This window comes from Tursiops truncatus, chromosome 3 (assembly GCF_011762595.2).
Source record: "Tursiops truncatus isolate mTurTru1 chromosome 3, mTurTru1.mat.Y, whole genome shotgun sequence".
Taxonomy (NCBI): Eukaryota; Metazoa; Chordata; class Mammalia; order Artiodactyla; family Delphinidae; genus Tursiops; species Tursiops truncatus.
The window spans coordinates 14,099,599-14,387,956 of NC_047036.1; the positions used below are offsets into that span (position 1 = coordinate 14,099,599).

The 288,358-nt window shown below is 44.3% G+C and overlaps 1 protein-coding gene and 1 long non-coding RNA gene across 3 annotated transcripts; both read right to left on the reverse strand.

Annotated features, from left to right (window-relative positions):
* Nucleotides 1-798: 798 nt before the first annotated feature.
* MYO10 (myosin X) lies at nt 799-194,627 on the reverse strand. Its single transcript, XM_073802031.1, has 41 exons — nt 194,583-194,627; nt 170,754-170,852; nt 120,483-120,641; nt 105,482-105,669; nt 95,811-95,945; nt 94,275-94,399; nt 93,772-93,785; nt 93,568-93,652; nt 92,672-92,775; nt 84,196-84,325; nt 82,735-82,853; nt 81,649-81,795; nt 80,489-80,589; nt 80,311-80,377; nt 79,474-79,566; nt 78,989-79,057; nt 77,966-78,048; nt 75,792-75,900; nt 73,362-73,442; nt 37,529-37,653; nt 37,322-37,436; nt 31,508-31,614; nt 30,196-30,429; nt 29,811-29,856; nt 28,205-29,071; nt 26,808-26,931; nt 23,147-23,390; nt 19,898-19,993; nt 17,165-17,258; nt 16,405-16,460; nt 14,666-14,808; nt 14,214-14,408; nt 13,015-13,172; nt 10,742-10,865; nt 10,019-10,316; nt 9,169-9,376; nt 8,347-8,483; nt 6,888-7,008; nt 6,017-6,469; nt 3,739-3,930; nt 799-2,273 (listed from the first exon to the last, which is right to left on the reverse strand). Exons 1-41 carry the CDS (start codon nt 194,610-194,612, stop codon nt 2,172-2,174), a joined length of 6,177 nt encoding a protein of 2,058 aa, XP_073658132.1. The 5' UTR covers nt 194,613-194,627; the 3' UTR covers nt 799-2,171.
* Nucleotides 194,628-247,165: 52,538 nt separating this feature from the next.
* Nucleotides 247,166-260,110, reverse strand: LOC141278171 (uncharacterized). Of its 2 annotated transcripts, XR_012330510.1 has the most exons (4): nt 259,960-260,110; nt 252,558-252,785; nt 250,574-250,742; nt 247,166-249,077 (listed from the first exon to the last, which is right to left on the reverse strand). It is a non-coding gene; the product is annotated as an uncharacterized lncRNA (long non-coding RNA). The 2 variants fall into 2 exon arrangements; XR_012330509.1 differs by having other exon boundaries at nt 247,166-250,742.
* Nucleotides 260,111-288,358: the final 28,248 nt, after the last annotated feature.

Here is a 288,358-nt window from a genome sequence, read left to right on the forward strand (position 1 = left end):
GTGTTGCTGCAACGCCTTAGTGGAGTCGCTTTGCTTTTCTCTGCCTAATTCCTCATCTGTAATTGGGGGTGCGGGGCAGCCTTGCGGGGTGTGAGAAGTTACAGAGGGAATCCTGAGTGGTGGGCAGTGGGAAAGGCACTTCTGCCAGCTGCTCGCAGGGCCTGAAATGAAAATAAGGACAAGAAAATATCCGAGTCTTAGCTCACCTTCCCTCTCGTCACCTCGAGGCCACAGGCGCTGGGGCAGCCCCTGGCTTCAGGTCGTCTCCCAATCCCTGTGGAGTGGGAAGAGGGGTCTCCCGGACACACAGACACACGGACACACAGCGCTTAGAGAGGGACAGAGGGGACTGCTCACGTGCTGTGTCCGGCCGAGGAGCCCGTGCAGGTGAGACCCACGTCCCCGGCTAGTTCTTTGGGTAAATGGGTCGCTAAATAAGCTCCCCCTGTATTGTGCTCACAGCGATCAGGGCTGCCAGTGGATGCAGGACCATGATTTCGCCACCAGGAATCCTGGGGCTCATCTACAGGGGGCGCTCCGACACCCACAATTCAAGTCCTTAGATTTCTGTGATTTCCTCGAACCTGGTCTTTTACCTTCTCAGCTTTCTTGGAGTCACGCTCTGTGTCTAAAAAAGCAGCTGAGACGTCTACATGTGTTTGCTTTTAGACCTGGTGATCAAGTGCATGGAACACACAGCTTCAACCCTCTGAAGCCCAAAGCATTAAAACCAAAACCCAGCAGAAACAAAGTCCATATGGTATTCAGAGCTGCCCCATAAAGAAATTACACTGCACGTTAACTAATATCTTTTATTGTCAGACTTTCTTGAGCCATCAAACAATGATTCCGCATGGCTGTCCATAGGGGTAAGGCAACTTTCCTTTTTCTTTGTGGGTAGACTTAGTTGGCCTAAGTCTTTACAACTTCTCTGTATAAAAATAGAAGTCCAAGACCAGATTATTTTTCTTCTGGTCATAAATGCTGACTTATTTACAGGGGCCTTGTTCAGACCACCATTATACACGTGGGATAAAATAGGTGTGTATTTTATTAAAACCTCAGCATTGAACGTCAGGGTCCTTTAAAGATCCACTCATGTGTTATGCTTTCAAGGAAGGTAGCATCTTTCCCCCATATTCCAACATGGTTATGTTGCAACCTACCCAGAGTGATACGAGCTAACCTTCCAAGAAACATTTTTTAACTTAAATCTCATAGAAACTAAGGACTCCAAAATGCCTTCATACGGTTCTAAAAACAGCCTTAGAGCCAGCTGTTTAAGAGTGGTTTATAAATACAGTTATCTGTAGGCTGCATATCTGTTTGTAACACAGCAGACACAGATTGCAGATTTTGCTACACGTGAAACAAAACTGGAGTCAAAATGTGGCTTTCGGAATACAGCAAAGACAGGAAACTCCAGGATTCCGGGTTGTTAATAAAACCACCTTGTAAAGTAACAGCTGACGACTCTCACTCTGAACTATTAAAATATACAGACGTTACGCCATTGCACATCCTCTTTCCCTTTGCTTTCAATGCTCATGAACAATGATGAAAGTGATGGGTTTATGGACACATGCGTGCACGGGCAGGCGCATGCACTTAAAAGATGAAACAGAAAAAGTTAATATACGTCCAATGAGGAAGGCTGCCAGCAGCGCTCCAACTAAAATAGACCGTCGTCCTCTTGCTCTCCCTCCGTCCCCCCTCCCCACTCCCTCACCTTCCCTCCCGGGGGAAATCAGGCTGGGAGGTTAGTGCAGAATAGATGGATCAACGCCCCCCCTCCACCCCCCTCAAGCTTAGCAAGTTTCCCCTAAAAGGGAGGGAAAGCATTTCTCTTCAGTAGCACAGTTAAGGTGGATTAGTGTCGGTTCCACAAGTTAAGGCACTTCTGGCTGCTTTGGTGGCAGCGTGGGTTTCATTTCCTCTTTTTTTAAGGCATGTGTCGTCTAAAAGAAGTAAAGCTTTGGAAACTGGGTCGACAGCTTGAGACACTGATCACTGGAGTGGACAGGATGAAAGGTCCCCCGAGACACCGCCCTCCGACGAGGGGCTTCTGGAAAGCCTGGGCAGCCTCGCCTTGGGCTGCAGGTGCAGGAGCCGGCTGGGGCCGAGGGGGCAGCACGTGGAGATGCTCAATTCACATGGACTCACGGCCACCTTCACCTGGAGCTGCCCTGGCTGCTCACGGAGCGCGAGGTGCTGTAGCGCTTCTTCACGATCATGCTGATGTAGGCTTTCATGAGCTTGGCCACGTCTACCACCTGCCGGGGGAGCAGAATCGGCCCACGGTCACAAGTTTCTGAGGGGCCAGGGGACCCAGGCTAACAACCAGACATCCTCTGCCCAGCGCGGGCAGGCGGGGGCCCGTCCTCCCAGCAAAAGCCACCAGCCTGCCGTGCAAATCCACGGCGCAGGCTGTGTAGGAAGCCAAGAGTTAGAGCTGCTTTTCCCTATTCCTCGTTGGGTAGAAGGGGGACTCGTGGCCTTTCCACGTATGACGTGTGCCACCTGGTGGTTGCCTGATGTAAAACTGTCAGATTTTGCAAGACAAAAAGCCCCCCACCAGATGACACTACAGTGTGTGGGCAGGGTCAGGGCTCGGGTCACTGTCCCCACTGAAGATAGAGCCCACAATCACAGCTTTTAAAGACTGCATCCTATCGTGCTGGTCAAACCTCGTGACGCAGCTGGAGACACAGAGCTGAGGCCCGAGGAGCTGGCAGAGCCTCGTGTGCCCGTTCTGTTCCCTGCCAGTTCTGAGAGTCCAGCAGTAGCTATTTCATGGTGCGTTCACTGCCTCCCCTTCTGGCCCGTCCCTCCTGATGGCTGGCCTGCGTCCCTGTGAAGGCATCCTAACTGGCTCCCATTTCCCTGATCTCTCTTCCCTTCCAATCCCACCCCACACTGTTTGTAAAAGCACTGTTGTTACACATCACACACCAAGAGCCCACGGCAGTTCCGCGCTGTTTACTGGAGTTGTGCAAACCCGGCAGCCTGGCGCCTGGGGCCCTCCAGTCAAAGCCCCACCTCTTTCCACCCTCCTGCACAGCGCCTCCTCTCCATCACTGTACACCAACAGCCAAACGGGCAGCGTGTGATTCCTGCCCACTTCCCACCTTTGCTTGCTAGCAGCTCCCTATGTGGAGACCTCAACAGGCTTCTTGTAGTATCGTTATTATTATCACTACATTTTACGCTTTGGAGCGGGATGGCACACATATATAGAGGTGTTTTCTGTCAGCTAGAATTAGCTCTGTCCAGGACGCTCTGCCGTTCGCTCCCTCCGGCTCCGTGGACACTGGCAGACCCACGTCTCACAGCTGCGATCCACTGCCGCCTCGTCTAGTAAGTTTCACAAGGCTTTATTGCCAAGCTATATATATATATATATATATATATATATATATATATACACACACATATATATACATACATATATATATATATATATATAGGACCTCTACATCACTTCCCTTTCTCTTCTTTTCCTACAAGGGTACAAGGGAACCAGATTTCTCTGTTGCAGAGGTACAGAGAACAAATGTTGCAGAGGCTGTGAGATTCTGGCCTGTGAGAAACCTGCAGCTGGGGAAGGCGCACCATGCTGTATCTTCCTATGTCTTAAAAGCGAAATATCCAAATAAAATTACTTGGTCAAAGGCCTCAGGAAACGGGGTGCTGTTTTCCTCTTTTGTCAAGGCCACGGATGAAAGATTTGCCTCTTACCTCACTGGTTTCGAAGAGCAGCTCCCTCTCATCGACGACGATCTTGTACGTGTTGGCCAGGGGGGCCCCGAAGGAGAGAATGTGCTCGTACTGGAAGACTTCCAACGGTCTCCCCTCCCCGCGCTTGTAGACAGACACGGCGTCTGCGCTGACGCCCAGCCAGAGGTCCTGGGGAAAGCCGCCTTCCTTGCACTGCGGGGCAAGAGTTAGTGCCAAGAGATCATAAAAGTTAGAAACAGAACATAGAAACCACAAGAGAGGCTTTGAGTCCACCACTCTGCAAAAAACGCTGAGTGCACTCAGCGTGTCCTTATGCTGGGGGCATTGAAACACAAGATATGAGAAATGGTGGCTCTTTGGCGGCCTTGATGGATTTCTGACCAGCTGATCAATCCTGTGCATTCGGGGAATCCTACTTGGTAAATCCAACATCTTGCTTGGACTCTCCACCTCTCAACATCATCACTCCCCTGGCCATCTGGATTAGCTACGCGGAGGTGGCCGTAGCCGTGGAACTTGACGGCGATTTCCCAGCGAATCAAGCAGCCCGAGCCAGGGCTACTCTCTTCTATCTCTAGTTCTGCCTCCCCTTCCTGGTTTGGATGATTATTCTTCAAATACAAAATCTAGGATCACAGAGGGAAATTCTCCCAATCTGTGCTGAGCAGTTTGGGCTCCTCTTGAAAAACACGTCTCGTGACAAGGAGCCGCAATGACCTTAAGTGTGTATGGTGGTCGATCTCATTGGTTTAACAACAGACCTTCCTGCATGGATCAGTGGAGGAAAATAAGAGCTGGGCTGGCTGTAGGGGATGACGACACAGGGCCATGGGAATCAGGAGGGGTACACACTGGTGACACAAAAGAGGAGGTACTTGTACAAAGCATCTAATTTATACTTAAAAACAAATGTAATTGAATCAATCAACCAACCAACCAACCCAAAGATAGCATCCAATGAAAAGTCATGAAAGGATCTTGGAATATATGATCAACATTTAGACTTTATAGAGCTTCATTTAAAAGTCATCAGATAACATGCTGAATGATTATGATCATAAGAAAAACAGACCAAGGGCTGGTTTATCTAGACCAAGCGCTGGCAAACTTATCTGTTAGAGGACAGATAGTGAATATTTTAGGCTTTGTGGTCTCTGTCACACGTACTCAACTCTGCCATTTCAGTGTAAAAGCAGCCAGAGAAAAATATGTAAAGGAATGAGCCCTGCTGTGTGGCAATAAAACTTTTTTTTACAAAAAAGGAGGCAGGCAGGATTTGGCCCACGGGCTGCAGTTTGCCAAGCCTTGATCTCAATCATTAGTAAGATTTTCTTTCCATAAATGGTGTACTTAAAAAAAAAAGGTCTGTGTCTTTATTCCCGTCTTACCCCTAGGTTCTTCATGACCTTTTTTTTCCTTCTTACATTCCATATATATGTGTTAGCATATGGTATTTGTTTTTCTCTTTCTGACTTACTTCACTCTAGAGCACGGACTTGAGGATATGGGGAGGGGGAAGGGTAAGCTGGGACAAAGTGAGAGAGTGGCATGGACATATATACACTACCAAATGTAGAATAGATAGCTAGTGGGAAGCAGCCGCATAGCACAGGGAGATCAGCTCGGTGCTTTGTGACCACCTAGAGGGGTGGGATAGGGAGGGTGGGAGGGAGGGAGACGCAAGAGGGAGGAGATATGGGAACATATGTATATGTATAACTGATTCACTTTGTTATAAAGCAGAAACTAACACACCATTGTAAAGCAATTATACTCCATCCAATAAAGATGTTAAAAAAAAACGATATGAATCAGTACTGGGTTGATGTGAGTTTAGCCAAATTCAAATTGTGAAATAGAAATTCTTCCCTTCAAACAGTCATGGGAAAAAGATAAAAATGTAAAATCCAAGGATATCCAAAATTTCTAATTTTATGGACACAGTTCTAAAAAAAATTTGTTTTAAACTTTAATGCAGATTTTTACCAGCACTTTTTCGTTGGGGCTATAGCTTGAATAAGAAAGAATCAGAAATTATTTAAGAATAGATGACACCTTAATTTTCCACTCACTTCTAACATTAGGAGAGCATTTACTGTAAAGGAGGAAGAAAACTTTGGGTGGGTGGCGGGTATGAAGGGTAAAGTTTGGGGGCTCTAAAAAGAGAGGGTGAGAGAACCAAGTGTTCCACCAGGTCCTCCCTTCCCCAGGAACCTGACCGTGGTGGTCGCACAGACCCCGGTGCAACCGGGTCCGAGAAGCAGCAGGCAGCTCTTACCTCCACATCAAAGAGCGTCGACCCGTATCCAGGCCACTCCTTGATCAAGGCCATGTACTTGGCCATGGCCTGCTCCTGGCTCATCCCCTGAAACTTCTTCCACTTGCCGACGATGCTGGCCCGCGCGGACGAGACCTCCTCCTTGACCCACATGTCCAGCATCTGCCCCTCCTCTGCCCTCTGCCGCACCGCCGCCCCCGTCCGGAAGCTCCGGCGCAGCGTCCCCTCCAAGAAGCTCGTGCGGCGCTTCTCCAGCCGCTCACACGGTGTGAAGCTCTTGGTGGACTGGCTGATGCGGGCCTTGAGTCTCTGCAGCGAGTAGACCTCCTCCAGGGGCGGCACTGGGGCGTGGGCCGTGTAATCCCCCTGCAGGTACTGCAGCCGCAGGGCAGCCAGGACCTGCAGGTTCTCCTCGGGGGCCGGGTAGTGGCCGTGGACGACGGCTTCGTGGGCCTGCAACAAGGCGGTCAGCGGCGCTATGGGCCAGGCATGGCTGTGCGACACCACGCCCGCCTGGCTTGCTCCCTTGTTCCACCAAAGGCCACCTTCCTTAAAATTGTACCCTAACCCTCCCGTGGCGCCTTAAGGTTCTCCCTCGCATGGATACCACTGAACACGTATATCTATCTTATTTCTTATTGCTCCCCCCGTACCCTCTCCCCTGTCCCAACTAGAACAGTTCCTGGCCCAGGAGTTCATATAATACGTGTAGAAGTTTCCTTCTACAAATGAATGAAAGAGCAGCTGACCCTGTCCACGCTGGGAATTCTACTGCCACGCGTGATTTCCAAGAACTAGCAGTTAACGTACGAGGGGTATGAACGGGTTTCACCCCTGCCCGTCTGCAAAGGAGCCTAAGAGCTCCATGTACCTGTTCAAACATGAACGCAAATTCCACGCTGTCTTCTGGCACGTTGTCTGTGTCCAGGAAGCAGTAAAGTTTGAAGTAGAATTTCCAGGGCTGGTCACCCACCTCTGATGTGGCAGCCAGCCTACAGACGGAAGTTGAGAGAGACTCAGAAAGCAAAATGAGAAATGGGCCATGGGTGACCCACAGGGAGTTCACTGCATATGGTGTATTCTCGGCAAGGATTCAGACATCCTGTCTGTGCTCAGAAAGCAGAGAGGGTGGAGATGGGGATGGCGGGAGAGAAAATAGAGCCAGAGTGAAGCTTATCAGAGTTCCCGGCTAATTTTACTTCCCCAGAGGTGAAAAACACACTTTCATCCTAGTTTTACTTTAAGACAACAAACAGGCAGCCTTCAGGTAAACCGAGCTAACAAGTATTTCCCCGAGTGTCCCAGTCTGGTTAGTCCTAGCTACACATAGAAAGCAAAGAAACAAAGCCTATTCCTTCATTCCCTTTGCCGACTCGCAAACTATAATAATATTTATAAAAATTGCCATGAACATTTGGGAGGCTATGTTTACAGAAAGTAGGAATATCCCTCTCCCCCGCCATCGCATTTTGGTTTATTTCCAACAAAGCACTTAGACCAGGCCCACCTTGAGGAGAGGAGGTCACTTCATCTGGGACTGGGAAGTTTGGGGCTGTTCTAAACCTCTTGGTCCCCTGACACATTTCTTTTTTTTCTTTTCTTTTCTTCTTTTTTTTTTTTTTGTGGTACGCGGGCCTCTCACTGTTGCGGCCTCTCCCGTTGTGGAGCACAGGCTCCGGACGCGCAGGCTCAGCGGCCATGGCTCACGGGCCTAGCCGCTCCGCGGCATGTGGGATCTTCCCGGACCGGGGCACGAACCCGTGTGCCCTGCATTGGCAGGCGGACTCTCAACCACTGCGCCACCAGGGAAGCCCAATTTCTTAGTTAAAGCTACTCCTGCCCTCTTATGCAGCTGGGGAGGGGCAGGGCCCAGCCATGCTGGAGTCTCGTCATTGGTACTGGCATCATGCTAAAGGAGGAATATCTTTTGTGTTACTTGGGGGATGTGAATATTGTAGGTCCAAGAGATACAAAATACAGTTTAAAGAGTTTATAAGTTGGCTTCTGTCCACTCGTCCAGCTTCAAAGCTAATGACAAGTGAAAATCTGAGAATCAGAAAATTCCAAGATAAGGGTAACAGCAGGACACCGAGAGAAAGAATGGAGTAGAGGATCAATGACGGGGTGAATCCTATTTGAGACAGTGGCTCTATCTAGGAATCAAGAGAAACAGGCAGCAGAGAGAGATGAGAAATTACATATGCTTTAACACAGGCAAAATGAGATGAACTCAAATGTACCCTGAAGCCAAAAGTGGAATCAAAGTTCAAACCCTCTTGCTCTTAACGTCCTTCCTCTAATTGGCTGGCACCCAGGGAGAAGGAACTTACTTTTCAAACTTTGCTAATACATCTGCTACAATGGTCCGGCTTTCGACAGCTTTATCGACGTGTCCGTTGTACTCAAAGAGCGCAAACATGTTTCTACTGTCCTCCATGGCCAGGCCTCGGATCAGCTTCTCCACCACCTGGAAAACACGGGGACTTCAGCTTCCGAAGCTGTGCTTCTAGAATATGCCTTCATCAGAACCCAGAGGGAGCTGCCAGCAAAAGCGAGGGGCCAAGCAACCTCCCAACACTGTCGTGTATGGAATCTCCAAGGCGCTGTTTTCCCTGGCTCTCTTGAAATCAGTTCTCTCTCTTCCTTGCCAAAGAGAACACAGGTTATTTTGCCCACAGCTAGGGGCAGATGCCGGCCGGTTTCTTGCAAACCCGTAAGCGCATGAAAACTAAAGCCCGTTTGCCTGATAAATTCACGAACTCATAGCGATTTCCACTGGTATTTCTGCTACACCAGCTTTTCCGGGTTTTACTGCACTATTCCTTTTAGCCAATTGGTTTTACGGTACTAAGTTTAAATTGAAAAAAGAAAGAAAAATGAAAACATGTTCACCCAACGTGCTAGATATTTGTGTGGCAAACAGAAAAACACTGCAGAAGTGAGAGGCTAAACCCTTGTCAGAGCAGACGCAGCGGAGTCAGGTCCGCAATCTCTACTAGGTATCGACTGCTTCTTGGATTAGCATTACGTCTGTTTCCTTGGTTACTGAGCAGCTGAACCATGCCAGCCGCAACTGTGCACGACAGTCAGCCTAACTGTGCCCAGTTTTCCTGACCTAAGTAAGCACGTGGGCAGCTGCGCCTCTCCCTCACCTCCCCGGCTGTGGTGTGGGAGCTGATGGTGATCTTGCAGGAGCCGCCGCCGTGGCAATACACCGTGGACGTCATCTCCTGCCGATGGATCAGCGCTTCGATTTCATCTCGGGAAGGCACAAACTCTCTGCATTTGGTTTTCTTGAGAGATTCGTAAATGAAGAGGGCGTATTTTTCCATCTCGGTTCCTGGAAACTGTTCCCGTATCCTAGGAGCCAAACACTAACTGTTAATTGCAAGATCTGAGGACGGCTGGTTACGGGGAACCGGGCGGCTTCAACGTGCTGCAGACCAACACGGTGAATGGGGTCCCAGTGCAGAGCAAACGCTAGCCGCTTCCCTAGCTCATCCTGGGCTGTTTAAGGACCAAAAAAAAAAAAAAAAGAAGAGAGAGAGAAAATCCAAAGACCAAAGAGCCCAAGTATGATCCGGAGCAACTCCTGCTACTAGCTGACCTCTGCAGAACTATTAGATTTGAAAGAGCCACGTGCCTCACACTACTGCCTGAAAATTCTCTTTCCACAGTTAATCAGAAGCTGAATCAGACAGCCTCTACCTGTTTGATCTGGAACAAATATCCAAGGTTGTTTTCTTTTTTCCCTGTTCATACAGAGTAGTGGTAATTAAATTTATCAACGTCCTACACTTCAGGACGTTACACCCAAAGGGACCTGTCCCTGGATCAGCCCCGTGTGGCTTAGAGGGGAAAAAGGTCGTCTGTGCCCCGTAAGTCAGCTCGGGTGACCTAGGAGCCCGACCCACACAAGGTGTCTTCTGTTCCAGGTCCAACTGATCTGAACTGTGTCCACCACACTCCCGACGTGAGCAGCGCCGCCCGGGCCACTCGTACCTTCTCAGGTGGAACTTGAGGTACTTGAGGATCCCCCGGCTGGGCAGGAAGGTGCAGCTCAGGCAGGTGAGGATCTGCCAGCTGCACAGGTTGCCCACGCTGCCCGGATGGGGCACCTTGTTGGTCTGTTTGATGAGCTGACAGTAGAGCTCGTCCCGCAGAGGGCGGAGGTCGTGCCCCGTCTGGAGGATGCCCTGGATGATGGGAGTAGGGTCAGACATGGACTCCAGCTGCTGCAGGGAATTGAATATCTTGATGGCTTCATCCTGAAGGGTCGTGTAGCCTTTGTCTTTGAGCACTAGGAGAAGCACAACAAACACGAGTCCCACGAGGCTTTGGAGAAGGTACGATCTGAGCAGCAGACAAGAGGCAGGAACGGGGACCAGAGCTACTTCAGGATGCAGTGCCCACCACCTGCTCTGGACACTCGAACAGCCAAACAGAGGCGCACAAGTAACTGAACTATTTTACTGCGCAACAACGCTTACTGAAAAGCTGGTCTGTTGCCAAGCAAGTTCCGCATTTGACATGCAAGACAACTGTTTAAGATCTGGTTCTCCAATAGATTAAGGGTACTCTGAGCTCCTGGGGAGTGCTGGCATGTTTTTTAATACAACGACACGGACATCACTATAACCAACTGACGCTAATATGATAGAGCTAAAGAGTTAACAGGGAAACCACAGCACAGTGTCCCGGGCCCAGGAGGAATTCGGGACTCACGGTTGAGGTTGATGTCTCCGTAGGGCAGGGGCAGGAGTGGGGAGTGCAGGGGCCGGTGGGTGTGGCGCAGGATAGGGTTCCGCTTATAGATCTGCTCCACCACGTCCGAGTTCAGGCAGTTCTCCTTGAGAAGAACAGAGCCGTTAGGGAAAGCCCACGAGCTTATCGTAAGAAACGTACATGTAAAAGGACAAAGCCATCTGCATCCTCCTGAACGAGAATGTTTTTCACAAGTCACAAAACACCTGTAGCCTAGGGATGGAGGTGGGAATCCAGCATTAATCATTTCAAGCACGAAGATACCCGCAAGCCACGTTTGATGACAAATCACTCACACACACACACACATTTTTCTTACACAGCTCACTCTCTTTCTTTGATTTGCATATTTTCCCATGTTATTGAAAAATCTTCTCTCTGGAAATTATATATACTAAAAAAATTAAACTTTTCTTGCTAATTATTTAGCCATAAATCATTTAGCCAAATCATGTCATCCTTGTCTATAATTCATTTAAAAAATACAATTTGCTAGCTCTCTCATTGGTCTTTTGTATCCTCCCCCTGAAAATGACACGTTAATACATTATCAGCGAGACTGTTCTTCCTTGGGCCTCCTTTCTCACTCCTGAAATTTAAGAGCTCCTCTCAGAGAATTTCATCATGTATTTATGTTCCTAAAGCATTAATCTGGGATCTGAAAAAGCCAAAGTTACTTTTAGAACTTTAAATCAACAGAAAAGTTGGAGGAGAGGCAATGAATCATTCTATCGTGGCAAGTTCATTTCTGCTATGAAACTTTTTCAATAATACCCAATTGAAAACCAGAAAGAAATATGTTTTAATCACTTAAAAAATTGGTATGGACTTATTTAGGTCAACCTGTCTCATTTCTTAAGAAGCATTGCTTCATATCCAAAAATTCTATTTACTTTTAATGTCTGATTTCAAACGAATTAGTAAATATATTTGTCTCATTTCTTAAGAAGCACTGTTTCAACATTTAAAACTCTATTTACTCTTTAATGTCTGATTTCCAATGACTTAGTAAATATACGGGTAAATAAGATATAGCTTTGAAGAGGAAGTTCAGCTGATATGTGCTTTTTTTCTCTCCTTCTTCACAAGAAAGCTTCAACAAATTCATTTTTTTAAGACTAGAAATGACATCATTAGTTTCAAGCTCCTTGGGCTCCATGGACAGCTCTGCAGTTTGTAGGATAACTGACCTGCAGGAATTTGGCTCCAAACACCCAGAAAACATGTCATTTTGGAATCAAGAGGCTGACTTGAATTTGGTGGGTAATAATATACTACCGATATATTAGACCCTCTCCCACCTTTACAAAAGGCGCGGTTTGCCTCCTGGATCTAATTAGCTTATTTCCTTTGATGTACATCAGTAAATAAATACCCGCCTCACTATCATTCTGGCATCTTTTCTGTCACAGCTCTGGCTCTTTCCTTTGCATAGGGAACCTGCCTACATGGATAACTTGGAAGAACAGAATAAAAATAATTCCCTTGACCTGCGTCTGCATCAGGGGCTGACCAGCTAAGTGAGCAACGCAACCAGAATATCCCATGTCTCCGTTTCCACGCCTGGAAAATGAGCGCCGTGATCCTTGTTCACGGCTGCCGTTTAATGGTTCATTCGTTTGCTTGTTCATTCATTCGATTTACACTCACAGCCACTAATCTTTGTAAACAGGGAATTACAACTGAACACGTTCAGTGTTGGTCCGGAGACCTGGGAGCTTCTTCTGTGAGTTTGGAGGCACCTGATAAGGATTCCAAGCTTTCTAGACCCATGTGGCCTCTTAGTGAATCCACTTGTGTGATCTAGAAACTGCAGTGAAAGCAGAATTATTGTGTTACTTCTAAAAGGTCCCCAAACTGGGCTCAAGTGGAACCTGTGACATGCAGGTTGTCCCCAACACAGATCACACCACGTCCCTGTGACTGGGGAGCCCCACACCCCAAATTACAGACCACTGTCCCTCCGCCTACACAGCTCTACAATCAGGTTTGCCTCGGTGGCGATCCGTAACACCTCCCCAGAGACAAGATAATTTTAGTGTCAAATTTCAATTTGACGTCAATTTTTGCATTTTCTAAATGCAGTCTAGCATTTAGATTTTTAAAAGCCAGGATACACACGAACACGAAATTAACTAAGAGTTAGTTTTGATTACAGAAACGTCTTGATATTCCCATGGTGAGAATCTGTGAGCTACTGTGACTCGCTATGAGCTGGGCTCCCTCGCTCTCACCTTGATATCCTGAATCAGCTGCTGGGTTGGGGTGTCGATCGGGGCCTTGGTGTCCGTCACGTTTTGAATGGCGCTGGACCACCTGGTGGCCTCGTTGAGCAGCTTGGTATAGAGCCGATAGCAGTGCTTGCGTCCGTACACGGTGACGTTCCAGTAGCCTGCAACAGCAACGCGCGTGAGCGCACACACACACACACGGCAGCATGAACCTGGGGGACCAGGGTACTGTCCCCGTACCGGAGTCCCAGAAGTCCAGCACCCAGGCCATCTCCACCTGAGCCCCTTTATTAATTCAATAGCTACTTGCTGATTTCCTTCATGTGCCCTGCCCTGCACTAGGTACCCAAAGACATGTGGAATTTACAGTTACGAAGGGAAGACAAACATTAAAATGATAAGCTCAGAATTATGATAAATATATAATTAGTAACGCCTGCTCTCAAAGAAGGAACAGGCATAAACTAAAGTCCAGTTCGAGGCTCTGGAACAAGAGTGAAAACTCTCCCCTCAGATTGCTGACTTTCTTTTTCCCTTCCTGTCCCTTGTCTTCCTTTCGTTTAGATTCTCCCTTCAAAAGAAACCATTGTGTAAAGCAAGCAGTCCAGGTGTTCAGACACCAGCCGAAAGTGGAATGGAGTGACTACAGTAAAGAAATACATGAGTATTTTTTGGAATGGAGGAACTGTATTTCAAAAGCACAAAATCATGACTAGCAACAAAAAATCAAAATAAACAACCTAGAAACACCTTTTGTAATACCGAAAGGGAAGAAAAAATCTTACGTGACCGCTTTTTGTTATGCTAGGTTATGTTCACCGACAGTCAGGGTTTACCTTTTTAGGCTGCATTATGACTCTCACGGTACAACGGTGAGAAAGACAAAAACACAGGCATAGAAAAATAAGGCTTCCTGTAGGAGAACTTCTGTCTGTTTACATCTCCTTGCCCTTAGAAGAATCTTTCTGCAACCCAATAAATCAGGACCCCTTTACTATGGTTTACATATCAAGTGTTCACATAGCTAACCACGGACAGCCTCAAAAGATAAATCAGCAAAAGAGATTTTTTTGGGGGGGGCGGGGAACGTAAACACCCCAGGTAGGAAGCTCACTCCTTTGCTCCGAGCAAACCCACACCTCCTATGACCGGACAGGCCATGTTTCAAGCCCAGCCAGTCCTGAGCACACCACACCGCTTACCTGTCTCTTTGAAGATCTTCTCGTCCGGCGGGACGACTGAACAGAGGCTGTTGAGGACCAGGGTGCCCAACTTCAGAGCATTCTTCTCCGAGCTCTTGTAGTAATCCAAGGAGTTGTGGGTTAGCACAAACCACCGTTTCTTCAGTTTCAGTGAAGACATCTTCGGACTGTTTTTCACTTCTTTGTGCAACCACCCTGGAAAGAAAGAATGAAGGGTCAGCTCAAAACTAGGATGAGGAACTTCACATACCAGGTAACGATTTGCACCCGGCTTACAAATGGGTCGGATTTCTACATATCTGCTACAAACGGCCACGAACATTTCTTATTTGATGATTTTTAACAATATCAAGAGGCAAAATGACTCAGAAAAGTGGCTCAAAACGGAAACGTGGCAGATATCCGTGTAAATGAAAACGGGACTCCAAGTAAAAACGCATCGGTGGCATCACCTCTCACTATAAATTCCTGGCCCTCCACTCTGGTGTCCCCCTTGGATCTCTGCAGCAGTGTTATCCAGTGGTGCATCTCCTCCGGCGTGTCTGCGTTGCAGTGAAGCACCCGGTTGGCCGTGATGATCACAAATGAGTTGGGTCTGAGCAGTGGGGTGAGAAGGAAGCAAAACCTCTTAGCTCCACTGGAATCACCACCTCCGTCTGACCCAAGACAAATGCCTTTTCCCCAGCTTATGGGTCACAGGGATAAAAACGGCAGTGCTATGTGTATTTTACGTTAAGGCAAACCTTGCTCATTTCTGTAGGATTTATTTTATGCCTCATTAACCTTTAAACCTGGAGCAACACATTCTGAAGGTCCTGGAAGGGAAAACATTTCTTAATGCTGAACTTTCCAGATGAAATTCAGTTCCAGGAAGGCTAACTAAGGTGACTGCGAGGGAAAATTTTTTTTTGATGCCTCTCCAAAGTAAATTTCTTCCTGCCTCTGGGTATGGCTTTGGATAATATTTCTGGGGGTGGGTAATGCAACGTCAGATACCAGTAACAGGAGGTCAGTAAATAGGTGTAAGTGGAACATCTCATCCGCTTGATTATGCCTGGTACAAAGAGCCAGCTGAGTCCATGCCTTCAACGCAATCTGACAAGGGTGCATTTCCCAGGCAGGGATAACCTAATAATGGAAATTTACTTTCTCCTGCATCTCTTTTTAGCTGGCAATGCCCTGAGTCTCTCATAGGCTCTTAAACAAGATTTTTCTGTAGTTGGGAAGGAAGAAAGGTGAGCACTTGAGGAAGAGGGAAAAGCCTGGGTAGGGATGGAAGGTTCTCGCGTGGATCGTCAGGTGCCCAGCCTGCCTGATGTAGGGGTTTAGGAGGAGGGAGACGCAGATCAGAACTTGACTGTCAGAACAAGCATCTGGGCTTTAATCACTGACGTGACACACACGTGTTAAAGGTTCCTGAGCCAGGTATGAGAAGGTGTAGGGTGACTAGTAGAAACAAAGAATCTACGGTTCAGGAGACCCTTCGTCAACGGTGAGGCGATGGACACCCCGGAATTCTCACTCGGCCCAGGAGACACTATTTTTGTTGTCAATTTGAATACATTTCTATTCTCTCTCTAAAGCTATGTCACTGAAGGCAGAAGTCAATTTTGATCCGTACTCAGAATTCCCAAGCTGCAAAGCAAAATAGAGATGGGAAAGACGAAGGTCACTGGGTACAGAGACCCCCGAGACCGTCACCGAGGATGATCTGCCTTCAAAAAACAGAACCAAACACATGCTATTCTAAGGGCACAGGTAAGGGAGGCATGTCAAGGAAAACAAATGTTTGTCGTTTAATTTATTAATATTCCACATATAAATTACCATCAAAATCCTTTTCAAATTCATTATTAAATTTTAGAAAGGGGAACTACACCCACCCCTGTGCTGGGATACAGGCATTTTCATCCTGCATGAGCCCCAAGTCTGTCCCTGTATGGCTGTCTAAATTAGGTTTCCAAGGTCTCCCCTACTCCTGACCCCTCCAACCCGCCGCACTCCAAAGACACCCAGAGAGGAAGACTGCGGATGAGGTCAAACTGGGTACCAAGAAGGAAGTCTCTGATTGCTGGGGTTGACCAGGTGGGAACACACAGCCTAGAGTCATTCCCCAGCCCAGAGCACAGAGCCTGTGGGTGCACGCAGGTACCCAGCAGTTACTTTTGTTAAGAGTCACACCTGAGCTTACCTATCAGGGCTGTCCGAGGCGCACACAGAATCAATTAGCCCCACATCCAAAGTACCCTGGAAAGAAGTGAAAAGCAGAGACACTGAGAGAACCATTCAAGTATAGCACACATCATGATAACACCCCTAGATGATGACTCTCTAAACAGGCAAACAAAAAAGCCTCCTTTGTGTGTTCACTGCAAAATAGTAGTTATCTAAGGAAACGTCCCCCTTCATTCAGTACAGCCAGCCTCTAGACAGGGCAAAATCTGCAGTCCATTCATTAAATAAAGTATAAACGAATCTTTCTGTCTTGTTCCTAAAATACTTTCAGTGAAGGGTGTTTACAAACTTCTTTCAATCATACAACTTTTCTGATTTACACTATGATCTATCATCGAATTTTGTAATTGTGAGAAAATCAAACTATCTCTGAAATATGATTTTGTGGCTCTGTTTACGTGCCTGGGATAGAGTGATGTCAGAAAGAATACAATTTGGAATTCACTATATCCTTTGGAGAAAAGTGTAATGGGCTTCCACGGTTTCATAAAAATTGGAATTTTTTTTGAGGTGGGAGAATAGTAATCTCTTACTACTTACAATCTTCTATAATTTACTCTCTTTTTCTATATGATTTTTAACCAAGATGTTCCCGTTTCTCTCTTTAATTATTATAATATTTCTTCTTCTTTTTTTTTTTTTAAAAAGACTGTCTACAAATTCCCAGTCCCCTGTGGCAGGATGCCTCCCTCCACACCCCACCCAGGCTCACGCACCACGGCGTTCTGCGGGTTTGCCTGTTCATCATGCATCTCCCGAATCTCCTGGTCCGTGGATGCGTGGACCTGACTCAGCACGCTAAACCACTGGCTGTGGGGAGGAGAGAGCAATAGTCAAGGGGTGGCCAACCTCCGCATGCAATACGGTGACACCCTTCTCCACATCCTCTGGGAAAGCGACATCCCCTCTGAGCATCCCTCTGGCCCCAAGGACCTCAGTAGACATTTAATAATGATGATGGTAAGTTCCTAGAGAAATTGGCAGCAAAAAATGAAATCCTCAGTTCTACCCACGCACTTAGATCAAGGGTCTTTACTGAAGACATTATTTATAACCTAGGGAACATTCAAGTGCCTTCTCAATTTTAAATTCCGAGGTAAGAAGCCCAATGTAAGAGCATCATCTCAGGGTGGCCGCTGGATGTCTATTTTCCCTGCTCATTTCCAGGTGGGGTTTCCAACCATCTGATAGGATTTCCACTTAAGTGAATAAAACCACAGGAGAGCTGGAAATAGAAAACAACTGCCTGGAGTAGAAAGTAGAAAATTATTTTGACCAGAGAATCCTTCTATCTTCATTTCAAATGAGTTTTCTCACTTGCAGCCACATTAGAATCAGATAATAAGAGAAAACATGTCAACTCCAGAAAAGTCAAGCAGAACGAAAGTCATGATGTAACTAGAAACACAATACGTGCTTGAGGAAAATGACCATGAATATCCATCCGTCTGTGTCAGTGCATCCATCCATCGTTTATTAAGCAACTAAAGTGAGAGGTACCAAATGTGAGAGAGATGCTAGGACATCCTTCTCCAGGAGGGGGCTAATCAGACACATATACACGCTCCTATAACTAAGGCAGAGGAGAAAGTACTCGGTACCCAATGGGATATTTAAGTAAAAAATTAGTACCTATATTTAAAGGTAAGTCATGTAAGATACTTACAGCAAAGCACTAAAATCTATCTCCTGTGATTCCTGAAGGAGCAAGATGTAACCAAGAGCTTGAAAATACTCAACATATACAGACTCGTAGGGAGACCAAGGGAAACATCTTAATATGAATTGGTTCATCACTTCTGGTTAACCCAAAGGCAAGACTTCAGTCATTGCTTTATAAAGCTCAAAAATATCCGAAATCAGACACTGAACAACACAAACCTTCAAAATGCAGGCCACATGGGATCAGACACACACACACAGCCACATAAAATCTGCTGTGCTTTCCATCTGTACAGGTAACCTCCTTAATACAAATCTCACCCCTTAAGTGCAACTTGAAATCTGAAAAGGAATTTGTAAAAATGTGTTCCCCTGGTCAGGGCAAAAAGTCCTTGGCTAAAATATTCCAAATGTTAAATTTAGCAGGTTCATTATGGCACGAAACAGACAGGACAGCTGGGCCTATAATTCAGCTGTAAAAGCTGTGGGCATTCCCTGGACCACAAAAAACCACACGTGGTCTCTAGGAGTCCCAGACTGAATGATGGGGCTCCAGCTCCAGGTCTGCTTGTTTTTCCAGCTTGTGTCATAATTTATGGATCCAAGAGGGGTTTTAGTTTGTTCCCATGGGAAGAATTATTTTCTTTGCCCTTAATGCTGCTACCATGGTGTTATATCAACACAGAAACATTCAAAGGGCAAGGGGTCGGTCGTAAAGGCCCCGAGAACTCACTAGAAGATTCTAGTGGTTTTTCTGAGCTGCAAAGTGAAGAAGACAGGCCAAAGGATCTCAGCCTCATAAATCAGAAGGTATTTTCTGGCGTTGCTCAGAGCGGATGACAGGCATCTCCAACGTGACCCCATACACCCCCAGGGCAGCAGGAACAGAGACAGATGCTCCACTGCGTGACCCTGCCACGCATCACACGGAGAAGCACACACCAGCTCTTCTTAATTCTGTGCCACATCCCAGCACTGCGATGGAAACCAAGGTCCAGAAAAGTTGGACAACTTGCCCCAGCCAATGAGGGACACCACTGTCCTCCGAGCTCAGTCAAAAATCTAAGCTCCTTAAGAAGCTTCGTGCCTCCATTCAATAGAATTGACCTTGCGTTACTTTACAGATTATACTACCTTTTCTCTGTACCTCAGTCTCCTATTCTGTAAAACTGGATAACGGTGATACCCTCTATAGGGTTGTTGTGAGAATGAAATGAGTTAACATATGTGAAGCATTCTGGAACACTGCCTGCAATATAGTAAGTTCCCTAAGTGTTAACTATCTCTTCCAGCCGACGGAATTCTTCACTATCAAGGCCTTAAGCACCCTCCCAACGCCACAGTCCTAGCATTTATTTGAACGGCCAAGGGTTAATGTTCCTGTTTTTTCAACCCTTAAGCAAACAGAAGCTGCTCCCTTTCGAAGCTCAGAAGCTTCCAGAGGGGGGCTTTCAACTGTGTGTAGCAGCACAGTTTACATATGCTGCTGGTGACAATAAAAATAAAAGCCTCAGTGTAAGTAACAAGGGGTCTCTCCAGTGGCATGTGAGGCTGGAAATCCGTGTGCTTACTGTACGGAACACAGCCCAGGGAGAGAGTCCCCAAGAGACAAGCACATCCATCTCTTCCGACGCTCAGTTCTTCAACCATCCTAAGAGAAAAACCCAACTAGAAAACCAACTAAAATCTTTTCAGCACCAGTAGGCTCAAGAGTGATCCGTGTGATGTCCGGGCCTGCACAGGAGCGCGGATGTAGTTATGACCAAGTCCACGGCACAGCGCCTCACCTGGCGTCTTCTGGGGATTCAGCGATCAGGTGGAAGGTCCTATCGGTCATAATGATGTCAATCCCGTTTTCTTTGCTGGTGTTATCTATGATCTCCCTGCAAAGGGACACAAGCACCAAACGCAAATCAGGAACACAGAATTCTTAATAAGGGGCAAGAAAAGAAATTTCACCGTAACTGAAAAATCAGATACCAACACTTCCGCCTTGATTTTCTGCTTTTAGAAACGATGAAGACCCTTGTGGCCTCTAGGGGTGATCTGCTGTGTGTGTGTGTGTGTGTGTGTGTGTGTGTGTGTGTGTGTGTGTGTTTTTCTAGATCTCAATCCCATCTTGATCTCATCCTAACACTCTCTAAACAACGCTTTTCTCTCTCCAGAAAGGTGATCCGCTGTGTGTGTGTGTGTGTGTGTGTGTGTTTTTCTAGATCTCAATCCCATCTTGATCTCATCCTAACACTCTCTAAACAATGCTTTTCTCTCTCCAGAAAGGTGATCTGCTGTGTGTGTGTGTGTGTGTGTGTGTGTGTGTTTCTAGATCTCAATCCCATCTTGATCTCATCCTAACACTCTCTAAACAACACTGGAGGTTTAAACTCAGGGCACCAGGTTAAGATCAGGGTAAAACACAAGCAGCTGTTCGGATGGGACCAGAGGTGGTGATCTATTTTGTGAAGAAATGTGCTGGGGATACAGCCAGCTTGCTTTGTCAGCTGAAGTAGTACAGCTGTTCACAGTTATTTTACAACTACGATATTAAGCAGTCTGGTTAGAAAAAAAAAAGATTGTATGACTTTTTAGCTAGAATCACTGAGATGAGATAAAATATTTTGTAAAAAACCAGGAAGATCAGAATTCAGAGGAGTCTGTGATCTTCCTGGGAGTGGAAGGAGAGAGGTGGCCCCGACTGGCGGTGGGGGTGGGTGATAAGCATGGGAGCCTCTGGAGTAGGACAATAATCCCCAGGGGAAAACTGTCCAGACCACGTCACCCTGGACCAGCCAATCTGCTTCCTGAGAACTCAGCTACCTTGCGTGTAAAACGACACGGTGTCGTGGCTCTGAACCACAGCGGTCCATCAGAATCCTGGGAAACGTTCAGAAAACCCATGTGGGGCTTCCTAGGGTGGAGCCCAGGGACTCGCATTTATAAAAAGCTTCCCTGGAAATGGGGGAGTGATGATACTACCAGGGCACCAAAAAGAGTCTGGAAATGACAGGATAAATGAGGTGGGAGCTTTAATAATAGATGGTGAGTGAAAGAAAAGATGAAGGGGGTGGTGTATAAATTGAAAGAGACTTGAGCGATCTGTCAGCCAATTAAAAATTATGAACCTTATTTGGATTCTGATTTGAAAAAAGAAACCAACCCAAACCAACAAGAACACTGTCACCGCCATGTATAAGATAACTGGGGAAATTTGAACAATGACCAGAGTTTGGACGGTAGAAGGAGCTCATGTTCCTTTTTAAATGTGATCATGATATTGTGACTATATATTAAAAAAGGTCTTGATCCTTCAGTGTGTACTAAATATTTACAAGTGAAATTATATGACGTCAGGACTTGCTTTAAAAAATGTAGTTTGTAGGAGGGCAGTGCTGGGTAGGGTCACAGATGAAACACCACTGGCCATCGGTGGGCAACCACTGAAAGACGGGAAATGGACACACAGATCTCATTCCAGTCTCCTACCGACGCTTGCCTATGATTGAAATTTTCTATAATAAAAAATATATTTTTTTCTATAATAAACTTCAAAATATAAAATAAATAAAAAACTCTTAACGATGGTGAAACCTTAACAACTCATTGCTTTTTCTCTACAGAATGTGACCAACAGCTGAGGAAGGGCTAACACTTCCTTACCTCTGTAATTTTCACAGAACACCTGGAGAATAGGGCTTCATTAAGCATGTGTTTGCTACAGAGTGAGTAGCAAAAGGGACATCCAAAAATACACGGGTGAAATTCACCATCACAATTCTGTCCCTCAGCCTCCTGGCATCTGTGGCCCCCCTCCTACAGGGTGAAGAGAGGACCAACGCAGTATGCAGGGCCAGGGGAGGACTACAGGAGGTACAGAGCTATGCCATGCTGCTGAAACTTGTAGGACTCAGACGCAAACTCCCACAGACTCATCTGACTACGGAGCATGGTTTCCTAAGGAACCTCAAAGGGGCAGCCTTGAAAAGTCTGATACTCTGCTGTCTGCACTTCACAATTGGGCCTTAAAATTAAATACAAAGAAGACTTTCTTCCCTTGAGTAAACTTTCCGCTTTCCAATGAATCATTTTCTAAAGTTTCTAATGCTGGCTGAGCAGGAACCATATGTCGTTTTCAGGTCTACGACTTCAGGAGTTAATTTGGTCTCTCAAAGCTTATTTTTACCCGTGTGCTGAAAATGGATGGTTGCTCAGTTTGAGTGGAGTGTGGCTAATAAATTCTATGCTTAGTATCTAATTACCCAAGAAAACAACCTGCCCCTCCATTCCCAACATTTTCTGAAAACCTCACTTAATTTTTAGCAAATAGGCCCTCAGTGGTTCAATGCTTTGGTTCTATAAGAAGGTGGCACAATGGAATTCCCCAGAGGTCCAGCGGTTAGGACTCAGCACTTTCACTGCTGTGGGCCTGGGTTTGATCTGAGGCCAGGGACCTAAGATCCCACAGGCTGAGCGGCATGGCCAAAAAAAAAAAAAAGTGGCAGAAAAAGGGGGTGTGTTGGATTCAAACACCAGCTCTGTTGCTCTCATTGTTGGGTATGAAGAGGCTAGTATACCCAACAAAGGTGGAAGACAAATGATTCATTTCACACACCTCCCGACTGGCTGTCTGCTCCCAATTTAGCCATCTGTTGGCTACAGCTGGGCTTGGAGAAGAATTAAAAGTGATAGATTGACCCATAAAAGGATGACAAGATGCTCAACCAGTCGCTCAATACCCACACCACGATTCCTGTGGACCGCCAATGACATTTCCAAAGAGCTAGTTTTATGTCCAACTAGCATCTTATAACCCAGAGCTGAATGTCTGAAAATTCACAAAAAGTGAATTTCACAGACGAAGTTTGATTTCCCTGATTTCCTAATAATTCAACCCACTGAAAGGAACGATGAGGACGCACCGAGTACCTCTTACAATCTACTGCTTCAAAGAACTTGCCCCAGACAGCTTGTAGGCAGGGACTTAACTGATGAAGCAGCCCCGAGCCCCGGTCAGCAGCCCTGGCCAGGGCTCATCAACATACTTGGCTGTCCGGACTTCCACGGTGCCCTTGAGCTTTTCCTCGCTGTCATTCTCAAAGTACATCAGCTTGGCCTGGCGGAGGACGAACCAGCGCTTCTTCCAGTTTCTCCTGGACAGCGTGGAGGAGCCGCCGCCCTTCTTGTGCAGCCAGCCTTGCTTGAGGGCCTCCTGCTTGGAGCGGAACCACAGGAAGGTTTCGTCCTTGAGGACGCACCAGCGGCGTTTCCAGGTGTTCATGAGGCCACCTGTCTCCCCAGGGTTGGGGAGGAAGGGGTTTAAGAAAATCCGTCATATTGGATCATAAGATCAGTAGGTCTTCAGGTCCAGCCCCTCCTTAACTTTGCCCCAAATGACCCGCCCTCAGACACCCACCGATGACGGGTGAGCGCACTGCTGGGTCGTGTTCAGGGGGCACTGGGCAGGTGTCACACTGGCTTGGCTGGATTACACAAGAACGCTTCCTTTTCTCCAAAGCAGCTCCTACTCACTTAGCTGAGAAATCCTGGTGAGGGGCTTAAAAGCAAGACCAGTCAGGGACTGATACTCTAACACCGGGTTGAGGCAGGACCACGGACGGGAGGACCACGGACGGGAGGCGGGGGAGAACCGCTTCCATATGGTTGGATCGTGCTTCTGTCCAAACACCGCAGGAAGGGGAAATGAGTTTAAAATGTGTCAAAGTTGACACATTCCTTCCTTGTTTAGTCAGTGTGAGGAACAAAATTTATCAGTGACTCCCGAGGTTAGCAATAAACCCTAACTTACATCGGAAAAGAAAAGCATTATCATCTGAAAATGGCTTCTTTGTATAAGGTATAAATTTAGAATACGAGACAAAGTAAGACTCCAAACCAAACTGTGACAGTACCTTAAAAATGAGAATTTAGCTGTAATTTATTTTAGTGGAAAACTTTTTTTGGTGGAGACAAATTAGACAAGGATATACAGACATTATTTCTATACAGAATATATTTCTACTACTCTTCTAGCAGGATAATTTTATTTTAGTTATTCTAGATTCCCCAAGGATGCTCAAAGAGTGACATCTTACAACCATGATTCAAAAATCTGCTTCAACGAACCCACTGAAGAATAAATGATGCATCTACTTCACTAATTATCAAGTGTCCACACGTTATTTTTTTGATCAGCCAATAATAAAGAACATTTAAATGTGGATACTGAAAGTAAGTATAAAGAAAATGCCTTCCTTTTACAGATTAGAAATAAATTTACAACAGACCTTCTAAGATTAATTTTTTCAGTGGTTGCTTCAATGATTACAGATCTCAACTTCACAGTGGAACAGAAGATGCAAAGACAACACTGGTTTCTCTTTGCAGTGCAAGGCGCACTTGCTTCGCTGGCTTTTACAGACCGCTGCCCTTTCTCGTATCTACGGCACTTCCTGCTCACCTAGTTGAGAAGCCTTTGTGATCACACCAAGCGCCAGAGCTGTTTCCTAACAAACAGCAAACTTGCCAGGGGGTACCAGAAGGAAACTGTTTTTTTTTCCCTTCTTGATTTGTGGCTTTAATCTCGGTTTCTCAAAACAAGCCAAGAGGAAACTGTAGTACAAAGTTATCCTATTATCTTATCGTCTTTGGATGATAAAGGTTATTCACAGCTGTTTCAAAGACACAGATCACAACAGTCATCCCAAGAGCCCTCACCCACCAGTCACTCTGCTGCTCTTACGTTATTGATGGGACTCACTCCCAGCCCTGCCCCCCCCAATTCCGGGTGTTCCCTTCGTATTTCATCTAGAGAATTTGATCAACGCTCTTAGTTTCGTGACTGTAAACACCTTTAGTAGTAGTAGGCTGGTGCAAACTCATCTACGTTCACAAAATACAATCTGGTGGTTGGCTAGATTTTCCTTATCATTGGTTTCTTTGAAACTTTTGGTCATAACTTTAAGGCTTTATTAAACATTAAATGGTAATGTATCAGAGATTAAGTGGTGACGCAGTTACACAATAACTCTTTGTTTTATTAAGAGATGAGTGTGCCAAAACTTCACTTGCTTACCTTCTTGAGCTCTTAATGCTTTAATCTTGGGATTTTAGCGCTCTGAATGTATCTTTACTTTTTCCTAATCTTATTTGTTTTAATCAGACAATTATACAATAAAAGAATGCCATTATAAATAAGAGTGATTTACGGGGAATCTTTGAGCTAACTTAGGGAACAAGATTAATTAGGGGGAGAAGAAAATATATGACTAATAAAAAGCTTTATTTATTCTGAGAAATGCATGAGAAAATCTTAAAATGCTACGATTAGATACTTATTGGGGTTATTAGGTTCTGATTTGTGATTATATTTTTTCCTTCATCCAATGAACACTCGATTATTCGGTTAGAATTTCTCAATCTTTTTCATTCCAACGCTCCTACAAGAATTCCCATCAACCAGTGACCCTGGCCAATAGGAAGCTCGCCCCTAAAAATAAACCTGGAGGGGTTTCTGTGAGCACCTGGGGGATCTGAGGCTGAGAACAGCAGAACTTTGAAAAGCAAATGAATGATGTTAGCAGTTAGACAGACATTGAAGACGGGGGGAAAAAAATGAAAAGGAGAAGACATAGATGAAGAAGAGAAAAAAATATTAAGGGCAAAAGAGATACGAGAAAAGATAAATATGCCAACAGAAGAGAGAAGCAAAGGCAAAGAACAGAAGAAACAGGGAAAGGGAACCCAGAATAAAAAGGTTTTCATGGGGGAAGAAGAAAAGGAAAAGGGAAGAAAGAAAGATGGCAGCAGAAAAGAAAGTGAAGAAAAGGCTCAGAGAAAACATAAAAATCTTGAACCATCTGGGGACAATGGATCTTGTTATCTCTGCCCCATCCCCAAGATCTGGCCTCTTTCCCCTCATGGAGTCGAGGGCCGTGGGAGAAACCAATCCGCTCTTTAGATGATCCGCATAAAACTCCTACCAAAAATTGGTGCTGATTACGGTTTCTCATGATTCCTGTCCCTGATTTGGAAGTCAAGGTCAAGAACATGAATAAGGCATGGGTACAAGGTCTTGACTAAGTACTTTTCCAGAAGGAGGATGCTTCAAGGTCTCCAAGTATTAAGGTTCAGTACAGTACATTCGAAGTTTCACAGCAATGCAAAAATATAATTAAAAATTCTAATCATGAGCAAGCGATAGACAGTAGGCATCGCAGGCAGTTTAAGCCAGGGGTGATCCTCTCTCAGATCTTTACTTCCCCATGTATAAGGGTGTCTAATACTCCTGTGGGAGGGAAGAATGCAGCTTCATCATGGTAATGGGCTGCACTAACCCCAGTAGCAACATACATGTGTGTTTGTATGTATGTGTGAGAAAGAGAGAGAGGAAATGATGTAGGAAGGAAGCAAGGAAGGAAGGAAGGAAGAAGGAAGGAAAAGAGCACAGATGTGAGAGAGACATGGAGGCAACAGGGAGAGAGGGACTGAAAGCGGTGACAGTGGTTGCAGACCCTTTGTCCTAACGCTGCATATGGTCTAGTAGGGTCCCCCACATCACACCACCACGGCATCCTCCATCCACCTAAGAGGACCTCACACCAGGTAAGGGGTATGTGGGGTAACTTTCTCAGCCCCCCTCCTTCAGCCTCAGCTTCCCATCACTTCACCCCCTAACCCAGGCACCAGGGTGGCTGCAGGTCATACCTTTCATGTACAGGAAGCTGTGGAAGTAAGGCAGCGTGACACAGCTGTACACAGAGTCCCGCCGGTATGAAAGTTCATCGTCCGTATCAAACCGAGAGTCGAAGTCCTCTTCACTATCTTCAAACTGGACCAGGAGAGACAGAGAGAGCCAACAGTGAGCAAAAAGGACAGAAAACAAGCAAAGGAAATGCCCAGCATAGGTCAACACTGAAAAAGTAAAAACAACGGACAAAGAAGCAACACGCTGCTTCGTCACAGTGCAACGGAGTGTGGTCATCAAAAGAATTCAGAATTACAAAATACTGCCTTCTGGTGTCAAACCGTCAGTTGACTTGATACGTAACACGTGAGACATATTTTAATCCCAAGGCTATATATTCAAAGTACAACGCTGCTGTTTAAGCGTACAATTTTAATCAAACCATCCAAGAGTTAATTCCCTTTAAGTTACTGTGCTAAAAATGTCTTCAAGGACTTCCCTGGCGGCGAAGCGGGTAAGAATCTCCTTGCCAACGTACGGGACACGGGTTCGAGCCCTGGTCCGGGAAGATCCCACATGCTGCGGAGCAACTAAGCTCGTGCGCCACAACTACTGAGCCTGCGCTCTAGAGCCCGTGAGCCACAACTACTGAGACTGTGTGCCACAACTACTGAAGCCTGTGCGCCTAGAGCCCGTGCTCTGCAACAAGAGAAGCCACTGCGATGAGAAGCCTGTGCACCGCAACGAAGAGTAGCCCCCGCTCGCCACAACTAGAGAAAGCCCGCGTGCAGCAACGAAGACTCAAGACAGCCAAAATTAAATAAATTAGTTAAAGAAATATATTCTTAAATAAACAAACAAATAAATACAAATATCTTCAAGCCTTAGAAAGGCAAGGGAGTATTTAACGCACAGACAACGGGAAAAAATAAAAGTAAACTATAAATAAATCCAGAAGCTGGAAAGAGCACGTTCAAGCCCTTAAAGGTTCCTCCCTTACAACATCACGTCCTGCAGCGGGCGGGTGAAGCTACCGTCAGGAAAGGTCTCTGAAGTGCCCCTGGCAAGTCGCGTTCCAGTTTAGGGCGGGTCTCATTTCCCAACCTGCTGCAAAGCCAGCACAGACACAGCCAGAGCCTCCACTGAAAATGCCAGTTTTCTTAGGCTTTGGGCAAGACGCAGTTCTGGGTTTTGCGTTCAACCTCCAACAGGCACCAATTTCCACTTACTTGTGTGACGATAGCTTTTGGCAAGAGAGAGGGGTTTAAGGCCACCTTAAGAGCCTGACTTTGGAATCCTGGCCCGTTCTAGGGGGGGTGTCTTCATCCAAGGGATAGTGCAATGGGGGCGAGGACGGCAGACAACTTCCACCGCAATGCGGGCAAATTGGGGCCCCGGGAGGACAGCGGGTACTCACCGAGGACTGGGCCCCCTCCGAGCTGAAGCGGTAGGCCCCCGAGCTGTTGTACGTGCCCACGGAGCATCGGTAGTCTGGGGACCACTGGCTGCTGTAGGAGTTGGAGAAGGTCACGCTGCTGCCGGAGGTGACGGCCCCGTCCTCGTAGTCGTCCTGGTCGTAGTTGTAGTCGCCGTCCGGGGAGGGCAGGCCCCCAGGGGTCTGGGGCATGCAGTAGGTGGGCTCCCCAGAGGAGGAGTCGTGCTCCGAGGGGGCCAGCAGCACGGTGCTGTCGGGGTCGGGGCTGGTGGGCACCACGGTGTCGTTCATGTAGGGGTCCTCCTCCGAGGATTCGTCGCTGGTCCGGATGCCACTGGTGCGCTGGTCCGAGTGGCCGTGCTCGCTGGGGTTGGGCGAGTCCTTGAAAGCGTCGTCGTCGGCCTCAAAGCCCTCGTCCACCTCCTCCTCCGGGTAGGGCTGGCTGAAGTTGAAGTTGGGCTTCTCGCCGCAGGCACCCTCGGCCAGGTCGGCCCGCACGCCCACAGACCCGCTCCCCACCGACAGGGAGCGCTCGATGTTGCGGACGCACTCGTCGATCTCGTCGAAGTTGAGCGACTCCAGGAACTCCTGGGCGGCGCGGCAGGCTTCGTCCTCCAGCCGCCGCAGCTCCTCGTCCCGCAGCTGCTGCAGCTTCTGCAGGGAGGCCTCGGTCAAGGACAGCTCCTGGCGTTCCTTCACGCGCTGCAGGTCCTCGATTTCCTTCTCCAGGCGCAGGATCTCTTCCACCTGCTTGTTCTCCTTCTGCTTCTCCAGTTCCCGGGTCAGCTCGGCCTCCCTCTGACTCTTCTGCAAGGCTTCCTGTTCCCGCTGCTTCCTCGCTGCTTCCTCCTGGACACAGAGGAAGGAAGGGGTCAGGTCAGGAAGTGACACTATGGAGAGTGCGGGCAGCGACCCTCCTTTGGGATGAGATGTGCTTGCCGGGGGCTGAACTGCATCCCTCCCTCCCCCAAATCGCTCTGTGAGGCCCCAACCCCCAGTTCCCCCGGGATATGTCTGGATTTAGAGCAGGGCCTTTAAAGAGATGATGAAGTTACAATGAAGCCGTGAGGTAGGGCTCTAACCCAACTGACTGGTGTCCTTATAAAGAAGAGGGGATTGGGACACACGCACGGGGCACTGGGGAAGCAGGTACGCAGGTGCAAGACCACGTGAGGACGCAGCAAGTTACAGAGAGAGGCTTAAGAAGAAACCAACCCTGCCAACACCTTGATCTTGAACCTTTAGCCTCCAGAATTGTGAGCCAATCAGTTTCTGTTGTTTAATCTGCCCAGGCTGTACTACTTATGTTATAGCAGCCCGAGCAAACTAATATAGTGATTACACTGGTCTAGAGCTATCATGCCGTCGTGATTCACACTGAAACCTTAAGACATTCACACACTTTTACCCAATGTAATGGGTTAGAAACTGCAGCATAAACATCTCCTCTAAAATTCTTCCTCCTGTATATTTATTTTAGCTTTGAATCCTTCTCCCTACATCTTTACTTTAGTTTCAAATCACTGAGGCAAAGTGTTTGAACTGGGAAGGTAACAGACAAGATGTCATGTGTCGCGGCATTCTTCACCTGTTGGGCGCGGAGCTCAGCTTCTCTTCGTTCCCTCTCTCTTTCTCTGAAAACAGTCAAGAAAAAAAGACAGTGAAAATAGACGAAAGCAATGAAAAAAATCCGACCCCCGCTTTTCAGAGAGCGAACTTTTTAACAGAAGCTTTGCAAAAGACAACTTAGAAGTGTGAAGGAGGGATAGGGTCTCTTCCTTTGGCAATACACCTATTCTTTGCCTGAATAAAAATACCACAAAACTGGGTCTTCAACGCCGCTAAGGAATTTTATCTGAGCCACGAAGCGTTATCGTTTCAAACTGCAGGTTCCTGCGAAGCTGGATATAGAGCATAAAAACACCAGAGGTGTCCTCCTGTCTGTTTCATCCGAGCCAAGAAAGGTCCCATACCTTTCCTCCTCCTCCCGCTTCCTCTTTTCTTCTTCCGCCCGTTTCCTCTTCTCCTCCTCTGCCCGTTTCTCTGCCAGCAGCTGTTTGTAAACTCTGCGGGCAATCTGACCTCGGAGTTGCTTCTGGAAAACCACGGCTGCTTTTCTCAGGTGCAAAAACCTCCTCCTCAGAAGGAATGCTCTGTAATTCTTCTGTATAATCACTACACAATAAAGGACCTTCTTGTATTGCTTTCTGAAAATGAGAACAGAAAACAGCACAACAGAATAACTGTGGAGGTAATGAGGCTTCGAGCTCTTTACACGAGTTTACGTTAATGTTACAAGACAAGACAGCAGGACCTCGTTTGGGGCTGATCCGCTCATAACGGAGACTCATTATAGGGAGCCGACAAGGAGGCCCTTGTGGGCAAAACAAAACAGAAGAAAAACAAAAGAATAACAACAAACGAAACTCAAGCAAGACCCTAGCATCATGTTGGCTAAATAAACACATCACTCCTAATACTGACTTTGAAAAGTCCCGGCAGGAAGTTGGGCTGTAAACAGAACCAAGAGATGGGATATATTTTCCTGTCCTTATGAGGAAAAAAAGCAAAGGATTTGCCACAGCAGGACGGCTGTGTACTTGAGAAAATGTAACGTACTGTGACGAGCAAGGGTTCGGGTGGCCCGCAGGTCCGCAGAGGAGGAAAGAACTCAGACGCACAGGAAAAGAACCTGCCTCATTCGGCACACCCTGGAGAGGGGGCCGCTGTGGACCCAACGGGATGACACCAAAGTCAACAGGCGAGCTGCCTGTGGCTTCAGTATGTGACCCAGAGGAACTAGGGAAATGTTTAAATATGTCGCCCAGTCCCCTGATGTCGCTGCCCTGAGACATCAGGAGCCCCTTTTCCCATTTCCTGCCCAGGTCAAGCTAACTTGGTGCTGGCAATGCTAGTTACGAGCACTGTCCTGGGACTCTCCCCTTAGCCTGGTCCTGACCCGAACCCATCCAGGTCTATTTTAAATGAAAGCATGTGGCCAGGGCCACCCCACCTGGTGACACACACGGGGGACGCCCCCTCCTGTCCGTGCACTTTTTTTTTTTTTTTTTTTTTTGCGGTACGCGGGCCTCTCACTGCTGTGGCCTCTCCCGTTGCGGAACACAGGCTCCGGACGTGCAGGCTCAGCGGCCATGGCTCACGGGCCCAGCCGCTCCGCGGCATGTGGGATCTTCCCGGACCGGGGCACGAACCCGCGTCCCCTGCATCGGCAGGCGTACTCTCAACCACTGCGTCACCAGGGAAGCCCGTCCGCGCACTTCTTACCGTGCCAAGTAGCCCAAGACGTGGGCCCGGATCACCATGGCCGCCCGAGTCAGCTCCTCCTCTCGCCGCTTCTCCAGTTTCTGCTCCAAGGACTCGCGAAGGAAGACCTGCCCAGGAGAGAGCAAATGTCACATCCACAGAATGCGGCAGGCAGTGGTAAGGCACTGCTGAGTCAGCTGTGCCTTTGGTGGGTAAGGCTTTTTTCTTTCTCTGATTTGCTCCAAACACAAAGAGCCATGGTGTCCAGCACAGGGAATCTCAAATTCCTGGTGGGGAGAGGATTTTTTCTTTCTTTATTTTTTTTAAACTTCCCATCTGTCACAGACTAAGATCTTTGTAAAATATAGTAAACAATATATTGCTGGAAAGAAAAAACCAAAGGGGTATATAAAATCCAAGTCCCGTTTTTTTCAGTTATTATTAGTTCAACAGGCATAAGAGGGCTGTGAAATTGCCTTTATAAATCCTTCTCTCACTGTGGGCTGGGACAAATAGTTCATGCGCCAGCACCAGTGCTACAGTAAGTCTAAGTAAGAAGATATCTAGAGAGACTCCCTACATTAAGAAGGAGAAGGAGCGGGGAAGGGGGGGAAGAGAGGGAGGAGGAGAAGAAGAAAAGAAAGGACAAAAGAAAGAAAGGGAGGGGGAAAAAAATCCAAGAAATTTGTAAAATGTTACTTTGCCGTCACATGGAAACGCTCCCTTCATGCCTGTCAAATGATTACGATCAAAGCGTCTTGGCCTCAAAAAATAATGCACATAAAAAAACTGACATTTAAGAATGTAATTCTATAAACTGTTTGCAATTAGAACTGAATCATTTAAGTTACCTCGGTTCAGCCATGGCAAGAAAAGTATCAGTAGAATCGGGACAAAGAGATTGTAACTATTGGCTGGCCTGTTTCTGCCCGTGGGCACCTCAATCCTAGGCTTACCATTTATCTAAGCCTAAGTGTGTCTGGTAACTGGCATTCGTATCAGAATTCCTAATATTTGAAAAGGTATGAAAATACTGAGACCCTCCCTCAATCGTGGTAGCTTTTAATTTTGTAATTTCCAACGTGATGCCTAAGGAAGTTTTGAATTATCTCCTAAAAACAAACACATTTTTTCTTATGCTTTTCTGTTAACGGTCAGCTGGGGGCAGTGGTCGGGGGCTGGTTAAACGACACACGCCCTCACTCATGATTTCTCAATTTATGCTCCAGTGAGTCATTCTGGCCTGTGACGGTGCATTAGGTCCTCCTGATGCCACATTTTCCCAGACTCTCGGCCCTGGCTCTTCCAAGACATTTGGGCAGAAAAGCAAATAAAGAATCCCACCATCATGTGACTCACAGAAGCCTTACCCACTCCTGCTGTGGGTTCCTGAGCATTTGTCAAACTCTCCCACCAAATAATTCTCTCGGAAAAGCTTTTCATACAATGCTCTTCCTATAATTGCAATTAATATGCTCTGCTGATGCATAAAGAGACTGCATCTTGAGCAAAAAAAAAAAAAAAAAGTTTAATGTAAGAAACAGGAGCTACGAGCATAAAGCTTGTTAGTTCAGCAATGAGAAAAAGTTTTCAGAAATATGAAGCAGTTTTCATCAAGACTGGACTTCGAAGAAATATTTAAACTTCTCTTTGAGACGACTTTTTGATATTAAGGATCTTAGTCTAACGCTGTTGCTCTGGTTAGTGTTTAAAAGAAAAAGTAATGAAGTCAAATCTTGAACAAGAGTGGTGATGGTGGTGGTGACATCATAACACAAAAGCATCGATGCCAACGAGCAGTACCTTTATCAGATGAACAAATAGGAAGCTTTATGAAGGAAAGAGCGTCTCACACCTTATCAGAAGTCAAGGGACTGTCTTGGTTGGAATCAGAGTCAGAGAAATACCTGCCTGAGTTTCATGCCCCTCAAAGAGAGCTCTATGCTCTGCCTATTAGATTTACTTCCACATCTTTATCTATCAATAGATTCTTTCCATAACCCGAAGGGCAAACGGAGTAAAATGCTTTAGAGACCTGACTTGGCTTCATTAAGAACATCCACCCTGCATTTATGCAACAACACACAGAAAGTGATGCCAGATCTTCCAGCCCAGTGGTGTCCGCTGCCACGTTGCCATGTTCCCAGGATGCAGCCAAGATCGAGTCAGCAGGATCCAGCTGCTGTGAGCGGAGGCACCGGCCTCGTCAGGCATCATCAAGCAGCTTAGGAAGGGGCAGTGCCCACTCAGGGGGCTGCTTGGCTAACCTTGACTCGATATCCAATACGAATAGTTTCTCATGGCTTTTCCTATCATTTGCTTAGAGAGCTCAAGAGCCTACGGATTATTCCAGTAAAATGTCTTTATAGAATACCTCTTGCAGGATTTATTGCCAGAGAAGAAATAAGGTCGGGCAATGTAGTCCACGGACCAGAAAAGTAAAACGTGCCGGAGTCACGAGGTAGAGGGGAAAGGCAAAACCAGGAAGAAAGAGGGGAGCAGCTGTTCACCTCCGTCTCCCTAAACCTGGCTTCTCAGCAGGGGCGTACAGCAGGATCTCCTGCTCGGGCTGTTCCAGAGGCTTGGACAGGCCTCCTAGCTTCTTTAGGGATGCTTCCCCAGCAGATAAGAATCCTTGCCTTCCAAAGACCAGATGTGTTTTAAGCCAGTGAATTCAGACCTGGCGTCATGTTTAATTTGCTGACTACAGCGCTGCCCACATTTCCCTCTGTCATGGAAGTGTTGACAGAAACTTCTTTACCAGAAGATCTAGATATTTTTTAGAGGTTCAAGGTTTTAAATGCAAAGACCTCTGGCGGCAACACTGACTGAAACACTGCTAGAGTATAATTAAGTGTATAATTAAGTCCAATGTTGGTCAAGGTCAAGGCTATTTAGTGGATACAATTCAAATGCTCTCATGTTTCCATTTACTTCCTAATATTTATGCGAAATGATAAGCTTCCATCCCACTTCTGCTTCCAATGTGTCACCAATTAAAATTTAACTCCTCTTTAAAGATTTCCTTTTCTTGAATACTCTTCTGATCATGTCAATTCACAGTGAGCTCTCTCCTGGAGGTGTGTCCTTATTCCTTCAAGAGATCACACTGCATAATTTATCAGTTGTATGGGATGACTTATCTCCCAGAAACTTAGTAAACCGGGGGCAATGCCCATGTCTTTATGTCTCCGTATCCCTGTGCTACACCCAGTTCTAAGTCTTGCTGGGGCCTGATTTCCACCGTAAATTGTAAATGAAGTTGGATTGATTTTTTCAGAGCTCAGAAAAGAGACCGGTATTGGCTGGGTGAGTCAATAATCTTTGATGTTATTCCATGGTATAAGGCAGTGAGACAGGAGGAGGATATCAGTTTATAGAGAATGTAATACCTTTTTAATTAAAAAAATCAGAGCAGACTATATTCTACTGCCAAGAGCTCCACTTGAACCAACTTCTTTAGAAAGTTCTTTGAGTGACTCAACATACAACAATCTTGTGCCATCACTTATAGTTTTTTAGCATTTAACAGACACTGACTGAGCTCCTACTATGTGAACTCCTACTACGTGCATTGTGTTGTGTAGAAAAACGAACAATGAACTCTACATTCTCTGTTGGGTGACTGTAGACAAGTCGCCAGGCAATACCAAGAAAACATGACAGCATGTTAAGTGTTATAACAGGGCAGAAAACAGAAAGATGTCAATGACAGAGGAGGGGGCTTAGCCCAGTTCAGGGATGAGTTTTGGTTCAGGGTGCAGTGAAGAATGTCAAATAGGACTCCCGTCAAAGCCTGCATCTAAGCAGAGACTTGAAGGAGGAGTTGGCTAAACGGGGTGGAGGGGAGGGTGGAGAATTCCAGGTAAAGAGACCTATACACCTGGGAGGACACACCCCAAGGTGACCCCCAATGAGTTACACCCTTGTTTAATCCTATTAGTGTGGGTGGAACCCGTGACTTTCTTCTAGAACATGGCAAAGGTGATGGGATATCACTCTTTATGGATATGTTACATCATATAAGACTCCACCTTAGGAGACTGGAGCAGGAGTGTCTCCCGCTGGCCCTGAAGAAGTGGGAGGGCGTGGGAGGGGGGTCAGGTGGTTAGAAACTGTGGGGGGACCTCTAGAAGCTGAGAGTGGCCCCAGGGGGCAGCCAGCAGGAAAAGAGGGTCCTGTGGGACTGCAGCCTCAGTCCTACAACTGCAAAGAATGGCATTCTAGAGCCACGTGAGATTGGAAGAGGACCCCAAGCTCCAGAAGGGAATGCAGCCCCAGCCGACACTCTGAGACCCTGACAGAGGACCAGCTAAGCTGTGCCTGGACCCCTGACCCATAGATACCATGAGGTAATTGGTGTGTTTTGTTAAAGCTGCTAAGTTTATGGCTGTCTGTTACACAGCAATAGATAACTAATACAATACCTCTGCATGCCATCTCTACCTTGCTAGATGTTTGCATCTTAAATCCCTGGCCAGCTGAAATCCTTCAAGAGCAGAAGAGTATGTTCATTATACACTTTCCTTTGCTAAGTGGGCTCCAGGTGATGCCTAAATACTTGTCTTTAATCTCACATCAATGTTATAGACTGAATGTTGGCCACCCCCCCACCCCCAATTCTTATGCTGCAGCCCTAACCCCCAAGGTGATGGTATTTGAAAGTCAGGCCTTTAGGAAGTAATTACGTTTAGGAGGGTGGGGCCCCATGATAGGATTAGTGCCCTTATAAGAGGAGGAAGAGAGACCAGAACTCACTCTCCACCGTGTCAGGACACAGTAAGAAGGCAGCTGTTTATAAACCGGGAAGGAGACCTTCACCAGAACCTGACCATGCTGGCACCCTGATCTCAGAATTCCAGCCTCCAGAACTGTGTGAAATAAATGTCTGTGCTTAAGCCACCCTGTCTATGGTATTCTGTCAGAGAAGCTCTGAGATGAAGACAGTCAAACTGCAAGATATGTGTCTCTGTTTCCCTCTTCCTCCTCTTTCTTTTTTTTAAACAAAGAAACTCCTAGGTTAAAAACGTAATGTAAGCAGAAACTTTAAAATATTTCTCTGCTGCTCCATTCCTACTTGTAGAGTCAGGAGGATGAGGCTTGAGGAACACTTCTTACTTTTGAAGACAACCATACACTCAAAGGCCGACCCCCAGCTGCCTGCATTTCTCCCTCTCCGGTGTGATAAGACCCTGGAGGTGGGTGGCAGAAGGAGAATGGAACCCCAAATGAGAGCTCTGGAAGTTCCTGATACAGGGAGAAGAGGTCATACTGCCAATTTTATGGCTAAGTTTTGCTGTTGAGGCCAGACTGCTTATCACTCAGCTAAGGGGTAAAGGCCTCAGTCACACCTGCATGTTTAAAAAAATGGATTTCAACTTGGCTTTCCAGACTGGACTTTGGGTAACCTGCCGGATTTCGGACTACTTGCTGGTCTCCCACACAACAGCTCCTGTGATGCAGGGAGAACATTCAGTATTCTATTCTTATAATGCAACGTTAGAAGGGTCTGGGGTATCACTTCTTAGATGCCAGAGGCTGCCCAGTTCTTCCCTGGCACTGAGTTGCCCATCAGCCAACATTTGTTGACTGACTGAATGAAAACACACGCACTTAGGATCCGATGCTTCAATGTGTCCCCAAGAACACAGTCCCTGAAAATCAAGGGCTTCAGATAAAAGACTCATGTTGGGAGGACAAAGAGTATGGCTAGCATGATACCATGCGTATCTTCCCAACACTGGAATAACAGTTGGCTAGCAGTCATCACAGAACACCGAACTCAAACATCTCTCAGGGGGTTGATGGGACGGTCGTTCTTCTCCGAAATTTTACCTTCGTCTTCCCCAGCTGCCACTCGCTGTTGGAGGTGTCATAGAGCTGCAGCAGGGCCGTGCACTTGCCCCTCACGTCCTCGGGCAGAGCCACGTTCCTCGTCAGCACCTTATATCTGCAAAAGAAGAATGCCCAGCGTCACCTTGTGCTAAAATCCTTTCCCCAGCCCCTCTGCAAAGAAAGAGGGTCTCTGCAGCTCTGTCTTGCCTTTTGTAAAAATCCTGGAAGGGTCTTCGGACAGCATACCCAGCTTTCCGGATCCTGACTGTCTCCAGCATCCCGGAGTACCGCAGCTGGTTGACCACAACTGCCTGTTCAAACTGGTCGGGCATCTAAAACATGCCAAGAGGTGAGAAGATGACGTTAACAAGACCGCACACCCCCCCCCCACCATGGTTTTACACACACACATTTTGAACCTACACAAATATACAAAACAGAAAACAAACGCCACCCCACATACCCATAGCCTAGCTGTAAGAGCCAGCACCCATGTCAATGCTGCCCCCCATCCTTAGCCCACTTACTCCCTGACCTTGGATTTGTTTTGAAGCAAGTCCCAGACAGTACACACTCTCATTTGTAAATATATCAGTATCACTTTTATTTTTTAATTTTTGGGCTGTGCTTTGCGGCATGCGGGATCAGTTCCCTGACCAGGGATGGAACCCGTGACCCCTGCAGTGGAAGTGTGGACCACTGGACCGCCAGGGAAGTGTTCCAGTATCATTTTTTTAAATAGAACCACAACACTATCTTAAAAGATACCAAGAATTCACTGATATTAATATCCAGGTTCAAATTTCTGATTATTTTACAAATTTCATAAATGGACCACCATTTTTAATGCTATGTTTTCCAAGGAATCTTAAGTGTCATGCAAATATCACTTTATTTACTTTTCAAAATTCAATTTCCAGGCATTTTTTTTAGCTGAAGAATGCAGTGATCCAGTGAGGGCTGGGGGCGGGGTTAGGGGCTGGGGAGGAAAAGGAGCGCTTGTAAGTGGAGAAAACAGACAAAAATGAAAAAAAAAATTAATTTTCTCAATTTCTAGTCAGAAACCCCATTTATCGAGCTCCATGCTATGGTCACTAAATAAATTAATCCCAGAACATACAAACAAAAGACAGAGGAAATCAAGCCAGGACTTAACATTCTGAACCATATTCTCTTATCTGTTCAGTTGCCAAACAAACTGGTGTTGCTGACAGGACAATGGTCTTTCAGGGTAAAGCCCCAAAGTATGCCATTTCCCACTCACAGCTTTTTGGGCAGTAATTTGTGTTTTAATCCAAACACCCCATTCCCTTTAATTAATTCGTATTTTCTTATCTTACACAACTGTGTACAAAATGACTGAAAAATAGTGCCATAGAACACAAGTACATTGTTAAAAAGTGCAAAGACGGTAAGTGGCTTAAATTTGCGAGTCTTAAAAACACAGCCAGTCATTAACACGAAATCAGGCTGAAAGCCATGTTATTCTGTACGCTTTCCAAGCTAGCAAAAAAATAAATCTGAAGAATGCTCTGTAAACCTCCCTTGCAGCGTTTGATGGAAAAGCTGCCATCATATCCAGCACGATGACTTGTCTCAAATTTAATTTCTCCTACAAACATTGGGGTCAGATGTCTCTACTCAGCAGTATTCTACCGGAGTCTAGCCAATAAATAAGGGCGAATATCCAAAGAACTGGGGCTCACTGGTTTCTGGTCTTAATTATTTCAAATATCCCTAGACGAGAAAGAATAAAAGAAAAGCATGAAAAAATTAGCCTTGATAACTCCTTTCCCTTATCTTCGGATTGAAACACAGAGAGAGAGGCAACTGTTCTGAGGGTATTTGCTTAAAATGCTTCTGTTAGATTTATTTGGGAATATAATCTGAACAGTAGCGATCCACAACGACCAGTAGAGAGCTAATATAAAACAAACACTGAATAAGGCATCAGACTTAGTTAACTTTGTTAATTCATAGAGAAATCTACAAATTTCGTATTTAATCATTTGATGCTCAAAGACTTGTTAAATTAAAAAATAAAAAACTCTCTAAATCTCTCTCAAACTTTCACTGTTCCTGACCCATACTTTTTTCCTTGCTCCTTTTCTTTCAATCTCTACTTAACAAAGTCCGTACAATTCCTTAGTTTGGCACTAGTTATTAAAACACTGAAAAATATTACTAAAGGGACACCCCATCCAAAAAGTCCAGCGGCACTTACCATCTTCCAGTCCCTCCAAGGAACATTCCACCTTCGGTTTGGCTCTCAGGCCAAAATTCATATGGAAAACAACTGCCACACTGACCTTTTCGCCACAGCTAAAGACACTGAACAATAATGAACACCATTCCTGTGCTTTAAAAAGTGCTCGGTCGCCATGACAACCCCTCCCATTCTCGGGCTAATTAGTGTGGTGTGGTTGTAGGATTTCATACAGCCTGGGGAGGGGCGGGAGGGTGGGAGGGAGCCACCATGAGTGGCCACTCTTTCCAGGCTCCCATTGTGATTGTGTTTCTGCCCCTTCACAGAAATTTAACCGGGGGAAGGGGGATCTCTTCGCAGATTGTCGCCCTGGGCAACACACAGGGCAATCACGAGGGGAGTAGGCCTGTATTTCCATTGGTGGGTCTCAACTTCCTTTCCTTTCTGGTGAATTTAATGTTCAAAGATGACACAGCTGGAGGGTGGACAAGTCACAACTCAAAGGCATGTGGCCTTTCAAAACTTCAGCTAATGCACTCCAGTCTGTACTGGTAACTCGTTTTCCAGAACTGGAGGTCCTCCCTCCAAAGACTGCCGGCAGTGTCCTAACTGTGAAGTTTTGATGGCCGACAGCAAGGGAGGATTGGGGAAGTAACAGTCATAAACCGGGGCAATGATAGTCCTAGGAGTCTGGCCTTGATCCGTTTACTGAATATAAACGATTAAACACCTACTATGCGCCAGGGTTTTGTGATTCATGCTTTCGGGGGAAACAAAAGGTGGGGGCTGGATTCTTTTTTGTCTTAAATCAAAACCCCTCACCAGAGTAGGACATTCATTACAACTGATGAACCCACATGACACATCCTAGTCACCCCAAGTGCATATCTGACGTCAGGGTTCACTCTTGGTGCTGTACATTCTATGGGTTTTGATGACTATGTAATGACACGTGTCCATCATCAGAGCATCGCACAGAGTGGTTTTGCTGCCCTAAAAATCCTGTGCTTCATGTATTCACTTCTACCTCTCCCCAACAGCTGGCAACCACTAATCTTTTTACTGTCTCCACAGCTTTTTTTTTTTTAAGACTAATTGTTTTAAAGAGTGGTTTTAGGTTCACAGCAAAATTGAGAGGAAGGTACAGAGATTTCCCTTATACCCTCTGACCCTCACTTGCATAGCCTCACAGGGCTGATTCTGTTTCCAAGGACCCTGACATTTAGGAGGGTGACAGGTATGCCAAACATCACGACTTATTTGGTAGATGGCCTACTACAAAACCATACTAAACATTAAAGTTACGTTCCTTGGGAACACGGGACAAAGAAAAGTACTGAGGGGGTATGGGTGTCACGTGAATTTGAACCCAGGTCTGACCCAGACTTTGGGCTCTCACAACTCCTACTCACTGCTGGAGGGGAAGAGACATTCTACACAGAGAACACAGCACGAACCAAAGCCAAGAGGTGGAAAGAGAACCTGGCATGTTCAGTAGTTCAGTCCGGGATGGAACGCGGAGGTGGACGGGGACCTGAGCTGTTGGTGGACACGGCACTCAAGTTTGATGCCACTGTTTCCAGGATCGCGAGTTGCCCGCCGGGGGCAGACCTGTGCTGCAGAAGGATCCCCGTGTTGGTAGCAGCAAAACTGGAAACAAGACCAGAGGCATGGCTGGGTCTATTTTGATATCAGGCCCATCATGAAGTGTTAGGCGGCCATTACAAAATAAGACCAAATTAAAGATGCCCCAGTTAACTCTCAAGCCTTTTTGAAAGGTGAGAAAAAGAAGATGCAGAAAAGTATGTATAACAATGACCCCATCAAATAAAACACCTGCTCTGTGTATGTACATGTGTGTGAATATACACATTTAGATACACAGTGTGCAGAAAAGGATAGGAGGAGACATGCCAGGCTGTTACTGAGTGGAGGGCACTACTATGGGTGGTGGGAAGAAGAGACAGCTGAGAAAAAAGGGGGGAAAATGAGACGGCACTAAAAGAAGGAAATAATCACGTATGTACAATATGAAAAATTTCTATTTGGCTATATATCTTTGAAGACACTTAACTTTTTTTTTTTTTACAAAGTAAAAAAAAAATCAGGTACAGAATGGATTGTAGAGGTCCTACTTTGAACAGCGTGGACACAGAGGCAGAGGAGCAGGGAGATCAGGGGCGAAGCTGCTGTAAGGGAACCTTCAAGTGCAAACGACCCAAATGTCCATCAACCGAGGAGAAGGCAAACAAAATGGTGTATCCATAGAACGGAATATTACTGGCCGTAAAAAATGAAGCGCTGCTACAGGCTGCAACACGGATGAGCCTTGAGAACATGATACTAAGTGAACGAAGCCAGTTACGAAACACCACGTGTTACGCGATTCCATTCATGTGAGACGTCCAGGACAGGAAATCTACGGAGACAGAAGGTAGAGTGGTGGCTGCTAAGGGCTCGTGGAGGGGATGGGGAGACAGAGCGGGCACAGCCAAGAAGTAGGGCATTTCTTTTTTTATAAATTTATTTATTTTATTTCTTTATTTTTGGCTGCATTGGGTCTTCGTTGCTGTGTGCGGGCTTTCTCTAGTTGCGGCGAGCGGGGACTACTCTTCGTTGTGGTGCGTGGGCTTCTTGTTGCGGTGGCTTCTCTTGTTGCAGAGCACGGGCTCTAGGCATGCGGGCTTCAGTAGTTGTGACACGTGGGCTCTAGAGCACAGGCTCAGTAGTTGTGGCACACGGGCTTAGTTGCTCCACGGCATGTGGGATCTTCCCGGACCAGGGATCAAACCGTGTTCCCTGCGTTGGCAGGCGGATTCGCAACCACTGTGCCACCAGGCAAGTCTCCTAAGGAGATTTCTTTTTGAGGTAATGAAAATGTTTTAAGTGTCCGTGGTGATGGTTGCACATCTCTGTGAACCTATGAAAAACCATTGAATTGTACACTTCAAATGAGTCAGTTGCATGGTATGTGATTTATAGCTCAATAAAGCTTAGGAAAAAAAGGTATTGTAAAAGCCAGACTGACACGGAGGCATTTAAAATGGACAAAAAGAGACGGATGCAAGAGAGTTTGTATCCTGGAGACAGGGTTAAATATTTTTAGCTTCAGGTAATTTAATTCTAAAAAAAAAATTAGAACTTTCTCCTCTACAATCTGAAAAAATAAGATTTCAGAATGCCTAGACAAAACAAATGACTGGTAACAGAGCATGCTAAGCCCTCCACAACAATCAATTACGGGTAAGCCCAAGCTTCTGCAGCTAAAAATCTAAATAAAGGGCAACAGACGTGCTGGCAAACAGGGACACAAGACAGGGGAGGTGTTTTACAACAAAGAAAAGAAAAATGCATTTATGTGTTAATGAATATGATTACCCCAAACATTACCTAGCCTTCCATAATTTCAAAAATACTGCATAGAGGGCTTCCCTGGTGGCGCAGTGGTTGAGAGTCCGCCTGCCGATGCAGGGAATGCGGGTTCGTGCCCCGGTCTGGGAAGATCCCACATGCCGTGGAGCGGCTGCGCCCGTGAGCCATGGCTGCTGGGTCTGCGCGTCCGGAGCCTGTGCTCCGCAGCGGTGAGAGGCCCGCGTACCACAAAAAAAAAAAAAAAAAAAAAAAAAAATACTGCATAGAGACAACAAAAAGTGTGATGGTGGACTTGGAAATAGTCACCTGTCCACGGTAAGAGGACATTCAATCTGCGCTTATTTAATGAAAGAAAATAGAATAGTTAATTACCTGTGGACCCTTGAAGTTCTAATGCTTTTCAGCATTTGAGGTCTCACAGAAACCAATGGAGAAGCCCTGAGAAGAGTCCAGGGAGAGGGGGTGGGGTGGGAATGCAGCCTGCCACGCCGAGGTCAGGGGGTGCTGGCAGGGGCCAGCCAGGACTGCAGAGAGAAGGAACTGTCCTCTGACGGCCAAAGTCACACACACTCTGATTAAGCATTACATCGACTAGAAACCGAGTCAGCGGGTGGTGGGAAATCCAGCTCTACTGCTGAGGTTAGACCCTCTCCATGCCTCAGAGTCTCCTGAAGAGAAGAGACACCCAGAGGGGAGAGAACAAGCTGGACAAGGACGCAGCACTGGCACAGAAGTGACTCTTATTTCACTCTGCTGTCATCCACTGTTATCACTTAACACGGATCTATGAGAGCAATTTTTTTTAAAATTTGATATCAGGGGAGAAAACTGTTCTCTCTAGAAGAAATGACATGCTTAATCTGACTCTACATTCATAAATTGATGACTATTATAACTCACGGTAACTTACTTATGCACCTTGTGCCAAAGAGGAATTAAGGCAAGACAAAATAAACTGAAAATAGATACAGTGATTAAAAGAGAACACACAGTAGAAAATGCATTGTATTACCCTTTTTGCCTTGGCTGACAGGAAGCTCAAAGTTAAGTTTCCTTCTCAATACTAACTTCTGTCAACCAGGTATTTTATTTTGCCTTAATTTTTGAATCATTTTTCATAGATGTTAATCAACAGATTCTCAATTCCTTTAAGGAGCCTATATTATTTTTATAGTCTAAGACGGCAACCATAAAATACATAATCTTAAAAACATTAATAATTTTTAAAAAGAAGAATTTTATTATTCTAACCTCAAAGATCTACTGATGATTGTACACATAGAATTTCAAATGCTTGTTTAGCAGCCTTGCAGGAACCAAGTCCTCTTGTTTGTATGTGCGAGGTACCCACAGCAATCCTTCAACTCATACAGCACTCGAAGGCAGAAACCCGATGGGTGGGTTAGATGAGTAATATTATTGCATTTTGCGGATAAGGAAACTGGAAGTGAGCAAGGCTAAATGACTTGTTCAAACCAGTTAATATTTGCTTAAATCAAACAATTAAAGCTCAAAGAACTTTGCATTCCTGAAAACTAGTATGTGAATCAAACTTGATACGAACCATACTTTTCTACTGACGTGTTATAAAACCGGAGGCATATTTCCAGAGGATATAATTCTCAAAGGAGTGAGCTAGAAACTTCTTTAGGGAAAAGATTACAATGAAATCCGGGCAGAGAACGCACCCTATACTGTAGCATTTCCAGAACACTCGGTCTTTTGGGCACATGGAGACATTTTCTAAAAATTTTAACACTAAGGAGGGGGCCTTAGGGACAACCTGTCAGGTGCTGACCTGGTGTAAATACAGGTGATATAAAAAATCACAATTCTAAGGGCCACGGCAATGTAGAACAGAAACCGGCACACGACACTGTAAGTGCAGCCAAATATCTATACACAGAAACAACTAGTGAACAGAGGACACCTTTCGGGAAATCAAATAGCAAACTCTGCGCAAATCCGTCTCCAGTCACTGGTCCCATTAACACAGACAACGAAAGGCTGACAACACCGTTACTTTGGGTCTCAGCGTCAGAGGACTGACAGAATTCAAATGTTCCTTGACTCGCTTGTGGTTGCAAGTCCACCTGCCTCTCCTCCCTGGATACCACCTGCCAAGGACAGGCGCTAGAGAAGAGCCGATACACCACAGTGGACAGAAGAACACACTCAGAACACGTTGAACTCCATCCCGTGGAAGGAGCCCGCAGGTGACAACGTATTTAATGATGACTGCTTTTGCTTTAATAATAAATGCAACTTGATAATTCATGCGGGCGCTTCTGAACACAGGCTACAATTTATTTCCAGAAGTGGTCCTTCTCTCCCTTTTAAGAAGACGCTTAATTTATTCAAAGTCTAAAAACTAGCCACTTGATAGGATCTCAATGTCTTAGAGATGAGGTAAAAGTAAACATTACTTACTGTTTTCATCAATCAAAAGTATTTATTAAGAACCTTCCATTAACTGAGCAACCAGAGGCAACTGTATGGGACGACCCAGAGCAAACCCAGCCCCTGCTCTGACCCGACAAAGGCAGGTTCTCTTTGGCTCCGATCTGCTTGGAATGCAATATGGAAGCAAGCCCTGGGCCTGGCCACACGGGTCCTCAGAGCACAGAGTAACCAGACGTGGGATCTGAGCATTATGCCAACACTTGTTTTATTGCCCTACCTTAGTAGCCTAATACAAAAATAATTTTTTAAAACTTTATATCGATCAGATTTACCTCCAACCCAACCCTGGTAGATTGTTTCTCAAAGTGAGTGGTATAACATTCTAACATTAATTAAAATGAAAGAGTTCTACTTTTCTCATTGTGCTTTTTAATGGCCCCTGACTGTCTTCCTCTGTGAAATACTGTAAACTTTATCTACCTACACACCAGCTCTGCACTGGAGGGACTTATTACACAGTCCGTATCGTGGAGGATTAGGATCCAGCATCCCAAGAAATGTAAAATAAGTTGATTCTTGGGTAAAACCATTACAGGATTCTTCATTTTGCTAAGTAAACATTGTGGAGTGAGAGACACCAGGATTACAGAGACTATTTAATATATTAGGAATATTTGTATTTGCAGTATGATCATGGGATATGCCTTTACCCTAATTCAACTTTAAACACAAACAAGCAAACACATCTTTAGAAGCCTGATAACCCTTCATCAACTTGAAGAATTAAAAATTACATTAGAGTTTATCAAGTCAGTTATGTCAGACTTAGAAGACATTATGCCCAACCTTACACTGAGTGGCGACAAGACTCCGGTCCTCACTCCCTACTAATTAACAACTTAACAAAAAATTAAGACGTGAGGCCTCTCCATCTTTATTTGCTGTCTTTGTTACATCAAATTCTCAAAAGCAGTTAATAAACAGCATGAGTTTATCATGCTTTGAACGGTTTTCAAAAGCATGGTTACTAAAGCAGCAGTATAACTTTCCTGACCTTGAAAAGGAAGTAAACAAAAGCCAATTAAACTAGAGACAAAGGGTCTTTGTCTCACATCAGTCATTTCTCTCCGGGGCAGTTCAACATTTGACACAGTTGTTGCCACTTGCTAAGTTCCACGTTTTGAGAAAAGAGGCAACCGCATCCCCCTCCCAGGCGAGGAAGGGGAAGCATCATGGTTACGCGACTGGTTAAAGCTATTGGTCAGTCCCGGGGGGTCAGATTACAGAGCGTGGAAATTTCTCACTCACCCAGTACAGCCTTCCAACCACACCCTTCCCAGACGAGCACAGTTGAAAAGCAAGGAACTTCAAGCTCTGTTACAGGTGGAAACTGTGGTCCGCACCTCAGATCCACACAAACCCCAACTACTTAATGGGAAGAAAACTCTGAACATAAATAATATACACATGCGTACATGAAACCTTCCTAAGGCACAGCCTTAGCCCTATTATACCCCCTCCCTGCTCCTGAACTTACAGCGCACCCCAAATTAAGACAAGGGCTTCAATTTCACATGGGAGGCCCCCCCCAGTAAGCTCCAATCTACCTCTCCAGTCAATACACCCACACACACCCTCCACGTTTTAGTCAAATTAGAGATAACTCTAGCTGTTTTCTGACTAAAACCTTCACTTCCTGTCTCATCTTGGCTGAAGCCAACTTCTCCACCTGAAATGTCCTCCCGTTGAGTTTCGTGGATATTTTAGGGGTTTCTCAAATACTCCCTCCTCAATAAAATTGTTCAGGATGTATCCAACTGGTACCATCTGTGACCTTGCCCATGCTGTTCCTCCTGTCACATTTTTTTTTAAATTGAAGTATAGTTGATTTACACTGTTGTGTTAGTTTCAGCTGTATAGCGAAGTGATTCAGTTTTACATATATATTTCTTTTTCAGATTCTTTTCTATTATAGGTTATTACTAGACACTGAATATAGTTCCCTATGCTATGCAGTAGGTCCTCGTTATTTTATATATAATAATGTGTATTGGCTAATCCCAAACTCCTAATTCATCCCCCTCCCTTTTCCCCTTTAGTAACCATAAGTTTGTTTTCTATGTCTGTGAATCTATTTCTCACAATTTTTTTTTATATCCATTAGATATCCATGTGAACCTTCATAAGAGTATAAATTCCTTTGGGCAGGAGCTGAATCTTATGAGTTTCTCACTAAATTGCTGCCCACTGGACTCGACACCTCAGATAGGTACCCACTTATCCTACTGTATTGCATAAATGAAAGGGTGGTCCTGTTTACAGCTGTTTCAATGTACTTGTTTGGTGATAACTTAGAAACCATATCAAAAGCACAGTACAAGAAAGGAAAAACTGCTAAGTTAGATTTCATTAAAATTAACTTCTCTGTGAAAGACACTGTTAAGACAATGAAAAGACAAGCAATACACTGGGAAAATGTTTGAAAAATACATAGCTGAAAAAGACTGTAATCAGAATACACAAAGAACACTTACACGTTGACAATACGAAAAAACAACCCAATTTTTTAAAAAGGTAGAAGATCTGATCAGAGACACCATCAAAGAATCTATAGGGGTGACTAAGAAGCATATGGAAACACACTCAACAACAGATATCTCAGGAAACTGCAAATGAAAACAATGACATGCCACTGCACACCTATTAGAATGGTAAGATCCAGAAAACTGATTAATATCAAGTGCTGACAAGGATATGGAACAGCAGGAACCTTAACTCACAGCTGGCTGAATGCAAAACGATGCAGCCCACTTGGAAGATAGTTTCTTACAAAGCTAGACATAGTCTTAACATACAATCCAGCAATCACACTCCTAGGTACAGTCATTCCTCTGTACCTACAGGGGATTGGATCCAGGACCCTACCCTCCATGTATACCAAAATCCACATATGTTCAAGTCCCTTATATTAAATGGTGTAGTATTTGCATATAACCTATGCACATCCTCCTGTATACTTCATCTCTAGGTTACTTATAATACCTAATACAATGTAAATGCTACCTACATAGCTATATAAATATAATGTAACTGCTATGTAAAGAGTTGCCGGCATGTGACAAATTCATGTTTTTCTTTTTGGAACTTTCTGGAATTTTTTCTCCTGAATATTTTTGATCTGAGCTTGGTTGAATTCGCGGATGTGAAACCCTTGGATCAGGAGGGCTGACTGTATTTACCCGAGTTGAACACTTATACTCACACAGAAACATACACGTGAATGTTTATAACAGGTTTATTCATAACCATCAAAAGCTGGAAGCAATCATCATGTCCTTCAATAGGTGAATGAAAAAGAAACTGGGGTACATTCATTCAACTGAATATTATTCAGATTTTTTTTTTTTTAAAAAGCTGTCAAGCCCTCAAAAGACACAGAGGAACCTTACATACATAGTGCTAAGTGTACGTATGTGATTCCAATTGCATGATACTCTGAATAAGGCAAAGCTATAGAGATGGTAGAAAAATGAGTGGTTTTCAGGACCTGGGGGAGGGCTGAATAGATAAAGAAGAGGAAAATTCTAGGTTGGGGAAACTATTCCCTATGATACCATAACGGCGGCTCCGTGACATGATACATTTGTCAAAATCCGCAGAACTTTACAGCAAAAGAATGAGCCCTGTAGGATCACCCCAGGAAATAACCCAGATTGTCACAGAAGAATCTAAATGTGTTACAAATGTATGAAACAACATCACAGGGAAGGACTGGGGGGAAAACCTGCAACTAAAGTAGCTTTGGACACGGATTCTATTCAGTCTAAGACTTAGAGGCAAAAGGAGTCGCGATACTGATACCACTATATGTTTACACTGGAATGGAACAATTAAATGGATGGTGGAAGAAAACCTTAACGAAACTAATGCTACCCAACTAGAGTTGATTTACTTTCATGAGAACAGCAGCAGAAAAACCCAACTCTAATGCTGGCTTGACCTCAACTCTACAGCGTACCAGTCACAAGGTCCAAGCAGTCCTCAAAATGTGCTTCTAGAGAACAAGCCGAAAACACAGCTCAATACCCGCCTATGTTTTTCAGTTGTTCATATGACACAACTGGAATGTGTTTCTATGGGAAAGAGTTCAGGTCAAGATGCACTGAAGTCACTTTTCAGCATAGTATTTAATGAGGACAGATGTAAAAGACATTGGGAGATACAAGTAAAGCCTTGTTTTCTCCATTATCATTAAATGAAAGAATAATGCATGCAAAGGTTTTTTTTTTAAAATCAAAAATATAGAGAATATATGTAACGAAAACCCCACAGCTCTCCTGGAGAAAACCACCCTTGCCAGTTTTCTGTGTTTTCTTCCAGACGTATTCTATGCATGTATAAATGTAGGACTCTGTGCATGTATACAGATGCATGCATGCACATACAAATAAATACAAGCTTCATTTTTTTTTTTTTTTAAAAAAAAGCAAAGACATGTTTGACGTTTTGCTCTATTTGCCTAAGATCATCCTGGAGAATTCCGACACACAGATCTCCCGTGTTTTTTCACAGCAGCACACTATGTCATTCCTAGAATGTGTCTAATCAGCTCCCTATGGAGGGACATTTAGGTTGGTTCTACCCTTTGCTGTTTTCTGTTCAGCTTTTACTGAATGAAAGGAAATAAAGTGGAACCCTGGAGTCCCCACACCAGGAAATTTCCTGTCAACACTTCCATCCCTGGCTCCATCCCTGACCCCCTTTGTTTCATGGTGGATGCATTTCTGTACTTTTGGTGCCAACGGTTAGGAGCCCCCCACAGAATAGGAAGGTGATCACCGCAGTGTGAAGCTTTATAACCTCCCCTATCTCTGCCCAACCTCTACATCTACGGAAAGGTGATTACTGAGATGCCTTATATGTGAGACAGGCTCTTGTTCTATGAAAGGGTGACACTGTGGACTCCCTGTTTATATTGTGTCAACATCAGTTTGACATTTTAATCAATCAGTCAGAAACTAATTACTGATGAGAAGAATAACTTGCAATTTAATTCTGCCAACTTTCTATTACGTTCCAGCATGTTAGACCATGGAATTTGGGGAGTTTATCTGCCACACTGTATAACAAGGTCATTTAATAGTATTTCTAGTCCAAATGATGGCTAGAAACCTAAAGGGATGGCTTATGATAGAAAGTGGTGTGTTTAATAAAAACAGCAGCTACCTATTCATGGAACAGTGACCCATTTCCGCTCTACATGTATCTCTCGTAACCCTTACAGCCACCCTACGAGTTAAATCAGTCCATAATGATCAAATTAAATTTGTGATATAAGGTGAGGAGAGGCAGCCATTTGGGAAATGCTATTAGCTGACATTTGCACAGCACTGTATAGACCAGATGTCATGTGTTCATCTCTGCCGCCCTGCGAGGTGGGCAGGGCAGCTATCAGCATCTTCATTAAACAGGTCCAAAGAAGGAGTGATCTGAGCCACAACACACCGCAGTTACCAAGACAGAGGAACAATAGGTACCCACTTCTTCCAACATCAGAATCTCTGCAGCTTCTGCCAAAGCTTCCCTAGAATGCTGTAACTCCTCTACTTATCCACAAGTTCGAGTCCAAAGAGACTTCGTGTGAGTAGATGCTATGAGCGTCTGTGGGTGGCCGATGTGCATCTGTTCTGGTGCCCGGATTAGACTGTGTTTATGGATCTCTAGGGTGGTGGTGGTAGTAGTAGCAGAACTACTACTATTAGTAGTAACAGACTGGTAGCAGCAGCAGTCATGGCAGCAGCAAGAATGAAGGCTCACGTGTGCCAAGGACTAAGGGCCACGCACGACGCTCACTTTGTAATGCTAGCTTTTCTTGAACTCTGGCAACTCTGAGGTAGCGATCATCCTCATTCCCGTTTTACTGATGCCTAACCTGAGGCACAGAGAGGTTAATTAACTTATCTAGGGTCACGAAGCTCCTCTGAGACAGAGCCAGGGGAGAGTGAGGGTCAAGTCTGCATTAAAGCCCCTAGCTACACTGCTCCTCTGCAAGGTGCAAGTTCAGGAGGCGGGGTGGGAAGTTCCTGTAGCTCCAGAGTATTCATTGTTTAACAATGGAGTTTGTTTCCTGATACATTTGCCCTAAATATTCCTGAATGAAATTCATCACAATAGCTATCTTGGTAGCAGACTTTAAGCCAAAACAGAAGTCAACTTCTGAAGATTAAAACACACATGAGACAATACATTCAGTTAGAGCAGGGGCTGGCAAAGAACAGCCTTGGAGCCACATCTGGGCTGCCATCTGTTTTGTAAATAAAGTTTTATTGGAACACTGCCATGCATTGTAACCGCTTTCACACGACAGTGGCAAAGCCTAACATATTTCCTATCTTGTCAATTACAGAAGAAGTTTGCCAACCTGAGCCGGAGAATGAAAGCCAGGGAAAGGGCGCACACAAATAGTACAAACTGAACTGTGTTCCAAAGGTAATTTTATATACCAGGTTTCGAGAAATCAATAGGGAAATAAAATAAAAAATACGTCAATAATTTTGAAATTTATTACATGTTGAAATAACATTTCGGATTTGTTGCGCTAAAGCCTAATTTCACAAAAATTTTTTTTAAGTGTGGCTATTGGAAAAATGTTAATTACATACACGACTCACATCTTACTTCTACTGGGTAGCGCTGCCCTAATGAATGAGGCTGAACCTCTGCTCTATAAGGACGTGGACAGCTTGATACTATATTCTACTTGCATTTGTTTGAAACTTGGAGCATCTTTTACATAAATGAACTGTCAGACTATTTTAATACACGGCTTAAAGAGAGACAAATAACACATACTTCTTCTCATTGAAAACATTACCCATCGTTCAAAGGTGAAAACCAACACTCCCACAAATAACGTGAAACAGAAGAGACCTCATGAAGAATTTTCCTGAGGCCAATGACTCTAATGAGACGCGAAGAATTTCCATTAACTTCAAATAAAGTGTGAAACATCAACACAATGACTCTCAAACAAAATATGTTAATTTCATTTTCCGAATGAATTTATGTTTCGTTTCCAAAGTCACTCCAGAATATTCTGGGGGCATCACATTTGTTTTATTTAATTGGCCTCTCACTGTTGTGGCCTCTCCCGTTGCGGAGCACAGGCTCCGGACACGCAGGCTCAGCGGCCATGGCTCACGGGCCCAGCCGCTCCGCGGCATGTGGGATCTTCCCGGACCGGGGCACGAACCTGCGTCCCCTGCATCGGCAGGCGGACTCTCAACCACTGCGCCACCAGGGAAGCCCTGTTTTATTTTTAACAAGTCAGTGAACCCAGAATCTTGAGCACCCAGAAACAGAGCACCACTGGGGGAAGCTGTAACAAAGTTAGATTGAACAGGCCAGAATGGGAACACAGACATTGTGATCTTTTTTCCCCCAAACTTGGCAAGTAAATGCTTACAAAGGCTATATGCCTAACAGCTCCCAATGTTTGGCCCGAGCACCTTAAGTGGGTCCGTGGGACACTTCCTCTTTTGAATCTTAGCTGCCATTGTGGCCATGTCACAAACTTGTTTCCAAACCGCATAAATGTCCTGAAAACCACACGTATTAACATTTGGTCGAGCGCTTCCTTGAGTTACAAGAATACAGGCCTCCTCCATGGCTTCTTTCTTCCATTCTTATGCCTTTCCGGTTTCCTGCCTTTAACAACCGGCCCTGCACCTGCTGCTCTGACCGCCCTTCCTCCCGCTGGCTGTGCATGTTGAATATTGCTCACTGCTGGGTTTCCTCTCCTCCCCTGCATACAAGGGAAGCAGGCAGACACCCCCGCTCTGCCTCGCTCTGGGCCATGAATTCCCAGCAAACCCTGCAGGAAGTTCCTGGTCTTCGTGCCTGCACGTCAGACCCCTCATGGGGATGAGGCCCCCCCGGTGCCCTCTGCCACTCACGTGGGGAAGACAGAAAGAAGTGTGTTCCTGCAAAAATGAGACCCCCCTGGATCGCTAACAGTGGAGCTGGCGTTCAATTCTCACCACTGAAAAGAAGAGACGGTTTCCCTCCTAAATTAAACTCGAGAAGCAGCAAACAATGGTATCTATTATTTAAATATGGGTGACTCTGTACAAAGGATCTTCGTTACCTTAATTGAATCTGAAAAAACCCTATTAAGGCAAGCGGGCAAGCCAGGAAGATTATTCCATCACACGCATGGAGGAGGTGAATCGGATACAACTTGTGTGCTGTGCCCAAGGTCACGTGACTGGCAAGCACTAGGACCTCTGTCTAGATTCTGGGCTCTTCCTTCTTGTAGGAAAACCAGGCGGGCATGACTCCAAGTGTGGCCTGTGACAGGTGCCAGGCCATGAGGAGATGGACACCAAAAGTGGGAAGCATTTAAGAACTTCTACAGCAAGATGACATGGCCACATCATCTTTATTCTATTTTACAAAAGTACCAGTCTGGACTTCCCTGGTGGTCCAGTGGGTGGGATGCCGCCCTTCTACTGCAGGGGGCACGGGTTTGATCCCTGCTGGGGAACTGAGATCCTGCATGCCACGTGGCGTGGTATTCAAAAAAAAAAAATAAGGCACCAGTCCACAACGAATTGGCAAGAATAAAGAGAAGCTCTCTCTTGCTATATATAATTTGAGAGGTGCTGCTTTAGGAGGTACCAATGTCCATTTTGGGTAATCCTAAGAAACTTCTTGATAATCATGTGTACACAAACCTGCCGTTATTACCGTATTATCAATTTTGCATGAAGGACTAGACTTATTCCCCTTTCTATTGTTTAACATCAAATCAGGCTCAACAGATAAGGAAAGTGTACTTATCTAAATGCTTTCTCAAAACTGTTACAAGCATAAAGTGCCTATTCAGAAAATCTGATATCACATCTCTGTTAAAAAAAGTTCTCGGAACTGTACACAAGATAAAATCCAAACATTTGTCTTTCTGCATTTCCAGCTTCATCCCCTCCACTCCTCGTCTCAAGTTTTATTCTCCAGTGGGGCCCATGAAGCCTCCCTTGTTAATGGAACTCCCACTGTACTCAGGGCAGCTGTCCTGGGAGTGAGATCATTCTAAGTCAACTCTGCAAACCCATTCACCTTTGCCAGATATTCACTCTAACTTCCTGTGGAGTGAGGCTCAGCCCCAGGCCCCAGGCTGGCCCTAGAACCAAGCAGAGAAGCCAGCACCAGGGAGATGTGAGGCAAATCTACTGAGATTCATTTTTTTTCTTCTTCCTAATAAAAGGAGAGCCATTCCTTTTGGCCCAGCCCTGATTCCTTTCAGAGGTAATGCTTACTCCAAGAGGCCAAAGCCTTTGTTTGCTTTACTCAGAGACGCATCCCAAGAGTACAACAGATCCTCAAAAACTATCTGTTGAAAGAACTGAATAAGGACGTTCTGTGAGGATGTGATAGCTGCCACTATGGCAGCCATTTTGCAACCTTGAGGAAGGACCAAGGGAATTGCAGACGCATCGCTGTGAAGCCGTAATATTGTGAAGCCTCTAAACAAACGCTTCTTCTAAAATGTGATCCTTATGTATTTGTATGCTGTGTAGGTCACTGTTGGCCAAGTTATTTTGTGTCCTGTCACTGAAGAGTTGGGGTCTGCCCAAAGGGACATCAAGGGTATTGTGTGTGCGTGTGACACACTTGTGTGGTCTCTTGGTAGATGGACGAGGTCCTGTGGAGGAAGGGAAGGATCACCCCTAGGAAGGAGGGGGCGCCAGTGAGGAACGGGCTTAGACTCCAGAGAGATCAAGATCCATGGTGAAAACGCGAGGCTGATGTATGGCTTAATACTCTACAGCGGTTAATACCGTCAGCCGCAAAAACACTCAGAAGGCGAATGAGCAATGGAGCAGAGGTCAGCAGTGGCAACGTGAGCTGGTGTGTTGTGTCAAAGCCAGACAGACATCCCAGGGTTGTGGTCAAGTTCAAATCTAGGTCAGGGAAGACAGAATCAAAGACAGAATGCATGGACCCAGGTTCCATGGCCACGGTGAGAACCGCTAGGTGGCAGCCTCATTGGAAGCGGCCAAATAGGCAGGAGGCCCGGGACAGGGTGGCGCCAGGAAGGTGGTTCTCAAAGTGTAGCGAAGACCTGACAAAGTGGGGGAGACGGGATGCTGCGGAGGAGGAGGGCGGGCAAGCTGGCTAAGAGCCGATGTTCTCAGGCCCCGGCTGGTTCTCAAGGTGAGGTCACGTGCAGAAGTGGGAAGCTGACATCACGCTAGGGGTGTGGGAAGGCTTCGAGGGAGGGAGGCGAGAGCAGGGAGGTCTCCTCCTCCGAGGCTGGTGCAAACGTGCCCTAGAATTCACCGGAGCACTTTTCTCAATACTGTCCAGCAAACCATGGAGTCTGAGAAAGAGGAGGACAAGAGCATCACCCAAGATGAGGCTGCCCATCTGGAGGGAGGCGAGGTCGGCGAGCCAAGGGACCTTACAGACGCCACAAGTTCATGACTAAATGGCTCACGCCTCCTCCCAGACCTGGGACATTGTTTTGTGTCCGGGCTCAGCTTGTGATCATTCGAAGCTGGCCATGTGATGGTTTGAGCACTCTTTAAAATATGTGGGCCCACCAACGAAAGTCCCACCAACGAATCCAACTGAGGCAAGAAGATAATGAAATCCCAATGCAGGTTCACGATCAAGAGAAACTAAGGGACTGAGGTCTACACGAAGAAAAGCAACGTGTTCATTCGACGAGGGAGTAAAAATAATGGACGGACGAGACGGCCGGTTGGAGGGCAAATTTAAACTCTGAATAGGCCACATACATGTAAAATTAGGGGTTCGTAGATCAAGATTTAAAAAAAAAAAAATTGAGGGCTTCCCTGGTGGTGCAGTGGTTGAGAGTCCGCCTGCCGATGCAGGGGACACGGGTTTGTGCCCCGGTCCGGGAAGATCCCACATGCCGCGGAGCGGCTGGGCCCGTGAGCCATGGCCGCTGAGCCTGCGCGTCCGGAGCCTGTGCTCCACAACGGGAGAGGCCGCAACAGTGAAAGGGCTGCGTACCGCAAAAAAAAAAAAAAAAAAAAAAAGATCATCCTGTCAGTTAATATGTGTTGAAAGACAACCTCAGAAAAACACAGAAAAAGTGGGGAGGGAGGGAAGGACTAAAGGTTTGTCCTAAATCAGACCACAAACCGTGGTAAAGCCAACAACAGAAGGTCCAAACCTTAGCGTAAACCCCGTCTGGAAATCCTCACAGAACAGCCTCCCTCTTGGGTATAATCTGTTGCCATTTTATCTAACGAATGTAATTAAACGCTTTTTATCTTGCTAAACTAAACTTGAATCTCTCTCTATTCACTGCTGTTCTATTTCTACTTCTCCATCCCCCATTACTGAACAGGTCACAGTCCCCTTTTATTCAGACTCGCTGTGAAAAACCATGCTGAGAAATACAAATTAGGGAGGCAGCTGTCGCTCTCTGTAGATGCCGGCAAGGAGGCTCAAATCAGTCATGAAAATGCTAAAAGAGCTGTGAAACTTATCCAGTGGTTTATACCATCACCAAGGTCATGTCGATGTGACAAGGATTCTAAGGACGAAAATGTACAGCAGCGGGTGAGGAGGAAAGAAAGAAAGGATGGTGTCCAGTAGGCAGACAGTCACCTACGTCCAGGAAAACGTGTCACACTGAGAGCTGTCATACTCGGCCAGAGTTATGACTTTTACAACGCTACATCAGTAGGTACTAAGACATGCCATCATGGCAGCGTTACTCAGCGTACAGAAATAATCCAGAGCACATACTTCTATGGTTTCTTGCTTGAAGGTATTTGAACTTCCGAGACAAAAAAACTTCTGACCCCCTGGAAACCAGAGGTCATTCGCCATACTCAGTTCCAAAAAAAAGCGGTTCTTTTTAAAAACTGAGGATTCAGAGGAGAACAATGGTTTTTAGAGGCAAGTGAATAAAAAGCCGTATTGGGACCAAAGAGTTTGAACTGTCATAAAAAGCAGGAAAATAAAAATGGCACCTCGGGAAAATTTGAGCCTAAGCCCAGAAATGTCAAATATTAGAAAAAATATGATTTCACCAGATTCATGTTAGTTGAGAGCTGGAAGGAGTTTGAGAAATCACCCCATCTCACCACCCCATTTGTACAGGAAGAAACTGAGCAGAAGCTACCAGTCTACGTTTGCTTAAAAGAATTCACTAAGCAAAGAGCCACCTCTTTGATAATGGATGTAGCTGATTTATAAATATTCATCAATACAGGCTGGGCTAACAGAAAAAAGTCAAATGGAGAACTTTACTTGAAAACTGTTCCACACGGTCTTCTCTGAGAAAAGTGGCATCGTATTGGCATGTCCTTGGTAAATTCTACTTTCCCAAAGGAAAATGAGGGTCTGGTGAGAAGGGGACATGGGGAGTGCAGCTTCCTAGGAGTCCTTTCTCTTGCTTATTCATGTATTAAACTGGTTGTCTGCAAGTCATAATGGGAAATTAGCCAGCCTTAGACACAGCCAATATCTGTTAAGTATAAATTAGGAACGCCACAAAATATTCCGCTGAGCAGTTGGAAGTTGCTAGGAAACGGGAGGTCAGGCGATGCCCAAAGGCCAGGTTATTCCCATCCCTGGGGCCTGGACAGGACTGGTTCATGCTGGAGGCCCAGCATCGCAGAGCCAGACCACAGGCTTCTGAATCATGTGACTCAAGACGCTTAAATCTGGATGCCCCTCTTGGCCTTCTACTTGGGGAAAGGACCCAATGAGAAGATCCAAGGAAGACACAGGAAACAGAAAACATAAATATGACAATAATACACTCTTTCTCATCTGTCTTTAGACTAACATTATTTCCTGCACATCCTTTAGTAATCCAATTTACTTATTAACACTTACCATGTTTCCCATTCTGAGATTTAAAGCATACTTCTCAGGGTTCTCGTAATACTTTTTCCATGAATTTGTTTTTAAACACATCTACCCCCAAATGGACGCATATGCTTCATAAGTTCTACTGGAGGATGTGGTGCTGAGTTAGTAAGTGGTGAATAAGTTCAAGTTCAAGAAACAAACGCCTCTTTATGTTGGGACCGTCACAGTCAGTAATGGAAGGGCCACACCAACGCACATACGCTGCCTCTCTCCAGGGCGACAAATATGTTCATTATTATTTATCAGCCACCACGACCATCGGTGGCAGGTGTGTGCCAGCGTCTGAGCTAGAAGTTTTACAAACATGATCACAGTTAACCTCGTAACCACGCTAAAAATGGGCGACTTCTGTCCTCACTCCATCGATAAGCAAACTTGAGTTGGTAGACCAATGTCACGTGGCTGGCGAATGACAGTGAGCCCAGCGTTTCCTATAAGACTGGCGAATGACAGTGAGCCCAGCGTTTCCTATAAGACTCCCCTCAGTCCACCACAATACGCAGCCTCCTGACACATCTTCGCTAATCATTTTAATCCAGAAATGGTGAAAAGATTAACCTGTTTTATCCATCTGTTTACTATATAGTGTCTGAAGGACAGATTGCCGTATTCGCTAACAAACAGCAATACAATCAATGTGTCCTTTGAGAACTATGAAACCTTATGCCGTTAGCCTTGGAATATGTAGAAAAACAAGCCCAGGTTAAATGACTGCTACAGAGTCACTGGGCTGCTGGGACGAGGTTTGCATTAGAGGTTAAATTCTGTGTTTCAGGCCAGGTGGGATCAGTGTTGTTTAGAAACACTACTGTGATACATTGTACCCTGGTGAACGGTCTCAAAAGTCCTCCTGGGTCTGTCTCCACCTTTTTCCCCATCAACGTTTTGGCATCGTCAACTATATGACCCGAGGCCAGTCCGTGATTTATTAACTGAAACGGAAATGATTTAGGCACGACCTATTCATCAGTTCATTTCTTCCTATATTTTTGCACCCAAGCCCTGAATATAGTTAATAGTCAACCAAAGAATGTTGCTTCATCTATCCCTATATGTCAGTTAGGTCTATTCGTCTCTGCCTACACCCTCTCTGGCTCTGCATCCTTGGCAGTTCACAGTCCCCAAAAGAGTGCAGTCCGGGTTTTAGGCTAGTTTATCAAAGCAGAACCAAGAACAGAAAAGCCTGAGTACCCAAGCCAGTGGCTAAAGGCCCTTCGAATATTCCCAGACCGCTTTCTCAATCGTTAAAATACTTTATACCAACATGTTGTAACAGGGAGAGTGGATGTGCTCTGAGCAGGCAAGGTGAGTAATGCAGAACAAGTGGCAATTGTATTGTAGTTAATTTTTTTTTTTTTAATCGATCACGAGAAGGGAAAGGCTTTAACTCTGTCAACACTGGCAGAGCTCCAGGTCTGTGTAAACCAGGAAATGCCCCGAGCACAGCTCCAGACACAGCAGGCGTTCCTGAGCAGAAGTGGCCCATCTGCTGATGCAACCAGGCTACAGACAATGGCTGGTCCAAGAGATGGTCAGTTCCACAGATTTGCAGTTTTTTGTACCTTTTTGCACCTTTGATACCCAGCCCCAGCACTAACAGGTTGTGTCTGAACCCGGGAAATCCCAATCACGTGACACCACCACCAGGTCCGACCTGCCCTTCCACCTCCACACAGGACCTCATTTCCCTAATTTGCAAGGTGCCTCCGACCAAATGGCTCTCAGGGCTGCCACTGTGTGTACCCACGGTTCAATGTAAACTGAACAGTCCAAGCTTTATTGGAATTGATGTAATGAAGGCACTGAATCAAATACAGAGGCCAACTTTTCAGAGTTAATAGCAAAACAAAAGGAAAAGAGAAAAAAAAGAAAAGAAGTCAAGTCAGGCTAATTTCCCTTCTGCCATTTCTCAAGCTGCAATCAACATATTCAAGATTCTTTACATGTGGCTCGAATAATCTGGTGGGGTTTGTCTTTCCAGCTCAGCAAAATTGGCCTCAGTCCTCTACTTACATAGTGTAACAACCTTATTTAAACTGTCTGCTATTTATATATGTAACCACCTTATTTAAACTGTCGCACTGAAAACAACATCAAGGCATGCCTGACAGACTTCATAGGCAAACCCTTGTCCTGTGCCTAAAGCTCAGAGGCTGAAATCTCAGTAACTCAAACTTACTGTGCATGTTCAAAGTTCATTTTCTTGTATCTAAAGAGACTTTTGAAAAAAACGTTAAATAGTATCTAAAACATTGTTCACTGGTGAAATTTTCACACATTTTTAACAGGGACACTTTCATTTCGTAATGGCAAACTTTTTGAGTCTATTACAGAATTCTTAAAGCTAAACAGTATTCCCTTTTTAGTGAAATACTGGCAAACGAAGCATCTGGCACACTTTAATGAGCTGTTTTATCCTTTCACAGTGGCTGAAACTAGGACATCCATTCATCTGAGAAAGTGGATAGCACAGAGCGATTACGTAATCCTGCAGGATATGCTGATATCCAGGGCACTCCACCCACCCCCTCAAATTTTAAATTTTCTAATACTACTTACTAGGAAAGAAAGCAGTAATGTATGTTTCATTTAATGATTCAATACCTGTGAAAAATGTTAAAGGATATTATTTTCACTGTATATTCATCAGTTAAAACAAAGTTCAAAGCCATAACAAGTGCTATAATAAAAATTAAGTTGTAGATGCCATTTTTTACCAAGAGCAACGGAAAAATAAGGAAAAACCCAAGAAATGATCAGCGTTGACACCTTAACCCAGTGACTTCCAACCGGGGCAATTTCGCCCTCTGGGGGACATCTGGAGGTGTCTATAAACATTTGGGGAAGTGGGGGTGGGACTGGCATCTATGGGGAGAAGGCAGGGCTGTTGCTACACGTCCTATAATGCACAGGACAGTGCCCCTCAGCAAAGAAATGTCCTGTCCAAAACGTCCACAGTGCCAAGGTTGAGACACTCTGCCCTAACCCGATAAATTAAAAAAAAGTTAAACAAGGAGGTGGAAGGAAAAGGATGTGAAATTTAATCATGGACACATTTCAGTTTGAAGTGCTGGCCAAGCACAGACCCAGGAAAAAAGTAGGTTACAAAGCTGGGCTATGAGGCCGAAGCTTAGAGGAGGGTTTCGGGCTGGGAAAACACAGCAGAAAGGTACTCACCTGGGCTGAGAGCAGAAGAGAAGTGAGCGTTTCTTTGGGAACAGCACAGGTGAGGAGGTGAGGGCAGCACCCAGGGAACCAGTCAAGAGAGGGAGGGGGAGGGCAAAGGGAGGGGGGAGGAGGCTTGGTCAGAGAAATGCCAGGAAGGAGGAGGTGGCAGGTGATGCCATGGCCCTGGGGGTGGGAGGTGGAGATTAGGAGGGCAGGGCAAAGAAAAACTCTACCTGGAAGCTTTCAGCAGGAGAGAGGCAGAGGCGGCTTGGATGGCATAGCCTCAGAAGTAAGAAAACAGGTATGGACTCTTTTTAGAAATGCTCAGCAGTGAAAAGAAGACTGCTCTAAGGGGAACCCGGTCAACTTTCTATTCACTCCCACCTCCCCTTTCTTTTACATAAATAAATAAACACATATATTTAAATACAATGAAAGTATCAGCAAGGAGACGGGATCCTGGGAGAAGGAACCCTTTACAGCCCAAGGGAGAAAAACTGGTGGACTATGGTCCCAGGGGAGGCAAGAAAAGTTAAATCAGGAAGACAGGATGAGACTGTCCTTCAGAAAGGCTCCAACAATTTAAACTCCCAGTGGCAAAGTACATGAATGGGAGTTTCCTCAAATATTCACAGACCCCTGAAACATGTTATTGAAAACGGAAAACCAAAAACTCATCCAATCTTCACATTGGCAAGACTATCTCACTATTTTAAGTTTTATTTCTTTGATTATACTATTGACATTGTCAGGTTATTTTTCATTTGTATTACACCTTTTGCAAATTTCTTGTTCAAGTGTTTTTCCCATTTTTCTACTAAAATATTTGTTATTTTCTTATTGATTTGTGAGGGCTCTTTATATAGTAAGGCTCTGAATCCCCTGTTATACATTGCAAAAACTTTTCCTGTTGTTGGCCTTAATGAAGGCCAAGCTGTCCATGTGTGTATGTATACATCAAAGTCATAACAATGTGCATACTCTGATTTTAGCAAATAAACTTCTGAGGATTTACCTTAAGGAAACAGCCTTAAATGAGCACAAATATTTACACACATGAATAATACAGTAAGCAGCACTGTTTACAATAATAAAGGAAATAATCCAATAATAGAAATTTGACTTAAAGCACAGCCACTGACAAGTGTATACAGTCATGAAAAAAAGCACAGGAATGCTTTAAGATATGTTAATAAAAACAGAATTACCATATGATCCAGCAATTCCACTCCCGGGCATATGTCCAGACAAAACTATAATTCAAAAAGATACACGCACACCTACGTTCTGCTGCAATTACCCCTACGTTAATAGCAGCACTGTTAACAATAGCTAAGACACAGGAACAACTTAAATGTCCATTGACAGATGAATGAATAAAGAAGATGCAGTGTATATATACAATGGAATACTACTCAGCCATAAAAAAGAACAAAATAATGCCATTTGCAGCAACATGGATGCAACTAGAGATTATCATACCAAGTGAAGTAAAGCAGAAAGACAAATACCATATCACTTTTATGTGGAATCTAAGATATGACACAAATGAACCTTTCTATGAAACAGAAACAGAATCACAGACATAGAGAACAGACTGGTGTTTGCCAACAGGGAGGGGGTTTGGGGAAGGGTGGAGTGGGAAGTTGGGGTTAGCAGACGTAAGCTTTTATATATAGAATGCATAAACAAGGTCCTACTGTATAGCACAGAGAACTATATTCAATATCCTGTGATAAACCATAATGGAAAAGAATATGAAAAAGAATGTATATATGTGTATAACTGAATCACTTTGCTGTACAGCAGAAATTAATACAACACTGTAAATCAACTATACTTCAATAAAAAATATTGATTAAAAAAAAGTAAGTTACATAATTGAGGTAGACTATGATCCCAATTTAAAGGAAAAGGTATATATACAACAAAATGTAAGCAGGATTGTCTCTTGGTAGTAAAATTATAGGTAACTGTAAATTAAAGAGTTTTTTTCTTTGTATTTTGCATATTTTCCAAATCTTTTATAAGCAATAAGTATTGCCTTTATACTGGGGAGGGATGCAGGCAAAACCTAGTAACTATTGTAATGATGTTTAATAAATAGCTACTATTCACTGTAGTAGTATTTTTGAGTATAAGGGAAAGAGCTGGCCTGAGGAAGGAACAGGGGAACTCCCCAGGGTCAAAGGCCAACAGAGGGAAATGCTGGGGAGCCGGTGAAGGCAGAGAGCTTTCTCCAAGTCTGAGAAAAGCCAGGGACGTTCAGACTCTGAGCCCAAGCACCCCACTGCAATCTTCCCCCAGTACCCATTCTCTGGTCTCCAAAACCCGGACCCTTTGCTCCAGTCATTGAGGGGAAACGCAGCTTTTAGAATCGATCCTTCGTACAGATGCTGGGTGAGCAGTGGTGAGTTTTACAGCAAAGTCACAAACAGAAATCTCACATTAAGGGGGCTGCCGGCAAAAACATTAATACGGAGCCACTTAGGCTAGAAAACACACACACACACACACACACACACACACACACACACACACACACACAAAAGATCGCAGTTTGCCTATGACTGATAGGTGGTCTGGGACTGGGAATGGCTCAAATGTTGGACTGGGCTGCTGTTCTGACTGGATGCTATTCTAGAAGTTCATCAAGATAAGCCAAAAAATGTACAGCCAGAGGGCTGCAGGGAGGTGGTGTGGCTACCCTTCACAGTGGGTGCAGGGAAAATATTTACCCATCGTGGCAGATGCCACCTCCTAGGTGGGAAGCAAGCAGGGCAGTCTGGGGTGCCTTTGCAAACATACCCTTCACCATGCCATGGTGCTCATCAGAGAGAGTGAAATATTACTCATCTGAGAGTGGATGTATTCCCTCACTGCAAAGAACAATAGGATTCTGGAACTGCGGATCTGTATGTTTAAGCACAGAAACACAGTTGAGAAAACCCAGAAGTACCACACGATGAAAGAGTCAGAAATATGTGGTACTTTCCTGAAGATGACTTACACTTCGTCTTTCTCTTATGATGGCTATTAATTTTATGTCAGATTAATTACCCTTAAGATTGAAAAAACTGATGGTAAAAATAAAATGTTCTAACATTCGGTTTTCCCTTGGCACTAGAAATTTATTTCGGGGAAAGCAGATTTGGCTAAGTGGCAGGCAGCCACATTATTATTCGTTTCTTTTAAATGTAACTCGATTTAATATGAAAGACCACCTTCACATTTAAAACACTTATTCCCTTAAAGGGCACTTTTAGCAACTGAATAGAAATCAGCTGAACACATTCAAGTGGCAGTAGAAGCAGAGATTAGCATTTCAGACGCTCTTTATTATGTTCTTTCTTCAGGGACTTCTACTCTGGGGAACCAGAGGATCTCAGCAAAATGTGTCTCATCAGGTTTCTCCCGGGCAGATTGCAAAATATCGGCAAGTTTATGCTTGTGTGAAACAAGCACATGATATTAAACAAATCACCATTCAATTCCTGTAACTTTTCCCAGTTCCGTACTTGTGTATCAACCAGTTTATAATACAACTTATAAAGATGCCGATTCTTGTGCAGATTTCTTTAAAGGTTGGTATAAAGCACAGGGCAAGAAAAAGCTGCAAAACCGTAGCATATAATTTTTTAAAGGGAAATTCTTTGACATAACAAATTCAAACAAAAGAAACGACCACTCACCATTTCGCCGTGCAACCTAATATTAAACATGATTTTCCCTACACAAGATGCATTCCGTATCAAAAAATATATTGCGTTATCAATGCCTTATCCAAGAGGTTATGTCTTTTGTTTTTACAAAGCATTAGTAGTTCAAACTTGTACATGCAATCAAAATCAGCACTTACCCATTTGTTTAGAAACTAAACACTTCCGGTACTCAGAGAGACGGCAAAAACCTGTTTTCCTCAGGCTTAAAAAACTCCTCTACAAAAGTCTACAGTACTGCGATCACTGTGAAACTTTTAAGCAGTGCAAATAAGAGAAAAACCCCTACCTTGGGTTTCTTTTGCCCCCTTCAGCTTTTGTCCACTGTAAATGGCTGCATCTTTAGCAGTCCGGGCTACAAGCATCTGAGCCGACAGACACAAAAACGGGCTTTCTTCAGCTCACTGCTGTTCCCAGTCTTTTATGTGGTGTCTTGGGCTCTGCTTGCTTAATTCCCGATTCTTCTGAAAGAAGTCCAGCCTGGTGAGGCTGGCGGGATAGCAACTGCCGAAGATACTTTTGACCGTCGGAGTAAAGGAATCACCTTGCATGCACCAACAAACGTGCAAAGTCATTTGAAGGTGCAAAGACCCTGAATTTTCAAAGATGACTAATATTCAAAAGGAAAAACGCCCCAGGACAAAACCAAGCAATTTAGTTGTGATCTTGGAAAGTCCACCCTGAGAACAACACCCCTCCCTTGAGCCCAGTTTCATTTCTGGCTATTTATCCTGGTCTTTGCATAGCGCTCCTGAATAGTTGCCATGACAACTCGGTAAACAGGATTCAAGTGACCACTGAGGGGTTTAGCGGGATTGTTTTGTTTAGCGAGAAGAATGGTAGCTTTAATGCTTCCTCTACTAAAATTTCCTGGAAAGGCAGAGCTGCCTTTTTTTTAGGTTGTGGGTAGGTGATGTTCTCAAAAGTCAAAGAAGCTGGCAAAGAATGCTCCAGTTACAGGAGAAGAGGCAACAGGAGTGGCAGTCAGAAAGCCAGGAAGAATTATGGAAGGTTACTGAATGCCGAGTGGGCATTTTCCAGCAAGGATGCAGAGCAAGTGGAATCCTCTCCAAAGGCTGTTAAGACTAAGTATATTTGGGGAGGATTGAGAGTCTGACAGTCCAGATAGTTCTAAAAACTCCTCGCTCCCGGTTCTCCTATGCGCTCTCTCCTCCCCCACTTTTTCACCAGTCTCTTCTCTATGAAGCAGTGTCATTCAGATTGTGTGTCCTAGACACTTCATTCTCAATCTTCACCCTTTAGCCAGGCAATCAGAAACCATCCTATTCTTAAAAAATTTTACTTGAAAAAAACGTTCACTGTGTTGTGAACAGATTACGAACATTTAGCACTTTGACACATCACAATGGTATCATTTGTCAAAACTCAATCATACGACACGGTGAACTTTAATGTTAACTTCGGATTTTAATAATAATAGAGCAATACTGGTTCACTAATGATAACAAATGTACCACACTAACGCAAGATGTGAATAACAGGGGAAAGTGTGTGTGTGTGTGTTGGAGGGGAGAGTGATACGGGAACTCTCTGTACTCTATGCTCAAATTTTCTGTAAATTTTAAAATATTCTACAAAAGAAGGTCTATTAGTTTTTTTAAAAAAATGAAATTAAAATGTTCATCCCATAACCATGTCAAAGACTAAAGGAGGGCTTCCCTGGTGGCGCAGTGGTTGAGAGTCCGCCTGCCGATGCAGGGGACACGGGTTCGTGCCCCGGTCCGGGAAGATCCCACATGCTGCGGAGCGGCTGCGCCCGTGAGCCATGGCCGCTGAGCCTGCGCATCCGGAGCCTGTCCTCCGCAATGGGAGAGACCACAACAGTGAGAGGCCCGCATACTGGAAAAAAAAAAAAAAAAAAAAAAGACTAAAGGAAATTAAAAAAAGAAAAAGGAAAAAAAAAGCAGCAGCTCGTTACAACAATCTGCCAAGGGTATGAGATTTAAAACTAAACTCAAAAAGGAAAAGGTCTGGCAGCAGTCTTAGCTTTTCCTGGATTCAGCTTAAACTGGGGGTTAACCTTGTGAGGATGAAGTGAGCGTATTTTCCAACCCAAACACGTAACGCAAGTATGGACTGCTTCATACAGCGCAGTGTAGCTGGTTCATGTCCCCGTTACCTCATTTAATACCTACAACTGCTCCCCTAAGCAGGCACCATTACTTTACACACTTTGGAGAAAAGGAAACAATCCTAAGGTCACACAACGGCTCAGTGACAATAGGCTGGACAGATACCCAGTCACACACCTTTGATCTATTTCGATCTCATCCCAATGCTTCAGGGGCCCTGCACCTGAGCAATAGCCTTCCCACATGGGCGGGGCCTCTGTGTATCAGAGCTCGCTAGACCCAGGGCACCTTGCACCCCATGTCTCAGCGGGAGTGGAGCAGGGCCACCTATGCATTGATGAAAACCAGTGAATGGAAGATGCGGAAATGCAGATTTCATTCAGTACAAGTACAACCTTTCCCATAAATAGTAAGAGGTTTAAAAAAGACAACAAGGTGCCTTTAGGTTTAAGGAAAGAGTATATTCTCTGTTCCTGGGAATTATTTAGGAAGAGGGAGGATGATCCTTTTGTGTCTCATTGAAAGGGGTTAAACCGACCATATTTCATCAATTCTTAACGCAAATATGTTCCCCTCTCAAATTGCCTGAATGTGTCTGTGACTTGCTTACCATCATGCTGTAATTCCATACACGGATGTGCATGGATTTCATCACAGCTTTTCATTGTCTTTGAAAATCACAGGCACTATTGGAAGTACTTGCACTGAGTCCAGCTGTCCTTTAAATGTAGTCTAAATACTCCTCTCTAGAGTCATCAGTGACACAGAAAGTTATTTTATCTGCAGAAAGGCCTGGAAACAGGGTGACAAGGTGTAACTGTGTTATCAGTGAAGCAAAGATTTGTGGTGGACGAATGACCTCCACTTCATTCTTGCAAATGAAAAAGCAAGCGTCTGGAGATAAGACAGCATCGTGCCCTGGTTAACTAGGTAGAGCTTCTGCTTCCACAGTGATGTATAAATAATGGTGCCCTTTACCACCATGGGAGTCTTCGATTCAATACAGTAATAGATGTTTGGACTGAATGATGTACAATTCCAGAAAGTTCAATCAAAATGCTAAAATCCAGTGTTTAACCTTCTAGGTTAAACCCTTGTTATCTGGCAGATTTGCACATCCAGACCTCCTTGCCCAATCATGGCAGGGAACACATTCCCTAGGGGGACCCCACTTAGAGATCTGAGTGCTTGAGCATGAAGCCCCCAGCCCAACTCAAAGTGTTTGTGAATGAGTCTCCAGTGCTGTGCTTGGCTGTCCCAAAAGGGCTCCAAACCCTGGAGGTTTGGCGGGGGGCCGGGGGGCGCCATGTCTGAGAAGGGGGTCAGCTGGGAGAGGGAGAGATAACACATTAACATAAAGACTGGATCACAGTAAGGACATCACTCTAATACTGACCTAGTGGTGTATCCCTAGGGTAACTTCCAACTATACAAATCGAAGATGATCCAAAAACAATTAAACAGACCAAAATGGAACGCATAGCAGTAAGGATTCAAGATAGTGCGTTAAGTCTTCATCTTTGGCAAAGTCAAGTACTCACACACCATGAGCAACTCCATGGTGTCCTTTTATGAGCAATTTGATCCAACGTTTACTGAGCACATATGACAGCCTGGATGCTGGCTGAGCTACACAGCGGGGCACAAAGATGGCAGAGGCAGGCCCTGCAAAGTTGTACTTGGTCAAGGTCTTCCGTATTTGTGGAATACCTTATTCAGAAAACAGCACTGAGGTAGAGACACCAAAGCCTAAACAGAAACGTAAAGGGTCATTGGAATAAAGTTTCAGTAAGGCTCAAGAGAAATAAGATGAATTAAATGAGAGAAAAAGATCTAGGAAGAATAAAATAGGACAAAAATAATTCAAGGTAGGAAATATGCTACAGTATCATCAGAATTACTTAAAGAAATGTTTGGCCTCTGTTAAAAAAAAAAAAAAAAAACTAGGGAAAAAAATGGCAGGCAGCACCTGGATCACACAAAATGAGTCCCCAGGATTAAATGTGCTCGATTCGTGAAGCCATTAATCAAATCACGATGCCCCTGGAAACAAAAGGCTCGTGTTTCCGTAATGCTAGCACAGCGTCCTCACTTCATGTGTGGTCCTGAGCGTTGTGTAAAAGAGGGACCTAGTCTGGTGTCAGCAGTGGCCCCATGAAAGAGACGGACACAGGTCAGCAGGAGTCATTTAACAGGAAAGCACTGGCCTCCTCTGAAGTCTCTTTAAGACGACTTCGGTGTGACATGCTTCACAGTCCTCACGTCTCGGGGCCTGGAGACAGTGCTTTAAGACAAGACGCCCACAGCCAGGCCAGTCCTGTGTCTCCAGCTTCATTCTCCTGCTCGATGTTCCATTTTCCGGCAAATACCACTGCAGTCCGGCGCACAGACTGCACGGCTTCCCTCCTAGGAGGCCTGGTCTCCGGTCTCCCCTCGGCACGGACACCCCTCTTCCTCACTCTTCCCCTAGATGAACCTGACCCCCTGCAGCCACCTCTGCTAGAAGCCTTCCCCCAGCAGCTCCCAGGGTCAGGGCCACTCAGGGCACCCATATCCTGCCTTTTTGGAGAAGACCTCACAGAATCTTTGAGGATGCACTGATGCTGGGTCAAAGCTCAAAGATGACCCTGCAGGGTCAAGGATGCTTCCCCCTAGAACCCGAGAGCTTCTCACATCCAACCCACAGAAGAGAGAGGAGAGCCAGCCAGGCACGCTGCACACGACAGCCCTGCTCTGCCCCTGCAGCAAGTGGGCCCGGCCTCGCACTCGGGGCCGGGAAGCGCAGACAACCAGTTCTCACGCCCCGACGGCTCTGCTGATACTTATCCGTCTGTCCCCTTCTTTCATTCTGTCCTGCAGCTCCTCAGGGGTTTTCTGAGGAATGTTAATAACAGACTTCTCCGACTAGAAGTTATTTGCACCAGGCAGGGAGAGAAGGCAGAGATCACGGGACACCCTTGGGGAGAGATTCTCAGGAGGCAAAGCAGGTTTTCTTCGATATAGAAACCTCCTGGGGTTGGTTTGGGCACTTCTGGCCAGAAACACTACTGTCTAAAGCAAACCACAGCAAAAAAAAGCTATGAGGCCACGTCACCCACCAAAAACCGTCTGATGGAGAATCTTGCCCTTTGTAAACTGGAAGTTCTAAGCCGAGGGGAGGACTGTATCCTTCAGTGCCATCTGAGGCAAAGAATTGGCTGCAGGCCGGCCCCTACCAAGAGGTATGCCTTTATTTTCTTCATAACTTAGCGCCAGGAGGACTTCTCAGCAACGTTAGTGAAGTGTCTTCTTCGCAACGCTCAAGATTAGCTACAAATCGTTCACAAAAAGAAAAAAGTCCACATACTATAACAGTTGAATTGACATAACTGTTCCAGCATGTCAGTTATGTTCTCCCCGCTTACACCAGCTTTTCAAAGCAAAACATAAAAATCCCAAATAACGAAAACCCATAATATTCCCACAAAAGGATTTCTAGATGCTTGGGGCCCAAGTGCCCATCCTGAGTCTCACACACTTGCCAAGGAGAGGAGGCAGCCTGTACCACAGGCCTGGGGCCCAGGGGGCCGTGTGCACACACGCGCCAGGCCACCACGGGAGCCTTGGATGTGCTGCACAGGCTCCTAAAAGCACCGAGCCGCTACTCCGCTTTTTCTAAGGCCCCAGTTCTCCAGGCCACAGGCTTTACAGCCATTGTTCTTATGCCCTTTGGGTCACAGAATTGCCAAAAGAAACGTCTAGAAGCTGCCCAGATCCGTGATCTACATGCCTGAATGATGCACAAAACACCTCCATAGACGTACATCTGGATACATCCTCTCAAGCCCCCGTGATGAACATCTGACCTGACGAGGGCATGAGGTGAAGACTGGAAACACACATTCCCCATCTCTGGGTAAAGGCAAGCAAGATTTTCCCTCTGAGATTTCTAGAAGCATCTATCTTTGGACAAAAGAAATGTCGTAAGAAACTCTAAATGAGGGTTGTTTATATATATTTCATATATCATCACCAGTAACACTCCAATATTTGCAATGGAACTAAATGAATGCCAAGCGAGTTGTAATTTACTATCTCTATAGTCTAATCAGCCCCTTCGCACTCAATACCACACCTACATCTTAGGCCTCAGACAAGTCAGTTCTCATGTCTGACTTGCTGGGTGCCTTGAAAATGGCACCAAGACGTTTTTCAAAGTCTTCTTCAGCCCATCTGCTGGCAGGTTATTAATCAGTGGCTGCCACGGGTCAGGAGGTGAAAAGGGCTGTGAGCCAACAGAAATGGAACCAGAGCCGGGCTTGGGTCATTTTTTAAAATGCAAACACCAAAGCAATTAGGCACAACCAAGTCCCAGCAAGGAAAAATAAACATCAAAAAGAGGCAATTTCTTCAACATTCTGGCTGTTGATGTGTTTTCCAGCAGGCCTAATTTCAAAAGTGGTTACGATTTAAAGGAAAAACTAAGTCCGTGCCATCCAAGAGAGAAAACAAAAACGGGGAGGACTGAGCTTTTAAAATTCAAATTTCTATCCTTATAAATAAGCACCGGCAGGTCCCCTCCATTTCTCTGAATCTAAGGTGCCAGTGGCTGTAAAACTGCACAATTGCTGCACCACTAAGAAGAGAGAAGAGGGTTCCCACTTAAACTGTGGTTCGCCAGGAAGCTGCAAGGTGCATCTCAATACCCAAGACCTTAAATTGGGGGGAAACATGCATCTTTAAGTGATGGCGTTATTACCCCTGTTGTAAAAGGAAGAAACACTGGCAGAGGTCACACAGCTCCTGTGAACGTAGACCCCAAACGCAAAGCCCATTTATATCATCTTGTAGATCTTGCCCATTGGGGTTTTATAAAGCACAGCAGGTGGATATAAGCCAGCTGACGTGGTACATGGTTATGGTTTAACTATTAATTTCCAACATCATGTCAACACAAGCTATGTATGGTTACCTTAGTTGCTGTTTTTCTGTGATAACCTAAAACATTTTACTATAAATTTGAGAAATGGAAAGATGAGTTACTATGTCAACTACCAGAACCGATGCACACTAAGTCATCACAGATCTACAGAACCCCAGTCCCAGCTACATTACGCCACACAAATGCCAAACTCTCCCCATCACACCTCAGAGTAAGGTAACAAATCAAACGGATTATTCTCCCCTCATTGAGTTTTGCCTTTCTAGAAGACAGAATTCAACACTGTGGTTCTTATAAAAAACCCCTTAAACTCTAAGTGAGGAATCGCTGTAATATTAAGTCAGAGGTAACTGGTAAACAAAATAAAAATAAGATTTAGTGTCAGCAAAGTTATTGACAGCGGCATTATGGAACCTAACAGTCTCATGGGAAACAGTTCAGGTCAGATTCCTTATCTTAATCCTTATGAGGATAGCATCTAGTTCTTCCACATGAGAGGCCCTTGACATTATTATTTTGCTGGGGGATTTCCTTTCTTCACAGGGGTAACTAAGAGCAGATGTTTGCCAAATCGAAATAATTTCAGTTTTTTAACAGCACTTCATGGCAAGTTGCCCATTTAACCTTAGACTCAACAGCTGCATTCACCTAATACTAAATCTTTTTTGTTCAGATAGATTCTCTGTATAAAACTCACATTGTTTCTGATTGGGATATGGCATTAAAAAGCTAAAACCAACAGCCTAGACACAAAAACTTCCTCCGACGACAGGAGTCTTCTAGTTAGTTACAACCAACGAGTCAAAGTCCTTAAAATCCATCATTACTACTTAGAATACAGACACTCTGTCATGTTTAACAATAAAGCAAAAGAAAATAAAATGAAAAAGAGCTCTACCACAACAAAAAACACACCAATCATTTCTTCCAAAAGAGGTATATCCCATTCTGGAGCTTGCCCAAGAATTTCAAACCAATGCTTAAAATAAAAATGCGAAGGCTTCACGATGTTTTCTTTTAAACCAGATTTCTCTAAAGCATAATGGCATCGTTCAAAAGCAGACAAATAGGCCCAAAAGACAAAGGGATTTTTTTCCAGTGAATGTTATGTTATAATAATGTCGTATACATTTCCAACCATCTATAATGAAAGGACTTTGGAGAAACCAAATCTCTGAGTCACCACACCAGGAGGCGGTGTCCTTAAATAAGACAGTGTCAGTCTGGTTGTAAATCTTACCTTCTGCATGTTTGGCTTGATACAGCGAACAAAGAAAGGATTAGAGGAGCTTAGCGTTGCCATTAAGGAATGCAGGGAGTCCTATTAGAAAGGAAAAAGTATATGTTGGTTTAGTCTCTTATTATGTCTTTAAATTTCTCAGCACCCTAGGCACTCATCAGGAACAAGAAAAAGAAAACAATATAAATCTGAGGAGTAATAGCATTTTCATTTTTAATCATGTCATTCTCATAAAACAATGGTATTAGAATTGTCATAGAGTTATTTTACATATGCAAAACTCATTTATGACTTCCTTGACATAGTACCATTAAAAAAAAAAAAGAAAAAAATCTGTTCTGTTAACCGGCAAAAAAACCACCCTGGGATATTTCAATGTTTATATAGAAAACCTGAGAAGTATCCACTCTCCACTGAAGTTGTTCCTCTTAATTAATTATTTCCATCAAAATGACAGCTTATACCAGTACCTCACTGGTCTCTGAGCTAAAATCTCTCATTCTTCCTTCAAATCACCAGGCAGATCAATCTTCTGAAATACTACTGTCTTTTCTTTAAGTGTTTTTTAATTGTGAAGATTTTTTAACATTTACCAAAGCAGACAGAGCATGTGATGGGTACCCATCATCAGCTTCGGCCGCCGGCTCATCTCACCTCATCTCATCCCTGTCCCCATACACATCACGCCCACTTCTAGTAGAGAAGCAAATCCCAGACACTGTGTTATTTCATTCCTCAATATTTCACTGTGTATTATCAAAAGCTAAAAACTTTAAAACATACAGAGGTAACCCTAATATCATTCCTGAAAAGATTTAACACAAATTCCTTAATATCAATGTGAAAAGGTGCAACTAGCTCGTTTCATTTTAAAATACTCAACTGTCTCGAATTTCATAATTTTTAAATAGCATATTCTTTGAAATCAGAATGCAAATAAGGTCCCCGTAGTAGTGTAGTTGGTTGCTATATCTATTCAGTCTATTTTAATCCGTTGGTTCTCCCTCCGTCTCCATCTGTCTGTTTCTTTCTTCTTAGAATTTTCCTGTTGAAGAAACTAGGTTGTCTACTACATTGATTAGTTACTTCTGTGCTCAGAAAGCTTTAGGATTTCTCACAGATGACAGAATGTCCTGGAATTCATGGCCCTTCATACTCTGGTATGGTACCCATTTAACTTCCTACAAGGTGTCCCATCCTCTGGGAACGGGTCTCACATTCCTGACTCAGGAGTCTGCCTCTTGCCTTTGTCTCTGCCTGGAAGCCCTGCCCACTCTCTTCCATTTCCTTGATTCCTAGTCCAATTTAAGTCCCAAACATCCACAAAGCCTTCCAAGACAACTCCAGGCAACAATGACCTAGAAAAAGACAACGTAACAACGCCGCTGGATGATTAAGAGCCTAGCGTTTACAGTCAGACCGACCCAGGTTCAATTCAAATCCTAGCTTCGGTCCTCAGAGGGACTGAGCAAGCCTCCCTTCTCTAAACCTCAGCTTCCTCATCTATAAAGTGGGGACAGTAATACATACTTCTAAGAATATGGGAGAAGTGAACAAGGTAGCATATATAAAGTGATTAGCCCAATGTCTGGAACACAGAGGGTGTATAATAAACGGCAGCTATCATTATTATTGTATCCTGTAAGGGTCACACCTGCCCAGCACTGTCAGCCGTGGTGCTGTGGGTCCAGCTCATCCCCAACCATGCTGTAAACAGACCTTAACACAGAACTCGCCCACCGCCTCGAAAGCATCCAACTTTGATTAACTAAATGGAAGAGAGCCTCCCAGAGGGCAAATTTAATAAAGGTCTGTTGACTGACATGCCTCCAGCTCCCCCTCATGCTAAGATTTGGGGGTAAAGCAGAACAATTAAGTTAGAGAAATGGTCTTCATGTTATCTGCCTCTAAACTACCTAAAAGGCTTACATACTTAAAATGCACGTAAGAATGTTTCTTATTTTCCCTGAATTCTAGACATCTGGACAAGGTAACTGACACTGATCTTGTTTAACCACGCACTTGGTTATTCTTCCTAGTTATGATACTGTAAACATACCTGGGAAAAAGAAAAACAATCCAGACACAGGAAGAAAGATACTTTATATGCACATGAGTCTTTAAATACCAATCAGAGTGATCCCAAATGACCAAACAGTCCTTCTTATGAAGACTTACTATTTCGTAAGCTTAGAATAAGTAGCTATTTATTTTTGACAAAAAAAAAATCTACATTTTTTTTTTTTTTCATCTGGCTCAGAAAAAAAGAAAAGTATATTTTCTTCCTAGAGCCCTGACTGGTTTAAAAGGATGATAGAAAAAATAATAATAATAAACACTTTCATAGACCTCACAGATACCCATTTCCTATTTTCAATTCTTAAAATCACAATAAAGATGGATCCGTCCAGGCCAGCAGCGTAGACTAACCTTGAATTGCGAGCTGACTGTGGGCCGCCGATGTTTGCTTCCACATTTCAAGGTATCCTGGTTCGTGCGGCTTGAAACGTGTTCAAAGAGGTCGTAGATGAAGTCGAATCTGTGTGAGCGGAGAGCAGGAGGGCCGTGAGGGGTGCACACCCGGTTATGAGGTGCTGGATTACCGTAATCACAATGCATTTCCCCACTGAAAATAACACACCAAGGCCTGGAAGAGCTAAGACAGTGTCCAAAGATTTCACACCAACCACTCCCAAAGAGCTTTAGGCACTGAAAACAGACGTGGCCGCTTCGGAGCACCAGCGTCTTGCAGAAGAGAAGGGGATTGGGATGAAGATGACTCAGGGCGACAAGCCACGTAGGACCGCTGAGCTCTGCAGAGCTTCTGCGGCCTCCACGCCCTGTGGAAGGGAGGGGTTTGTCTCGTGCACCGCAGAGTGACGAAGATGCGACCAGGTAACGGGTGGAAAGATGCTAACTCTGGAGTGAGCCCACCCCTCCCCCCCGCCGCCACTTTCTAGTTGTGTGACTTAGACACGACGCTTGCCTCTCTCTAGGCCTGTTTTTTTCATCTGGAAAATGGGCACATCCTAAGTGCTGAAGTTTGTTGTTATTATTATTTAAAAGTTCTGTAAAATCTACCGCCACTACTGAGAGAGTAAAAGGCTTCTCAGAAGTTTTTTTTCATCTTCCTTGCACGGAAGATGCTCTGGGCTATAAAACCGGGGTGGGGTATGTGTGTGGGGGGGTGCCTTCGCGGGGACCAGGAATGAGGCGGTCGGGCATCCACGCCCCTCAGGGGGACAACGCCAGCACTTCCCTCATCACTTCTCTTCTGCTTGACCCTTTCTCACTTGCATCCCAGGGTGATGTTTCATTCTCGCTCTTTGAACTTCTCTGTGCTTTGAGTGCTTTGGAGTTTTACTCATTAAAACGTCACAGATGCCGAAGGCAAAAGAGAGCAGGTGCAGCAAATAGGCCAAGCCCCTCCTTCTACAGAGAGAAACCTGGGGCTGAAACAACGTTCTCCACCCCACTTCCACAACCACTTGACGTCATGACAGCGGCAACCAGTGAAAGGCCATCTCGCGGGTCTCCAGGCCTGTGCTCTTTTTCACAACAAAATGTTCCAGGTAACCTCAAGACACTGCTTTTATTTAAATGCGTCACTTTAAATCTCCTTTGAGAGATAGGTAACCTGCTATGGTATTTTTAAAACGTCGCCATTTTTACAGGCCTGAAAACTTATCTAAAAATAGAAATAGCTGACAAGGTTGTAATTAGGGAATCGTCATAAAAGAGGGTTAAAACAAGTTGAAAGATCAAACACTTCCACCCTGAGCTTCTAAGCTGACACTTTAGAGGGGTTCCCTTCACCCCAATTCTAAGTGACAGGGTGGGCACCTAATACTTTCATTTCTAAAAGTATTCCAGCTTTTTAGTAATTGTGCTTTCCCTCCTTAGATATTAAATATGTGTGTTAGAGACTCACGCTGGATCTGATACAGGTAGTGACAACTTTAAGGCAAGCGTTGTTTTCCTCCTTTCTCTCTCACACAGGCTCCTAAAAATAGGAAGGCTCCTGGTTTCATACATACAAATAGCTAAACTAATCACTAGAACTTTCAGCATGTTTTCCTTAACTACCGGTTTAATGATGTGAATTTACAAGTCATGAATGAATAAACGAATGTGTAATTAATCTATCATTTTAGCTGAATAATACTTGTTTATTTCTCTCGATACCCCTTACACTAATGAGAGACATAGGGTCCTACACACCCGAGGCTGAAGTCAATTTAACGCACAGCTCTAAGCTTGCTATGAAGACAGTAGGTCATACCGGTTAAAATCTTAGGTCCCTGGGCCAAGCAGACCAGATCAAATCTAGTTGAGGGATCTCGGGCAAGTCACTTAATCACTGTAAGTCTTAATTTCCTCACCTGCATAACATGATAGATTTACTATTCCAATGCTGCCTCATTAAATGGTAGTCACTACCGCGAGTACCATTTTCTATCTCTCGGATCACTTTCTTGATGAAATACTGCCCGAGGAAGAAGATGATAAACCAATTGCCCACACATTAATTTTTTCTGTATTCGTGAATTAAAAGCATCCGCACAAACATCAGTCTGACATCTCGGGGGAGAAGACTGACGCACCGGCTTTCCCTCAGCAAGTTGAGAAGATCATCCCTGAAGGTATCTCTGTTCTTCTCCAAGATGCCCCGCACGTCATACTGCACCTGGTTTTCCAAAATAAACAAGAGAAGGCGGAACTGATCAAAAGAATCACTTCGGGTCATAAGCATCCCCTTTAAAAGCTGGGTCCACGACAAGATGCTAGCTCAATATATTTATGATTGGCTTCTGAAATTGCTATTCTCTAAATACCAAATGGGCAAGTATCAGCAAGGATCTTGATTAAGAAGTTACCTCTCCAAGGGTGTGGAGAAAAGGGAACCCTCCTACACTAAGCTGATGCAGCCACTATACAAAACAGTATGGAGGTTCCTCAAAAAACTAACAAGAGAGTTGCCATGTCATTCAGCAATCCCACTCCTGGGCACACATCCGGACAAAACTCTAGTTCAAAAGATACACGCACCCACTATGTTCACAGCAGCACTATTTACGATAGCCAAGACACGCAAACAAACTAGACATTCATTGACAGAGGAATGGATAAAGAAGATGTGGTACATGTATACAATGGAATACTACTCAACTATTTGTAGTAAAAGAATGAAATAATGCCATTTGCAGCAACATGGATGGACCTAGAGATTATCATACTAAGTGAGGTCACAAAGAGAAAGACAAATACCATATGATATCACTTATATGTGGAATCTAAAATATGACACAAATGAACTTATCTACGAAACAGAAACAGACTCACAGACTTAGAGAACAGACTTGTGGTTGCCAAGGGGGAGGGGGGAGGGGGGAGGGGGAGAGGGTTGCATTGGAAGTTTGGGATTAGCAGATGCGAACTATTATATATAGAATGAATAAACAAGGTCCTACTGTATAGCACAGAGAAATATATTCAATATCCTGTGATAAACCATAATGGAAAAAGAACATAATAACTGAATCACTTTGCTGTACAGCAGAAATTAACACAAATTGTAAATCAATTATCCATCAATAAAATAAATTAAAAAAAAAAAAGGGAGTTACCTCTCCAGCATAGTGTTTCACTCCAAAGTTGTTGACTGCAACTCTGGGCTTCACGTAAAAGTGGTTATTCTAAAAAAAAACAAAACAAATAGAAACGCCTCATTTCACTCACTGATTTCCTGACAGTATAACTATAACTGACAGTGAAAACAACTGCAAACCCCACGACCTATCAGAGGTTTAGGACACATCGTGTGATGCCCTTCATCAAAACCAGGCAATTCTGGTCTGTGTCATTACATTAGGTTAAAAATGTTAAATTTTATACACTAGCTAAACATGGGCATATTCTGACAAGCAGCCTACAATCTGTGCCTTTGGCTTATTTCCATTTAGTTAGAGCAGAGAAAAGCTTTCGTTTGAGGAAAAAAAATCACTGTGGGAGGCACAGTAGGGTCAACAGCACCGAAATCTGTCACGTGTCCCATCTTAATCCACAGATGTGCTATTCAGACACAAGGAGGAACTGGCAGGTTTGGACATACAGCATGCTGAGTGTGTAACTTCTCCAATAAGGTGCCGTCTGTGGCTTGAGGAAAATGGCTTTCTTCATTGATAAGGGCTAGGAGACCAAGTTTCTAGAAGAGGGGAAAAAAGGTTAAAGATGAATTAGAAGGTTTTGGCTCTGTTTATTTTTACAGCTCCTTTCCTCTCTACTCTCTATCAAGTAAGTGGTCAAAAGGGCATAATAGGGCTTCCCTGGTGGCGCAGTGGTTGAGAGTCCGCCTGCCGATGCAGGGGACGTGGGTTCGTGCCCCGGTCCGGGAAGATCCCACATGCCGTGGAGCGGCTGGGCCTGTGAGCCATGGCCGCTGAGCCTGTGCTCCGCAACGGGAGAGGCCACAGCAGTGAGAGGCCCGCGTACCGCAAAAAAAAAAAAAAAAAAAAAAAAAAAAAAAAAAAAAAAGGGCATAATAACTTCTCAGATTGAAAAATTCAGAAAGACACACTATTAAGAAATCTAGTTCATTCCACACTAAAAAAACGGAACCCCCTGCAATTTGGTGGACAAAACTTTTACAACTGGCCAATCCACTATCGGAACTGCAAAGTTTTTGATGACGACTTAAAATCTATGGGAAGCCAATCTGCACACTGTTGATTCTTAAAATATTGACTTCAACGAGACAATGGGTTTGAAGCAGCCAAGTATTTAAATGCAACCTTGCACATTTACATGTATGTTTCCAAACGGTCCACTGTGCTCTAAACATTCACATCTTTGATGTGCGTGTTAGTACAAGCTGTTTTGTTCCCATAAATATGAATCAGCCCAGCTGGACACCCTTGGGACTGTTACCAATTCTTCAACAGTGTGTTACCTTCTCAATCAAGTCCAGGCATTCTCCATTGTCTATCCAGTCAATGTCTTCCCACACTAAGCCTTCTCTGTGCAAAGATTAAAAAGGGCCAGGTTGTAGTCAAATATAGCTTCAAAACTATCCAATGGAGGGGCTCATTTTCTTAAAAAATTTGAAATGGAATTTGATGAGTGCTTACCTGCTATATTCCAGTTGTTCTAAAGAAAAGATATGCTTGTTGAAATACTCCTGAAGCTTCTCATTTGCATAGTTTATATTGAACTGCTCAAAGTGATTCACCTAAGGGAGGAAACCATTCAACAAGTGTCTTTAGAGCCCTGACTATTACATAAAAAGGCCAAACAAGGCACGATGGAGAAAGGTATGGAGGTTCCTTAAAAAACTAAAAATAGAGCTACCATACGATCCTGCAGTCCCACTCCTGTGCATATATCCAGAGAAGCCCATAATTCAAAAAGATACATGCACCCCAATGTTCACTGCAGCACTATGTATAATAGCCAGGACATGGAAGCAACCTACGCGTCCATCAACAGAGGACTGGATAAAGAAGACGTGGTACATATATACAACAGAATATTACTCAGCCAGAAAAAAAAAATGAAATAATGCCATCTGCAGCCACATGAATGGACCTAGAGATTGTCATACTGAGTGAAGTAAGTCAAAGACAAATACCATATGATATCACTTATATGTGGAATCTAAAAAAAATGGTACAAATGAACTTATCTACAAAACAGAAATACTCATAGATGTAGAAAACAATCTTATGGTAACCATGGGGGAAAGGGGGGAAGGATAAATTGGGAGATTGGGATTGACATGTACACACTACTATATATAAAACAGATAACTAGTAAGGACCTACTGTAGAGCACAGGGAACATCACTCAACACTCTGTAATGACCTATATGGGAAAAGAATCTAAAAAAGAGTGGATAGATGTATATGTATAACTGATTCACTATGCTGTACAGCAGAAACTAACACAACATTGTAAATCGATTATACTCCAATAAAACATTTTTTTAAAAAGGCAAAAAAAGGGCTTCCCTGGTAGCGCAGTGGTTGGGAGTCCGCCTGCCGTTGCAGGGGACACGGGTTCGTGCCCTGGTCCAGGAAGATCCCACGTGCCGCGGAGCGGCTGGTCCCGTGAGCCATGGCCGCTGAGCCTGCGTGTCCGGAGCCTGTGCTCCGCAATGGGAGAGGCTGCAACAGTGAGAGGCCCACGTGCCGCAAAAAAAAAAAAAAAAAAAAAAAAAATCTGCAGAGAAACATATCAATGTTTGTTTCAAGAGGCTTGCTTAAGATCATCCCACTCGCTGGAAGCATACCTCAAAGTTTTCAAATCCAAAGATGTCAAGGATGCCGACAGATTTGAAGTCATCTTTGCCTTTGATCCTGCCGTTGATCTTCTTGATCACCCACTCGAAGCAGCGTGCGTAAAGCGCCATGGCCAAGGAGTCCCTGCTGTCTGCTGCCTGTGGGGGAGGAGACAGGGCCACGGTGCCCAGATGACCCCGGGCAGCCCAGACAGGCAAGTCCATCCCCGCCCCACTCGGGAGACACACTCACTCAACATCTATGCACCCCATGTCAAGTAAGCCAATACCGTCTAGGATAACACAGCTGTCTAAAGAAAGGGTAACCTGGAGCCTGCTTATTCACTTTACAGCACGATTCACCAAGAAGTCCTTGAAGTCAGGCTTTCGAATTCAACTTTATAGACTGAGTTGTAAGAAAGGATCTGAACCCACAGCTACAAATTTTATCAGGTTTCAAACAATAATTAAGACCTGACCTCTCTCATTATCACCTTCTCATATTTCACTCTGTACACATAAAAGTTTCTTCCTGGCATGCTTAGCGTTTCTACTAACCCAGTCAAGAAACAGCTGTGAGATGGGCTAGCGCATATAAGAGGCTCAAGGCAGTAGCAGAAGCAAAAATAATACAACATACTGTTGCACTGTTTTCATTAATAATAATAATTATTATTATTACAGCTAATGTTTATGGAATTCTTACTCTGCACCAGTCATGAAGCATTTAGCATATATATTTTTATTATCATCCTTACTAGAATCCTATGAATTCGGTATAATTATCCTTGTCTTAGAGGAGGAAACTGAGGCACAGTGAATAAATTTCCCAAGAACAAAATATAATAAGCCGAAGAGGCAAGACTCAAACTCGGGAAATGTCCATCAGGCCCCTTTCTCCTAATGACTCTGCTACACCGTCTCTAAGAAGACAACTGAACCACTTTGTGTACCCCCCTCAGCGTGGATGTCTTCTTTATTTCGATCCTGAGCCAAACTCATTCAAATGGTTCACTGCAGCTACTTATTCGAATCAAAGCCACAGATCTGCAGACCCAGGAGCATCTTGAAAAGTTGCTTTGAGGGCCACACGCCTACCTGTTGAACGTTGAGAGGCGTCAGGATCTCCTCCCCCCGGAGGGACATGGATCTCTGGGTCAAGGCATCTGTGAGCTGTGCCGGGTCCAGCCCAAGTAACTCTGCAGACCTGCCCAAGGCTGGGGAGGAAGGACAAGGCAAACGTGGACACACAGGCCATGGGACCCCGAATGGGTGCAAAGCCAACTCCACAGAGCGACACAGTAAAGCAGAGAATATTCCTAAGTCCCTCAGGCAAGACCTATAGGACACACATTCTTCTGGTAGGTTATTCACTCCTTTAATAAGTCTTAGGTTTACAGCAAAGAACCTGGTGCTTGGACCGAGTATGGTCCACAGACCCCGAGGTGGGTTCCCCAAGACCCCTAAGAGGTTTGCAAGGTCATAACTATTTCAATAATAAGACTAAGATGTTATTTGATTTTTCACTCTCATTCCCTCACCAGTGTACAGAAGAATATTCCAGAGGCTACATGACATGAGGTAGCCCAACAAACGGAAGGCAGAAGCAGGAGAATCCAGCTGTCCTCTGTTACATCAGATATTGTAAAAATTTACAAAATCGTTAGACAATGTCACTCCTCACTGACTTGTTTTGGTTTGTTTTGGAAGATGGTCTTTCAAAGAAAATGATGATATTTATTGTATTATATGTAATGGGTTTATTATGGTTATTTTAGAGCAAATTTATTTTTTTTAAACTGCCTCTGTTTTAATTTCTAATGCAGTAAACATCAACAGATATGACCCACAGGAACAAAAGCTCTTCGGAATTCTCTGTGATTTTAAAGTTATTAAGAGGCACTGGGAGCAAACGTTTGAGAACAACAGGCCTGCAGCCCTGGGCAACTCTAGGGCTACTCTCAACTTCAACTCATCCAATTCCCAGCCTCCATGTCCTTGTCCATTGCGTCTATCAGAAAAGTTTAAAAGATAAATCACTCCAGGAAAATGGTAACTGATATTGTTATGTGTCTATTAACTCAATCTTGATAACACATCTCTGTCGTGCACTTCACAGATGAGAAGTCACAAGTACTGAAGGGATAAGTAACCCAAGGAAACATCTTGTGGCAGAGCTGGGCTGCGAACCAATTATTCTGGCTTGAAAACTAATGGTCTTAACCATTCCACTATGGCAGCCTTCAATAATCATGAATAGCTATGGCAACACTCATGCCTGATTCATAACATTTCTCCTACATCCGATTCTTGTCGCTCCTATTTCCTCTTATTGGGCCCACGGTCCTTCTTAGTAAACATGAGAACACAGCCAGTAATCACTTGTCAGATGCTTTGACCCTTTATTAGCTGACCGTTCACATCAGATACAAAGCTCTGTAGCTCTTATTCAAGGGCTCGAAAAATTTTTTCTGTTAAAGACCAGATGGTAAGGATTTTAGACCTATGTTTCCTATGAGGCAAAAGTCAAGGAAGTAAAGGAGGGAGGAACAATCTTACCTGTTTTGAAGGAAACTTGTGCTCCACCAGCAGTGATGAATTCTATGTTCCCAAGATGCAATATACCAGCAAGCAACCTCAAAACTTCCCGAACTTCTTCCTTGCTAAACTGCATTACCTCCATTGCCATCTAGAAGAAAATAGTTAATTTTTAATCTGTTTTCATACTAAAGAAAATGAAAAATACTCCTTCCTCAGTAAAGTTATTAAGTATTATTCTCAAGGCAAGAAAGCAAGAAATAGATGTATGCCCCCTCACTTTTTTTTAAGATTTTTTAAAAATTTATTAATTAATTCATTTATTTTTGGCTGCGTTGGGTCTTTGTCACTGCACACGGGCTTTCTCTAGTTGCAGCAAGCGGGTTTCTCATTGCAGTGGCTTCTCTTGTTGCGGAGCACGGGAGCTAGGCACATGGGCTTCAGTAGTTGTGGCACGCAGGCTCAGTAGTTGTGGCTCGCAGGCTCTACAGCGCAGGCTCAGTAGTTGTGGTGCATGGGCTTAGTTGCTCCATGGCAAGTGAGATCTTCCTGGACCAGGGCTCAAACCTGTGTCCCCTGCATTGGCAGGCAGATTCTTAACCACTGCGCCACCAGGGAAGTCCCGCCCCCTCACTTTTAAATGATAAAGACTTTACACAGGTACACATAAAAGAAAAGCATGACATTAAAAAAGAATTGTAGAATACTTAGAGATAACCGAATCAGTAAGATAAAAGTAAATACCTGCCTTACATACAAGACTCCTATTCATGCCACAAAAGAATTACCCCAGAGAGTCACAGTAATGATGGTGACAAAGAAATACTTTTTCTACATGTTTCAAAATGTAATGGAACATTTATTATTTTCCTACACATAAAAAATGGTGGGGGGGATACTTCATGAGACTCCTCTAGTGTAAACTTTGGGGACTTGTCTTAATTTTAAATGCAGCATGGACCCCAGTAGGTGGAATGAAATTCTCTATCAGGGGCTGGACAGATAGGAGAGTCTACTGTTCCTTTTATAAGAGATGCTGATGGAAAACCCGAGTGGATCTAGATCTGTCTTCCCTGGAAAGTCATCACATCGCTATTTTCCATTTCTCCAAAGGATTTTTCAAGTCTTATTTTGGCCTCTGGATACTAAATGGAAGTTAACATAATGCTGATTTGGGAAAAATAAAAATAAACAGGCACCTACAGGGGTTTTGGTCCCCAACAAGTATCTAAGCTGAAGCCAGGCATCTTCTGAATCAGATCTAAGATTTGCTCATTTTCTCTTCTGATTTGGGAGCCATATTCTCATCTGAAAAAGAGCTAAACAGCCCCCTCCAACACACACACACCGCACACACGCGTGCACACACAACTGAGGACAGAATCGCTGGCTATACTGATGAACATAAGCTACAAAGAGAACTCGGACCCATAATTGTTACAATGACCACAGGAGATGTGAAGACGGAAGCCACACAGCACTTTGAAGCCATAGAAACTGCAAAAGGAAATGACTGGAGATTTTAAAATGTGAAGAGTTTAATTTCTTTACAAGGAAAAAAACAAAGCCAGAAACAAAGGGCAAAAACAACAGACAGGGAAACAGAATTAAAAGAAAAAAATTGTAAGGCAAGGAGCAATAGCTATATTAAGAGACACATGAGCAATGAAAATAAAATAGGCACTTCTCGTAAGAGGAAATGCAAATCCAGAGAGAAATGTTTTCCTTCCTAGAAATCCAATATGCACAGATTGAAGAAAATGAGATAGCTTCTATTAAATTACCAAAAATTTTTCTGAATGATAAAATGGGTGAAAGTGAGGTATATCTGCACTGGTCACTGGTAGTATAAGTTAGTATCATCTTTTTGGAAAACAAGATTGTGGGGCAGCATTGTGCTGGGCCACATACGTACATAATCTCATAATGTTCAGAGAAGTTACTTAACTTTCTCAGGGTTACACAACCAAGAGTCAAAGTCAGGCCTGATGAACCCAAAGTCTAGGAACTTACTGTCTATCCAGCTCTATGCTTTTTTTCTTTCTATGTCCTTAGAAAGTCCATCTCCTGTGTAATCTCCCTTCACTGCAACACTGGGGATTTGTTCTGAGGAAAATCTCAACAGGAAAGAAAGTTTTGTAAAATATTCACTACAGTGTTTTCTTAACAACACTTTCAGAGAGAAAAAAAAAATCTAGCTCTCCTACAATCAGACAAGTGCAATATAGCAAATGAACTTGTGAGAACAGTATATCGTTTTTAAAGGAAATGATGAACATTATATAGAAACGATATTTATGATAGCTGTATGCAAAAAGTAAAAAATTATTTTTGTAACTAATTTTTTCAAGAAAATCATCTGGGAAGAAAATCTACAAAATTAAAAATGGTTGCCATGTTACTGCTGGTAGGTTAATGGACACTGCATTCGATGATGTCTTTTAATGTTGTTGACATGTTTTTACTGTAACAACCGAGTCTCTTAATGGATCAATGGGTAAATAGATTGCTGTCTATTCTGTGGAATACTACTCACCAGAAAAAGAATAATTGAGTGATGTGTGGTTTGGATGAGTGAAAGAAGCTAGACACAGGAGAATAGATTCCGTATGATTTCATTTACAGGAAACTCTAGAAAAGACACACTTTCCTAGGTTTCCTAGGGCAGGGGCTGGGGCTGGGATTGTCTAGGAAGGGGGACAAGCAACTTTTAGGGTGTAAAACTGTCCTTTGGTTTGACTGTGGTTGTGGGTATATGGGTGCATAAATTAAAAATTCACTTTATACACTTTCCATGAGGGCATTTTATTACAGGTACATTATAATGCAATAAAATTGACTACAAAAAAATTAAAAGACAATGAATTGTTTAACCAAGGTAGAGAAGACTATCATTTCATGGGTTCAGACAGAAACTGACACAAAGAAGAGGAACTATTAGCCTAGAGCTTATCAATCTTTAAAAGCCTACGGGAAAATAATTATTCAAATTTACTTATTCTGGGCTTCCCTGGTGGCGCAGTGGTTGAGAGTCCGCCTGCCGATGCAGGGGACACGTGTTCGTTCCCCGGTCTGGGAAGATCCCACATGCAGCGGAGCGGCTGGGCCCGGAAGCCATGGCCGCTGAGCCTGCGCGTCCGGAGCCTGTGCTCCGCAACGGGAGAGGCCACAACAGTGAGAGGCCCGCGTAACGCAAAAAAAAAAAAAAAAATTTACTTATTCTAAAAACAAAGAAATATGGCTAAGAAATACAGATTATTTATTATGCTCAAGACTTTTAAAACACTGGTAAGGACCAAATCAGACCACGGCAAAATAATTATAAAGCACCTATGCTGTGAAAAAGTTAATATTTTCCCTTTCTATGACTAAAGTTTTCCTCATGTATCACAAGACGTATTCAACACTAATTTATACAAATTTTCTAAGCTCATTTTAGGATGACCACAGAAATGAAAATGTTCACTGTTAAGTCACCTGCCTGGACTCTACATAACACTAAAGAAGTAAGATCTTCCATAGACTCGTGGTTGCCACGGGTGGGGGGAAGGGGGGAGGGCGTGGGGGAGGGTTGGAGTGGGAGCTTGGGATTAGTAGATACAAACTAATAGATAAACAAGGTCCTACTGTACAGCACAGGGAACCATCTTCAATATCCTGTAATAAACCATAACGGAAAACACAAAGAACAATATATATGTACAACTGAATCACTTTGCTGTACACCAGAAACTAACACAACATTGTAAATCAACTACACTTCAACTAAAAAAAAAAAAACATCTCCTCTATACCTGTGTTAAAAAAAAAAAAAAGATCTTCAAAAAATAAGTCCCCAGTAGTAGACAATTTCAAACTGCAGAATGAAAAATATCAAGATAATCTGTGAAAAAAATTCTTGGTTAAGTTCTGAAAATACATACAGAGATTTCATACAGAGATACGAAAGCAAGTGAATAAAATGGGCTCACTGTATGAACAAATTTGTAACTTCTTCACTTTCAAGTTTAACTCTAAGTGAATTAGTTAATTAGTTAGGAGTGTGGTGACAAGTGGCAACTGCATTAATCAGACCATGGGGTAATTTAATGGCTGCAAACAATTATCACCAGCGCCAGCAAGAGTCTCCATTCATTGTCTCCTACTGTCCTATTTTACAGTCTTTTTAGCAGCAATCTCCACCCCTTTGGCAAGAGTAGGCCTTTAAGCCTTCTTTTTTAAAAAAATTTTTATTGAAATACAGTTGGTTTGCACTGTTGTTAAGCCTCCTTATAATTATGTTTTCTCAACAATATGGCTCAAGACTCAAAAAAAAAAAAAAACCCTGGGAAATTCTCAGCACAGTTCAGAAGAGCTAAATAGCAATTTAGTTATAAAACTGGCACAAAGTTATACAAAACGTTTTCAATAAAGTCTTTATTAAGCACATAGAAAACAGGTGACTGTGTGCGTGGTGGGGTGGTGACGACAAATACATGATACAATCCCAACCGTTAAGGATGAAAGGAAGGAAGCCAGGCTTTTCACGCTAGAAACAAACGGGGAAGAGGGACGGATTTCAGGTACAAAAGGTACATCCACTCAGGGTCTCAGTGGTGAGGTGGGGAGCGCCATCCAAGGGAGCCAAGGGACCTCAGGTGAGTCACGAACAAGTGAAATGAATAAAATGGGGGGAGAGGAGGCTTGTTCTGGGCACAGTAAATCACAAGTGAAGTTCTTTGGTAATTCATTGTGTAATTTTATATTAGGCAAGTTGATGTTATTTTATAATATAAAATTTGCTTCTACTCTCATATTTTCCAACACTGAACGAGACTGAGGTTTTAAAAATTTTTAAATTTTATTATTATCTTTTAAATTTATTTTATTTATTTTATATTTGGCTGCATTGGGTCTTCGTTGCTCCACGCAGACTTTCTCTAGGCGAGCAGGGACTACTCTTTGTTGCGGTGCACGGGCTTCTCATTGCGGTGGCTTCTCTGTTGTGGAGCATGGGCTCTAGGTGCGCAGGCTTCAGTGGTTGTGGCACATGGGCTCAGTAGTTGTGGCTCGTGGGCTCTAGAGCGCAGGCTCAGTAGTTGTGGCGCATGGGCTTAGTTGCTCCGCGGCATGTGGGATCTTCCTGGACCAGGGCTCAAACCCATGTCCCCTGTATTGGCAGGCAGATTCTCAACCACTGTGTCACCAGGAAAGCCCCAAAGGCGGATTCTTAAATACCACGCCACCAGGGAAGCCCGAGACTGAAGTTTTTAACTGTGGCAAAACTGAGGTATAAAGTCAGCCCTTTATTTATTTATTTTTAATTTTTCCTGGGGTATAGTTGATTTACCATGTTGTGTTAGTTTAGGTGTACAGCAAAGTGAATCAGTTATACATATACATATACCCACTCTTTTTTAGATTCTTTTCCCATACAGGCCATTACAGAGTACTGAGTAGAGTTCCCTGTGCTCTACAGTAGGTCCTTATTAGTTATCTATTTTATATATAGTAGTGTGCATATGTCAATCCCAATCTCCCAATTTATCCCTCCCCCCAACACGCCCTGGTAACCATAAGTTTATTTTCTACATCTGTAACTCTATTTCTGTTTTGTAGATAAGTTCACTTGCAGCCTTTTTAAAGATTCCACATATAAGTGATATCATGTGGTATTTGTCTTTCTCTGTCTGACTTACTTCACTCAGTATGACAACCTCTAGGTCCATCCATGTTGCTGCGAATGGCATTATATTGTTCCTTTTTTATGGCTGAGAGCTCTTTAAATCTTCATAATATCTGACTCACGAGGAGTCAACTTATGGATGCATGGGCTCACACCATCAAAAATCCATGGGTACACCCAGTAAGACCTAAATGGGTACACTCAGTAAGACCTAAATGGACACCCAGTAAGACCTAAAAGGAAACCCCAGTCCTGGTCCATGGCCAGGCACGCCACTAACATTCAATATTTGTGGAGTCAAAGAATGAAGAGATTATCACTCATCAAAGACTCTTGTTACTCCCCCACGCACTTCATCAGCCACTATTCTGGTGGGTCAAACACAGGCAGTAAAAATAAATTCGTTGTTACTGACTTGAAATAGCTTCATCCTGACTCAACAATTTATAGTGGAACTTGGAAGGCTGCAAAAAAAATGGCTATGAAAATTAGCATATGTTCACCATCTCTGCCCCAGGAAAAACTAGGTTCCTTAAAATGGCTCAGGATCCCTCACAGGTACATATTTATATTAATGTCAGTTGGTATCAAGAAGGAATTCTAATAATACATGAATTCTTAATGAAATAAGCAAAATTCTTTAAAGGTCCTATTGCCAGAGTATACTGACATTAAAGTTGATAAAAAGGAATAATGGATTTTTTTTTTAGTAGCTGAAAATACCAGAGGTGACATTTTCATATGTAATTCACAGAAATAATCTCTCTCCGTTAACATTTTAACACATTCTTCAAATAAATGTCCTTGAGTCCCAATAGAATGTGGTCCCTTCCCTTCCTTTAATCGCAAAACCTCTGGGAAAAGGAGCTTTATGGAATTAAAGTATGAAGATACAAATTTAAATGGTATTTGATTTTGGAAGAAAATAAAGACAAATTACATGATAAAACAACATAGCATAATCTATTTCAATCATCTTTATTTCTTCAGCAGAATGTAGGGATTATATATATGGACACTAAAAAGTAATTGCAAAGTAAATATTTAAGTATCTATAAATAGAATTCTTATAAGTCTGGTGTGTACATTCACTATGTCAACTTCATGTGTAAATTTTTCTTCCTTTCTAGATGACATGTCTTTTCATGGTAGGACCAAATTCAAATGCCAAAACCTATCGTTTCAATTTAAAAATAAAAGTTAGCAATCACTGGAAACAGGCCAAGCTCCACAAGCTTCCTTTCTGTAGCTACCAGAAAGAGCAAACAATTCTGGATCAGAAAACAATGCCCCAGGAGGAAGCCATCAGAGTACCCTCTCTCCAGTCACTCCCAGGACGAGGGAGGGCCTCGCTGCCCACTGGCTCACCGCGGCCAGTGAGCTAGTCAGTATGGCCCTGCAGCGACACTGCAACTTGAATAACTGGGAGTCTGTCTACCACTGCGAACAACCACCTTCCATCACAAAGTAAATGGAGAAAGCTCGTGTAGTTAAAGAAGTCCAGGATGCCAAAATAAAATGGAGAAAGAAAATTTTAAATACTTAAACATCTCTTAAAGTCCAATTTGCAGGGCCAAATCCCATGCCGCCTAGGGTAGGTACACAGCAAAAGGCGCTGTCAGCGGGAGGCTTTTTGTTAATAGGATGAAGGAATGAGAGATGACAGAGACACCGCTCTACGTTATAAATGGCAGAATGGGACATCTTTAAAAGAAAGGCTGAGGGGAAGATGATCACGATATTATAGCCTCATCTGTTTTTAATTTCAGTTTAAGGATACATACATTAGATGTGGGGAAATGATGTGTGATATATATCCATTTAAAAATATACTTTGATTCCATTCCACGAGGCATTCTTATGAACAATCTAGAAAAGTAAATGGGGATATAGAACCAAGTTGTCGACAACAACTAGGAAGACAAATCTGGGTGCACGTAAAGCAGTGACTACCTACCTGCCTCCTGGTTAGAGTGTGGGATTTGGAGTTAGTTAGACTTTGTCTAGATACAGGCTCTATTAGGTGCTGTGTGTGGTTAGACTGGCCACCAACCTCTCTGAGTCACAGAACATAGACAATCATAGTTCTACCCTCACAGGGTCGTTAGAAGCACGGAGATGGTAAGTCTGCAGAGTAGGCCCTCAGTCGGTGTTAGCTGCATTTATGACGGATCAATTCTAGATCCGCTGACTCCAAATGCTGAACTAATGACTCTGGCAAAGGAACTGAGACCACGCTGATGAAATCTACCAGCCCCACTCAATTAGGTGGGGCTGTTAATAACGCTCGATGACCAGGCTTCCTAAATGCAGTCACTTTATAACAAAGTCCCAGGAAATTTGAGAACTGCAGGAAACCGCACAGGTCCACACTGCAGAGTCTTAAAATGCCTACTTCTGTGTGATCAGAATTGGTTACCAGGATGTGGCTATGAGAACAGGATGAGACCTGAACAGTCACCTGGTCTAATTGTTGACAGATTTCTTTTTAACTGTAGAACCAATTATTCAAAAAAATGTTTAATTGTAAGCCCCTGAAACAGAGGATCTGCTTGCTCCAGTCCCAAACCTGTTGATTTTTTTGTTTTGCTTTTCTGACCACTATTCCAAGCCAACCACCCATCTGTCCTGAATGTCAGACGTTCACCCACCTTCTAAAGAGAGAGGATTCCCTTCCATGACTTGGAACAAGAAGAAAGGACCTATTCCCGCACAGCGGTACAAATGTGATTTCTTTTTTTATTAAAAAAATTTTTTTGAAGCAGAAATGAAAGCTGTCGCTTTTTCTTTTTTTGGTCACCTTTAATAAAGGAAAATAGGAAAGTAACTTACAATAACTTCCCTAAAGGATTCCTGGTCACTGATTGTCTTGTCTCCTACACATCCAGATTGATTCAAGTAGTGGTAGTTTTCTGGCACAGATAAATAAAATTCTTCTACAAAAAGAAAAAGAAAAACACAACATCAGTATTTGACTGGCCAGGGTAAGACATAATTTAAAAGAGTTTTCACTTTGCAACTTTATTTTTTAAAGTACAAAAATAATTCTATGCTCCTAATGGTCCACTATTAAGATTAAAACATTCCCTCTTAATCATCATCTAGGGAAAACAGAATTATTAAATTCGATGGGATGGAAGAAAATGTTACTGAAAAAAGTAACTGATGAGGATCCTGTGTTGATTGGTTTTTTAAAAATCAAATGTTTAGAAATTAGCGTTATTTGGGTGTGACTTAAAAGTAAAACCAGTTGTAATACATTATGTTTTGGGTTTTTGTTTTTTTTTTTCGGTATGTGGGCCTCTCACCCTTGTGGCCTCTCCCGTTGCGGAGCACAGGCTCCGGGCGCACAGGCTCAGCGGCTCCACGGCATGTGGTATCGTCCCGGACCGGGGCACGAACCCATGTCCCCTGCATCGGCAGGCGGACTCCCAACCACTGCACCACCAGGGAAGCCCACATTATGTATTTTTCACAAATATTCTTTAAATCAGAAAAGAACTAAGATTCCAAAACAAACCAAAAAAATTCACGATTTCTCTATTGATGATTTTCCCCCTACGTTATCTGGCTCTAAACGAACTCAGTGTCTTTGGTCATCTCACACATTTCGTTTCAATTGGTGGAAGAACAACAAAGTCCAAACAGATGTCTCCTCATCCACAGATGGGTTTAAAGGCAAAATGAGCTGCGAGCACATATGTCTCTGCAGCTGTCCCATCACTCACCTTTCTCTTCACGCTCTAGCCCTGCCAGCAGTGCATAGAATATGTGATAATTCCTTTCCCCGGGATTTTGCCTTACTACTCGGTTCTGTGAAGAGAAATCAGATTTCTGTTCAGAGATGTTTCCTCTGCTTAATGACCATGAGCCGGTAATTGCCGAAAACAGTTATTGTGAGAGATAATGTGAATTAAATCACGTTTACTTACTTTTTCTAATAAATCTTCATGTGATAAGCAATGGTAAGTCAAGGAACAAAACAAGGATACACGAGGCTCAATTAGTCTTTAGTTTTCTATTCTTTGTTGCCCAAGTAATTACAATTTCCTGTGTCTTGGACACTGAGACTTCTGGTGCAAAAGGTAAGCAAACGATACAGACTGTTTCATCAAAATCCAATTTCAGACATGACACATGTACCCAGGAAGTATCACACTAGTTAAAGAATTGATTTCAAACAACAAATATATGATGTCTGGTTAGGAGTCCAAATTTGCAGATTAGGGACATGATATCAGAACTTCCCCAAAGAAAGATGGTTCCTTATCTCCTAGGATAACTAACAGGTCAGGCACAGTAATACTGGAGCAGTGACCAGGTAGAACCAGAAAGAAACGTTTCATATCCTGTTATCTGTCCTTAGGATAAGCAAGAACAGTTTCCACTAGAGAGTCATAGTACTATAGACCAAAAGCTAAACGAAACAGGATACAATCTACGATTCTCCCGCCCTGGATATTTCCCTTCTGGCAGATGTTCAGCTGAACAAACTTCCCGAAGCGACTGGAGTTGTTGTTATACACGGTCTTGGCGTTGCCGAAGGCTTCCATGATGGGGCTGTGAAAGAAGCCAGGACAGCAGCCGGTGTTAATTAGGGTCCATCTAAAACTGGCAACGACAGTCCTCACCGACGGCAAAGCAGACAACTGCAAGAAAAATCTGAAATCAAAGGGACCTCTGGCGATCATGTTTATTTCAGAAGAGCCAGATTTTCCCAGCACTTGCTGAAATGGGTTTAGAACGAGCAACCATCTCGGGGCAGAGAACTCGCAGCTGGGTGTGCGGGCAGAGGATGCTACGGAGAGTCAAGGAGACCACGATGGCTGGTTCCCGTACAGATCAGCTTATATACGCGAGCCAGGGGTTGCACAGGAAGAGCCCCCGCTTGAATTCTAGGAAGTGAAAAAGTCCCAGCCCTGGAAATTTCACCCATTTGTTGTACATCCCGGGGGGAACATACAACTTCCTTGGGTCTCCTCCGACTGTAAAATGTGGTCAGACTAGGTCAGGAGTCAGCCATCTTTTTCTGCAGAGGATCAGGTAGTAAATACTTTTGGTTTTGTGGGCCATGTGGCCTCTGATGCAGCTACTCAGCTCTGCCACTACAGCTCGAAAGCAGCTGTAAACAATACGCAAACGAGGGGAACTGTGTTCCTATAAAGTTTTATTGATCAAAACGGGCCGCAGGAGGAAGATGAAAACGGTCTAGAGACGGATGGTTGGTGATCGCTGCACAACAATGTGAATGTACTTCACGCCACTAAGCTGTACACCGAAAACTATTGAAAGTTATACATTTTTTGTTATGTGCATTTTAGCACAATTTAAAAAATAAATTTTGAAGGCTAAAAAAACAAAACCCAAACAGGCTGCAGGATACCAGCGTCAGGCTGAAGTTTGCTGACTCCTGGACTAATTTCTAAGTAATAGGACCTGAAAAGTCCCTACTGGTTCTAAAACCTTACAAGGCACCAATCAGACACAGGGCAATTACACATTTTAATTAGAATTTCAGAGGCTACTGCACCATGGCCCTCTTCCAAAGCTCTGAGGTCACTGGCATCGATGTGGCATTGTTCTGCAACGTGAGAGGCTATACAGTGCCACTGTGCTCCTAAGAGGCCTCCAAAGATTTGACCACTAAGCCCTCTGTGATGTGGTGGACGGAGGCTGGAATTTCTGCCGATAACGAGGCCTCCCAACAGCCAGCCGAGGGCTGCCAGGTAAGAGGCAGCTGCAGAACGTGCCTCACTCACTCAGCCGCCGACTCAAACATGGTGCAGCGATGGGGGCTCAGGTCATTAGAAATCGCTGTGTGTGTGTGGAGACTTTTCCTTGAGGAATCGTGAAAGCCAAGTCAAGAAAAAGAGAAGAGCGCGCCCCGAGTTTCAACTCTTCCTTAAATAAGCCAAACGGTGAGGAAAGTGAATCCTATAAGTTGGAAACGAGAAACACGATGGCCAAATACCTGCTCTCAAGAATGGCTTGTTCAACACACGATGTCTTCTCCTTCGAGGACAAGTCCAGAGACTGCTGACTGATGGCGGATAAAAACTTGAGGATCAACTTAGTGCTTTCCGTCTTACCTGCCCCGCTTTCACCACTGAAAGACAACATGCAGAAATTTGTGCTTCTAATTAAAACAACAACAACAACAAAAAAACCCAGCTTGGCCAGGGTCAGTCCAATTCGTCCACAGAGCAACTTTTTTGTTTTGAATTTTATTTTATTTTTTACACAGCAGGTTCTTACTAGTTATCCATTTTATACATATTAGTGTATACATGTCAATCCCAATCTCCCAGTTCATCCCACCACCACCAGCCCCCTCCACATTCCCCCCTTGGTGTCCATACGTTTGTTCTCTGCATCTGTGTCTCTATTTCTGCCCTGCAAACCGGTTCACCTGTGCCATTTTTCTAGGTTCCACATGTATGCATTAATGTACACTATTTGTTTTTCTCTTTCTGACGTACTTCACTCTGTACAGCTCCTGAACAGTGGGAAAGAGCTCAAAGTGCTGAGTTACAGAGAAGAGTCCCTCCTCCTGGCAGCTGCATGGCCTCTGTGTTGCCAATGACTCCCTCAGCCTACAAGCTAAACAGAGGTACCACCTTCACGAAGCTCAGGTAATAAGAGGGACGGTGCCTTTCGTGGCAGGTAAGCTCTGCAAAGGCCGGGATTGGGGTTTTGTTTACTGAAGTGTCACAGACCCCTCAACAGTGCCTGGCTGGTGGCAGACACTCAGTAAGCATCTGTTAAATGAATGAACATGTTAGGGGTAACTTTCTGGTAAATACGCACAAAAATGCAATCATTCGTAAATATTGAGGGGACAAGGGAATGAACCTGTAGGTACTCGACCCACACTTGGGCACTTTATTCCCATAATAATCCCATGAGGCAGGCAGCGGCTAAGGGCTTGGGTCAGAACTGAACAGCAGGTCTGTCAGCAATCCAGCGTCCTGCAGAGATGCTGCTTCAGCGATGATTAACGAAAAGTGAACAAAGCAACCTCGAGGCCCTGGAGCTGGGGAGGGTGGGGGGCAGGGCAAATGAGAGGAGTTAATGGGATCTGAGTTGTGTCACAAAGGACCGGCAAACCTCAGCTAGGCAAAGAGGAAAGCGGAAGGATTCGGGGTCAGATGACCCTGTGAACGAAAGCAGAGAGGCCAGAGGAGCTGCGGGAGGTCTACAGGGGTGGGATTCTGGTTTGCTCAACTGGACCGAGACCAGAGCAGGCAGAGAAAGGGCAAAAGGATCGAGGTCGATGGTTCTGAGGACACCACAGGAGACAGAAGGCGAAGGCCAAGCCCATCAAGGTCACCCGTGAGGAACACAGCTCTGAAGTCGTGCTCCAGGACTGCGGGTCCCTCAGGGAGACCAGCTGCTGTTATGATCTAGGCATGTGGTGGTCAGGCCATGGACAAGTACAACCAGGCTGGAGATGAAAGGGAAGGGATGGAGATGAGAGATTTGGAAGGAGAGACCCAATCAATTTTGTGTAAGGCACCCTGCTCGGTACCACAGGGAGAACAGAAGTAGTAAAAGGGCAAATAACTTACGAGAAAAGTAAACCCACGGCATAAGTAACGGTACGTGAAAACCAACACTATCACAGGGTAACAGGTTCATAACTGCTCAAGGGGGGAGATAAACAGATGAGGCCTCCACAAGTTCTAACACAGCACCCCCGTTGAGTGTCAAGAGCTAGGAGGCTATGAAAGAGGAACTGTGCAGATAACACGATGAATGATTAAGCACATGTAATAAAGGAGAGGAAATGACTCAGAGGTGACACCGTCCACTGCAGGCCCAGGGGAATCTCCACCGATCGAGGCCAATCACGGTAATTCCATTCCCTGCGCAGGTGATAAGGTGGTTGGCCGTGGGCAGGTGTCGGGATGCCAGCCAGAGACTTAACGCCAAGTGTGCTGAGGCTCCTGGGGAGGTATGCGCGCGCGCGCACACACACACACACACACACACACACACACACACACACACACACACACACACACACACACACACACACACACACACACACACACACACACACACACACACACACACACACACACACACACCAGATAGAACGTCCCTCTGGCTGCAGACGACAAATACTTGGGAATCCACAACTATCTTGAGACTGGAAAGCAAAAGGCAAGACAATCAGAGAAGCGCCCAGTGGGAGTGGCTGAACCCACAGCCCTGACCCCGCCCCTGCCTTGCCGTCTGAGATAATCAAGGCCCACGCAAGTGACCAAGTGATGCCAGCTCTGGTGAGCTTTTCTGTTATCAGCAACCAGAATCTTCCCAGGGCGGGGCTGAGCATTCATCTCTGTGGAGCTGGCACCTGCCTAGCCTGGGAGCTGGCACAGAGGAGACATTCAGCAAGGGGGCACTGAATGAGGAGCAGAAGCTAAGAGAAAGTTGCAAGAAGATATTTAAATAACTCTCGAGACTTAAAAATACATATCCCATCTACCTAGCAGTTAAATTTTGTTAAAACAAACAAAACTGAAAGGGAGACGTTCTCTAGTTATAACGTGTGAGGCAGAAGTCATGGTTTACACGGTCCCCAAACCCACCCCTGTATCCTCCAGCACTCAGAGGTGGGTGGCATTTCAACCTCCCCTGCAGGAAGGGCAGCGATCGGTAACCAGGACCGAACGCGGCCAACTCAACCAGAAGGCGGCTGAACTGAACAAGGGGGGTATCCGCTATTTCCACGTCGGGTGGCTAAACACCCTCATGGTCCTCTGGGCTCCCTGCCTTCCAGGCCTGCCGTTTGGGTGCCCTCAGGGTGGCACATCTCCAAAACAAAGCGATGTGTGGCATAAAAAAATCACCTTCCCACGTGGGGCTGCGAAATAGCAAGAAATAAGCCACTCCTGTGTTATGCCTCTGAGATTTGGGGGATGTTACAGCAATTAGCACAGCAATTAGTCTACTCTGACGAACACGGTAATTATACAGCCGTGGAGAAAAAGCTGTTCAAATTGGACAGCACAGACTCGTCAAGGAGAAGAAAACCCGAGATTTGCATTGTCCTTCACCCGTCAAGGAGACTGATCTACCATCAGCTTCGGCCCATTTTTTTTTCTCATTGTAGCAAATTTTCTTCAAGCATCTTCTTTAAGTACATCTTTTTTTGATACGTAAGTAAAACTTGAAACAAAAATGAAACTCGGATTTGTACAACAGTAGTTCTCAAACTTGGCTGGACATGAGAATTACCCACTGTCTCCCTGATCCGAACCTGTAAGGGTAGAATTCAGTCATCAGTATTTTTTTAAATTTCCAGATGATTCTACTATGAGGCCAGGGTTGGGAAGTACTACTCCTGAAAGCAATGTCACATAATTCAGATAGGACTGCACCAGGAGATGAAAAAGGTGACTGTATATACGAGGTTGTGCAAGTGTGGCATGAATAAGGCAAAGAATATAAATAACTCACAAATCGTTAAAACCCAGAAATATGCCAGATGTGCCCAGACATTAACGTCAAGGTAACAGGCCTCAATTTTATTTAACTCTCCTCTTCTTCCTCCCCTCCCCCGCCTGCGACTTTAACACTCCTCATGAAAACATTTACTGAGCGTCACAAAACGTGATCTTTAAAGCAATGAAGAAAGAGCATCTCTGCAGGTATTCCTTCCTTCCCTAAGTATCCGTGTGCCTACTACGTGTCAGGCTGCACTGAGGGCTGGGAACACACTCGTGAAACAAACGGTCAGGGACAGTATTTATGACCCAGCAGCAGCAGCAGGAGATATCAAAGAATCACAAATTACAGTTAATGCTGTCAAGTATAAATCTCAGGAGATGGGAGGATTCATAATTTAGATGGAGGGCTCAGGTTCAGCGAACGCCTTTCTGGGGGAATGACATTTAGACTGAAATGCAGAGACACGCATAGGAGTTAAGTGGGTGAAAACTGAAGGATGGGGAAAGGAGGCGGGAGGGGAGGGAGACCCTCCCTTTCCTGCTTGAGGAAAGGGCTTGGAGCCTTGGGGGAAGGGAGAGCAGCCTGCACAGCCAATCGGGAAGGAAAGGGAAGGGGCTGGGGTCCCACTCAGAGGCCACTGTTTTCCAGTCAAGTATGGAACTGGTTCTTTTCAATGGGGGGGGGAGAGAGGCTGCAGATGGAGTTTCATTGCCAATGGCCAATGATTTCATCAATCGGTCAAGCCTAGGTAATGAAGCCTCCATAAACCCCAAAAGGACAGGGTTCAGAGACCTTCTGGGTTGGTGCGCACGTGGAGGTAAACAGCGGCTCCCTGGAGGGGGCAGGGAAGCTCCCCCACCCTTCCCACACCATGCCGTGTGCATCTCTTCCATCCGGCGGTTCCTGAGTTATATCCTTTTATAGTACAGCGGTGATCTAGGAAGTAAAAATGTTTGAGTTCTGTGTGGTGCTCTAGCAAATTAATCAAACCCAAGGAGGGGGGTCATTGGAAGCTCCAACCTAGAGCTGGTTGGTCAGAAGCACAGGTGACAACATGACTGGCATCTGAAGTGGAGGGAATGGCAGTCTTGTAGGACTGAGCCCTTAACAACCTGGGGGATCTGACGCTGTCTCCTGGTGGACAGTGACAGAACTGAGTTGACTGCTTGGTGAGCTATGTGATAACACAGCATGTATTTATAGCATTATAATGATATAATGACTAAGGATATACTCCTTTGCTTACCATATCACAGAACTATAAAGCCAGAATAAATTACATAATTAAATACACACAAAATATAACACCAATAAAATCCAAATGAACAAGACTAACCTAACCCCCTGGTTAATGCTGTTTTGCTCAAACTGAAGCGCTCCTTGCACTGTGACTGTCCACTGCTTCTCTTGTGAGCCTGGTAGGCTCTTCCACCACGGGCGCTGTGATGAGTCACGTATTCCATCTGGTTCCTTTACTCCAGCCTCGATAAAACATTAACTCATACAGCAATCATGATGTTAATTCACCTTCACTTACAGTGAACACATCACTTACATATCCAGTCCTGCATTTTTCTCATTAGCCTGTGGCAGTTACAGTCTTAACCCTTGGCGCCAACATGACCACAAACACAAACATGGGCTTCAGAGAAAACATGTTCACCCAGATGAACCAAAATGAGTTGATACCGTTAAAAAAAAAAACTTTTTAAATCGTGAAAATGAAAAAGGGAAAGAAAAATAATCAAAGCACTGATATGAGGCCTCAGAGGCCATATTAAAAGTTCTGAGAATTTTTCGTAGGCAGAATGGAAAAGTCTCAAGACAGTTTTTAAGCAGGAGACCGTCATGATCGGGGTCAAGGTTTTAAAGAATCAAATCACCCGGTGAGGAGTATGGAGTGAGGAGGGTGGATCGAGGGAGACAAGAGAGGAAGCAGGAAGTGAGGGCAGAGGGTAAGGGGAGGGGGCAGCAAAGAGGAGAAGCCAGCAGCCCCCAAACAGACGGTGGAGGGAGGAGGAAGGGTGGAGGGAGGAGGAAGGGTGGAGGGAGGAGGAAGGGGACGGCTGACAGCCCTGGTCTGGGTGGTTGGTAAGTGACAGGGAAGCGGGGGGGATGACTCGGGAGAGCCCAGGGAGCTTGCATGTGGCATCTTCCTGGACCAGGGACAGAACCCAGGTCCCCTGCATGGGCGCTGGTAACACAGCGGTTCACGTTTATCGATACTCATCGAACTGGATATATGAGATTGGTACAGTTTACCGTAGGTAATTTGACCTTGATTGTTGGGGGCAGGGTGACTCTTCCAGATTCAAGAATGACTTCCGGATCTCAGGCTTGGGACCCGGTAGGATGGAGAGTCCACTTGCTAAGAATGAGAAGCATGAGAGGAGGAACATGTTTCTGGGAGAAACTCAGGATGGACTGACGAGGTGCCACCCCTGAGATGCCCATCAGACACCTCCGCGATGATGCCTCAGGGTGCCTGGACACACGTGTGGAACTCAGAGGAGAAGTCGGCAGGGGAGGCACTGAAGTCTGGGGAGTCACGCAGATGCATACTAGAAATTTTTGAGTGATAAGGCCAATGATCCAGTAGAAAAGAAGAGGCCAAGAATCAGGGGCAGTGAGGCTCAAAGATGGAGCAAAGTGCCCAGGAAAGCAGGGAGGAAGGATCAAAACACACCTGAAGGAAAGGGCCTCTGATGGAAACAGGACCCTTTATCCCCCCGCAGGCTAGTATCCCCTCCAGTGCAGGTATCGGCCAACTGTTGCCCCCAAGTCTGCCCTTCTGCGTGTTTTTATAAATAAAGTTTTATTGGAACACAGCCTGGTGGTTCACGTGCGCTCTATCTACGAGCACTTCCGCACTCCAAGGGCAGAGTCGAGTAGTTGTAATGGAGCCGATCTCAGCCACGGAGCCGAAAATATGTATGTCCTCCCTGGCCCTTTACAGGGCACCTCTGCTGACACCTGACATTCTCCATCCTGTGAATCAGATTGCCCTGATTCATGTGATTTTCTCAAAATATATACTAATCACTCCACTGCTTGCTACAAGACTTTGGAAACTTCTCTACTGCCTAGAGGATTCGGTCCGCAGGTCTTAGCAAGCAGGGCAAAGCCCATAAGATGAGCCCCTGCACCAGGAGAAAGCCCATAAGGTGAGCCCCTGCACCAGGAAGTGGGACTCTGTTCCGAAACTAACACAGGGAGACGGAAGTTCATGTCCTGTGCCCGTAGCTCACGCTCAGTCTCCTTGGCAGGTCCCTCAACAGCTCCGAGCCTCGGCTCCCCCAGAGAAGGCTTCTGGTCTTTCTCAATGAATGGCAGTTCCCTCCTTGCCTTTCGAACACCAGTTCCTTCATGTCCTTAGCAGATCCCACACCTTACAGGTGTACCTTCTATTTGCATATGTTCCTTGTCCTTCCACACGTTTTTGCAAGTGCTTCTGCGCCCTTCCAGGGTCCCCTCTGTGCCTGCTGCTGTTCCCACGTACCAATGGACTCATGATCACATGTCACTTTCTCTGAGATATATTTTCGATTCCTTGCTGAGCATCTATTGCCATCTCCTCTGAACAACCATGTACACATTTCTATTTTAGCCTTAGGCAGGCTGTATTGAAATTACTTATTTACATCAGTTTCTTCCCATCAGAACAAAAGCTCCTAAAGGGCAGTGATTGGGTCTTTTCTTTTTTAACAAGGTAAACTACCATTTGATATGAGCGTGAGGCAGGCCCCATGCCTTATTCTGGCTGGTGCCCTTCTGACACAGGATGCAAGTTTTGTTCACTGTTCCAATTCAATTATTTCTAAAATACTACTAGAATAGAAAAAGACCAAACACCCAATTATTATTCCAGAATATAAAAGACATAGTTAAGGAAAAAATCACTCCAATTTTGGAAAACCAAAACTTCTGCAAAGCAAGCAGAGGTCCTAAACCAACAGCTGTTCTGCCCACCCATCCTTTGACTGACAGCTGTTGGATGCTGGCCCTCCTATCAGACACTGTCCTGGGCAACGAGTTGCACAGATGAATTAACCACAGGCCTTGCCGACACTACATTAAAAGTTCATACATACTGAAAAGAGAAAAACAGACTAAACAAAATAGACTAAACTCTGCCTGCCCCAAATTGATATTCACTTAAAATGTACTAGATCAAAATCTGACCTTGTCAGTTAGATTTAAAAAAAGCTCATGGAAGTTTTAAACATATATTTATATTTTAGAAACTATAGTAGCATAAGCATTGGCTTAAACATACACAAGAAGGGTAAAATAAAGAGCTTAAGAGAGAGAAACTCTTGAAAGTGAGACCAACAAAAAACGCTTGGACTAGAAGCCACGAGACTAGCAGTGACACAGGCTCGTAAAGTGAAAGAAAAACTGATCTATGTGGTCCCTGCCTAATTCCAAATAGGCTTATTTTCTGGTTTCATAGGTAATTAGAGCGAAAGTTTTGAAAGTAGTAACATATTGTACCACCAGGGGGCAGATCATGCCTGAGAAAATCTAAATAGGGCTACTGTACCCTACAATTTCTATTTTTATACTCAATTTTCTCTTAATTTCCGCAGCCCCATGCCCCACTAAAAAAAACTGCAAGAGGTCTATTAAAAACCAAAACACATTTTAATGAGAAATCTATTCTTAAAGACGCTGTTTCCTGAGTTACTTTAGATAAATACAGTTACTCTTTTCACATCAGCATTACACAATGAGAGCTTTTTGTTTGGGGTCCCCTCTTCCTTCTCGCTCCCGGCTAGCCCCGCCTTCTTTTTAAATGCCATAGTCTTTGGCAGGAACATGCCAACCCCTTTCCGTATTATTACACACACATATATATGCACAATGATCTCATTTGATTTTTCACTTTCTTCCCAAACTGCTCTGTCTAGCAGGTGATATATGAGTCATGCTCTCATTTTTTCCACTGAAAGTAATAAACACAGTCAATCATCGATGGCAAATATTTAGGTACCTAAGTGTGGAAAACAACTTGATCTTCCTAAAATAGATTAAACTCTTTCTGTTAATCTTATCAAACTATATTCTGTATGCTGAAATAGTGATCTTAAATTCTAACTCCTGAACTTCAGCGAAGTCATCTAAAAGAGCCCACAAATAGTGCTCTAATCACAAGGCAAGTTAATTAATTGGGAAGGTGACTCTTTTTTTTTGCGGTACGCAGGCCTCTCACCGCTGTGGCCTCTCCCGTTGCGGAGCACAGGCTCCGGACGCACAGGCTCAGCGGCCATGGCTCACGGGCCCAGCCGCTCCACAGCATGTGGGATCTTCCTGTACCGGGGCACGAACCCGTGTCCCCTGCATCGGCAGGCGGACTCTCAACCACTGCGCCACCAGGGAAGCCCGGGAAGGTGACTCTTAAAAGCTCTGCTTTTATACTAAGCGTTAGCTTCATTTTTGATTAACTGCAAGTTACAATGATTCATATTTACTGAAATGCATAAATGGACAGTCCCTCTATCCAAGTTGTTTCTACAGCCCAGTGCATGAGCACCGTTAAGGTAATAAAGAGGAGAGACTGTATCTGCCCAGGTGCTTCCCTTCCCTTAAAGAAAGTAGGTGATAGAGGGAGGCAGGGAGAGACAATATGAACGTGTTCTACCTTCCACATTCATATAATTCTGATTGATTACAAACGAAGGACCCCCGAACAAGAGTAATGGGTAAATATTGCCAATGAGAAGAACACAGGGGCTTCCCTGGTGGCACAGTGTGTTGAGAGTGGTTGAGAAAAATGCCTTTCTATCATTCCCTCAACATATAACATAGTAAGTCCCACTTCTGTGGCTAATTCAAAGGTCAACTTTAGGAACACCCAATTAAAATCATTAAAAATTCTTAAATTGGGGAGATTCTAGGGTAATCTTCTCATACTGGCAAAAACCAGGACCTTGCTGCAACAGACAAGCATTCTGATGAGTGCTCTAGAATAGATAAAACATTTTAAATTTGGAAGAACTATGCAATGTTTCCATAAGTCAATAGAAGGACCATGTCTGACCACTGGAATAAACCAAAGAATAACTCGTGTCTTTTGGAAGCCGTAGTTGTCAGCCTATTCAAAAGGGAAAACTCCATCTGAGAAATCTGGGGGTTGATGCGCTAATAAGCGGGCTCCGTGTCTGTGGTGGCTGCTGGCTGGGTTACCTGATGAGGACGCACTGGTTGTCGTGGCGCTTCCACAGGCAGCGGTAGCACTCGTTGGCGATGGCGAAGACGTGCGGGGGCAGCTCGCCCAGGTGGCACCTGCTGTAGCGCTCCATGGCGTCCCGTGAGTACAGGCCGGCGATGGTCTTGTAGGGGTTCACAGAGGCGATGATGGAGCCGATGTAGGTCTGCGAGGACAGGGGGTGGGGACACAGGGACCCGGGTTACAGGTGGCACTCGGGGCTGGGGGGGGGGCGGGGAGTGGGTGGGCACAGGATCTCATCCCCACCCACGCTGGGCAGAGACAGAAGCAGCTCAGCGTGGTCCACGCCTGGAGGGGAAGAGACGCCACCTCTCACGCCAGAGCCGCTGTCTGAGCTTTACCAGAATCCGCCGAGTGTACGTTAAGGGGACCAGTGACTCCTGAGCCCCGCTCACACGTTTTTCCTTTACCTTTGGGGACAAATCTTTTGCAAAGGAATGAAGCCATTTCAAAGAGCACTGCAGTGAAAGGTAAACAAGAGAGAGGATGGTGACACAGTGAGGCCCAAATCCCTATTCCCCAGTGACCTCCTGACTCCGATTCTCATCTAGTGGCTATTAGGAAATGGCAGGATTAAAGAAATAAGAGAAACAGGGCGGGGTGGTGGATGAAGAGTTACCGCTTAATGGGCGCAGGGTTTCTGTTTGGGACGGTGAGAAAGCTCTGGAGGTGGACAGTGGTTACGGTTGCACAACACTGCACATGTATTCAGTGCACTGACAAACAGTCACAACGGTAAATTTTATGTGACATATCTTTAACTTTTAAAAAGCCACAAGACCACTTTGGGAGCACTAGGTACTCTTTCAGTAATCTCAAACACCGCGTGAAATGCCATGCAACTTATCTGCAGAATAGCTCACGGAAATCTTATCTTTTCTGGAACCAAATCCAGGCCAGAAATTAAGCAAACTCTTCAGAGCAGCAAAACAGAGGCTACAGAGTCAGTAAAGCAAAATGCCTCACGCCTCCTCCATATGGACATAAACTACTCATTTGTCCCTCTTCAAGAAAGGCTAACGAAGTTTGATTGTCAGACACAAGTGAAGCAGCAGATGAGAAGGGGTGGGGGGAGGACCCTGCAGCCGCCACCACCTACCTGCCAGCTTCTGTGGTGTATACACTGCACCACGGGCTTGATGGAGAGCTATGGGCTGATTCAGCCCCCTCCCCCAATTCACACATTGAAGCCCTAACCCCCAGTACCTCCAAATGCAAGCATACCTGTAGACAGGACCTTTAAAGAGATGATTAAATTAAAATGAGGCTGTTCAGGTGGGCCCTAATCTCGTCCTCATGTGAAGATGGCATTTGGATACACCAAGAAACACTGGGGACGTATGTATGTGCACAGGAAGACTATGTGAAGGAACAGGAAGAAGGAGGCCGTCTGCAAGCCAAGGAAGGAGCCCTCAGGAGAAACCAACCCTGCTGACACCTTGATCTCAAACTTTTGAGCCTCCAGAGCTGTGAGAAAATAAATGTCTGTTGTTTCAGCCAGCCAGTCGGTGGTCTTTTGTCACGGCAGCCCGAGCAGACTAATAAACAGGGCCTGACCCTTTCGCCACTCACAATAACCCTAGGAGGTTCACAGTGTTATTACACCTACTTTTCAGAGGAGGAATTTGAGGCAGAGTGATAAAATTTTGCATTCGGCCACATAGCCAGTAGGTGGTAGAGGTGAGATGAGAATGCAGGCAACCTAATTCCAGAGCCTTCTCTTCACATTCACTGGCAGGGGGTGGCAACACAGCACAGCACAAGAAAAGCAAGAAACACTGGACAGAAAGTCTAAACATCCTGAGCGCATCTGTACCATATTATAGCAATTTGTAATCATTTATATTCACAGTGACTGCCAGGAACATCAAGTATCGTGTGTCCCGTCTTAACTGTTTTCAAATGTAAGGAGGTCTATAACATGTTTTGGAAATATTTTGAACCAAAACAAGGTTAAAAAGGTCAAAGAGTTATTACTATATGACCCAACAATTCTACTCCTAGGTATGCACCCAGAAGAATTAAAAACTGGTCCTCCAACAAATACACAGCAGCGTCATTCGCAAGAGCCTGAAGGTGGACACAACCCAAATGCACGTCATCAGATAGACGGGTAAACAAGATGCGGTACACATCCACACAGTGGAATATTATTCAGTTGTGCAAAGGAAATGAAGTACCGATACAGGCTACAATGTAGATGAACCTTGAAAACACGACACTAAGTCAAAGAAGCGAGATACAGATGTGCACACCTCCAGAGCAGGTAAAGCCACAGAGACAGAAAGCTTGGTGGTAGTTACCATGGGCAGAGGGGAGGGTGGGGCGAGGCAGGACTCGGGGGTGACTGCTTTGCAGGTACAAGGTTTCCATTTGGGTGATGAGAACATTTTGGAACTAGACAGAGGTGCTGGTTGTACAACACGGAATGTACTAAATGCCACTGAATTTACTTTAAAGTGTTTAGTTTTCTCTTATATAAATTTCACTTCAATTTAAAAAAAATTAAAAGACGTGGAGATTTCATGTATGAATGTTCAGGTCTTTGGAAACCTCCACTCTCTAGAGAGGCCACTTTTCCCTGTCATAGCACCATGGGGAGGATGTGGCCAGAAAGAAAGGTGGAAGCTTTTTCCTCTGGGGAAGGAAAGGGTCCTACTTCTAAAGGAGAGCAGAGAACCACACGGTTCCCTGGAGGATGCCAGACACCCTCCATCAACGCCTTGGCCACAGGTGCTCGTGGCTTGTTTTACATCAACTGTTTGCACAGGTGAGGCAGGCAGGTACGTGACGCTTGAGGCTCTGGGTGTCTGGCCACTTCCTCTGGTTGGTCTAAAGCGTCAGGCCTATTTCTACCTTTCCAGTAGTTGTATGCATGGTTATTGTTATTCTGTGACATATCAAGACTGTCCATTTTCCTGTGAAACATGTTCTTTTTCCTACTTTGGCAGAAGTCAAGACAGTCAGTGCCGTCCGTCTTTATACAGATAGGTAGGCGTGCTGCCGATCTCCCTTCTCAGCTACAAGTAAAACAGAAAAGCCCGTCAGGGCATCAACTTCACTATTAACTTTAAGTAATGTTAGAAGAGTAATCCATCACGAACATATCTTTTTAAGAAAACAACATGCCTAAATCGTGAAAATGTTTGCACTCCCCATTCATGACCTATGTGTATGGTGGTCGTAAAATTCTGAGATGAGACTTTTAAAAAATGTATTGATTCACTCATGGAAAACATCATAACCTTTTATTAAAAGCTTTCCTTTGAAAGTGATTGTTTTGGTCAAAACCTCGTAGGCATGCTACCCCTTCCTGGTTGGGGAACTAGTCTCCCAGCATGGCTTAGGGCAGGAATCCCCCAGCCCCGGGCCGTGGACCGAAACCGGTCTGCAGCCTGTTAGGAACCAGGCCACACAGCAGGAGGTGAGCGCCGGGCGAAGCTTCACCTGCCGCCCCCATCACTCACATTACCGCCTGCACCATCCCCCCTCGCACCATCCCCGTCCGGGGAAAATCTGTCTTCCACGGAACCGGTCCCCAGTGCCAAAAACGTGAGGGACTGCTGGCGTAAGGTATCACTCACCCTGACAGCGTGCATGACGTGGATTTCGTATGGGGGCAGGACACCCAAGGCTTGTTAGCAAAGATGAAGACAGAACATCCACAACGGTCTTAACGCCTAGTTTCGCTTTTGAGTAAATTCACATCGCACTTGGCCCAATGAAGTAGCTGGAAGGTGTTTCAGAAGGACAATGTGGTCGGCGGCGTGGCAGTTACAGATGACACACGTCTGCCTCGCACCCGGTCCCCGGGGATTCCAGAGGAGTGAAGCCGGCCTCTCTGAACAGCAGACGGTCAGCACTGAGGCAGCCCCTAGAGTGGCAAGGTTTCTGCTGGCGGTCACGCCGGGTGGACCTGTAACGCATCACGTACCTTCCCAGACCAAGCCCGGTCACTGCCGCGCAGTGGGAGCTGGTGGCCCGTGAGCTGATGCTCAGCCAGGGTTTCTGGCTCAAAAATCATTCCAACACGTCTAAAGACTGTTCCACTGTTGAGTCGCCATCTTATATAATTTGTAGCTGACAGTAACTTCAACCAATGGACTCATATGTGCCAACAGGGACAGCAAAACACCGGACTGAATTTGAGCCCAAACTCAATAACCTGATATCTCTCCTTTAAAAAAAAAACAAAACAAAAAAACTAAAGAATATATAAAATGTGTGTATGGCTGGTAGGGAGAAAGAATCCAATTTTTTAATAGTTATTTTTTAAGATTATAGGAAACCTTGCCTCATTTAGAGTTAAAAATGTCTCCTGCTGTAAGCACCTCCACGTAGTTCCAGACATAAATTAGGCTCTTAGAACACGAATGCACACGTTTTACTGTTTCACCTTCTCACTAATGACCTGAGTCATTTCTTAACAGGCTTGTCACCAGATTTTAAATGACAATTAAGTCTACAGGTTTCCAAAACAGCTTTACTGACATTTCAGAACTGTGGGACACGGAGGACAATCTGCCCTATGCAGACACACTGTCGCACACCCTCATTTGCTCTGACATAACCTTGATCTGTGGGCAGCGCAGAAGCCACGCTTCTGCCTCTTCTGACAGAGGAAGGAACAGAGCCAGTGAGTGAGGGTGAGGGCAGGATCCTGGATCCTGGTTGTGGGGTGCTGCCCTCGGGTCTGTGATGACGCCCTTCCCCACTCACCTACGTACAGCATGGAATCGTCCCAGACTCTCCAGCCACATCGCCAGTGGCCACTGTCTCCATGTGCTGTACACCCCACTTTCAATTAACTCTAGAATCAACCCCCTTTTTCTCCATCTCCACCGCCCTGGCCTCACTTGCTCAGATGTCCCCGAAAGCCTCCTTTCCCACTGATCTCCCACTCGGTCTTGCATGTTCAATCCCAGCTTCACATGTGACAAATGAACATCTGAAAACAAAAACTCTCCTGCGTAAAACTCTTCAAATAGCTCCCACAGTCTTCAGGGCCGACCCACAGGAATATTCAGGAAGAGAGTCTGAGCACCCAAGTCCTAATGAATTATTCTCCTAAAAGTTTCAGGAGTGCGGACCGCTTCAGCTACTTAACTCATTGAGTTTTCATTGTTTGTGCCCATAGTCGTGCCAAATGGTACTTCTGAATCTCCCTAAAAGGAATGTGCAAAACAACGTGGCAGCAAGAGTCACAGTTCCTAATGTTTTATTCAAATTAGGTGAAATGGTTGAGGTCTATCAGCAAAAATAATTACAGCTGGGGCAGCTCTATCTTTTCTCCCCCTCCCCTGAACATACCACTCTGCATGGATTATTTTGTCATTAAAACAAAGGCTGCATGGGTAAGAGATGTGCGGAATAATAAGGAAAGTTCAACATGTAATGTAAGTAAATATGGAAACTGGGAATGGAGGGTGTAGAAGAGTCGAGCTGTAAGTTAAGTACCAAGTGAGGCAAAGATACAATGCAGTAAGGAATCCTAAGAGTTGTGAGACAACAGTGTGTTCCATGCTCGTACCATTGGTCACTCTCTAAAAAGGTATTTTTTATTACTGCCCCCAAAACCACCATGATAACGCCATGCACTTTGGAACTCTGGATACGTGCAACTCTCAAACACCAGGAGGGGCCAGGTGCTGGTTTCCTCATACTGGATTCCAAATTCCATGAGAATAAATCTCCTGGTCATCTTAATGGCTTTTCAGAAATAGAAAGTATATTCTATTTTGAGGCACGTAAAAATTTTTTTCTAGTCAGAAAAGTTCCACATAACTCACCAAAAAAATACATTTCCTTGCCCATTTTAATAACCTGGAACAGCTGCAGTGCCTATTGCTAGGAAACACTGGGAGAAATGCGCTGCATTGCTTCAGTGCAGAATCTACCAATTCAAGGTTTTCAAAAGGCATAAGGGTATAATACCTATATCTAGTCCCCCACCAAAAAAAAACTGAGTATAACTAAGAACACTAAAAGTGACCCAGTGGCCTCAGATGCACTCTGCTGGTAGAAACGGAGGATCCATGTTACCGTTGGGAAGTCACTATTCCAACACAGGAAGAAATGATGGAGACAGCAAGATTTGGTCAAGTTAGAAGACTTGAAGTCCTCACCCTGGACCTACCTTCCCTGGTACACTGCTTAACCCCTCTAGGCTCGAGATTCCAATCAGTAATAATAGCATGTCCTCTGTTACCCCACCTCATCACCATGTGAAAACATTACGTAAGTCACAGGCATGCATTATAGTTTTTGTTAATGAAAACAAGACTACAATGGCTTTTCATCATGTGGGTCTGAAAAGCTGGATGGAGATCAAGTAATCTGAAATGCACTAGGGAAACTGGTTCAAGTCAGTGCCGCAACTCTTCTAAAGGGAAGGACTTGTTAAGAAGTGGGAACCGGGCTTCCCTGGTGGCACAGTGGTTAAGAATCCACCTGCCAATGCAGGGGACACGGGTTCGAACCCTGGGCCAGGAAGATCCCACATGCCGTGGAGCAACTAAGCCCGTGCATCACAACTACCGAGCCTACGCTCTAGAGCCCGTGAGCCACAACTACTGAGCCCGTGTGCCACAACTACTGAAGCCCGCACGCCTAGAGCCCGTGCTCCTCAACTAGAGAAGCCACTGCAATGAGAAGCCTGTGTACCGCAACGAAGAGTAGCCCCCGCTCGCCACAACCAGAGAAAAGTCCACGTGCAGCAGCGAAGACCAAAAATAAAATAAATAAAATAAATAAATTAAAAACAAAAAAAAGCGGGAACCGCTAGCCAGATTTACTCCCCACCCACCATTCTCCTCTTTCCTTCTCTCTCGATCATCACAGCTAAACATAGCCATGACTTACTTCCCCAGATCTCTACCTTGAAGGCAGCTTCAGTTTTAAACTGCAGATCTGTATACTCAGCGGCCTGCTTGGGCATCTCCACTTGGATGTCCCCAAGCCCAAACTCAACATGGACAAGGCTGAGCTCCCCCAAACACCTGCCTCTTCTCACACAGTCACATCTTCGCAAATGGCACCATGGTCTACCCAAATGGTTGATCCAGAAACCTAGCAGTCATCCTATAAACGTCAGCCTGCTGCCCGCCCCCAAACCCAATCAAACACCTAGATTCTACCTCTTAGTATGTCTCATACTCCAGCTCCCCCAGGATTGGTTTGGAATCCCATCATTTCCCATCTGGTTTGCTGGTCACTTCTCCTCCTAGCCCGGTTATACCTGCTGGACTCACCCATCACCTGCAGCCAGACTGAGTTTTCCCCAAACTCACCTTTGACACTGTCCCCTACCAGCCTTCATAAATGAATTCAAGGTCACTAACTCACACACAGTGCCCTTCTTCACCTGCTCTTGACCACCTTGCCAGCCAGCTGCACGCAACCTTCACTGCAGCATCTTGGATGTCCTGCAGCTGGACAAATGCACCACGTCATTTGAAATCTGTGCTCGTGCTGATCTTCTGCCAGGAATGAGCCACCCTCCCTCTTGGATGAATTCCTCTAGGAATTCCTTCAAAACTCGGCACGGTTAGTGCCTCAGCTGGAAATTATTTTCTGACCCCCTCGTACCTCTTCCTGCGACGCTCATGCTTTCTGTTCCCAGCACTTTTATCACACTCATCGTCACCCTGGGCTATTGTCAAAGATTTGCTGTGTCTGCATTCATCAATAAGCTAGGAGGTCCTGGTGGGACAGTGCCTTTCATTTATTCAATCTTTCAAGAAACAATTAGCACGGGCAAGATGAATTTTGCATCCTTGGAGTCTCACACACAGCCTGGCACACAGGCAGGGCTGAATGAACACAGATATATTAGGGGCACACAAATTCGCTACCAATCCACCCAACAGGTTCCTGTTTTAACTGCATTCTCGTGCTCTACAGCCACCTTCTCCCTAACAAAATTACTTGCCATCCCTGTCCAATTAAACAATTAAAACCGTTAAGCGTGCAAGTCGGTTGTAAAGAAAACTTGATCACAACCGATAACTCAAGATGTTACTAAATTCAAGCTCTTATATTTAGAAATGACATTTCCATTTAATCTGAGTGAATTTCTGACTCATATTCCCTCCTTGTTGAAAGGAATCTGACCCAAAAGAGGCAGGAAAGGGGAAAAAAAAATTAACAAAAACAGAGTTCCTAATTGCCACCATCATGTGCCGATGTAGAAATGGCAACTCAACAGCATAAATGTTTGGTCAAGTTTAAAAATACACAGAGTCAGACAGATGGTTACAATCATCTTTTGGCAACACCAGTCTTGATTTCATGTGAAAAAAAAACACCCTGACAAACCACACTGTATTCAGCTGTTCCTGGTATGAGACAAATGCCAAGCCTGCTGGCCATCCGGTCTTCGGGCCATCTATGAGAGGCGCGCTGTTACTTGACACTGGCTTTGGAAAGGGACGGAAAACAACCCCCAAAAATCTTCTCTGGGAAGACTGAACTCAAGGAAATGAGTCTCAGCTTTAGACTTGCAGGCCTGCAACAGTGAACTCCCCAGCCTGCCCTGCCCAGCGTGAACACCGCAGGCAGCCCAGGTGAACTCACTTGCAATCCACACGTGTCTTCAACTGGCTGCTGCCTGCCAACACCTTTTGCAGGTTTCGAAGTTAATTCAGGAACAACGTCAAACACATTTACAGATTCGGTCTGCAAGGCCACCTAACCAGAGGAGGGTATTTTTGAAACACCTAAAAATACATGAGCTGTGAAGCATCTTCTGTGCTCACACCAGCCGTTATCTTTAGACACAGCCCCACTTCTTCAAATGGGCTCGTAGGACTCTCAGCTCTGCCCCGTTTGTTCGGCAAGACCAACAAACGAACCCAGAGCAGGGCTTCCTCTGGAGCCCCCCCAAGCCCATAATTGCAGCCGAGCCCCAAGGCTCCCTGCAGCCTCATCCTGATGTGTTTCCAGCCATTCCTTAGAGGCTGAGACAGGAGGCTCGCCCACGCAACTGACCCACAGCAGGATGAACCTTATGACGGAGACAACGTGTTTCTCTTCCACTGGGCAGGAAACAAAACTGCCACACCACGGAGCCAGCTTAGCTGCTCCCCCACTGTGGACCCGGAGCTGACAGTCAATACAACAGAAACCTCAGCTGCTCTGGTCCACGTGGTGCGTAGATGCTGGGTACAGAATCTGAAATGATCCGGGCTCCAGAGAATACAATGCAACAGGCACCCAGAAGCCAGCTCGTCTCTCCCGCTCTCCTCTCCTGGCGGAGCTGCCAGCACTGCGCTCAGGGCCATCAGGGCTTGACAAGGCTGGGCGTCATCACCGCCAGCTCTGCTACTTCACCTCCTCCGCCACACGTCTCATATCTAACTTCCTCTCGCTCACCGCCATCTCTACCCTGGTCCAAAACCCTCATCTCTACACCTCTGAATTATTGCCACACTCTCCCAGCCAATCTACCCTCTGTAGACTATACCACATCACTTCCCTATCAACCCTTCTAAATTTTTTCTCAGGGAAATTCTCTCTTCAAAAGCCTTTAACAAGGACAGTGTAGCCTCTTTACCACCAAGCGCAAACGCTGCTGCCTAGCTTTAAGTAAGGTAGGGTTTCTCGGCATGACTGACATCTTGGGCCGGATAACTCTTTGTGGCGGGGCCGTCCTGTGCACCTTGGGATCTTTAGCAGATGCCTGGCCTCTACCTACTAGGTACCATCAGCATCTCTACTACGGCAACCAGAAATGCCTCCAGAGCGTGCCAAATATCCCCTGGGGGTCACATCACCTGGTTGAGAACCACTGCTTTTAAAGGTGTCCTGACTCCAGCCTACCTATCCCACTAATTATTTGATGTTCCCCAACACACACCAGATTCCATCAGCAAAGGAACCTTCTCCCAGTTTAGTGAGGCCATCGCACCAAATGCAGCCTCATCTCTCCACCTTCATGGACGGCGTCTCACCAGCCTTTCCTCCTGATCAACTCTCATCCCTCCTTTGCAGTATCATTATTGCTGCCCCCTCCACAGGGCTCTGCACGGCCAGCTCCGGCTTTCTCACCCACGTATTTGTTTCCTCTCCCCATCTCTTATCTCTCTGTACCACACATACCCCTCCTCTCTGAGCCTTTAGGGACTTACAGGTGTGGGTACTTGTCTCCACCAGGTCTCATCAATGGTGGGAAGAGACACAGGAGGGTGGGACTCACGGGACCCTCTCCAAGGTGCCAGGAAGCTCACAGATAAGAGGCTCAGGGTGGAAGTCTGGGGTGGGGGTCCCAGGTCGGGAGCTGAAGTGTTGAGCAGAGTTCTCATCTGGGAAGTCGCCAGAGGATGAGAAAAGCTGACGAGGTGGAGTGTTAGACATGAGAGCCTGGCTTTCTAGGAAGGGAATCCAGTATTTAGGGCATGAGGCAGGGGCTCATGCAAGGCAAAGAGCAGAGCTGCTCTAACCCGGGTGTGAGAGCCAAACAGGACCAGCGGGAAGGCTGGAGTCATGGAGATCTACAGACACGGAGGTCTGCACAGCCTCTGCCTGGAAGGAGCAGCGCCAAGTCCCAGGCAGGAACTTTCCAAATAAAGACCTGGTGGTATTAGATGAGAAAGATGGGGAGAGAGGTACAAAGGTCAGCAAAGTTCCCCAAGTGCTTTCACTTGCCATTTTATTGTAAAACAGCCCTGTCAGATGGGGGTGGGGTGGGGTGGTTATGATATCTGACCTTTAAAAAACTTTTCTTTAATTGCCATAGAAAAATTACATGGTTACTACAGAGCCCAAGGGGAGGTGAGTAGAGAAAAGTGGGCTCAACTTTGGTTTGTCTACTGAGTGCTTTACCCCTTCATAGCTCTCTACCCACATTTGAACAGAGGATGCTAAAGGCTAGAAGAAATATTTCACTGGGGTCTGGTAGTGTCCTCAGACAACAAGGGTGGCCCTCAAGGAGAAAAAGAGTTAATGGTCCTTCTTAGCACAAAACAACAGACTCCTCTACCTGGAGATGGGTCTGCCTACCAGCAACCTGTGCTGCTCGGATCAGAAAGCCAACAAATAATGCAAGATCCAGGGTGGTGGGGGAGAGACCAGGAGTCCCTTGTCAATAACAAGACTCAAAGGAGGGTGCCTATGGCAGGCAGAGTAACGCACCACTCTCCGCCCCACCAAGATGTCCACCTAACTCCCAGAACCTGAGACTACGTGATGTTGCAGGCAAAGGGACTCTGAAGATACATTCAAGTTGTAAGCTCTGAGACTGGGGATTATCTAGGTGAACCCAATCTAATCGCACAAATCTTTAAAACCTGAGAAGCTTTCTTGGCTGCAGTCAGAGATGAGGAGAAAGGAGGAAGAGATGTGAAGCATGAGGACTAGATCCAGGGTTGCTGCCTTTGAATGTGAAGGAAGCGGGCCTCTAGCAACTCGGAATCAGCAGAAAGCCAGCAAGAAAATGAGGACCTCAGTCCTACAACCACAAGGAGCTGAACTCTGCCAACACCAGGTAAGAGCAGGAAACAGACCCTCCCCTCGGGGCTCCAGAAAGGAACGCCATCATGCCCACACCTGGATTTTAGTCTGGTGAAACCCCTTCAGACTGACCTACAGAACTGCAAGACAGTTATGGTAATTTGTTAAGCCAGCAAAAGAAAGCTAATACAGCACCTCTGTTATAAGTCATTTTTTCCCTCTTTTAAAGATACGGACAAGCACCACTCAGAGCTGGGATAAGAGGTGAAAAGGCTGTGCTTTCCTCAAAGGTGGTGGTTTTGTCTCGTTGGGGCAGAGTCTGGTAGGTACCAGCACCCACTGCAAACAGCTTCAGCAATGAAAATCGAGGTGGCTGCCCTATGGACAATAATACAATTATCTAGGTCCTGAAAGGAAGGCATATAAGGGTATAATGAACTGAACTGAGCTGTAAACTGAATGTACAAAAAAATCCTGTGTGTTTCCCTCAAAGGGGAGGGAAAAGGTCTTCATCCCAGGATAAAAGACCAAGATCCTATTCACGTGGTTTACTGGGCAGTTTAAGCTGTCAGGTTTACAACATCATCATGATGGGGCTGGGGAACAGACTTTTAAAGGGCTCTGCCTTTTAAGCCTCTTCGGTAGTTTTTTTCCCGCTAATTGACTTACTTTTTCTTGACTACTAAATGTGTAACAAGAACTTGCATCTATAGACGGAAGAATATGAGTTCTGAAATATTCACTTGTAAAGGACAGATACCAATAAAGAAAATTTAAATCTAGCTTTACCTTTATCATCAACTATGTTATTTCTAATAGGAGTGGCATTTGTTTTACAAACATTTGTCGCACCACTGCCAGGTGCCTTGCACTGTCCTTGGCTCAAAAAAGACAAAACAGGTCCTTGACCAACCGAGCAAGGAAACTGCTGTGTAAACAAAGTTACATGGCAGTGTCAAATACTTAATGCTAATAACGCAGGCACGGTACACGGTTCCCTGGACACCGGTAGAGGTGGAAAGGAGGAGGTGTCTGAGATGCAGACAGAGGGGAGTAAATGCACGTGTGTTCTGCGAGCACGTGCGCAGAATGGAATACACAGCCATTTTTACGTAAACGTGTATGAATGCTACCTTTTCTGAAGAGCCTATGGAAAATGCTGTAATATATGGACTTAACATAAGCGCAGCCAGTCAGAGGACTAGAACGCGACTGAGTTTCTCTAGGCAGGGCTGTTTGAAGACATGTGGCAAACATTAGGTCACTCTGGCAAAAATGACACTTTTCCAATCTAAAAACAAGGCAAATAAACATCCTTTCTTTAAAGCTGAGGAAAATTTCACAGTAAACCCACAAATATCTAATTCCTCCTCTTCCCCAATTCTCCTCTCCTGGTCTAAGGGAGGATAAATTAGAGGAACCCCAATACGGAGAGGGCCTTGAGTCTCAGCACCTGCTAGCTATTTGAAAGGGTGATATCGCTATTCATCATAATCACAGGCATACTGCCAAAATTAAACATTAACTCCTGAAGAACAAAAATTACTAAAACATCAAGGGTTTTTACAGTATTAAAATTTGGTGTTTTTTAAAAAAAAAACTGTATGAATTTGAACGTGACTTGAAAAATAAACACCTACCAGCAGTTGCCCAGGTTACTATAAAGACTAACAGGCAGATGGAAAAGAGAAAGTCTGTAGGTCAATCATTCTTGACAGATAAAGTAATTTATGTACTTTAATGTCAAAAAGGGATTACTATAGAAGTGATTTTTAGATATTACTTTTATAAGATAAGCAGAGTCACACTTCATAACAATTAAGGGGAACATGTGCAGGACTGCCTTTTATACAAGGACATGCCTCCAATCAAAATAGCAATCCCACAAATAAGACGGGTTCCCTTGAACCCAAATATCCCCCTAGATGGAAGCTTCATACACTGGGTTTTTTTGGTTTTATTTACTTATTTATTTTTGGCTGCACTGGGTCTTCACTGCTGCTAGCGGGCCCTCTCCAGCTGCGGTGAGCAGGGGCCACTCCTCGCCGCTGTGCATGGGCTTCTCACTGCGGCGGCTTCTCTTGCTGCGGAGCACAGGCTCTAGGCACGTGGGCCTCGGTAGTTGTGGCTCGCAGTCTCTATAGCGCAGGCTCAGCAGTCGTGGCGCACGGGCCCAGCTGCTCTGCGGCATGTGGGATCCTCCCAGACCAGGGCTCGAACCCGTGTCCCCTGCACTGGCAGGCAGATTCTTAACCACTGCGCCACCAGGGAAGCCTGGGACCTTCATACACTGTTGATGGGAATGTAAATTGGTGCAGCCACTGTGGAAAACAGTACGGTGGTTTCTCAAAAAAAAAAAAAAACTAAAAATAGAACTTCCACATGACCCAGCAATTCCACTCCTGGGTATATAATCCCCCAAAAACAAAAACACTAATTCAAAAAAATACATGCGCCCCAATGTTCATAGCATTATTTAGAACTGCCAAGATATGGAGGCAACCTAAGTGTCCATCAACAGATGAATGGATAAAGAGGATGTGGTACATACATACATACGATGGAATACTACTCAGCCATAAAAAAGAATGAAATTTGCAGCAACATGGATGGCCTTGGAAGGCATTATGCTAAGTGAAATAAGACAGAGAAAGACAAATACTGTATGATATCACTTATACGTGGAATCTAAAAAATACGACAAACTAGTGAATATAACATACAAGAAGCAGACTCACAGATATAGAGCACTAGTGGTTACCAGTGAGGAGGGGGTAAGAGGCGATATAGGGGGTGGGGGGAGTGGAAGGTACAAACTATTGGGTGTAAGGTAGGCTCAAGGAGGTACTGTACAACACGGGGAACACAGCCAATATTTTGTGATAACCGTAAATGGAAAGTAACCTTTAAAAGCTGTATAAAAATAATAAATAAATATCCCCCTAGATGGGCTCCATTGCCAGAAAAGAAAAGTGAAAATCCATAAAGGGACAGAAATCAAGAAAATGAGAAAAGAAGCTTGAGCTCTGCTTGTTTGCAAAGCCACATTTTCCCCCAGCCCTTAATTGAGGAAGTCAAACCGGTCTGCGTGACGTCTTTATGAAACAGAACACTTACGGAGAGAATGCACTCACAAGAAGAAGGGGGTCACATTACCCTTCGACATAAAGTTATCCCCCTCATAAAATCAAGGCAATCAACATGAGAACATGATTTATGGATCCAGTCTCTAATTTGGCAAAACACCTGAAAACGTAATTTTACTTAGATTAACTAGAAGTTCTCTAAAGGAAATACTCTCTGAAGACAAAAATAAACATTGACTCAAACTGGAGGGATGTGGGTAACTTTCCTGGTGGTCCAGTGGTTAAGACTCCACGCTTCCACTGCAGGGGGTGTGGGCTCGATCCCTGGTCGGGGAACTGGGGGAACTGAGATCCCACATGCCGCATTGCAGGACCAAAAAACCGAACTGGAGGGATTTTTTAAGGACATGCAAGTGGAACTTACATAGATTTGGTTTCTCTTGTAGCGCTGGTACAGGTTATGCATAATGGCACCCCCGTGGAGCTCGGTCAAGGTGGCCATGTCATCCACGCCCTGCTCATCCATGGGGTCCATAGCCATCACCTTCTGGTGTGTAATTGTGCTCTGCTTGTATGTGAAGACCTGGTGGGGGGGAAGGAATTCAACGGTTTAGTTATCAGCGATGAACAGTTTCCACGACGTTTCCCCCAACTTACGATACGACCTCAGTACGATACCAGCAAAAAGACCCAGAATCCACCAGCAAAAAACAGACCGCAGAGAACTCTTTCACTTCCTTTATGCCGCCTACCTATCTTTAAAGGTAGCAGTTATTTTGAAAATTGACATTAGATGTTCCTAAAAGACGTGAATAGTTCAAGTACTAAACATCCTTTGGGAATCACAGAAACGAGAAATTTTCAGTTCACTTTTGTACCACTGACATAAAGCAGTAACAGTTAAGAAGCTGGCTGACCACGCTTTCAGAAAGTAATTTGATTTCACTATATAATATATTCAAAGGACCATGTGCTATATTTCAAAGCTTCTTAATAAAGCCCTTCAATTAAAGTGTTACACAAATCCACCATACAGTCTGTACATGTGTTCAGACACTGAAACACATCTCGTCAGGAATGTCTGAAAAATATCCTTGGACATGATCCCCTCTCAACTGAGATATACAGCATTCACGTGATCTTCAGGCAAAACAAATCCTCTCAAATGTAAAATACAACTGGGTTGCCTGCTTAACAGCCTGTCTTCCTTTAAATTCCAGACACCAGTGGTGAGTGCTGCATACGTGTCGTAGCGTGTACACAAGACAACTCTGATACTGTAGGACTGATCACAGAATGTGCATGTGTTTCTAAAATCTACACGGGGCTCTTTTATCACCACTGGTTGGGTCGAGGATTAATCACATCCAGTCAGCTCCATCCACTGACCAGTCTGACCAGTTTCACAAACTCCTGTACATAAAAGAATCATTCAGCGATGGAGGCTACCTCCTATTTATTCATTGTATACTTTTACTATATTCATCCTTGAAATACAAACACCAAGATGTAAGAGCAAGATGTAAATAACACGAAAAATGCAGTCTTCATAAGCACACGTGCTCACGTGTCCACATACACACAACACAACTTTTTCGAATACTATCTGCAGGTCGGGGAGCTCTATTTTAAAATATCAACCAGTTGCCTTCATGGCAACAAACGGTATGTTACTGAAAAAGGGAATGACACACTAAGAAAGGCAGAAGTACCAACCCAATGGTTTCCATAAGCCACAAAAAGTGGCATGTTTTATTTTTCCAGAGAAAAATGAAAACTTCAGCCGTGGCGTTTCTGCCACATGAACCACAAGAATCAGTCAAAACCAGTCCTGAGAAACTGCTTGAGGCCAGGGTAGACCCCAGACATCTCTTCTGAGGCCCAGCCACTTTCCCCAGCTGCCTCCTGGACACAGACATCCGCCAGGAGATGTGTGGTTCCCGCCTCCCGGCAAGGGGGCCACCGTGCCACGTAAGCGCCCCACAGGGTAGGACAGGCCTGTGGCCACTGAGGGAGTGCGTGCAACGTGGGCTGTGCCACAGCCAGGATAACCAGGTATTAAAGAAAAATGTGCAGGAAATTCCAGAGTGTAGGAACACTGAGGACACCAGCCCTTCACTTTAACTCATCAACACCATGGAAGAAAATTAAAGAAACAGATTTAGGCTGAGAGTAGCCTGGAAACTGCCAGAAGCGAACGGCTGAAACTCTCTGCCCTTCCCCAGCTCGCTCTATGCCTATGGGGCCAATCTGGGCAGGTTTTCCAGAAACACTACAACTGAGCAGTGTACTTGGGTTTTTCCCTACGGTGACCGTGAGGCTAGCCCGTGGCCAGCTGAGGGGTGCAGAGCAGTGTCGTGTCACCCTCTGCACTCAGCACCAGGGGGACCTCCTCACCCTGCTGGCTCAGCACTCCTGCCAACACGAGGGCAAGGCAGTTCCACAAGTTCCCCAGGACAATTTTCTTGTAGGGAAGACGACAGGGCACCAGCACAACTACCTCCTGCTCAAGCCCCTGCAGACTCACTCCACATCAGCAAGTCCCTCCCATCGTGAACCCTTTTCCTACTCACTGTCTCTGAGTATACTGAGAATTCCAGAATTGGAGGACAGAAATAATTTAGAATATTACAATTGTTTTCTGCATTTCTAGTGATTCTGCTTTTTGGAAATAACCATACACACCCTACAACTGCCACTGAAGATTTACATAACGACTAAATACTTATGTCATATGTAAACATTTCATTGTCTTCTTTTTTTTTTTTTGCGGTACGCGGGCCTCTCACTGTTGTGGCCTCTCCCATTGCGGAGCACAGGCTCCAGACGTGCAGGCTCAGCGGCCACGGCTCACGGGCCCAGCCGCTCCACGGCATGTGAGATCTTCCCGGACTGGGGCACGAACCCGTGTCCCCTGCATCGGCAGGCAGACTCTCAACCGCTGCGCCACCAGGGAAGCCCTTATTGTCTTTTTTAACGCTCTGGGAACAGCAAGGCAATGCATGAGTCCAAGTAAGCAGCTCAGAGCTGGGCACCTGGTCTCTGCAAAAATGGCTAAAACTGTAAATAGAGTCCCCACCTTTGTACATTCGACTTCCTCGTATGTTTCTAGGCACACACAGATGTGGGCACATGGCCATTCCAGGAGTGGGAAAATCAAGAGAACTTGCACTATTCCTTCTGACCTCAGGGAGACAGAATCATGACGGAAGATAACAGTTACAAAAACAAGAGACTGGGAACAGAAAAGATAGAACCATCATGCCAAGACAGAGGCCTGCAGCTGCTCGAAACAGTGATTATTTCAAAGAAAAATGGGATAGCAGAGAAAATGTATTTGTGAAGGAAAGGCAGGGAGGACCATGCATTCAGTGATGGGTTAATATCTGTAAAGATTTTACAGTGGTGCCTGGCACATTGATAAGTGTCCGATAAATTAACAAAATCCATACATTCAAGCAACTATTTACTGGTATGTTCTAAGCATCGGGAATACAGCTTACATTCCAGTAAAGGCAAGGAAAAAACAGAAATGGACAAGTAAATATATAGCATCGTGCAGACAGTGATGAATAGCTACGAAGACATAAATGAGTGTAAGGTGATTAAGCACCCAGAGGGGTTACTTTATGTTGTGTTTGAGGATACCTCACCGATCACGTAACATCAAAGTAGGAACACTAAGGAAGTAAGGAATGGAGACAGCCCCCTGCATTCACTGTGTTAAAGCATACTGGTTGAATAAACACCTAATTTGGAAATATTTCAAAGGATTAATAAGACTCACAATCTTATTCAAGAATTTTTCAGGAGAGCCCCCTGAACTACCAACAGTCATTCCTAGGCAACGACGAACAGCGTACTAGCCGCACAAGATAATCCCCAAACAGCAAAAAAGAAAATTCTAGGTTTAAAGAATGGAATCTTTTCACAGGAAATTTTTGGAAACAAACAACAGCCAAAAACAATAACAAAATGAATTCCTCAAAACCCACCTCAAAATAAACTGAGTGACTTTGACGGGGCATATACTAGAAGAACGGTGGTATGGTTAAGCAAAGGAGCAAAATATAGACGATTAATGGACAGGAAGTCAATTTAGAAAAAAATGGGCCTCAGAACAAATAGCTCCTGTTATAGAACTACAAGCCACTGGTCACAAGACAGACTGGATTAAGTGTGGCAGCAGAACAAGGGCCACCAATCAACACGATTGGAAAAACAACTGAGAGAAGGTCTGCCCAATGCTGGGTCCACTTCTGTCTGAAAAAATGAAAAGGCATGAAGTCAATTAATTAGATTAAAAAAACAGCTGAGCCATTGTCAATCCCCTTTTATTTATTTATTTATTTATTTTTGTGGTACGCGGGCCTCTCACTGCTGTGGCCTCTCCCGTTGCAGAGCACAGCCTCCGGACGCGCAGGCTCAGCGGCCATGGCTCACGGGCCCAGCCGCTCCGCTGCATGTGGGATCTTCCCAGACCCGGGCATGAACCCGTGTCCCCTGCATCGGCAGGCGGATTCTCAACCACGGCGCCACCAGGGAAGCCCTCCCCTTTTATTTTAATCTTAGGATAGAACAAATATGGCAGGAAACCCCCATCACGCTCACATGAGAGTTTTTATTGTCTATAGTGATACACACAGATTTCCCGTATTACAATTCGTTAGGAAACCGCAGTCATAAAAATGTAACTTTTCTGATTAAAGAGAAAGAAAAAGAAACAAAAAAACCAAAAAACCCTCATCATGTCCTCTCCTGATGGACGGATGGGATAGAGGGTGTTCTCAATGTGGGCAACTTCATCTCCCGTGAGCCTGGCGTTTCTTCTAGAGCAGTTCTCAACTTTGCCCCCCAGGGCGCAGTTGGCAAGTTTTGTAAACATTTTTGGTTGTCACAACTGTGGGAGAGGGGAAAGGATGGCGGCATCCCGTCAGCAAAGGCCAGGAATGCTGCTATAAACATCAAAGAATTATCCAGCCCAAATGCCAGGAAGCCAAGGTGGAGATACCCCAGTCTAGGAATGCCCTGGTATGCCATCCAACCAGATGTCTAGGTACATACCAGGAAAAATTGATGAGTCAGCCAAGCCATAAGCAAAACCTTTCATAAAATAAAGACAAATCTTTTGTAAACAATTTTAAAAATAAAAACATTTAATAGAGGTAAATCAAAGGTCAGCACGACAATATTATATAATTTAGTTTTTGATTCGTATTTGACCCAAGTTAGGAAGGGTGATGGTGATAAAGATGATGATGGTTACTAGGCAACGGGGTTTGCTTATATTTTTTATTATTTTCTTCTTTCTTAAATTTTTATTGGAGTATAATTGATTTACAATGCTATATTAGTTTCAGGTGTATAGCAAAGTAAATCTGTTATACATAGACATATATCCGCTCTTTTTTAGATTCTTTTCCCATATAGGCCATTACAGAGTACTGAGTAGCGTTCCCTGTGCTACACGCTAGGTTCTTATCAGTTATTTATTCTATATATAGTAGTGTGTATATGTCAATCCCAATCCTCCAATTTACCCCTCCCCCCCTTACCCTCTGGCAACCGTATGTTTATTTTCTACATCTGCAACTCTATTTCTGTTTTGTAGAGTTACAGATGTTATTATTTTCTAATTGTACTACATTATAGTCAGACAATATGGTCCACACTGTTTCCACCTCTGTCTCCCTGACCCAGGGTTCTTGTACCTGCTGTTCTGGGCCACTGACATCCCATTACTCTCCTCCTGGACGTCTCCGCCCAAACGTTACCCTCTCAGAAGGCACCAGGGGTCTTGTCTGAGGGACACCCTGCCACCTTCCTCCTTATTCTTTCATGTGTGCTGTCTTCATAGCTCCTATGCCAGTTTGTAGTCACTCATCTAACCTATTATCTTCCTCGTTTCAAAACCATCTCCCCCCGCAACTCTGAGACCTCTGGTCAGTATCTTTCAACTCTTTGGACCACAACCTACCGAGGAAAATGTGTTTTACACCGTAAACTACCACACGCAGAGTTTCATACGAGTTTCGTAAGACACCACAATGTTTGCTGCATCCCAATATTTTCTATTTCTTTTAAATGTCAGTTGTGGCCCTCTGAACTGACTTCACACCTCACTATTGTGAAAACTCAGTTTGAAAACTCTACAAAGGCAGGAAGCAGGCCTATCTTGTTCCTCAGTGCCCAGCCTCGGTCTACGACACAGATTCAGTAAATACTGAATGAAAGATCCCGGCCTTCAAAATGGGTATACACACAAGGAGAAGCAGAGTCGGGTAATGACCGAAACATGGCCTTGGCGTCAGACCTGGCTGGACTCCGTTCTCCTAGATCTATGCTTTTATAGCTCAGGAACGATGAGCCACACACTTAACTTCCCTGGCCCGTGATTTTCCCCACTAATAAAGAAAAATGATGATAATGATCCTTACTCACAGAATTACTGCGAAAGCTACAGCACATAACGTAAGTAAAAGTCACAGCAATTGGCACCAACGAGGGCTTAGTAAAAGGGAGCAATTCCTGTAAGGGGGTCATGGTGTAAGGAACAACGCAGAACATTCTCTAAGCAAAGAATCCAGAATCTTAGAGACAGAGGGACCCCTGCTCTTCAGACAAGGGCCTGAACACCAGCCGTGAGGGGCGGGAGAGGGCGGGCGGCTCATTCAGTTCTACGTTCTTTACGATGATCTTGACCAGCACGGTATCTGCTGAAAACTATTTGACACAATGCTTTCTTCTTCCATTTTAATCCCTTTGCACAAACCCGGCTGGCCTTGTTTAGATTTTCTCTGGAACTCCACACTGTTTCAGGGCGGAGGACTCTCTTAGTTTTCTTTCCATCTTTCTTTCGTTTACTGGCTCATAAATTAAAGCGTGATCGACGAGAAGGGTTAAGACCTTTGCCTCCTGACGTGTGGCCAAAGTGAGCGATCATGTAAACCAAAAACAAGCTTCCTCATGTCAAGCTTCACGGACCCCAACCCTCACTGGCTATAATCTTAGGACAAGCTGCAGAAGAAAGCCACCTACTTCACTGAAACTCTGCCTTGGCCTGTTTTGCTGCTGCCCCAGCAGACTGGAGAAAGTATCTGGAACACAAAAATGTGAAGTCCAGTAGAAATTTCCATTAGAATCTAATCAAAGGCAAAATGCTACACGTGTACTCTCCTAGTGTGCAGGGGGGGGGGTGTGTGTGGCACCAGTGCTTTGCTTTCAGCTCAAATTTGTCATCTTAATTACATGGCACGGGGGGTAAAATGATCATTATATAAATAAAGATTCTGTGACGTTAACCTCCCCCTTGAGTTTGTGAGATAACTGACTTCTAATTATAGATAAAACAAAGATTATTTTCTTTTTCAGAGACCCAAACGGGTTGTGAGATTAAGTCATTTAAACTGTCCGTGGGTTTTCAATGCCCAGTATGGCGCAGTGCATGACATTCGGGTATAACAGCAAAATAGCAAAGAAGGGTGGACAGAGGGCACTGGTACTCATTGAGCACTGGCTGCATGCGTCAGGCACATCTGATCCTCAGCAGGGGAGGAAACGCCACTGCTCATTCCTTAAAGAATCAATTCAAGAAGATTCAGAGAAGTTAGGAAACCTACCCCATAGCACACAGCACAGCTAGCATTCAGTTCCTTGGGACCATGGAAAAGGTGCATCCCACTTTAGGGGGACGCTAGGTCAGAGGCAGCCTTTTGAATTCCAGCTCTGCCACTAACTGGTTGGCAATCCCTGGCACGTTCAATGGAGTCAATGGTTAAGAACCCTGGCCCTTTGAAGGAGAGCAGGAGTGGAGAGGGGGAGGGGAAAGCACACAGTGCACCGCCCTCCCCGTGTGCTGGGTTTAATCCCTCACTTATTCTGTGATTTTTCATTGATTGACTCTGTCCGGCTCCCTCGGTCATTCGTGCCAGGCTGTGAGCTGGAGCCCAGGAATACAATGATGGATTAAATGGCTTCCTGCAAATAGCTTACTGACCAACGAGGGATCAGAAAAATAAACAGACAATCCTAACCACACGGTGGGGTCTGTCACAGAGGAAAGTCCCAGGGTCGGATGGGAACTGGCCACGTGGGACAGACCACAGCCAGGCAAGAGCCGATACAAAGCTGAGACACAGCACAGGGCATCCGCGTAGCAGAGGGCGGCTGAGGCGGGGGCTCTGTGCACGGCAGTGGCACTTGGTCTCGGACCTAAGGGACCGAGGGCTACGTAAGCAGCTAAGGGGGGCAGACACTTGTACCTACGCATCATCACGGACAAGTCAGTACCAAATGTGACACTGAGACTGCTGTTCGAGAGACAAGATTAAAGAACAATCTCACTACAAAATGCAATTCGAAGAGGCCAACTTTCTAGAAACTCCACGTGAAAGCAGTGTCTGAATCACCACTGGGAGCGATCGCTACACGCACTGCCGTTCCCCAAATGGAGGCTGTCTTCCTGCTTTCACGTGCACAAATACCACCGCCAAAAGCATCAGCAGTGATATGTCCAACCCAACAAAGTCAGGAGGCTCTGGCTAACAGTCACTAACAGCCAGTCTTAACCACTGAGCCTGAACTCTCCGAGGACACTGCAGAGTGTGCAGGCAGACGGAGAGAATTAAGGGTCCAAGAAGCCTAAGACACCCCGGAAGCTAACCTGTGGACGGCGCATCTGCCCATGGACCCGCAGAGCCTTGCTACGCCACCAGCAGTGCGAAAAGCAGCTCGCTCACTTGTACCAGCCCCGAAGGAAGGCCCAGACGATACACTGGCCCTGACCCCTCCTTGGCGAACCGCAAAGAAAAAGGTTAACGGTCATAGTGAGCTGGCATGGTTGGAAGGAATGACTAGTACACAAACACGCACACACAAAAGAACATCCTAGAGTATCTGCATATTAGGGAAAATAAGATCTCAAATCGGCACTTATACACATTAGGAATTGTGATTTTATACAAGAATTATGTACAGATTTATTTCATTTATTTATTGGCCACACCGTGCAGCATGTGGGATCTTAGTGCCCCGACCAGGGATCGAACCTGTGCCCCCTGCACTGACAGTGCAGAGTCTTAACCACTGGGCCGCCAGGGAAGTCCCTGTACAGATTTCTTTTAAATGCTAAACTCTGTTACTTTTTTTTTTCCATAACAGAAAAGTTTAGGAAAATCTTCTGTGCAAAGTAAAATCATGCCTGTTCCAGCTGTGCTAGGTTATGTCTTCTAAACCTTTCTCGTTGCTGCCACCACCAGGCGGGCCCAACCTACCCTGAAAAGGACGGTCTTCACGTTCCTCAAGCTGGCCTTTCCACGCTGAATTCAGTGTTAAGAAAAAGATAACTATTTTCTAATGTGTTTTCATGATAGAGGTATACTAAGGTAAATTTATGATGAAATTATACTGTGCACACGTACGGTATAATCCTAGGTTTATTTTTTTAAACACACACAAGGGCAAGCACAGAGGCATACACATACCCCCACACACACACCAGCAACTGTACTCTTGGGCATTTTTTCTGAATAAATGAAAGCTGACGTCGGCACAAAAAATTTACACATCAATGTTCAGGGCAGCTTTATCTGTAACAGGTAAAAGCTGAAAAAGCCAATCCCAGGTTGGCATTCTTGAAATGAGCCAATGAGAGCAAATGAAGGCCAGACTGGTGCGGCTGGAGGCTAAGACGGGTGGGTGGGGCGTGGGGTAGCCTGCTGGATCCAAAGGTTCTGTACCTCAACTATCTGATACCCTGGTTGCGATACTGTGGTCCAGTTTTGCAAGATGTTATCATCGAGGGAAACCAGGTAAAAGGGTAACATGGGATCTGTCTGAACTAGTGCTTACAAATGCACGTAGATCTACAGTGGTCTCAAAACAAAAAGCTTAATTAAAAAAAAAAGTTTTAAAATACATGCAAAAAGCCTAGAAGAAAATATATCAGAACTCCAATAATGGGTCACAAGCCTGTAGGTGTTTTTTTGTACTTTTCTATGACTTTCCCTGTTTTCTAAAGTTTTCAAACATTTCTAGGCTTAAAGAGAAATCAGTCCCATCAAAATCATTATCAATGAGCATATCTGGACACATGTAATTAATTCAATGAATCTTTTAAAAATGAATATTGTAGAACTGCTTTCAAAACAACAACAGAAACCAAAATGAAATCATCAACCTCCCCCAAGGGTCACCAGCTATTAGAAAGGGCTTTCCTAACCCACCTATTTTACACATAGTCAGTTTCAGCCCAGAGAAACTCTACAAAGCAAGAAGCAGGGAAGGGAGGAAAGCCCAGGAACCCCAATTCTTGAGACAAATGGTTGACCAGCTCTCGCTTCTGAAGTTCCTTTACTTCTGTCCTAACGTCCTAGTCCTTGTTCTAATTCAAGTGCCCCTTTCTGATCCCTTTTCCCCAGTTACAAGTCCAGACCCCTAACTTGAACTCTGGTATAGGATCTCCATTCCTGTAACTCCAAACCACCCTGATGTGTCAAAAGCACCTCAAAAAAAACCCAAAACATAAACAGACCTCCTCCACGTCAGGAATGACACTCTCATTGCCGGCCTCCCAAGCGAGAAAGCGAAGTCCACCTAAAATCCCTCCCCTTTGCTGGCCACCATGCCTACCTTCCAAGTCCTGGCAACTGACTGAGACCACCTGGATTCCATCGTCTCTCCACTCCCTCCTCCTGCCTCAGCTCTCACCACTCATATTTCACCTGGACCCCAGTAACTGCTTCCTAACTAGTTTCTCTGCCTCCAGACTCCCATGGTATGAATCCAGCGGTTCTCAATTTGGAGGCTAAGAAAAGTTTTGAGTTTTAACTTTAATGATTAAAAAATGTTTTTACTTCTTTTAATGACAAATTTTCCAGGTACTGATAACTCAGAATGGAAAGAAACTTCCAGAGATGAAACTCTGGTTTCTTTGGCCGGTGTTTCCCAAACTGGGATCGACTAGGACCTTGAAGGGGACGCCACTCAGGTCTGAACAGCACAGACTTGGAGGGCTTTGAGCCCTACTCTGCTGTCGACTGGCCGAGCAATCTCAACTTGCTCCGGTGACTCTGCTTTCTCACCCTCAGCTGCACCAGCTACAGAACGAGGATAATAACAATACCTACATCTCATAGAGTGTTCGGGAGAAAAAGGAGTCAGACAACGCCCATAAGGGATTTGATACAATTCTTGGTACTGAGCGAGCGACTCAGATATTTCCGTTGTTAGGTACTGTTACCAGTGATGTAATCTGATCGCACCCTGATTGAAACTCTCTCACGGTTTGTTCCCAGTCACTTGCAGGATAAGCAATAATCTTAATGTGGTTTCCCTACAATGCCTTTCCTGAGGGGCTCCTGCTGCTTCTCCAGCCGCATCAGTCTCTGGCCCCCTTTCCCTGCTTTCCACACCGCGGACAACCCTCTTGGGGTCTGTCCTGCATTCCTCCAGGTCACCCCTCTTCCCAACCTCAGCCACCGTGCCCCACCTGACTGCAGTGTCCTTCTCTTCCACAGCACCTTGGACAGAACCCTCTCCTGTCACCACCTTATGCTGTAATCTCCCCTCTCCTACCTCTGCCTAGGAACTGGGCATAGCTAAACTTTCACCTCCTGGGTGGAAGTGACTGATTTTCTGGGCTACCATGTTGAGGATCTGGGGCTGCAGATGGGCCAGTGAAGGAGGGCGAATCGTGATGTGTACAGTAGCTGGAAGTGAGCTGCCATCCTTGTACTGGACCTGGACTGGGCCTCATGAAAACCTCTGGGTCCTCACTGCCTAGTCAAACATCTGGCACCAGTGGCAACTGACTAACTGTCCATTAAAGGGATGAGTACCAGTTGCCCTTCTAGGATGCTGAGGTCATATACTGAGCACCTTGTGTCTGTCACCTAAAACCTAACTCCAAAGGCTGAGTTGTAAGTGAACATTTTTCATTTACTGGCTGTCTTGAAACTGCCTTTAAACTTAATAATATGACAGTAATTCCTTGGCTGCTCTTAAGTGAAATGAAAAAAGCCTATTTGAGCCGAATATCCATACATCTTGGAGTTTCAAAACAGAGTCAGCATCAATTTTACGAATCCAATCTTTAAGCATTCTGTTTTTTGTGTGCCACTCATTTCCTAGTGTCAAGTAAGAATTAAGAGATACCATGCAAAGTATTTCTTAATCCAGTGAACAAAAATAGAATCGGAATGACTCCAGATTCTAGACTGAAACCAGAAGTCATTTTTGGCTGCTGGTTTGGTAAAATATCTACGAAGCGGCAAGAGGTCAGCTTGGCTCAAAGTGATGGTACAAAACTAGGAGAAAACACACCATCCAGGAGATAACAGAAAAGGCCAGAAACAAAGCACAACAGCTTAGAACATCGAATAGTGAACTCCCACGCTTTCCCTCTGTGCCAAACCCCACCACCACCAAGGAAATCTCTAGAAATGGCAGCAAAATGCTACTTGAATTACTGAAAGGATTACGAAGAGGCAGAGGCCAGAAGAAGACTGAATAAAATATAGGTCACTAAGATGGCAAGGATCTCTTTTAAAAAGTGTAATTAATAAGAACAATTAATACTAGGTACTGAGGTATTTTTCCATGTACTAAAATACATGAACAAAATAAGGGGCTAAAAAGAATACTGCTTGTTTGTCTTCCCCTGAAAAGTATCAACAAGGCATTCTTGTTTCTCTGTAAATGTCTGTGAATGCAAAAAGGTATAAAAGCCCTGCACATCTTCTGCTGGAAATCTGGTCTAAATATCTAAAAAGCCGGAGCACCTGAGGTTTACAGAAAATGATGGGAGTCTGGTTGAAATCTTAATCTGAGGAGCAAAGGTTATGTGGGATAAACGCGGCCATGTTTCTGTCAATATCATCACTCTCTGTATAGCTTCCCATCCGCCACTGAGCTCTCCCAAAAAGAGTTTGGACATCCTTCCTTTCTGGCAATATCCTTATAAAACCTTGGCAGTATCCTTATAAAAGCTAGTATCTCTTCAAGTTTCAATTTTAGAACGTTACAGATTCAAAACACAGTACAAAGACAAAGGGGCCCCCGCCTCGTCTCACTCACTCCCAAATGGTCCATATTCCCATCAGAGAGCAGCTCCTTCTCACAGATGCAGAGACCTCAACACTGCAAGCTTGACCCCCACTCCCCCTTCCACTACAACACGCCTACGATACTCAGGCTTCACCCATCCATGCCAATCCACCTTCATCTACTTTCCAGGGGCTACGATAATGGAGAAGAGCAGATGGAAACTGATAAGAACATGACGACGAAAATTCACCAAGTGACAGCCTCTCACCTCATGGACATCTGCAAACTGAGAAGTTGCATCAAACTCAGAGCAGCCAATGCCCTCAAAGACCCCAAGATTTGCACTAGAAATGACTTGATAGCTATATATGCTCCTGTTAAAAGTATGTGAGTTAACACACTGCCGGAGGGAGTGTAAAGTGGTGCAGCTGCTTCCGAGGTGTCCAATAGGGCAAACAAAGTTACCATCTGTCCCACTAATTCCACACCTAGGTATAGGCCCAAGAGAAATGAAAACAAATGTCCATGGAAAAAAGTTATACACAAATGTTCCTAGCAGCATTACTTCTATATGCCAAAAAGTGAAAACAATCCAATGTCTATCAACAGATGGGTGGGTAAACATCATGTGGTATACCTATACAATGGAATACTATTCAGCAAGAAAAAGGGATGAAGGACTGATAAACGCAAACACGGATGAACCTTGAAAGCATTTTGCCAAGTGAAAGAGGTCAGACCCAAAAGGCCACACATGATATGATCCCATTTATAGCAAATGTCCAGAATAAGCAAATCCCGAGACAGGAAGTAGATGAGTGGTTGCCGGGCACTGGGGAGGATGGGAGGGGAAATGGGGAGTGACTGCTCATGGGTCTGAGGTTTCCTCTGGGTGGTAAAAATGTTCTGAAACTGATTGTGGTGATGACTGTACAACCCTGTGAAGCTACTTAAAACCAGTGAACTGCACACTTTAAATGGGTATCGTCTACAGGAGGTGAATCATACCTCAAATTTCTGTTTTTTTAAAAAAAATACTTGACAAACTGGAGAACAGTTATAAAACAGAACTCCACGCACTGGAGTGAAGGTTCTGAGCCCCATGTCAGGCTTCCCAACCTGGGGATCTGGCAACAGGAAGAGAAATTCCTAGAGAATCAGACTTTGAAGGCTACCGGGATTTGATTACAGGACTTCAACAGGACTGGGGGAAACAGAGACTCCACTCTTGGAGGGCACACACAAAGTAGTCTGCACATCGGGACCCAGGGGAAGGAGCAGTGATCCCACAGGAGACTGAACCAGACCTACCTGCTAGTGTTGGTGGGTCTCCTGCAGAGGTGGGGGGTGGCTCTGTCTCACCGTGGGGACAAGGACACTGGCAGCTGAAGTTCTGGGGAGTACTCCTTGGCATGAGCCCTCCCAGAGTCTGCCATTAGCCCCACCAAAGAGCCCAGGTAGCTTCCAGTGCTGGGTCACATCAGGCCAACCAACCAACAGGGAGGGAACCCAGCCCCACCCATCAGCAGACAAGCGGATTAAAGTTTTACTGAACCCTGCCCACCAGAGCAACAGCCAGCTCTACCCACCACCAGTCTCTCCGAACAGAAAACTTACACAAGCCTCTTAGATAGCCTCATCCACCAGAGGGCAGACAGCAGAAGCAAGAAGAACTACAATCCTGCAGCCTGTGGAACAAAAACCACATTCACAGAAAGACAGACAAGATGAAAAGGCAGAGGGCTATGTAGCAGATGAAGGAACAAGATAAAACCCCAGAAAAACAACTAAATGGAGATATGCAACCTTCCAGAAAAAGAATTCAGAATAATGATAGTGAAGATGATCCAGGACCTCAGAAAAAGAATGGAGGCAAAGACTGAGAAGATGCAAGAAATGTTTAACAAAGACCTAGAAGAATTGAAGAACAGAGATGAACAATACAATAACTGAAATGAAAACTACACTAGAAGGAATCAATAGCAGAATAACTGAGGCAGAAGAACGGATAAGTGACCTGGAAGACAGAATGGTGGAATTCACTGCTGCAGAACAGAATAAAGAAAAAAGAATGAAAAGAAATGAAGATGGCCTAAGAGTCCTCTGGGACAACATTAAACACAACAACATTCGCATTATAGGGGTCCCAGAAGGAGAAGAGAGAGAGAAAGGACCAGAGAAAATATTTGAAGAGATTATAGTTGAAAACTTCCCTAATATGGGAAAGGAAATAGCCACCCAAGTCCATGAAGCGCACAGAGTCCCAGGCAGGATAAACCCAAGGAGAAACACACTGAGACACATAGTAATCAAGTTGGCAAAAATTAAAGACAAAGGAAAATTATTGAAAGCAGCAAGGGAAAAACAACAAAAAACATACAAGGGAACTCCCATAAGGTAAACAGCTGATTTCTCAGCAGAAACTCTACAAGCCAGAAGGGAGTGGCATGACATATTTATTTAAAGTGGTGAAAGGGAAGAACCTTCAACCAAGTTTCCTCTACCCGGCAAAGATCTCATTCAGATTCGATGGAGAAATCAAAAGCTTTACAGACAAGCAAAAGCTAAGAGAATTCAGCACCACCAAACCAGCTCTACAACAAATGCTAAAGGAACTTCTCTAAGTGGGAAACACAAGAGAAGGACCTACAAAAACAAACCCATAACAATTAAGAAAATGGTAACAGGAACATACATATCGATAATTACCTTAAACATGAATGGTTTAAATGCTCCAACCAAAAGACACAGGCTCGCTGAATGGATACAGAAACAAGACCCATATATATGCTCCCTACAACAGACCCACTTCAGACCTAGGGACACACACAGAATGAAAGTGAGGGGATGGAAAAAGATATTCCATGCAAATGGAAATCAAAAGAAAGCTGGAGTAGCAATACTCATATCAGGTAAAATAGACTTTAAAATAAAGAATGTTACAAGAGACAAGGAAGGACACTACATAATGATCAAGGGATCAATCCAAGAAGAAGATATAACAATTATAAATATATATGCACCCAACATAGGAGCACCTCGATACATAAGGCAACTGCTAACAGATATAAAAGAGGAAATTGACAGTAACACAATAATAGTGGGGGACTTGAACACCTCACTTACACCAATGGACAGATCATCCAAAATGAAAATAAATAAGGAAACAGAAGCTTTAAATGACACAATAGACCAGATAGATTTAACTGATATTTATAGGACATTCCATCCCAAAACAGCAGATTACACTTTCTTCTCTAGTGCACATGGAGCATTCTCCAGGATAGGTCATATCTTGGGTCACAAATCAAGTCTCAGTAAATTTAAGAAAACTGAAATCATATCAAGCATCTTTTCTGACCACAATGCTATGAGATTAGAAATCAATTACGGGAAAAAAATGTAAAAAACACAAACACATGGAGGCTAAACAATATGTTACTAAATAACCAAGAGACAACTGAAGAAATCAAAGAGGAAATCAAAAAATACCTAGAGACAAATGACAATGAAAACATGACAATCCAAAACCTATGGGATGCAGCAAAAGCAGTTCTAAGAGGGAAGTTTAGAGCAATACAAGCCTACCTCAAGAAACAAGAAAAATCTCAAATAAACAATCCAACCCGATGCCTAAAGGAACTAGAGACAGAAGACAAAACCCAAAGTTAGTAGAAGGAAAGAAATCATAAAGATCAGAGCAGAAATAAATGAAATAGAAACAAAGAAAACAATAGCAAAGGTCAATAAAACTAAAAGCTGGTTCTTTGAGAAGATAAACAAAATTGATAAACCATTAGCCAGACTCATCAAGAAAAAGAGGGGGAGGACTCAAATCAATAAAATTAGAAATGAACAAGGAGAAGTTACAAAAGACATCGCAGAAATACAAAGCATCCTAAGAGACTACTACAAGCAACTCCATGCCAATAAAATGGACAACCTGGAAGAAATGGACGAATTCTTAGAAAGGTGTAAATTTCCAAGACTGAACCAGGAAGAAATAGAAAGTATGAACAGGCCAATCACAAGTAATGAAATTGAAACTGTGATTAAAAATTTTCCGACAAGTCCAGGACCAGATGGTTTCACAGGTGAATTCTATCAAACATTTAGAGAAGAGCTAACACCCATCCTTCTCAAACTCTTCCAAAAAATTGCAGAGGAAGGAACACTCCCAAACTCATTCTATGAGGCCACCATCACCCTGATACCAAAACCAGACAAAGATACTACAAAAAAAGAAAATTACAGACCAGTATCACTGATGAATATAGATGCAAAAATCCACAGCAAAATAACAGCAAACAGAATCCAACAACACGTTAAAAGGATCATACACCATGATCAAGTGGGATTTATCCCAGGGATGCAAGCGTTTTTCAATATATGCAAATCAATCAATGTGATACACCATATTAACAAACTGAAGAATAAAAACCACATGATCTTATCAATAGATGCAGAAAAAGCTTTTGACAAAATTCAACACCCATTTATGATAAAAACTCTCCAGAAAGTGGGCAGAGAGAGAGCCTGTCTCAACATAATAAAGGCCATATATGACAAACTCACAGCAAACATCACTCTCAATGGTGAAAAATTGAAAGCGTTTCCTCTAAGATCAGGAGCAAGACAAGAATATCCACTCTCACCACTATTAATCAACATAGTTTTGGAAGTCCTAGCCACAACAATCAGAGAAGAAAAAGAAATAAAAGGAATACAAATGGGAAAAGAAGAAGTAAAACTCTCACTGTTTGCAGATGACATGATACTATACATAGAGAATCCTAAAGATGCCACCAGAAAACTACTAGAGCTAATCAATGAATCTGGTAAAGTTGCAAGATACAAAATTAATGCACAGAAATCTCTTGCATTCCTATACACTAATAATGAAACATCTGAAAGAAATTAAGGAAACACTCCCATGTGCCACTGCAACAAAAAGAATAAAATACCTAGGAATAAACCTACCTAGGGAGACAAAAGACCTGTATGCAGAAAACTATAAGACACTGATGAAAGCAATTAAAGATGATAATGACAGCTGGAGAGATATACCATGTTCTTGGAATGGAAGAATCAACACTGTGAAAATGACTATACTACCCAAAGCAATCTACAGATTCAATGCAATCCCTATCAAATTACCAATGGCATGTTTTACAGAACTAGAACAAAAAAATCTTAAAATTTGTATGGAGACACAAAAGACCCCAAATAGCCAAAGCAGTCTTGAGGGAAAAAAACAGAGTTGGAGCAATCAAGCTCCCAGACTTCAGAATATACTACAAAGCCACAGTAATCAAGACAGTATGGTACTGGCACAAAAACAGAAATATAGATCAATGGAACAGGATAGAAAGCCCAGAGAGAAACTCATGCACATATGGTCAACTAATCTAAGACAAAAGAGGCAAGGATATATAATGGAGAAAAAACAGTCTCTTCAATAAGTGGTGCTGGGAAAACTGGACAGCTACATGTAAAAGAATGAAATTAGAACACTCCCTAACACCATACACAAAAATAAACTCAAAATGGATTAGAGACCTAAATATAAGACCGGATACTATAAAAATCTTAGAGGAAAACACAGGAAGAACACTCTGACATAAATCACAGCAAGATCTGTTTTCATCCACCTCCTAGAGTAGTGGAAATAAAAACAAAAATAAACAAATGGGACCTAATGAAACTTCCGACCTTTGCACAGCAAAGGAAATCATAAGCAAGACGACAAGACAACCCTCAGAATGGGAGAAAATATTTGCCAACGAATCAACGGACAAGGGATTAATCTCCAAAATATCTAAACAGCTAATACAGCTCAATATTAAAAAAACAAGCAACCCAATCCAAAAATGGGCAGAAGACCTAAGTAGACATTTCTCCAAAGAAGACTTACTAGAGAATGGACTTGAGGCTATGGGGAGGGGGAAGGGTAAACGGTGACAAAGCGATAAAGAGGCATGGACATATATACACTACCAAACGTAAGGTAGATAGCTAGTGGGAAGCAGCCGCATAGCACAGGGAGATCAGCTCGGTGCTTTGTGACCGCCTGGAGGGGTGGGATAGGGAGGGTGGGAGGGAGGGAGACGCAAGCGGGAAGAGATATGGGAACATATGTATATATATAACTGATTCATTTTGTTGTGAAGCTGAAACTAACATACCATTGTAAAGCAATTATACTCCAATAAAGATAAAAAATAATAATAAAAAAAAAAGAAGACATACAGATGGCCAAGAAGCACATGAAAAGCTGCTCAACATCAGTAATTATTAAAGAAATGCAAAGCGAAAGTACAATGAGGTATCACCTCACACCAGTTAGAATGGTTATCATCATAAAATCTACAAACAACAAATGCTGGAGAGGGTGTGGAGAAAAGGGAACCCTCCTGCACTGTTGGTGGGAATATAAATTGATACAGCCACTATGGAAAACAGTATGGAGGTTCCTTAAAAAACTAAAAACAGGGGCTTCCCTGGTGGCGCAGTGGTTGACAGTCCGCCTGCCGATGCAGGGGACACGGGTTCGTGCCCCGGTCCGGGAATATCCCACATGCCGCAGAGCGGCTGGGCTCGTGAGCCATGGCCGCTGAGACTGCGCGTCCGGAGCCTGTGCTCCGCAACGGGAGAGGCCACAACAGTGAGAGGCCCGCGTACTGCAAAAAAAAAAAAAGTAAAAAAAAAACTAAAAACAGAACTACCATACAACCCAGCAATCCCACTACTGGGCATATACCCTGAGAAAAACGTAATTCAAAAAGACACATGCACCCCAATGTTCATTGCAGCACGATTTACAATAGCCAGGTCATGGAAGCAACCTAAATGTCCATCAACAGACGAATGGATAAAGAAGATGTGGTACATACATACAATGGAATATTACTCAGCCATAAAAAGGAACGAAACTGGGTCATTTGTAGAGACCTGGGTGGATCTAGAGACTGTCATACAGAGTGAAGTAAGTCAGAAAGAGAAAAACAAATATCGTGTATTAACACATATATGTGGAATGTGGAAAAATGGTACAGATGAACAGTTTGCAGGGCAGAAATTGAGACACAGATGTAGAGAACAAACGTATGGACACCAAGGGGGGAAAGCGGGGGGAGGGTGGTGGTGAGATGAATTAGGAGATTGGGATTGACATATATACACCAATATGTATAAAATGGATAACTAATAAGACCCTGCTGTATAAAAAAATAATTAAATAGAATTCAAAAATTAAAAAAAAAAAGAATTAATGCTACCTAGGAAATTATCAGGTCAACTAAAAAATTTGCTTATGGCTGTTTGTTTGGATAAAAATATTGTATATTAAATTTCCTTAAGTTGAAAACACTACTGTGTAAATGTAAGAGAATATTATTATTTAGAGAAAATCTTCACTGAAATATTTGGGGGTGAAGGGCTTTATGCAAGTAACTTACTCTTGAATCGTTCAGAAAAATGTTATGTATATATATCATTTGTGTGTGTCTGTGTGAATACATGTAGATCTAGATGTATATGGAAGAGAAACAGCAAACAGTAAAGCAAAGAGTAAAATGCTAATGTGTGAAGCTATGTAAAGGATATGTGGGTGTTCGTTGTACTATTGTTATTCTTGCAACTTTCTTTAAGATTGAAATTATTTCCAAAAAAGTTAAGAAAATAAAATATGAAAGCTTTCTCTTTCCTGATTTTTTTTCTAGGCATATACATCACACACAGAGGTGTTTTAAAGCATAAAGAGGATAGAGCTATATATTTTAAAAAATAAAGATAAAAATTAAAAAGTAAAAAAAAATACTTGAGTTAAGCACTTGGCCCCGACGGTGACACATGCAGACACTCCACATACACCGATGCCCTTCCCTCGTGGGCACACCGAGCCCCCCTCAAACACTGAAACTCACCAGCTTGAGCCCCTCTGACATCATGCTGACCAGCAGGCACCAAATGGGAACCAAGGGCTGGAACTCGGTAAAACCAGCAGTCCCGGAACGAGGAAGGTCAGCCCGAGCACGACAAGTGGACCCAACCCATAAAAATCAGAGGCTCAGAGCTGAGCATGGAGCAGTGCAGCTGAGCCCCAGGCAGTCTGGAGGCACAGGGCCAGGAAGAGAGCAGAGGAGGGAAGGGACGGAGCCAGGAAGGAACAGGCTGAGGACGCCCACGTCCCCCTCACACCGGACTGGCCTGGCCACTGTCCCTGGGTGCGCCCTGCTCCTTCCCACCCCCTGTTCCCTGCCAGCTGTTCTCCAGGCACATCATCATCTTGCCACCAACCCATCCCTGTCTGGTTTTACACCTGCTTGTGTAAGAGCACTGCAACCCTAACAAGGGGCCTTGCCATGCACACCTCGTCCAGGGTAAAGTGCCTGTCCACTATTCAGACAGGAGAGCCCTTGGCTGTCCACATTCTGGGTCCCCCAGGCCCCGGTCCCTAAATGCCTCTGGCCTCGGTTTCAGGGGTAACAGGACAGAACTCCACACACTTCCAAGTGCCATAACGCCCCCGTCAGGAAGGCACTCAAGCTCCATAAAGCATGGGCATCTTCACTGTGGCCACATGGGGCAGATACAGGTGTATGTGGTGGAGACAGGTACACCTGGCCCCTGCCCCAGACGGTCTGCCTGGGCAGAGGTTTGCAGTGGAGGTTTCTGCAATCGGCTTACGAAGAGAACCACACGGGTGACAACTGAGAACCGCTGAAGAGCACCCGAGACCACGGTCTCTCCTCGACCCTGGAGCACAGTCTGAAAGCTCATGCCACGTGCCTGACGTGACCCTGGAGATCCCTGGACCAGAAGGCTCCTGGGACACTGAAATAACAGTTAAAAAGAGCTTGGTGCAGCACCCAGCCATGGTCCACATGTGCTGAACATCATTATTACTGATGTTCTACTGAGGCACTCCCAGGTGACTGGGTGGGGAGAGAGAACCCAGGAAAAGGGCCCACGAAACAGTCACCATGAACAGACAGGGCACTGTCAGCAGGACAGAATCTATAGGATATTAACCAGCTGAATATTAGGGAAGAAGAAGGGTTTCAGGATTTACATGCTTGGGTGATTTAGTAGGACACTTCAGGGAAATAAAAAAGTGAGGAGGGGACTTCCCTAGTGGCACAGTAGTTAAGAATCCACCTGCTGATGCAGGGGACACAGGTTCGAGCCCTGGTCCAGAAAGATCCCACGTGCCGCGGAGTAACTAAGCCCGTGCGCCACAACTACTGAGCCCACGTGCCACAACTACTGAAGCCCACGCACTCTAGGGCCTGTGAGCCACAACTACTGAGCCTCCGCTTGCTGCAACTAGAGAAAGCCCGCGCTCAGCAACAAAGACCCAATGCAGCCAAGAATAAATAAATAAATTTATTTTTTTTTAAATGTGAGGAGGAAGAAGATTTCAGAGATTCTGGTAGCAATTCAGCACCTACGTAGTAAAAAATAAATACATAAATAAACAACCCCCCACGTTCAAGATTACCTGTAAGACCAGGGTTCAAGTCTCTGTTCCCCCATGCCCTTCACTTTGGCAACCCACTTCATTACAGTCACAAGAGGCGATCTGTGTACTTTAATTCCAAGTGTAGTGGAGAAGGAAGGAAGAAGGTAGGAGCCCGGGTGGCCAGGTAAAAGATGGGCAGACGTGTGCATGCATGAAGGAGATGAGAAGGACCTGGGGTGAACAATCTAGCAAGCTCTGGCAATCTCTGGGCAGGATTCCTACTGACAGGCTGTGGCCCAGTGATTAAAAAGAAAAATTAAAACAGAAGAGCCTAGGCAAGCGCACCTGCCCTAAGAGACTCTTTGCTTTACGTTTCACTGGCAACATTTGATTCTTTCTGTTCATAGAAGCCCTTGTGAAAAAGGCTGTGGTCTAGTACTTACCGCTCCAGGGACAGAGCTGCTCCTGACACACTGTAAACTACATCAAATGTATAGTGTTTACATGTCTTCAGAGGAGGTGTTGTAAGTTGCCAATATGGTACAACAAAAAATAGGCTCTAAGCCCTTATTTTAAAGATCTGGTTGCTACAAATAAACTTAAAACCAATATATGGGGTTGGGGGGAAAGAGTTTCAACACAGGGAGAGCTATCTTTGTTTAAAAATTAAAAGAGGTGATTTAAAAATGTTTAGAAGGTGCTTACATATCCCTAAAAACAGCCCCTCACCCCCGCAAAAAAATATATTATTAAGAAACAATGCAAGTTTTCAAATGAATTCAGTTTTAAAGTTGTTAAGATCTTTTCATTGTGTGTTAGAAGAATTATTATGGGTAATTATTTTGTGGGTTGAGCTAAGCCTATTAAAATGGAGACAATGCTTCTGTACAAAAGGTAGGAACAAATTATTAGCGACGTGAACAATTCTGTTAAGCAAGCTAAAACTCAACAGTCAAGACAGATTTTCCAGATTTTAGAAAAATGGCTTAAAATGTCCTTCCTTCTACTGACACTGAAATTTGCCTCCATGAATTTAATACCCTTTAAATTATGTGTGAGTAAGCATGAAATAGCAGAGATGAAGGTTCATTTCCATTTGAAAATATTTTAATTTTTCAGATTTCTCCAAGATAGAAAGGACAGTTACAATTCACCAGCTCCACAGACCATCAAAACGGAGGAGCCTTTGTGGTCTGAGACACTTAATCATTAATTCAGACGCTCCAACAAAGCCACGCTCTATTTGAACTTTTAACAATGGAAGCTGAATCCTATGCCAACTCTTCTCACAAACTATTTTTCATTAATAAGCTTTTCGTAAGTGTGTCTAATAATTAAAGCCCATGATCTCTTTGTCCTGGCCTCATTATTCCAGAGTCCGGCGGGCTCGGGCTTGGAGGTTTTTCACTGGTCCAGTACATATTAGCTCATACCCAGGCTCAGCCGTAATGTTTCCTGCTGAGATGAGCACAGTATCTGATAACTAGACAAAGCAGACTGAATCAGAGAAGCCATGAGACTAATCTTTGGGGGGACTGCTATGTAGCAGTATTACTACGTGATAAACAGAAGATCAGGGGGCCAGTACATTCTTGGTTTCACGGTATAAAGTAAGCCCTTAGAAAACAGCGTCTTACAGAAAATCCTTCACAAGTATCTGTACCCTTTTGAAAATGTGTCCCCACACCTGTCAAAGTGTAAATAAGTGTCATTTCTTTTTCTTTTTTTAAAATGTATTTTATTTATTTTTGGCTGCATTGGGTCTTCGTTGCTGCACGCGGGCTTTCTCTAGTTGCGGCGAGCAGGGGCTACTCTTCGTTGCGGTGCATGGGCTTCTCATTGCGGTGGCTTCTCTTGCTGCGGAGCACAGGCTCTAGGCATGCGGGCTTCAGTAGTTGTGGCTCGTGGGCTCAGTAGTTGTGGTGCATGGGCTTAGTTGCTCCGCGGCACGTGGGATCTTCTGGACCAGGGCTCGAACCTGTGTCCCCTGCATTGGCAGGTGGATTCTTAACCACTGTGCCACCAGGGACACCCCATAAGTGTCGTTTCTGATGCCATGTGTTGACTGAGATGGGGGTCTAAGGCGTCTGCTCACCTGCCTTTCACAAAAAGCTCTTTTGTTCAAAGTGCATTGCCTCCATGCCTGGCCCCGTGCAGGAAGCCGAGGAGATAAAAGACGGATGAGAAAGGGTGCCGAGAGCCAGTCTCGGGAAGGGGCGGGTGGGGAAACTCATCCTGAAAGTGCCTTTAAAAGGTGCTGCAATAAAGGTGCAGGGGCTCCAGGCAGAGGGAGAGGAACTCCACCAGGGAAATCACCTCCTCACAGGGATCCTGTCACTTCGGTGATGTGACCTGACGTGAGTCAATCCATTACCTTCCTAAACTGTCCAAAGTCGGTAAAAACACCCCCTCCTCCATTATAGGGCTGTGTGAGCATCAGACAGGTGGCTACCACGCACAGGTCGAAAGGACCTGGGAGCTTAGGCATCACTGCTGCCAATAGATGATGCCTGACTGCTCCCGTCGGCTCAGCCCGGCACTGTCAAAGGCTTGTTTCTTTGGAAATCCTGCTGTGGACTCTGGTTCCGCTTGCCCCGCTTCCTCCTGTCCCCCTTGTACCCTGAGCTCACGGCTACTCATTTATGAGGGCAGTGCCTCCAGTCCTGGCAGCGGGCTGAAACCACACACAGCTGGCCCAGGGCAGCACCTACCTCCACACATCACAAAACCTCCCCTGTGCTCCAGCTTAAAGTGTGCTCCCCACTCCACCCTCCCCTTTTACATTTCTAAGGCAATGACCTACCCCCAACATTTCCACAACCTGTGTGTGCACATCTATACACACGTATATGCATGAATACACATACACACGTGCATATACAATTACAGCAATTCTTAACTAGATGACCAGGAAGGTACTTATATTCTGTCTGGCAGTCAGTCCTCTGGGAAGGTGCTATTCTACCCCTAATTTTATAAATGAGAAAACTGAGACCCAGAGATCCCAATTAACTTGGCTAAAGTCACGCAGTTAGTATGTGACGGGCAGGGCTGGTAGCCGAAGGTCCACCTATCAGAATATGTCAGACTATGAAACAAGTAAGGCTCGTGTACCCCCAGTGCATGTTACAGTTTCCTGTTTCAAAATATGTTGTTTCGTTTGTTTCCCTAAGGTCCTAGAACTCCTTTATCTAACTTTCTAAATAATATTAAAACAGTCACTGTCGCCTGCCCATTGCTAAAAACCAAGTTTAAAAGAAACAGTATTTTAAAAACGTCTATGCAAAGTACTTGGACTTGGCACATCAAGTACGTAGTGGTGGGTAAAATTACAGATTATCTTCTTTTAAAGGAGTGAAATGGTCACGGGAAATAGGAAGTTAAACACTTAACCAAAAAGCTTCTAGGTCTTCTGAGGTTCATTTAAAGCATCAAAACTTGTTTGAACAAGTTAAGCTAGGAAGGTTAAGTGAGGACACCAGTAAATAATAATTACCTGGTTACATAAGAGTTTCAAATACTTAACCCATATTACTTCATTGTAATTTATTCCAACAAACAAAAAGCCTCACACACAACAGGGAAAAAGTGCGTTGTCCTAAGTCACTCGATGAATCAGCTACTAAACTAGTCACAAATCACAATCCACTCACTTTTCTGTTCCCTCCTCCCCTCAAAGAAAAAACCACTGTGTTCCATGTTTCCACCCAGGTTTCCCCCTGAATCCTTAAAATGACTCGTTCATATCATATTACCAGAAAACCATTTTCTTCCAAGCAACTTTTATCCACTTTTTTCATTTGAATAATTCTTTATCTGATTCAGGGTTGGTCAGTTGGGCCCTGAGTATTTTACATAAATTGAAGAAATACACGTTTCATTCCTATCAGATCCCCATCACATATTAACACAGATCTTTAATTTTCATAGTTTTGTTTTTCCAGTCTCAGAGCACCTTAGTGAACAGTAAGTGCTCAGAGTAAGTGAACAGAAAATGTAAGTGAACAGAAAATGATTCCTGAAAATAAAAATTATATCCAATGACTCCAAGACTTATCCACACATCTTTTCCAACAACTCTAATTGTGCTACAAAAAAAAAAGAGCCAATCAAAACAGGCAAATGTGTAGTTATGAAAGTAATTATGATATGAAATGCAGAATATTAAAAAATGAAACAAGAAAATTTACTCAGTTTATCTTTCTGCTGGTTAAATTAATCTACCAGAACTAAATGTCGAGTTGTTTTTTTGAAAAGAAAAGGATGCATGGTCTTACAGCATTATTAGAACACAAAACTGGTATAAACAGGATCCTAGAACCTAATCCACACTCAATCATTAATTCTGTTTCACCTTGTGTATTAGTTTTTGTCCTTAAAACTAATGTCAACCCAACTGTGAAATCAGGTGAAAGTTATAACGACATTAAGAACACGTGTTATACTGACTACATTATTCTCAATCAATGGTTCTTAAATCAAGGTCTGCACAACTCTGAAAGTTTCGCAGAAACCATAGTTAAGAAATTGGGGACAGACCCCTCCTCACATAGTCTGTAAAATTTGTAAATTCTCCAGTAAGTTTTCATCCAAAACAGAGGACTATATATATATATATATATATATATGTATATTTCCTTCTTTGAATTAATTATCCTACAAAACCTAGAGCTGAAGACTTAACTAGGTATGTTAAAACGATCAAAAGCCTCATCTTTAAGCAAAAGGGATGAGAATGATTTAAAGTGCCTGCTACAACACTAAACCTCTCACTGAGACAAAGCCCAGAAATTACAAACCTGGAGTTAGGAGTACAGTTCCTCCCATTAGGTGAAAGACCCCTATTGTTGAATTAATTGTAGTGGGGAATGTCAAACGCTTAACTGAGGCTGCTAATTTTCAATAGCCAAGTGAGATATATAAGACAACGGAATGAGTTTTTCATAAAGCTTAATTTCTTCCATTTAAAAAGCTGTTGTCTTTTAGCCTGAAATTTTGTCCTTCCTGCTTTCGGTGTGTTAAAATTGTCTTTCAAAATTAAAATGATGGGTGAAGAGTTATTAAGTGCCCTTACCTGACAATATAAAAGATGGGATAACTCTTTGCTGGTCTCCTAGAATATCTGGATGCAGGACTCCAAAGGCCTGAGAACCACTAAGCTACTGGATCTGGCCACTGGGAAACACAGAATGCGGACCAATCATAGCAAAGTCTTCGTGGGGCGTATATGGATTTTGTTTTCCAAGTAAAATGAGGCCAAACAGAAAGTCAGGCTATTAGAGGACTAATTATAACATTAGTTGCGGTGTCATAAGATTCAACCGGATTTGGATGAAGCTTCCTACACACCAAGTTTTTTGCAACTCTGAAAACCACCTTGAAATCATGGAAGGATGATGGTCATTTCTGGGTGTGAGACAAAATGTTCTGGATGGACCTGTCAAGTCTCTTTTCTTCCTTCCCTCCCACACCTCAGCATAAAGGCTAACACCTGGCTCCACGGAGTCCATTATCATAAACAGAAACCCTCCCAGATTTTGATCATCACAAAAGAGCACAGGTTTCACTGATCATCTTCTGACGCCTATATTATCCTGGTTCTTTGCTGTCAAAAGTAGCTAAAACAGGATGACGAGAAGTTGGGTGGCCACAAAGAGGTTTATAATTAGCCAGTGGTATTAAAAGGTGGGGAAGATCATCTTCACTGTGTAGGGCTTGCCTTTGTAGTGATGCTTCATTAATACGTGACAGGTACTAAGTACATATGATGTCAGCACATCCCTAACACTCTCACGCTCCCTCTCTATTCCTCAAACCAACCCTGAAAGGTTAAGTGTTACCATTTTACTAACTGTCCAAAGTCATTCAGTTGGTGGCAGAGTCATAGCTGCAACTCTGCTCTTTGTCACCAAGTTTGTATTCAATCTAAAATACACCTCTTCATGGGGCTTCCCTGGTGACGCAGTGGTTAAGAATCCACCTGCCAATGCAGGGGACACGGGTTCGAGCCCTGGTCCAGGAAGATCCCACATGCCACGGAGCTACTAAGCCCGTGCGCCACAACTATGAGCCTGCGCTCTAGGGCCCGCAAGCCACAACTACTGAGCCTGCGCGCCTAGAGCTCGTGCTCCGCAACAAGAGAAGCCACCGCAACGAGAAGCCCGCGCACCGCAACAAAGAGCAGCCCCCGGTCGCCGCAACTAGAGAAAGCTCGCGCACAGCAACAAAGGCCCAATGCAGCCAAAAAATAAAGAAATAAAATTAATTTATTAAAAAAAAAATGAAACACTTTCTTAATGTCTTTATTTCTTTCTGCACTTAATTTCTTTACTACAGAAATTAAAATTAAATGCATGCTGTTCATTTCTGAAACATAATGTCACCTTTCCAAACCTTTAACCTCCCCCCCCCCCACCTGCTTCTCCCAATATCATTTACGACTGGTGTTCCCTAGTTAAGTCTTTGGGAAACACTAGTAGCTAATACTGCTGATAGGAGTTGATACCTACCAGCTATGTACATAAGGACCAGTCTCTCCTCCAGACAACCCAAGAGGCCAGTCTACATCAGCATCATCACCATTACCGGTTACAGTTACCTTGGCAACTAGGTAAACAGGTGTAGGTCCTCGAGGGTAGAGACCATGGCTCTTCTTCAGTTGTGCCTAGGCCATCAGCATATCTTAGAGGCATATGAGGTTTTCCAACTACATTTAGAAATATGATTATTACTCAGGAAGGTTAAAATCGCAACTATTTGCAGTCCTTAAAGTCTTTGCATTACCTCTAAAGCAGTTTTCTCCTTCCATTCTGATAACTGAAAAATAGCTTCAGGCCATAATCTTCACATTATGTGCCTTTACTGATTGCTACAAGCTTATCTGCTACTGGACAACAGTAGAGATACAATCCGCTGCCCCACCTATTTTTTTTTTTTAAACACAATGGCTTTTCCACAGGTAACTAAAATAAATTCAAAAGACAGCTTCTAAGTTTAAGACTAGTCTTAAGAAAAACATTCATAGAAAAGTCAGTTACAACTAAATTTGTATCATTAAAGAGTGTCTTTTTCTACGCCACCAGAAAAAAGCACACACCTATAAAAGCACAAGTCCGCAAAGAAAAAAGGCTGAATTATGAGGATACATTGAGACACTGTTGCAGGGTCTGTGGTTGGGAGGGAAAACGTTATCCCACGGCACGTTAATACAAGACCAAAGTATTTCAGGTTCTGGCTTCCTTTTCTTGTCTACACTGAAACCAAATCCTGGTTGCATGTTTCAGACATAAGTTAAACATCTGGCAAAAAAAACAGATGAACAGCAAATTTAGAGAAACATCCAGTGGTGTTAAATAAATGTACCTACTTCAGAAGACACTTGTTCACAAAATATTTGAAGTAGCAAACTTGGTCATGGGAAAAAAAAACCTATTTTTTTCTTCCCCAACTTGGTCTGAAATCTTTCCAACATTTCAAAGCGTCTAAAATATATGCCAACCCATACAAAAGAAATCAAGATGGCAGGCTGCGTACATCTGCCTTAACCTAAAAACAAAAAGCCATTTTGCTCTGTCTTTACAGCCAGCATAATAAAAGCACAAGAAGCCCAGATGGCTCAGACTCTCTTTATACAGAGTAACCGAGAAGACTGACATTTAAACTATTTATTCAGCAAGTCGGATCCTAACGGCAATTTTAGACCCGGAATTTCTATAAGACAAAGAGAAATGCTTTTAGGCAAGTAAAAAATTGTTCTCTGCTGATATCCCTTCTGCATATGAGTCCATTCTGCCTAGCCCAGCAATTGTAGGAAAGATGTTTTTATCAAAGAGCATCGTGAATTCATTCAGCTATTTCTTATTTATACTGGCTTGAAGTATTAAACCTGACACTCCAACCCCCAGCTGCTTAAGTTTTTGGGGTTTGCTTTTTTTTTTTTAAAGAATTTTAGAAAGCAAAATAAAATAAATTCTCAGTTAAAGAGCCTAAGAACGGGAATGGACATTGGCAGGGAGAAAGATGAGGAAAAGGCCCCATATCGGTAAGCTCAACCTAATAGCAACTCTGACACCTTCTAGCAAGCACTCTAAAAGCTGCTGGGAGGAAGTGAGGTGGTAAATAATTCACCCTGGGTTTTTCCTGCCGTGTAAAATGGCTTTTCACTAAACCGTAGACAGCATAAAAACTTTATCTCAACCCTGGGGTCAATTTTACATTTCTGAACTTGAAGTCTTTCAGGGAGAGGATGAAAAAGTAGCCATTATGTCCTGGCGATTTTCTGTTTCCCCGTATGACTTCATATTTTTTAAGAAAAAGTTATATACTTAAACCCAGAGGCGGTGGCCCCTTAGGAATCTCACCTCCAGTCGCCTAGCTTCTTTCTGTATTCGAAAGTCAGGTCCCAGGAACTGACAAGCCCCGACATTGCTTCTGTCTACGTAACAGAGAAGTGACAACAAACATATCTTTATGAATGATACTTTAGAAATTAGAAATTTGGGTCACATGGTTGTTAGGATCAAACTGAGATCAAATTGAGTTAGGATTCAAACTGTAGAGAATTATATAAATATCAATCTTACGGAACACTGCCACACATTATTTTAGTGCTCACAGTAATAATGTGAGATAGTGACCTTTAGAGACTGTTCAGATTTGCAACCTGTGATCATGATTTTTCTTCTATTTGCTGAATTGGGTCCTCTGGGAAGATCACACCAAATAATGTGAACTTAGGGAAAAAATTAGAAGTATCAATTAATATACAAACATGATATTACTGGTTAATTTGGTTGTGGAAATAGAAAAGATTTGCTAATTGTTGGTTAGAATGGATGGATGGACAGAGACACACATATAGATGCACTGAACAAGCTCTATAAAGTCTACATAACCCACAGACATAGAAAACAAACTTATGGTTACCAAAGGGAGAAGTCGGGGGAGGGAAAAACTAGAAGGTTGGGATTAACATATACACACTACTATATATAAAATAGTCAGGGGCTTCCCCAGTGGCGCAGTGGTTAAGAATCCGCCTGCCAATGCAGGGGACACGGGTTCGAGCCCTGGTCCAGGAAGACTGCACATGTCGCGGAGCAACTAAGCCCGTGCACCACAACTACTGAGTCTGCGCTCTAGAGCCCACGAGCCACAACTACTGAAGCCCGCGTGCCTAGAGTCTGTGCTCTGGAACAAGAGAAGCCACCGCAATGAGAAGCCCGTGCATCGCAACAAAGAGTAGCCCCTGCTCTCTGCAGCTAGAGAAAGCCCACACGTAGCAACGAAGACCCAACAAAGCCAAAAATAAATAAATTAAATAAATAAATTTATTAAAAAAATAGAGAATCAGCAAGGACCTACTACATAGCACAGGGAACTATACTCAATATTTTGTAATGAGCTGTAAGGGAAAAGAATCTGAAAAAGAATGTATACATACACACATATGTATAACTGAATCACATAGCTGTACACCTGAAACTAACATGACACTGTAGATCAACTATACTTCAATTTAAAAAAAGGAAAATAAACAAAGTCTACATATAACTTTAGGCATATTAAAAAGGCAATACAGTTGAGGGTATAGATTTAAAAAGTCACCAGGTAACAAAAAATACAGATGCTAGGTCACACATGGTATTTATTTACGGCTGTCCACAAATGACTATGCACACTGGCTTAATCATGGATGTACAGAAACAGTCCTTCACTCCATGCATATGTAAATTAACTCATTCATTAGGGTCTGATTTTCAGGTTTATCCTAAATACGTTCATTCAGAAGGCATTACTGGGCAGCAGGTATCAAAAAAAATCAAATCACTTTTTCGCCTCTGGCTTTCAGACACTAATCGAATTTCTTAATGGTTTGTGAATCCCTGTTGTGATTCCAGCTGGCCAACTACTGAACGGTTAGCATCACTCCTCAGGTTCTGTCGCTCTCCAGGCCTCACCACCCTCAAGCAGAAGACAGGCCCGCAGAACCAAGTGAGGCCTGGACCACATCTGAGAGGCCCTCTTTGCTGCCAGTGCTTTCCGTTTCTCTCTCAGGTGACCTTGACCCAAAGCACTCTGGGCCAAGTCTACTCACACGGAAAATGACAGCCAAAGCAAGAGGATCCCCTGAGTCCTTTCCTTCCCCCAGTTTCCCGTGTTCAGCAGACACTCAATAAATGCTTGGGTTAATATGACCTGTGTAAGCCCCCTAGGAATCTCTTCCAGGAACTCCTCCAAAGCCTTTGCCAGGCAGCCGTCAAGGAGCTGAAGAACAACAATGGTACCCATGGGGACCAGTGAGGGGAGAACTCGAAATGAAATGGGGACGACTGGAGATGCCACTTAAAGGGAATCTCAAAAACACATTATAAATGATTCACTATTTAAGTCATTTCTTTTTTTTTTTTTTTTTTTTTTTGCGGTACGCAGGGCTCTCACTGTTGTGGCCTCTCCCGCTGCGGAGCACAGGCTCCGGACGCGCAGGCTCAGTGGCCATGGCTCACGGGCCCAGCCGCTCCGCAGCATGTGGGATCTTCCCGGACCGGGGCACGAACCCGCGTCCCCTGCATCGGCAGGCGGACTCTGAAGCACTGCGCCACCAGGGAAGCCCTAAGTCATTTCTTAAAGTTACATCTTCTCTCTTGAAAAACTGCTACACTTGGACGACGCTGTTGAATGTTGAGCAACCTGCAGTGACCGCTGTCCACCCCTCTGAGGTCAGGATGATGACACCGTCTCACCTGTACAAGGAAACAGTCATGACAATCTCTCACCTGCTTGGACGGTAGGGGCAGGAGGAAATGACCCCTGGCGATCCAAGGTCCAAGACCTATGGCCTTACTATTTTTCCAAACAGACAAGAGGCCAACCCTTTTTTCTCAAAGGCTAAGTGAGCCACCTTCTGCGGGGCAGACCGTCCTGTCCTTGAGGTCCTCAGTTTCAAGATGTCCGTCCCTGTGCCATCAGTGCTCCCATCCAAGCTGAGGTCCACTCTTCCCAGTGAGAGAGAAAAGCTGGTCCACACTACCTAAGGATCCCAGCCTCCTCCGGGCTAAACAACCCACTTCCCGGGCTGTTTCTCTGAACCCCGTTCTCTAAGCTTTAATCATCTTTCCATCTTCTCCAAACTATGGGGAAAAAGAGGTGCCCATTTTCACATATGAGACGATAAGTAGGAATAGTAGTACCAACATCTAAACTTTTTTTTTAAACACTTCTTTTTATCTCACTGCTCTGAACGATTATTCTGACTTCGGGCTTACACATCAAAATATCACCTTCAGAAATATTCATATGTGACCCATTATGAACCCTACAAAAAGTGGCTATATATGGCTAGCCATTCTTTTTCTTTTATATTTTTCTTTTCTACTTAGCTTTAAAAAACTATTCCTTTTAAATAAAATGTGGCATAACCATATACCATGGAATATTATTCAGCAATAAAAAGGAATGAAGTATTTGCTATGACATACATGAATCTTGAAAACATTATGCTAAGTGCAAGACGCCAGCCATAAAAGATTGCACGATTCCACTGAAATGAAATGTATAGAATAGGCAGATGATAGAGACAGAGTAGTTGTAGTTAGGGCCAGGGGGTTGGGGGGGGGTAACGTGGGGTGGGAAGGTTTAGGGGCGACAGCTAAGAGGTGCAGGGTTTCTTTTCTGGGTAATAAAAATGTTCCAAAATTGTCTGTGGTGTTGGTTAAACAACTCTATAAATATAATAAAAGGCACTGAATTGTATACTCTAAGTGAGTGAATTGTATGGGATGTGAATTATCCATATTCAGCCGTTAAAAGAAAAAAAGTCTATTCTTTCCATTTCAGACCACAGCTCAAACTTCTGAAAGTTATTCACTCATCATAGTCTAGGTGCTAAAATGTGACTACAGCCTCTTTTGCTCTTGTAGCTAAAGTAACATCTGCGAACTGTTTTAAAATCTCCATCAAAGAGAGCAATGAGCCAATAATGGATATCTCTGAGTATGACTTTCCTCCAAAGGCAGAAATTATTTTCTCTATGGTATTTACATCATCTTATCATTTCAGAGAATGTCCCAAATGAGAGGCATCCAAAAGAAGTAAGGGGATTGGGGTGCTGACACCTACTCTCTCTAGTGCTGTCTCCAGTCAATGTTTATGAGACCCATGGTACTATTTTCGTAGCCAAGTTAAGGTCCTTTGGTGAAGGGGGAAAAAAATAAAGTTCCATAAATGTTTGAAATAAACAATCTTTCAATTTTGGATGTTTTTAAATCAGAAAAAAATAATCGCTAAGGTTGAAAAACCTGCAATTTTCATCTCCCTGGTTTACTGCTGCTCAGAAAAGGAAATTAGGTTATTCGGACAGGATTTGCCCTCCACAAAGGCATGCTGGCAACATTCCCCGGTGGCCTGATCTGTTTTGAGTCCTCTGTTAACAAAAGCTTCCTGAAACTGGGGACAGCATATGCTCTAGCCCATTGTCACAGGAGAGAGGGGTTCTCAGCATCACCCAGTAAACATGTCATCAGCTCCCTTTGCAAGAGCAAAAGCAGATGCTTAGAGCAAGCCCACTGTGAACTCCTGACAGGGCAGGAAGATGGATGCATTTCAGAACAGAGGATCATTCCAGAAGACAAAAATACTTGCTCAGTTCTCAAGGGCTAGCTACTCGCTTACCCTCACTGGAATATTTAGAAATACTATTAATTATTTCAAAATTATTACAAGAGCCATTTGGAACACCCAAAGAGCAGCTAGATTAATGACGGACTCAAACCTCTGAAATGAAGCCACTGCATGTGGAACTTCTAATCCAGGCCATGTGCTGAATTTACAAATGTAATGTTTAGAATTTTATGGGAGACTGCACAAGTCTGCTATAAAGGCTTCATCTAGGAAACCTTTGGGGACATTTTTTCCCTCAAAAATTCATGTGAATAATCAAAATCATCATATTCCACACGGCAGTCCGTATTGCAGTAATTTAATCTCAAACAAGTTCACTAAGATGTACTGACACAGATGTTTGAAAACAAATATCAAAGAAAGGACTGTTCAAAATGAGTCTTTTCTCAGAATATTTTAAAAGTATCAATGAATCATTTAAGCAAAGGGAGGGGAAGAAGGGCATTCGATTCTACAGATGGGCCTCTTTCTTAGGGAGTCTTGCCTAAACTCCTAGGTTCTGATCGGGGCTGGGACTAGGGTGAGGCAGGTGCCCGGCATGTACAATTCAAGGATGCACCAATCCTGGGGCTTGTGCAAATCAGCTTCAGCACCTGCAATGACCCCGCGTGGTGCTTCTCTACATCTGCACCCTCCGTACCCCACTCGCCTTACCCTAGTCCTGGCCTCCTCTCTGGTTACCAGTCCAATGTCAGTCCAGGGTGGCACAGGCAATGGGAGAAAACAGTATATTAAACCTAAGAATAACCAAGAGCTTGGGAGTTCTAACAGCAGCTCCTAAACACGAAAATCGCTTTCCTTCCTTCTCCAGCTTTGACACCTCACTTAGAAAATGAGGGCGATATGATTGCCTAGCATGGCAAACAGTAAGTTAACAATTTAACTACTCTTCAGTATTAAAAGTAAGCATTAAGTGTCCAACTTTACACAGCAATCTCCGAAAGTGTGTAAGCACAATCAGTTCATTCTTGGAAATACTTCCATGAGTCAACCTTCCTTAGATATGTGATGAGACGTAATTAACACAAAACACAGGCTTTTCTTATTTTTGCTGTGCCTGGGCGTGGCTCTCCACTAACACAGAAAAAAATACAATTACAGATTAACCCACTGACAGGTGTTAGTATTTAAAACTAAGATCACCAGACAGTTGCTGACAGGACACTATTCAAGAATGAGTCCTTTGTGGCTGCAGCAGTTGAAAAAGGTATTTGGACTGCGACCGTCTGCGTTTCTCCAGAACATGCTTTGGGGGGAAGACTGTGTATCAGATGCTTGTATTTAGAACATGGATTTTAAAGGAAACCCCCCACGTACAGCCTGCCAAGCCCTACACGCTGGTCCTCAGAGTGTGCATACCACACCAAGCGGCATCAGTAGCACCTGGGAGCTTGTAGAAATGCAAATGGTCAGGCCCCACCTGAGACTCGCTGAACCGGAACCTCTGGGTTGAGGCCCAGGAGTCAGTGGTTTAACAAGCCCCTCCAGGGGATTCTGATGCCTGTTCCATTCTGAGGGCCACTACCCTACAGGTAGGGTTCCTGGTAGCAGGACACGTGGGTTTTGCCACTGTCAATCTTTGTCCTCTGGGGGAAGGTATTTCCCCTCATAGGGAAAACAAAATGATAGAGCTTTGCAACGAATCCATCTACTAGCTGGGGGTTCACAGCACAGAATCCTGTGGCTGGCTGCACTGGTAGCAAGTACAGATTCCTGGGCTCACCTCTGGAGAGGCCGTACCGCTGGGTCCCGGGCTCACCTCCGGAGAGGCCGTACCGCTGGGTCCCCGGCTCACCTCCGGAGAGGCCGTACCGCTGGGTCCCGGGCTCACCTCCGGAGAGGCCGTACCACTGGGTCCCGGGCTCACCTCCGGAGAGGCCGTACCGCTGGGTCCCGGGCTCACCTCCAGAGAGGCCGTACCGCTGGCTCCCCGGCTCACCTCCGGAGAGGCCGTACCACTGGGTCCCGGGCTCACCTCCAGAGAGGCCGTACCACTGGGCTGGGTGTAGGGGCCCGAGCATCCCAATTAGTAACCCCTCCAGTGACTCCGATGTGTAGCCAGGACTGGGAAGCACTGGAAGGGCCCCTGCAGCACTAAACATCACATCAGAAGTAACTGGGGAAAATGATCCTTTAGATCAGGTTTAGCAAACGTTTTCTGCAAAGGGCCAGATGGTTAACTTGAGGCTTTCTGGCTCCTGACTGTGCCACTGTAGCTTGAACTCAGTCTTAGATAAACCAATGAATGGGCATGGCTGTGTCCAATAAAACTTCCTTAAATTTGACTTTCTTATCATTTTCATGTGTCATAAAATATCATTCTTTTGATGTTTCTCCAAACATTTGAACATGGAAGAACCATTCTTGGCTTGTAAGCTGTATGGAAACAGGCATTGGGCACAGGCCATGGTTTGCCACTGCTGCTTCAGTTCAACACTGGAGTAATTACATCAACTTTACTGAGTTCAGTCATGCTGTGTTCACGACATATGTAACTTCAATACAAACAGCTGCCTTCAAACAAGCTAGATGTTACTTTTTAGAAAATCACCGAGGTTTCATTTGCACACAGCACAAACAGACAGCCTGACGACGCACACAGAGCAGTATACTGAACGTGCCCATCGCCTTGGAAGGGTCACGGGGCCCCCTCCCCGGGCACCATGCCTCCCACGTGCCTGTGTAGTTTGAATCCTTACCTTAAAAAGGCAGCGCATTCGGTCTGAAATAAAAGCTGGAAGTCAGTCACGCTTTCGCTGCAGGTCTGAGTAACAGACACTCCTTAGGCAGAAGTTAGCAGAAGAGGCAGGCACCCACTGGGTGGAAATAAGCCCCTGTCCTCTAAAGCGCGGGGCAGCTGCTTGCCACTCACCCATCCCTCCTTGGCTCTGCATCTCATCCAGCCCACGTGGGGCTGTCCAAGCCACAGGGCGAGTGCAGGGCTGGAGGGGTGCAGGAAACAGGCCCCTTACTGCCTCTGCCTTTACATCCCCGCCCCGCCCCCTCCCCAGGCCTTGCTTTCACCCCAGGGCCTTATCCTTCCGTCAGACCCCAACCGCCTCCCTCTTGCCTTGAGGTAGAAACAGATAAGGTTCCCTCAGAAACCAATATAACTTCACTGAATTGTTGGAACACAAAGACCATCACGGACAGCCTCCGTGCGTGGAGCTCGGTGGAGGGATTCCAGGAAACTGCTTTAGCGCTGGGATTTCTCCCAGTACATATTAGAGAAACCTTCACAGTGCCTCACAGCCAGGAGAGGTGCCCAAACGCCGGGTTCTGTTCCAGACACAGAAAGGAAAGGAGGCAGGACTGCAGGCATGAGGAAGATGCGGACAAGGAAAGAACGAAACCTGTCTGCAGGGTCACAGCGTCAGGAAGGACAGGTCCTCCCCGGAGCCCCGGGCCTCACAGGGCAGGGAGCAGCACAATTTGAAGTAAACAGCAAATGAGACGGGGAGAATTTATCTCAGGTCACAGTACACGCTGAGTCTGTGGTTCTCCAATTTCACCATGAAAGGCATCACCTGGGAACCTTGTTGAACTACAGACCCCTGGACCACCTGCACAGAGACGTGGACTTGGCAGATGGGAAAGAGGACCAAGGAAGCTGCATCTTTCACGAGGGCCCTGATGACTGATTATGAAGCAGCCAGCCGGAGACTCACACATGGACCAACACCACACTAGTGTTTGGGACGTTTGAACCCAAATGTCCCACTCAAACAGAGTATCCAACTAGAGAGGGTGGGACTAGAGAGGTGGAGATGGAAAGACCAAGAACAGTTCAATTCCCTGGAGAAAGAGGGAGACGGGGGCACTCCAGGGTCCCTTGGAGATGAGGCCCCAGTGGACAGCTGGACGGACAGAGGGAACTGAGTTCTCAGAGATACTGTGGGCATTGGAGACATTCCACAGAACCATCTAAGTGTCCAGAAAAGAAGCTATAGAAGAAAAAGTGAAGGCCTAGAAATCATGGGTAACATGAACGTTTTCTATGCCCAGTATGCCAAAGTTGTGCTTTTTCAACAACTTTTAATGGACTATTTCGACAGGATGCTCATTCGGTCTACGAAATAGTTCTGAACTTGACTGCTTATTAAGTGGTACCCAGGAAGCTTTCTAAAAACACACAGGGCCTGAGTCCCAGCTGAGATTCTGATTTCATTGTTTTGGGGCAGGGCCAAGGCTCTTGGTAGAAGCTTCCCAGTGAATTTAATGTGCAGCCAGGGTTGAGAACTAACCCCGGCAGAAGCAGCAGCGTGGAAACGAGACTGTGAACACAAGACGATGAAACATTAAAATTTTAAAAAGGGGGATTTTCGCCGATCCATCTATTTCCCTGGAGCAATAAAACATAATAAAAGCAAAAAGCCACCACAAAGGAAGAGGAAATTGGGAAGGTGGTACCACCGGCGCAACCTACCGATCTTCAAGAGTAACTTCAAGAGAAAGCACAAAGGTCGTGACCAGAAAGGAGACAAGGACACTCAATCCCAGGGGCCTGAAGAGGGAAAAGAAATGAACTCAGGGAAACAGTCAGGACGGGCAGTCACGGGGCCTGAGAAGGTAAACAGGCAACGACCCCCATCACTGGCCTCACCCTGTCCTACCTCACACTTCTCTGGAGGAAGTAACATGATCAAGTGAAAAGTCGATCAAATCTGGATCCAAACCCCACCTCTACTAACTCATCACTGACCAAGTGTGGGCTCTTGGAAATGCTATTTCACGGAAGATCTATCTCTGTGTCAATAAGTACGGCTGACCACGCCTTCCTAGGGGAGTTGAGGATTAAATAGGACAAACGGAAGGAATATGCAGCAACATGGTGCCTCGCAGAGAGATGTCACCAGCAAACGGCACTCTCTTCCCTTTACCCATCCTAAACGCCAACCCTCATGAGGAGGACACAGCATAGAAATGGGGTGCCCCCCTTGCCCACAGCTCCCAGGGAGGTGACCGTGGGACAATGTGGTTCCCTAGTCTCATCATAGTGACAGCCTGGGTGGAACTCAACAGACAGCTAAAGTTGGAATCAGGCAAGAGAGGACTTTCACACCATCCCAAGTCTTGCAGTGCGGGGACCCCAATAGGTCTTTGTAGACAGACTGGGTAACCAATTCCCGGTGCATATCACTGAGTCTTCCAGAAAACTGGTTCCAAATAACAGGTCTATAACTGAACTTCTGAAATGGTCTGAATCTCAGTCACACCCAACGACTGCCTGAATCTGTTCTAATAAATTGTCTCGGCATTTTCTACTGAAATTGCACACAGCATTCAATGGTGCCACGTCTGACTCCCATAGATAATTTTCTGAACTGTTTTTGTTTTCAAAGTCTTCACATACATTTTTCACAAAATGACACTTATAATAAAGGTATAGTAGTAAAGCCTTAAAAGAAAAAGAAAAATTGAGTCTTGATTTAATCAGTTTTCGGCATCACCTCCCCCAGTAGTAAGTTACCACCCGGTCTGAGCTTGGTACCCAGCATTAATGTGCTGATTATTTTCAGCATTCATGGGTATCGAGAATGCAAGGTAGTCTCCTGCTTACCTTCAAGTATGAGCAATTTGATTTGCTAAACTAACTACAAAACTGAAAGCAACCACGGGTCCAAAGGAACAAAACATCTGCCCTTCTCTTTGTGCCCGGACACTAGCAATGCAGGACCAGGATTCCTGGGGGTTGCAGGAAGAGGCTGGGTATACCACAGGCTCCCAGAGGCAAAAGTCGGCTGAGCTACCCAGAGCAGAGCCTGGAATCCAGCAGTGGACCGAAGATGGGACGCACAGGCAGGCCAGAGGCAGGCTGGAATCCAAATAAATAGGCACGCCTAAGGGATGGAAAGAGGAGGCTCATTCGATGGACCCAGGAAGGAAAGAGGAGGCCAAAGTCGAGAGATATCCACAAAGGAGAAAGTCAACAAGTTGGCCCAACCAAGGGCAGGAAGCCCCAGAAGGTCATGACCCGGGGCAGAAGTCATCTGTTCTCTCCTGCATAATCACTGTGTGTGTGGTCAGCTAGAGGCTCACTGGGGCCAGTAAATACTGTGAACAGAGATCCAACCCCTCCCTGCCATCCACCCGCCCAGGGGGATGCCAGACAGGGAGGGGCCCAGCTGACCAGTCCAAAGGCTTGGTGGGAAGGCAAAAGCCTGTCCTGAAAGCAAGGGTCAGAAATAAACTGGATTCCCAATCCACTTAAGCTGGATTTACTTAAAGGAGCAGGGAGACAGGCCCCAGAGACAGGGGAATCTTAAGGTCTCACCGGTGAATTTTTCAGAGGTGCTGGGAATAGGGCAGGTGACAGACGTGGTGTGCACCCTTGGCAAGCTAAGGTCGGCGACACCTGACACGGCCCACACTCCTCAGAACACCAGTGGATCTTGTCGGGTTTGTCACGGTAAACTGCTTCCTGTTTCAGTGTAGATGTTGAAGTATACAGAATTATCATCTCAGGTTTCAAAATGCCAAACTTTGGAAAAATATTCTGCACCAAACTCAACACCCACCTACTCCCCCTTGAAAAATGAACGTGCAGTTTGTATGTTTTTGGAGTCTATCAAGTGAAATCGTTCCTCTGAAAAAGAAATTCCCTTTAATTATCTTCAATGCTCTTTATTTTGCTCTGGTCTTATGGCCTAAGGGCGGTTTAGATAGAAACAACAGAGCGAAACTCCCAACAGGACTCTTGTGACAGGAGGCTTTTTCTTCTGTCCCTTGTGGTCCTTTCAGACTTGTGATTTCTTTATTAAAACGTTATATGATAACAGTCTCAACAGAGTACACATCATTCTAATAACTTGCTTGGCTCCGTGCTGACTACAAATGGAGCTTCACCACGCACTCAGCATTTGAGCGCCTCCACGGGCCAGGCTCTGCTTCTGGGAGCTAAGCACACAGCAATGTGTCCATTCTCAAAGAGCTTGGTGAGGAGACACAGGAAAAAAAAAAAAAATCAAATAATTGCACATGATACAATGTCAAGGTAGTGGCCCTCTTGGATGGAGAGGTTGAAAAGGCCTCTGTGAAAAGGTCTTCATCCAGGCATTCATCCCTGAATGAAGGTGGGGAAGGCCAGGCACATCTCTGCAGGACCCAAGTTCTCGAAAGGGAAAGACAAGCCCTCCGTTGGCTAGAGGGACCACCTCTTCCCGAGTTACAATAAGCAAGTGTCCGCACATGCAGATTTACAAATACGCACATGTTTTTTCCTGGAGCTGAGTGCACCGACCATCAGGCTGTTTTTTTCCTATACTCCCAGAGTGAAAATTATTTGACTTTCCATCTTTGAGCCACGAGATGCCAAACCAGATTCTTGGAAGAGATCTAGATAGTCAACCACGTGGCTTTCAGGCCTACAAACAACTTTTTCACTCTAAACCAAGGAAGTTGGACAAACTGCAGTCTACTTGGTCTTTAGAGCAAGACAAAGCCCCAGTGGTGTTCAGTCTCTAGAGTATAGACTTCTGACTCTAAGCAACTCCACGGGCTGGTGTTTAATATCCATCTCAGAGACGGGTGTTTCCAGGATGAAATAGCAAAATGTGAGAAAAGCACAGGAATTTAAGAGTTTCCCAGCTTAATACAGCTGCACTGTTTTGATGGAAGTGAATTCCAAGAATAACAGATGGACCCATACTGAAGTTAACAAAGGAAATCGCATACATCTGATTTTTTAAAAAATTATCTGCCGCTTGTCAAAAGCATGTCCCTCTTTCCCCTGGCTTTCTGGATGGCTGTGCAGCCACCTTCCTCCTGAGAAGGGCCCTTCACCCACCCACAGGGGCCGCACCATCCACCCCCATGCACACATCACAAGGTCAGTGCCAAATGCCCATCGGTGGTCAGCAGATCTAAGTCAACATTCAATTCTCCATCCTTGGACTCTTGAGCTAGGTCTACACCACTTCTTTCTTGACAGTGTCTATTCCTTAAGAAAGAATACAAACCAGAGTTTCTAACGTGCTTGTATACCTAGAAGCAGCACAACAAAAGGTATCCAAGAAGAAAGTAGTTTAACAACAAATTGCATAGGGAGTTAGCGCTTAATGCTTACAGAGTTTCTGTCTGGAGTGATGAAAAAGTTTTGGAAATAGTGGTGACGGCTGCACACATTATGAATGTAATTAATGCCACTGAATTGTACACTCAAAAACATTTAAAGTAGTCAATTCTATGTAATTTACATTTACTACAAATAAACACACACACACACAAGAAAGCCCAAATTCCAGTTCAAAAAAATAAATTGTATATTTATCCATTCATTTTTCTTTCAACTCAAATTTGGACATTTGTTGAAGTCAGTCAGACAGAGAAAGGCAAAAATCATGTGATATCACTTACATGTGGAATCAAAAAAAATGACACAAATGAACTTATTTATAAAACAGAAATAGACTCACAGACATAGAAAACAAATTTATGGTTACCAAAGGGGAAGGGGGCGAGGAGAGGGATAAATTAGGAGCTTTGGATTAACAAAGTACTGTATATAAAACAGACAACAAGGAGGGCTTCCCTGGTGGCGCAGTAGTTGGGAGTCCGCCTGCCGACGCAGGGGACACGGGTTCGTGCCCTGGTCCGGGAAGATCCCACATGCCGCACAGCGGCTGGGCCCGTGAGCCATGGCCGCTGAGCCTGCACGTCCGGAGCCTGTGCTCCGCAACGGAAGAGGCCACAACAGTGAGAGGCCCGCGTACCGCAAAAAAAAAAAAAAAAAAAAAAAAAAGACAACAAGGACCTACTGTATAGCACAGGGGACTATATTCAATATCTTGTAATAACCTATAATGGAAAAGAATCTGAAAAAGAATAGATATTTATACATATGTATAACTGAATCACTTTGCTACATACCTGAAACTAACACAACATTGTAAATTAACTATACTTCCACTCCAAAAATGGTTAAAATTAAAAAAAAATTTTTGGACCTTTGCAGGAGAGATCAATCATAGCAAATATTTTACACACCCATCCAAAAAATTGAAAACCCCAAAAGGAATACAATGTCATAGCTGTTAACAAACACACAGACATACACACAACAGAATTTAATATGGCAGTGGTACCCCAAAAGCCAGGGCTGTATATACTATTTTAGGGATATGCTTTGCCTCTCAACTGGACTGCAAAAAAACTACTTTGTTAAACTTTACTGTATGCCAAAAATTCTACCTTTAAATCAAATACATATCGATAAGCTAAAACACACAATTAAAATAGAGGGCAATTAACATACTCTTAGGCATAACCACGGGAAACTGCCTTTTCAGCTCCCTCATCCTACAGAGATGGCGACTTCCTATGGTTCAACGGAACCCACAGGTTAATTGGCTGGAAGCACCGACTGCAACACCAGGGATACCTGACACTTGAGGGGCTACAGGGAGCGAAAATATAATCTGTTTCTCTCCTTTTGAGGAAAAAATGGGTAAAGTTTCCCCCAAATAAGTGCATTAATATAAGACTGTTTCTCTTTACCAAAAAGGAGAAAAAAGATTGAAAAGGGGACAGAATATACTTTTTGGTTTCTTTTTTTGTTTGTTTGTTTTTAATTTATTTATTTCTGGCTGCGTTGGATCTTCGTTGCTGTGTGCGGGCTTTCTCTAGTTGCGGTGAGCGGGGGCTACTCTTCGCTGCGGTGCACAGGCTTCTCATTGCGGTGGCTTCTCTTGTTGCAGAGCACGGGCTCCAGCCATGCGGGCTTCAGCAGCTGTAGAACACGGGCTTCAGTAGTTGCGGCACGTGGGCTTCAGTAGTTGTGGCACACGGGCCCAGTTGCTCTGCGGCATGTGGGATCTTCCCAGACCAGGGCTCGAACCCGTGTCCCCTCCATTGGCAGGCGGATTCTTAACCACTGCACCACCAGGGAAGCCCTGCTTTTTGTTTTTTAAACAACATAAAAGCAAGGGAATTACGTGCAGGCCAGTTGACTACAAAGACTCTGTCCTGTTGTTCAAGAATTCGGCTCTGAGAGTCACAGTATCCTAATGACACCACTTCTGCATCATTAACGTCGTCCCCCCAAACTCCTTCCCTCCATCTTTGTAAGTTTAGCTGTCTCCCTGCTGGTTTCCCCCCGCCTGCTGCCACCATTCACGGGAGCTGCCCTGGGGGGGCCCTACCCGACTTGGGGGGCCATGCCGACTGCTGCTCGCTCACTCCGCATCCGTTCACAGAGAAGGAGCTGGCGGGGGAGACCTCTCTACGCCGGCACCTGTCTCTGCCAACTGGCTTTGCCAGTGAAGCCAGGAAGGCAGCTTCTGCGGCTGCTGAAAAGGGCTGGCATTCCTGGGCTCTCCGGGGCCAGCGTGCGCAGTCAGCTTCCTCTCAGATGACATTCTCCACTCTGTTAAAAGCTCCAGGCTCCACACTTCCCTTGAGAAGTCAGATCTGACCTGTTCCCACCTCAAGATGAGATCACTCAGTTCTAGTTGTCTGATTCCTGACAATAAGGGGGGTTGCAGGGTAACATTCGGAGCTCTGAAATGGGAGACATTCTGGGCTGTGCCGCCGTCAATTTTCCAGCACTCAACAGGCTCGCGGGAGATTTCTCTGTGACGCAGGAGTGGACCCGTACGGGATGCGGAGAGGTCAAAAAGCTGCCGCATCCATAGGACATTCAAGGGACACAAAAAGACACCCATCAATGGGGGCAAAGTGAAGGGGTAAAAAAAGCAAAGAAAAGCATCTGGACAGAGCAGAAAGTGTATGAAAAATAACCAGAAATGCAATGAAAAATCACTACACTAACCCATCATCAAGTTCGACAAAATTGGGCCCACAGTATTAATTTTAACAAGTCAAAGTGAAGGTCAAACCCAAAAGGTTAGAGATGGCTTTAAATGGGAGATGTTATTATAAATAATGAGAGTTATGTTTCCTGTGTGGCCTGCGGAATTCTGACCATCTTGGAGGGTGGGGGATGACTTGAAAGAACCAGGCAATCTAACGGCCTTTTTGTGGATTAATAAAATGAGAAGAATAACTTTTAAAACCGAGTCTAATTATACTTGGTGCAAATAAGAGAAGGGCACGGAGGAGGGCATTTACTTGTGGATTGGGATGATTAATTCTCCAGCCAGTAAAATATTTCAGGAGACCCCACAGAGAGACAATGCAAACAGAAAACTCAACAGGATGGTTGCAGAGAGTAAGTGTCTTGATTAAGTTGACTGGGGTAAGTTAAAAAACTACCCCTTAAAATACAATTAGGTAAATTGATATCACTATAAGCTATTTCAGAGCGATCAAATTAGGCTCTTTTCAGGAAGGATAATAAAATAGTTGACTCTCAAAGTAAAAAATCTAATTTAAAACTCATTAGTCAATTCTACACTGTTCCAAAAGGGTGCTTCAGTGATCACCCACATGCCTGGTGAACGTTTTAGAAAAGACAAAAACATTCAGTGCCAACTTCCATCCTACCCTGTTCACCAGAGTCGATCTTTTGGCCAAATATGGACCCTGCAGAGCCACAAAAGCACGGTGCTCTTCTACAACTCTGTCCAAGGCTTCACGTGCAAGAAGACAAGTCATTTCTAACTTGCAGAGCACGTGCTGACCTACCCACGTGCTTCGTGCTCCAGAAGCCACAACTATGCATTTTTTCAAAGTGTGTTAGCATGTCACTCGCACTTTTCTTTTCCCATCGGCAAATACTTCACAGCGAGTATAACATAAGTTATGAGTCAAATGGGAACGTTTTGGTCCCCTGCACTCTTGGTGTGGGATGGAATTTTAGATTAATATAAAACTATCTCCTCCGCGAAAAAAGAATAGCTGAGCAAATGTGCAAAACCCTCAGAGACTGAATGAAGTAAGAAAACGGGCCCTTTAGGGCTCTCGCCAAAAAACAACACCGCGTGATCTCCTATCTACCCCCCGTCCCCGTGACCTCATTTTAGGATTTTAGTTACTCGTGGCTCCGCTTGGTTTCCGACACAAAACAGGATTTTGAAAACTGCGTTTTAATCCACCTGAGCACTATTTCGCCACAGTCAGCAGGATCCCTGGCCACGCTCGAGGTGAAATGACGGCTGGAATTGGGGGGGGTGGGGGGAGGGACGGAATGCACACAGAGGAAGGGAAAGCTTCTCAGGGCCTAGGGAAAATTTTCCACCGCTGCCTCAAGCTCTTTTCCTTACATTTGCTTCGTCCGAAACAGTAGCACGGGTAGTCCACAGGGGACTGAGAGTAATTCCTGCTCTTCACTGTAGTAACTACGACCCTAGGGCAGTTCTCCGACTCAAACACGGACCCGCAGCATCCATGCCACCAGGTAGCTGGTGAGAAATGCAGACCCTCAGCCCCCAGCCCAGACCTGCCGATCAGAACCTGCATCCGAAACAAGACCCCCAGGTGACTCCTGTACAGTAAACCAAAGGGAAATTCAACTAATAGCTTGGAAGCTGTTCACAGATTCTGAGCGGTCCTATTTTGGTGACATAAAAATTGTACTAGAACTGTTTATAAAGATACAGAACAATACCCACTTGACAGCTTTTACCCGTTACCATTTGACCTCAAACACTGATATCTTTTTTCTTCTACTGTGGGAAGATGTACACACTGACATAAAAAGGATGACAATGGCCAATTTTAAGCGTACAGTTCAGTGGCATCAAGCACATTCACATTGTTGTGCAACCATCACCATGATGCATCTTCAGAACTTTTTCATCTTCCCAAACTAAAACTCTGGGCCCATTCAATAACTCCCCAGTCTCCCTTTCTGTAGAAACACCAATATCCTAACACCCTTTAACAACATACCAAATTGGGCTGAAATTAGCCCATACTTGGAAAAGTTACCACGGGTTTGATCAGGACAAGGTCATGCTCTACATCTCTGGCCCTGATTCCTTCAGAAATCTATATCAGATAAACAGCAGGTGTGTCTGTCCTGGGGACCAGAACCAGGTAATGAACTTCTAACCCTTGGTGGCTACGCCTGTATGTTCCACAAGGAATCTGTAATGTCAAGAGAGGAAGGAGTAGGTCAGAAAAGAGAGAAACAAAAGTCTTCTGGCCACTGCCAGCTCCTGATCCACGTCTTTCCAACCTGCCTCACTTTTGTCACATTTTAAACCCTGTATTTCCTACATGGGTCACCAAGCTAATTACAGTTGTCACACTTGGGAATGACAGAGCGGACAGTGTAAGACCAAGGATTTGATGACCGATTGAAGACTCGAAGTCAAATTTGGGAGTTGTTTCCACGTTTAAGTATATGCTTTTCTGGTTTAGTTCTTTCTAAAGCCACAATCCATAAGTACCGTCAAGAAGGAAGAGAATTGCTGACCTGACCAACCCTTTCCATGCCTCATGGAGGGCTGCCCATTGACCAGCTGGCAATGGTGTCACAGGACACAGACTGCTGACCACGCGACACCGACAGTAAGTAGCACTAACAGGCTGCTAGAATTGCTGTGACGCCTCTGTGGAGCAAAGCAAAGTTTGATAGGAACAGAAAGCATCCTCAGAATCTCCAAGACACTCCGTTAAGCAAAATAAGCCAGTAACAGAAAAGGACAAATGCTGTTATGATTCCACTCATATAAGTATCTAAAGGAGTCAAAATCATAGAGACAGAAAGTAGAAAGGTGGTTACCAAGTGCTGGGGGAGGTGAGATGGGGAATTAAGCGTTTGCTAGGTACAGAGTCTCAGTATTACAAGATGAAAAAGTTCTAGAGATCTACTGCCCAACAACGGGAACGGACTTAACACTACTGAACTATACATTTCAACGTGGTTAAGATGGGAATTTTAACGTTATGTGGTTTTTATCACAATTTTTCTTAAGAGGAAAAAAAGGGGAAAAAAGTAAAGTATCTTTGGGATTAAAACATAAGTAGACCTAATTATTGTAATGTAATAAAAATAGTTATGGGGACAAAAACAAACAAACAAACAAAATAATAAGTCGACAAAAAAAGAAAAGAATTCCCCATTAAGTTCTGTCAAGTCAGGTACACGGTTTAAATATTGTTTTCCCTTTTTTATTATCATCTTGAAAAGTATGTACAAGGCCTGAAAGAAACTGAATTCTCATCTGGGGAAAGTGAGATGGCAAGAGGGGAGGAGTGAAGGCAAGACAGAAAAATGCTGGCCGGGTCACTTGGTCCTTAGTTTACAGGTCACATCACACTACCCGAGAACCTGATGGGAAAGAGACCAGACGGGGCATCAGTGACTGGGAGACACTGGATTCCCAGTGGTCTCTTTGCTCCCCTCTCCCTGCACCCACCACCCCCCTCTCTCCATTGCACATCACAGCTATATCTTCACCAACAGACAAATACTGAAGCACCATTCAAGACTCTCGGATGAAAAAGTAACTGAGGAATTGCAAAATAGCCCAGAAACATCACTGCTTATTAATCCAAGAAATGAGGAATGTACCACCAAGAGGATCATCTCTGCTCAAGGTTTTGATAACCATCAGCCACAAACTATACAACACTGACATTGAAGATTTTGTTCTCAACACAACTTGCAAACAAAATTCAGCAACTGAGAGTTTGAAATACTGGCATATGATGTCATTTTAGTCCTTTATGTCTTCAATTTTAATATGTGTCTCTGTGGGAGGTACCCATTTCTAAAATTAAAATTCCTTGGGATTAAAGACACACACGACTATATATAAGATAGGTAACCAACAAGGACCTACTGTGTAGCACAGTAAACTCTACTCAATATCTTGTAATAACCTATAATGGAAAAGAATCTGAAAAAAAAATTTCTATATAACTGAATCACTGTGCTATACACCTGAAACTAACACAACATTGTAAATTAACTATATTTCAGTTTTAAAATGTTTTAACTGGTTTCCTTATAAAATGGAGAAACTGGGCTCCTTTCACCGTTGTCCAAATATAAGCAGTGGGCCAGTTTCTGGATTCAGGTATTTGTTTTCAGTGATATGACTTTTCACTTGTTTTACACTGAAGAATAGGGACCCTGGAGCAGTGGTTCCCACAAACAGAAGGAGCTTCTTCAGTTGCTTCACAAGGTGATGAAGAGGCTCAGGTTAGGTGGTTTGGTGCATCCTGTCCTTACAGGGACCAAGACACTGCTACAGTCTCACTGGCAGGCCAGTACTTCCAACACTAGGAAAGTTGACGAATTTTAAGGGAGCGTGGTCATGAAACCAATCGGGAAATATTGATATATTTGAACTTTTCCTCAAATTGCTTGCACCCTATACTTCTGATTCTTCTTGATCCCCAGGAAGGAAACCAGCCAAGTGTGGTGCTCTTCTGTCCAGTACTAGTTAGAACACTTTGATTTCGATTTGAGAGAATTTTTTATTGTGTCGCTCACACACTCGAGGTGTGCATTACACATTCCTTTTGGGATTCTGTTGTATCACTTAGAAAAGATGTTTAAGGTATGAAGGGCGAGGTGAATAAGCACACGTGCCCTTACGTAGGGCCACCCAAGGAAGCAGAACACGGATGTCACGAAGTTGCAGGGACTCTGCTCACCTGACCATAGTCCGTCTGGAAGACAATGACGCCCTCTGCACAGGAATTTACGGTACTTGGAAAATGCTGGCCATTTTCTCTCAGCCAGACCCGTGTTCCCTGTAAACAAAACAAGCAGGATTTAACTATGAGTTTGGATTGCATTTTGTGGCAAAACACGACTCTTAAAATTACTGTGACTACTACATTCCTTAAAAATCACCTTTTGAAAAGCAAACATCTTTCTCAAATAAGCAAGGAATGAATCTTCAAAGAAAGCATCACCCACAGCCTTACACGTGTACAAGTGTGACTGAGACAGAGTCCCACCAGACAGAGAAAGGACAGAGAAAATAGTACTAAAATGCAACTGAGGGACTTCCCTGGTGGCGCAGTAGTTAAGAATCCACCTGCCAATGAAGGGGACACGGGTTCGAGCCCTGGTCCGGGAAGATCCCACATGCCACGGAGCAACTGAGCCCGTGTGCCACAACTACTGAGCCTGCGTGCCTAGAGTCTGTGCTCCGCAACAACAGAAGCTACCGCAATGAGAAGCCCGTGCACTGCAACGAAAAGTAGCCCCCGCTCGCCGCAAACAGAGGAAGCCCGCGTGCAGCAATGAAGACCCAACACAGCCAAAACCAAAAAATTAATTAATTAAAATGCAATTGATTTATATGGATTATATCTTCACATACACGCTTTAAGGCAAGCACCATTATCATCCCATTTTACAGATGGAGAAGTGGAGGCCTAGAGGTAAAGAAACTTGCCCAGCATCACACATCCAGAAACCACAAGTTTAACCAGGTCACCACACTGCTTCACCCCAAGTCAAGAACTCTTTGGGACCTTCCGGCTCCATCTTCCCGGGTCCAAGCCCCATGCACTTGCCCACGTGGAGGGCATCAGGACACTCCACTGACTTCCTACTTGGACCAAATCCACGTGTCAACTAGACTCTCCAAGAGAGGGATGATTTTTTAGTAAATATCACAACCCAATCCACTGGTGTGAATTTTGGTAGGATTCCACCAGACACCAAATGCACCGCAAAGTTTGCGATGATATCCCAACAGATAACAACTTCCAGATCCTACTGTTTTAACCTGGGGCACAATTTTTTGGCATTGATTTCATTTCCCTTTTTTATTTCTCCACTGGGCAAATAAAATGACAACCATAATACTTAGCCTTTCAATGCTGAATTTCCTCTTTCTTTGATTTCACAACATGAAAACTGTTTGTTTTCAAGGACAAGTGATAAAAAAAAAGTTTGAAGAAATTATTGGGTGTTCACTGATCAAATTATAAAGAGTTATCTTTATGGGAATTCTTGTACATGGTGATGGGAATGTAAATTGGTGCAGCCACTATGCAAACAGTACGGAGGTTCCTTAAAAAACTAAAAGTTGAACTACCACATGATCCAGCAATTCCACTCCTGGGTACATATCCAGAAAAAACAAAAACATTAGTTCCAAAAGAAACACTTACCCCAGTGTTCACAGCAGCACTATTTACAACAGCCAGACAGGGAAGCAACCCAAGTGCCCATCAACAGACAACTGGATAAAGAAGATGTGTGTATGTGTGTGTGTGTGTGCATGTGAAAATTACTCAGCCATAAACAATTATGAAATACTGCCATTTGCAGCAACGTGGATGGACCTAGATAAATTATGCTTAGTGAAGTAAGACAGAGAAAGACAAATACTGTAATGATATCACTTATATGTGGAATCTAAAAATATAACACAAATGAATGTATATGCAAAACAGGAACAGACTCACAGATACAGAAAACAAACTAGTGGTTACCAAAGGGAGGGAAGAGGGACAAATTAGGGGTATGGGATTAACAAATACAAACTATTATACATAAAATAGATAAGCAACAAGGATATACTCTATAGCACAGGGAATCATATCCATTATCTTACATAATATCCATTAACCTATAATGGAATATAATCTGCAAAACGAGTAAATCACTATGCTATACACCTGCAACTAACACAATATTCTAAATCAACTATACTTCAATAAACAAATACTTATTTTTTAAAGAGAATTACCTTTATGACTTATGTATACCCAATGTGCTGAAATCGCTTTAGTATCTCATTATGTTATTTCTACTCTGCTCGACAATTTCATCAACTCCAACAAAAATGAAAGAGTGGAAATTTAATACCAAAATTATCACTTGAAATAGCACATAAACTTCTTTTCTAGAACTTTCAACCTCATTTCATTGATCTGCTTAATTTCTGGGGTTTTTTTTTGCTGTATGCGGGCCTCTCACTGTTGTGGCCTCTCCCGTTGCGGAGCACAGGCTCCGGACGCGCAGGCTCAGCGGCCATGGCTCACGGGCCCAGCCGCTCCGCGGCATGTGGGATCCTCCCGGACCGGGGCACGAACCCGTGTCCCCTGCATTGGCAGGCGGACTCCCAACCACTGCGCCACCAGGGAAGCCCTAATTTCTCTTTTGATTTGAAATGTTAAGTGAAATATTAAAAATATATTGGTTATACATTCAACTTCTAGTTTAAGGGACTACTGTCACTCTCAACACAGAGAGATGGCAGGGGGAAAGCAATATAAAAGTAAACTAAATACACCCATCACTTTATGCTACTTTAAGTTGTGTTACTAATAGCATAAATAGTAGCTTCCAGTAATGGAGTGCCCATGAGGTATCACAGTCACATGCTAAGAGCCTCAATAATACTAATACTAAGCTAATCTTTGGTAAGAAAGGAATCCCTGCCCCGAAACTGAAGTTCAGAGCTTAAGTCCTTACCTAATGTCACACAGCTGGTGACCAAGCCAGGTCTCAAATCTTTCCAATTCCTAATTCCATGTTCTTTCCACACATCACACTGTCTCCTTAAAGTAATTCAGAAATCAATAAAATGCGCTAATAGGTCAGTCAACAACTAACACACAAAGGTCCCTTTAAGTGTTCAGTTATCACACACAACTCCTTCTAAAAGGGAAAATTTAATATATAAAAATCCAACTTACAAGTTACTCCCTCAGTGCCAATGTTGATCCTGCTTAAAATACACCAGCCAGGACCTAAAACGTTTGTTGTCAGCACTGTGACTCAGGATCCCTCGTAAGTCACCCTTGAGTTCAATGAAAGCATTTGGGGTCAGCAAGCTAGACCCTGGGGCTCTGGAAGGAGGGGGACCCAGAGGCAGGGCCACATGTGCATGAGGTTCCACAAGCGTTTCCGCCAAGATCAAGGTGGCTGGAGCCCAAGGTTAAAACGGCACCGGCTCCTGTTTCCCTTACGAGTTCTGTGACTCTCCCAGCATCCCCGCTACAACTCTATACAAGGACCTCCACATGGGTATCCCCTTTCTCTTTATTGTGGGAATTTTAAGTTGTTAACTCCAAACCTCTTCAACCCTCCCTCCGTAGAGGGGTTGAAATTCTCCATGATAAAGATGGAAAAGAGCATCAAAAATGAGTATGAAGTGTTTCTCTATAAACCCTGAACTGTCTTATTTAAAGAACACATGTAACACCAACACGGCCGAGTTGCCATGCCTGCACAGGTCAGTCACAGACCTCCGAATCCCACTTTGGGCTAAGACACAGGTAACGTCCAGAAAGAAGGACACGACTGTTTGTCAGTCCCGATTTCTTTATTAGCAAACAGCTCCTTTCCAAAAAGGACGTTTACTACAGGCATCTCTAAGACTGCTCTCTTTCAAATATCATTCCACACCAAAACTGCAGTATTTGTAATGTTCTAGAAAGAGACTTCCAAGTGCCTGAACTACTTTTTCATTCTTTTTAAAATTCACATGTCAGAGACTGCAACATTGAAAGCTTTCAAATACCTCCGTGTACACTCATACACACACACACACACTCACTTAAATGGGAATTTTCAAACTCATAAGGTAAAAACTTTTACTCATTAGGTAAAACCATAAAATAATTCACAGTGGACCTCCAACCCAGAATCCTGAATCCAAAGCTTTGTTTGCTATGACCATCATCTGCTTTGCTTTGATCAAAAAGGATTTCATGCCCCTGTTGACCAAGTATCAAAACTGTCTATTTAGTATGAATAAACAGTATGTTATGAAACATTACTGAATTAATATAAACTGTCACCAGAATTAATATAAACCTCCCAACTCCCAGGGGGTACACTGCATGCAGTTTCTTTTACTTGAGTTTTCTTGTTCTTTTCACCTTCTCATTTGAAAGTATGACCAAGCCCTTGTTGACACAGTCCTTCCTACATGAACAAACACACAGCTCAACCTCCTCAGTCCAAAGGTCTTTCTCAAGAGGTGTGAAGAGCTGCTAATAAACAAGTTTTACAAAATCCGCCCAGATTTCAAATCTAGAGCCCCACTGGCCAGTTTTCCTAAACCTACAGCGGTATCTTCCCCAGATAGGAAGGGAAATGCATTCGAAACACTCCCTTTGTTCTTTGAAAAAGTTTAAACAGGCAATTTTCATAGAATCAGAATTGCAAAGTAAAACTGGTGAAATGGATATTTTTACATAGATTGTTCTGGGTGGTTTCTCTCATCCCCCAAACTTTCTGCTTCCATTCCATTAGAATAGAACACATATGCCCAGGTCCAGGAAAGAGGCCACCCACAAGCATCTGAAAACGAAATCACAGAAAGACATTTACCAGACCATCCAAGTTTGAGTGGGGAAGAAAAATGTGCCCACCATATGCAAACCATTATATTCTCTCACTGTTAAATAAGACTGATAATTTAATGTACAATGCAGGCATATGGAGAAAGCTCCTAGCCGATGGAGAAAACTCACAATTGGAGCAAAGATACGCCTTTAAAAGTAGGTGGAACAAGTTTGATCATAAAATAGATGTTTTATTAAAACTTGGGACGTTTTCATCTTAATCTGAGACAGATACGTGTTAAATTCAACTTCTAAAAACTTTTTCTGCACATAATCAGCAGTAATAGTTTTACAAGACAAAGCACTTGCACAGAAAATTCCCACCTCTTTGATCTTTAGAGCAATCCTATAAGGCGGCGAGTAATACCATCCCTTCAAAAATAAGGTTTCCATTGCCAACAAATGATTTCCTGGCTCTAATAAAAAAAAAGACTGACCATACCAAGTGCTGGTGACAATGTGGAGAAACTGGCAGTGATATAAAATGTTATATCCACCTTGGAAAACGGTTTGGTGGTTTCTTAAAAATCAAAACATAATCTCACCGTATGTCCCAAGAATTCAACTCCCAGGTATCTACCTTCTCAAAAAAAAAAAAAAAAAATTCTAAAAAGCCTTGTAAGTAAACATTCGTAGCGGCATTATTCATAATAGCCATATACTAGAAATCACTTGTCGACAGAAAAAAAAAATGCACAATCTAAAAGCTGCGAGTTACGTTTTATTCGGGGACCTTATGGAGGACTACAGCCTGGGAGCCAGCCTCCCGGACAGTTCCGAGTTAACAGTTGCAAACAGGTAAGGGAGGAGCCAGGATATATAGGGTTTGTGCTGGGGGGAAAAAAAAAAGTGGTCAAACATCAAAAGATGACTGCTAAGCACAAAACCCAACATCTCAAGTTCATGATTGTAGTGTTTTTCTATGTGTGGGAAGATGCAAGAGTCTGGGCTCATTGAAATTATTCCTTAGATATGCATCTTAACTATCTAGGGTCAAGATCCTATTTTTCTCCATCCTGAATTCCCCTCAGGGGGCACCGTTGGGGGCGACTGCAGTGGCTGATGGTGGGGACGTTCACTTTTTTACGGGAATGGCGGGCACCATTTTCTTGTCCGCACACTCAGACATCCATCAACTGGTTCAGAAACAAAATGCGATAAATCTACACAAGTCTTAGTAATAAGAAACAAATCACAGAATCACCAACAAGGATGAATCTCAAAAACATTATGCTAAGTGTGTTAGACCTGCGCGGTCTCCTAGGAGTTTCGACTCGCCCAGGAAACAACAAGAGTCGGAAGTCGATGCAAAACGCAAGAGGTTTATTGAAGGCCGGTGCACCGGGGTTCCTTGGTCCTCACGCAGGAGGTCGAAGAAGGAACCCTTTTGGGCGCGAATATGTCAGTTTTATAGGTTCCCACTTCCCCGTATGTAAATTATAGATTTGGTTGTGTTTTCCTGCTGATTGGTCCCGGCTTAGGCTCGGACCAGAGAGGGAACTTGTCCCCAGCTGTCTGATTGGTCTTTGACAGACACCTATTTTGTTTATCTCCCTCCTTCTCCCCAGCTGCCTGATTGGTCTTTGACAGACACCTATTTTGTTTATCTCCCTCCTTCTCCCCAGCTGCCTGATTGGTCTTTGACAGACACCTTTTTTACATTTTGTTATCTCCCTCCTTCTCGGAAGGGGGCCGGACATCCTGGAAATTCACCCATTGTCTAAGCAGCCCCTATTGTCTGGAGAGTTCTTAATCATTAGCTGGAACAATGTCCCTCGAGTCCCACATTCCCCCCTTTTTCTTGTGACTATTGATTCCAATCATGGAATCTCAACCTTCTGTTCGTAAACTTTGGTACTGTTGTCTTAACATTAGAACTTGTACAGTACTGATACGTTCTCTAATAAATGCTATCAAGCGATTTAGAACACATGGTCCAAAAGTTAAAATCAACAATAAAACAATAAGAGGTCCCAACAGCGATGCCGTCCACTTTTATGGCCGTTGGGGTGGTGAGGAGGACGGTGTATGGTCCTTTCCATCGAGGTTCCAACGTCTGGGTTCGATGCCGACGGACGTATACGGAGTCTCCGACTTGGAAAGGATGAGTTTCTCCCGGTGTTCCCGGTTGGTAGGCCTTGGCGAGTTGGGACCATATTTCTTTCTGGACCAATTGGAGTCCCAGTAGCCTAGCATATAAGTCAGTGTTATTTTGACAATCAGGTTTTATTTCTTTTCCTAAAGTGAGGAGGGGAGGCGGGGCACCATATAATATTTCAAAAGGAGTAAGATGGTATCGGGAAGGTGTATTTCTAACCCGGAATAGGGCCAAAGGAAGGAGCACCGTCCAATCGGTACCGCCAGTCTCCAAGGACAATTTAGTTAGGGTCTCTTTTAGAGTCCTATTTATTCTTTCTACCTGACCTAAACTTTGGGGTCTATAGGCACAATGTAATTTCCAATCAGTCCCCAAGTATCTGGCCACATCCTGACTTACCTGGGCGACGAAGGCTGGACCATTATCAGACCCTATTACCTTTGATGCTCCAAATCGAGGAAAAATTTCTTCTAAAATCTTCTTGGCTACTACAGCAGCTGTTTCTTTCTTTGTTGGGAAAGCCTCTATCCATCCTGAAAAAGTGTCTACAAAAACTAAAAGGTATTTATTACCGTACCTTCCAGGACGCACTTCGGTAAAGTCCACTTCCCAGTAAGTTCCTGGGCGGTCCCCCCTGAGTCTCTTTCCAGTTTCAAGTTTCCCTTTGTGAACGTTTACCTGTTGACATGGGACGCATTCCTGCACAATTTGTTCAGCTAATTTTGTTATTCCAGGGGTCTCGTATCCGGCTTTTTGTAACAAGGCTATCATCTTTTTAGTCCCCAAATGTGTCCATCTGTGCATCTGTTGTAACATGGATTCTGCTTGCTGAGGGGACAAAGTTCCTTTTGTTGTGGCCAGGATGATTTCTTCATCGCGGCCTGGTTTTTCAGGAACTTTATCTGACAGTCCTAAAATGACTTCTCCCGATGTTATTTCTCGGGCCACTTGGTCAGCCATATTATTTCCCCTAATCATTGGGGCATTTCCTTTTTGATGTCCAGGGCAGTGGATGATACTGACTTTAGTAGGAAGCATGAGTGCAGTCAACAAAGCCACGATTTCGTCTTTGTTTTTAATTTCTTTGCCACCTGAAGTTAGTAGCCCTCTCTGTTGGTAAATGGCACCGTGGATATGAGCGGTAGCAAACGCATATCTACTGTCTGTGTAGATGTTTACTTTTTTTATTCTCTGCCATCTCTAATGCCCTCGTCAGGGCAATTAATTCAGCTCGTTGGGCTGAGGTCCCTTGTGGTAGCGCCGCTGCCCATATGACTTGTTTTCCGTCTACCACGACTGCCCCAGTTCGACGCTTACCTTCCTCCAGGAAACTGCTCCCATCCGTGAACCAGGTGAAATCAGCATCAGGGAGGGGCAGGTCCATCAGATCCGGCCTACTGCCGTGTGCTGCGGCTAGTACTTCCTGACAATCATGTATGATGGTGGAGCCTTCCAAGTCAGGATCAGGTAGCAACGTGGCTGGATTGAGTCCTGTAGCTGGAGCAAACTTGATGCGATCTGAGTTTAGCAACAGGGTTTGGTAATGGGTCATCCTGGCATTAGTTAGCCACCTATCCGGTGGTTGACGGACTACATTTTCCAGGGCATGAGGAGCTGTTATCGTTAGATTTTGTCCTAAAGTTAGTTTGTCAGCATCTTTGACTAGGACGGCCACTGCAGCGATTATCTTTAAACAGGTGGGCCATCCTGATGCCACAGGGTCCAATTTTTTTGACAAATAAGCAACTGGGCGATTCCAGGGACCCAATTTCTGAGTCAATACTCCTTTTGCAATGCCCTTATTTTCGGCCACATATAAATGAAAAGGTTTGGTTACATCTGGCAGTCCTAGGGCTGGAGCTGAAAGTAAAGCTCGTTTGATTTGGTCAAAAGCCCATTGTTCCTTATCGCCCCAAACGAAAGGAGTGCTGTTTTTGGTTAGGGGGTACAATGGGGCTGCCAGCTCAGCAAACCCTGGAATCCATAGTCTACAGAATCCGGCCGTCCCCATTCCGGCAGTTTCTGCCCAGGCTTGAGGGAACCGAGTTACCCAGTCAGTAACATTAACTCGTGAGGATGAAGGCTGCTCGTATAATTTATATTCATCTTCTAATTTCATAGTCAATATTTGAAGTAACCTTCCCTTATTATCAGTTATGGTGGGACCTTCTGGTTGAAAGTGAATTTGAGCCCCTACTTTGGAGAGTAAATCTCTTCCCAGCAAAGGATAGGGGCATTCCGGAATAATCAAAAATGAATGGGTCACTCGTCCAATCCCAAGATCTACTGTCCTTCGTGTGGTCCATGAATATTGTTTATTCCCAGTGGCTCCTTGTACCCACGACCTTTTAGCGGAGATAGGACCTTTTGAGTGGAGAAGGACGGAGTGCTGGGCTCCGGTATCTACCAAAAATTGAACAGGTTCCCCCTCCACTTTAAGAGTTACCCGGGGCTCGGGGAGAGGGTTCGAGCCCTGACTTTCCTAGTCTTCTTTTTCCAATGTTAAGATTTTGTTTTTGGTTGGCCTTCCTTCATTCTTTTTCTTAGGGCATTCTCTCGCCCAATGTCCTTTTTCTTTACAGTAGGCACATTGGTCCTTGTCTAATGGCCGCCTTCTGTCTGCCGTTCGCCCTTCCTGCCTATTTCTATCCCCTATATTTCTTCCTCCAACCACAGTGGCCAGTATCTTACTTAAATTCCTCTCCTGTCTCTTATCCCGTCTTATTTCACGGGCTTCCTGCTCTTTCTGCTTTCTTTCTTCCTTCTCTTCCTCTGTCTCTCTTTTGTTATATACTTTATCTGCCTCTTTCACTAACTCTTGAAGCGAAAATCCCTGCAAGCCATCTAGCCTCTGTAATTTCTTCTTAATATCAGGGGCCGCTTGATCTATGAAAGCCATTGCTACAGTAGCCCTATGTTCCTCCGAAGTTGGATCATAAGGGGTAAAGCGTCTAAAAGCTTCCATCAAACGTTCCAGGAACACAGTTGGCGATTCCTGGGGCCCCTGAGTTACTTCTCTTACCTTAGCCAAATTAGTGGGCCGTCTGGCCGCTCCATGGAGACCCGCCACCAGAGCCTGGCGATACACTTTCAGGCGCTCCCTACCTTCCGGGGCATTGAAATCCCAGTTTGGCCTGACGAGCGGGAAACCAGCATCAATCTCGTTAGGCAGCTGGGTAGGTTGCCCATTGGCGCCTAATACATTTTTTCTGGCTTCTAAAAGAACCCGTTGCCTCTCCTCAGTCGTTAGGAGAGTCTGGAGCAGCTGCTGACAATCATCCCATGTGGGCTGGTGGGAGAAAACGAGATTCTATTAAAGCGGTAAGGGCCTGTGGATTTTTGGAAAAAGTTGGGTTATGCATTTTTCCAATTATAAAGATCTGCAGAGGAAAAGGGCCAATATTGGAGAGGTCTATTCCCTTGGCCATCGGGGGGGCCATATTCTCTAAGAGGTAGGGCAGTGGAGTCCGGGAAGATAGCCCTCCGGCTCCTAGTGCCCACTGAGGGACCCCTTTCTTCTTCCATCATGGATGGTTCCCTTGGTGCCGAGGGCAGTGGAGCTGGGGGTCCTCTAGGTGGTAGGGGATTCGGGGCCGGAGGATAAGGGGGTGGGGAATCCAAAAGAAGCAAATCGGACTGCGGGTCAGGATAAATCGCCTTCGGTGGATCCGGGGCGTCGGGTAGCTTTTCCGTGTTGGGGTTTTTCTTTAAGGCTAATATCTCCGACGCTGCTGATGTATGCGCGGACGTACCTGTTGAGGAAACAAAGGGCCGGACCCACGGAGGTGGGGATCTATATTAAATATCTTAGACTTCAGCAGCTTAATCTTGTCTAATAAAAAGGATCCTTCGGGGGGCCATCCTATCTGAAATGTTGGCCATTCAGAGGCACACAAAGTCTGCCACTTTCCTTTTTTTACCTCTACCGAAAAATTATGGGCTCTGGCCCGAACTTTGGTCCAATGGCTTAGGGTAAGGGAAAGAGGAGTCGTCACAGTTTGTCCCATTGTCGTCCGTCAAAGAAGAAGAAGAAATAGACCACAAATCAGAAACACTTAAAACTCCACAAAACACATATACGTATGGGCCACCGCGAGCTCGCTTCAAAACCGAAACTTCTTCAGATGGCAGTTACCACCAAGGGAACTGCCGAAACCCGAAACTTCTTCAGATGGCAGTTACCACCAAGGGAACTGCCGAAACCGAGTGAAGGGGAGACAGAGTTTGCCTCTCCTTCCAGATGAGCCACCAGGGCGTCCCCTAGGGCTCATGGACGCTGGCTATTAGCACGTCTGCCTAGCCAGAGGTCCGATACAGATTCCATAATAAGCCGATTCTTACGGCTTTCCTCCGATAATGGCCCACAGAGAACAAGGGACAAACAGACAATCAAGCTCGAGCTTACCTGGTACCTCCAACTCCCGATGTTCTTGTGGTCCGGGGCGAGTGGAATCCCGGACGAGCCCCCAAATGTTAGACCTGCGCGGTCTCCTAGGAGTTTCGACTCGCCCAGGAAACAACAAGAGTCGGAAGTCGATGCAAAACGCAAGAGGTTTATTGAAGGCCGGTGCACCGGGGTTCCTTGGTCCTCACGCAGGAGGTCGAAGAAGGAACCCTTTTGGGCGCGAATATGTCAGTTTTATAGGTTCCCACTTCCCCGTATGTAAATTATAGATTTGGTTGTGTTTTCCTGCTGATTGGTCCCGGCTTAGGCTCGGACCAGAGAGGGAACTTGTCCCCAGCTGTCTGATTGGTCTTTGACAGACACCTATTTTGTTTATCTCCCTCCTTCTCCCCAGCTGCCTGATTGGTCTTTGACAGACACCTATTTTGTTTATCTCCCTCCTTCTCCCCAGCTGCCTGATTGGTCTTTGACAGACACCTTTTTTACATTTTGTTATCTCCCTCCTTCTCGGAAGGGGGCCGGACATCCTGGAAATTCACCCATTGTCTAAGCAGCCCCTATTGTCTGGAGAGTTCTTAATCATTAGCTGGAACAATGTCCCTCGAGTCCCACAAGTGAAAGAAGCTACACACAAAAAGGTAGAGAAGGGGCAAATCCATCAATGCAGAAACTAGATGAAGAGATGCCCAGAGCTAGGTGTCAGGGTGGGCACGCTGCCTGCACGTGGAAAAAGGAACTCTGGGGGGTCGATGGAACTCCTCTAAAACTGGACCGTGCTGATGCTGCACAACTGTATAAACGCACTAAAATCCACTCAATTGTGAATCTACAACGGGTGAATTTTATTGTACGTATTTATACCTTGGTCATTGCAAATCATTTAAAAAAATTGTCTCCCAGCCTATGTACTTCTCAATGGTAGATGAACATTCTTAACCGCTCCATGATGGGAAAAACCCAATCATGTCTCTATAACCGAGCAACTGCAGTATCAAGAAACACACACACACAGCCATAATGACTGCATGGAAGAGCTGTGTTGAAACTCTGAAGATGGGTGTTGGGTTCATTAAGTTCTCCGCTCTTCATTAGGTAGACAAGGGGGCCTCGGAGACTACAAGGCTACAAGGAGACATGTCCGAACTCATCTCCAGGTGAGGCTGTGGGAGAGGGCGTCCCTGTCTCAATCACTGGCCCCCCTCCCTGGAAGATGATCATAAATCCCCGGCCAACGGTGTGTGACTGCAGTACCTCCTTGGGCAAGAAGTTGTACCTATCTCCTCCCTGCTACCACGGAAACACAACGTAGCTCTGCAAAGCCTAAAGTATTTACCTTCTGTCCCTTTACGCAGAAAGTTTACTGATCCTCATTTAAGAAGATCAAACTTCTACCATAGATTTCAACTTACTGTTGCCCCATTTTTAAAAAAGTTTTTTTCTTTTAAACTATTACATTTCTCTTCTGATTTTAAGAATGATTCTCTTCCCTGAACTTTGAAAAAAATGAGTTTAAAAATAAGGTAGGAAAACAACCCTAAAAAGAGATAATGATGATGGACTTTAAATACCATGCTGTGTGGCATGTTCTAATTACAGATTCACAGAAAAGAGAACATTCTTTAGCCAAACACACAACTCAGTCTTAGACCCAGAACGGGGCACTGCACTTATTTTTCTCCCACAACTGCTTACTTGGCCCACATTGAGTACCACGGTTCAGGAGTCTAACAACCTACACCATAAAGTAACAAACGGTTCCTGAAATGAGATCTGCTCTTTTTTTTTTTAAAGACAAAGAGGTCAAATAGATTTGTAATGGAAAGATTAATATGGTTATTTAAATCTGCAGTAAGTTAATCAGCCAAAAGAAAGTTCTCTTTTGCCGGCAATGACTTAGTAAAGAAGTAACTGGCTTAGAAGATGTCTAATGTAACAGGCTGGGACATGGGGGGGTCCCTGCTCTTGAAGATACTGAATTCCAGAAACGAGATGTGGGTAAAATGTGTTAGTACAAGGATTTAAACAGTATTTTAAAAACTGAGGTGTAACTGACATGTAACATATTAGTTCCAGGTGTACAACATAATGATTTGATATCTGTATATACTGAGAAGTGATCAACACAGTAAATCTAGTCAACATCCATCACCGCACATAGTTAATTCTTTTTTTCTTATGAGAACTTTTTTTTTTTGTCGGTACGCGGGCCTCTCACTGTTGTGGCCTCTCCCGTTGCGGAGCACAGGCTCCGGAAGCGCAGGCTCAGCGGCCATGGCTCACGGGCCCAGCCGCTCCGCGGCATGTGGGATCTTCCCGGACCGGGGCACGAACCCGTGTCCCCTGCATCGGCAGGCGGACTCTCAACCAATGCGCCACCAGGGAAGCCCTATGAGAACTTTTAAGATCTACTCTCTTTGCTAAGAGAGTAGGAAATATACCATATGGTATTATTAACCCTAGTCACCATGCTGTCCATTAGGTCCCCAGGATTTATTTTATATCTGTAAGTTTGTACCATTTGACCCCCCTCACCCAATTCCCCCACCCCCTACGTCTGGCAACCACTAATCTGTTCCATCTATGAGTTCGGGGGGGGGTTGTGGGGGAAATGTTCCCACGTAAGTGAGATCTCTCCTCTTTTATAGTCATTTTTGTTGTTGGAAGTAGGAACACCTTTTCATCAACTGAACAGATGCTATTTTTTTGCAATCCTTATCACTCAAATCCACCTCAAAGGACACAGGGCATTTATAACATACAGAGTCCTAACACAGGTTCTTCCACCACATCACTACTGACATTTTGGGTGAGGTAGTTTTTTGCTGAGCAGAGCTGACTGTCCTAGTTGGGAACCACTGGTCTAGAGTAACAGAAAGTTCTAGAGCCACAGCCAAATTAAAGGAGTTTTCAAACCCATTAACTGAAAGCAGACTCCACTGTCTCAATTCTAGGAATTTCCACAACCTCCCAAAGTAGGATCAGCCCAGACACGGTCTACCTGGGGCAGATCTAATTTCCGGTGACCTTGGCTGGGTGCTTACACAGGGAAGGGAGGGGCCTGTACAATGTGATTCAAAACATCTGACGAGCAGAAGGAAGGAGGTCTCCGAGGCAGACAGCTGGACGGCAGTACTAGGGGGACTCTCTCCTTTTTCTCCTCTCTTGCCACTGTGCTGTTTTGGGTTTTTTTAAATGTACTTTTCATGTTTAGAACTCACAATGTTTTTATGCAGACAGCTGGAACTGCAGAGACGAAACCTCTCCAAACCCTGTGCTCTTTCACCTCAGGGGAGATTTCAACCCCAAGGCCTTGCAAAACCTCAACGCACAACTTGTCAGAATGTTTGGAAACGGTGCAGGTGAGAACAAAGTGAAGCATCATCACGCGTACAGAGTGAGTATGAAAAATACAGCGTGAACACGAGCAGTGGGGACAAAGGAGCATTGCTGGCTGGAGACAAGCTTAGAAATGAAAGGAAAAGGTGGAGCCCAAGGCATCTCCCCTGCAGAGACAGCCACCCCTCGAGAGGGGACCTGGAAAAAGTGAAGCAGCTGGGCAGCCACCGTCCCCAGCATCCCTACTGCCGCGGGTGGTCTGTGCATTCCTCGCCACGCAGCAGGCAGAGCATGGGGCCGCGGAGGCTGAGTGATCCCCTGACTCACTTCCTCCTCGTGACTGTGAGGCTTCAGACCTGAGGCTGGCACTCCTTTCTGCACAACCGTCTCAGATGCCAAAGAGCCCTGGACTGCTTGGCGCCCAGTGGAACTTGGGCGGTTTCAGGCTCAGTGCTCAAAGGATGCAGAATTCAGGTAGTGCGGGCCCAGCACCAACTGCTGAGGAGGGAAAAGTAATGACAGGAGGCTGGGCGCACACAGCCCGGAATGTCAGAAGCATGTGGCGTAAGGATCCCAAGTTTGTACCATTTCACTGTGGTTATGGAACAGCGATGGTGTTTGTTTTCTACAATAGGCAACGCCAAGAACAACTGTTCTACACCCATCAGAGCTGATGCCACCATGAAATTCCAGGGGAAAATGTATTGCTGACACTCATCTTCAGAACTCATAGACATAACCCCTCCCACACAAACACTCCCAAAGACTGTGTGAGAAGTGTGGCGTTAACTCCCCAAACTGGCCTAGGGAAGTCTTTAAAGGCACCGTTTTTTTTTTATATATATAAGGAATATATTCCAGCTCTCTGTAGCTGAAATGCGCTTGTAGCTGTCAGCTGCGTCATCATCAGGGGCAACATCATTTCTTGGGCCTGGCTATGGGCCTAAAGATCATTTATAGCACTATTCCCAGAGGAAGATGTGTCATGTCCCAAACACCTAACCATCAACACATAAAAAACAGTATGGTTGTAAACTGAGACTGCCTACATTCAATACTATAAAGTTCACAATCTGTCCCGTGCCCCTGGAGAGTTCCCAGTGAGAAGGATCGTGTGGCATCCATATTCTTTCCCGCTGTCCGCCCGTAAGGTCAAACTCTGTCACCACTATGAGCTGTAGCTTCCATGCAGAAAATAACATGAAGAGTGCATGAGCAGTAGGAGGTGGAAAGGCAGAAAAAAGAAGAAAGAAAACAGTAAAAGATTTTGCCAACAATAAACTAATCTTTGTTCATTGTTGCCCAGGTGAAGATACAAAGACACATTGGTATCCCCCGCTCCCAATCAAAACAAAAACAAATTATGCTAACGGGCAAGACACCTTATTTATGAACTTGTAATTCTTTAAAGAGTGTATTCGGACTTCCCTGGAGGCACAGTGGTTAAGAATCCACCTGCCAATGCAGGGGACATGGGTTTGAGCCCTGGTCCGGGAAGATCCCACATGCCGCGGAGCAACTAAGCCCGTGAGCCACAACTACTGAGCCTGCGCTCTAAAGCCCGCGAACCACAACTGCTGAGCCCGCGTGCCACAACTGCTGAAGCCCGCGCGCCCAGAGCCCATGCTCCGCAACAAGAGAAGCCACCGCAATGAGAAGCCCGTGCGCCACAGCAAGAGTAGCCCCCCCCACCACAACTAGAGAAAGCCCGCGTGCAGTGACGAAGACCCAACGCAGCCAAAAATAAATTAAAAAAAACAAATAAATAAATTTTAAAAGAAAGTTTATTCCCCTGATTATGGGGTTCCAACTTGCCAACTGATTCCATCCCGGCTTTATATTCTAATTTTCTCTACCTTCCTCACAACTCCTCCAAACAGCTTTTCAGTTTTTCTTTCAAACTACAGTGACTAGAAATAATCCCAGAAACAATTTGACACTGAAAGAAACGAGACATCTCCAAGCCGCTGAGACAATCTCAGACAGTGTAGGAATATGACAATCCAAGGAACAAAAAACGAATTATTCCATCTCTTAGTTAACCAATCATCACACAGCCAACACATATGTGTTTAAAAGAAAACAGAAAATGGACCCAAAGAATGAGCCAACACACCTAAAATCTAGTCAATCTATAAGTCACTTCACCCATAAATCCATCTACCCACCCATCCGGCCAGCTTTCCGCAAGCATCTTTTGAGCCCCCTACTACGTACGTACCAGGCACTCTGAAAAGATTCACCAGTATATAAAACCTGCTCTAAACCATTTATATGTTAGAGGTAAAACTATGCCTGCTCTAATACTCTCTTCCTATATAGTCTTTCTTCTGAAGAAAGGAATTAGGTAACAGGAAGAGCAGAAGAATAAGAGAAGGAAGAGAAGCAGGTAAATGGGAATGGGCCTTGCAGACTTTATAAAATGAAGACAACTGTTCTAAGAACTCTCAAAAACTACTGGAAATCCTCTCTAAGGGACACAAAACAAAAGGCTTCAGAACTGCGTTCCATTCTTCCTTTTAGTGGAAACAGTAGGAGATATAGAACAGAAGGGACAATAAAAGAACATCACAAGATGTTTTCACTCCTCGTGGAATGTAATACCAGACGTCCTCTACCTCTTATTTCCTAGAGTTCTGTCCTTTTCTTGTCAAGAGACAAGAATACTTTTCTTTCAAACACACACACACACACAAAAAAACTGGTAAGATAATCTTAATGAAATCCTGGCTGTATTCTGGCTACCATCTGTTTTTAGAAAAAATACACAAACTTACTCAGGAGTTTGTCGTTACTTCATAAAAACGAATGACCCAAGATCACAGTAGGAAGTAAATAAACTTGAAACGGCTATTTCTCATTTCAGCTGCGTACATGCTCCTTAATTCCTTTGCAGGATTTTATTGAATTCAAAAACATTTAATCTTTTTCATCAAATCCTACTTCCTGAATTGAGAGTTGCACAAGAAATCATCCAGCCCCAAAGTGACAGGTAACATGTTGGTGAGAACATGAAAAAACTAGAACCCTCAGACCCTGCTGGTGAGAACATGGAAAAACTAGAACCCTCAGACTCTGCTGGTGAGAATGTAAAATAGTGCAGCTGCCCTGGGAAACGGTCTGGCAGGTCCTCAAAAAGTTAAACATAGTCACTATACGACCCAGGAATTCCACTCCCAGCTATATACATGAGAAATGAAAACATATGGCCACACGAAAACCTGCATATACATGTTCCCAGCAGCATTATTCACAACAGCTCAAACAGGGAAACAAACAAACTGAGGGACAGACTTTTTAAAAAATGTGGTATATTCGGAGAACGGAGTATTATTCAGCGATAAAAAAGGATGAAGAACTGATACACGTTACAGTATGGATGAGCCTTGAAAACATTACACTGGCTGAAAGCAGCCAGTCACCAAGCACCACGTATTGTAGGATTCCATGTACATGAAATGTCTAGAAGGTAAAGCCAAAGAGACAGAAAGCAGATTGCTGGCAGCCTAGGGCAGGTGTAGGCAGGGACTGGGAACAGGGCGTGACTGCTAATAGGTGTGCGGTTCCCTTTGTGGAGTGACGAAAACGTTCTGGAGTTAGACAGTGGTGATGGTTACACAGCTATTAGTATATGTGAGCGTTCGTATATGAGGATATTACGCCAGTAGTATACTTAGTGAACACACTAAAAACCACTGAACCGGGTACTTTAAAAGGCTCCCTTCTATATGTGAATTATCTCACAAATGGAAAAGAGGAGAGGGGGAGAGAGACACACAGCTGCAAGAAAAACAGGCTCACACCTGACTTCATTCACTCCCTGGATCCAGTTATCCCAAAGGCCATCTTCATCCCTGACCTCCCTCATTACGCAGGTCCAAGAAATTCCTCTTTCCAGTTTACACTGGTTTTTACTGAGTCTCCATCATTTGCAAGCAAAGGAATAGCAGCTATTATTTTTGCAGCAGACAAATGTCATGACTTTCAGAAGACATCTAGAATGCAATTCACTCACCCATGTCAACGACCATAAGTTTTATATGCTTTCCCTAGAACGTCGAAACGAGTTATTTCAGTGCTTTGACGACGTGATGTATGTTATACTAGGATTTTATCACCTGTATTATAGGAGGCAGTGGTGGGTTTGTTTCACTAGCCAGTGAATTCCCAGCACCTAGAACAGGGCCAGACACACTGGATGAGGGATAAGTATTCATTCACTCTGAATCCCAAATCCTATCTCAGGGCCCCGCGCACTACCCAGGGAACACATGGTGGCATCTGCAGGAACCGTGCTGCTCACAGAGAGATGCAGCGTCACTCAAGATGTCGGTAAGAGGCCACAGAAACCGCATTGGATGCTTCCCCAGAAGGTGTGGACTCAAATCCAGCTCTACTACCTGTAGCTCAGGACAGCTGTAAATTACTTGAGACTTCTCCATGCAAACTGAGGAGTCATCTAACTTGTCTGTTGTACAAGCACAAGATCACACGAGACAGCTTACCAAAGTGCTCCAAAGGCACAGGGCCCTCGACACAGCGTGGCAGCATCTATATTTGGGGTCTTGCTGCCAGCACCTCCCAGGTCACACCCAGGAGGGCTTTCAGCCATCGTATGGTTTTCATTCCGCTTTCCTCTGAACGCCAAGCTACAGAACCTAAAAACACACAGGCCTAGTTTAAATAACCACGGGAACTGACCTCTCCTCCCAACCACCAAAACTACAACTTCAGTTGCTTTCCAGCTACGAAGCACTTAAAAATAACTTGCAAAGACAGGCTACACCCATCAGGAAGGTGATGGGGGTGCTGAGGGTGGTGGAAACAGTCTAAGTGACCGAAGTGCCTGTGTTTGTTCCATTTGATATCTACCATGATTTTATCTAAATAAAATTATTTCTCTCCTGTGCCAAAACCCATTCCATCTCTTCTTGGGTTCCAGAGAGATCTGGGTAGAGAAAGACACTGTCTTAAAAAGGCAGCCTATCCAACAGCCCAGTGGCAATGCCAGGTTATGCCTCCATCACTAACTTGGGCTGAAATCTGAGATTCTTCTCCAAGGACACAGGCCTCTCCGTTGGAGGGCAGGTACAAGACATGGAGGAGGACACACAGGCACCTGGCACACGACAGGCCAGAGAGGCGGCAGAAGGCAGCGGGGTTTGTGGTGGTTTTGCCGTTGTTAAGTCAACCTTTTATTTTCTGAAGAGCTCCAGATTTTACAGAGAAGTTGCAAAGCTAATACAGACAGTCCCCACACACCTTCACTTGGGTTTCCCCAACTGTTAACATTCATCACAGCTAAGGAGCCAACACAGGTGCATTACTATGAATGCAACCCAACACTTCATGTGGATTTCACACCAGTGTTTCCCTGACGTCCTTTTCCTGTCCCAGGATTCCATCCAGCACATTCTACTTAGTCCTCATGCCTCCTCAGGGCTTCTCTGCTCTGTGACAGTGTTTAAAGACTTTGGCAGTTTTGAGGAATACAGGTCAGGTATTCCGTAGACTGTCCCTCCATCAGGGACTGTCTTAGGTTACCCTGGAGTATAGTGGTTTCCAATGATGGTTCAAATCCAGGAGTCAAACTGCCTGAATGGGAATCCTGGCTTTATTGCCTCTTAGCCACGTGGCCTGGGACAAATTAACCTCCACAGCCCTCGGTTTCCTCATCTTCAGAAGAACAAATAAACCCTCCCTCCCTCCAGGGTACTGTGGAGATTAAACAGGCTATAACTCTGAGAACGAAGGTGAGGGGATAGTCAGGAATTCTCCACGGGGAGACACAGTCACCGACTGACTGAACACAGATGCTGGGCCACAGCAATCGCACTACTGGGCATATACCCTGAGAAAATCATAATTCAAAAAGAGTCATGTACCACAATGTTCATTGCAGCTCTATTTACAATAGCCAGGACATGGAAACAACCTAAGTGTCCATCATTGGATGAATGGATAAAGCAGATGTGGCACACATATATGGAATATTACTCAGCCATAAAAAGGAATGAAATTGAGCTATTTGTAATGAGGTGGATGGACCTAGAGTCTGTCATACAGAGTGAAGTAAGTCAAAAGAGAAAGACAAATGCCGTATGCTAACACATATATATGGAATTTAAGAAAAAAAAAATGTCATGAAGAACCTAGGGGCAAGACAGGAATAAAGACACAGACATAGAGAAAGGACTTGAGGACACGGGGAGGGTGAAGGGTAAGCTGGGACAAAGTGAGAGAGTGGCACTGACATATATACACTACCAAATGTAAAACAGATAGCTAGTGGGAAGCAGCCGCATAGCACAGGGAGATCAGCTCGGTGCTTTGTGACCACCTGGAGAGGTGGGATAGGGAGGGTGGGAGGGAGGGAGACGCAAGAGGGAGGGGATATGGGAACATATGTATATGTATAACTGATTCACTTTGTTATAAAGCAGAAACTAACACACCATTGTAAAGCAATTATACTCCAATAAAGATGTCAAAAAAAAAAAAAAAAAGATGTTGGGCCAGAGACACAGGACAAAGATTCGTAACAGGCAAACCTGACTTCCAGAAACCTGCGGTCCAGACCTGACGCCACGGGGCTCATCTGGGGACACACACAGAGCACCCGTGTGTGAGGCGGTGGCGAAGGAACCAGGCCTCACGGGAGCGGGATTCTGAAGGATGAGCAGCACCCCCCGCCACGGGCCAGTGGGAGTCTCAAGATAAAAGGTCCAATTTCCTGCCAATTAGCTGAGGACTGGTGACGAAGATACACTGTCAACGGGCCTACCTGCTCTGTAAACCATCTATAAACTATGAACAGCTCCACACACCGAAAAACGAAGGCATTCACCTTCCTCTAGTCCGAGAAAGAAAAGTCTCAAACTCTAACCGACCAGGCTCTAGAGACCACTGACCAATAAAATGGGGGCCAAATTACATTGTTTTCCAATGCAGTAGACTTTTTTCCAACTATATTTGTTAGAAAACAAACACAAAAAAACCCCCAGCAGCCAAGTCTTTGAGGTTATCAACTTTTAATTCCACCTCAGTCCATAAGACTCGAGTCACTCAAAGCTTGGAAATTCTCAAGATCTCCTCGAGTAGAACTGATAGGTGGGCAGAAGCAGGGGCCAGGGCTGTAGTTAAGACCCTACTGGGGGGGGACAAAAATAAGCCAAGCCCGGGGGCAGGGGAATGGGTGAAGTCTGGAGCCTGCAAACAAATCGGCCCAGGGCCACTGGGGCGGGTAACTCGAAGCTCTGAGTCCTGACGCTAAGGGACGTTCCTCCCGGACCCCTGGATGCCAGGCCCCACCAGCACCAAAGCGGCCCTGGCCCAATGCGAAGGCCCTGTGGCCCCCTTTCTCGTTCCCGGGAAACCTCTCACTACCCGCGGGCCAGCGGTGAGAACAAGGCTCAGTCCAGCCAAGAGCTGCTTGCCCAGCGAGGGGCGAAAGGGAATTTCCTAGGAGTGGAGTCCGGCAGCCCTGTCTTCCTCCGTCCCGCCCGACTCCGTCCTCCCCAGACCACTCTAGCCACACCTGAAGCCTCACCACACACACACACCAACTGCCCCGCTCAGTAAAAAGCCCGATTCATGGCTGGCAGCGAGGGCTTGCGTGCAACGCAAACCCACCAGGGTGAACCCCTGACACAGAGGGGCCCCTCCTGTGGAGCAGGGTGGACACGGGATGGGGGTAGGCGGGGCCAGGCAACAGCTCCACGGAGGCAGGACTCTGCCCCTAAGGCCAGCTTCAGGTCACTGCCCAGCTCCCGGCCTCTCCTCCCGCCATCCTCCTCCTGGCCTCACAACATTCTGCAAGACGGAGCCCTCCTCTACTTCACGGCAGGAGCGCAACTACGGGAGAGGGAGCTCGGGACTCAGACGTCAGGCCGAGCAAATATCCAATAAGCTATCACGGGACAGAAAGGTTTCAGAAGGGAGGCTCTCGTCCCCTGACCTTACAGCAGAACCAAATGCCCATGGGAGCTTGCACAGCACCCAGGGACTAACTCCAGATGGGCAGAGCTGGAAGGGTGGGACCGTACCCTGACTCTGGGCCCAGGCCTTCCGCGGGGGGTGGACCCAAACAAACGAGGGCTCCTTCCTCCCCCCATCGCAAGTTCACCAATTCAGACATCCTCACACCTCCTCTGACTCCTAGGAAACACCTGATGCCCTTTGTAGACCCCTGCACAAAGCCAACTCCAGCTTAAACGAGTCCAACACCTAGCTTAAACCACTGATCTGAACAGCTGCCCCAAGAGGGGAAAGCCTTAGGTCCAAGCGAAACCAGGAAGGAAGAGAGGCAGGGAGGGAAGAAAGAAAAAGAAAAGGAAGGCAAAGGAAGGAAGTTAGTTAACAAGGTGAACAGCCTGCCCGCAAAGCAGAACGCACTGCTCAGGAGTAATGTACTATGCACGCGAAGTACGTCTCCGCCGCTCTTATTTACCCCAATAATGTACGCTTATTGCAAGCCAAGTGTTTGTCTTGAAATTATTTAGCCGAACGTCATTTCCAAACAGGTTATTTAAAAATCATTTGAGAAGTTCTCACAAAACTGCACCTGTAACAAAACTGGCTTGCTAAACATTACCTAAAAATGTACGCTTTGTAAGCAAATGTCCTTCACTAGCATTATCAGGGACCCTGCAGTACCACCACCATTGTATTGGCCCACCAATAAAACACCACAGTATCCTACTCCAAGATTACTGGAAGTGCTATACTGGTGCGTGAAACCAGCATCCCTGGACAAACCCACGGAAATCCGTGTTTAACCATAACTCAGCTGCACCAACGGCAATGCATCTTCCTTCCAGACTTCCACAGAATGCCTAGTTACTGCTCTCTCTTACTAGCACCAGGCAAACTCGAAGGCCTCTTACGTCGTACAATCCAAACTTCTTTGTCCCCCCTACAAATGCCACAGCAGCTTGTCAACAGACACTGGAAATCTAGAGAAATCACCACTCATCTCCACTGCCCTGATCCAGGCGACGGTGATGGCTCTCCTGGGGACATCGTACTTGGGCTCCAAAATCCAATCATTTAGAAGGGCAGCGCCAAAAGGGTTCAAAGACTCCTTCATTTGACTGGAAAGAGCAAAAGGACCCCCGTCCACCACCAAAGAGGTTTGTTTAAAATGCAAGTGGATCATAGAAAACCAGTGAGGACAAAAGGTGCCTGGTGGCTAACCGAGAATTCAGCCCGATCAGGGTGACCCACCAAACGCCATCGAGCGTTTGAAGAGGTGTCACTACAACTCCACAGACCCCATTCATCTCAAGAACTCCTTGAACTCTTGTTGTTCTAAGAAAGCGCTGACCTGCAAGTACGTGTGCCCTCTTGCTGTCATCAATCAGAGACTGGGAGATAAGCCGAATTCTTCCGAGAAGCACTTCTGGCAGGCAGCGGAGGGCTGGAGCAGCTGAGCAGTCACAGAGGAAGTTGTACTGTCCTCCTTGGCGGTAACAGTGGCTAGAATCAGCTCCCAGGACTCCCGGGAGAGATTTCCAGGAGCTCCCTGCTCCCTGGAGGGCAGTTCCCTAGGGACCCTACTTGCCTCCTGGGTAAGTGTCTCTTTAGCCCAGAGCTCCCCAACAAAACTGATACAAGCCACATACAGGGTTTGAAATTTTCTAGCAATCACGAACCTTGGCGGAAAAAAAAAAGAAACAGGCGAGATTTTAATAATATCTGTTAAATAACATGTTACTTAACCCCACAGAGATTATATGTTTTAACTTCAACGTAGAATCAATATAAAAATGGAGAATTTTATATATTTTTTCTGCACTAATTCTCAAAGTGTGGGGAATATTTTACACTCAGTGTACATCTCCGTTCAGAACAGACATTTTCCACGTGCCCACTAGCCCCATGTGCTAGTGGCTACAGCACTGGACCAGGAAGTTCTGTTAGACTCTACAGATGTAACTCTGTGAGCTAAGATGGTGGTGTGTGTACAAAGGCATGAACGCAGTGTCTTCTTTTTATTTGCTTTTTCTCATTTTCGGGAATATATACAACGTCCCAGTGACAACCAGCAAAGGTAAGTATGAATTACTCATCCTCACCTGCCCCCAACCTCACCTACCTTAGTTCAACATTCACCTGGGGGAGATAAAAGAACAATCTTTGTTTCTAACCTCTGAAATCACAATAAAAGAATGTGATAAGTCAGAAGTGCTCTAAGAATGTGAATTCCACATACCCAGTATACAAGATGATTAAAACAGCTTGGGGGAACTGGGTACACAAACTGCCCCGTGACATCTTGTTTTTAACCAAAAGGCGGAAGAAAAACATATCTGTTTACTGTAACACAAAACCCACAGCCATTTTAGCAGCTACGTTTTCTAAATTCTTGAACTCGTAATTGCACATGTCGGCTCATTATCTGAGTTATTGGTGGCTTAGAGTTAAGACAAATAAAACTAGACAATTAATTATACATTAAGCAGCAGAAAGTATGTGCTTTTCACCCTGAAACTACCCTCTTCTGCTCCCATCCATGACCAGATATGTTGAATGTGGTAACAGAAAGAGGAAAAGGTCTTGCGGATGTAATAAGAGTTGTCCAAAGCAACTGTGTTTTTAATTGGGGTTTCCATGAGCTACAGGTTAGAAAGTGGAATGTACTTGAGGAACGGTAAAACGGTAAAAACTACCCTGGAGCCCAGTGTGCGGGGATCTGAAGACTGACTGCAGAAAACCTGACAGATTTCCCCAAATACCCAGCAGAGAAGGAGGGGAGCAGCTCTGAGAGGCAAACTGGCTGTTCAAACCCCAGGGGGGTCGCTCCAGCCAAGCCATTGGTCCAACCTGGCCAAGCCATTTGTTCTCACTACTTCCCCATGTCCAATCCACCTCCACCCCGACCTCGACCCCCACCCTAGTCCCCTACACCTAATCCTGGCCCTCTTCCATCTACAAGCTGCCTTGGAACCAGCGTGATCCTTGCAAACCCTCCTTCCTGTCTTGCTTAAAGCCTCTTCCATGCTGACAAAATCCCTCCTGCGACCTATGGCCTATTGCACACTCTGGCCACTTCCTCCCCCTTCAGCCTCGCCTGGATTTTTCTCAGGTCCCACCCAGCTTGCACTGAGTCTCTGCCCGCTGCCCTGCCAGCAACGCACCATTTTAGCCTGGGCATCAACCTCACCCACCCTGGGAGGCCCTGGCCTGCTCGCTGCACCTTTGCCCCATGACAGAGAAATCAGTACCTAAATCAATGACTCATGATACCAGCCCTCCCTGCTAGATGGAAGGACTGGCTCCACCTGTGCTAGGAAGGACAGAAGGATATAGACTTCTAACAGTGACCAAGAACATGGTGGACTTCAGCACAGACTCCACCCATCTTGACGCTGGGCGAGGAGAGTATGTTTGCCTTTTATCAGCCCTGCCTTATTAATGATGACCTTGACCTTCTGTGTCTTAGTTGCCCTAAACATACCTCTACAGTATGTATGTATGTATTTTTTATTTATTTACTTACTTATTTATTTACTTACTTATTTATTTATTTAGCGGTACACGGGCCTCTCGCTGTTGTGGCCTCTCCCGTTGCGGAGCACAGGCTCTGGACGCACAGGCTCAGCGGCCACGGCTCATGGGCCCAGCCGCTCCGCGACATGTGGGATCTGCCCGGACTGGGGCATGAACCCGTGTCCCCTGCATCGGCAGGCGGACTCTCAACCACTGCGCCACCAGGGAAGCCCTACAGCATTTAAATAGGTGAGAAAGCTTGTAATACAGATTCTGGGGTTCACACTTGTAGAAACCAATAATAAAAGTGATAGCTATACCCTAAAAAACACAGCACATCCTGGCCTGTTCACCACTGGCTCTACGGTGCTACCCCCAGGGCTGGCTAGACTCCTTTTCTAGACACAGAAGGGCACTCGGAATTCCCACCCTCCAATGTCTTGGCTCCCTGGAAGCTTCTAGAGCCAGACCATCATGAAGCCATATTCTCCACATTTAAAATGACTGATTTGAGAGGGCATTTGCTCTTTCAGTCCAGGAGAAGGTGTGCAAAAGGATTTTCGAGAACTCTGACCTGGTGGTCTACTTCCTTCATGAATCCCAAGGTAGATTCTCCCCCTTTCAGCAAACTCATTGTACCTGGGGAACCACCACCACCCAAATTCCAAATGCATTCATTCACTCTGCAAATGTTGACCTAGCCCTTGGCTGACAAGGCACCACGCCAGGGCCAGGAAGTCACAGGATTCAATGACGGGGACATGGGCTTCGGGATCCAGCAGACCAGACTCCAATCCCCCCACTGACCACGTAACCCTGGAGAAAAACAGTAATGGGACACCCTGACCCCGTGCCAGCCGCCATTCTAAGCACTTCACGTGCGCCCACTGGTTTAACTCTAACGACCCTATAAGCGAGCAACGGATGATGCCTCATTTACCAGATGTGAGAAACGAGGCACAGAGCCATTAAAAACACCTGCCCAAGGTCCCAGAGCTAAGAGGCAGTGGAACGGGTTTGCTTTTTCTTTTTTGATAAAACAGCTTTATGCACATGTAACTTATGTCCCATAAAAGGATTTGCACCCAAGCAAGTCCATCATCCTCGCATCCCACATAATTCTGTGTCTCCTGTCACTTAGTTTTCCTGAGCCACAGTTTCCTACTTTACAAACTGCCAATGATAAACAGGGGGTTAAATAAGGGAATCAGTAAAAGCAGCCCACCCAGTACCTGGCTCAGAGAATGACCCAACAGCCTGAAAAAGAATAAAAGACAGTCTGCTCTCCAAGAGTTTAATCTAATCAGAAACAACACTAGTAAATACAGAAAATAGCCATAATAAAATGCAGAGAGAGATAAATGACACAAGAAGGGCAGATAAAAACACAAAGGGGAATTGTGTGTTTAAATGGAGGATCTGTATTCCTGGAGCTGAAGTATTTGCAACAGAGAAGCCGAGCTGGGAACGCTGAGTTTACCATCACTCCATCACTCAAAACACAAAACTGCCGGGAGAACAGCCCAGAGCCTCTGTTAACAAGATGAGTCTTGCATATCTGACACATATAACAGGAGGCAATGAATCACGCTTGCTGTGGAGGGCAGCCTCAATCCCCTTTTCGAGAGATGGTTTTGACTCTTTCGGCAAAGCAACACACACTTGGCTTCCAAACGCTCCGAAGGAAACACTTGCAAGAACGGATTTAATGTATTCAGCCTCATACACGTGTCTGGTCTCATTCCGCAAAGCTCACTGTTGTTTTCTGAGGATAATCATCTCCCTTACTGACCTTGAAACCCTCTTCTCCCAAACTGTTACTGACCTTGGAGCCAGAGTCCCAGGGCTCTCAACAGAGAGGGAGGGCAGGGGGAAGAGGGCTGACAAAGGAAATGGTCTCCCGCACTAAGGCCAGCCGCTCTCCCACAATCAAAAACCCCCCACCTGCCAGGGCCACAGGCCTGTTTCAGGTCCACTGATTGGCAAGGGCCACCAAGCACAAAAGTTCTGCAGGGGTCGCCCACAGCAAAAGACAGCATTACTTTAGACGCAACCCACTTTCAAATATGTTTTATGGCTCCCAGGAACCCAGTGACACCAAGTGATCATTTGTTGTTTGCTTTAGAGAATAAACTCCCTTCTCTGGATGGAACTAAGAAATTTAACTCCTGATTTCAAAGATATTAACTGGCCGGCTGGAGCGTTCGCACGCAAATCACCCTGCGCACTGACCCACACGCAGACAATGCACGGGTCCGGGGTGAGAGCTGGGGGAAGTGAAGAGTAACTTGTTAACAAAGTGACATCTGAGGAGGGAGAACAATCCAGCCGTTGTCGAGTCCGATTTCCTGTTCCATATCTTCCATGGCAAATTTAAAAAAAAGGGAAAAAAGCCCCCTTAGATTAGGACAGACACATCCTCAGCTGCAGTCTCTGTCAGAAGCAACAGAGATATCTTGGCATTTTTCACAGAAGTGATTAAGTGTCTCTCACACACGGCCCATATCCATTACAGGCCCTGAGGGTACCCACTGCCTGGCAGAACCGCTGCTGTCCCATCCCGGGGCCACAGGCAGGCTTCTGAAAGGGCGTCCTGGTGGGAATGAGGGGTAGGGTCCCAAATGGACCCCCCCCCAAAACCCTCCCCACTACAGACTTGGATGAAGAGCTGGCGGGTTGCTCTGAGGACTAAAGGAACGGGCATCCCTTACTTCAGGAAGGGCCTAAAGCAGGCTTCCCAACGTCAGCAACACTGACAACAGAGGCGGACAAGTCTTTACTGTGGGAGGTTGTCCTGAGCACTGTAGGAAGTTTAGCAACATCACTGGCCTCTACTCACTATATAACCCTGACCCCCAGTTGTAACAAGCAAAGATCTGCAAACATTGTCAAATGTCCTCTGGGGCCAAAATACCCCCACTGAAAGTCACTAGTCAAAAGGGAGGAAAACTGTTTAATGCCCACGGACATCCCACCGGACGGCGGTTTTAACTCGTTAACCACCAAGGACTGGACATCAAAATCCAGCATGGCCCGATGCACCTCAAATCATCTCTCCAGGCTTTCTCCTTCTCCGCCCCCAGCTTGAAGGTCTCTACCATCACCAGGTGCAAAGCTGACATCCTCACCCATCCCATCTCCCAAACCAAGAGGTGCCAGAAAGCTGCAGATCCTGCCAGGCCTTCCACGGACATGTCTCCTGATTCACCCCCTCCCCTCTCAACCCCCTTGGCTAATGTGGAGAAAACGAGCTACATTCAAGAACCAACCATGAGGTACTTCCCTGGTGGCGCAGTGGCTAAGAATCCGCCTACTGATGCACGGGACATGGGCTCGATCCCTGGTCCAGGAAGATCCCACATGCCGCGGAACAACTAAGCCCGTACACCGCAACTACTGAGCCTCTGTGCCACAACTACTGAAGCCTGCGCACCTAGAGCCCGTGCTCCGCAACAAGAGAAGCCACCGCAATGAGAAGCCGGCACACCGCAACAAAGAGTAGCCCCCACTTGCCGCGACTAGAGAAAGTCCGTGCACAGCAATGAAGACTCAACGCAGCCAAAAATAAATAAATATATTAATTAAAAAGAAAAAAAAGAACCCATCATGATTTCTGAGAGTCACTTAAACTTTACTCCCTCTGCTTCTACTCTTTGCCTCTTTTTAACTTTATTACATGGTGGAGCCAGGATTCAAAACAGAAGTCATTCCAGGGCACGTGCTCTTGTAATTACAGGATGTTCCCTACATACGAACCTTCAAGTTGCGAACTTTCAAAGATGCGAATGTGTGTTCCATCAACATCAGGTATGAGTGAAATTGCAGCTTGTCCTCTGTCTCCTGTTGCTGATGACCCTTCAGCTCTACCCTCTCCCACCTCCTCTCCCCCCCTCCAGTCGGTAACTCTTCTTGCCTGTTCACTCCATGCCAGTCCCTGTATGTCAGCTGTTGTACTATACTTTTCAAGGTACTGTACTGTAAGATTAAACATGTTCTTTTGTGTGTGTGTGTTTTTTATGTATTATTTGTATAAAAAGTATTATAAACCTATTACAGTACAGTACTATATAGCCGACTGTGTTAGTTGGGTACCTAGCCAAACCTTGTTGGACTTACAAACAAAACTGGACTTACGAACGTGCTCTCGGAATGGAACTCATTCGTATGTAGGGGGCTTACTGTGTACTACACTGCCTCTCCAGTGGGAGACAGAAAATGAGTCAACAGAGGAAATGGAAGTAAAGTGAGTTGGTCACAGGAAACACAACAGACTGGGAAAACCAAGGGAGAAAGTATCAACTGCTATGGAGAGGACTAAAGAAATGACCACTGATCATTCAGCCTGATGATCTGATCATTGCTGATGGTATTTTCATTTAGAGTGATTTCCTGAAAAATGAAAACCCACAGGACAATTTCATCCATCCCTAAGTAAGGCCCAAGTGCTGCCACTATGTCCAAAAGGATTCTGTAGAAAATATCAAAAGACCTTTTATGCTGCAACGCTTACAGATGGAGATATAGCCTCCCTCTTTTTAAAAAAAACCACCCACAGAATAGACAATGTCAGTATAGAAAAAGGCAAGCAAAGTATACTTATGGTTTTGCTTTTTAATGCGTCTACCATGGGAGAAATATGGGGAATCCATTCTTCGGCATTTCCAGATCTTAGCTGCTGAGAAGATGCAGCAAACATCCGTGTGACTTCATTTGTCTAAACTTTAAATATTACTTTAAAATGTAATATAGGGGCTTCCCTGGTGGCGCAGTGGTTGAGAATCCGCCTGCCAATGCAGGAGACATGGGTTCAATACCTGGTCTGGGAAGATCCCACATGCCGCGGAGCAACTAAGCCCGTGCGCCACAACTACTGAGCCTGCGCTCTAGAGCCCGTGTGCCACAGCTACTGAGCCCAAGTGACGCAACTACTGAGGCCCGTGCGCCTGGAGCCCGTGCTCTGCAACGGGAGAGGCCACTGCAATGAGAAGCCCGCGCACTGCAACGAAGAGTAGCCCCCGCTCGCCGCAACTAGAGAAAGCCTGCGTGCAGCAATGAAGACCCAACACAGCCAAAAATAAATAAATAAAGTAAATTTTAAAAATTATAATAAAAATAAATAAATAAAATGTAATTATAAAATCTTACCTTTACCTCTCTACTATTAAAGAGTAAAAAATTGATGAATCTCTTAAAAGTAAAGCAAAAATCACCTCTGAATATTATCTTAAGCAGTTATGAGCAGAAAAGCTATAAATTCCTATCAGCTGGCAATACTTAAGGTGAATGATGAAACCAACATACAACTGTGTGATCATGCATGTGAAATCACACATGTGAGCAAACCGATGGTCAAAGTATGAGCCTCAGGCTCCCGTGAATGAAGCTACCATTATGTTTTCTAAAGACTCCTTTACCTCTGGCGTATGTAGGCAGGGGTGTGGGCTATGGATAAACCATGTAAAGTAAGTTTATTAGTTAAACCAATTGAAAATAGAGGGGCAACGTGGGACCTGTGTTAAAGCCACCCTGACACTCTGCTCCAAGGCCACAGAAGTACATCCGTTCCCTTCTCTCCAAATGCAGGCCTCCTTCCAGATAGAAATCAACATAAATAAGTATAGACATATACATATTACATATATACAAAATATATCAATAAATATACATTTTCATACAATGTGTTACACATTTATTTATATAAAACCAGAGCCAACACTAGAATATTATTCAGATGTAAGATGGAATGAAGTACTGATACGTGTTACCAAGTGAATGAAACTCAAAAACATGCTAAGTGAAAAAAGTCAGACACTAAAGGTCACATATTGTACAATAGCATTTAAATGACATATCCAGAATGGGCAAATCCGGAGATAGAAAGCAAATTGGTGGTTTCCAGGGACTGGGGGAGGGGTAAATGGGGAATGAATGTTTAATGGGTTCGGGGTTTTATTGGAGGGTTAAATTAGCTCATAAGGGTGAAGCCAACAGGATCAGTGTCTTTCTATGAGACCTCGCTCATGCCCACATGCTCTTTTTCTCTCTCCCCACATCCATGGGAGGGCACAACCAGAAGGTGGTCCTCTGCAAGGCGGGAACAGAGTCCTCACCAGAAACCAAACCTGCCAGTACCTTCATCTCGGACTTCTAGCCTCCAGAAACATAAGAAAATAAAAGCCTGTTGTTTAAGCCACCCAGTCTGTGGTATCTGGTGATGGCAGCCCGAGCTAAGACAGTAGAGTTATGGTCAAACCCATTTTACAAATAGGAGCATGAGGCACTGAATGGTGATGGTCAAAACCAGTTTATACGTGGGAACACGAGGCACCTGCCCAAGGTCACACGCCCAGCAAGCTGGAGGATAGCGTCCAAACCCAGGCGGTGTGCTTCCACGGCCTTCCCTCTATACTACGTTCTGTGGGGAGGTGCTCAGTCTTAGTGAATGAATGCAAAGATGAAGAGGGATGGGGCAGAATCTTCGTATGGCATTCAACCCTCCAAACCTCTCATCTCGGCAAAAAAAAAAAGAAAAAAAGAAAAAAAAAGAACAGTAAACTTTTAAAATTGAAAAATAAAGTTTTACCCCAAAAAGACAAGATTATCCAGCTTCTAACCCTGGCTTAGCCAAGTAAAACAGAGAATAGTCCCAAAAGACTGAATCACGTGGGGCTCCATTCCGAAAATGCAGAAACTCAACCTAGATACCACCCTTGCAAAACGGTTTCACAACACAGTAAATATTTTTTGGAAGCAAATTAAAACTAACCCAAAGGAAAATAGAGGCCATTCTAGTCCTTTCTGTTGCTCCAAAGTTAAGAAACATCACGGCCTCACTATGTAGAGGACACAAGCCCCAGTCAAGTTGTGCTTGGCCCACTCGGTGACAACCAAAATGCACAGCATTACTTGTCGACATTTTACAAGCTGGGACAATTCACAGAAATCTACATCTCTGGTCTCTCTTTAAAAACTAGAAGACTGGACCCCCCATGGTGGCACAGTGGTTAAGTATCCGCCTGCCAGTGCAGGGGACAGGGGTTTGATCCCTGGTCCGGGAAGATTCCACATACCACAGAGCAACTAAGCTGGCGTGCCACAACTACTGAGCCTGTGCACCACAACTACTGAAGCCCCCGTGCTCTACGGGCACCGTGCTACAACTACTGAGCCTGCATCCTGCAACTACTGAAGCCTACATGCCTAGAGCCTGTGCTCCACAGCAAGACAAGCCACTGCAATGAGAAGCCCGTGCACCACAATGAAGAGTAGCCCCCGCTCGCCGCTACTAGAGAAAGCCAGTGTGCAACAATTAAGACCCAACACAGCCAAAAACATAAAATGAAAAAAATGAAAAAAAAAAAAAAAACCTAGAAGACCTACATTTGTAGAGACATGGATGGGCCCAGAGACTGTCATACAGAGTGAAGTAAGTCAGAAAGAGAAAAACAAATAACACATACATGTGGGATCTAGAAAATGGTACAGATGAACCGGTTTGCAAGGCAGAAATAGAGACACAGATGTAGAGAACAAATGTATGGACACCAAGGGGGGAAAGCGGGGGTGGGATGAACTGGGAGATTGGGATTGACATCTATACACTACTACGTATCAAATAGATAACTAATGAGAACCTGCTGTATAGCACAGGGAACTCTATTTGGCTGTACAGCAGAAACTCACACAACGTTGTAAACCAACTATACCCCAACAACAACAAAATTATTTTTAAAAAAATGAAAAGGCAAAAAAAAAGAACAAAACTAGAAGACCTAGCAAGATGGAGCTTTCATTCTTTCAGGTCTGTGAGCTCAGCTAACCACAGTCCCCACTGCTCCCTATAGCTCACAACCTGGATCATTTCACGTTCTTACCTGCCGGCCCCTAATCTGCAATCCTTTTACGTAGTGCCTCCCGTAGTCTGGGTCTCGATACAGGTTTTAGAAAACGCATTATTTTGCACATAATGCCTCCATTAAGGGTAAGATTTTGAAGGAAAATGTTTCAATTATTTAACGGGCTTGTCAAGCAGTGCTCTTAATTAAACTTGGCTCAAATCAAAAGAAAAGGAGTATGTTTTTAGACCAGTCTTGGACATAATACATTAAATCATATCTTAATTCTGACCAAATGGCAGAATAAAGCTCTTTTTAAAAGCATGAATTCTAGCCACCCAAGTGGGTGAGTATTCATTTATAGCTGCCAGGGGTTAAGGCTTCCAACGTCTTTTACCCACCACCCTGCCCCACCACTAACACACACACCCCCCATGGCACCGCCTCAGTATTGAATTTCAGCCTCCAGCAAGTCAGACTTTTTCCATTAGTTAGGTTTGGGATGATTCCTGAGCTGTAGGCAGCTTCCTGGCCAACCGCCAAGTGAACACTAGAATGGAAGAAAATTGTTTATTCCTCAAAAAATAAAGAACCGATTCTATCTTCCCTTTGGGTTTCATAAAGTTCACCAAAAAGGAGCCTACGTTTCTCACAGTGCTTCCATTCTGTTGGATAACCTAACCCAAATCTCAAAAGTCACTGCTCTCTTCCCAGTTATAAAACAAACGGTTTTCATATTCAGAATTGAAAGGTGCTTAAAAACAAATTTAAAAGGTCCAAGCAGTTATCAATATTTTCTTAACACTCTTGCCGATTAATTTAAAAAATCCAAACCTTGGGTAACAATCAACTCTTCTTTGACTAGCAAGAGAGCAGGGAGCTGTATGCTTGGTAACTCTGGAAGGACTCCAGGCCTTTGTGCCATGAATTACTTGTGAACATTTCAAACTGTGATTTTCTGCTTCTCCTCGCACGGCCATCTGAAACTCAAGATTGAATGATTAATTTCAAGTTTCACCCCTGGTGTCAGAGAACCTCCTTCTTTACAAGTCTGTGAATGAAGTCATCTCTTGAGAAACCACACCTGTAGGGTGGATACTCCAGGTGAAGGAGGAAGAAGAGACCTGTCATCACTGAGACACCCCAGAGGGCAACGAGTCAGAGAGTGAGGGCTGGAGACCAGGAGGGGATGGTCCCACACAGAAGCACGATCAATCCTGAGCAGTGGCCAAACCAGGGGCAGGTGTGTGAGGACAAGTTAGAGCTCCAATTCATGTGTATGTACGAAGGTTCAAAAATGAGGACAGAAAAAGCAGAGCTCCAAATACAACAGGCAAAGCAAAGCCCAGACCTGCAGTGGAGGCCATGGGACACAGCTGCTGAAGAGACACCAGAGAAGGAGTAACCTCCATAATGTGGGTTACTTTCTGCACCTCAGGGCTGAAAACTTTTCTATCGTCTCAGTCAAGGCAAGAAACGATACACCACACCCAGCTCGCCTGGGCTCCTTACAGAAAGAAAGCAGGTCCCTGGGAACATGATGGGCAGTAAGCTAAGTCAGGAAAGGCAAAGGCACACTAGCAACTTCTGTCTGATCTCAACAAAAGGATAAAGACCTCAATATTCCAACGTGAGAGCAGCTGGGCCAAGAAAGCTCACCACTGATCCCACCTGCTGGCCACACAGCCACTCCAGGTGATTCTGACCCATGACAACCTTTCCAAGGTCCTTCATGAGCTTTTGCTGGAATCCTCTAGGGAGCATGCAGGGCCCATTCTTGAGATAACCTAAATATCCATCATCAGTAAAGCTATGCTGTCAGACAGTGGCTGGCAAAAGGGCAAATCAAAATGTCCATGACCATCTCCTTGTTGGGACCAGTGATATCCCAGCAAGCCCACTATGTCACTGTTAATTCTGTAGGCTCGTTATTTCTGCCGAGTCCACTATTTTCATTTTGCCAATCTGCAAATATTGAGTTCTGAGCCCCAGCCTTGTCCGATATTTGAGGGAGTCCTAGACAAAACACACTCTCAACTAGATACGCAAGCCATGACAATAACCTTGAAATAAAGTCGCTGCCAAGCATGGGATCCTACTGCCCTGGGAAAAGTCCAAACGTTTGGTAATATCCACAGTCAGTCTTCCAGACTGGCAGTATCCACCTGGCTGGGAGAGCTCTAATAAGCTCACAAGACATCAACTTGGAAGAGGAGAAATGAACACACGGGCTCTGGAGTCAGACGAGAGACCTGGAATCCCATCTACTAGCTGCGTGACTTGACTAGTTACTTAACCTCTCTAAGCCACAGGTTGTTCAACTCTGCGTGGAATTAACAATAGTTCCTAACCCGCAGAGCGTTCAATGAGGTGATGGATATAAGAGGCTCAGCGTTGGGCTTCCCTGGTGGCTCAGTGGTTGAGAGTCCACCTGCCAATGCAGGGGACGCGGTTTTGTGCTCGGGTCTGGGAGGATCCCACGTGCCGCAGAGCGGCTGGGCCCGTGAGCCATGGCCGCTGAGCCTGCGTGTCCGGAGCCTGTGCTCCGCAACGGGAGAGGCCACAACAGGAGAGGCCCGCGTACCGCAAAAAAAAAAAAAAAAAAAAAAAAAAAGAGGCTCAGCGGAGCACGCGGCACCACATAAGTGTCTCATAAATGTCCTCTATTCTTATTGTCAGTTTTAGAGGTTTATAGCCTCTAGATAAATCTGAGGGACCTTTCAAGGTGCCTCAGTTGGTCAGCTGTATTTCCTTGGTGTCCTCTGGTGCCCTCTCCATTGAGTCCTGGGCTCAGTAAGGCCGGGTGGGGATCCCACCCACAGCCAGATGCCGGCTTTAGCGCAGCCTTGGTCTCACAAGCACCCCAGGTCAGTCACAGGCTTGCTGGCACAACTGAATCACGCTGAATTCCATCAACACTGGTCTTCAATGAGCAGTGATCTCCGAAGCAAAGAAATCACTCACCATCCTTGATTTTATCATTAATCTGAACTAACCGAGCTGGTGAATAAGTCCTTGGTACGTGTCCCTTACCAGGCATGGCTTGGTCCAGGGTGGTGAGTCCAAGCCTCGGTGATGATGTGATCGCTGAAACCTCATTACCAATATCAAGCTCAGATTTCCATCATGAACCACGTCCAGAGTCCTTAATTCCGGTTAATGTGCAACCAATTATCCACTTAGTAAATTAATGTTATGTTAGCAGATAGTGGTATGGACTCTTGTTCTGACAAATTAAACATCCCATTTAGAGCCCTGAGGAGTCCTTTTATTTAAATGATGCCCAATCAACAAAGAAAGCATGCATGACACTAAAATTCATCTAGAAGGATGTCTCATTGACAGGTTAAAAAGCAATGAAGGAATAGAAAAGAAATATTTCCTTTTTTGGTCCACCTGCTAGAGGGGAGGAAAAGGTGAGAAGAATCATGGAAAGAACTCACTCCTAGTACGATGTACACTTTAAATATCTTACAATTTTATATGTCATTTACACCTCGTTAAACCAAAAATTTACAAAAAACTCACTCCCACACCACAAATTAAATCCAAGAATTGTAAGATGAACCCAACCTAATTTCCCTCCTGCCTGAAGGTTTGGTGAGAACAGTAAAGGTTTGGTGAGAAACAGTGAGTGTTCTTCCACTGATTTTCAGCAAATAAAAGTTCTGCCTGCTGATTCAACTGCTTTTACCAAGCTTTCAGTGATTCATTACTATGGCTTGCAACACAACAACATACTGGGTGAAAATTAAGCAGAAAGAAAATAAAAATCACACTCATCAAAATTGGGAGAAGCGGAAAAGAGAAGGTGTGGGATTTGTTGGTAAAGGTCCACTTCTCCTGTTCAAAGAAGCTGGCTCTTTCATTGTCCGGGTTGCTACCCCAAGTGCTTGGAAATTGACAAACGACAGGAGAGGTCAGAGAGCCAGAGGGCAGATCTTGAGTCCTGGCCCGTGCTAGCTTTCTTCCATCTCAGAGATATACACATCCATTTCCTGATAGTCTGTGACCAAACTTGTCCTACGGCCTGTTCCTTTGCTTTTTAGGATAAGTGGAAGCTCATAGTTAAGAAGGCCTAGACAAATTACTTTGTACCCCACTACATAAATACATAGATTTATTATATGTATAAATGTTTTATTTAGAAAGTTTTGGAATAAATATAACTCAGATGTAACAATCGATCTAGATAGATTACTAAGCTATAATAGAATTCAGATATTAAAATTAAATAACAATCAGATGAATGCATCATACACAAACACATATCCCTAAAAATTACACTACAGAAGCTGCTTTGACAGGAAAAGTTTTACTTAGAAAACACAGAAAATTAAAATAAAATAAAAAAGGGTTATAGAATCAAGTCAATCTTCTAACTCAGGATTTCCCAGCCTTGGCACTGTTGACGTTTGGACTGAATCAACTTGGCTTGTGTGGGACTGTCCTGTGCTTTCCAGGATGTTTAGCAGCATCCCTGGTTTCTACCCACTAGATGCCAGTAAGCCCCCTCCTCCCATCAGTGGTAACAACCAAAAATGTCTCCAAACATTGCTAAGTGTCCCCGGGGAGCCAAAGTCGCTCCCTGTTGAGAATCACTATTCTATATAAAACAGACTTCTAATTCCATCCCTAATGATGCACCCAGCCCTTGGCAACATCCAAAGTGTACACTTGATGACCAAGAACATATCTGCTCATTCAACCAGGCTAGCACTTTCTTTTTTAAACTACAAAATCTGTATCTTCCTAGGAATGAAGAACATTAGCAGCTACCGTATCACCACCTTAACTGAATTACAGCTTTGAAAAGTTGATTTCGATGTAAACCATTAACTTTTAAAAATCTCACATCATGGGCTTCCCTGGTGGCGCAGTGGTTGAGAGTCCGCCTGCCGATGCAGGGGACACGGGTTCGTGCCCCGGTCAGGGAAAATTCCACATGCCGCGGAGCGGCTGGGCCCGTGAGCCATGGCCGCTGAGCCTGCGCATCCGGAGCCTGTGCTCCACAACGGGAGAGGCCACAACAGTGAGAGGCCCGCGTACCGGAAAAAAAAAAAAAAAAAAGAAAGAAAGAAAATCTCACATCCGTTGAAAGGTCAATGTCCAAAATGGTTTTTTAAAGTTTTAGCACTAGCTGTGAACCTAAAACTGCTCTAAAAGAAGAAAGTCTCTATTACCAAAAAAAGAAAAAAATGCATCCTTAAACTTGAATGAAATAGCATTTTCATCTCTTTCTGCTGAGGAAGATGTGAACAGTCCGAAACCATGACCAGTCAGCTGAATGCCACCTACATATACAGGGCAGACAAAGCGATCAGCTCCACAGATGACAAGCAAGATTCACAAACTGCACACAGATTCCACAGCAAATACGCCTTCTCTCAACATTGCTGCATGGGAATCTGGAGTTTATCGGAAACAGACCAAAGCCACGAAAAATGACTTAGGAAACTCAGTGTGACCTTCGCCTTCCATAGAGATGCTCTCCAGAAACCTACAAATATTTCAGTGAAGCTATTCTTTGAAATCTTCTCTCCAAACACAACTCCTACTATGCCTGTCACTCAGGATGAATGTTCAGTTGCTGCCATTACAAAAGCAATCGGAAGGACTATGTCTTTGGTTTGTTTGATTATAGGAAAATTTCTATCCCCTGTTGCAGTCGCTGGCAAATTAGGTAATTCTTCTGGGGCTTGTATCTCGTGACTTTGGTCTGCTCTCTATGGAGAAGCAAATACACATTCCCAAAGCTCTCCACACAGATTCTGTCTTTACCTCCTTCTCTACAAACTACTGTTCAGCTGCATGTCTAGTTCCATACACAGCTGAATATCTTTGGGTCCAAACCCTGGTTCCACCACTTCCCAGCTGTGTGAACTTAAACAAATTACTTCACTTCTCTAAGACTCTCTATTTTCATATGTAAAATGCAGATGAGACTGGTACCAACCGTATAAGGCTACGGGGCAGATTAAATGAATTAATCCATGTCAAGAATGTAGCACAGCCCCAGCCCAAGGTACGTGAGTGATCAATACACTTTTGCAAGTTAAACAACTGGACAAAAGAAAATGCAGATGGCGTGGAGGCTGGAGAGAGCACAAGGGCTACGCCACGATGCAGATTCCATGTATTCAAATTATTACCAAAATCCCGCACTATATTAAATCCTAAATCTACGTCGTATTTCCTCCTTGGACAAATAAACCACTGACTTGAGTTAGAATACACTGCTAGAATATACATTTTTTTTTCTCTTTAAAAGGTAATTTTGTCCTAAGCTGGGTGTGAAAAAGACATTTTTTAAAATTAGCTTCCAAAAACTTACTTTCCTCGAGGGAACAGCTATTCAACTTCATCAAACATTTTATAATAATGCAAAAGAACACCCTCAAGGGACCTTTCATTCTTCTGACATATCCTGTTTCCTTGTTTCACATGCACATGCCAACTCTAAAGATCCCCCTTTAGGGATCTGGTGGAGGTTTAAGAGCCCAGGGGGATTTTAAGAGACTCAAAAGGACACAACCTAAGTCATATTTCTGACCCCATCATTTGGTGATAAACCCTGGGTAAAGGAACCTAGTTCTCTGTACCTCAGGGAAAAGGAATCTACCTGATATCTCAAAGACAATAGTGAATAAATATAAAGTTACATTCCCGGTGAAGAGCCATCTGAACTCCTTGAAAGAGATTTTAATTTCAGAAGCACATTTTTCTCAGCACAAAAGGGCAAGGCCTAAGGCAGCCAAGCTAGACCACTTTTTGCTACCTGTTTTACTCTTAACACTGCTGACTCATGTTTTAATTTTTATGGTAAGATACTGAAAAATAATAACTATGGTGAAAATACAGATGCACAATTTACCCTTCACAACGTATGCAGAGTCCCTGACTTGCTATCCAAAATACTGTACGGCAAAAGCCAATCCTCTTCACTTCACAGCCAAGAGCTCATTTTATCAGATGTTTTTTATTCTGATATATACTTTGAAAAACAGGTGATTCCATCTTCAAAAGATTTATAGAAAGGGCACATTGGCCTTTTCAAAGAGAACCTTAAGTGAACGTGGTTTTCGAACCCAAAATACAGTAAGCTAGCCCACCAGACCTACCCAAAGGCAAGAAGGAAACTGTTACAGCCGAAAAAGCTACATTCCCAAGAGACACATCCAAGAATTTCAGTGGTTCTCAAGGTCTGAAAATTAATGCCAGAATTTACAGTGTGCACCTGACTTCATATCCTTGAAGTTGAACTTGGCATCTACTTTTGTGAGAATCCCCAAAGGAACGAAAAATGTATGGAAACTCAGGATTAACAAGGCGGTATTCTGATGACCCCATTCTAATAAGGCAAGGAGGGTGTTAAAACAGTGGGGAGGCTGCTTGTAACTTTCATCTTCTTAGGAAACTGTAAGCAGTTCATAAACGCTGCCTCGCAAAGATTCTGCTTCTGGACAGCAAACAATACATCTACTAGATGCGGACAAAAACCCTTAGGCAACAGGACCTTGGTATAAGATACTTCAGTCCTCACACCAACAGTTCTGCCTGCCTCAGTCAGCAACCATGACGCTAAACTGAACATGTACGTTTTATATATGAACATGTAACATATGTATATGTGTATCTAAATTACAGATATTCACACATGCGCATAGGTACACATGTACATATATGATATATTAATCTCATACATAAACCAGTTTAAACAAACAAACAAAATCCCTCTTTTACACTTGAGAAGCAACAGCTTACCTACTTGCTGTTGAAACACTCACTGGTCATACTCTAGACACATACTTGGCAGAAAAACAAGAGCAGGTGGGCATTATTCATATAAAACAGGAGTTACAATGACAGAAAATTCATATGTGGAGAAACCCTGTGATAGACAACCTAGGTGGCAAAGAGCAGAGCACAGGGCGTCTCTCTAGGACCTCGTGCTCATTCTCGGCTCAAATTTTAATTACAAAAGGAAGAGGGTAGCAAGGTCAGGGATCCTGGGTGGAGACAGCAGAGCTAGGTGGAGGGCTGGCTCAGAAGCTGGCAGTAGGCGTCAGGGGAGTTCAGGCTGCGTGTCCTTGAACTGGGGGAGCTGTCACGTGGCCCCTCACTGCAGGGGGCGGGGGGGGCGGGGGAGATTAAAAACAGGAGTTCCTTTCCACGGGATTTACCTCTCTACATGTTGCTCCCCTGTGCCTGATAAACTCTTTTTTCAAAGCACGGGACCAGAAGCAGTAAGAAGTAGGCTGTAAGAAGGAGCCCAGTAAGAAATAACTGGGAAATGCTCCCCTCTCTCCTGGGCTCATCTGCACTGGGCATTCCTCCCAAACTGGCCAGACCCGGGACCAGAGTGAGGGTGCGTCCCTGCTCTGTGCTCTGTGGCTCCCAGCCTGCAGGATGGAGGTTGGGCCTTGTCTGTTCCACCTTCCACCCAGATGATCCCTCACAGTGGCCACGACCACATACCCGACAAGTCAGGACACTTTCCCTGGCCGTGGAAGTCTTGGCTTACATCAAAGAAACCCCCTTCCTTCCCGGCCTGCCAAGATACTGGTGGATGACTGGAATATCTTGTAGCATTCTTTTTTTTTTTTTTTTTTTTTTTGCGGTACGCGGGCCTCTCACTGTTGTGGCCTCTCCCGTTGTGGAGCACAGACTCCAGACGCACAGGCTCAGCGGCCATGGCTCACGGGCCCAGCCGCTCCCCGCACCATGTGGGATCCTCCCGGACCGGGGCATGAACCCGTGTCCCCTGCATCGGCAGGCGGACTCTCAACCACTGCGCCACCAGGAAAGCCCTCTTGTAGCATTCTTGTTCCGCATCCCAAGAAGTCTGGGCTGGAGCGAACTCCAACACTGCCCGCCTGGCTGGTCCAGGTGGGGCTGTCACATGTTTCTGACCTCGACAGCCTAGCCATCAAAAGTCACTGATTTCACACAGCTTCTGTCTCGGGGAAAGAGACCACGAGTAGGAATCTGCTGGTAGGTAGGATGGTGAGCAAGGGTTCAAGTGCACCGGGTTCGACTGAATCGACCTCGAATTGCTTGAGACAGAGTCCGCAGTCAAAACATTCTTTGACAGCAGCACTGAAATATACTGCAATAAGTACACAAGGAGGGCCACGAGAATCTGAGCTCTCAGCAGCCATGGGACAGAGTAGCGTATTATGCAAATAACTGCTAGCCTCAGAATGATAATGGATGTTAGCACAGGTATTAAAAGAGTACCAGGGGCTTCCCTGGTGGCGCAGTGGTTCAGAGTCCTCCTGCCGATGCAGGGGACGCGGGTTCGTGCCCCGGTCCGGGAAGATCCCACATGCCGCAGAGCGGCTGGGCCCGTGAGCCATGGGCGCTGAGCCTGCGCGTCCAGAGACTGTGCTCCGCAACGGGAGAGGCCACAACAGTGAGAGGCCCGCGTACCGGGAAAAAGAAAAAAAAAGGTACCAGTACACTGGAATACTACGCAGCAATAAAAAGCAACTACTGATGCACACAGCACAGGTGGGTCTCAAGGGCGCCGAGTGAAAAATGCCACTCAGAGGATTTACACACTGATTCCATTTATATAACAGTCTCGAATGACAAAATTATAGAGAAGAACAGATCAGTGCTTCCTAGGGACTGGGGGGAGGGTGGGACTGTTTCTCGTGGGGCAGCACAAAGCATGGGAGAGTTGTGTATTCTGGATGTGCTAGTGGTTGCACGAATCTATACGTGTGGTAACACTGCCTAGAACTACACATGCGCACATACAGATGAGTGGATGTAAAAATCCGAACGAGGTCTGGAAACCGGACCAATGAAAATTTCCTGGTTTTGATACTATACTATTGTTATCTATTGTTGTATAAGATATCACCCCCAGGGAAGCTGGGTGACAGGTACACAGGACGGTCTCTTCTATTTTGGCAACATCTGAGTCTGTATTTCTCTTTTTTTTAAAAAAAAAGCAAAATGTGTCAGAATAAAACTGTACAAAATATATAGGGAGAGGGCAATAAATATAACTTACCTCAACATGGTCTCAAAACTTTGAGAAAATATGACCTCCTTTTTTCCTAGTGGAAAACAACAGCTAGTGTGATTACTCGGTATAATAAATATTTCCCTAACGCTCTAAGGAGAGGACTTTAGGAATATGAGGCAAAACACTAGGAGGGAGATCAACAAAAGCTTTAGGACAGAGGGTACAGCTGGATGTGAATATTCCCACCAGAAGCAACAACACAACTTAGATGATAAAACCGATTCTAAGTGTCCAAGTCTCACGGGGAGAGTTTGGATCCTAAAGAGAATAAAATTTCAACACTGATAAATGTGTGCACTTCACCCAAAGAGATGAAAAGCAATTAGGAATCGACATAAATGAGGAAGGGTGAAGAAAGTTTGGGAGTAATCCAAATTTAAGTTGTGGCTACAAAAGTGTGGCCACGGCACAATGATTCTCCACAGGAGCGATTTCACTCCCCCTTCCTCCCCAGGGCATATCTGCAATGTCTGGAGATGTTTTTCGTTGTCACAATTCAGGGAGGCGAGTGCTACTGCATCTCGTGATCAGAGGCCGGGGATGCCGCTCAACACACTACAAAGCACAGGACGGCCCTGCGCTACAATGACTGATCCGGCCGAAATGTCAAGGGTGCTAAGGTTGAGAAGGCCTAGAAAGAGGGCACCCTTGGGCTTCTCTGGTGGCGCAGTGGTTGAGTCCGCCTGCCGATGCAGGGGACGCGGGTTCGTGCCCCGGTCCGGGAAGATCCCACATGCCGCGGAGTGGCTGGGCCCGTGAGCCATGGCCGCTGAGCCTGCGCGTCCGGAGCCTGTGCTCCGCAACGGGAGAGGCCACAACCGTGAGAGGCCCGCGTACCGCAAAAAGAAAAAAAAAAAAAAGAAAGAAAGAAAGAGGGCACCCTTGCCCACCTCTGAAACTCTGAGGCTGAAAGCTACGGGAGGGTTGTACATACCCTTTGGCCCTTAGCGCACATCATTAAAAGAACAAAATGTGGGCAGAGATAAACAGAAGCAAACCTGTACTAAATGACAGTGGTATACGTTGTAAAAGGTGGAGTGTTATTTTCACCCAGAACTCAACACTTCTACTTCAAAGTCCGTGGAAAGATCTCCCAGGGGTAATTAATAGAAATAATAAGCCTTACAGTCACACACAGACACAAACACACACCCATCAACAGTGTTGTACATTACCTAAATCCCTACAGTTAGAACCACCACCACGTAACTGTTGTAGCCCAGGGTTAACTCACAGGGATACTTACAATGCAAAGGAATAAGAATTAAAAGAAAAATCCATACAAACGATTCCCCAAACAAATGGCCAATGGCTCCCCAGGCGGTATACAGCAAGGTCCCTTGTGTAGGCTTTGGCCTTAAATGAACATCAGGTACCAGCACTGGGATTTCTGGGGCTCAGATGCCAATCAACGTCATTAAGTGAGAAAAATGCCTCCTTCCTCCACTTTGGTTCAGAGAAGAACCTAACAAGTGGACACAGAAATCTAGTATTATGTGTTTCCTCTGTGAAACAATGCATGTCATTAAGACTCTAATAAGAAGTTACAAAATCCCTGCTACCATAAATACATCACGACAGGGCGTCTCAGCTGTGCCTGCTGTAATCTGCACCGACACCTCTCAGAAAACTTTTGCTGCCAAATAGTCTAAGTAAAAATGTGCGAACCCTTTGAACAAACAGCCCCACTCCTGGAAAATTTTATCCTCGAGAAGTAATCAGAGAAGCCTGCAATGACCTGGGTACGAGAATGTATGTGTCCTGTTTTCTATAATAGCAAACACCTATAGAAACACCTACAATGGACACATAAATAGGGATACATGTCCAGGAAGAATGCAGGGCCACTCAGACCAGTACACTGTGCATCACAAAGAAAAAAGAAGGTAAACAAACAGAAGTTCCTCAAATAAAGAGTAAATCACGGTCTTTGGTGGAAAATGATATTATATTAATTTTGAACTTGCAGTAGCAGCAACTATTTGATATAAATTATTGCTTACTATTAATCTTAGCAAAAGCTTCCAAACCCCCCCCCCAAAAACCTAATTTGGCCACTTCACTTTAAAAAAATGTGTTTTTAAAAATCTTAGAGAAAAATTTCTTCAAACAGGAACTACATGTGAAACAGGAAACAAAATTGGTATTTTAAGAAAATATAAGGCAATAAAAACATCTGCATGACTAGGAAGAAAAAGATTCACACATTTTTATATGTAGACTATCTTCTGGCTGAGATGCACTAAGGTTTAGTCTCATCTGAAAACAGATTTTTAACAAATTAACTTCTGTTTTCAGTTTTCTTTATAATATACACAGGATTGAAAAGTTTGAGGAATATTTTAAGAAACAGTGGAAATTCACAATATTAATGATATGACTTATACAATAAAATTAAAATATTTTGTGTTTCCTGCAGTATCCATAACCTATCATATGTAATCTTATTCCGTTTTATTAATCTAAATATTGCTGTATGAATTTTGTTGACAATGCCAATAACTACTGGCTGCCTTAGCAAAGCATCCCCAAACTGAAATTAATTAAAGAACCACAATGACTCAAGAAAGGTTTTTTACTTTGGCGTTACTGTCAGTAGCACATAAATTATTGTGAAAATCTTGACTGTAACCATATATAATTAGTGATTCTGCTGAAATATGGGCAAGAAAAGTAGACCTATGGAAAATTTACTATGGAGTATATGTCTATTACTCACGCAGACATCACTGGTCCATCAACAGGACACCCACACATGTGCAACTATAATTATCTTCATTCATCTTTCATAGTCTGACTTTGGGCAATAAAACCCATAGCTTTAGACATTTTTCGATTGTGTCCTAATGAAGGTATATTTATCAAGGTAGGAGAATAGAAGACACTTATTTACCAGTTTGGAAGCTTGATTTATAACTTAAATATTTTACAGATGTGATATGGGGCTTGCATTTGTACTCCTGTCCCCGGCCCTGAAAATCACAGGGGCCGTCTGTATACATGCAAGATCCTTGCCATTTAAAGCTTTTCTCAAGTAACTCCTTTAAATGTATTTATTTTATTTTTAGTTGCGTTGGGTTTTGGTTGCGTTGGGTCTTCGTTGCTGCGCGCAGGCTTTCTCTAGTTGTGGCATGCAGGCTTCTCCTTGCGGTGGCTTCTCTTGTTGCAGAACACGGGCACGCGAGCTCAGTAGTTGTGGCTCGCAGGCTCAGTAGTTGTGGCGCACGGGCTTAGCTGCTCCGCAGCATGTGGGCTCTTCCCAGACCAGGGCTCGAACCCGTGTCCCCTGTATTGGCAGGCGGATTCTTAACCACTGCGCCACCAGGGAAGCCCTCTCAAGCAACTCTTAAGTGAAAAACATTACAGGTGCGCTTTCACAGAAACAGATACAGAGGCAAAGAAAGCATATACCACAAAACATTAAGAGTAGGACAGAAGGTTTTGTCCTTTGCTTATGGCGTTTTCTAAATTTTCTAAACTTAGCACATACTCTTTGCAGGATTAAGGAAAGAAAAAAATGTAAGAATGACATGGAAAAGTAATATTGTAAATCTATGTTTATCAAAGCTTTTGTTTTTAAGCAAGAACACTCCTAATTCTACGTATATTCCTAGCAACCCAATTTAAGTACCTATGAAGCTGATAGAACCCAAAAATCAATGGTAGCCACACACGTGAGCATGAAGTCTACCAGAAAAACTTTTAAATAGACTTTTAACACACATAGTAGATAGCATGAACACAGACTCTACCCAGAGGTAAGTCCACTTCTCTCCACAATGTACATCACTGTCAATGGACACTGCTTACATGTTATTAACTCACCCCCAAAAATCACACTTAAAAGAATTATGGGGTTCTTTTGGGACTCAGTATTAGGTAAGAGGCCAAGTGAAAAAGCTACTTTCTATTCCAATGTCCAAATCTCGTTTTACCTTGCCCTTTAATCACTGACAGGTAATAAAGATAAACATCCCTACCACAAAATACAAAAATTCAACATTGCCTACCTTTTCTAATATAAATCTCTCTCTTTTTTTTTAATTACCACAATTTTAAATGCCTTTCTACAGAGGCAGTTTTCAATCTGAAGAGTAGACACTGGAGCTGGGGAGAAGATAGAACTATGAAATGCCGAACTGCCATCTGCTCCTCCCCTGCTCTGGCTGTGCTTCAAGAGATGTGGCATGGCTTTGCCACAAGAACTCTAACACTTTTTCCTGTAACTGGCAGAGTCAGATGATGTGATGTCATGTGACACGAGGGGCTAGATTTAAACTGGGGACTCAAGTTTCATATATTAAGTCCGGCGGACACATTTTCCAAACAGCTTTTAGTGAGGTATCAAAATGTTTTATTCAAGGAATGCTCTATGAGAAATGTTCCGCTCTCCTGTCAAAGATCACCCACAAGCATTAATAAGCTAACAAGTAAAACAACGGATATAGAGAAACTCTGGGAAGGCGGCCAGAATCTTTAATCGAAAGAGAAGATCCCATCAGAAAACCTCCAAGAGAAATACTCTGATAATTGAGACTTAGAATAGGGAGACAAATGAGTCCTATCCTTTCTTTTAATAAAATAACTACTTCTCAAAAATCTAGTTTTCTAATTGCCTTATTACCTAAAGCTCCCTACCATCCTCATGAGGTTGGGGCCGGCAGCTTTAGAGAAACCACATCTTACAAGGAAACAGAAGGTCATTGTCTTTCCTAAGTAAAAGGCACAGCAAATAAAGATTGGAGGCATGTTCAAAAGCTGATGAACATTTTCCTGCTGGGTTTGCAGTGTTTCTGGGGCGTGGGCCACTTGTTTTCCCAAACCCCCATGCAGTTTTCAACTCCAAAATCATTCACTAACTGCTTAAGGTCTTAAGCACTTCATCAAAGAAACAGTGATGCAAGCATAAGACAGATGTCACCAACAGGAGAGTAAAGCATGGCAGTGAAGAGCACAGACCCTCTGGAGACATCCTGTGTGGGTTCAAAGCCCGGCCATCACTTTCTAACTGTGTGACCTTGGGCCAGTTATTTAACCTCTCTCTGCCTCACTTTCCTCATCGATGGAGCGTTACTCATAGGGTTGTTAAATAACTTAATTACTGAATGGAAAGTGCTCAGAAACATGCCTTGCACACAATAAGCACTCGATAAACAGCAAATTATATTTTTTACTGTCTTCAAAGAACTGTAAAATGCTTCATAATCAAGGGAAAAAGTTAGAAGCATCTCCCCTCCCACCATAAAAACATCTGTACTCGAGAGGAAAATAACAGCTACAGAAGGCTAGAATCCCATCCTTAAGGACCTTTGAGTGCAAACGAGGCGATAAAACTTATAAATCGGATTATTTACCCTCTCAAGACTCTGTCTGTTCATCTGAGAAGGAAAGACAAAATAAGTACAGCCTCTAGCTAAAACGGGTAAATTCCTAACACAACCAGGACAGAAAGAAGGAGAGTCAAGTTCATAGGAAAGAGAGGAGTGACCATGAACTAGACTTGTGGGGGATGGTTTCAAAAAGGAGCTAGACAGGCAGGACATCCGATCAGCGGAGAGAAGGGCACATGCGAAGGTATGGAGGAAGGCTGGTAATAGACCCTCCGGAATAGAATTCACATGCGGGAAAAGACTAAAGAGAGGTGCAAGATCAGAAGGCCTTGGAAACCGGACTAAGAATGTGAGCTTGACTTTATAAGCAATCTAGACATGCTTTAGACAGAATTCTGGAAAATCAGCCAGAAGTGTATTGGTCCAAAGGGAGAAAATTAATAAGTGCAATCTAGCACCAGAAATGATACTGGCAACAGCTCGAAGACCAAGATTTCCCTGCACCATAGAGTACTGGGATTTCAGTCACCATCAAAGGCCACTCGTTCTTAATTTCTAAGTTACTCTAACCTTTTATTATTACTCACTTACCAGGTGCCAAGAGCTTTGTAAATCTTATCTCGAATTCTAATAACCATGCAAGGTCAACACTATTATGCTCACTTACAGACAGAGAAAGGAAGCCCAGGAAGGTCAGATAACCTGGCTGAGAGCCCACAGGTGTGGAGGGTACAGCCAGCCTCCCAGAGGCCACATCTCTTCCACTCTTAGGGAGGAGGCTCTCAATCCGCCCAGGGGCGTTCAGGCCCAGGGAAGTGTGGCCCAGCTTCCTGTAGACTTCACTGGCTGCTCCTGCCTGAGCGTGCCCTGCAAATCAATGACCTGAGACTGTAAGTCCCCTACACACGAACCTTCAAGTTGCGAACTTTCAAAGATGCGAATGTGTGTTCCATCAATGTCAGGCATGAGTGAAACTGCAGCTTTGCCCTCCGTCCCCTATCGCTGACGATCCTTCAGCTCTACCATCTCCCACCTCCTCTCCCTCCTCCAGTCAGTAACTCTTCTTGCCTGTTCACCGGATGCCAGCCCTGGATGTCAGCTGCTGTACTGTACTGTACTGCACTACTGTACTTTTCAAGGGACAGTACTGTAAGATTAAACATGTTTTCTTTATTTTTTGTTTGTTTTTTTATGTATTATTTGTGTGAAAAGTATTATAAACCTATTACAGTACAGTCCTATGGAGCCAATTGTGTTAGGTACCTAGGCTAACTTTGTTGGACTTAAAGACAAAATTGGACTTAACGAACGTGCTCTGGGAACGGGACTCGTTCGTTATGTAGGGGACTTACTGAATTACGTAGAAGTTATTCTGAAATTTTGAAACGCATTTATAAGGAGGTACCCTATTTCCCATCACTCCATAGAAGAGCGCATTCAAGGCTTGTGTCCTTAAAGGTGACCTCACTTAAAAGCCAGCAGAGCTGGAAAAACAAACACTCGGCACTCTCCCTGCACAGCTCTGGTTAAACAGTGCTGGCCCTACCCACACTGCTCTGGGCCTGATCTGGGGAGAGGTGAGCGCCCAGAAGACCAGGGCTCCCTGCTCCCAGCTGCTTCCGTGCCTTTGCTGCACCCAACATGGCAGGGCCCAAAAGTGACAACAGGAATCCTTGCGGCGTGTGCAGAAAGGGCAAGCACTGTGACTGCACTGTGGGAAAAGGGGACACCAGGGAATGTTCTGATGATTCCATTTTACAGTCGTCAAAGGGGTGGCCTGCAGGATGTGGTGGGACAAGGAAGTCCTCAGTGCTTGCCTTCTGCCCTTGAGAGATGATTGGGGGGAGGGGGAGGAAGGAGCTGCCAAAACCAACAGCCTTATTTCTTTTAGCAAGACAAAAAATATCAGTAAGATGTGAAACAAACAAAACACTATAAAAAGGGGAGAAAAATAGGCTCAAGAACTTGTTCCAGCTTAAAAAACGATTTGAACTCCAGGTAACAACCGAAATTAAGACACCACCCCAAATTAAGTGGAAATGAGGAAGGTGTTTCCACTTAACATCTGGAGAGGGGCGTTTGTTCCAGCCCAGGGTGAACCAGGCTGTAAGAAACAGGTACAGCTGGAATGCTTTCCACTAACAATTTAGTGCTTAAAACATTAATACCTGCTTTATGTTTGTATTCATGTGTTTATGAGTATCTTACTTGTGTATATTTTACACACTTCTGAAAAATCAAAGTGTGCATATATGTCCAGTTAATAAGCCTCAAAAGATCTTTCGCTTGAACAGCCATCATGCCATTCCTGTTCCTAAAACAAGACAGAGAAGTCGCGCTCGTTTACGTGTCCAGCTGGCATTGACTGGCCCCTCCAGTATTCTAGACACTGTACCCAGCACTGGGGACTTGGAAACAGCGGCCACTTCAAAACATCAACACGTTTGCACAGCCGTCTTGCCACTTTGCTGGTTGAGCCTTTCAACTTGTTTTAAAAATTGCTTCTGGTGGGCTTCCCTGGTGGCGCAGTGGTTGAGAGTCCGCCTGCTGATGCGAGGCGACGCGGGTTCGTGCCCCGGTCCGGGAAGATCCCACATGCCGCGGAGCGGCTGGGCCCGTGAGCCATGGCCGCTGAGCCTGCGCGTCCTGAAGCCTGTGCTCCACAACGGGAGAGGCCACAACAGTGAGAGGCCCGCGTAACGCAAAAAAAAAAAAAAAAAAAATTGCTTCTGGTTACAGACATACCTAACCTTAGGTTCTGCCTGAAGTAACTTTTTAACAACTTACCTCTAAATGCTGAAAAAGCAAATTTCCAAGAAGTGTGCACACAATTCACTCGAGAGGTGTCATAAAGATCTAAGGCCGTGAAGAAACTGAAACTCGGGGAGTGTAGGGCGCTCAGTTTCTCCAACCCCCGGGTACATTTTGAGGTCAGTAGCCATCAGCTTCCAGGCCAAGCCTCACAAGCTTCCAGGTGATCGGCAGTCAGATGCCTGATGCTACGTAAAGTAGGCAAGGAAGCTGTGCCTGCCACACGCACGGGAATTAATTCCACGAGGCAACTGCTTCATGGGTCTAACTCAGTGGGTCTCAACTGCGAATGATTTTGTCCTCTGTGGCCCATCTGGCAATGTCTGCAGACATTTTGGTTGTCACAACTTGGGGGTGCTAGTTGCATCTAGCGGGTAGAGACCAGGACACACAGGACACAGGACAGTTCCCCCACACCAAAGAACTGACTGACCCAGAATGTCGATGGTACCCAGATTGAGAAACTCTGGTCTAGCTCCAAATAGCAGCTGCGAGTCACAAGGAGCTCTCGTTTCCTTCTTATTTGGCCGCTCACACATAAAGCTAATACGTGCGACATCTCATTCAATTTTTTTTCAATTGTTAACATTAGCTTCAAATTGCTGTCCAACAAGCAATAAGTTATTATCCCTAAGTCACAATGGGAAAAGTTACCAAAGAACAGGACACCACTTCGTGATACAAGAGGCCTTACAATGTTGCCGTCCTTGGAAATATATCACTTCCACACTTACTCCATAGAGAGATCCATAGAGACAGGATCTGTGTTAGGAGTATGTCTTCAATTGATAGCACTGTATAGCCTCTCTGGTCCTGCTGGCTTCCCATTCAAAGTAATTATGGTTAGGGGAGGAACTCTGATTAGAAATTACTACTGACTAGAAATAAATTAATCAGAAGTTAATTTCTGATTAGAAATTAACATTGTAATAGAAATACATCACAAGAGTAAAAGTATAACTTTGAATAAAAATGTCCCCCAATACTAAAGTCACCAGCAGCAGAGCAGAAAGGCTGTGAGTTCTATAACAACCTCTTCAACCTTGGGCAAGTGACTTAACGTCTTTGGATTCAGATTCTTCATCTAGGAAAGGCAGGGGACGGAGAAGAAGATCTCTGAAGGCCAACTTCAATATTATATTAATCATGGATATAAAATCCAACAACTAGGTCTCCTTACACTGAACCAAGGCACAGTGTAAGGAGAAACAGTACTTCAAAGTCCAATGGGAGGATACCAGGGCAGGAGGTTGCAGCTGCCCCATGTTATCCTGAAGTTCTCCCCACTTCCACTAGGGGGCAGAGTTCTTCCAAAGGGGAGGTCACTGGCCCCCTGACAGGCTTCATGGGGACGGGGACCCCAACAAATCGAATACAAATTCTATGTCTCATCAAATTTCCTAAAGAACTCACAACACAAGAGCAAAATAAAGGCCTCCCTCCCCCCGCCATAAAAAGTTAAGAATTAGAGTCCCGCAGGCAGAGCCTCAGGTTTTCTTACAGATGAAAGCAATTAAACTAGCCCACTGGTCTTTTATCACTGGTTAACCTGCAACTCCTGCAGAAAGTTCTGGTGCCTTCTTACAGGCATGAAAACGAAGGTCTATGGATTAGCAAATGCCAGTCTCACAATTATAAGTCTCATTAAAAAAAAAAAAAGGAGAAATATGTATTAATGAATGATTAATTCCTTTGCAGTCCACCTCTCACCATGAATGTGGGTATCGCCTGTGATACACCACTTTAAAAAAAAAAGGGATATTACTATTACACAAGAATATACCACCCTGGCCACTATAAATAGTCATCAGGCTATTTAAAGTAAGTGGGCATCCGGAAAGCACAATGACTTGAAATAATAAATCCAGTTAAGTCTGAGAAAGCAAGTTAGCCAACATAGAGGCAAACCCTCACCAATCCAATTTGCTGGAAGGTTCCAAAACTGTCCTGGATTTACAAAACATCCCCTGGCTTTCAATGAAAGACACATCAGACTCATTAAGCCAACTAAGTTTACTTTGAGCCACTTCAAACCTCGAACTTAAATAGAATTTGTTAAATAAACACAACCAAGAAAGGAAAGGGAGCCAAGAAACCACGGTAACTCTCGATCCCAGAGAAAAGGGTTCTCAAGTCAAGGGTTTCAAGTAACCGTGGTGTCCCGCCCTCAATGACCCTAAAAGGAGCATCAGTTTAATCTTTCAAAAATAACCAATGTCCGCTCTTAAAGATTTTCTTTAAATTCGAATTCCAAATCTGCCAGGGGCAGTCAGCACAAATACATGATGTTTTGATCTCACCCTCTGGAATGATCTCAGATCCTAGAAGAGCACTTCTTGGTGAGCACTAGAACCTAGACCCCAAAGGTCCGACAGGCCGAGAATATAGTGAACGATTAAACCCTCGTCTCTCCCTTCTCACACTTCATTAAGCGTCTCCTCTGGAAGTGTCTGCACCCCTCTCACAGGAAGCCGGCACGTTTTGCAAAGGAAATTCCAGACCAGACCTTTCTTGGAGAAAGGCAAGTCCTCGATGAACGTTTTATTGGGCTTCCTGCACCCAGGCAGCCGGGCAGGCACATCTCCCCGCCGGGCCCCTCGTCCGCCAGCTCACCTCGCGCGGGTCGCCGCGGGGACACCCGGTGAGCCAGCCACCCCCGCCAAAGGACGCTCACCTTCGCTGCATCCCGGGCCAAGTGGGAGCGCGGGACAAAATAAATTCCGCCAGGGATTACTCAGCCGGAGACTCCCCGGGGCTTGATTTCTGGCGACTCCCAGAAAGTTTCACCCTCTCGGGCTAAGTGCGCGCGGTAGCTTGTGTGCGCGCGGCGCGGTGAGCACCTCCCTCCCTCCGGGCAGGAAAGGAGCCCGCGCCCGGCTCAAGGAAAGCAGTCCCGCCCGGGACGCCGGCGCCCGCCCTCCCGGCCGCGAGCGCACTCACCTCGGGGAAGAAGTTGTCCATTGTTCCCGTGCGCTCCCCAACTCGCCCGAGTCCGGCTCCCAGCTCGCGGAAGTCAGCCCAGCAGAAGGTCCGGGGAAACCATGCGTGTCACAGCGCGACTCCCAGAAACTCGAGCCCGCGGGGCTCCCCCGCTGCCATCTCCTTCTCCCCTTCTCGTCTTTCGCACCTTTTGTTTGCCCAAACCCAAGTCTCTAACTCATCCGTCCCAACTGCAGCCTTTGTCTCCTCTTTCTCCAAGTTCCTCACTCCTGGGCGCCGCGCTCGCGAGCGGAGAACAGCTGGTGGCACATTCTTCCCCCCGGCTGGGGGAGGGAGGCGGGGGGCTGGGGAGTGCGCCCCCTCCCTCTGCGCTCCGGCCGGAGGCACTCGGGGCGGGCAGGGGGACAACGGCCACAAAGCGAGCCCGAAATGGCTCTCCCAGCTCGAGCGCCGCCCCGGTGAGTATTCGGGCGCCCAGGCTCACCGGCTCACGGCCACACGGAGACTTGCGGACAGGAGAGCACGGCCCTCCCAGCCCGCTCATCCGGCCCCGCCCACTCGCTCACCTCGCCCCGCCCCTCCAAGGGCTTAGCTCCGCCCACTCAGCCGGCCCACCCGGCCCCTACGCCACGCCCCCCTGCAGGAGCCCAGCCCTCAGCCGACCCCTCCCCGCGCTTCCGCAAGGTTCGGCCTCGCGCGGCCGGCGCGCCCCGCCCCCATCTTCGCCCAGGCCCCGCCCACTCTGCGCCTCGGGCCGCCGCAGGCTCCGGGACGGGCGGGGAAGGCGGGGCCCCAGCGGCTCCCAGCTCCCTCCCCGCCTCTCCACCTAGGTGCGGGCGGGGGAGTTGACTCTTCCCTCTGGTGAGAAAGACCAAACAGTCACCAAGGAGGAGGAGTTGGGGGATTTGTGTGTGTGTGTGTGTGTGTGTGCGCCTTTGATCTTTAGCACGCCCTGGAACCGGCTCAACGCGGATCTCATTAATGCAGCTCGGCAGATGAGCGACCCCGGGGACGGAAGCGCGGTCCGTGGAGCTGCCCCGGCTGTTGGGCCAGATCAAAGCGGAGAAGGGAGGCTAATCAGAATTTCTGGAAGCTGCCTACCCGTGTGGAGTTTCTCTCCTGCACCCAGGATAAAAGACGTTTTCATCGCAGTGGGAAAATGTAGTTTTGTAAACTGGAAGAGGACGTAGCCAATTGCACTTTTCCTGGACCTAAAGGAAGCAGCAGATAGTCAAATGGAAGCGAGATGGATGAAGGATCAAACCCCCCTGGTACTGAGTCCTGGTTTCTCTGGGGCAGGTCCTCAAACTTTCGCGTGCACAGGAATCACCTGGGAATCTTGTTAAAATGCAGACTGGAATTGAGTGGGATGAGCGCTGAGAATCTGCATTTCCAGCAAGTTTCAGGTGCCTTCAAAGGATGGCACCTGGCCTTGTGCTGTTCTGCAAACTGTTTGGAACCTGTCTGTAACAAGTAGAGAAATTGAGAGCAAAGGTTTAGAAACTTTTGTAGCAATTTATAAAATGCCACGACATACAAGCACATGATCTGTGGACTCTTTGAACCGAGTATAAACCAGTTTGGGTGTTGTCAGACTCGTGGTGACTCATACCTGGCACAGCAGGGTTTTCCTATTGGTACCTGGCAGATTGGAAACAGAAACAACTGGTTCTTCACCACAAATGGTTTGAAAAGTTCTCTCTAGGGGATTTGCCAACTGCTCCCATCCTTTAAGACTCAAGTCAGAAAGTCACATCTTCCATGGGAAGCCTGCCCAGAGATGTCCAGCTACTCATGCCACTTCCAGCTCCACCTAACCACCGGGCGTGGCTTATTCCTACAACTACCAAGGAAACTATATCTTCTTGGGGTGAAACTATATTCTGCAAGGGTCTTTTTGTTGGTGTCCTACCCATCTTCAGTTGGGAGAATAGAAGCTCTTTGAGAGGGAACTGTGCTTTCAAATTGGTATCCCCAGCCTGTTTCAGAGACTGAATGAATGAATGAATGAATCATCCCCCTAATCCTTGTGTGAAAATTCAAGCATGTTTGTAACCTATCTCAGAGCAGTTCTTCAGCGTTAATATCGTTGTACCCACTCCACTCCCCTTTGGAAAGAGTCAAGGTTAAATTAATTCATCATGTGCTCTGTGATTGCCCTGTTTCACAGGTTTACACATGTAAGCCATTAAAGATGGTGTCCCAGGTTGCGTGGAAAGTTAAGATGGAGCCAGGATAAATACCAACCATCCCAGGCACCATAGTGCTTAGTCAAATGAGTCCTGCTGCCATCTGTGTTCAGATACTGGCGCAGAGCAATTACAGTCATGATGGTGTTAATCTGTATAGAACATCTTTCAAGAGAGAAAGTACAGGCAGCTGGTTCAAATGAGGATGTGGGTGTGGCTTGGTTCCCAGCATCAGCCCAGCCACTGGCAGCCTTGGCCATGGTCATTTCAAAGTCACTTTCCAATACTGGCTCATCAGTTGTAACAAATGTACCACGCTAATACAACATGTTAATAATAAAGGGAACTGGGATATAGGGAAACTTTACCCTCAATTTTTCTGTAAAGTTAGAACTGCTCAAAAAAATAGACTATTTTTGAAAGTTACTTCCCTATTGATTAAGAAGATATGGTGAATAATTACATACCCCCAACCTGCCTCAAAAGAATTGTGAGGCAGATCCAATACATAAGGGTTGAATTTTACTGAATTATATTTCTTTTAAAAGTTTACACCACTTTATCAAAATCCCCTAGGACAATTGTCAAAAAGAAAAAGCAAAAAAACACATGACTCTGAAGCTCGGGGGTGGGCTGGGTGCCTAAGAATCTGCATTTTAGTAATCACCCAAGTAGACAATTCTATGTTTGAGGGTCATCACTTTATGTTTTCAGAAGTCATCAGATTTTCCATATAAGTGCACAGTCTCGAAAAGTTGTAAAGGTAAACAGTAGCAGTAAGATTCTATTTGCTGAACAAACAGCAAAGCGCATGTTATTTTAAGTATTCTAAACAGGATATCAAACTTTCAAGTATTTGGGGTGGAATCAGTTGTTTAAAAGGAATATGTTAAATTTACAAGGGCTTTGACAAAATTGGACAGAGAAGGGGAAGCAATGAAAAGGTAAGTGCTTCCTTTTAAGGAGCTGTGTTACCCAATGGTCAAAGCTGTTTGGACTAAAACATTAAACTATGCCCTCTGAGAAGTGACAGAGGCTCACAAATGTTAATGCGAGAATGGGCACATTTCTCTGAAGCCAAGTTTCTTCTTTTTTTAATTTTTTTAAAATTAATTTATTTACTTTTGGCTGTGTTGGGTCTCCGTTGCTGCGCTCAGGATTTTCTCTAGTTATGTTGAGCGGGGGCTACTCTTCGTTGCGGTGTGTGGGCTTCTCATTGCGGTGGCTTCTCTTGTTGTGGAGCACGGGCTCTAGGTACACGGGCTTCCGTAGTTGTACACGCGGGCTCAGTAGCTGTGGCGTACGTACGGGCTTAGTTGCTCCGCGGCATGTGGGATCTTCCCGGACAAGGGCTCAAACCTGTGTCCCCTGCATTGGCAGGCGGATTCTTAACCACTGCACCACCAGGGAAGCCCCGAAGTTCCTTCTTAATCATTCTACTTATTTCTCAAACATGCTGACGGAGTGTTACATTTGCAAAATAAAACAAAAAAAGCTCAAGTTACATTCTCTTATTTAGCTGCAAAACTTAACCCATAAGTGACAGAAATTTATTTGTATATAGATGGGACCATTTCCCCACTTTAAGGGAGATTTCCGTACAGGTATGTATTTGAATAAGTACTATGATCCTCTTCCGTTTTTGTTTCCACCACGTTTGTTTGTTTTCAGTTGACATAGCTTGTCTTAATTTCCTTTGTGATTTCGAATTGAGTTCCTTTGTTGCTGTTGTGTTGCTGCTGGCAGTTCCTAATCTGGATGTGTCTTAGTGTATAGAGTCTTCTTCATTACCTTTGTTTTTATAAAACACTCGCTCTAATTGCTCCAGTCAGATTAATGGTTTAATAACCAGTTACGGGAAGAGGAAGTTCTGGAGTTTCTTTCACACAGATTAGAAGTTAATAACTGACACAACCTTAAAATCCTGTTTTCCATGCTTAACTAAACAGCAGTTCCTTTCGGTTCATTTATAGTCTTGGACGTTTAAAAATCCACGTGTTTTTGCCTTTTGAACAAGCAAATATTAAGGGAATCTTCGTGTTCTTTAAATTTTTAAACAAGTGTTCCTTTTATTTCTCATAACTTACAATTCAAAAACCCTTGAGGAAGTTTTGTTTCGTTTTGTTTTTTCATGTGAAACTTAAAACAGTTGTGAAAGAATAAAACTCCGGGGGAAAAATACCTGATATGTTTCACATTGTAGTAGAATTAAACAAGTACAAAAAAGTAAACTTGGAAATGAAGCAGGGATAAGATACTGAAAACCTGATTTGCTAGCAGTCATTTTTCTAAACAAAATGGGCTACGGCTAAGATGTAATTTACCTAATCAGACAGCCCTCGATGGACAATCAATGCCAACTAAATCCCCATCACTTCACACTACAGCAAGAATGCTTTCTAAATTGATATCCCACACAAACACAGAGTTGTTTTCATAAATGAATCCATTTCCGTTTAAAGTGCGGAGTCCTGGTCCTGTTGGGTGTGATAAATAAATGGTATAAAGATCCATGAAACCCTCCATGATGATATTCTGCCCACTTGGAGTACGTTTGCCGCCTCCCTTTCTCTTTGATTTCTTTTTGTCTTCACAGTCTCTCTCTTAGAACAGAGTAGCTCCCAGGATGACTTTCTCAAGTTTACCATCTCTCCATCTCTGTTGTTAATCACATGTTTGCCACTTCCAGACCTTGTGCCCTCACATATTCCCCTCTTCCTGCATCTTCAATCTTTCCTGCTCACATTATCTGAGCCAATAAATGGGATTGTGTCTATTCCACTTGAGAATGGCTGTTTCTTAACCCAATTGCTCCCTGAACTACTGGGCCATCTCCCTTCAGACCCCTAGCTTTTCACTGTCTACACTTCATCCCAAGCAATTTACCCTTCAGCCTCTTATGAGTGGAGATCATAACCCATTCTCCTGAAGATCACCATGACCTTGAAATAATCAAATTCCACAGCCTGTTCTCAGATTTCATCCTCCTTGACATCACCCCTCTTTTGAAATTCTCATTTCTCAGCTTTGGGGCCAGCTTCACAGGGGTGCAGCTATAGAGTTAGTTGCACAAGACCCTAAGCTCAGAAGGGGCCCAGGGCTTGGTTTAATACTCTGTTGTGTTGTCTTAAAATTCTAATGATTTTTGAACCAGGGGCCCTGCTTTTCCATTTTGCATTGAACCCCATTCTACCTAGCTTTTTTTCTTTTTTAATAAATTTATTTATTTATTTATTTATGGCTATGTTGGGTCTTTGTTTCTGTGTGAGGGCTTTCTCCAGTTGCAGCGAGCGGGGGCCACTCTTCATCGCGGTGCGCGGGCCTCTCACTATCGCGGCCTCTCGTTGCGGAGCACAGGCTCCAGACGCGCAGGCTCAGTAGTTGTGGTTCACAGGCCCAGTTGCTCCGCGGCATGTGGGATCCTCCCAGACCAGGGCTCGAACCCGTGTCCCCTGCCTTGGCAGGCAGACTCTCAACCACTACGCCACCAGGGAAGCCCCCTACCTAGCTTTATGTAGCCAGTTCTACCTAGCTTTAAAGCACTGCCTTTGTTTGGTTCTCCCATCTCTTTGACCTCTTCCTCTGTCATTTTTACAGGCTCCCCTCCTCTCTCCCTCCTCCAAAATATGGTCAATCCTAAGCCTGCATTCTCTTCTCCACTCTCACATTCTTGCCATTAATTCTCAGTACTTCAGCTGCCATCTCTTCATAAATGATTCCCAAACCCATAACTCAAGCTCAAAGAAGTCCCAGCCCCACGTTTCCAACCGCCTGTTCGATTTCTTCTGGTGAGGTCCTTCTCATCTCTCATGCTCCCAAACTAACCCTTCTTCACCCTCCATTCACTTTTACCAACTTCCCTATATATATGAACGGAATAACCCTAATTCAGTCATCTTGATGGAGTTGATATCCATCATTCAGGGCTGACCCGTATCTTCTGATGGTCCTATCCACATGCTGAGAGTGTCCTCACATTGGGAATCCCTCCAACCCAATGGATAATCTTCAAGCTTCCTTTGTGCCAAACATGTGACTTCAGGACTACCAACTGGATGCACCCACTCAAGGTTTAACCTGGGGAACAAACTACATGAGGACACAGGGGAGGTTCAGAGCGTCAGTGTTGGTGGCAGAGCTGGGGGCAGAAGGTATGTTTTAGTGGTCAGCTGTGGGGACGTCACTCCTAGGCTGCCCTAGTGGGGCTCTTAAGTTGGTAGGTGAAGCAGCCTGTGACCAGGCAGGCCTCCTCTGTGCTGTGGTTCTAAGAATTATTTCTGGAAGCTTAGCCTACAGCTCATTCCTTCAGCCCTTCCAATGATATGGCAAGCTGTGTAATACTGTTTAATAATCTCCTCTTGCTTAAATTCTCTGAAGTGAATTTTGTTTTCTACCACTTGCCAATACCCTAGGAGGAGTGACACCCTTAGACTGAGGAAAGTGGGGTCCTGTCCTTGGGGGTGCTTTTCTCAAAATGGTCTAAGTCCCATTTGGTACCTGGGATTGGCTGGGGCCAGCAGTGACATCCAGAGAGGACCCAGATCAGGTCCTATGTGGTCTTCAGTCTCTGCCTTTCCCCTTTGGGGTACTCACCAGCCCTCTACCATGAACATGGTGTCACCCAGAAGTCCAGAGCTGGCATTTATGGGGATGTTCATGGAGCTAATGGCTGGACCTCAGTCCCAGGAAGACAGCCGCCTAGATTTTCCTGCTGGCCAATGCAATGTGTTTTCCACAGGATTGTGAGCAATTGGGCCACCAGAATAATGCTGACAAGCTGAGTTGAGTGACTTTTATTCACCTTGGACACAGGAGGACTGCAGTACTCTTCGCCAACAGTCCCCCAGTGACCTTGGGCTTAGCCTGTGTGTGGACTCCTGGGTCAGGTCTCACCTATGTGTTCCAACCGGCAGTGGTACTGCCCAAGCCTACAGCATCGTTGGGCAGTGGGGAGGTGGCAGCCGTCTTTGCCCTGTGTGCGTTCCACCCCTGGCACGCAGGAGGGTCATTGTAGTCCTTCCGCTGGCGCTGCTTCTCATGTCAGGCAGTCTTCCTGGGTTAACTGCACCCATCTCCTCCTTGATTTTCTAGACAGCTGCCCTGCAGTGTCAATCGGCCCTTGCTATCAATGTCCTTACTTGCCTCAAATCCGTGTGGTGTTGCTTTACTCCTGTAGGTGGACCTTAATTTGAGCCAGATGAGAGATGGACATTTCTTGCATGAATGGAACCACTCTCCCCACTGCACTCATGGCCCCCTTCCCTGGCCTCCCAGTTGGTGTTGGTGTGTGGACAGCAAAGTGCAGTCAACATTGAAATCAACCGTGTGCTCAGAATGCCTTGTTTGCAGCCTGAAGGGTTCAAGAGAAGATTTAATTGGAAGATGTGTTGTTCACTTGTTCTGCTAGAAAATCCTCAGTTATTGTAGCATGACGCCAAGATGAATTATCATTCACATTTTCTTGCATACTCGGGGTTGGACTTGCATTTGTCAACAAAGCACCGTGACAACCTTTGAGAGTGTCACTGGCAACCAGTTTCACAGGCACAGGATGTAGGATGTAATGTCATAAACGATGATGCAGCAGCACTAAATAAATAACATGAAGAAACTGCAGAGGTCAGAATTTCTATATTGCTTTAAAACAACCAGGTTCTGAACAGCCGTGACACTGTGAAGAAGTTTCCCTATCCTTTTCTCATTCTGAGAAATAAGAAATGAGCCACGGATGGCACATTGGACAACAAGAACGTGAGGATGTGTTTCCTGGATGTGAATTGGAAGAGCTGGTGCCTGGACCCTAGAAGAATCTTTATGTACACTCAGAGGAATAAACAAATACTGAAAGATTCATTACTGTCAATTTTCATGGAGGAAATGAGCCCATTACATGGGCTCATGCATTTTGTCATATATTTTTAAATCAAATTGTTTATATACACAGGAGTCCCCACATCCTAAGGGAAGAGCAGTACGAAAAAACAGCCTAAGGCTGGCCTACAAGTGAGAAATTTGAGGGTATAATTCATGGGATGCATCCCAGGGCCAGCTCTCTATAAATTCTCTTTAGCAACCTGACATGGCTTTGATTTCCCCACCTGAAATCACCACTATTGCTTTTGCTTCTTAAATGAGTGAAGAATACTTTTGGAATTTTTTTTCTTAGTTTCCATTAAATGCAAGTGTGCAGCTGCTGAGAGTATTAGGAAAAAAGCAGATAAGTGCAGAAAATTGTTTATATAAAAAAAGTCCAGGATAGAGTTGTTTAGAATAGTTACAAAGCTGGACACAACTTAAATGCCCCTTGGCAGGAGATCGGTTGAGTAAATTACGGTAAATTTGGTAAATGCCCGGCAACATATCTTGTTGGCGTGAGTTATCTGCTTCTGCACGACAAGCCCCCTAAAACTAAATGGCTTCAAACAACAATGACTTATTATTATTTCCCACAATTCTCTGGCCTGACTGGGCTTGACTGCCGCTGTCACCTGGGCTCTCAGAGGCAGCTGCAGGCAAATGGGTACCAGCTGTGGCTGGTGTTGGGGCATGGCCTTCCTCCTGGGGCAGGAGCCTCGCTGGGACAGCTGGGACAGCGGGCAGCTCTCTTCCTTGTCTTTCTTCACTGTGTGGAGGACTCAGGATTCCATTCAGGCAAGAACAGAACTGTAAGACCTTCTGAGGATTTGCAAAGAAGTCACATGACATTGCTTCTGCCACTTTTGGGTCAAAGCCTGACCTAAGGCAATCCCAGATTCCAGGCTCTCTTGATGGAAGGAGCTGCAAAGCATCTGTGGCCTTTTTTTTTTTTTTTTCTTTTTTGGAGAGAGAAGTGGGGGGGGGGGGCGGGAGAGTGTTAAAATATACGTAACGCCACATTCACCATTTTAAAGTATACAGTGGCTTTTAGTATACATTCACAATGTTTACAGCTATCTATCTAGTTCCAAAATATTTTCATCACCTCAAAAAGAAACTTCATCACCATTAAGCAGTCACTCAGATTCGCACCCATCCCCAGCTTCTGGCAATCACTAATTTGCTGTCTGTCTCCAGGGATTTGCCTATTCTGGAAATTTCATCTGAATGGAAGCATGCGTACCTTTTGTGACTGGCCTAGCATCATGTTGTCAAGGTTCATCTATGTGGTACCAGTACTTCATGCCTTTCATGGCTGAGTAATATTCCATTGTATGGATAGACCACGTTTTGTGTATCCATTTGTCACCTGATGGACATTTGGGTTTTTTCGTGTTATAGCTATTGTGAATAGTGGCTCTATGAATACTTGTATACCTGTTTTCAGTTATTTTGGGTATATCTCTAGAGATGGAATTGCTGGGCTGTATGGTAATTCTGGGTTTCCCTTTTTTAGGAACCACCAAAGAGTACTCCTCTGTGGCCATTTTTTAAGCCACCATAATACCCATATATATTGATGTGGTGATAGGAATAAGTAACAGTTACAAAATAACATGTTTCATCTGTAGGCTACAGAAATTTAAGAAAAACAAATGGTGGCTATAAGCAGACATGTTTGTTTTTCTCTCATAAACAAAGCCCAGAGGGTTGGGATGTTCCATAAAGTCTCCGAGGACACCGACTCCTTCCAGCTCTCTCTCTGAAGTGGGCCGTGGTGGCTCACAGCCTCGCAGTTCAAGAAGGCAGCCTCAGCTTCCTAGGCTGCAAGAGGCCGTGGGGGCAGTGACTGATGGAGGGGGCAAAGAGCAGGCCCACGATCTCTTACGCAGATTCCCAGGAGTTGTCACACAGCACACCTGCTCACTGTTGGCCAGAACTTAGTTACCAGCTGTGAGGACTACTGAGAAATGTGATATTTACTCTGGGCTTTTATTTACCCAGCTAAAAACTGTTACTTGGAAGAAGGAACGAATAGATACTAGGGAACAGAAAGAAAAAACAAAAATGTTTAATAGATGTTATCTCTAGATAACAAGGGCAGGGCAATCAAAAATTATTATTGACCCTTTTCTATATTTTCTGAATTTTTTGATACCTATATAATCATAAGGTTATTTATTCTTATTTTGAAAAATAATAAAATGTATATTTCTTTTATCAGAGCAGAACTTCATTTATTCTTCCTTTTTTTTTAATTTTATGGAAGTATAGTTGATTTACAATGTTGTGTTAGTTTCAGATGTACAGCAAAGTGATTCAGTTATATATACATATTCATTCTTTTTCAGGTTCTTTTCTCATATAGCTTATCACAGAATATTGAGTAGAGTTCCCTGTGCTATGCTTCCTTTCTTTCAATTATTTTGTCTGTTTTTACATTCTCTTCCATTATAGGTTATTACAAGATAGTTCCCTGTGCTCCGGTATAGTTCCCTGTGCTATACAGTAGGTCCTTGTTGGTTATCTATTTTATATATAGTAGTATGTATATGTTAATCCCAAACTCCTAATTTTTCCCTCCCTGTACCCTTCCCCATTGGTAACCATAATTCTGTTTTCTATGTCTGTTCAATTATTTTTTTAAAATGTTCATTTTTTATCTGTGATGTCAGGTATTAGAATATATAAAGATGAGTAAGACAGGGTCTCTAAGGAAATCAATAGACCAATTGCAGAGAGATACTAAAAGAGAATTTTGAAATGACTGGAAATTTCTATAGTAGAAGCATACACAAAGTTTAAAGGGGACCTTTAAAATAAAAAGTGAAACCGGGGTGAGTGTTATGGGCGGAAGCATGTCCCCCTCCCCAGATTCATATGTTGATGTCCTAACTCCCAGTACCTCAGCATTTGACTGTATTTGGAGAGGGCCTTTAAAGGTGATTAATAAAAAATGAGGCCATTAGGTTGGGCTGTAATTCAGCATGACTGGTGTCTTCAGAGAAGAGGAAATTTGGACACAAAAAGAGCCACCAGGGTTGCTTGCACAGAAGAAAGATCACATGAGGCCACAGCAAGAAGACAGCCATCTACTGCCTAGCAGTCTAGGAGACTAGACTCTAGGAGAGTCTAGGTCAAGGAGAGAGGCCTCAGGAGAAACCAACCCTGCCAACACCCTGATCTGGACTCCTAGCCTCCAGAACTGCAAGAAAATCAGTTCTGTCGTTTAAGTCACCCTGTCTGCGATATCTTGTTATGACAGCCCTAGCAAACTAATACAGGGAATCAGGAGAAAATTCCTGGAGAGCTGCACTGGAAGCAGGGCTCAGTGGTGGAGTAGGCTTCTACCAGGTAAGGAAGAGAGGAAAACACATTCCAGGCAAAGGGAAAAGCCCAGAGGTATGAAGAGCATGTTCAGCAAAGGGTACCAAGGATGGTTAGGGCAGAGAGTGAGTGTGTAGAGCTATAGGAGACAAAGTTAGTTTACAGCTATTTAGTAGTTGTTAAGCTAAGTTAGTTTACAACTAGTAGTTTGCTAGTCCATGTTTGACTAGGCCTATCCATGCAAAGGGTAGCCCTGATTTACAGCATTTGCCAATTTCTGTGGTGTAAATGCTCACACCGCGTCTGATTTCAGGGATTCACTGATGTGGAGCTGGGAAGAGCCCCACAGAAGCGCCTCATTATTCAGTATTTCCACCATATAAGATACAAGAGACATCACTAACTTCAAGTGCATCAATAAGAGTAAAAATGTGCTAGAATAAGTTGTAAGCAGTAAGTGTTGAGTATTTACTCTTTGGGGTTTTAATATAATTTATTTAATCGTAAGTTCATATAACTTAATTTTGACTAATGGCTGTGTTTAACAACTGGCTCACAACATTTTTGAAAATTTAACAATTTGTTCTCATGAGTCAGGATGAGCACACCCCTGTTTATATCTACTATTTCATAAATTATTGCACTTCCCTTGGGGGGGGGTGTTAAGACTCAAAAACTAAAGTAATGCATAACAGCTTTTATTATCTCCATCGGGTTAAGGAGATGACACACACATGTTCAAAAACTTGGCATAATTGCTAACAAGGTGAAGGTTTGTGGGAGACAGGAGGAGGAATCTCCATGGCTGTAGCAGTAGTTAACCATCACAGAGGAGAGGGTATTCACTGGAATCTTCAAGAAGAGAGGTAGGGCTTCCCTGGTGGCGCAGTGGTTGAGAATCTGCCTGCTAATGCAGGGGACACGGGTTCGAGCCCTGGTCTGGGAAGATCCCACATGCCGCGGAGCAACTAGGCCTGTGAGCCACAACTACTGAGCCTGCGCGTCTGGAGCCTGTGCTCCGCAACAAGAGAGGCCACGACAGTGAGAGGCCCGCGCACCGCATTGAAGAGTGGCCCCTGCTTGCCACAACTAGAGAAAGCCCTTGCACAGAAACGAAGACCCAACACAGCAAAAAATAAAAATAAATTAAAAGAAGGCTCAACATTAAAAAAAAAAAAAGAAGAGGGGTAAGGGAATTTTGGGAATGCAAGAGGAAGATAAAGAAGGATGGAGATTGTGCGATGCAAAGAAGGATGGATGGAGTTTTCAAATCAGATGCCCTCCATGGGCTCAGCTCCTTAGTAAACTGGGAGAGCAGGAGACTTGCTCCTTTGCTCTGATAAATGTACTGGGTTAACTCATTGTTATCTTGAAAGCCAGAGTATTGCAGCCTTCAGAGAGCAAGAGATGAAGGGATTCTGTCAACTGTAAATCATAGGGCAAGAGGGTTTAGGAGAGAAAAGGTGGTGTCTCCATGGTGACGCAGGGTCAGGTCCAAGTGGGAAGGCATCAAGAGAAGAAGATGCAGAAGAACTAGGCTGGGGACCCCACACTCGCTGAGATCTCAGCTGCAAACAGGTGGGGACTCCTCCTTCTTCTCTCTCGAGGCCACCGTTCTACCTGCACTTTACCTTCTGCTCCCACCAGACAGCATCACCTCCCCCTCATGCTCTCTGGTCCCATCTTTCTTTACCCTCCTCATCCTTCTCACTCCACCATCATCTTCCCTACGACGCCTTTCAGATCAGCTCACAACGTGCTCTAGTAGCCCCATCTCTAAATCTCTCAGTGAAGGCACATCGTCCTCCAGCTACCACCCCATGGTCTTCACAGCAAAACATACCCAAGGCATTCTCTCTCCTGGGGCCCCCACTGACTCTTGCACCTCCTCCCTCAACTGTCCCTCCTCTCCACTGTCAGTGTCACCAGTGATTTCTCTGCTCCACAGAAGCTAGAGTGATATCTTAGAATGTAAATCAACACTACGTTGCACTTAAACTCTACAAGGGACTCCGTTACACTTAGCATCAAATACCAGTGCCTTTCAGGCTGATGAAACCCTGCAGGACTGACCCTGCGACCACTCTGAGTTTCTGGAGCTTGATCCTGCCTCAGGGCCTTTGCATGTGTGTTTCCTGTACCTTCAATATCTCTTCACCTTCCATCACCCCATTCACTCTGCATGGCTGCCTTGTCTCCTTGTTCAGGGCTCAGCTCAGGTGTCCTCTGACCAGCCCATCTAATTCTGCACTGACACACCTGTCACACTGTATCACATTGCTCCACCTACTTGCTTCATAGTGTTTTATCACTCTTTGAAATTATCTTACATTCTCTTTGTTTTCCTCAGGGGTCCGCAAATTATGGTCCATGGGCCGAACGTGGCACAAAACCTGTTCTTGAAATGCAGTTTTATTAGAACCAGCCACCTCCATTTACTGACAGATTGTCCGTAGCTGCTTCTGCACTAACAGTTGAGTAGTTGTAAGAGATCTTATGGCCCACAGAGCCTAAAATATTTAGATTTGGCCCTTTCAAGAACTGTGCCTAGTACATAGGAAGTGTTATAAAAGATGTAGAAAACAAACTTATGGTTACCAGGGGATAAGGGGGGAAGGGATAAATTGGGAAATTGGGATTGACATATGCACACTACTATATAAGACATAGATAACTAATAAGAACCTACTATATAGCACAGGGAACTCTACTCCATACTCTGTAATAGCCTATATGGGAAAATGATCTAAAAGAAGATTGGATATATGTATATGCATAACTGAATCACTTTGCTGTACACCGGAAACTAACACAACATTGTAAATCAACTATACTCCAATGAAAATTTTTTTAAAAAAAGAAAAGATATGCTGATGCCTGGTTTCCTTGTTTACTGTGTTTACGTCTTTGTTGTCTGCCTTCCTCTATTAGTATGCCAGCTCCCTGAGAGCAGGGGTGTGTCTTTATTTTATCTCCTGCTGTATCTCAAGCACCCCAAGGAATGTCTGTCACTGTTGCATAAATGAAGATGTGATAATGAAGGAGTGATAGCAGTGTTATCACAAGCACTTTTACATTAACATTGCCCAGCCTAATCATAACACCAATACTACTAGCATTCTTATTACCACGAAGGGCTAAGGTATATTAACAAGAGCTAGTCTGTGCTGAGCGCTGCTGTAAATGCTTTGCTTGCATTATCGAATCAGCAAGGGGGGTTTCATTCTACCCATTTTATACAGGAACAAATTGAGACTCAGAATTCAAGCCATTGCCCACCTTCCCACTGTTGAGCAGTGGCACACAGCTGGGTGAGTTCTCTCAAGCTTATGCTCTTTTGTCTGTCCTACCCTGGAAAGACCATGAACTTCAGAATAAGACAGAACTGAGTTCAAAATCAGGCTTTACCTCTCAACAATTTTGTTTTATTTTTATTTTTCTTAATTTTTAGATTTTTGGGGCTGCATCACGTGACCTGCAGGATCTTAGTTCCCCCACCAGGGATGGAACCCATGCCCCCTGCAGTGGAAGCATAGAGTCCTAACCACTAGACCACCAGGTAGAGAAGCCCCTACCTCTCTACAACTTTGGACTTGGCAATTTGCTTAGTGTGAGGCTGGGACATTACCCACTAATTCCCAGGATTGAATAAGATGCAGAAAGTGATGCCTGACACGTAGTGGGTGCTCGAAAATGTTAACTTCTGGGCTTCCCTGGTAGCGCAGTGGTTGAGAATCTGCCTGCTAATACAGGGGACACGGGTTCGAGCCCTGGTCTGGGAAGATCCCACACGCCACGGAGCAACTAGGCCCGTGAGCCACAACTACTGAGCCTGCACGTCTGGAGCCTGTGCTCCGCAGCAAGAAAGGCCACGATAGTGAGAGTCCCGTGCACCGCGATGAAGAGTGGCCCCCGCTTGCCACAACTAGAGAAAGCCCTCACACAGAAACGAAGACCCAACACAGCCGAAAATAAAGAAATAAATTAATAAATAAAAAGCCAAGCATTTGAAGCCCTTTTAAAAAAAAAATGTTAACTTCCTTCCCTCTTTTTTTTAAGACAACAGATGGGACAAGTTTCATTCGCTCCACACTTGACCTTACAACTGGCAGTGGACCAGAGCGTGTTGAGCCCGCGGTCCCGCCTGTCCAGGCAGTGGCAGCTGTGTTTTCACAGCGGGGACAGCCCTGACCTGGCCTGGAGCACCTGTGAGCCCTTGTGCCTGACACCTTTCTCCTTTCTGCCCCTGGTCACTTACCTAATTGGAGATGATCCCACCGCCTCTTCAGCTGCTTTGCCTCTGGGACACAGAGTTCTGTTTAGACGCCTTCTGCCTCTACTTTCTCATGCCGATCACTGCCCCAGAGCAAACAGAGAAATTGCAACCAAACGCAATATTCAGAAGAAATGAAATGCCAGTGGTCTGGACACTGGCATCTGAATAAGTGCAGAGAATGATGCAAACGGAGAAAGTCATGAAGAGTTTTGCAGGAATCTCAATATGTTAAAAATATATTAATTTGGTGTTGCCAGAAAAAAACATGGGGGGGGGTGGTGAGAACAGCGACAGGGAGATCTATTATGGCTTGTGAATTAGTCATGGAGCTCTTTGAATTAAGCAAGAAACCCAGCCCTGGCAAACTTAAGGGGGAAAGGAATTTATTTGCAGGGTATTGGGTAGCTTGTAGAAGCAAAGGGTAGGATCAGAGGGCAGAGGCTTCCTCTTTCAGCACCATGTTGAAGAGAGAGCACCTCTCACCATGAACACGTTATTATGTTGGGTACAACACCATGGGCAGCCTTTAAAATTCATGTCTATCCAGACTGAGAGACATTCTACAAAAATACTTGACGAGTATTCCTCAAACTGTCATCAAAAACAAGGAAAGACAGAAGCTGTCACAGACCCAGGAGGCTGAGACATGAGGACTAAATGTAACGTGGGATCTTGGAACAGAAAAGGGACATTGGTGGAAAAACTACTGAAATGCAAATAGAGTCTAAAGTTTAGTTAATAGTAATGCACCAATGCTGGTTTCTTCATTTTGGACAAATGTACAAGGTAACATAGGATGTTAACACAAAGGGAACAATCTGTACTATCTTTGCAGCTTCTCCATAAATCTAAAATTATTCCCCCCCAACCCCAAAGGCTGTTTTTAAAAGAAAATTTAAAAGGTACAGGTAATCCACAAAGGTCCAAAGAAAGGCAAGGTAAGAACCGCAATGGCAAGTGAGTCCCCATGCCAAAGAGGGACGGGAGACAAGGCTGCCTGGAGTCACAGCTGAGACTTTTGGATGAAACATGACTCCTCAAAGGCTACACCCTCAGAAATGCACAGCCTTGAAACTTCCCAACTCTCATCAAAGGTACTGACAAGAAAATGTGTCAATTAAGGCCTCGACGTGGGGTGAAAAATAGAAACTTTTGTGGGAACTCACAAACACAAACAGCTCTTATGGTGGTTTAGACTTTCAACGTGCGCTCCCTGTTATGGGCAGAATTATGTAACACTGACACCCATCCCCACCACCAATTCATATGTTGAAGTCCTAACTGCCAGTACCTTGAAATATGACTGTATTTGGAGACAGAGCTTTAAAAAGGTGATTAGGGTAAAATGAGGTCTTAGGGTGAGCCCTAATTCAATGTGACTTGTGTTTTTATAAGAAGAGGAAGCTTAGAAATACAGCGAGACAGCAGTAACATGTGGGCACACAGAAGAAAGACCATGTGAGGACACAGCAAGAAGACATCCATCTGCAAGTCAAGGAGAGAGGCCTCAGAAGAAACCAACCTTGCTGACAACCTGATTGTGGACTTTTAGCTTCCAGAATTATGAGAAAATCCATTATTGTTGTTTAAGCCATCCAGTCTGTGGAACTTTGTTGTGGCGGCCCTAGCAAACTAATAGATGACCCAAGTGCCCAGCAAAACCAAGCAAAAAATTCATTTTAAGCACATACGGTAGGTAGAGCCCTTTTAGGGCAAATCTTCTGGGTCAGAATTCACTCTCATCCCAACATAGTCAGGATTGCCACTGATGAAGACCAGCTGTACATGAACACATGATAAAAAAGAAAATCCCAACAATCAGGGCTTTGGTAAGACAGAAGCTTATTGTTTCTCTCATTAAAATAAGATAGTAAGCTGTCTGCACCTGGTGCAGGGGGTCCAAGGCTCTCGGGGTCTTCTGGTTCCTCTATTTTCTATAAAGCTAGTTGGAATGGGTTTAAGAGACAGTGGACGAAGAAGACAGGATGACATTAAATAAAGGGCTGCTGGGAGTTCTGTTATAAAGGGAAGCAGAAAAACGGAGAGGTGCCTGGAGAGGAAAGTAAAGACAAAAGAGAGGTTTTATTTTAAGATGGAGAAACATGCAGGTTTGGATACTGATGGGAATGGCCCCATTGAAAGGGAAAGGGTGATAGAGGGGAGGAAGTATAGTCAGAGAGATGTCTTTGCGTTGGTGGCAGGGGGAGAGTTAGGACCCAGACTGTACAGTGAGAGCTGAGTAGGAAGGAGGGCTGCAGAGAGGAAAGAGGTGGAGGCCCCAACTTGCAGGTAGGACGGGGGGAGGGAATTGAACAAGGAGCTCACCTCACTTAAGCTTAAGGGCTTCTCCCTGGTACAGTGTCTTCTAAGGCCTGGGAGGGACCTTGGCCCTCTGTTCCTGTGGTTCCAGGGTTTTGTAAACATTTTGTGAGATACTTTCACTGTAATCGATTCTGCTATAACCTGAAGACTGTTGTATGTTTTCTCTCCGAGACTACTCTGTCGCACTGCTGTACATGCTGGGACACTGGTGTGGTGGGAGCATTTTTGGAACGTGTGTCAGGGGGAGTTAAGTGGTGTATTAGTCAGTGTTCTCCGGAGAAACAGATTCAGTAGGATGTGTACACACACACACGTACATGTGTTTATGTGTGTGTGTATGTGCATATATAGATGGAGAGAGAGAGAGAGAGGTTTATGTTATGGAATTGGCTCACGTGATTGTGCAGGCTTGGCAAGTGGAAAATCTGCAGGGTGGGCTACAGGCTGGAAACCCAGGGAAGGCTTGCAGTCTGAGTCCAAAGGCAGCCTGCTGGCAGAACTGCTTCTTACTCAGGGGAGTTCAGTCTTCATTCTATTAAGGCCTTCAGAGCTTGCAGTTGCCCATCCACATTATGGAACGTAAGCTATTTACTCAGTCTACCAATTTAAATGTTAATCTGATCAAAAAACACCTGCACAGAAATATCCCGAACAATGGTTTTTTTGTTTTGTTTTGTTTTGTTTTTTGCGGTACGTGGGCCTCTCACTGCTGTGGCCTCTCCCGTTGTGGAGCACAGGCTCTGGACACGCAGGTTCAGCGGCCATGGCTCACGGACCCAGCCACTCCGGGGCATGTGGGATCTTCCCGGACTGGGGCACAAACCCACGTCCTCTGCATCGGCAGGCGGACTCTCAACCACTGCACCACCAGGGAAGCCCCCGAACAATGTTTGACCAAGTATCTGGGCACCATGGCCCAGCCAAGTTGACACCTAAAATTAACCATCACAGATGAGATGTATTTTTGTGTGTTTGGGAATGTTTGCTGTTTGTCTTTAAGTGACTGCGTGCTGAGTGCAGGAATCGCTTCAGAGGATACTCCTGCTTTGTACATGGCTGACTCTGCTGGGATGGAACCTGTGGACGTGAAACCAGAGGTCTTATGAAGACGTGACTGTGACCCTATGCTGCCCAGCACCAGAAGCAGAGGAAATACTGAGTTTGAAATAAATGAAGCAAGTCTGTGGAAAGTTTTTCCAAATCTCCCAGCTCAATATAAAAGAAATTTGAAAAAAGTCTGCCCAAATTTCCAAAAATCCTAATAATGTACATGACATTGCCATTAATTCTTTGTGAAGTGGAAAGAAACTCTTCTCCATTATCAATAATAAAAAGCAAATTCTATTCATCGTGCTAGAGAAAGACTGAATTACCATTCTTAGTCTCTCTATAGAAAATATTATTACCAAACAACCTATCATTGGAAGAAGTGATTAAAGGGTAGGCCGACAAAAAATGTAGGAAAACATTATTGAGAGATGAGTGTTCGTTAATAACAAGCTTTTTAAAATTTGCAATTTGTGGTGATTTCTGTGTTCATTCTCCATAATTCTCACTTTTTGCCTCCTGTTGTACTTGTATTGGGTATTATTTTTTATGAAGTGAGTTCTGCAATTTGCATAAGCTCTGGGTCCCACAAAGCCAGGATCTGCCCCTGAGAAGGGCTGAGGAGGAGAAGGCCTTGAGGACGGGAAGAAATCAGGAAGATTCTTGGAAGTCAGAGAGAGGACCCTCTCAAGCAGGGAGTGGCTGGCTGTATAGAATGTTCAGGGACTTGAGAGACACTACTGTCAAAAATCTCACACCTGCTCATCGAAAGACTTTCAGGACTTAAAAACTGCTTCATCATGGGAAAACCTGGCAATTTAGATGTGTCCCATCTGCCTCAAAATCACCGAGGAATAGGGCTGCCAGATTTAGCAAATAAAAACATAGGACGCCCTGTTAATTTGAACTTCAGATAAAAACAAATAATGTTTTGGTATGAGTAGATCCCATTGCAATATTGGTATCTTGTTTGGCAACACTCTCTGGTGAGCTTTTTAAAAATACATTTAAGCAGTTTACTCAGGTGATTCGTATATAGATACAGGTGAACTTGCTCTAGATTTAAGAAAGCATTATTTTAGGCACTTGGGTCTCTTTTCGGGAGAATCCTGTGAACTATCGAAATGATCTCCCCAAATTGACTTCCAATCCAGGTTCACGAATTTGTTGCACACTCTCTATAATTAAGAGGATGAAGTTTAACTTGGAGCAAGCAGAGTGATGTAGTAACAGTAACAGAGCTGAAGATTAGCCTGTGAGGTGAGGTGATTGTGATCAAAAGGCATTGACCAAAACCAAAACCAAAACCAAACCAAACCAAAACAAAACAAAAAACCAAAAGGCATTGACCAAAAAGTTTAGATGTTGGGCTCTTCATTTCCTACTCATTTTAATTTTATATATTTATTTTATTTTTATTACTGTTTTTTACATCTTTATTGAGGTATAATTGATAAACTTATAAGATATTTAAAGTGTACATCATGGTCATTTTATATATATATATATACACACACGTATTGTGAAAGAATTCCCATCATCTACTTAATTAACACACCCATCACCTCACAGATTTATCTTTTTTGCATGTGTGTGAGAACATTTAAGTTCTATTCTTGTAGCAAACTTTAAGTGTACAATACGGTGTTATCAACAATAGTCACCAAGTTTTATGCTAGCCCCTCGGAACGATCCAGCTTGTAGGTGAAGGTTTGTATCCAGCTTGTCGGTAAAATTTTGTACCCTTTTACCAACCTCTCCCGAGTTCCCTCACCCCCACCCAACCCCTGGCATCTACTTCTCTACTCTCTGTTATTTGCCTTTTTTTTTCTTAAGATGCCACATGTAAGTGATACCATGTAGTATTTGTCTTTCTCCGTCTGGCTTATTTCACTTAGCATAATGCCCTCCAGCTCCATCCATGTTGTTGCAGATGGCAGATTTCTTTCTTTCTCATGGCTGGGTAATATTCATGTATTTGTATATATTTATGCCACATCTTATTTATCCATTCACCTGTCAATGGACAGTGACGTTGTTTCCATATCTGAGCTATTGTAAATAATGCTGCAATGACCTTGGGGGTACAGATGTCTCTTTGCCATAGTGTTTTCATTTCCTTCAGCTAAATACCCAGAAGTGGAATTTCTGGATCATATAGTAGTTCTATTTTTAATTTTTTGAGGAACTTCCATTCTATTTTCCATAATGGCTCCACCAATTTTTATTCCCACCAACAGTGCACAAGGGTTCCCTTTTTTCCACATGCTCACCCACACTTGTGAGGTGAGACCACCTTATGGTTCTGAGTTGCATTCCCCGGTGATGAGTGATGTTGAGCACCTTTCCATGTACCTATTGGCCATTTGTAGGTCTTCTTCAGAAAAATTACCCAGTTCCTTCGCCCATTAATTTTTATTGGATTGTTTGGGGTTTTGCTCCTATTCATTTAAAAAAATTATTGTGGAAAAATATATATAACATAACATTTGCCATTTTAGCTAGTTTTAAGTGTACAATTCATTGACACCAAGTACATTCACAATGTTGTGCAACTATCACCATTATCTGTTTCCAAAATGTTTTCATCACTCCCCAGCAGAAACTCTGTAACAATTAACCAATAACTTCCATTCCCCCTCCCCCAACCCCTGTACTCTCTAGTCTACTTTCTCTAGGAATTTGCCTATTATAGATATTTCGTCCAAATAGAATCATACGTTATTTGTCCTTGTGTGACTGGATTATTTCACTTAGGATAATGTTTTCAAGGTTTCATCTATGTTGTGATATATCAGAACTTCCTTTATTTTTATGGCTGAATAATATTCCATTGTACATATATACCACATTTGTTTAGCCACTCATTCGTCAATGGACGTTTTTTTCCAGCTTTTCACTGAAGTGAACGGTGCTTCAATGAACATAGGCGTACAAGTATCTGTTTGAGTCCCTACTCTCAATTCTTTTGGATAGAGACCCAGAAGTAGACTTTCTGGGTCATTTGGTAATTCTACGTTTAGCCTTCTGAACATCTGCTGAACTCCCTGCTAACTGTCTACAGGCTACCTATTACACAAGAACAGCCACTGGGCTCCAACATAACAGCACATAGAGCCAGCTTCTTGGGCACATGACCTGTGCCATTTCACAGGGCCCCATGCTCAGGAGCCCACACTCAGAAAGGTCTGGTGCTGAGAAGGGCTCCATGCGTAGGTTCATCCTCTGCTGTCACCTTCTTGAAGTTCTTAATGATTCTGTCTTTGGACTTGCGTCTTATAAGTGAAGTCCGATAGGACAATGGAGAAATGGCCATCATCCCTGTTCTCAGCCATTCCTTGCTGCTCCATTTGCAAAGTGTTCGGATTGCCCCAGGAGCACAGAATTCTGGAGGACCAGGTTGCATGGGACTTGAGTGAGGCTCCAAATGAGCACTAGGTAAGTGTGTTCACTTTCTCTGACTGGGTAAAATGGATGAGGGGCTGCTGATATCCCAAGTGGCTTCACTTCTTTTTGCTTTGAACGCAGAAACCAACCACCAAGGAACTGTATCATATCCTTTCTTATTCATGTTATTTCCCTTATTCACCAACTACGAATGCTGAGAGTGATGGTATAGAAGGAAAGGGAAAAACAGGGCAGCTGGTTACTTTTCCTTTCAACCTTCCTTACTCATCATTAATTCAAAGACAGAAAGTGGTGGTCAAACACGTGTGCAGCAAGAAGTGAAATTAAAACGGTTCAGTGAGTTTTGTGCATTTCCACTATTCTTATAAGAATAAAATATATATGATGTGCGTACAAGCAATGAAATATGAATTGTGTGATTTCTGTGATTCTGCTTATGAGTCAAATGCTCTGATATTTTATTTAAGATTGGCATTGCACAGTCTAAAGAGGGACAGTGAAATCCCTGCTAATAATGTACATTTTAAATTTTTCTTTACTTAAATGACATTAGCTAGCAAATAAAAAACCACCATGACAAGTCAAGAGAGAGAATACAGAAAGGAAAAAGCTTTTTATTTTAGTGCTTTCAGGGGCACTTTTTTTCTTGCTTTTTGAACAAAAGGTTGTGCATTTTTGTTTTGCTCCGGACCCCATAAATTATGTAGCCAGCCCTGACAGCCCCTATTCTCAAATGCTACAACAGTAGTTTTATGTGCAATTAGGGCAGTGGGGAGGGGTGAGGTAGAGCTTGAAGCGCCATGGTGTTATTTTAGGAAGGGTGGAGTTGACCATGATTTTGTGAAGGAATGCACTTCAGAAAATAAGCACACAGATGAAAGAGCCTGGACACTCAGGCTTTCATTATACACTGTCTCAGCATTCTCGAAACCAAATGAATGACAGATACCCTGTTTTAAAGAAAGAGAGAAGGGGGGAAGGGAGAGACATGGACAGACAAGTCAGATAGCTTCCTTTTTCACTAAATATAACATATCACACACACACAAAAGACTTATAAATGAAAATAAGGATAATAATAGGCTCTATATCATCGATAATGTTATGAAAGACATATGAAAGATAACTTTTTTGTTCATTCAGAAATCATTATAGGGACTTCCCTGGTGGCAAGTGGTTAAGAATCCGCCTGCCAACGCAGAGGTCACGGGTTCAAGCCTTGGTCCGGGAAGATCCCACATGCCGCGGAGCAACTAAGCCGGTGGGCCACAACTACTGAGCTTGTGCTCTAGAGCCCGCGAGCCACAACTACTGAAGCCCGCGTGCCTAGTGTCCGTGCTCCGCAACAAGAGAAGCCACCGCAATGAGAAGCCCGCGCACCGCAACGAAGAGTAGCCCCCGCTTGCCGCAAGTAGAGAAAGCCCACGTGCAGCAAGGAAGACCCAACGCAGCCATAAATAAATACATAAATATTAAAAAAAAAACAGTATAAACTTAAGTCTGATAGATATTTACGAGACTTGATTTTGATAAACTGATCAATAAAATAAACTCAATTGTCATGCCTCAGGCTTTTAGATTTTTTTTTTTGCGGTACGCGGGCTTCTCACTGCTGTGGCCTCTCCCGTTGTGGAGCACAGGCTCCAGACACGCAGGCTCAGCGGCCATGGCTCACGGGCCCAGCCGCTCCGCGGCATGTGGGATCTTCCCGGACCGGGGCACGAACCTGTGACCCCTGCATTGGCAGGCGGACTCTCAACAACTGCGCCACCAGGGAAGCCCCTAGATATTTTTCACATAAATATTTTATGGCAATTCAAGTAAGCCAACAAATACCAGACATAATATCAGTAACAGAAATAACAGTCCTGCTCTCCTTTGACAGATTTTAAAAGTTTGCTGTCTTTAAAAGTTACTCAAAAAAGAATATCAAATATTTTGGATTAGTGACTTAGAAGCTTTTTTTTTTTTTCTTTTTTCCTTTTGGAAATTCTAAATACATCCTTGCATGGAAAACTTGTCTCCTCGATAGAGAAAACTAAAAGAAGTGGTGATGTTCTCCGAGTTTCTCTGATGATCTGCCGCTTTTAATCTCCTATCAATTAAGAGAGCCAAGTGATGCTACAGAAAGTAATCAAGATGTGTCCAATCTTTACAACCTAAGTCATGCTGAATCTACGCCATCTGTCTGGGAGAAAGAAATACAAAGGCACGCAACCCACATTTCTAAGGGAGTCACAGTCAAATTCCCCAAGGACTAGACAACATCTGGACCATACTTAACTCATCATGGTTTAGCTTATCTCCCATAAGAGTTTAGCAAAAACTAGGTGCCCCCTTTTCATGGACTATTGACCAGCAAATTAATTTATTGATTATTTATCTCCATGCCCTGCTCTACAAGGGGAAATCTTACATGGTATTAAAGCATTTATTGAGCACTTACTTTATTCTGTGCAGTTTACCTGGGTTATCCATATCATTTCATCCTCCCATAACACTAATGCAGAATCTAAAGCAAAGTTCCTTTGTTTCCAGATGAAACAATCAGAATAATAAAGAGGCTCAATAGCACGTCATACTCAGAGTGGCTGAAGCTCCTGAGGATGTTTAACCTGAAAAAGAAAATACAGCAGAAGCTTTCATATACAAGGGTGGTCTCGCAGACATGGGTGGGGGCTGCTCTATGAGGACACAGAAGCCAGAACTTGATCGGTGAGTTAGAGGGTTTGGCTCATGACACGAGTGAAGCTTGTTTGACATTAGAACAGGTTGTCTTGGTACCACTGGATGGAGATTCCAAGCTGCTGGATCATCCACTGGTCAAGGATACGGTCGGAGAGAATCCTGCTTTGGGTAAAAGATTTTGATAAATGACGTCTCCCGTCCCTTCCATGATTGTCTTTTCTCCTGCATCTAGTCCTGAAAGCTAGTGGATGAGTGACCACAGCGTTGTTCCCAGGCGTGGGAGGTCCTGGAACTACGCCAATAAGAGGCTCATTATTGGCCCACTGGTTGGTAAAGGGAACATGTGTAGTTCAGATTAGAAGAAGTCAATCCAGATGTCTGGAGGCAGGAAGGTGCCCATTCAGAGGTCCTAGAAGGAGGAGCTGAAACAGAAGACCTAGAGAATGAGGTTTGCCTTAGGTAAACTGAGGTTCAAGTGGTCCAAAGGGGAGGACAGTGAGTTCTGGAGTGAACCCTGTGAATTATCCCATCTATTTTTAAATCCCATGGTCAACTGTAGAGCTTAAGAGTTAAGGCTAGATCTTCTCACAGTCTGACTTCCCTCTTTCCTCTGTGCCTTTGCAGTCTCTTTTACTATCTACTTCTCCTCCAGCCATCCTTTGAGATGTTTCTCTGAGCCTCACACACATCATAATCACCAGGGGGACTGATTAATAATACCAGGGTCACAGAGGTGGGGCCTGAGTATCTCAGTTCTTAGCCGGCTCCCTAGCTGAATCCTTTGCTCCTTAATTATCCACTACCTTAAATACTAACACTCTCTGAAATACTGTCCTGATAATCTCTTCCTTCTTCTTTTATGCTCTTGTTAGCTCATCACCTGGCATGTAGTGGATAGATAAAATATTTGTGAAATGAATGAATAATAATGTCAACCAACGCTATAGCTTCAGCTATAGCCAAACAAGGCAAAAGGTATAGCCTCATGTCATTACCTACAATATGGGGTTGGATGCCAAGCAGGGGAACAGAAGATTCTGGTGTGGTTTCGTTCAGCCTCTAAAAATGCTCATCAAGCTTCCCCAATTTGGAGAGAAGAAGACTGAGGGGGTAGGTTCAGGGGAAAGATAAGGGAAAGGTAGCAGGAGCGAAGGCCCTACCTTACCGATCTAGAAAGTAGCAGTGAGCAAAGGATATGTCAAGCTTTTCCATTTTCCAGGGCTCATCACTGAACTGTGGGGCTGAGTCCTGCAGGAACCTTCATGAACATAGGCTACATCCCTGACTCGATGGAGTGAACCTTGGCATAGACATTTAATATAAACTTAGGAGAGCAGAGCCTAGGTGTTGGGTGTTAGATGATTTCATAGTTTAATCTTTGTATTCTTCATCACTTAGATGTTTTGTAATGAATGAAGGCCCTTAAAAAATAAAACAATAAAGTCACAGACACTTAAAGACAAAGAAAGAAGCCCCTAAGAAACCCAATCTCGAGAAAGCCCGTATTGGGCTTTTCTCGGGGATCCTCTTAGGCAAGAGATTTCAGCTTGCCAATCAAAAACTAGCTCTCCCATGGACTAATTAAAGTGATTCATCACCCTGTGAGCTTTCTTCCCTGTCAGACTAAACAGAGAGTACACTATCACTTACCTAATCCAATACATTTCAGAGACTTGAGAAATTCAGAGTCAGAACTGGTTAACGAGGAAAATGGTTGAAAAAGGGCCCCAAGAAGTACTTACGCAGATTTGTTTCAAGGACAAGCACATCTGGGAAGTGAGTTGGATGTTTCATACTGTCCTTCCGGTGTTTCTGCTTCTTCCTTAACCCCAGAGTTGGAGTGACAAATCCTCCTAGCAATTTCATTGCCAAAGTCAGAATTCCTTATGGGAGCGTCGTTCCCATCTCTTCCCTTCCATTGGAGCCACAGGTTGTCTTGGCTTTATGGGTTCCTCACATCACTTTTCTGCCTGGGAAGCAGTAATATTTCAGGCGTCAGAAGCATTGCAAGGACCTGCGTTTGAATCTAGCTACAGGAGGCTTAGATGACAAAATGATTTACAGATGAGAAAATGCTAATGTGACTATTTGAAACTAAATCCTATTAATAAATAATATAACTATAACATTCTAGGTGGTAAGATTTATAGTCTTTACATTTATTTTCCAAAATTGCAAAATGGACACATATTATTTATATACCCAGAAAAAAAATATATGTGTAACTTAAAACTAAATAAGGGATTCTGAGGGGATTTTAAAAACATTTAGGGACTTCTCTGGCGGTCCAGTGGTTAAGACTCCGTGCTTCCAATGCAGGGAGCTATGGGTTCGATCCCTAGTCAGGGAATTAAGATCCCACATGCCATGCGGCACAGCAGGAAGAAAAAAAAAAAAAGATAATAATAATAATAATAAAATAAAAACATTTATATCTCCTGGCCTCTCCCTATCCCCACCACAACAAAAAGATTGAATTAATTTTTTCTTTAAAAGTTATTCCTTAAATTAGACTAACTGGCTAAGAAGGAAACTTAGAACAAATAGAAGGAAATAACTTCTTCATGCAGTTGTGGTCGCCTAGAGGCATTTGATGTCACAGAAGCTCAAATGGTCAAATGCAGTTGTTAGATGACCTGAAAGGCCAGTGGAAGGAAGGCATTTCCAGGGTGTGATGGCTGCAGGAAGGGCAGGGGTCTGGAGGAAGGCAGGCAAGGGTTGCCCTGATCATCAGCTGTTAAGAGGAGTTGAGGTGTCCAGTTTTAGGGCGAAGAAGAGTTTCAACTTCACTGGTAACAGGAACGCTCTCCTGACCTTGGTTTGAATATTCAGATCAAGATCCTGCTGATACATCGCTCGTTAAAACTGAAGTTACCTTCGTTTTAATGCCACCTTTGACCTTTGGTCTGCGCAGAGGACGGGTCACGTGGGGTTATTGTTATTTGTGGATGCACTTGGGCAGTGATTGAGTTGAAGGCCCTGTGCCAGGAAGTGGCAACACAGAAGGAAATCAGAAGGGAAGACCTCAGAGTCTACCAAGGAAAATAGAGACGTAAACAAAATAATTATAGAGCAGCCCATTAATGCTGTGATACAAGTGAGGATAAAGCAATGTAGGAACCTGGAAGTGATTCATTTTGCTGAGCTGGGGGTCAGGGCTCGTGTGGTCCCAAACTCTCCTAAAGTAAGAATCATCCTGAAACACTTCCTGGAAAAACAGATTCTTTGATTCCAAACCAGACCTGCAGAATGAGAAGGTCCAGGGAGAAGCCCAGGAATCTGATTACAAAGCAACCAAAGGATTGTTACCCGAGGGCCATTTGGGAAACTTGGGTGAGTAGGAGCCGGTCAGGTGAAACGGGAACGGAGTTCACCCGTGATAAAGAAGAGCTTTTCAAACTTCTGTGTGCATAGGAATCACCCAGGGCTGTGTTGAAATGCAGATTTTGATTCAGTAGTTCTGAGCTGGGGCCATGACTTCATTTCTAACCAGCTCCCGGTTACAGTGAAGTTGCTGGTCGGGCGACCACACAGGACCTCTCATTTTCTTGGTAAGAAAGAACAAACACTTAATCTGCACACAAGATCCTTTGTGATCCAACCTCTCTGGTCTAATCTTTCCCTTACCATCCTGTATTCTGTTCTCACAGACTCACCTGTGTTTTGTCTACAAATGTTTGCATGTAACTTCTCTTCCACTCACCCTCTTTCTCTTTGTTCAAAAAACTTCTGACTCCAGAGATAGGATCCTAAGTATTCTTTAGGTCCCCGCTAACCAGCATTTCCTTCAGGAAACATGGCCTGATGCCCCCAAATCTGGGGTAGGCACCCCTCTTGAGGGTTCAGACAGCAACTTTTTACTCTGAATTGGTAACTGCGTGTTTGCTTTTCTAAATGACTCAATCATAAGATCTGTTTCTCTATTCCCAGGACATATGGCCTGGCTGTGTGAAACTGCTTCATAAATAAGTGTTCATGAATTGAATCAAATTAACTCAGAAGTCCACATCCAACAGATTGAAAAGCATCTGCAAAGGCTCAGACACTTGAAAGTTGTGCACATGTTTTGGAGACCCAGGTAATCGTTTAGTGTGAGTGGTACCCAGAAATCAAAGGGGAAAGTAACTGTAAAAATACAGCAGGTTGTAAGGGTCCTCGCAGGCCATGAAGCCGGCCCTGTAGGTGGAAGCGAGTATTGGAACTGAGGACCTAGGTTTAACCTTTTCTGAGTCTTAGGACATTTGAGAATCTGATGAGAGCTATGGAGCCTACCCCTGAAAAAGCCCCATGCAAACAAAAAGATTTATAAACACATTTTTACCATTGATTTCAGGGAGTTTAGAAGCCTAAGGACCCCAGGTTAAGAATTTTGACGTTGAAGGAGACCCTGTAGGAAAGTACAGCTTGGCAGAAGCGGGTGGATTAAAGCAGGCCCATGGGCCATTTTAAAAATAAAGGTACTGGAACCCAACCATGCCCGTTCATTTATGAACTATCTATGGCTGCTTTCTGGAGCTCCAAAGACAGAGTTGAATAGTTTCAGCAGAGATCATAGAGCCTGGACAACCCCAAATGGTCCTAGCTAGCTCTTTACAGAAAATGCTTGCTGACCCCTGGATTAGCATGTAGGAGCAGGACCAGGGAGGGGGCTCTGTGCATGGTGGGGTCCAGTAGATTTTCTACACATATATTTCACTGTTGGTCCCTTTAAAAAAAGCTGGATTGCAGAACTGAAGAACTGGGATCCAGCCTTTCTCCACTATTTCTGCCAAGACGTGGGTGGCAGCTGCCAGACACAGCGGGTGAGCCTCCTCTGGCGCCTTAGGTCAATTACTCAGCAGCTTAGGGCCTCAGTTTCCTCTTTCCTAGTGTAGAATAATGGGCGCTCTTTGCCCAGAGGACTTGTGACGCTTAAATGATAGAATGCAGGCCTGGCAGTTAGCTAGTTCTCATGAAATGTTAGTTATGAACAACACTGATGTCTGAAAGAAGTCTCATACTGTGGACTTTACTCGGCCCAGGTCTCCTTACAAAGGACTCCATCTACAAAGTAATTCAGCCCACAGCACACTGCCTGGCGCTGTGTTTGGTTCCGAATCAAAGCTTATCTAATGACTGGATGGATGAATGATGAGTGGTGAGAGCTTTTTGTAAACTTCAGAGGATGGTAATGTCTTTTAATGAATTATATGAGAATCCCATATAATTTCATACCTTTAAAAATACAATGCTTAGAATGTAGGGGTAACCAGAACGTAAGAAATTCTGAACTAGATTCTACTGAGGTGAGAAACAAATTATGCAAAGGCTAATTAACTCCCAAATCTTAAATAAAGAGGAAAAACCTGAAGAGGTGAGGCAGGTATGGCTGGCTGACAAGGACATTCACCGTTTCTAGTTACCCAACCTCCTGCCCTTTCCGTTCCTCCTTCCCCACTTGTCAGCCATAATTCACTTCATTCCCATCAGAAATATTTAAAGAACCCTTTGTAACAACAGTGCAGTTGTAGATCAGGATACAATTTATCTCTTAAATACTTCATAACGGCCTTTTGTTTTCTGCCTGCTTTTAATCTCTCAGCATAGATGTTGAAACAATTTATGAGATGTGCTTGCATTTCCTCTTATTTTGTTGTTTCTCTTAGATCCTTTATCCAAGGTCCCCAATCACTTTAACATATTAACTCTTCTTAGAGGATTTTTTTTTCTGTTTGAAACTTTTTTGAGTCATTTCATATTAATTTCTCTGTTTTTTTAAATTGTGGTGAGAACAGATAACATGAGATCTAGTCTCTTAACAAATTGTTGTGTCCATGTAGTATTGTTAACTGCATGTACATCTCGTTCATTCGATCTCTAGAACTTCATCCTGCGTGACAGAAACTTGGTACCTGGTGAACAGCAACTCCCCACGCCCCCCATCCCCTCATTAGAGCATTTTAATTTTAATGACATTAAACATCAAAAGAATAAATGGGATTATTTTAGGACAAGAGGTAGAGGAAAGAGAAAGAAGGTATAAGGGGAGAACTGATCTATTTTCTAAAAGATTCACTCCCTCCCCATCTGGGTACACTGCATTTAATTGGGAAGCATGGGAAGCCTTGGAAGTTTGCAGGAAAATAGAGTCTACCAGAATCACAATGGCAAGAAAGGCCCCAAATTGCCAAACTCAGGCTGAGATTTGGACAATTACAGAAAGAGGAAAGTCCTGTGGGAACCCAACAGACTGAGTTTCAGTCTGCGAGTCCAGTGTCTCTGGGGCTCCCACTGCGCCAGAGTGGTTTTCATGGGAAACCTTCCGTATCTCTTTCCTCCATGAAGAAAAGGTATAGGTTAGTCTGGCTATTTCCTAGTGAGAGTAAAGAGTAGTCTTATCACCATGTTTCCAACACTTCGCACTGTTTGGAGCTGTCATCTTTGCTTTACCACTGGAAAAAAAGGAAGGGAGGGAGGGAGGGGAGGAAGGAAGGAGGGAATGAAGGAAGGAAGAAAGGGAAAGAAAGAAAGAAAGAAAGAAAGAAAGAGGAAGGAAAGAAGGAAAGAAAGGGAGAAAACAGAAAACTGAAATTTTGATCTTCAGTAAACAAGTGTGATTTTTTTCACCTTCAAAAAAGATTTATGAGGCTAAATTAGTACATCTCTATAAAGTGCTTTGATATTTTGAGAAGAGAAAATGATCCATGAGTGGGCTTAATCTGGCCTAAAATGGAATTATTTAAAATAAAGCCACACGGTTTGGGACTAATACCTTTTGCTTCTCTTTGGAAACCTGGGTTTTAGAAAGTATGAGTTAACCACCAATGACTGAGTAGGGTCGCTCTGGAGAATATTTACTTTTCTCTTAAGATTTACTTTAAACAGTTTAGGAAACAGAAGAGCAGTAAAGAGTCTAGACCGGGGTATGAATGTAGTGGATAAAAGTGTATTCCTTCCACCAACGTTTGTTTTTTGGAAGTTATATCATCAGCTGAAAACCTGTGAAGCTGACGTGATTTGAGTTAGGTTAAGAAATTTAAAGAAAGAAAAAAACAGAAAAAAAAATTGAGGAATTGCATGGAGCCCATGGTTCAAAGTCTTGGACATGACAGAAGAATAAGCTGTTAAAAAAAAAAAAAAAGTACGTATAATGCCACATGGTTACTGATTTTTAAATTTTACCAAGAAAGAAATTATATTGATGAATTTCAAGAAAGGACTTTATGTTTTCTCATTTGTTTCTTCATTAAAAAAAATGGAGATACATGATCTTTCTTTCCCTTCCCTCTTCCTTTTTCCATTTCTGCCCTCATTCCTCCCTACATGGACCTCTTTTGAACTGTGGATGAAGGGAATGATCTTACTGCCAGTTGAACCACAATGACGCTAACAGTCGGTGGGAGGGAAAATCAGGCCTCCTAGAATGAATTTTGCCTGTCACCTCCGCATAGATTTGTGTTCTGTTGAGCTTTACGACTAATGTGGGGTGTGGTGCTGAAACATGCAGCAGCACTGACAGAGATAACCCTTGATACCTTGGTACATTGGTGTTGTCCACACGTGGAATTGCCCAGGACAGGAAGACGCCATGATGAAATTAAATTCATTGTGTTCAAATGAGACAACTAAAGGAAAAGGAGATAGATGTTCTTCCTTGTACAGCATAGAATGCTGCTGCCTTGTTGAACCATTCACGTTTCTTATTATAGGATATTTTGATATCTGTTCTGAGAGTTGGATGTATACAGGAGACGCCTGTATGGTGGTGGCCTCTTGGCCGTGTGAAGTGATTTGATGCTTAGCTGTGGCGTTTCACAGATGTTCCCTCCTCTGTCTTTTGTCTGATGGCAGTGTTTGTGGTCTTTGTAGTACAGGTTACACATGGAAGGCTCTTTCTCTTATATTTTGTTAAGTAGGTAGACACTCATTTGTTCCGATTTATGAATGAGTTTTTCCTGGAGAGCTGGTAAGTTTTGCTTGGCATATGACTATTTTTTTTCCATCATTATTCTTTTAGGGACTTTTTCTTATGTGTTTGCTCATTTCCTGCAGCTGGGCATGATTTGTCAATTATTTCAACAAGCCTGTCCCCTTCTTCCCATTAGTCAAGAAGAACAGGAGAGAGGGGAAGTGGTCAGTCTTCTCTGCCAACAGAATCCATTTCTCTTTCATTTTTCCACTACATTTCCCCTCTCACTCTTCTGTGTTGAGTCTCTGGAGCAGACCCAGATTATCTGAAGGAATGGCCATTTCATTCATTCATCAATTTCTTCAATAAGCACCTGCTAGTTCTATCATAACTTCAAGACCTGTTCTGAAAGCCTGAGTTAATGCTACAAGACAGACACCTATGAAATGAACATTGGAAGGAAAAGGGGAGAGATGGGTTGAAGTGTGCAAAGAGGAAGAAATCAAGGAAACAGAGGTAGGAGAGAACTATGGAATTGAAGAGGAAATTAATGGAATGAACAAAGTGGACAAGAAAATGAAAAGGTTCAAATGTGCTTTTTCAAAAAAAGAACAAGGGAATTCCCTGGCAGTCCAGTGGTTCAATCCCTGGTTGGGGAACTAAGATCCCGCAAGCCACAATGTGAGGCCAAAAAAAACCCAAACCCAAACAAACAAACAAAACCAAAAAATAGATTAATTCAGAAGCGACTATGTGCAAATGATTCTGCCAGGACCCTGACCGTGCAGACCAATTAGTCTTATTCTCTTATCTCCAAGAATTTACAGTTAAGAGCAGAAATCAGACTTTAAAATATGGGAAGACTTAATTAGCTATACTTGTGTCCTGAGATACACATGAAGGGAACTTTAAAAAAGTAGTTATATTGTACTTATTAAAGAACTTCAGTTGAATGGAATAACAAAATCTAAAAGGTTTAAAATTTGTACCGTGTTGCTTAGAAATCCCTTTTCTGCCTTGTAGCCCAGGCTGGGGGCTTTGCGACACCCAGGACAATGGGAGACAATCCTTGGCTGTGCCCCATCCTCTCCAACCAGAAGTCAGGATGCTCGCTGCCAGATAGCTGGGAGGGAGAAAGGACGTATTTTCTCCTCCCTTCCAAAGCTGTTAATGCTCTGTTCGCCAATAAACTATTACAACAATTGATCTCTGTGTGAATTGGATACTCGTTACATCTTGCTGAGCAACGCACTTACCCCAGCAGATTTCCTTTACAAACGACCTCTTCTCTCCCCTAATGGACACTCATCTCCGAACCAATTGTTGGTCCAGGTCACTGGCTCACAGCCTCCAGACACAGACCCAGTCGTTGGAGCAGGAAAGCGAGAGGGATGTTACTCCATGAAAGACGGCAGTGTGCTTTGTCACATGGCAAACGCTCACACATCCCCGAAATGCTGAAGGAAGTCAGAGAAAGGAAGTTTGCCAGCAGGATGCTTGTGATATTATTGGCAGGGATGTTCTCACTACCTGCCACTTGTGTTTGTGTCTCTGATGATGTTTACTGCAACTTGAAAAAGAATAGCTACTAAATTAGGATATGATGAACTTCTCAGCTGGAGAGAGAAGTGGATCCAACAGAGAAACAATGTTTGGGACTTGTGATACTGTGTTCTCTTTGAAGTTACATTTAGATGTTAGGATAAGCAAGGGAAAAAAGCACTTCCAGAAGACAGAAACAGCCTGGCTGCGTCCAGTCCATGTAAGAAAAATGCAAATGTTTGACGTGAGCTTTACAGTTGTTTTGTCTAAAAAAATTAAGGGCTCTAGGCTTTTGTTCACCTCCCCATCACATCTTTTTATCCCTTTAGTTTGGTAGGTTTTTTTCTCAAGATTCTGCTTTATTTCAGCAAGTGTTTAGTGGTTCTGGGTGATAGAATTACTATAAAACTCTTTGAGGTTTTGATCACTTTTGAAGACCAAGGGCTTTTGGGGGTTGTCACTGAAAGGAGTTTGAAAGCTCTGAAAATCTCTTCTCTCTGCCTTCAAGGGATAAAATCGCACCACAAATACAATTGTTTGTAGACTTGTCAAGAGCCTCTAGCATAACAATTCAACACAGTTTAGGCCTGGGCTGGAAGGAAGAGATGAATGCTTTCCTCAGAGGAAAGTGACTGGGGGTCTAGACGGAGGAACCTCTGGGCAAAACCCTGCTCCCTGGAAGGATAATTAGCGTGTAGAATGGTGAGCAGAAACTGTGCTCAAAGTTCTCTGTAATTACCCCATCAGGAATGTTCTCAGGACTAAATTGAAGGGGCTGTGGGACCACTGAATGATCCATGTTTGGCCTTTTATCCTAAGGAGAATCTCACCAAGGCAAAAATCCCTTTTCTTTATAACTTTGCCTACCGGGAGAGGAATATCCAAAAGCAGTGTTTCATTTGTTAATCCACATTTTAGATCTCTCTACACTCATACCCACACACACCACGTATAAGTGATACTGAATGTAATGATATTGAATATGTTTAAGAAAACACAGTGCATAGAAAGGTTGTTTAAAGATGTTAAAAGTATGTGTAGTATCACTCCAGTGATATTTGGGGGTGAGAGACGTTTTCAAAAACAAGATACTGGGGCTTCCCTGGTGGCGCAGTGGTTGAGAGTCTGCCTGCCGATGCAGGGGACACGGGTTCGTGCCCCGGTCCGGGAGGATCCCACATGCCGCGGAGCGGCTGGGCCCGTGAGCCATGGCCGCTGAGCCTGCGCGTCCGGAGCCTGTGCTCCGCAACGGGAGAGGCCACAACAGGGAGAGGCTCGCGTACCCCAAAAAAAAAAAAAAAAAAAAAAAACCCAAAAAGAAACAAGATACTAATGATAATAAAAGGCATTTTATTAAATTAGACCCTTGAATGTGGTAAATATACACAATGGAATATTACTCAGCCATAAAAAAGAATGAAATAATGCCATTTGCAGCAACTTGGATGGACCTAGAGATTATCACATCGAGTGGAGTAAGGCAGACAGAGGAAGACAAATATCATATGGTATTGCTTATACTATTTGGAATTTGGGATTAACAGATACAGACCACTATCTATAAAATAGATAACCAACTAGCACCTACTGTATAGCACAGGGAACTATATTCAATATCTTGCAATAACCTATAATGGAAAAGAATCTAAAAAAGAATAGATATATATGTATATGTATAACTGACTCACTTTGCTGTACATCTGAAACTAACACAACATTGTAAATCAACTATATTTCAACAGAAATTTAAAAAAATAAATTAGACCCTTGAAAACTCATTGAAGAACCCCCCCATTGCTCACTAGTCCCCTGACCCCCTTTTTATTTCTACTTTATTACAGAGTTGAGGGATTTGGGATTGGGATAGATTTGACTATCCAGACTCTTTTTTCACCCCCTATTAGTATGAGAACAGAAAAATAACTCTTACGGAATTTGCTCTTCAAGCCCAAAGTCACACATGTTAACCCGGCTAACTCTTCACCTGCCAATGGACTCGGGGACCCGCCCCCTCTGCCTTAGAATCCAGGTGCCGCCTTCCGTTCACTTGGCCTTTAACACAGAGCAATTGATTTTTTTTTCTGCTTCTCCGTTTGCCCTCGGGGGTTGAGAAGTTGTTTTACTTGTTGCTCATTTCTGACTGGCTTCTCCCTGATTCTTCCCTTCTGAGGTTCACTATTTTGCCCGTTTTCTGATGTATTAGTTCAAAGACACGTGAGAAAGAGAAAATGTTATTTATTTTAAAACCTGTTAAGTGAGTAATCAATCAACTGCTTCAGACTTAGAAAATTCTATTTTTGTGGGGGGGGGGGCACGTGGTTTGTGAGATCTTATTTCCTCCACTGGGGATTGAGCCCCGGCCCACGGCAGTGAAAGTACTGAGGCTTAACCACTGGACTGCCAGGGAATTCCCAGAAAAGTCTTAATTCTCCATGGCTGTGTCCATGTGGAGAGATGCCATCGAGATACACATCATTTAAAAAATGTTGGGAAACCAGTGGTGGAACTTATTTCTCTAGGATACTTTTAAGCAGAGACCCTTTCCCTTTCCTGTCCAATATTTGATTATATTAAGAACTATAAAAATGTACCTCAGGCAGTCTGGTGGGCAGTGGACTGACACAGAATCAGAACTGACAGCATTTACAAATTCAATAATTGTAGGTTGAAAAAATGAAAAATTAAGTATAAAAAGATAGAGGCTTCCTTGCTCTAGTAACCCATTACCCTTATAATGATCATGACATTTACCGAAACCATCAAAAAAGCAAAGGACAAATTCATAGAGATGGAAACTGGGTTGGTGATTGCTAGGGATTTGGCAGGGGGTAGGGAGTTGGTGTTTAATGCGCACAGAGTTTCCATTTGGGAAGATAAAAAAAGTTCTGCAGATGGATATTGGGGATGGTTGCACAACAAAGGGAGTACACTAGTACCACTGAACTGCACAGTTAAAAAAGGCTACAATGGCACGATTTATGTATGTATACGTTACCACAATAAATAAAGGCAAAAAAAGAAAGAAAACAAAAGGAGTAATTCTAGGACTGGCTACAGGATGTTACCGTTGAATAAACTGGAACGTTTGTTGTTTGAGCCTTAGCAGAGAACAGGCAATAGTCCTCCTGAAATTACTGTTGGGACATTATCTCTGCAGAAAGAAATTTCAACAGCTTAGCATTTATAGGGTACACAGTTGGGAGTAAAACACATGCGAAAAATATCACGATAGAAGGCCTTTATTTAAAGTGTGGTGAAGGCCGCTGACTCATTGGATAACTGGAGTCTTTGGGGCTTGAGTAATGGCCGAGCCAAGAATCCTGGAGTCAGTTAGACTCTTTCTTCCTTGGGGAAAAAAAAAAGGGGTCAAGTCAATTCTATCCCACTCTATCTTGTGTATTTTATTCAACAATGATTTTTGACCAACCCCAAATTCCTTCAACGAGGGAGGAATGTTCAGTGTTTTGGTAACCTTGACTAACTGTGATATTATTCCAAACAAGGAGGCAAAGCCCTATGGGGGCAAGAGGTGGAAAGGGAAGAGCTAAATCGGGAATCTGTTTTTGATCCCAGCCAGATGATGGATGTCTTACAAATGCGGTCAGGGCTACTTCTGATCTCACCCTGAGCAAAGACGCTCTTTAACTGGCTGGGCAAAATATCTGGACTCAAGTGTAAAGCAACTTGACTGACTCAAGTAAATACCTGAAGAAAGTCAAAGTATTCTGATAAGGATCTATCCTAATTATTTATCTTCCTGAGGTTGCATTTATTTCTGAGTGTTTTCTGGTTGGGGTGAAATGATAACTTATGAATCAGGTGCTTGAAACTGCCATGGCTAAGAGTTGCTGTTTTCTGTGAAGTTGTGGTACTAGATTAGCAGGAATCTGGTCATCTTAAGGATGCTGCCGAGTACACTCAAGCAAAGATATTCTGGAGCCAGACTTCCTGGCAATAATCCCGTGTCTGCCTTTTACAAGATGAGACGTCAAGCTTTTGCCCACATCTCTGTGCCTCGGGTTCGTCATCTCTAAAAGGAGGATGACTGCAATAGATCTTACATCATAGGTTGCCGTGAAACATGATTTAAAACCTGTGAAGTGCTCAGAACAGTGCCTGGCATGTAGGAATTAGGCCGTGAAAGTTAGCTGTTATTACCATTAATCATTGCTTCTTTAGATGAAGACATGGCTAAAACAGTGAGGGAGAAGGCTGGTGTGGTAGGTCTGTTGCCTGTGACTCAGAGACCCTTTTGTATCTGCATTGGAGAGTTCAAAACTCAGTGACTGTATCAAATCATCAAGTGTATGTTAAATATATTACAATTTTGGTTGTCAATTACACCTCAGTAAAGTGGAAAAGAAGGGAAAAAAACTCTCCGTGGCTGCTATACACATGTATAGCCGAAAATAAAATACTGGTTTTAATGAACCATTCCTGCATTCACTCATAGATTCACCATGTGCCGGGCATTGGGGATACCAAGTCAATTATCACTTGACTTATTGCGATGCTCAGTCCAGTGGCAAAGACACTTACCTGAAGAGATTACTATGCAATATGTAGGTGCAAAGATAGAGCTATGTACAAGGTATCACTGAGATGTGATGGAGGGGCTGGGGAGAGTGGGGAGGAATAGTCAGGGGAAATTCCTGGAAGTAATCCCCCAAGTATGTGTTTGGTCAAATAAAACTTGACTTAAAAAAAAAATCAGGGCTTCCCTAGTGGCACAGTGGTTGAGAGTCCACCTGCCGATGCAGGGGACACGGGTTCGTGCCCCGGTCCGGGAAGATCCCACATGCTGCGGAGCGGCTGGGCCCGTGAGCCATGGCCGTTGAGCCTGTGCGTCTGGAGCCTATGCTCCGCAACGGGAGAGGCCACAACAGTGAGAGGTCAGCGTACCGCAAAAAAAAAAAAAATCAGTAGGTGTTTCAACCTGTGTCTCTAAAAGGTTAGGGTTCTCTCTCTGTCTTATAAACAAAATACTGTTATTACCCCTACAAATAATAATAATGGTTGCTTAACTATAGTATAATACATGGTTGATTATATTAGTCCTCTACATGTCACATTATTTTTTAGTTGGTTTGAATGAATCAGAATGCAAAAGTTGTATCTTGTAATGGGTCTCTTAATCTTAACTGTCCCTTAATCTATATTAGGTGCCCCCTCCATTTCTCTCTCTCTCATTCCTTATAATCTATTTGCTGAAAAAACTGGGTTGTTTATCTTGTAGAGTATTCCATAGAGGGATTTTGCTAATTGCATCTCATTTTCCTCTATTCCTTCTATTTCCTATAAATATCGTGTTAGATGTAAAGGCTTTTTCAGATTCAGGTTCAGTTTTTTTTTTCGGGGGGTGGTAGATGGGCCGAGATTACTTCACAGAGAGTGTGGGCCATATCCTTCCGAAGGCACATGGCCGATGGTGGTCTCTCTTTTAGAGATGTTTGCAGCCATTGATGGTCAATGGTTAGGGCTATTCATTCATAAAGGTTGTGAAGTGGTCCTATTCTAATTCTATCTTTCCTTCTTTGGCTGGAATCCCATAGAGAGTAATTTCCTCTCATTTATTATTTGCTTACTTAATAGTATATAGAGTTGGTCTAGGAAAGGCAAGTCAAGTGCCTGGTTGAAAATCCATATTAACAGTGGCCCTGTGGTTCCGTAAGACCCACAACCTTTAATGTCAGTAAAATTCTATTCAGCAAACAACTTTACTAAAGCAGGAAGGTGAACCGATGGGGTTTTATAAATACTTGGCATGAGAAGAAGAACTTTCTGCTTATAACACAGCTTTAAAAACACTCTAACTTTCCCCCAAGCTTTTAGTAAAAGTAGGTTTTTTTTTTTTACAGCAATTACAAAAAGATAATCTTGCTGAACTGAAATCCTAGACTACATCTGATATCATTTTAGTTTTCAGTGACCTACTTACTGCGTGGCATGATTTACAGTTGAGGTTTATGGCTTTAGCAAAATAATGCTTTGGTCATTCACTCAAAAAGAAAAGAAAATCCTCTGTTTTATTCTCTAGTATGGAATGAAACTTTTAAACAGTCACGGTTAAGTCATCATTAAAACAATTTTGTACCTCAGACCTAAAATAGACGTGCACCTTAGCACTGATGTATACAGAGCCTGAGTTTCCTAAAAGGCAAAGGAAAAATATATGCCCATGACTGCGTGCAGGATGAGTCAATTACACAGACACACACAAAGGCTAATTAAAAATGGAACATTTAAGAAGCATTGCATTTTAGGTGTTTTGTGAAAGTCCCTTTTAAACTTAGTCCCAAGTGAAATCAGTTGTTTGCATCTGGTTGGTGACATGAAACATTAACAGTAGCAGAAACAGGGGTAACCTCTGAGCTGTTGGGTGGACCCTTGTGTGACCTCAAAGTCCCAGACTCCTTCCAATGGGAGACCGGTCACCCCAGATCCTGACCAGTTTTCCTCTTGCCCTCTCCCTCCAAATCACTTAAATCCTTTGTCTCCAACTACATTAGATCTATTCAATGTTTCCCCTTTTAATGCCTCCACAATTTCTTAACATCTACAAAGAACAGATTGATTCCCACCATGCCAGCAGGAAGCAGTGGGGTGTGCGTATTGAACGGGCCCCAGCTTGAGGAACAAGCCAACAAGGGGAATATTGTCTTTCTTTTCATTCTTTCTTTTATTTTTTTAGAGCATTTTTCTTTCTTATCCAGATTAGTCTGACCTCAGCACAAGACAACTATATATTACTTTTAACGGCAAACTTGAATGTCGCCTGGGTTGCGTTGGTGGTTTTCCATGAATGTAATACAGTAATCCCAGTAGAACTACCTCAGCCACTTACTACTCTTACCCTGATAAAAATACTTTGTGGGGGCTATTAGGACGTCTTTTATTTTTAATCCAGCTGAAAATGGAAGCATTACAGAGCTTAGAAATATTAATGAGAAAATTCTCTACTGTCCGTGGCAGAGCACCCCGCTCGCGCCGGGATAGAATAAAAGCAGTTTGCCCCAGTTCTACCTCGTCAGAACCATCTTGACCGAAGCTTTCAAGCGAGGCTTTTAAGAGAGAATCATATGACACACACGTATACAAAATGGAAATACCCTGGCAGATAAAATTAGCATTCTCTCATTGCACCTGTAGCGCAAACGGTTATAAAAGGAGTTGCTGAATAATGTACACCCTCTGATGATCTAAAAGCCAGCTGTGCTCTTTTCTATTTTAAAAATCCTGAGGGTTAAAGCCCCATCTAATCCTTTCTTTGTCAGAGTTTCTGTCAAATGATCAGACCCTTGGACATTTTTTTCACTCGGGACGGATGGGTTGTACTGAATCATAAGCTACTTTATGAACAGATTGTCCACAAGCCTTGTCGAACCTTCTAGTGTTTGTTTATTAACAGATAGAAATGGACTTGCCATCTTACTCTTGTTCTAACTAAATAAACCTGTGCCAAAACCCAACTGGGTACTTAAAACAGATGCTTCTCGTCTTTCTAAAGACATGACTTAACGATCGTATTTTACCTCTAGGCACAGTCCTGTCAGGATGATGTGTGAGATGGCCCGGTCATTGTAAGTAGGAATCACCTGGAAAGGGAGTGTTACTTGTTTGTTTCATGAAAACAGAAAGAAAAAGTCCCCCTCTCCTGTGCTCATCCTGCGGAGGCCTGAAGGAATCCCACCCCAGATTTGGTTGGGAGGCCAAACCTGATGATACCACGTAAGCGCCAAGAGGGTAGGAAAAGTTGGATCACTCACATAGTGAGGCTTTCTGCAGGGAGCAGGGCAGGCTCCCGAACAGGTTCAAAATGGGATTCAGGGGCTTCCCTGGTGGTGCAGTGGTTGAGAGTCCGCCTGCCGATGCAGGGGACACGGGTTCGTGCCCCGGTCCGGGAGGATCCTACATGCCGCGGAGCGGCTGGGCCCGTGAGCCATGGCCGCTGAGCCTGCGCGTCCGGAGCCTGTGCTCCGCAACGGGAGAGGCCACAACAGTGAGAGGCCCGCGTACCGCAAAAAAACAAAACAAAACAAAAACAAACAAACAAATAAATGGGCTTCAGAGAGCAGGGAAAGGAGGCCAACTTGGCTTTTTACTATATTAGGAGATAGCCAGAGGTGAGGATTTCCACATGCGTCCCAGAGCTTGTGCGGTTTGAACTTCCCACTGGTGTCAGAAAGGGGAGAGCCTAGGCTTCCTCATCAGCTAGACAAGATGGGAAGTGGGGGAAGAAGGAAAAGTGGGAGCGGTGGCACGTGAGAGCCGTCAGGGGTCAAACATCAAAATGGGGTCAGATGCCATATTACAAGTCACTTTACATTGAAGACCAAAGGCACTGTAAAAAATGGTAAATATTTTTATTTTTATATTTATTTTTAATTTTTTTTTTTTTTTTTTTTTTTGCGGTACGCGGGCCTCTCACTGTTGTGGCCTCTCCCGTTGCGGAGCACAGGCTCCGGACACGCAGGCTCAGCGGCCATGGCTCACAGGCCCAGCCGCTCCGCAGCATGTGGGATCTTCCCGGACCGGGGCATGAACCCGTGTCCCTTGCATCGGCAGGTGGACTCTCAACCACTGCGCGACCAGGGAAGCCCAAAAATGGTAAATATTTTTAGACTAATTCCAAATGCTGCTTGAGAAGTGAAGGTTTGGGTGGGTATTTGGAAACCTTCTAAAATTCTGCTATGTATTTCCTTTTGGGGCTTTTAGGGGCAAAACAATGTATGCAGTCAGCCAATCCTCTCTGTTTCTGATAAAACATTTGGATACAAAGTCATAAAGTGTCTAGATTATTACTGAAGACATTTAAAAATTGTCGCATTCAAGCAAATCAACTCTTACGGTTGGTAGATTATTTTTCACTTTCTAGCCTAAATCCTTTGGGCGCTAGGTCAAGGTGCTTCTTGGTTCTCCCATTACACTTGATAGACTGATGGGCCATCAGAAGGCCAAGGGACATTAGGGATTGTTCAGGATAATCTTACTCATTATTTAGTTGGAGAAACTTGAGGTCTATAAGTGTCTAGAGTGTTAGCCAGGATCACACAAACTAGAATCCAAGCCCTGCGCCTTGTCTAATGCATCTCACCTAATTTAGATCAGAGGGTTTGGTTGTCATATTTTCCTAGGCTTTCAGTTTTAATGCTTTCTCTGCAGGATGCTAGATTTTTAAAAAACTCATAAATTTTATATGTTTTCCCCTCATAATCTTCTGTCTGAATATATTGCAGAATTTTTATATGAATTCTAAAGTAGGGACGCCATATTTTAAATATGACACTGGAAATGTTAAATTATATATAAGCATGGGGTAAGACATCCAATAACTTTTTTTTAATTCAGTGTATTTTAATTTTTGAAATAACATTAAATATTTACTTTGATGTTTTTCTCCCATTTTGTGCTACATTCTAGGAGTTTTTAAAAAATAAACTTTTAATTTTAAGGTTTTTTAAGCTTTACATAAAAGTTTTGAAGACAGTACTAAGGAGTTTACAAAGACTCCATGCTCGGTTCGCCCTATCAATAACATCTTACGTTAGTATAGTACATTTGTCAAAATTAATTAACCAATATTGTCGGTATTACTAACTAAAGTTCATACTTGATTCACATTTCCTTAGCTTTTTATCTAATATTACTTTTCTGTCCCACCCAGGACACCACATCACGTTAAATCATGTCTCCTCAGGCTCCTCTTTGGCTGTGACAGCTTCTCAGACTTTTCTTATTTTGTTTTGATATTCTTGACAGACTCAAGGACTCTTGACTGATCGAGTATTTTGTAGAATGTCCCTTAGTTGGGATCCACGTGATGTTTCTCTCATGATTTGACTGGAGTTATGAGTTCTTGGAAGGGACATGATTTATTACTCTTGATATTAACCTTAATCACCTGGCTGAGATAGTGTTATCAGATTAGGGGTAGGGCAGAATGTTCTGGAAACCCATAGATGCAAGACAGGAAGGACAGAGGGATTTTTTTTTTTTTTTTTGTGGTACGCGGGCCTCTCACTGCTGTGGTCTCTCCTGTTGCGGAGCACAGCCTCCGGACGCGCAGGCTCAGCGGCCATGGCTCACGGGCCCAGCCGCTCCGCGACATGTGGGATCTTCCCGGACCGGGGCACGAACCCGTGTCCCCTGCATCGGCAGGCTGACTCCTAATCACTGCGCCACCAGGGAAGCCCCAGAGGGATTTTTATGTAAGATTTCTACTCACAAAAATTTACTCCCTTCCATATTATACTCTGGAAGCAGGTTCTTCTGTGCCACCTAAACTTAAGGGGTAATTATGTTCCTCCACCTATACCAAGGGGTGGAATATGTACATAAATTATTTGGAATTTTGCATGAGAGATTTATCCACTACCTATTTATATCTATCTATCTATCTATTTATCTATTTATCTATCTATAACGGTATGTATTCACGGATATTTATTTACTATAATCCAATACTACTTTATTTTGTTACTTGAGTTGTTTCAGTTTTGGTCATTGAGACCTCTTTCAATTGGCTACTGTCCTTTTGACATACCCCTTTCATGTTCTTTTTTTTAAAATAAATTTATTTTAGGCTGTGTTGGGTTTTCATTGCTGCACACGGGCTTTCTCTAGTTGCGGCGAGTGGGGGCTACTCTTCATTGCGGTGCGCGGGCTTCTCTTTGCTGTGGCTTCTTTTGTTGCGGAGCACAGGCACTGGGTGCGCAGGTTTCAGTGGTTGTGGCTCGTGGGCTCAGTAGTTGTGGCTCTCGGGCTCTAGAGCACAGGCTCAGTAGTTGTGGCTCACGGGCTTAGTTGCTCTGCGGCATGTGGGATCTTCCCGGACCAGGGCTCAAACCTGTGTCCCCTGTATTGGCAGGTGGATTCTTAACCACTATGCCACCAGGGAAGTCCCCACTTTTCATGTTCTTTTTAAAGCACTTTCTATTTTCCAGCACTATAAGATGCTCCAGTTTCATCCTGTACATTCCCTGTACTAGTTCTAGAATCAATCATTTCTCTAAGCGGCATGATTTTTTTTAAATTGAAGAATTCTTTTTTTATCTTGGCACTAGAAATGTGATGTGTGCTTGTTCTACTGGGTTGTCATTGCTTCTAGGTGGTCCACTCAGCCAACAGAGCAAGGAAATGTGTGTGCATATTTGAACCCTTGTATATACGTACATCTGTAAGTATTTCTGCATGTATCCACCTTTATATGAAGTTAAACATGAGTTCATACTGATGCCTCCAACTCTAATCCAGTACCACATGGATTATTCTAGCCTCCTTCCCTTGTTTGTCTGTAACGTCCCACTCCAACGGAGAGAAACCTGGCTCCCACCATCTGCCACCCATTTATTTAATTGTTCAATCCCAGTTATACATGTTTAGTGGTTTCAGAATTGTTAATCTTTTGGGGATATTTCTCTTGTTTAGGGATATTTTTTAACTTTATCTTTCAACCCATCTCCTGAGTGTTTTTTCCCCAATCTCTTTTTCATTTCCAACATCTCTTTTTCTTTCTCTAATGATTCTATTTTTAAAATGGATTGATACCATTACAGAGTCCAGTCTCGTAATGCCTGCTGCATGATGGGTCAATAAACTGAGAGAGGAGGTGCTGGGGCAAGGAATAGCAACTTTATTTGGAAAGCCAGCAGACCAAGAAGATTGTGGACTAGTGTCCCAAAGAACCATTTTACCTGAATTAGAATTCAGGCTTCTTTTATACTAAAAGGGTAGGGGGTGTGACTGGTTGTTGCAGACTTCTTGGCACCAGAATCCTTCATTCTTACAGCTGTCCACGTAGGTCTGGTCACGATGTTCCTATAAACCTCCAACAAGACAAATGTTATTCTCTGTTCTGCAACTTTTTATCTCTACATGAATGGAAAAGTGTTATACCTTTAAAGGCCAGAGCCTTGAAAATGAGCAATCCTGTATATTTCAGCCTGTAGGCAACATTCTTTAACAAAAGAAGGACCAAGGGCAGGCAACAGAGAACAAGGGTTAGAGATCCAATATGGAGTCATGTTTGTTCTTCTCTGTTACAATAGCTTCTCTTCTCTTCCTAAGGATATTAATTGCCGTTTACAGAATTCATTCTGTTCTCAGGATTGTCTCTGTTTCTTCTTCCCTTTGTTTGTTGATATTGGCCTTTGTCTTAGAGACTTTCTTCAAAAATCTAATGATCTTTGGCTACTTAAATATGTCCAATTGTGAGGCACAATGATTTAGAAATTACTAAAGTGCCTAAGTAAAACACTATCTAAATAATTTCCTGTGCTAACCTACTGACTGATTGGTTGTAATTATGAAAAGGAATGATATTATTATTGATGAGATGCTCATCTATTGGTGACTAAAAGATACTCCCCGAGTTATAAGTCAGAATTAGGGACAGAAGCTTATCTTTAAATTGTAAAATACCCTAGAGATTATAGTGATTACAATTTTTATACACTAAATAGCTAGCTTGGTAGATACAGAGTGAGGCACCAAACAAGCTGATTGGCAGCTGTGTGTCTTGGACTAGGACTTCTGGACCGCGGTGGGCATTTTCACTGGGGAGGGGGGTCCCCCAGAGGAGAGCAACAACTGTATGGTGACAAATACATTTCACACAATGAGTTACTAAACACTCACAGGTACCAACCTCCCTACCCAAATTTCACGAAAAAATATTTAAATTTACTAAGTGCAAAAATACTCTGATGTTGTCCATTTGAAAACTGTCATGACTCACTAAACTGATTCCACAGTCCAATAACGATCCAAGACCAAAACTTGAAAAAATTTAGTTCTAAAGGCCTCTGTTTTTTTTTTTTTTTTTGCGGTACGCGGGCCTCTCACTGCTGTGGCCTCTCCCGTTGCGGAGCACAGGCTCCGGACACGCAGGCTCAGTGGCCATGGCTCATGGGTCCAGCCGCTCTGCGGCATGTGGGATCTTCCCGGACCGGGGCACGAACCCGTGTCCCCCACATCGGCAGGCGGACTCTCAACCACTGCGCCACCAGGGAAGACCTAAAGGTCTCTCTGAATTGGCCTCTGTCGCTTCATCTTGATTTTTTTTTTAACCACTCCCTGTCCAATACCCTTGTCATATCCAAACTACTTAAAATTCCTGAAAGTGCTATGATTTCTCTTGGTTCCATATTTTGCACATACTGTTCTTCTGCCGGATAAGCCGTCTCACTTTTTTGCTGGCTAACTTTTTCATGTTCCAAAGATTCATCACAGACATTATTCATCTTGGAAATCTCTCTTGATCTTTGCTTCTTTCCTATTTCCCACTCATCCCTGGGCAAAGGGAGTTTTATCTCATCCACTCTCTTTTTTCTTTGTTTCCATAGCAATTAATACATATGCTATGATCACATCTAACACAAGCACACAGACACACACACACGCTAATATAACTACTGATTTTTATATCCGTATCTGCTCTAGGCTATATATTCAGACCAGGGTCTGTGCTTTATACTTTGTCCTTCTTTGTGCTTGGGGTCCTGAGCAGACAAGGACTTAGTCTTGTACCTCCATGTACAAGACTTCTGGTATACATTGTTGGGGCATTAGGCTAGATCCACCTTGACTCGGGAAATTAGTCAGTAAACCCTACTACCCCGACCCTAAATCTGCATAAACACAGCCCCCTGAGTCTAGACCTCAGACCCATTTGGAGCAATGCTGATTCCATAGCGGAGACAGTGAGCTGTGGGCATGGACCTCCAGGTCTGTTTCCAGAAAGACAACAGGCCTGTGGCTCTGAGTCATGCATGCCCCCAGCATGGGAACAGGACTGGGGAGAGGACTCTGGACTTGGGCTCATCTGGATAAAGCACTTCTCCTCCCTGCGTGTAGAAAGAAAGAGGTGGAGAAGGGGATAGAGACGTTTCTCCAATACTGCTTCATCCTGGATATTTATTGCAAATCTCTGTCCCCTTTAGAGACCTGTGACTCAGGGTATTCAGTATCTCATCCTTAGCATTTAGTAAAATACCCATGGGGGTGAGCTGTAAGCTCAGCATTTATGATTGGAAGCATAGATGTGGATAATAATGATGGGGTGAAAGACTAGAATTCATAATGATAGAACATACTATACTCAGGACACGATGAAGGGGAAAAAGAGAAGGCAAAGAATACTAGAGTATAATATCTTGGTGACTGATGGATTGAGTGGTTGCCTGCCTTTTTAAAAAAGTTTATTTTATTGAACTATAGTTGATTTACAATGTTTTGTTAATTTCTACTGTACAACAAAGTGATTCACTTATACATATATACACATTCTTTTTCATATTCTTTTCCATTATGGTTTATCACAGGATATTGAATATAGTTCCCTGTGCTATACAGTAGGACCTTGCTGTTTATCCATTCTATATATAACAGTTTGCATCTATTAATCCCAAACTCCCAATCCATCCTCCCCCCACCACCTTCCCCCTTGGCAATGAGTGGTTACCTGTCTTACCCAATATCTTAAATGGAAAGGAGATGAACATTATTAAAGAGGAAATTGAGGAATTGTGAGATCTACATATTAGGAATATCTTTAGCATGAGTATTAATATTGGAAAAGATGATGGTAGAGAATTGAATGACTAGTGAGATTAAGTCATGCTAAAATAATTTGAGGGAACAAAGAACATTCTGGAGTCTCAACAGATGACTCAACAGGAAAGACAGAGTGGTTATTATCTTAAAAATAAATACTCTTTTATTAGACATGTATTTGTTTATGATTACTTTTGCAATTAACAAATGGCTTTGTTGTTGCTGTTCTGAAATATTTGCTTTTAGGATCAGAAATTAAGCTCGTACCTTTAGGGACAGTAATGTATTTTGGCTTAAAATAGGAGTAATGCTTTAGAAAGCATAATGCTAGCTGTCATAACAAACAAACTCCAAAATGTGCAATGGCGCAGTCATGATATGTTTCTTCCTCACTTGTGTCAAGTTCAAATTGGGTGTTCCTGATCGGTGGATGTCTCTCCCCCAAAGATGATTCAGGGAACTAGTCTCCTTACATCTTGCAGCTCTGCTTTCTTTATCATGTGGCTTCCAAGGTCCCTGTGCTTAGCTCCATCAAGCTGGAAGATTGGGAAGGTGGCAGTAGGAGAAGGTCCACTGCTTCTTACCAATTTGGGCAGGAAGAAACTTATATTATCTCTGCTCACATTCTATCGGTGAGCTCTAATTGTACAGCTTCACCTAGTCCCTGGTTCCCGAGTACTTCCCAGCAACAAAGTTATGATGAGAGGAAGCCCATGTTTGGGCAGATAATTAGCCATCTTCCCAAAGATGGATGTTTAGGGATCTTACGTATGTATCCATAATTTGTCAAAAAAATTCAATAATTATTAAATTACATTAAAAATTAATTATAATTAAGTAAAGTATAATTAAATAAAATAATTAAAACTCTCAACAATTGTTGATTGATCAAGCAACAAAAGAATTAGTAAAGATAAAAAAGATTTGAGAATCCAATTAACAAGCTTGATTTTAATGGATACAAATAGAACCAATGGATACAAATAGAACCTATGGATACAAAAAGATTAAAACCACCCATTCTGCTTCATCACTCAGAGAAAAGTTACAAAAACTGATCATTTTCTAGGCCAAAAAGCACGGCTTAATACATTTCACAGCATTAGTATGATACTGCCCACATTCTCTGATTTTAAAGATAAGAATTACCCCTTGGGCTCTGCTCTGCTCATTCAGACAGGAGGGCTCTCATTCAAAACCAAAGCTCCAATAATCCTGTTACCGACTGCCAGGAACACGGGTTGCCATCTTTGCAAGGAAAATGCATTTTAAAGCAGCATTTTGACATATTTTGAAGATAATTTGCCTATGGCAGTTATTCACATACTTATATTTTACTCAGTTTTTAAAACATCACCTACCCCTTTTATTGCTTCATATTACCCTTTGAACTTGCAAGCCTAAAACATTTTTTTACTTAACCCTTGTGATGGTTTCTGATAACTTACAAATTGAACGTTGTTTATGAGGTCATTGGATTTGTAAACTTTGCCCTGGTTAGAATTAGGCAGCAAATTGTGGGACATAAGCAGAGCGTTGGGAACATTTAAAATAAATGTCAGATTTATTACTATTCCATTAACTCTTACCAGAAATAACAGTATCTATTCATTGCAATAGAAGACCAGAAGTAATTTTCTTTTATATATATATTTGTTGTTGTCGTTGTTGTTGTTTTTTGCGGTACGTGGGCCTCTCACTCTTGTGGCCTCTCCCGTTGCAGAGCACAGGCCCCGGACACGCAGGCTCAGCGGCCATGGCTCACGGGCCCAGCCGCTCCGTGGCATGTGGGATCTTCCTGGACTGGGGCACGAACCCGTGTCCCCCGCATCGGCAGGCGGACTCTCAACCACTGCGCCACCAGGGAAGCCCTCTTTTATATTGAGTAAACGGCATCCTTCATTCAACTGTGAAATTTGATGAAGAAGGAAAGAGCTTAGCTCAAAAGAAAACATGAGTTAAGGTTATTTGGTAGCTAGAAATGTCCCCAATGTTATTTATTTTCTAACATAAATTTCCCAATGTGCAGAAACCTCTTAGCAAATCCTGAGTCCCAGTCCCTATTGTGTAGATCCTCAAAGGAAAGGGTGAAAAAAAAAGCAAGGCTGTCATGGGAATCTTGACTTTAGATGGAGTGAGGAAGGAATCAGAATTACTCTACCTTAGTGATAGAAAAATTTAAGATAACTTCCCCTTTGTTTTACACATTAGGTTGATGAGACCTAGGTAGATGAAGGGTCCTCTAGATACTTCAGTTCAGACACTGGCAATAAAAAAAAAAAAGAAGAAGAAAATGATTTTACACTAGACTATACCCTTTGGATGTAACAAAAATACACCAGAGGGAGAAGAAAAGCAGCTGTCAGCATGGCATGGAAGAGCCTGGAAGGGGAATACATAGATATGCTCACAGATACACTCTTTCTGTGTCCCTATTTCAGTAAGTCTGGGTATGTACAATCATTCACTTATTCATTCATATCACTCAACAAATATTATTAAGCTCCTATTATGTGCTAGCTTTGTAAATACCTGTTTTCATGGAGCTTATCTTCGAATGGGACTATTCTTCCCCATGTTCAGCGTTTCCAGTGATAATTTTACAGAAACCTGCAACTAAGATGGGGTAGTTAATAAGGTCCACACAAAAAGTACAGAAATGAGTACTTTTAAAAATCACCTGTCCCAGGTCTTCCCTGGTGGCGCAGTGGTTGAGAGTCCGCCTGCCGATGTGGGGAACACGGGTTCGTGCCCCGGTCCGGGAAGATCCCACATGCCGCGGAGCGGCTGGGCCCGTGAGCCATGGCCACTGAGCCTGCACGTCCGGAGCCTGTGCTCCACAACGGGAGAGGCCACAACAGTGAGAGGCCCGCGTACCACAAAAAGAAAAAAAAAAAGAAAAAAATCACCTGTCCCACTATACATATACCACAATGGCTAAAATATAAAAGATTGACAATGCCAGATGTCGGGGAAAGAATGTGGAGCAACTGGAACTCACATACATTGTTGAAGGGAATGTAAAATGACACAAGCACTGTGGGAAAAGATCTGACAGTTTCTTGTACACTAAGCATACATCTAATTTACAGACAAAATTCCAAGCCTAGATATTTATCCAAGAGAAGTGAAAATATATGTCTATAAAAATTTTGTGTAAGTATATTCACAGTGCCTTTCATAATAACAAAAACTTGAGACAGTCTAGGTGTTCATCCATAGGAGAATAAATAAGCAAACTGTGATATATTCATGCAATGGATGCTACTTGCTAATTAAAAGAAAATGGTTGCGGTACTAAATATCATCTAAGGCAATAATCAAAGAGGAAGGAATATGAAGAGAAACTTTTTTTTAAATAAACATGTCATCAAGAAAAGACACATCAAGGAGAGGGCTTCCCTTGTGGTCCAGTGGTTAAGAATCTGCCTTCCAATGCAGGGGACGCAAGTTTGATCCCTGGTCGGGGAACTGAGATCCCACATGCCGTGGGGCAACTAAGCCCGTGCGTCTCTGTGCACCGCAACTACTGAGCCCGGGCGCTCTGGAGCCCATGCGCCACAACTGGAGAGAAGCCCACGTGCTGCAACGAAGATCCTGCGTGCTGCAACTAAGACCCGACGCAGCCACATACATACACGTATACATAATGCATACATACATACATACATAGAAAAAAGAAAAGACACATCAAGGAGAAAAAGACTTCCAGACTTCTCCCGGTTCCTACTGATCAGCTGGGCTCCAATTTTGGGCCCTGGGTGTTTGATGCTGGAAAAATTGTAAAACTTCAGTTTGGACAAATGGGGATAATAGTACGTGCTACCTGATTCGTGGGAGCACCGGCAAAACTAAGAAGATATGAACTCTCAAGAGCTGATATTGGTTTACTTGTTTCCACTCCAGCCAAGAGGGCAAGCTTTGCAAAGACGCTAAATTTACCCTTTCCCACACAAGAATATTCCACATTTAGTTGCATTTTTAAGGCTTGTCTGATGAACTTTTCTTAGGCTTAACTGCATTGACAGGGCTGTGTTATTTTTGAACATCTGTGCTATATCCAAAGTATGGTAATTTATCAATTAGGCTGAATGAGAGTAAAAGGAAGAGTTTGAAGAGCTTTCAGGGAGACTGTAGTGTCAATTTGGGATCCATTTATATCTGCTCCTTTAAGACTGGGAGCCAAATTGGGTAAATGGAATCGAGGCTTGAAACTATAAAACTATTTTCTTTCTCAGCTTCCAATCACGATCAGTATGCCTGGGTCGCAACAGCCCTCTTTAACATCTTCATTTGCCCTCTTCTTTTTATTTTTATTTTCATTTTTTATGGTACGCGGGCCTCTCACTGCTGTGGCCTCTCCTGTTGCAGAGCACAGGCTCTGGACGTGCAGGCTCAGCGGCCACGGCTCACGGGCCCAGCCACTCCACGGCATGTGGGATCTTCCCGGACCAGGGCACGAACCCGTGTCCCCTGCAACGGCAGGCGGACTCTCAACCACTGCGCCACCAGGGAAACCCCACTAATGTACATTTTTAACTGTTAACACCTAGCTTTTCATTAATGTCTTCTTTGAATTAGTTTATTGAATCAGTTTTACTGCCAGGAAGAGCCTTGGGAAGAGTAAAAGCATCAAGGCAAAGAAGGAGTACGGAAAGTAGAGTATTTTCTGAAGACAATCCTATTCTCTACCTCGTGAACCTGCCAAAAGCTGAACCTGAATGGGACCATTTTAGGAAAAAATGAGAGCAGTCTAGAAGTGTTGGGCATCTACCATTTTCTAGCTCTGTGCTAGCTTCTGGGAATACAGAGGGGTGCTGGGTGGTGAACTCTGTGATAAATATTTTCCAGCACATTCCTGGCCCAGAGTTTTATGATAGGCATACACGTAACTATCATGAGTTTTAAAATAGAGGAGTTTATACAGTGTTTGACAGAAATGAGAATGGAGCAACTAATTTTGGCTGAGGGATTTGTGGAAGGCATATAGGAGGGGTTTACACTTGAGCTGGGTCTTGGAGGGTCAGTACATGTTTGTTAGAACAGGAAGATGGGGGAAGGCACCCCAGGCAGAGGGAGAGACATGGAGCATGGACTGTTCAGTGAATTGACATGTCATGTTTGAGCAATTGTCTTGTTATAGGATAAGCAGGGCATGAGGTTGTATTAGGCAGGGTTCTCCAGAGAAACAGAAACAGAACCAGTAGGATCTGTGTGTGTGTGTGTGTGTGTGTGTGTGTGTGTGTGTGTGTGTGAGAGAGAGAGAGAGAGAGACAGACAGAGACAGAGACAGAGAGAAACCAATCTTAGAAGGTATCATATATCTTATATCCTATATACCGTATGTATCTTATAAGGAATTGACTTGTGCAGTTATGGAGGCTTAGAAGTCTCAAGACCTTCAGTAGGTAAGCGAGAGATTTGGGAAAGCCAGTGGTATAGTACCAGTTCAAATCTGAAGACCTGAAAACCACAAGAACTGATGCTGTAGGTCCAGTCCAAATGCTAGCATTCTCAAGAGCCAGTGTTTCAGTTCTAAAGGCAAGAAAAAACTGGTGTCCCAGCTCAAAGGCTGTCAGACAGGAGAAATTCCCTCTTATTCAGAGTGCTATTCAGGGTAACTTTCATTCTATTCAGGCCTTCAGTGGGTTGGATGAGGCCCACCCACATGAAGAGGGCAATCTCCTTTAACCAGTCTACTAATTTAAATATTAAACTCATCCCAAAACGCCTTCACAGAAATAGTCAGAACGATGTTTGACCAAGTATCTGGCACCCTATGGTCCATCAAGTTGACACATAAAATTAACCATCACAGAAGTCCTATAAGGTTCAAAGTGCAATCTTTGTTTTCTTCTCCTGATAGAACTTAGAACATGGGACAGCTGTCTCCAACCTAGATGTACTCAGCCCCATTTGGACAGGAAGTTTCTAAATGCCTATTAGCTGCCGTCAACCAAATCCATGTAGGTCAATGAAGATGCCTCAAGTGGCCATGACTTCCACTGGTAATTCAAAAATGTTTTGTAAAAATGTGATCTTTGGGGGCTTCGTGTCAACCTATACCATCTGGTAATATTTGTAGCACTAAATTTGTAGAACTAAAATTATGCTGGAACGAAACACTGACAATCTGGGGGGCTATTTTCATATCATAAGTGTTGACTTGTTGAGCTGTTCTTGGAATCCTACACCCACCCCTTCCCACAAATGTCCATGCCTTTTTGTTAAATATTGCACAACTAGTTAAATTATTTCCTCACTAGAGACTGTGATCAGCTTGAGCTTGTGGAATTTAATAATGGACAGGGGTTTATTTAGTTGAAAACTTAAGGCAGCTGCAAGTTCATTCTATGCTGTAGATTAAATAACAGCCAAATTCCTCGTTTGCACTGTGGCCTTGGAGCTGTAGGTATTTAGCAATGATTAGCATGATGACAATTATAATAATAGCCAACTTGTATCAATTATTGATTGAACCAAGTTGCCTTATGTTAATTAAATTATTGTCCTCAGCTTATGGGTGGATAAACTGAGACTTAATGGGTTTTAAACCTTATTTAAGCTTACATATCTAGTTTTTTTTTCTTCCAACTTTATTGAGATATAATTGACATTCAGCACTATATGAGTTTGAGTACAAAATAATGATTTGACTTACATACATCGTGAAATGGTTATCACAATAACTTCAGTGAACATCCAAAATCTCATATAGATACCAAATCAAAGAAATAGAAAATATATATTTTTCCTTGTAAGCTTACACATCTAGTTTGCTGCTAAGATGCTAGACAATATTTGTTTACTTTTATTAATCTTGATAGTGAACCAAAATGCTTTCTTGCTCAAGATGGATTTCTTTATATCTACATTATCCTTTCTACCTATACGGACAAAATTAGTCAACTACTGCTTGGCAAAATTTCAAAATAACTTCTCTGTGTAGGAAAGAGGAGGGCTGTTTCTTGAGGGGTTTGTGGATTGATCATGAATGGAGATGTTTTCTGGAAGGATAAGGAGCTGGATAATTCATTTAGCATAGTATTTCTACATTTCTGTATAGAAAAAATACGTACATTCTTAAACGGGAAAAGAAACAAGTGAGTACAGAGAAAGGGGCAGAGGTCTGCTTACTGCCTTGTCTGGGCTGCGTGCTGATGGAACCCATGGAGCTCTGGTTTGCTCTGAGCCATGTACATTTCCCTCTACTGGTCCCAGCCCTGGGAGTTGGACCCTGTGAAGAATCCCCCATCACGAGCTAAGATGATCATTTGGTCATATTGAGAGGAGACAAGCTCACAGACAGTGGAGGAAAAATCTCCACCCTGGAGGAAGCATGGGGGTCATAACATCCTGCAGGCGCGCTCCAGGGTGCATCCCAGCCCCTGGGGCTCCCAGCTGCATGGCATGTACCTAGCGCACAAAGGTCTCCTGTCGTCACCTGTGCCTATTTATAACAGCCCACACAACCTTTTTTAAGGACAAAGAAAATAAAACACAGGGGACTAACTTAAGAGAAACAAATGTTCTATTGAATGTGATGATATTTTTTGGTGTGTGCTCAGCATAAACTCTCTCAGCTCCGAATGGGAAAATAATGTTTCCCCCCAACACCACTAGAAGAATGTAAGGGAGGAGTAATTGGAATATATAGACTAAGGCTCACACAACTGCCAAGTCCTCATGAAGAACTGATTCATTGATTCATTGATTCCTTCAGTCACTCCGGCAACCAGTAATTATTAATCAACTATAAATGCTAGACACCCTGCTCATGGCTGGGGAGACAATTCAGAAGATTTAATCTCTGCCCTCATGGAGCTCACGGTAGAGAAGAGGAAAGGGAGAGTAAACAAATTTGTTTACAGCAGTCAACAGATAATTTTGCTTATAGTTCTACAGAAGAAACATGACAAGACATTACATTGCCATAGATTAGTGCCACGAGCAACCTTATCTAGAATTCCTAGAAGAGCTTTCCAAGGAAGTTACATGTAAAAGGTCTGAAAAGTGAGTTTTCAGGTCTGAAAAGTGGGTTGAAATTAGATAAGAAAAGGGCAGTAGGAAGACAGATGGGTGGAGCTGTCCAAATGGAAGGAACAGGTTGGTACCCAATTCTCATTGAATTGGCTGGGAATTAATTTTAATAGATTGCCTTTGTGAGCCCTTACTAAGTGCCAAGGTGTGTGCTCAGAGCTTTAGGGAGATTGTCACACCTAATCTTTTATTGCACCTGGGAATGTTATTATTCCCAGTTGAAGAAATAAAAGGCCCAGAAAAATTAAATGACAGTAAGTAGAAGAATTAGAACCAAGGTTTAAGTCCACATGGTACTTATAACATTTCAAAGGGAGAAAGAGAGGCAAGAAAGAGTAGGAGGTGGTGGGAATGCTTAATCTGAAGCACCAGCCTTAGCGCCTTTTCTCAGGCTCCATGCCTGGATCCATCCATCTGCGTCTGGAGTCTGGGACTCTAGTAGCTGATGCTAAAAGAGAGACTTCTGTGCTTCTCTAAACCACTGTCTTTGTCAGTTTGAGCTGCCATAACAGAATACTATAGATTGGGTGGCTTAAACACAGATATTTATTTCTAACAGTTCTGAAGGCTGAAAAGTTCAAGGTCAGGGTGCCAGCCCGGCTGAGTCTGGTGAAGACTCTCTTCCTGGTTTGGAGATGGCTGTCCTCTTGCTGTGTCCTTACGTGGTGGAGTGAAGAGAGAAAAGCGAGCTCTCATACTCTCATTATATTATAAAAGCATTAATCTCATCATGAGGGCTCTGTCCTTATGACCTAATTACCTCTCAAAGTCCCCCTCCCCAAATACCGTCACACTGGGGATTAGTGTTTCAACATTTGAATTTTGGGAGACACAAACATTCAGTCTATCGCACCACCCATGTCAAATTCCTGATCTCCAGTGCTGAGTCCTGCGTTTCAGGCACTGTTTCTACAGCGGTCCTTTTGGAACATTTTCCCCCCTGCAAGATTGGCTTTGATGTCTGCCAAGTTTCACGGCTAATGGGTGGGGAGTGGGTAGGGTGATGGTCCATGATACTGAAAGAAGTGGGTGGGAGTACCACCACACTAATAATGGGTCCGGGTCATGGATTGATGGAAATTGAAACTTAGCTCATCCCTAAGACCTGACTCCTAACTCCTAGAAGGAACGGTCTTCTGTTAAGTGGTTTCTTATTGAGGCATCCACCCTCCACAAAATGGGACTTATTATATCTGAAACTGTCAAGTCAGGGGTCTTAAGGGACTTCATTTTTCTGAACAATTCATTTCCCGTTAGTTGGAGTAAGGACTGCTTGAACAGAGAAATGTTGTCCAACCAAGAAAGTTGCTCAAGGGAGGCTCCAACCTGATCTCGGGTGGCCTCAGCCTGCAGCGGCTTGAAGCAGGATTTCAGTTCCCCGGCCAGAGACTGAAGTCAGGTGGCAGCAGGGAGAGCACTGAATCCTAGCCACTAGACTACCAGGGACCAGTGCCAGTGACAAGGCCTTGTCAGCCCTGTAGAAATAAATTTCCACAAAGAGCTGGAAAGTAGTGAAACAAGTAAAGTGTTTATTAGGAGGAAAAAGGGTATGTGTGGTTAGACACAGAGGTGGACTCAGAGAAAGAGTCGCGCCCATATGGTAGTTTGAATCACTTGTGTGCGGCATTTCTTCCGGGTTTCCTTTGGCCAATCATCTTGCTTTACCTGGTTCTGAGTCCATATTTGATTTATCTCAGGGTCCTCCCATGTAGGCGTGCACATCTCTTAACCAAGATGGATTCCAGTGAAGAAGCCTATGGGTAGGTTGACGTCACTCCCCTTTTGACCTCCCAGGAGCCTTTTTGCGCATGTGTAGTCAGGAAGGTTGCCTTGACCTCGAGATGAGAAATATGTGGTCTCTATCTTTTATCTGGGCGGGGCTCAGCTCTTCTCTTGCTCCTGCTATTTTAGAGTATCTGTCCACAGGGGACAAACTCCAGCTGCTCAGCCTGGGGCTCATCTGTCTCCTGCCTCAAACCCGATAAGACACATTGGCAGGCTGGCCTCACCATCATTTACCCAGAAAACCTTGATCCCTGTTCCATTTGGAGTGATGAGGTCCAAAAGGAAATTCCAAGAAGTGATACTGTTTTGGGCTATGTGTGAGTGGTGATATTCTCAGTCAAACCAATTCCTAACTCTTTTGGTTTACCAGTGCTTTTTTAGTATCTTATGAAACTATAGACCCTTTTCCCAGAAAAAGATGCCACACACAACATTTTGCATATAATTTGGGGGCATATAGTCCCATCCATGGCACAGAGGATGAGCATACTTGGTTTGTACGTTGCAGTGAGTAAGGATGACAGGATAAACTGATGACAGTCTCAAAGGATTCTTCTTTGACATTGAAAAATCCAACTGGGAATAAGTCGTGGTGAAAATAATTGAGTAATCATTTTCAAGGGATGAAGCGAACCTAATTGATCTTCTTGTTATGCTTAATTTGGAGTCTGTAGTTATATTCTTTCGGGGAAGGTGATACACAAAAAGGTATCTTTTAATACAATGCTCACTTTTGAAACAAGGTCGTGGAATATCTCAGGAGAACAGCAGAGAGAGAGCCCTCAATAGTGTGCTTAAATTACCTCACTTCTAATTAGAACAACAGTGAGACGCTTAAAAAAATTTACAATTGCTAAATCTGTATGAATTTAAAAACTAAAAATGAAATAGGAAGTCTAGAAGTCTCATCCCAATTCCTGCAATTGTTAGGCCTTGACACTAAAAGGAAAGAAAAAGACCGCTATATTAACCTTGGCTCTTCCCACATCTCTAAAACGGCAACGCCCTTAATAACCGTGAAAGTCAACAGCCTGAAAAAAGCCAGTCCTGGAGTTGTAGACAGTGCTGCATATTTGAACTGGAATTCTTAATTCTCTACAGCCTGTGGCCTTCAGTCATCATGAGTTGCTCCGTACAGGCTTCTGCAGGGCAGCATTGAGTGTCTATGTGGCAGAGATCAGAAGACGACTCTTCAGAACAGTCCAAAAATATAAGTTAAAACCACGGTGATCTGACAGCGTGAAGCCAGGAAAATCACACTGTACCCTAAACGCACCCTTGCCCAAAGTAGTTGTTGGGAACGCTCTGTTTTAGTACCTGTAGACTTCAGTTTTTCTTTTGAAAAAATTTTGAGGAGAGGATTTGGGATGGGGGAGGGCCTTGAATTTCTTCACCTGTAGGTCGGCTTCCTCTGGCTTTTTGTTCTTTTTCCTGATATCTCACTAGGCTTGACAGTCAGTATTGTGATATACCACCTCCCTGGGGGTGTGTGTTGGAGGGGGGGAAGAATTCAGTGCGATATCGTGTAAGGCCCATGGTTCACATAGCCCCATCTGCCCCCCTTCCCTAGCCCCGGGGTTTTCTCCTGAGAGCAAGGAAATTAGGAGGTTCCACCTCTTAACCCCCGATGACCTTCAAAAAAATGCCCCTTTGATGCTTCCCTGAGAAGCTTCTAGAATAGAGCAAGACAGGGCATTGAGTTTTTTGAGTGCATCTGAGTGCCTTGATTTTAGATTTAAAATTAGCCCTCTATGATAAACCATAATGAAAAGAATATTAAAAAAAAGAACGTATGTATAACTGAATCACTTTGCTGAACAGCAGAAATTAACACCACATTGTAAATCAAGTAATACTTCAATTAAAAAAAAAGAAAAAGGGATTTCCCTGGTAGTGCAGTGGTTAAGAATCCACCTGCCAATGCCGGGGACATGGGTTCAAGCCCTGCTCCAGGAAAATCCCGCATGCTGTGGAGCGGCTAAGCCCGTGCGCCACAACTACTGAGCCCACGTGCCACAACTACTGAAGCCCACGTGCCTAGAGCCCGTGCTCTGCAACAAGAGAAACCACTGCAATGAGAAAGCCACGTACCACAATGAAGAGTAGCCCCTGCTTGCTGCAACTAGAGAAAGTCCACGTGCAACAATGAAGACCCAACGCAGCCAAAAACAAATAAATAAATTTATTAAAAAAGAAAAAAATTAGCCCTCAACACCAAATTCCCATGTTAAATTACTTTTATTTAATCTGTCCAATCAAACCATGAGGCAAAACTAAATGACAGACATTGGCCTACAGAATAACTCCAAATCACAGAGCAGTGGCAATGAAAAAAAATTGAACCATATTACTTATCTCCCACTATCCAGTGAATCTCTTATTCTCCCAGAGAAACCAAAGACTCCAAAGTATATATGTTTTCATCTTGTTGTCACAGAAAAATTTAAAGGTGGGAGAAGGAAGGAAGAAAGGAAAGAGAGAGAAAGAAAGAAAGAAAAAAGTAAGAAAGAAATAAGCCTCTTTTTTTCCATATGGAAAATAAATTCCAACCCCTCTTCCTCATTTGTTGTTAAATTTGCAAGACTATTATCCCAGTTTTATGAATTAGTACACAGAGTTTGGCTAGGAGGGCATCACAGGACTGCTGGCTCAAAGCTCTTTTTCTTTTCTGCATCAGCCTCTGCAGGGAGGTTGATTATTTCCCCCTGGTCACTTTTCCTGACGTTTTGAGAATCAGCCATGTCTCATTTGGGGGTGTACGATCATCCCAGGGGGTGAAAAACAGGATTCCAGTGCACATAATTCTTCTTTAGCTGTATAACACATTTTTTTATTTAATGAATAATAGGGACAATGAACTACTCTCTAATTGTCCCACTTCAGGTTTTTGTTTTGTTTTGTTTTGTTTTGTTTTGGCTGCGTTGGGTCTTCATTGCTGCACGCGGGCTTTCTCTAGTTGCGGTGAGTGGGGGCTACTCTTCGTTGCGGTGCGCGGGCTTCTCATTGCGGTGGTGCTGCGGAGCATGGGCTCTAGGTGCGCGGGCTTCAGTAGTTGCGGCACACGGGCTCAGTAACTGTGGCACACGGGCTCAGTTGCTCCGTGGCATGTGGGATCTTCCTGGACCAGGGCTCGAACCCATGTGCCCTGCATCAGCAGGCGGATTCTTAACCATTGCGCCACCAGGGAAGCCCCACTTTGGTTTTTAAAAAATAATTAAAATGGCATTTTATTAGCACAAACACATGTCAATGTTCCAGACTTATGACAACTACAAATATAAGCAAGAAATAATAAAATGAGGCAATTTTCATCCAGACAAATGCGAACCTGAACTTGCAGAGGGCGTTTGCAGTTGCCAGACTCAGCCATCTACTTCTTCTTTTGTTTTGTGTGCACAGTATTGAGAAAAATCCTGACTGATCCAACCAAATAATAGCAAATTGTAAACAGCTCAGAAACACCTCATTCTTGCAATCTCAGGATACTCTCCGTTTAAATTTGATCCAGAAATTTGGAAGAAGAGTAGCAGGAACTGTTTGTTGCAAAGTTGAATCACTAAGAATACCTTCTTGATTTGATTTTCATTCACTCATGATAGCATCACTGACCATTAAACCGTGAGCAGACCGTGTGTGAGCAACATGCCGGGGGCTCGCAAAGGTTTGGATTGGGGAGCGTGTGCTCTAGGGGAGAACTCCCTTGAATAACTCTCCATGAACGGACAAGGGTAGCCT

Excerpts from the sequence above, each read along its gene's own strand:
- MYO10 (XM_073802031.1), bottom strand. The coding sequence starts at position 194,612 with ATGACAGCAAGAGGGCACACGTACTTGCAG. Across the intron at positions 79,567-80,310 it reads GCCTGGACTTGATTGAGAAG|AAACTTGGTCTCCTAGCCCT; the intron begins GTAACACACTGT and ends CCCCTCTTCTAG. Across the intron at positions 23,391-26,807 it reads CAGCTTCCTGTACATGAAAG|GTGGCCTCATGAACACCTGG; the intron begins GTATGACCTGCA and ends CTGGGGAGACAG.